The 288,358-nt window shown below is 37.5% G+C and overlaps 2 protein-coding genes and 2 long non-coding RNA genes across 23 annotated transcripts; 3 read left to right on the top strand and 1 right to left on the bottom strand.

The window, feature by feature from the left end:
* The first annotated feature begins 56,162 nt into the window (after positions 1 to 56,162).
* Positions 56,163 to 175,518, top strand: VPS54 (VPS54 subunit of GARP complex). 17 transcript variants are annotated; one of them, XM_085019067.1, is made up of 25 exons: positions 56,794 to 57,122; positions 66,315 to 66,546; positions 68,641 to 68,826; positions 86,128 to 86,283; positions 87,872 to 87,916; positions 101,942 to 102,020; positions 104,924 to 104,958; positions 111,925 to 112,056; positions 116,238 to 116,623; positions 122,645 to 122,771; positions 124,270 to 124,377; positions 126,645 to 126,700; positions 128,444 to 128,540; positions 137,031 to 137,371; positions 144,539 to 144,668; positions 145,294 to 145,475; positions 146,086 to 146,198; positions 153,486 to 153,549; positions 156,315 to 156,420; positions 157,331 to 157,418; positions 157,972 to 158,093; positions 158,192 to 158,272; positions 168,455 to 168,562; positions 170,871 to 170,965; positions 174,109 to 175,518. In XM_085019067.1, the coding sequence occupies exons 4-25, from the start codon at positions 86,260 to 86,262 to the stop codon at positions 174,212 to 174,214; spliced, it is 2,625 nt and encodes an 874-aa protein (XP_084875193.1). In that variant the 5' UTR covers positions 56,794 to 57,122; positions 66,315 to 66,546; positions 68,641 to 68,826; positions 86,128 to 86,259; the 3' UTR covers positions 174,215 to 175,518. The 17 variants fall into 17 exon arrangements, 12 of the variants coding, with proteins under 12 accessions (XP_084875185.1, XP_084875184.1, XP_084875187.1 ...); XR_014841814.1 differs by lacking the exons at positions 56,794 to 57,122; positions 66,315 to 66,546; positions 68,641 to 68,826 and adding exons at positions 56,163 to 56,461; positions 56,554 to 56,666 and having other exon boundaries at positions 87,675 to 87,916; positions 168,493 to 168,562; XR_014841816.1 differs by lacking the exons at positions 56,794 to 57,122; positions 66,315 to 66,546; positions 68,641 to 68,826 and adding exons at positions 56,163 to 56,461; positions 56,554 to 56,666 and having other exon boundaries at positions 87,711 to 87,916; positions 168,493 to 168,562.
* LOC146404768 (uncharacterized) lies at positions 160,392 to 165,784 on the top strand. The gene is made up of 2 exons (XR_014841822.1): positions 160,392 to 161,709; positions 162,395 to 165,784. It is a non-coding gene; the product is annotated as an uncharacterized LOC146404768 (long non-coding RNA).
* A 6-nt stretch (positions 175,519 to 175,524) lies between the features above and the next one.
* On the bottom strand, positions 175,525 to 231,807 carry UGP2 (UDP-glucose pyrophosphorylase 2). Of its 4 annotated transcripts, none has more exons than XM_021085835.2 (10): positions 231,536 to 231,807; positions 214,740 to 214,867; positions 213,791 to 213,898; positions 186,685 to 186,870; positions 185,270 to 185,403; positions 183,818 to 184,115; positions 182,523 to 182,720; positions 181,745 to 181,987; positions 177,702 to 177,806; positions 175,525 to 176,585 (listed from the first exon to the last, which is right to left on the bottom strand). In XM_021085835.2, the coding sequence occupies exons 2-10, from the start codon at positions 214,851 to 214,853 to the stop codon at positions 176,478 to 176,480; spliced, it is 1,494 nt and encodes a 497-aa protein (XP_020941494.1). In that variant the 5' UTR covers positions 214,854 to 214,867; positions 231,536 to 231,807; the 3' UTR covers positions 175,525 to 176,477.
* Positions 225,251 to 230,865, top strand: LOC146404769 (uncharacterized). The gene is made up of 2 exons (XR_014841821.1): positions 225,251 to 227,283; positions 228,795 to 230,865. It is a non-coding gene; the product is annotated as an uncharacterized LOC146404769 (long non-coding RNA).
* Positions 231,808 to 288,358: the final 56,551 nt, after the last annotated feature.

Genomic DNA, 288,358 nt, shown 5'->3' on the forward strand with positions numbered 1-288,358 from the left:
ACGATATGATGGGAATGCTGGTTTGTTTAGGCTGACATTAGATTATAAACCCAGCTATGTGTGTTAGAGTTAAACTATAGCCTAAAATTCCTCACAGCTAATATTTGAGTGTTTGCTGTGTGTCGAGCACTGTTTAAAAAGCATCACCTAACTATATCACTGATATTATTTAAAACTCAAAATAATCCTATGAGATAGGCTCTGTTGTCTCTATTTTACAATAGAAACCAGGCTCAGCAATGTCTAGTAATTTACCTAAGTTTCACATGGCTCATAACTGGAGGGCTCAAAATTTGAACCTTGGGTGTCTTGCTCCATACCTGTGTACACAGTCACCACATTTTGCTGTCTCCCCCCCACCACCACACACACACTTTTTAATGGAATTTGAAGTATCTTATAGTCAATTTTAAATAATTTTTCAAAAATGATTTAAGGTGGCTTATAAAAATTATAATTAAGAATATTAAACATCAATAGTAAAACTTTTTTTGAAAAGCAAAAGAGAAAAAAAAGATTTGGGCCTTGTAGTAAAATGAGAACCGTAAGTGACATGAGTACACAAATAGATTTAACGAAGGCCTGGAACTTTTTAAAAGTGAGTCACAAATAAATATAATGCAAAGGTGTTTAGTAGGTTATTCAGTAGGCGAACGTGATCAGTTACAAGATCCATGCAGCTGCCTGGGAAGTAGCAACAAATCCTCTGCTGCAGAAACTCAGTCACTTCTGGTTCTGCAACCAGAAAGATTCACATTCAGGAAGCAATGTCATTCTTTCATTTAAGTATTTGTCATGCGGTGTTTGTCTTTCTTTTGTTTGTTTTTTGTTTTGTTTTGTTTTGTTTTTTTATTTTCCCACTGTACAGCAAGGGGGTCAGGTTATCCTTACATGTATACATTACAATTACATTTTTTCCCCCACCCTTTGTTCTGTTGCAGCATGAGTATCTAGACATAGTTCTCAATGCTATTCAGCAGGATCTCCTTGTAAATCTATTCTAAGTTGTGTCTGATAAGCCCAAGCTCCCGATCCCTTCCACTCCCTCCCTCTCCCATCAGGCAGCCACAAGTCTCTTCTCCAAGTCCACGATTTTCTTTTCTGAGGAGATGTTCATTTGTGCTGGATATTAGATTCCAGTTATAAGTGATATCATATGGTATTTGTCTTTGTCTTTCTGGCTCGTTTCACTCAGTGTGAGATTCTCTAGTTCCATCCATGTTGCTGCAAATGGCATTATGTCATTCTTTTTTATGGCTGAGTAGTATTCCATTGTGTATATATACCACCTCTTCCGAATCCAATCCTCTGTCGATGGACATTTGGGTTGTTTCCATGTCTTGGCTATTGTGAATAGTGCTGCAATGAACATGTGGCTGCATGTGTCTCTTTTAAGTAGAGTTTTGTCCAGATAGATGCCCAAGAGTGGGATTGCAGGGTCATATGGAAGTTCAATGTATAGATTTCTAAGGTATCTCCAAACTGTTCTCCATAGTGGCTGTACCAGTTGACATTCCCACCAACAGTGCAGGAGGGTTCCCTTTTCTCCACACCCCCTCCAGCACTTGTTATTTGTGGATTTATTAGTGATGGCCATTCTGACTGGTGTGAGGTGGTATCTCATGGTAGTTTTGATTTGCATTTCTCTTATAATCAGCGATGTTGAGCATTTTTTCATGTGTTTGCTGGCCATCTGTGTATCTTCCTTGGAGAACCGTCTATTCAGGTCTTTTGCCCATTTTTCCATTGATTGATTGGTTTTTTTGCTGTTGGCTTGTATAAGTTGTTTATATATTCTAGAGATTAAGCCCTTGTCAGTTGCATCATTTGAAACTATTTTCTCCCATTCTGTAAGTTGTCTTTTTGTTTTCTTTTTGGTTTCCTTTGCTGTGCAAAAGCTTTTCAGTTTGATGAGGTCCCATGGGTTTATTTTTGCTCTAGTTTCTATTGCTTTGGGAGACTGACCTGAGAAAATATTCATGATGTTGATGTCAGAGAGTGTTTTGCCTATGTTTTCTTCTAGGAGTTTGATGGTGTCCTGTCGTATATTTAAGTCTTTCAGCCATTTGGAGTTTATTTTTGTGCATGGTGTGAGGGTGTGTTCTAGTTTCATTGCTTTGCATGTTGCTGTCCAGGTTTCCCAGCAATGCTTGCTGAGTAGACTTTCTTTTTCCCATTTTATGTTCTTGCCTCCCTTGTCAAAGATTAATTGACCATAGGTGTCAGAGTTTTTATTTCATTTAGCATAATGTCTTCAAAGTTCATCCACGTATTGCAGAATTTCCTTCTTTTTTAAGACTGAGTAGTATTCCAGTGTGTGTCTTGTGGATATATGTAATGTATATGTATGAGTATAAATAGACACATTTATCCATTTATCTGTCAAACATATAGGTTGTTCTACTTCTTGACTCCTGTGAGGTGCTATAATGAACAAGGGGGTGCTAATATCTCTTCAAGATACTGATTCCAGTTCTTTTGGATAATGCCCAGAAATGGACTTGCTGGATCACATGCTAGTCCTGCTTTCCTTAGTGGCTGCAACCATTTTAGATTTCCACCCACAGTGGGCAAGGATTCCAGTTTCTCTACCTCCTCACCAATACTTTGCTGTCTCTTGTTTTTTGTTAATAGCCCACCTGACAGCTGTGAAGTGATAGCTCTGTGGTTTTGATTTGCATTTCTCTGATGACTAGTGACATTGGGCATTTTTTCATGTACTTGTTGGCCATTTGTATATGGTCTTTAGAGAAATGCCTATTCAAGTCCTTAGCCCATTTTTAAATCAGATTATTAGTTTATTTTTACTATTGAGTTATGAGTTTCTTATGTATTTTGGAGGTTAATCCTTTATCATATATATGGTTTTGCAAATATTTTCTCCTGTTCCACATGTTGCTTTTTCATTCCATTGATTATTTCCTTTGCTGTGTAGAAGCTTCTTAGTGTGTCCCACTTGTTTATTTTTGGTTTTGTTTTGCCTGTGCTCTTGGTGTCATATCTGCTGCTTCCCCCACTTTAATGATGGAACATGTTGAAGGGATTCTTTCCCAAGATAATAAAGGCCTGTCATGGTGCCTGGCACATGTGGATGCTCAAAAACTATTTCTTACATAATTATAGAAAACTGTTAGAACTCTGAACTGTTAAGCTACTAAAACAGTCTGAGTAGGAGCATTAACAGAAACCACCCAAAGAATGGAGGTTACAGAAGCCATTTATTTAATCAGAAAATGTGTTTTCATTGGCTGGAAAGGCAAAAATGGGAGAAGTGGAAATACTCTAAAAAGTAACAACGATTAGAAGGTTGACATGAGAAAACCCATGGATGATGTCAGAAGAGAACAGAAGGATTATCCCAGAGAAAAGAGAAGAAATATCAATAATAGCCAGAAAGTATGTCATCCAGAAATTCAAGGTTTGGAGCGTATTATTGGTTAGGAAAGGCAATGAAGACAGCCAAGATTGAAAGGGAAATTAAGATCCACCCACTTTAGTATTTCCTGAAGTTGTGCTACATCGTGTTACTGTATAACTATTAATAAAAATATAGAAGGGATCTTGACAATTAAGTTACAGGTGAAAAACCAAGGCTTTGTTAGGTAGTAGCTTACTGATTGATAAATCTGGTACTAGAACCTTGGTTCCCTGTGTCCTCTAATATTCTAGATTTTCATGAACTTGAGTCACAAAGATTCAGTTAAATTCCCATGTTTTGTTTGTTGAAACAGAGATAAGTACATTGCACTTCATTATTTCTTTGTTTTTTTGGATTATGCATTCTAACTGAACCAATTCCTTTTTTATTGAAATACAATTGATTTACAATATTGCGTTAGTTTCAGGTGTACAGCAATGTAATTCAGTTTTACATACATATAATCTATTTTTTCAGATCCTTTTCCCTTGTAGGTTATTACATATTACGTATAGCTCCCTGTGCTATACAGTAGGTCCCTATTGGTTATTTTATGTATAGTGGTGTGTATATGTTCATACCAAACTCCTAATTTATCCCTCTCCCCTGCTTTTCCTCCTTTGTTAAGCATAAGTTTGTTTTCTCTGTCTGTGGGTCTGTTTTGCATATGAGTTTATCATTTTTTTTTTTTAGATTCCACATATAAGCAATATCATGATATTTATCTTTGTTTGGCTTACTTCACTTGCTATGGTAATCTCTAGGTCCTTCCATGTTGCTGCAGGTGGCATTTAATTCCTTTTATGGCTAATATTCCATTGTATAAATATAGCACATCTTTTATCAATTCATCTGTCAGTGGGTATTTAGGTTGCTTCATTTCTTGGCTGTTGTAAATCCTGATGCAGTGAACCCTGGGGTACATGTATATTTTTGAATTATTTTCTCCAGATATATACCCAGGAGTGGGAATACAGGATCATATGGTAGTTCTATTTTTGGTTTTTAAGGACCCTACATGCTGTTCTCCATAGTGGCTGCACCAGTTTATATTCCCACCAACAGGAGGGTTCCTTTTTTTCCACACCCTCTCCAGCATTTATTGTTTATAGTCTTATTAGTGATAGCCATTCTGACTGGTGTGAGGTGATAACTCATTGAGTTTTAAGTTTCATTTTTCTAATAATTAGCAATGTTGAGCATATTTTTATGCTTTTGGGCCGTTTGTATATCTTCTTTGGAGATATGTCTGTTTAGATCTTCTGCCCATTTTTTGATTGGGTTGTTTTTTTTTTGTGACATTGAGCTATATAAGTTGTTTGTATACTTTGGAGATTAGTCCCTTGTCAGTCACATCATTTGCAAATATTTTCTCCCATTCTGTGGATTGTCTTTTTGTTTTGTTTATGGTTTCCTTTGCTGTGCGAAGGCTTTTAAGTTTAATTAGGTCACATTTGCTTATTCCTGTTTTTATTTCCATTACTCTAGGAGATGAATCCAAAAAGATATTGCTGCAGTTTATGTCCAAGTCTTCTGCTTATATTTTCCTCTAGGAGTTTTATAATATCCAGTCTTATATTTAGGTCTTTAATCCATTTGAGTTTATTTTTGCTTGTGATGTTAGAGAATGTTCTAATTTTATTTTTTTTACATGTAGCTGTCCAGTTTTCCCAGAACCACTTATTGAAGAGTTGTTTTTTATTTTTAAATTTATTTATTTTTTATTTATTTATTTTGCTTTTTAGAGCCACACCCATGGCACATGGAGGTTCCCAGAGTAGGGGTCAAATCACAGCTACAGCCAGCCTATGTCAGAGCCACAGCAATGCAGGATCCGAGCCATGTCTGTGACCTACACCACAGCTCACAGCAACGCCAGATCCTTAACCCACTGAGCGAGATCAGGGGTCAAACCTACAACCTCATGGTTCCTAGTCAGATTCTTTTCTTCTGCGCCGTGACAGGAACTCCTGTTTTTAAGTTTAAAGTTTCAGCAGAGCTGAAACATCAACTCTCATTGTTATATAAACAATGGTTCCCAAATGCAGGGGACAGTCTGCTTCAAGATTCTTTTCATTAAAAGGCGACCTAGTGGAGTTCCTGTTGTGGCTCAGTAGGTTAAGAACCCGACTAGTATCCATGGGGATGCGTATTCGATCCCTGGCTTCACTCAGTGGATTAAGGATCTGACCTTGACTCAGTGGATTAAGGATCTGAGCTGCAGGGTAGGTCACAGATACGGCTCGGCTCGGATCTGGCGTAGCTGTGGCTGTGATAAAGGCCAGGGACTACAGCTGCAATTTGACCCCTAGCCTGGGAACCTCCATATACCGCTGGTGCAGACCTAAAAAGACTAAAGAAAAAAGCTACCTAGTTAGGAAATGATAGACACGAGTAGGAAAAGAGAATCAAGAGTTGACTAATAGTTTGACTTGCAGCCCTTTGGTCCCTACGGGAATCCTTCAACCAATAGGAGTGCTCACTCAGTGATGAGGCTCTTATTTTACTTTTCTATTTATTGTGAATTTATCACAATTGTTTTGCATACTGCACCTCTGCAACAATGCAAAACAGTCAGATACCTTTCACTTCCAGGCTTCTTTGTTATTTGACTTTTGGAAAATAAGTTATTTGAAATGGTGGTTATACTGTTAAAAATGTTAAAAATATTTAAATTACAGTTGTCAAGCAACTCCGAAATTTTCTTAATCCATAATGTAACAATAATAGCAAACTGAACCCAAAGTCCCAAGTGCCCATAAAGTTGTCTAAATTTTGAATTATGAGGGGCAGATCTCTAGCTGGAGAGCGAGTTAAATTGGACTTGATGCACAGGCATAAGAGAAGGACTATCACAGGATGGTTGTCAGACATCTTTAGCAGGTAAGAGCTCCCAAAACAGGGATGGGCTCCGCTGGCAGCTGAGGTGGATAATGGGAGGAATTCCCCACTGTGGGTCTTGGTTACACATAAGAATCCCTAACATAATTACTTCCAAAGTTGAATTTGCGCAGGAATTGGGGGTGGGAGTGGGAAGTTAGAGAACTTGTAGCCCCCACCAGAGAAACCATCGTAATTATCTGAATGTCTAGGTGTGGAAATTATAGAAAACAATCATAACATCCAGAGACGGGTTACTTGGATTCCTCCCTCACCATCACCACCTCTGTCTCAATCAGTTTCTCCCCCACCCCGACTGCCCCACCTCAAACACCTGCTCCCAATCTTGGAATATGTATAGCTGCTCAAGATGACTTTTTGAAAGAAAACAGCGTTCACTTGAGTGTGTAAATTCTGACAAGTTTGTTAGTATAATTGCTGTATTAGTCACACTACATGAATGCAAATGTTAATTATATTTTTGATTGATTTTATTCAAAGAACTCAACCATGACAAGAAGCCCTGAGTCAGGTGGACTATGCAAAGTTGATACCTAGTTGCAGAGGTAACAGCTACTATAACTGTGAAATGATACCTGCGATGTGATGAAGTGAAAGTCAAAGATACTACTCTTGGGATGTGGCCTTTCACAGAAAACGCACTAAAAGAATGTTTACTGCTTTGGTGTGTGCTATAGGATTTTTAAAGTTTGAGAGTTAAGAATCAAGAGTTTGTTTGAAGATGCTTTTATGGTTTCACTTTTGCTACTGACTTCAAATATGGCCATATTTATTTACCAAAGTGCTTTAATTCCTCTTTAAATACAAAAGAACCATTGAAAATGTTTCTGGGTGGAATTTCACAAACACAAGGAATTCTTTAGACAAGGCATGAGTCCAAGCCTTAATCCAGTCTGGCCTCAGGTACCACTCCTTAGATGTTCTTTTATCAGAGTTGATAACAATGGGCAGTTATTCATTATAAATAAACTAGTGACTGAGTAAGAACAATGTCAAGATAATACAGTCCCCTTTGGAGAGGATCTAGTTATATTAAAGGCAGCATTTCCTGTAATTTTGTAACATACTTTTCTATTTAACTCCTTGACTCTGTCTGTGGTCATAAAGCTCATTCACCTGTTATGCTATGGGAACAAGAACATTCAACCCTCTGGCATCAATTGATTAATATTCGTTTTACTTCATCTTAGTTCTTTAGGACTTTGGTTCTGGTCCTACATTTGGAACTAGACTTGTACCAGCGGATGGTCCCAAACTAATACATTTATGGCCTCTTCATTTGGAGAGTTCAGTAGCTTCATTGAAATACAACAAAGTCAAAGAATCTTAAATGAAGTATAAAGCTATCTTTAGTCTAAGAACCTGTTTAATCATTCAATGGCTCATGGAAAGGATATTCCAAATTATTCATAGCTCAAACACCTCTGGAAGGATATAGTTTGGAGAAAAGAGTTCAGAGCAGTGACCTAACATGTCAAATTCCCTAACAGCAAATTCCAAAGGAACTGTCTCTAAGAGCCTGTGTTGGAATTTAATTATATGTTGACCCATGACACTGGTTTGAACATCTTTTCGATCTTCAAATATGCTTGGTTGTAATGGGAATTCAAATAGAAAGTCAGTCTTAATCTTTTGATGCATTCCTTCCTTATGATGAATTATTCTTGCTTACCAATGAAATACACTAGGAAATGGGAGAGACATGAGTCTCTGTAAAGAATTGAATAACATGGAGTTCCTGCTGTGGGACAATGGGTTAAGGATCCAATATTGCCACAGCTGTGGCATAGGTCACCGTCACAGCTGCAGCTCAGATTCAGTCCCTGGCCCAGGAACTTCCATATGCTACAGGTATGTACCCCCTGCCCTCCCCCAAAAGAATTGATATAACATGTATTAGCTTAAATTTTCAGTCTGAGACTATAACATAAACTTTTATCATTTTCATTGCTCATTATGACTGACACTTTGAGCCACCAATTAACCATCTGGATCCGCAAATACCCTTGGTCTGATTTGTAAGTACACTTGTAACCACAGAACCCAGCATTTTCTAGAGAAGATTTATATACGACGAGACGCTCACATCTCTTTAAGAACATTTCCGGAAAAATCTATCTTGTGGCTTTATTTCTTTAAAGCTTCTCTTGTCTGTGGAAAGGTAATGGAAGTCTTTATTTGGGGAACTTGGTACAAGTAAACAAAATGGAATCTTATACGGTGACAACATCATCTTCCTGACGGGCAAGGACACACCGACTAAAGGCCCTCTTCCGTTTGCTTCCGTTTGCATGGTTCGCTTCCAGCCAACACAGCATTTCTGAAATACCAGTGTTTGCTTTGTGTTTTCTGGTGTTGTATCTAAGCAAACTAAACTTACGTGGGTGCCAGCAAGGTAATGCCATGCTTTTGTGAGATTCCAGCAGATCAGTTCTCTAAATGAAATTGGAGATAGTGGAGTTGGTTTGCTATTCGATTTAAAATTTGATCTCCTTTCTGGACTGCTTGTTTTCTCATGGAGAAAAACTGTTCTATGGCCAGCCAAGAGGTACCAGGGGCTAATATATACTGGAATGAATGGACGAGAAAGTATCAGTAGTGCAAAGCATTTCTCAATACGATGAGAAAAATAGCTCAGAGCAAAATTCTTTGGGGTATCTTAAATGAGTAGTGGGATTTGGACCCATATGGCTGGGACAAAAACAGTTTCTCTGATTTTATTCTGCTCTTTAAAGCCCTAGAGGGTCTTAGGCAATAGAGTAAAGGCTATCCTCTTTACTCTAGGGAAGGGCAGTCTGTGCAAGAGAATAAAATACTTTCAGGAGACAAAATTTTGATCCTTCATAAAACCTGAAGAGATTGTGAAAAAATAAGAGGATGTCTTGCATATAGGCAGCCTTCAGTTAAATATTCATTGAATATTTGAGCAGAACTGGACCCTTCATCCTTCCAGCAACCTTGAGATCACAAGAGAGGAGAGAGGAGCTCCGCTCTTGAGTGGAGTAGGTGAGTAATGAGCATCTCTGCTGACAGTTGGGGTATACCCTTCTCTCTCCTTGTTCTCTGGGAGTCCTGGGGAAATCTCAAAGAAGAACGCCTGTTGACAACTTAAATTGGAAAGCAAGAGCTGATTTTAATTTGATCTTTTTCTCTACAGGAGCATCACAATTTACAGTGCTCTATGAAACTCAGTGATTCTTTTAAAAAATCATTAAATTTAGACATCTGGAGAGAGGGATTCTTTCTTTTCATTCACCATGAGTGTGGCTGTTCCGCTAAATATCTTCTAATTGCCTAACTAGTCAGACATGTTTATCCACTAGTAAGGAAAGCATGTATTGAATACCAAGTGCCTACTTTGGGTTCATTTAGTCAATAAAAATATATTGAGCTTAGAGTAAGTGAGAAGCACTGAAGATAGTAAGATGAATAAAATAGGCATGGTCCCTACCGTGGTCATATTTGCAATGCTGAAAATCGAGTAGAAGGGAGAGCATAATTAAACAACTTCAGTATGTGTAACTGTTTAAGAGCACAGAGGAGGGCCATTGAATCAGACTTGGGAGGTCAGAGAAGCCTGAACTGAAGGAATAGGGAGGCAGCCAAGGATGGGAGAGGGTGTCAGGTAGAGGCAGTGGGCAGAGGATTCTCAACAGAGGGACCAGCTTGTCCAGAGGCTCAGCACCCATAGCGAGCAGTGCATATTTGAGGAACTGAAATCAAATGTGGCTGAGTGGAGAGTAAAAAGGGGCAAGGATAAGACATAGGCAGGAGACACATCAGACAGGGCTTTTGTAAGAAAAGTCAAGATGGAGTTCCCGTCATGACACGGCTGAAAAGAATCCAACTATGAACCATGAGATTGCAGGTTTGATCCCTGGCCTCGCTCAGTGGGTTAAGGATCCAGTGTTGCCATGAGCTGTGGTGTAGGTTGCAGATGCAGCTCGGATCTGGCGTTGCTGTGGCTGTGGTGTAGGCCTGTGGCTACAGCTCCGATTAGACCCCTAGCCTGGGAACCTCCATAAGCTGTGGGTGCAGCCCTAAACAGATAAAAAGATTAAAAAAAAAAAAGAAAGAAAAGGAAAGAAAGAAAGAAAGAAAGAAAGAAAGAAAGAAAGAAAGAAAGAAAGAAAGAAAGAAAAAAAAATCCAAGGTGGTGTTGAGCCTTATCCTGAGAGCCATAGAGAAACAGAATGAGGAGATCAGATCTGCACTTTTGAAAGATCACTCACTCTAACTGTACTGTGAAGAATGGGTGTGGGAGACTGGAGGCAGAGAGACAAAAAGTTGCAAAATAGCCCAGTTGAGGAATGGTGGGGAACTGCGTAAAGGAAGTAGCAGTGGGAGTGGAAACAGGTGGATGGATCTTAAACATATTTAATATATTTAAAAGTAAACTTGGGAATTCCCTGGTAACTCAGTGGGTTAAGGATCTGGCATTGTCACTGCTGTGGCTCTGGTTACTGCTGTGGCACAGGTTCACTCCCTGACCTGGAAATTTCTGCATGCCATGGATGGGGCCAAAAAAAGGTAAACTCGGAAGGACGTTATGATTGACCAAGTAAAATAGAGGCCATGACTGTGGTTTGGGCAACTAGATAGATGGTAGTTCCTTCCTTGTATGGAATAACAGAGGAGCAAGTTTATGACGAAGGGGAGGAGGATGAATTTAGTCTGAGATCACTATAAGCGATGCATGATGCTGTTCTGGTGGCAGTTGAATGTATGAGCCTGAAGCCACCAAATAAGACCCACCTTGGAAATACGGATTTGGAAATCATCAGACTGAGGTCCTATGAGTGAGTGACATCTCCCATTAAGCTATGACCCAGCCGGATGGAACATTAACATTAAGGGGTAGGGTGGAAGAAGAGAAACTCTTAACAAACACTGAGAAAGAGATATCAGAGAAAAAAAGAAAAGCAGAAGAGATCCATGATGTGGAAGCCAAGAGAAGAGACTGCATTAAGGAGGGGTGATCTACAGAGTCACATTGCTGAGGAACAAAGTAAGTCCAGGGCTGAGAAATAACCATTGGATTTAGCCTCAAGGAAGGAGTCTGTGACTTTGATCAGCTGCATTTTCATGGAATGAGAGGAGCAGAGCCATGCCCCAGAGGTTTGAGGCGATCCTGACGGATGAAGAAGTAGAAAGGAAAAGTCAAATCGTTTGGCTGTGGAGGGGAGGAGCTGGAAAGGAGAGAAGGGAAGGAAAGGAGTCAATAGGGAAGAGAGAAGGGGAGAAACCTGCACAGGGGTGCAGGTGGAGAGAAAGACTTTTGTGTGCTTTGCAGATTAGAGCTACTTAAGGATGTTCGAAAGCTGAAAGGAAGAAGCCAGTGGAGTAGAGGAGGAAGATAATGGATAGAGCAGAGAATAGAGGAGATTGGATCCATAGCACACAGGAAGAATTAGTCTGAGACAAGCTGCTTTCATTGTAACTGGAGGAAAGGGGGAAAAAATGCCGTGGATATAAGTAATCTTGGAGGTGGGCAATTGAGAGGGGGAGTTCTTATCTAATGGTTTCTTCCCTCTGAAATAGGCAGAGACGGAAATGTGGGAAGGAAGAATGAAAATTTGAGAAGCATGAGGGAGGTTTGAAGTGGCTCCTGGAGAAAATTAGAGCCACTGCTGGGCAGCACAGAGGACCCAGATGAGGATGGAGAACCGTAGTAGCTATTAGCACTGATCTGCTAAGTCATGGGATTTGACCATCAGCTTTTGAACACCTAATATTGGCATGGGAAGGCAGTTAGATTGATCTGATACTGTTACTTAGTTATGTTTGGTTGCAAGTGACAGAAGAACCCAAATAACAGTTGCTTAAACATAAAAGAAGTTGATTGCCCTCTTCTATAAAAATCCAGGTAGACAAATAAGGCTAGAACAGAGTACCTCTGTGTCAGAAATCAAAATTCTTTCTAGCTCCTTAATTTGCCATCTTCAGGATTTGGCTTCTATGTCATAGTCTAATACGGTTTCCCAGTTCCATCCATTTGGTTTGCATTCTCGTCAGCAGGAAGAAGGCAGGACTAGGAGAAGGGCATATGCCATTTCTACCTAAATCCACTAACCATAGCTCCGTCCCATGGATCTTCCAGCTGCAAAGAAACCGAAAATGTTTGTTTTTATTATGGATGGCTGTGTGACCAGTTACACTTAAAGTTAAAAATTTGAGCCCAGGAGTTCCCTCTGTGGCTCAGTGGAAATGAACCTGACTAGTATCCATGAGGATGCAGGTTTGATCCCTGGCCTTTCTCAGTGGGTTAAGGATCCAGCGTTGCCGTGAGCTGTGGTGCAAGTTGCAGACACAGCTCCGGTCCAGTGTTTCTGTGGCTGTGGTGTAGGCCAGCAGCTGTAGCTCTGATTTGACCCCTAGCCTGGGAACCTCCATGTGCCACAAGCGTGGCCCTAAAAAGACAAAAAAAAAAAAAATTGGGCCCAGACCTTGGGAGATACTAAGAGTCACTGCCACAGTGGGGGTTTATCTGGGTAGGTTCCACAGAATGGGACTGGGAAGTAAATGATATTGTCAAACAGAATTTAAACAGACAAAAGGGAGCCAGTAAAGATTAGGAAGGAGTTGCGTGAACCTGTCATTTTTGTTCAGGTATCTATTCACCCCAGTGTGGCTTATGTACTTCATAGGAAAATAACCCCCAGCTTCAGGGAGGTGTGAACCCTGTGTCTCAGACAATATTTCTTGGCAGGGGCACTGCTGGCATTTGGGGTAGGCTAATTCTTCATTGTACAGGACTGTCCTATACATTGCAAGACATTTGAAGCTCCTAGCCTACCCACTAAATGCCAGTGACACCTCTAGTCATAACAACATGTTTCAATAGTCTTAAGGAGGTGTTACTGCTCACAGATGAGAACCAGTGGTCCAAATTAATCCTGGTGATCTCATCTTCCTTGCCTCTGTGTTTGGCTCAACGTGGACAATGTAGACCTTAGTAAAGTGGCACATGGTATCCCCTATTCACCATGATTGGTACATACTATTCCAATTGATGGAAGATTAAGATTTTTGTTGATGGCTATAGCTTCACTCTCTTTGAGTCCCTCTGGACATAGTGAGGCATTATGTGGGTGCAGTTGCTGCTGACATCCTGCCTGTACCGCTAGAGGAGTCAGTCCCAGAATGAAGCTGATGCTGAGGGTAGGTAGCAGAGTGGAGAGACGAAAAGAGAGACCTTTGTAACTCCGAACTGCAACCAACCCAGGGCCCTTGCCACTGCTGAATTTTCAGTCCCCTGAGTCAATAGATGCTCTTAATACTTAAACAAGTTATACTTGAGCTGCCTATGACTTGCAAATGAAAATGTATTAATAAAAGAAGCAGAAGACTGGGTCAAGGGAGGAAAAGTACAGTGAAGGATGCAAATAGTGCAGGATATGATAGAAGAATGGAAGGGCCTATCTCTTGGGTAGAAACCAAGGAAGACAGGGAGAAGAGGTATGCTGAGTTTGGCTGGATGTAAAGATTTTGCCAAAATTAGTCTCTTCTCTTGGACTGGGAATTGAGTGTAATTAGCATTGTGCTAGGTTTAAATGAGGTTTAAATTAACTCTAATGTGTAGAAGAAGCTCAAGGCTCAGCCAAGAACCCAAAGCTAGTAGCTGGCAGAGGTAAGTCAAGTTTGACTCTAGTGCTCAAGTCTTTTCCGCTATTTCCCCCATTGCTACTTGATGTCAAAGGGGTGGAAATAACCAGATCTACCCCCTCATCAGTCCTTCCCAACCTCAGTCCAGGACAGCAGGGAAGACTGGCTGGGTGGGTAGGATTGTTTTCCCCTGGATAATGGACGGTCTACCTACAGGATGGCAGCACTGTGTTTGGGGTACAAAGCACGGATAAGCCACCGGCTAGCCGCAGGGGCAAGACAGCTTACAAAACCAACATCAGCACAAAGCAAAGGGATAAGCCCAAGACACACCAAGGAGGAGAAGTGGCTCGAAGATTCCTGGTAAGATGAAAAGTATTGAATGTTCATTGTCAAGCACTGCATATTAGATTCTGTGCGTCAGCATTTTTTTTTCATTTCAGAAGCTTTTATTTTTCTTATTTTTTAAATAGTTCATGCTTACACATGGTACAAACGCAGTAAGGTACAAAAGGTATACCGTGAAAAATAAATCTTTCACCTCTATCCCCCAGCTACCCTCCCTGGAGGCATTCAGTGTTGACAGAATTGATCCCTGCCCTCCCCTCCCCCCTCTGGAGGTGCAGAAACTGCGTTTTCTTCATGCAACGAAAATACAGACCTTTCTAATGCGGCAAATTTGAAATGGATACATTAAAAAATATATCAGATTTACAAACGTTTTATATATATATATATATATATATAGTAACTGTATTGTCTATAATGACTTCTTGCTCAAAAGTTCCCATTGATGTAGGTGGAAAACACTCGATCTTGCCAATTAAAAACACCTCGGTCCTTAAACCAGTCTCCCTTGGGAAATCACTGGCTTTCGGGGTTTCTCTCTCATCCCAGGGTTCTCCTCTCCCCTTCCCTTTCCCCGAATGTTGCCCAGGTGGCAGGCACACTACAGGGGAGGTGCAGGGAAGGCCTGCCAACTGCCAGGCTTTCCTGGCCTCAAGGCTTTGGTGAGTAAATTGTTCTCTCTGGCCTTTGGGTTACCGTGATTCCAGCTACTCACTGGGATCTGAAGGTCGCACACCTTATACCTTCTTGGCCCAAGGCCAGGCCTCTTCCAGCCCATTCACCCCGCCAACCTCCATCATTCCCCGACAGGGTCTCCTGACAACCACGCACAGACCCGGGAACTGGGAGCACGGTCTCCAGGCCTCTGGTTGCCCAAACCTAACATTTCCACCTCTCTGCAGTTGGCCTGGTTCCAAAGGGGAACACAGGGTCCACACCTCTCCTGAACTTAGGGCTCCGCCACCCCTCCTCTGGGGCACCCTGTGCTTATACCCTCTGACTCTCACAGCTTCCTGGCTGCTGCTTAAACTTTTATCTTCCCTGACAGTCATGGGAAAATGGCTCTCACGTCACATCCTGTGTTCTTCCTGGCACTGTCTGTGACCTGCTTGGGGTGGGGGCAGTCCTCCAAGCTCCGCCTCATCCGTGTATAGTTACATATATTTTTCATTTAGCCAAGTCTGGCTTTTACGAATCAAAAGCACTTAATTTCAAACTATTGTCTTCCTATGAATTTTTTTAAATCCTGTTTTGAAACTCAAAGCTAAATGATGACCTATGCACTCTTGGCTGGGTTTTTTTCCTCCCCGTGACTCAAAGCATGACATTGACTCAATGGGTGGGTGAGCCATGGGGACAGGGCTGATTGGGAAGGCAAACATGCTGATTGAGTATCTCATAAATGTTATCTCCATTATATCAGCATAAGGTTTCCAGTGCTCAGAGGAAGCCAATGTCAGTGTGGTAAATGTTACCAAGTTTTCAGTTGTGATGTTGGGTACACCCACTTCATGTGAAAACTTCATGGTCCGCAAACTGAGTATAAGCAAAACCTAATTGTGTGAATTCTGCCATTATCCACCCAGTTAGGCAGTACAAGCGTGAGTCATTCTGGATTCCTCTCTTTTCTTCGCACCCCATATATCCATCTGCTATTCAGAACCATCAAAGGGAAGGGGAGACTTTTTCTGATAGTCACCAAAGCGGCGTATGGGCCAGCAGTAGAAGCCCATGTCTGTCATTGGACTTTCTGCCATTGTCTCCTCCCTGGTCTCCTTGCTTCTATGTTTGACTTCCTACAATCTCTTCTCCACAAAGCAGCCAGACTTATCTTTTAAAATATAATTTAGGAGTTCCCGTCGTGGCGCAGTGGTTAACAAATCCGACTAGGAACCCTGAGGTTGCGGGTTCGGTCCCTGCCTTTGCTCAGTGGGTTAACAATCCGGCGTTGCCATAAGCTGTGGTGTAGGTCGCAGACGCGGCTCGGATCCCGTGTTGCTGTGGCTCTGGCATAGGCCGGCGGCTACAGCTCCGATTAGACCCCTAGCCTGGGAACCTCCATTTGCCACAGGAGCAGCCCAAGAAATAGCAAAAAGACAAAAAATAAAAAAAATTAAAAAATAAAATAAAATATAATTTAGATCTTATCACTTCCCAGCTTCCTTGCCTTAAACCCTCCAATAGCTTCCTATCACTCTTTGAACTGACTCCATCTCCCTCTTCAGCCTTACCTCCTCATCTCCTTCCAAACCTTCCCCCTTACTCTGCTCCAGCCACACTGCCCACCTTTCTGCCCTCAAATACACCAGCCTCATTTTGACCCCAAGGCCTTTGCACTTACTCTTTCTTTATTAGCAAAACTCTTCCCTAGATTGTCATACTGCTGCCTCCTTCTCAGCCTTCAGGCCTCAACTCAGATGTCGTCAAGCAGCCACATCCCACCCCAGGTACCACTGACCAAATTACTCTATTTATCTTCGTAGCCCTTAGTTCCTGAAATTGTATTATTTATTTACATGTTTATTACCTATCTCCTCCTCACTTGGAATGTAACCACCTTGGACAAGAGTTTGATTTGCCTTCCTCAGAATGATATTTTTGCGTTAAACAGTGCCTGGCGCATAATAAACAGTATGTATGTGTGGACCAAAACCAACTTATTTCATCCAAAGGAGAAAAGGAGAAAGACAACATTTTTTAACCTGACAAGCACTCATAGATACCTTTTTATTAGATTCCCATTTAGAAGAAATCATTCATTTCTACTAGTTTCTATGTAAGGGAACCATAAGATTAATGTGGCTTTCTAAAGAGAAACTTGGCTGCAAGACAGAACTAGCATCTATATTTATGTCACAGAAAAGCTGCTTTTTCAGACAATCAAGTCAGATCAAAGTATAAATTGTTAGCCTTATTTGCCAGGTACAAAATTTGAATGATTGCATGTGTGCTGCTGTGTGCTTTACCTGCTGCAGATCATCGGCTATTTTAAGGTTCCCTGATTGCTAAAAGTTGTTTACTCGATTTCTTTCATTTTAAGTGTGGCTGGAGAGGCAGGGCTGCTCAGAGGCAAGATATAAAAAGAGAGGCAACTTTACTGATTTTTCAGGCACTCTATAAAACAATTACCAATAATCTTTATATATTTCTTGTGCTTTCAAAACTAAAAACTAAGCTCTCTTTGATATGAGCTAAAAACTAGTAACTAGTACCCTGGAAAGTCTTGAATAACTGCACAGACACTGAAGCAAGGACTTTAAAACTCAGCTCTGAGTGACATGACTTAGAATAAAGATGCAGGAAAATTAGGCCTCATTTTGTTCAGAAGAGATGAGGTCAAATATACTTCTCCATTCCTATTGTCTCAGAACCTGAAATTTCTGTCATTAGAGCTTCATTTTTTATCCTGGAGTTCTCTTTTAAAATGTATATATTCCTAGAAATATATTAAGCTAACTCATGAAGATATTGAATGTATTCAGATCCATTTTCCTTTCGGTGGGAGATATTACCAGCAAGAGAGCCCTGAACAAGAGGAAAAGATTTGTACTGGGAGAGACTAGAAGCTCCAACTCTGGCTTTTCTGAACCTAGACTGGGCCCAGAACAGTAGTTGTTGAAGTACTCTGGATAATAATATTGTGCAGAAAATGATTTTAAAAGTAAGTTTTGTGATGTGAGTTACTTAATCTAAGAAAATGGATTTTTTAAACTTGAAGTGTTGCTATGCAATGTGAATTTTGATGAATTTTTTTTCCACTTAGGGTCCCAACAGGAAACAGATGGTGCACTTAAATTAGGATTAGTTGAGGAGAGTTTCTTTTCAAAGAGACTCAGGGGGTTGTTGGGATGTAATGGAAACCCAAGGGACAGTCTAGGAACTAGGGGTGGGAAAAGGCAGAATGGCTGACACCCTTAGGCCCTGGGGGACTGATTATCAGAATGAGGAAAGGGAGTGTTATTTCTCAAAGACCATGGCAAGAAGAGCGATGACCCAGCCAACCAGAGGCAGCCTTACTGGGAAAAAGCCAAGGGATGATTACCCTGACCTTGCACTTTTTTCTTCCTCTGGTCTTCTGTAAGGGCTCCCTGCTGGCCAAACCCAACTGGAAGCCAGAGAGAAAGAGAGATGCATTCATACAGGGTCAGCCTCCCTGGGCAGGGAGGGAGGTAGAAAACCATGGAGAGTGGATCTCAGGAACAAATGGAAAATATCCAGGGTAATATTTCCATTCCCTTGACAAGAAGTGCCGAGGAAGAGCCATCCAACATCCCTCCCTCTTCCCACCGTGAGCTTTCAGAGTGATGCTGTCTTGGGCCGGAGGAGAGGAAAAGATATGTTCTTAAAATCAGACCTGGAGGGGTTTTTTTTGGTTTGTTTTTTGTTTTGCTTTTTAGGGCCACACCCTCAGTATATGGAGGTTCCCAGGCGAGGGGGCGAGTTGGAGGTACAGCTACTGGCCTACACCACAGCCACAGAAACTCAGTATAGTCTGTGACCTACACCACAGCTCATGGCAATGCTGGATCCTTAACCTACTGAGCAGGGCCAGGGATCGTACCATGTCTTCATGGATACTAGTTGGGTCCTTAACCCACTGAGCTACAAGGGGAACTCCCAGATCTGGAGTTTTGATTAATATCAGAGACAACTAATTTCTGCATCAATTCTGTGTTTGTAATGGAAATTGATAGTCTGTGACACCAGAGTGGCCAGAGTATTGAAGGGCCTGCCAGAATATTCATCCTAGAGCGGAGAAAGATGACCTGTCCCCATCACCACCTGACTTCATATATATATGTAAAGGAACAGAGGGGGCAAAAATAAATATATATGGTTGCTTTTTGATTAGGTCAGAGAACTGTGCTTATTCAACATACCTCTTACATCAGCTTTCTCACATTATAATTAATGACACTGAATTCCAGAGAGCTTGATGCCCATGCCTATTCGGCAAACCATTCCTCATCCGAGCCTCAACTAGAAATATGACTTGAGACATCTACATCATATGCAGCTATAGGCTTACATAAGCAGTTAGTACTGGGGCAAATTTCAATCAAGGCCAAAGACATCGACTAGCTATCTTTGTCCCTTGCCCACACATATTGCCTTTAGATAGCTCAGGATATTCTGCATGGGGAAGTCTTACTAGCCAGGCCAGGATTCCTTTGTACCTCTGCAGATTTGTACCTCTGCTCTGAGGTTTAGACCTTAGGTTCGTGATTCAGAAACTCAATTTCGGAGTTCCCGTCGTGGTGCAGTGGTTAACGAATCCGACTAGGAACCATGAGGTCGCGGGTTCGGTCCCTGCCCTTGCTCAGTGGGTTAAGGATCCGGCGTTGCCGTGAGCTGTGGTGTAGGTTGCAGACGCGGCTCGGATTCCGCGTTGCTGTGGCTCTGGCGTAGGCCAGTGGCTACAGCTCCGATTCAACCCCTAGCCTGGGAACCTCCATATGTCGCGGAAGCGGCCCAAGAGATAGCAACAACAAAAGACAAAAAAAAAAAAAAAAAAAGAAACTCAATTTCATCTGTTCACCCAAGAATAATCAGGTCTTGATGAATTAATGTATTTGCCAACTTGACAACAAATTTACTGGAAAATCAAAATGTTCATTGTACTAACCTGAGAAATGTTACTATCGAAAAGACAAGATTGGTGTCAGCTGGTCAACAGTCTACAGCTGCATTGTTGAGAGGAAGAATATAGACAGATGAGAAGTTCACTTTCATTCTCAAGAAAATAACTCAAAGTATAAATCTCATTGACAGTGAGATAATATGTAAATGATAATGCATAACATTAATAAATTGCTTTGCTGATAATTCACCCTACATTTTGCAAATTCCTGGATGTATTTACCACAGTGTGGTGAAACCGTGGTGTCATAAAGCTTTGATTAGCCAGAACTTAATTAGAACCTTTAATTTAAAAGAATTTCTTCTGATACATTTTCCAGTTACCAATCTATTTCTTCTCAGCTCACATTCCCCCTTCACTGCCCTGCTTTGTGATGCTGGAGGCGAGTCCTATAAACAGTTCTCCTTTGCAGCTGGCATGATGATTGGTTGGTAAAGAGCACTGCAGGGCCATTGCTTCTCTTCTTTATTCTGATGTGGTTTTCCTTCCCCTGCAGTGCATGACAGCTAGTGAGTGCCAGAGTCCCAGCCACAGTGAACCACCTAGCAAGTCTCACAGGTACCCCAGAAGGTGATTTCTTGCCTCCCCACCTTGACTTGCAGCACCTCAGTGAATTTCTCTGCTATTCAGTGGGTGATAGGTATACCCTCTTCAGTGAGGTCAGAATCTCGCCCTGGGGGTTGTGATGGGGAAGGGCTCTTCCAAATTTTTTCCTTCCCTGGGTATTTGATATTAGTCCTAAAGCAAGCATTCTCGGGGGTGGGGAGGTAAAAATTGGTTCTTGATGGTATGTGTATGTGTGTGGAAAATAATCTTAAGAGTTCCCATTGCAGCTCAGTGGTTAACGAACCCGACTAGCATCTGTGAGGATGCAGGTTCGATCCCTGGCCTTGCTCAGTGGGTTAAGGATTCGGCGTTGCCATGAGCTGTGGTGTAGGTCACAGACGCGGCTCGGATCTGGCGTTGCTGTGGCTGTGGTGTAGGTGGGCGGCTACAGCTCCGATTCAAGCCCTAGCCTGGGAACCTCCATATGCCACGGGTGAGGCCCTAAAAAGACAGAAAGGCAAAAAAAGACAAAAAAGAAAAAGAAAAAGAATCTTAGCTATTACAGTGGTTTATGGCCCTCCAAAAGACCACAGCTCATAAATAGATATACAGTGTATGTGCGGTATTAAAATTTCATGGACGGGAGCAATAAGGGAGGAAAATGTCTAAAAAGTCTCCTTAGGGGAGCAGTAATGAAAAAGGAAGTTGAGTAACACTATCTTGAAATTAGTAGCTGCTCCCCATTTTGACTATTCCTATATTCTTTTTTTTTTTTTGAGTGAGGCCAAGGATCAAACCTGTGTCTCCATGTATACTAATCAGATTCATTTCGGCTGAGCCATGATGAGAACTCCTCCTATATTCTTCAAAGGTCTCTTTACTCCTTAGTAGTGAATCCCATTTTTAGCTAGTCTACTTTTTATTAAACTTTCCCTATTCGAATTACTCTGGGGTTTCTGTCTTCTGACTGAAACTTGACTAAGACCGTACACTTGACTTCTACGGGGAAAAAAGGCAGATAATAATTGAAAATACACTAAAATCAGAGGCTGCGTTTTTAAATTTTTTCAGAACATTTTCTAGAACCCATAGAAATTAATCTCCAGCCCCTTAAGTCCCATACTGTGAGGATATATGTTTGGGATGATGATCTTGGGACCGTGACAGATGCTGAATGACCAAGGACAGATTGTTAGTCTAAACTTAGCAAAGCAAAAGATAGATAAAAATGTGTTGGAACAATGTAAGCTTTCTGGATAGCCTTTAACTAGTACAACACATTCTGTAGCTACTAAACACATTTTTCATTTACAACTTTTTATTAAGTGCTAAACTGTGTAATAAGAACGATGACTATCATGATAATGAAAATAACTAACAAACAGGAAAGTTTAATAAAAAGTACCCAATGTGTCAACACTGTTCTAAACTCTATCACTCTGACAAGAGGGCTGAGAATGGACAGGAAAAAGTTGAGTATCAGCATGGTGGCTGCTTCAGAGGCTATGGCAGAAGTCCAGCCAGGACCTGATGGTGGCTTAGATTAGAGTGATGGCAGGGAGATGGCATGCTGTAGACCCAGATCAGAAAGGGCTCTCTAGGCTCTTCCACCATCAGGGAGTCTATCATCACTTCACTACCAGAGAACAGGACTAGAGATAAAAATAGAATTTTTAATTTGTTTGTTAAATTCTACTGTGTGACCAGTATTACGTTACCCAGTGTTAGCGATACCCAACGATAATAGCCACACACTTTTAGTGCCTTTTGACCCCTTATTATACTATAAAATGATAACGCTAATAGAAGAGCATGTGGAATATATTTGAGACTTTGGGATGGAGAAGAACTTTGAAAATCAGACCCCCGAATCACAAGCCATAATGGCAAAATTTGGCAGACTTGACTGCAGCAAAATTAAGGATTTCTGTTCATGATGGTCATAGACAAACTTATACAGAGGACAGACTGAAAGAAAATATTTAGAAGATATTTCAAACCAATAAAGAACTAAAAACTAACATATGTAAGGAGCACCTGCAAATCAAATGAAGTACCCCAAAGAAACTGTTAAAGAAAAAAATATCCAACAACATTGGTTAAAGATGGTAAGGCAGACTTTATTCAGGACCACCACTAAGGTAAGGGACCAGGGCAATGAGAGAGATTGGATTCAACTCCAAATAGAGCCTGAGTAGATGAGCAGGGTGAGGGGTTGAGCGGGGAAGGGGTCAGTGAATGGAAAATTACTGAGGAGAATCAGGGGCATAGGGCTTTCTGGCTAACTAACATGATATTTGCTAAAGACTGACCAGGGTGATCAGATATCCCCGGGAGGATGGTGGAGGAGGAGGAACCTGATCAGATATTGAGGGTGGGGGGCGAGGGGGGGTTTCCAGTTAAACTGACTTAGGAGAGTTTTTGCTAAAACTGAGTTTCACAAGGAAGTTCAGGAAAGAGGTGGGCTTAGGAGGTTCAGGAACCTGACTAAAGTTTGGTGAAGAAAAGATCTTTGTCACAACATTGACAAAGAGTAAGTGTTGCCAGTTCTCACGAATAGAAACCTAAATGGCTAAGAAGGGCTGAAATTCCATGCCCCAGTAAATGGAGATACAAATATCAAGACTTTTTGAGATACCACCCTACACACAGATTTGTAAAAATTAGAAAGTTGGACAATGATTTGGCAGTCTTGGCAAAGATGTGAGAAAACAAGGACTCTTTGTGTGCTGCCGGTGAGACTGTAGAAAGATGCAGGTTTTCTAGAGAGCACTTTTATTTGCGTGTGTGTGTGAGTTTGTGTGTGTGCATGCACACACGTGGGGGGGCGCACATGCTTGCACATGCACGAATGCATTTGCACGCATTCACATGCACAATGCAACTTATGACTCAGGAATCCCTCTCTACATAAGTTCATAAGGAGACATGTAAGGATGTTTATCACAGACTTGTTTGGGGTACAAGAGAGTTAGAGGCAGTCCAGGTGTCCCATCACTAGGAGAATGGCATTGTTAAAAATTCTGACACATGATATAGAACCTTACGCAGCAGTTCAAAGAAATTAGCTAGATGTGCATAAAGGAACACAGAAAGAACTTAAGAACAGCACTGTATAAAAAAATCAACAGGAGTTCCCATCATGGCTCAGTGAAAGTGAATCTGACTAGCATCCGTGAGGATGCAGGTTCGATCCCTGGCCTCACTCAGTGGGTTAAGGATCCAGTGTTGCCATGAGCTGTGGTGTAGGTTGCAGATGTGGCTTGGATCTGGCGTTGCTGTGGCTGTGGTGTGGGCCAGTGACTACAGCTCCAATTCGACCCCTAGCCTGGGAAACTCCATATGCCGTGGGTGTGGCCCTAAAAAGCTAAAAATAGTAATAAAATTAAAATTTTAAAAGTGAAAAAGCAATAAACAGAATAGGATCCGTTGAACAGTACAGAATTAAAACACATACATTTATGAAACAATATTACATAGAAAACTTGGGGGTTCATGCATATCCAAACACACATTAAATATATCAGAGTGACTGCTGATGCTGGAGACGAAGGAGCAAAATAATAAAATAAAACAAGAAAATCATAAAGTAAAATGAAACAAGAAAAGACCTGGCATGGGTGATCATGTACTATTATGAACTGAAGAAGGTGATTAACTCAAGTCTTTGCGCTTAAAGTCCAAAGAATTAAAAAAGGAAAGATCTAAAGGCTGTCTTTCTTGAAGTTTTTTCATTCCATAAATGAGATGTGATGGCTGCTCTCTGAGATAATCTGTGCGAAGTACAGCATGAGTAGTTCATCCATCTGACCACACTCCCGTGTGGTCTTTCATTCCAAGCACACAGCCATGGAATAAAAGAGTGAAGGCCACCCCTGTAAACTGAACTCTATAAACCAAAGCCTAAATGCAGCCTTATTTACAAAACCAGAAAAGTGCATGTGTGTGGTATCAGATTAGTGACCTCCTGGTTCTTACCATGAGCAGAAAGAAAAATGTTTTGAAATATCTAACTGAAACTCAGAATAGAGAAGACAGATAACTCCAAGACATCAGCAGAGACAATTTAGTTGGCAGAGGTGGATTATGTGGCATCATCAGGAAATATGAAATGTATAGGAAACATGTGTGTATACTTCATTTTTTAAAGTTAATTAATCTCAGGATTCTGTTTGTTTCAGAATGCCTTCAATCAAATAGGAAACACAAAAGAGCCTGGTCTGATTCCAGGACTCTTCCTTTTTAAGGCTGCCAGGTCTCTCTTGCAGGGAATGAGAGCAGACAAGGCTGAATATTTCTCTGTGTTTCTGAGAAGGGCTTGTCTCACCGAGTCCTTGCAGCTGCATACACCACCTGTGGAATGAATGGGTGGCCCTTTTTCAGTTCATTCTTTCGCATCTCCAACTGCCTGCCTAGACCATTGATTGCTGGAAATTCACGTCTTTTGTTTTTCCTTAGCTTTAAAACCGTTGCCACCTAGCTTAAATTACACTCTCAAGTTAGCAGGAACTCTTTTAAATGGAAGCCTAAGAGGTGGGGAAGTGAGGGAACAAGGAGTAAATTATTTGATGCACTGATGCCACATTATCACTTGATCGTTCCTCTGAGTCCATTATATTTTGTACTTAGAAATCTCTTTTACTTTGCCATGAAAGTGAATGATTCTATAATCTGTATTCACTCAGGACAGTTAGATATTTGAAAACATTTTTGGCTACCCTTTCCTTTGGCTATCAGTCCATGGTGGGCTCACTACAGGTTGAACTAAGACTCTATCAAGAGATCCTTTAGCAGCATCCCAAATTTAGTTAAAAAAAATTAACTTTAAAATGTACACACACTCTAAAGAGTATAACTTTTTAAAACTATGTAAAGACATCCTATTAGAGTAAAACTATACCAAAGTCTTAGGATTTTATAGGAGAAAAAAATCTTTAAAATTACTGGCCAGTTCTTGACTTCTTTTGTTCCCCCTCTATCTCCAGTGCAACAACACACTCAGTAATGACTCTCCTACATAACGCGTCTGACCTGAAGAGGACACACATCTATACCATAACTTGAAAGGTTCCTTTTTCTCTTTCTTTACACCAAGTTTGTTACTTTTCAAAGACCATATGGTGCTAATTGATGATAAGAAGCAATAGCATGATTCACAGACTGTTCTTGTTTTATGGACCAGACGCTGCTTCACCTTGAACTGAATGACATAAAACAGGCGTCTGCAGGGCCACTGACACGAAACTGCTGAGTCCCCATCTGCAGAGAAACAGTGAGTACCTGAGCAATGTTTAGTTCCCTTTTTAATTTTATAATTAAGTTGAACACTTCCTCTGCTATTGATTACAGTGATATTTAGCACACAATTAAATGTAATTGATTGGCTAGTATTGAAGTATTTCCTATATTATCAAAAACCTAAAATGTTGTTAATCAATTAAAAATCTTTATGATGTAGTATCTGGCTCTGCTTGTGTGTGTGTATGTGTGTGTGTGTGTGTGTGTGTGCGTGCATGTGCATGTGTGTGTTGGATTTTTTGCTTGTAAGTTTTTTGGAAATCTCGTGTCTTCTTAAAAAAATTTAAAAATATTATTGTGGAATAGTTGATTTACAATGCTGGTTTTGATTTTTTAAATGTTACTACACACATTCATGTAGAAAAGTTACAAAATAAAGCAAATGTGTTGAACAAAACAGAGATAAGAGCAAAAAGAAAATATTTTCCATAATTGTACCACTTGGAGAAAACAGCATTTTCTCGTATACACATCAATCTTATATAAACATATTTTACTTCTAAATTTTCACGCAAATGGACTTGATTTCTACAAGGGTGCGCTTCTGAGAAACCAACTTCCCTTGGGCAGATAGCCTATCTGCTTTGGGGGGAAGGAAGTGGCTCACATCCTGACAAGCAGGGAGGGCATCATTGTTCCTCTCTCAGAATTGGCATAAAGCCTTCTCCCAGAAAGACAATTATGTGACAGAGGATCCAAGAGCTGGCCCAGTCTTAGGGGAAAGTGGTGTGTAAAAGTGGCTTACTCCGTTTCTCTAATTATTACAACCCAGAAGAACATGGGTTTGCATCCCAGCTGTTCCTTACAAACCAGGTAACCACAGATAAGTTAGAAACCCCTTTCTGCCACAGGCTTCTCATCTGGGGAACAATACAGGAACAATAACAGTACAGACCTCACTGGGTTCTTGCAAAGACTAATGAGTTATTACAACATAGCCCTCAGTGCCCGGCCTGCAGTAGGGTTTCCACAAATGTCAGCAGCAGTGTTGTTATGGTCGTAGATGGCCTTGAGGATTATGTGAACTATTCTATTTGAAACTCCTGCCACGCCTAGGAGTTATCGTTACAATATATAGTATTGCATGGAGAATTTGTTCTTGATCACCCACCTTTTCACTTGGCAGCACTCCCCATTTTTTTCTCTAGTCCAGGGCTGTTTACTAGGACTTTCTGTGATCATAGAAATGGTCAATAATCTATGCTGTCCAACCTGGTAGCCATTAACCAAATATAGCTATTGTGCTGTTGAAATGTGTTTAGTGCAACTGAAGGATTGAACTTTTTGTTTTAATTTCATTTAACTTCAGTCAATTTAACTAGTCAAAGCTAGTGCCTTAATATCTGTCTGCTCCTACTCCCATCTCATCATAGTAATTGCCTTTAGGCACAAGGCAAATCCATCTGTAGCAACTTTAGCAAATTTCTCCTCATTCGCGCTGTTTTGAATAACATCTTTTGACAAAAACCTTTTTTTAATTGAAATATAGTTGACATAGTTCCTTCTTGATAAATGATAAAATACAAACATACCATTAAGAAAATAGAAACAAACTGAGTGTATATAGTGTCAAGCTTCTCAGCCAAGTGTGGCTTTCCATTGTGCATCATGCAAACCTGAATGAGAACAACTTAATAAGCTTTTCAAGAGATATTTGGCAGGTTAGTATAAAAGGTTTCTTTACAAATCTGGAATGAAAAGGGGACAATTCTGTGATCAAATGCTCTTCCTCACAATATATAGCAGACTGCTTCTTGATCTGTTCTGATTCTGTCTTTAGGTCGGTTCTTTTCCTCCCTGTGCCTCTTGCTCGGAGCCCCTTCTGAGCCTCAGGTCGCTGCCTTCATCCATACCTGTTGGTGTTGAGACCAAAGCTGTCAGGCTCCCTGAGGGCAGCCACTGAGTAACTCAGAGCCAGTAAATAGGGGCTGGGTCCCAGAAGTGAGCCCACATGCCCTTTTCATGAGCCCATGTCCCTGCTCCTCTTTCCTCTGTTATAAAGCCAATCTTAACTTCAAGCCCTAGATAAATCATCTTACACTTACGTCAAAGGAAAGCTAGAAAACCAAAAGCAAGTTTGCATTAGGTAACTCTTCCTTCTCTCCCAGGGAAAGGCTGCCACCTGCTGTAATACATTGGCATTGGGCTTTTCCAAGGTCACTGAACAGCCACTTCCTCCATACAAAACAATGTATGCACAACCCCAGCTGACTATGTCAAGAGTGTAAACAGGAGGGCAAACCAAGAGGCACACCTCTTAATTCCTTGACATAGGGCAAAGAAGCACACTCATCCATATCAACAGTGCCCAGACGGAATTGGCAGCATTCTAACTCTGAATAGAAGAGCATCCCTTCTTCCCCATTCAGCAGCACTGTTTTTTCAAATTAGCTCATGGTAACCTTCATAAAATCTCTGCTGTTAAGAGGCTTATTGCTTCCGTAGTCCTTCTAGTTCTGTGTATATTTATCTGTTCTTCACAGCCCCTGGCAAGTCTTTGATAGGAGAAAGGGTGAGAGAAAAATAAAAATTGGGAGTTTGCGGGACAGCACCCCTTAGCCTTGCACTCTCTCTGTAAAAAAACTCCCTTCTGCCCTTCTCACTCTCCACCCCAACCCTGATGACATTCAGCGTCCCCTTGCTATTGTCCTCTACCTCCACACACTTTTAGGAGGAGATTTCACTTGCTATTATCTTCCTAGCAAAACATGATCACCCCTTCTTCTTCCCTCCCTAAATTATGCCTTTATACCTGGGAATTTACCAAACCTAAAGGGTTACTTAGGGATCCCAACACTGAGTAAACCCAAATATAACCCAGATGACATTTATTAAACTAAAAGTCCAATATCCATACAATTAGCTGAAAGAAGGATACCTTGATGCTAGGTTCAGCTTTGTAGAACCCAGGCCACTGATAACACTGATGCGGTTGTAAAATGTCTGCATAACATTTGCCAACCTCTTCAGGAAACTATTTTCCTCACTGTAAATCAGGAGAGCTCTGGATTACTGCCCAACGTCTCCTGCTGCATTTACAGGCAGGAAGAAGCAGGCTGTGGAGGCAGGAAAGGGCAGAAATGTTTTTGTTGGTATAAGAGAAGGCTTTTTGAAAGTTGCATCAATAGTCAAAGAAGTGAACCTTTATCGTACCCGATGCCACTGCAAGGTTGTGTGTGTGTGTCTTTTTGAGTACGTTTTTACAGCAAAATTTTATCTACTATAATATTATAACAACACTAAATACTTAAAATTCCACCTCCCTGGCCTTTATTTCATTTTTCTGCATCTACTGTTTTTTTTAAAATCCTTAAAAAAATTCCTTTAATATACAATTTTGTAATCTACACAGCATTTATAATGTCTTGAACTATTACTTTGAGTTGTTATATCAAAATTTATGTAATTACTCCCTAGTTGTTAAAGATTTAGTTTTCAAGTTTTTCATCTGAGTTAATACTGAAATAAATATCTCTGTGGAAAGTACTTTTTACCTTCTAACTCGCCATCCATTGCAGTGAAGGGCATGTAGTAAACACTCAGCGAATATTTGATATGTAAGTAAATTATTTGTAATAAATTATCTGGAATAAGAATATGAGATCAAACATTAAAACAGTTCTGGTATAAACAAACTTAGTATCTCTTGGTATAGATTACTAAATAGATTTCCAAAAGAATTTTTACTTATTTGCAATGTCTTTAGATAAGTTGTTCAGCACATCATTTTCATCAATCTGTCTTTTAAAATCTTTTTAATTAAAATAGGTTAAGGTGTAACAATACTACTGCTGAAATCAAAGGGTATGGAGAGTGTAAGTCAATATGGAACATACAGGTCACATTTTTATTTTTTTTTAATTTTTTTATGGCGTCACCCACGGCCTATGGATGTTCTCAGGATAGGGATTGAATCGGAGCTACAGCTGCCAGTTTACAACACAGCCACAGCAACGCAGGATCCAAGCTGTGTCTGCAACATATACCACAGCTCACGGCAACGCCGAATCCTTAACCCACTGAGCAAGGCCAGGGATTAAACCCACATCCTCATGGATCCTAGTTGGGTCCGTTAACCACTGAACCACCACAGGGACTCCATTTATATCATTTTAAATTAGAGTCCACATATAGGTGACATCCTATGATAGCTGTTTTTGTCTGACTAAATTCACTTAGTATGATGATCTCTAGGTCCATCCATGTTGCTACAAATGGCATTATTTCATTCTTTTATGGGCAAGTCATATTCCATTGTATAAATATACCACATCTTCTTTATCCATTTATCTGTTGATGGACACTTGGGTTGCTTCCATGTCTTGGCTATTGTAAATAGCATCAATGAACACTGGGATGCATGTATCTTTTTGAATTACGGTTTTCTCCAGATATATGCCCAGAACTGGGATTGCAAGATCATACTGCAGTTTTTTCAGGAAACTCCATACTGTTTTCCATAGTGGTTACACCAGTTTACATTTCCATCAACAGAGTAGGAAGGCTCCCTTTTCTCCACATCCTTTCCAGCATTTATTGTTTGCAGACTTTTTAGTGATGGTCATTCTGACCAGTGTAAGGTGACACCTCATTGTAGTTTTGATTTGCATTTCTCTAATAATTGGTAATATTGAACATTTTTTTGTGTGCCTTTTGGCCATATGTATGTCTTTGAAAAAATGTCTGTTTAGACCTTCTGCCCATTTATGATTGAGTTGTTTGTTTTTCTGATATAGAGCTACATGAGCATATGTATATTTTGGAGATTAATCCCTTTGTCAGTTACTTCATTTGCAAATATTTTCTCCCATTCTGTGGGTGCTCTTTTCATTTTATTTGTGCTTTCCTTTGCTGTGCAAAAGCTTTTAGTTTAATTAGGTCCCATTGCTTTATTTTTGGTTTCACTTTCATTGCTCTAGGAGGTGGATCAAAAAAGATACTGCTGCAATTTATGTCAAAAAATATTCTGCCTATGTTTTCTTCTAAGTGTTTTATGGTATCTGGTCTTACATTTAGGTCTTCCATCCATTTCAATTTATATTTGTGAATGGTGTAATTGTCTTTAAAGTCTATGCTTGGAGTTCCTGTTGTGGCTCAGCGGTAACGAACTTGACTAGTATCCATGAGGATATGGGTTCAATCCCTGGCCTCGCTCAGTGGGTTAAGCTTCTGGTGTTGCAGATGTAACTCAGATCCAGCATTGCTGTGGTTGTGGCATAGGCCAGTAGCTGCAGCTCCAGTTTGACCCTCTTGCCTGGGAGCTTCCATATGCCTCAGGTGTGGCCATAAAAAAAAAATAAAATAATTAAAGTTTATGCTTTAAGTCCTCATTCTAACTCGCAGGGCAGAACATGTAATGGGATCAGTTAACCTCCCAGATTTTAACATCTTAGGCAGTTTGGGTTTAATGGCTTTAATTCGGAGGTTTAAAGTGGAACAGAATTTGCTATAAGGTGAAGTAGGGCTACAGGGGAAGGACAAGAGGCCATAGATCTTGGCTACTCCAACTGTGGTCCCCAGACCAGGTGTATCAGCATCACCTGGGATGTTAGAAATGCAGAAGATGTTAGCAATGCATCACTTGTTAGAAATGCAGAAGCCCAGACCTACTGAATCCGAATCTGCATTTTAACAAGAGCTCTAGGTGATCATTAAGAGAAGCAGTAGTCTTGACAGTGAAAATTGCTGCTGCCAGTTGACCATGGGCTTTAGGAGAAAGGAGAGCCCACAATGAATATTAAAAACATGAGTATAAAGACAGCAATGAGGAGTTCCCGTCGTGGCACAGTGGTTAACGAATCCGACTAGGAACCATGAGGTTGCGGGTTCAGTCCCTGCCCTTGCTCAGTGGGTTAACGATCCGGCGTTGCCCTGAGCTGTGGTGTAGATCACAGACATGGCTCGGATCCCGCATTGCTGTGGCTCTGGCGTAGGCCAGTGGCTCCAGCTCCGATTTGACCCCTAGCCTGGGAACCTCCATATGCCGCAGGAGCGGCCCAAAGAAGTAGCAAAAAGACAAAAAAAAAAAAAAAAAAAAAAGACAGCAATGAGCCACTGTGGTTTTAAATTGGGTGCTTCTTTTGAAAACATTCTAAACAGTATATAGCCTGGCTTTTAAAGAAGTTAAATGTATTATGGATAGCTATAAATACAAGTTTATTTAGTGTCTCAGTAACTCAGACACATTCCTTTTTCAAGTATAGATTAATTTAAGTCATAGTAACAGATAATGAATTATCTGATTTCTAAAATCCTCTGGAGATTATTTTTAAACACTCCTTGCTAAAATTGCTACTGCCACCAATTAAAATATCTTGCTTCTCTATGAGATTTAAGTTTCCTGAAAGCAAGAAGCTTGGTTTACTTGTGTCAGAGATTATCAGTGTTTTCTCTTTGATCTACTTGTATCCGCCTACTTCTTGAGTGACCAAAAATGCAAGATTTGTGGATAATCAATGAGATTCTACTCTATAGCGCAGGGATCTATTTCCAATCTCTTGAGATATAACATGATGGAAGATATGAGAAAAAGAATGTGTATGTACATACATGAATGACTGAATCAATTTGCTGTACACTAGAACTGGCACATCGCAAATCAACTATACTTTAATGTAAAAAAATGCAAGATTTGGGCCTTAATTCAGTCCTCTGAATCAGAATCTCTGGGTTTAGAGCCTAAGAATCTACATTTACAAGTTGATTTTAATGTACAACAAAGTTTGAGAACCACTGTCTTTCAAGTTTAGTAGAAAGCTGAACACCTGAGCAGTGATTCTTAATCTTGAATGAACAGTGGAACAACCTGGAAAATTTTAAATAAATGCTGCTATCTGGGTCCCATTCCCAAAGGTTTTTATGTAATTGGCCTGGGGTATATAGCCTGGACATGGAGAACCACGGACGAAGTGCTTTAATAAATACTCATATCATTGTACTTGTCATCCACTTCACGTGGAAAGAGAAGGAGGCTGGAGGTTAGAATATGCATAGAGTCACGAGCGGTAACAAAGGGCTGGTCAACTGGTCGGGGCCTGGAAGAAGGAAAATTGGAAGATCAGGGACGAATGGTCTGGGGTAGAAAGGCCATATAGGAGTGGGATAAAGTAGGTATGAGGATTGCATGGATGCACCCACCCAGAGCACCTAAACAGCCAGGAGACAAAATGACTCACTGGTTGATTCAGTCAGCCTCCATTGCTGATCTAATAGACATAGGAACCAAGCAACCATGGTGGCAGAGCAGAGGCTATCACAGTGGCTCCAAAGCATGGCTGTCTGTGGGATCAGATGAGTCTCTGGTTGAAACTGCATCAGAGCCTAACTCCTCCTCCTGTCCAATCCTGCCAAATCCCTTTCCCTTCTATAGGTGTCAATCCTAATAAAGTCCCTGCATGATAACTTCATTTTCAGAGTCTACTTCCCAAGGAACTCAACTTGTAACAACTGACAATGCCAAGTGTTGATGGAGATGTGGAACAACTATAATTCTCATAAACTGCTCATGGGACTATAACTTGGTACAAACATTTTAGAAAAGTGAAAGAATCTACTAAAACAATATAAGCGTACCCTATCATCCAGTGATGGTCCTCCTAGGTATACACACAAGAAAAACGTAGACATATGTGCAGAAAGACTTGTAAAAGAATCATCACGGCAGCACTTTTTGCAATAGCCAAAAGCTGGAAACTCTCCAAACATCCATCAATATAATGGTTAAAAACCTATGAAATTTTCATGCAATGAAATCCTATTTTAAACCAAAGGATTGAGAAGAGTAAGAAGACAAGAGAGGTCACTCTGATCTTTCCCTACTCACCCCTCTTCCCATCCTTCTCCTCTGAAACAGGTCGTAAAGCTCTCATGTGAGAGGTGCCCTCCCTCTACCTGGAGGAAAGTGCCATCCTTATTTCCAAAGACAAAAGGTCACCGAGAAGAATCCTAAGAGGCTTGTAAGTCCCACCCCCCCCCACACACAACAACCCTGGTTTACGACATCACCTCACACTCCTTAGCCTGTGCTCTCCCTCCCTGACTGCCCCTCCTCATGGATGCTAGCGGAGGGTACTCAGGTCTGTTTCTCCAGATCTTCACTTCCTTATGGGGGCTCCCATGTCATGTAAAATGTATGTTAAATACATCTGTGTGCTTTTCTCCTATAAATCTGTCTCTGCCAATTTAATTGTCACACCCAGCCAGGGACCTCCAGAGAGTCAAGGAAAACTTTTTCCTCCTGTACAGTAGTAATCTGGAAAAGACAAAAAAGGGGATTTGTGGAGTATTGGTAATATTCTATTCCTTACTTTCCTTTCCTTTCCTTCCCCCCCCCCCACCTTTTTTTTTGACTTTAAAGCCTGAAACTGTGGCATGTGGAAGTTCCCAGGCTAGGCGTCAAGTTGGAGCTAAAGCTGCCAGCCTGTACCACAGCCACAGCCACAGCCACGCCAGATCCAAGCCATATCTGAGACCTACACCGTGACTCATGGGCAACACCAGATCCTTAACCCACTGAGCAAGCCCAGGGATCAAACCAGCATTCTCACGGCCACTAGTTGGGTTCTCCGCTGAGCCACAATGGGAATTCCTGGTAATGTTCTATTTCTTGACATGAGATGTAGTTACATGAATGTTTTCAATTTGTGAAAATTAACTGAGCCATAAGTTTTAATGTATATATGTTATACATTAAATATCCTTACTTGTTAGAGAAACATATTAATGTTTTCATTGGTGAAATAATGAAGTAACTAAGATTTTATCTTAGAAGACTTCAGGAAAATAATGAGGCATGGGATAAATGAAATAAAAATATAAGATGTTAGTTTTTAAGCTGTGCAACAGACAGCAGAAAGTTCATTATTCTGTTCCACTTTTGAGTATTTCAATTGTTTTATAATAAAAAAGTTAAAATGAGTAAAATTTCAATCTTAGGATAGGGAAATTTGTAAAACCCAAAAGTTGTAAATGAAAAAAAAAATGATGCCTTCAACATCCATTCCAGCCCCCTTCTTCCCTGCCTCCTATTGTAAAGGCTGTAAAGTAAATGCTGGCTTTGTGAGCCCCCAGGCAATGAGCCTGTCTATGTGACCTAATGCTGGTTTACTGAGGCGTAGGCAGAAATCAAACATTTTTAGCTACATACACAAGCAATACAAATACAAATTAAAATGAGACATCATCTATTTTTCACCTATTAGATTGGTAAAGATCAAAAAGGTTGACACCAAGTGTCAACAGTTCAAGGACAAAGTTGTTCTTCTACTCTATTGGTTCATATAAAATCTTTTGGAAGGGAAATCTGGAAGTATCTATCAAGATCTTCCTGAAAGCAAAAGCAACAATTGAGTGGTAAGAGGGGATAGGAAGGACACGAGTAGAAGAATCTATGTAGAGTCAAATTGTTTAATTAGATGACTGACTAAATGTAGAAGAAAGGGTACAAAATTACTGGGACATTAATAGAAATAGGAAAGTTAGGAATAGGCACTTGTTTGGGCACTTAAATAATAAATAATCCTATTTGAAATATGTTAGCTTTTCTGTTACTTCACAATGAAGGCAATTTTTGCAGTTGCTCTAAATCTAAAGCCTAGAATGTTAAGACATATACTCATATAGAAGATGAATAATTTCATCAAGCAGCAATCCAGAAATTTAACAGGAAACAAACTGAGAGAATGCTATTTAGCCTCAGCCATAAGCAGGACTCCTTAAAGAAAATGTATTTCAAATAATGGTTAGAAACTCCCCTCTGCCCCATCCAACTGGCAAATATTTGATAAAAATAACCTAGATTAGTGGAGAGGTAAGGAAGTTGATAATTGTCATATATGCTGGTGGCAGTAAAAGTGATAGCAACCTCTGGGAGACAACTTGATAGCATATAGCAAAAACCTTAAAAAGTAAGCCTTTAGGCCATCAACTCCAATTCTATCTGAAAAGCTTATGCAAATATTTTAAATGTAGTTTTTGTGTTTTTTTTCATCAATGTAATATAGGCACATGGTTCTTAAAAAATAAATTATTCTAAAAGACTTATGTGGGGATGCAGTTGGACCTCTGCTCCATCTCTTACCCATACTGCTCTTAAAGACTGCCACTTTCAATCTCTAGCTGTTTTATCTGTTATTTACCTCTTTGTGTTGAAGTACTTTGCTCATTCAGCTCTTTCTTGATCTAGTTTAAGACATCCTGTTATGGTGGTTGAGGATTAAGCTCTGTTACTCAACTTCTGCCCTCACTTCCCTTCCACAACTCCTCCCACTAATTTTATCATAATCTTTGAATGTCACATGGCAAGGTTTTTGGCAAAAATGCCACAAGGCAAAAATGTTCTGATTAATTCAGTAGTTAGAATTTACACAATTATGATTAGAGATAAAGACTTTTTTTCAAGCTTCATATGGCTAGCAATATTTTTTTCCAAATCTCCAAACACAAAACCATCAATCTATCAGTTCCATTTTTTTCCTCAAAACAAAACAAAACCCCTGTCCTCTTCATCTAATCAGGCTAAATACCCAGACTTTGAGGCATAATTGTTCTTCTAGGACTTCTTTCACCATCCTCTGAGTCAGCTCCCTGTTTCCTGGACTCCTTGTCATCTTTCTTGGTTGACTCTCTTAAATTGCTGAAATAGTAATTTCCTTCTAATAGCAATTTCCTTCTGAAATAGTAATTTCCCAAAGCAAATTTTTGAGATCATGAATCTCTGAAAATGTCTTTATTCTACTCTCACACTGTATTAGTGGTTACATAAAAAAATCTTAGCTAAACATAATTTCACTACAGAATGTTGAAGATAATATTCAGTTGACTTCTAGAATTGAGTAATACTAAGATGCCTAAAGTTATTGTTTCTTCTTCCTTTTGCTGCAATCATTTTTCCCCTTTTTAGAAGCCCTTATAAATTTTATTCTCAGTGCTCTACTATTTCATCATGTCATTCTTACAGGCCTTTTTTCATTTGTTAGGCTGGATGGCTGGACTATGTCAACCTGGAGACTCACCTTCTTCACATCAGATAAAGCTTTTTGGATTTTGTTTATAATTTTTTCTTCTTCATATTTGTTCTGTCCTCTCTGGAATTCTAACTAGCTGAACAATGGAATTTCTGCTTGATTTTTTTTAAGTCTCTTACATTTTTATCCTACTTTTCATCTCCTTGTCTTCTTTGTCTTCAATATTCCCTCCTGATCTGCTTTGGGGCTTTATTTCTGTGATAATATTTTTAATTTTCAAATATCTTTTTTTTTTTTCCTGTATCCATATTATCTTTGTTTCCTCCAAGTTCCTTTTGTGTTTGTTTCTTTTTTTTTTTTTTTTTTCTGTCTTTTTTGACATTTCTTGGGCTGCTCCCGTGGCATATGGAGGTTCCCAGGCTAGGGGTCTAATCGGAGCTGAGCTGCCAGCCTACGCCAGGGCCACAGCAACGCGGGATCCGAGCCGCGTCTGCAACCTACACCACAGCTCACGGCAACGCCGGATCGTTAACCCACTGAGGAAGGGCAGGGATCGAACCCGCAACCTCATGGTTCCTAGTCGGATTCCTTAACCACTGCGCCATGACGGGAACTCCTGTTTGTTTCTTATCTCTGATGTTTTGGGCTTGTCTTAATTGCCTGGTGACCCTTGGGCCTGTGTTCTTTTTTTAAGTGAGAAAAATCAAGTAAAAAATAAACTGAAGGTCCTTGCTGGAGTGAAGGGAAAAAGTCAAACAATGGGCTTTCCTTAAGGTGATCATTTAGTACAGCTGCCTTTTTATTGACCAATTATCTAATACCACTATATGAAAATATTATTTTCTGAGGCTATTTGATTTCTCCATTGAAGAAGCCTCTATTCTCCTATTGTAAGCATTTTGTGAGCAAGGTATAGAAATGGACCTGGGGTAATATTCGACTTATTACTACTTGCTGAACTTGTTCATATATTAAATGTAAATCCACACTTAAATAATAGACTGAAAGTACATACACCACTATTTAAAAAATAGTTACCTCCTGTTGTGGATTCATGGATAATTTTAATTTTATTGTTTTTGTACAAAATTAATTATGTGATTTTAAAAAATATTTAAGTAAAGGGAAGCTATCTGAGACAAACCACCCAATTTTTTACGGAAAAAAGTTTTCAACAGATATTTCGTCAAAGAGGACAGATAGCATATAAGTACACTAAAAGATGTATAACATCTTTGGTTATTAGGGAAATACAAATTAAAACCAGAATGAGATGCCACTACACACTCACTAGAATGGCTTCTACAAACAAAACTTATAATACCAGGTGCTGGTTAGGATGCAAAGCAATTCTCATACATTGTTAATGGGCATGAAAATTCTGCAGAAACTTTGGAAGAGTTTGGCCGTTTTTATGATGTTACACACCTACTGTATGAGCAAATAATCCCACTCTTGGAATGTACCCAAGAGAAATGAAAGTATATGTTCATGGTAGCCAAAATGTAGAAACAAACCAAATATTCTTCAGCTATAACACCTCTGTACAATGGACTACAGCTCAGCAATTAAAAGAAGTATACTATTGGAGTTCCTGTTGTAGCTCAGCAGCTGAAGGACCGAACTAGTTTCCATGAAGATGCAGATTCAATCCCTGGCTTTTGCTCAGTGGGTTAAGGATCTGGCATTGACACAAGCAGCAGTGTAGGTCAACAAGTGAGGCTCAGATCTGGCATTGCTGTGGCTGTGGCATAGACCTGCAGCTGCAGCTCTGATTGACCACCTAGCCTGGGAACTTCCATGTGCTGCAGGTGCAGCCCTAAAAAGAAAAATAAATACATTATCGATATATCAACAATATGTATGAATCTCAAATGTATTATGCTAAATGAAAGATGCCAGACTTAAGAGGCTATGTATTATCTGATTCCATTTTTATGACAGTCTGGAAAAGGCCAAACTATAGGGACAGAGAATACATCTGACAGAGTGGTTGTCAGGGCTTTGTGGTGAGGGGTTGGGCTATCAAAAGGACAGCATCAGGTAATTTTTTTGAATGGTGGCATATTTCTGTGTCTTGATTATGTGATGCTATGCATTTGCAAAAATTATAATTCTGCATATCAGAGTATCTTTTATTGTATATAAATAAATATTAAAAATATAATTAAACCGTGTGTTTAATTACAAAAAAATACATTAGGAGGAGCTAAGTATTTCAAAAAGATCCTATACTTGGTTCCTCTAAATAGCGAGATTCCTCAGACATTAAAATAAAATTAAATTTATAAATTTGATTCATCTAAAGATTCTGAAATATAGCTATCATATGCTGTCTTAATGCTGACGATGCTTAGTGCACAATGCTGTAAGAACTGCATCTTTACTTAGCCTTTGAAAAGATGAGACATTGGTCAAAGAGAATTTGGGTAGGACAAAGTTACATCAATGCAACTTCAACTCTACTATCCATTCACCAAACACAAATTTATAATTATGTACAAGTATTTGTTGGTTGATTACCATCTCCAGGAAAGAAATGATAATGTAAAGAGATAAATCATGAATGTTATGCTTAAGGACTAGTGGGAGAAACAAGCCTGGTAATATAGACCTGTATTTCAGGGCAGAAAATGACTAGTGCCTCTTAAGAGGTGTGGAGGGAGGAAAAAGGGTAGAGGGTTGTTTTTTCTTAGTATTGAGCTCAGAAAAGACTTTCTGGAATAAACTGCATTTTAAAAACTTTTATTTATTTATTTATTTATTTTGCCCGAACCTGCAGCATATGGAAGTTCCCGAGCCAGGGGTTGAGCCACAGCCACCGCAGAAGCAATGCCGAGTAGTCATGTTGTGAGCCACACAGGAAGTTCCTGCATTTTAAAAGCTTTGAAGAAGAAGTTGAATTTGGATATGCAGAGTTGGAGGTGAGGTGGCTGGGAAGAGGCCTAGGGAAGGTAATTCAAGAAATGAAGAAAAAACAAAACAAAAAGAAACTCAGAGAATTTTTTTTTTCCAAATAATGAGGCAGTAGCTATGAACACACCAACTCTAGTTGTCATCATCATCGTTCCCCTGAAGGATCTGACATATTGGCCGCTTTGCTTACCATGCTAATTTCCAAACTTACAATAGCTATTGTTGTGTTCTTCCAGCAGTATCATCAGTGTTAGCCAATCAAATTGTTGAGTTCTAATCACCTGAAATTTGTTATTGTTGAGTTTGTCATTAAATGCTAATGTGTATGATTACTCAGTTAAAAATAGGTATTTTATTTCAGCCTTTTCCTCCATGCCCCCCTCTTTGCCATTATAAATAATACCCCTTTAAAAATGTCTCATGAAATTATCCTTACTTCTCTACTACGTCCGTTAATATTAAACTTGATTGTAAATTTTCTTCATGTATTATTCAACTAGTTTAAAAGGAAGAACAAATCAAGTTTCATGTGTCCTCTTTAATTGCAATTTTCAGTACCTCAATCATGTTCCTTTATATTCTTTTCTCTTTTACAGGCTAAATAATCATTTTGAGTCAGTTGCTGCAGTGAAACATGAAACATGATCATTGAAGAAGCCTGCAATTTAGCAGAAAATAAGGTACACCAGAATCTTCTGCTCCAGCTGTACATTGAGGATTCTAGTCTCTTTGAAAATGGCCTTACAGTTTAGTTGCTATAATTCTTCCCTTAAACAAGTTTGCAAAGTTTTTCTTTAAGGAATTATACTTGCCCAAAACTCCAGGGAGCTCACAATAGTCTTAAGATGAAACACTGCCTAACCACAATTTGTGGGAAATGACATGTGCTTGTTATATGAATTTTCTGGTAAACCCTTCAATCTTTGTATCTTGTTACATGATTTGGAATTTTAAGTTGCTTCATTTTTGGAAACTGCTGTTATTGAGAGACGGGTGTGTACTGCCAGTTGTTGTTTTGGGTGAACCCTGGATGATATTGTGTTGTTGTTGTTGTCATTTGTTTCTTTCTATGGAGGGCAAGTGCCCCCCCCACACACACCCACCACCACCTCTCTGTCTCTCTCTGTCTCTGTCTCTCTGTCTGTCTCTCTCTCTCTCGTGTGTCTGTGTGTGTATCTGTGTGTCTGTGTGTATAATTTAAGGTGCCAGTTAATGCTAGTTAATTGGGTTCTAGTTAAGTTCTGGTTTTACTGTTGCAGCCCAAATTACCTCAGCTCTAGAGACACTCAGGATAAACTCCCTTATTTTTTCTCTCATAGTAACTAAACCTTCTAAATTAAAAAATATTATTTACAAAGCTATGCCATCAAACTCTTTGTGAAACCATTTTGTTAACAGCTATCAAAAGCCCTTATAGGAGTTCCTGTGTGCTCAGTGGTTAACGAATCCAACTAGGAACCATGAGGTTGTGGGTTCGATCCCTGGCCTTTCTCAGTGGGTTAAGGATCCGGCGTTGCCATGAGCTGTGGTGTAGGTCACAGATGTGGCTTGGATCCCGCATTGCTGAGGCTCTGGTGTAGGCTGGTGGCTACAGCTCCGATTCAACCCCTGGCCTGGGAACCTCCATATGCCATGGGATCAGCCCAAGAAATGGCAAAAAGACAAAAAAAAAAGCCCTTCTATTCTTCACTTTGCCCATTTAATGCCTGGTGGTTCTGAATACCTACGATCCTTTGGAGTACCAAGAGAGAAAACAGACTATGGCATATGAAAAGGATACGGGATATGGTGGCAGATTTAGCAATGACTTGCACAGGCCTAAGCCTGAGACAGCGAGAGAGATGGGTGGCATATCACAAAGGCACCACTGCTACCATTAATCCATCCAGCATTTTTTTAAGTCTACCACGTGCAAGTACTGTCTCTTAGAGGGATAGGCTGTGGAGCAATAGTCTAATATGGAAACTAAGAGGCCTGCTAACAGCTTGAACAAGAGCTAGTGTACTGTGAATGCCATGTCCATGACCCAGGAAATAAATGATATGACAATTGAGAAGAGGAGGATGTCATTGCTGACTCAAGGATAAGAGAACATTTCATCCAAGAGATGACATCTGAACTGATCTTTGAAGATGGGATAGGATTTTGGTAAGCAGAGATGGCAGAGCCTTTGCAAAAACAAGGAGGCAGGAAAACCCAAGTCTGTTGAGGAGCTGAGAGGAAAGATACTTGAACGTGAATAATGACAGGCTTAGAAAGGCAGGTGGGATCCAATTATAGAAAGCTTTTGTAAGCTGGAGTTTGTACCTTATCCCAAATAAATGAACATTTTTTTTTTTTTGCTTTGCTTTTTAGGGCCACACTTGCAGCATGTGGAAGTTACCAGTCTAGATGGCAGTTCAGAGCTGCAGCTGCCAACCTATGCCACAGCTCACAGCAACACTAGATCCTTAACCCACTGAGTGAGGCCAGGGATCAAACACACATCCTCATGGATACTAGTCGGGTTTGTAACTGCTGAGCCACAACGGAAACTCCCAAATAAATCACCTTTTTTGACCAAGGCAGTGGCCAAGAGCCCAGACTTTGGCATCAGATAGATCCAGGTTATCTTGACTCCACCTAACTATGTATGATCTTGAACAAGTCACCTACCTGACCTCTCCAAGCCTCAGGTTAATAATCTCTGTCTCACGGGCTGTTACCAGAATTAAATGCAATTGGGATATGAAGCACTCATTCATTCAGAAAATATTTATTGACCCTCCACTGTGTATGTCCCAGTGAGCTTTGTACTGGTGATACAGAGATACAGGCCAAAGCCTGTCCTCAAGGAACACATGAGGCAATGGGTAAGACAGATAAGAAAATAGAAAATTACTGAATAGTGTAAGCAGAGTCAGAGGAGCTGAGGAACTCAGATCAGGAAAGGAGATGGTAAAGAAAGCTTACCAGAACAGGCAGCCCTCCCGAGGCACCGGAAAGGAGCCTCTAAGGTGGGTAGAAATAGAACTTACTGGAAGATGTGGTTCTTTTTATTAAATGTTTTGTTACATTGTTTCCAGCAGATACAGACATTTAAAACTATAAATGGATTTTTGTTGTAATTTTTTGAGTGATTGGTTTAGGCTTATCTCAAAGCTAGAGAAACAGGGAGTACACTACTTCTCAGCTAATGAAGGTGAAGAAAAGACTCTGTTTGCAATGGTGTTAGCAGAGGAAGAAGTAAGCAAGACAAATCCCTAAAACATGTGTGCTAAGTGGAAGAGACGAAAGGGAAATTGACCAATATGAAGCAGCAGATCTGGCTTTTCACTTGCAGGAGACCTGTGTGCACGTTCCCTGGGTTTGCAGCCTACATTTATTTCCTTTTCTGAAATGGGGCCCCAGTTTTTTGTTTTGTTTCATTTTCTTTTCCTGGAGAACCACATATTTCCTCATTCTTAATTTTTGTGTTCTGGTGAAGTTGACTCTATTTTATTCCGGTTTTAGGGTTGCTTGTGATTCAGGCGTAGCCCGTTAGAACCTCACACTGGCCTCAGTGATTGGGATGGGTACATCACCCAATCGGAGCCAGAGAGGCAATCTGGAACTTTCACTGAGCCTGTAAGACTCAGCAAAGGAGCCTATTTAGCCTCTGGTTTGAACATGGGCCGTTGTAGACTAGGTGCTGCTGGCAGACACCCTTTGGCCCGAGATTGAAGCCAGCCAACACAGAGGAGAGCAGGGATCCTCACAGTAGAATGTGAAGTCCATGAGGGCAGGAAGCTTGGCTTTATTTTTAAATCTTTTTATTGAAACATCACTCACATACAGAAAAAACACAAAAAACTGAGTAAAAAATTATTACAAAGTAAATACACACAGTTAACTACTACCCAGATGAAGAAATAGAACAATAGCCCTCTTTGTATGCCTCCCAGTTACTACCCCCCTCTCCTCTTGACTATTAATACCATAGTTCTGAGTTTTCCAATTTTGTGTAAATAGAAATATAGTACTCACCCTTGTGTGTCTGGCTTCTGTCACTCAAAATTATTGTATTTTTTTATGTTTTTATGAACATATACATGAATTTTTATTGGCTATATTTCTAAGAGTAGAATTGCAAGGTCATAGAGTACAATGGGTATACGTACATGGAACTTTAGAAGATGTTGCCAAATTATGTTCCAAAGTGATACCATAAAAATTTTTAAAAATTAAAATAAAAAACCAAAGCGATCATACCAATTTACCTTGTTATGTACCTGTTGCACCACATCCTAGGCAATGTTTGGTATTTTCAGTTTTTTTTAAGGGTGGATGTATAGTATATCATATTGCATTTTCCTAATTACTAATGAGATTAAATACCTTTTCATGTGGCCATTTGAATATCCTTTTCCACAAATCGTCTGGCCTATTTTTCTGTTGAGTTATTTGTCTTTTCTTTTTTGATTTATAGAAGGCTTAATTTTTTTATTTTTAGCTGATACACTAATACCATACTATATTGTATTGTAGTTTTATAGCAAAAGCTTGGTAACTGGTAGAGTATGCCCTTCTATCTTGTTCTTTTTAAGAGTATTTTGGCTATTCTAAGCCCTTGGCATTTCCATATACATTTTAGTGCTAGGTTTCTATTTCTCTCAATAACTTCTATAGCTTTCTATGTAGAGAAGTCTTGCATTCTTTAATTAGATTTATTCCTAGGTATGTGATACTTCTGTGTAATTATAAATAACAATTTTTAAAAACTTTCTCTTTGCTGCTGATATATATAGAAAAATAATTGAATTTTATATATTGACTTTCTATAGTGGTTTTACATTGTTGCATAACAAATTATCACAAACCTCACAAACCTAGCATCTTAAAAAACAAAATTATTATTTCACTGTTTTCATAAATCAGTTGTCTGGGTGTGAGTTAGGTGGCTCATGTGCTCCAAGTTTTGCCAGGCTGAAATCAAAGTGTCAGCCATGCCTATAATCTCACAGCAAGCAGTATGAGAATCCTCTTCCAAACTCACTGATTATTGGTGCAATTCAGTTCCTTGCAGTTGTAGGACTGAGGTTCCTCTTTCATTCTGGCTGTCATCCACTTGCCACCATCAGTTCCTAGAGACCACTGCAATTTCCTGTCATATAGTCCTCTCTGAAACATGGCATTTTATTTCTTTAAGACTTGCAGGAGACCATTTCTCTTGCTTCAATATCTCCAACTTGAGACATCTCTGACCTGTAAACTCTTTTAAAAGGGTTCACCTGATGAGGTAGGCCCACTAGGATAATCTCCCTTTTGATTACCTAAATTTCAACTGGCCTTGATTACATCTGAACAATTCCCTCACCTTTGCCACATATTATAACCTAATCATGTGAGTGAAATCTCACCAGAATGCAGGTACGCCCACACTTTAGGGGAGGGAATTTCATAGAGTTATGAATATCAGGAGACCAGAATCTCGAAGGACAACTTAGATTTCTACCTACCACCCCTGTATCCAACAGCCTTGTGGCTAATTAATTAATATATCTGTACATTTGTTGAGATTTCCAAAATCACATTTATAGTATCTAAATATAATTAATTTTATTTATTCCTAATTTTTATATTGTTAAAATGTCTTAACTTATTTTACTGGCTGGCACCTCCAGTGCAATGCTAAAAAGAAGTAGAGAAAGTGGGTTTGTTTTTTGTATCATTGTATCTCTAGTGCTTAAAATAGAGCATAAGACATAGATTTTCAATAAATATTTTCAAATGAATAAATGAATGACAGCAAAGCCGAGAGATGGGGGAAATTGGTTCCTGCTTGATCATTTGAGCATCTAAATATTAACATGTCCTATGTCATCCCTAACCATGGACTTTGTAATAACATGAGGTGATAAATTATCCCCTCCCCACACTACCCTCCCCATTTTTTAAAGCTTAATCCAGATTTTTTGGTCAGATTCAATCAAAAGTTGTAAATGATATTAGCTCTCTTGACCCATAGAATAACATGAGTGAACAAATATTTGGGAGGAAATTATTATGCTCAATGGAGTTACATTTTTTTTTTCCTTTTGAAGAGCACTTCTGGGAATTCAAAGATGTGCAAATATGTACCATATTAAGAAAACCCTCCCCCATGGAGTTCCTGTTGTGACTCAGCAGGTTAAGAACCCGACCAATATCCATGAGGATGGGGGTTCACTCCCTGGCCTTGCTTAATGGGTTAAAGAACCAGCATTGCCATGAACTGTTTGTAGGTCACAAACTCGACTCAGATCTGGTGTTGCTGTGGCTGTCGTATAAGCTGACAGCTGCAGCTCCGATTCAACCCCTAGGCTGGGAATTTCCAAATGCTGCAGATGTGGTCCTAATAAGAGAAAGAAAATAGAAAAGAAAATCCTTCCTCACATCCATTTACCACTCTCCTTCTCCCCCACCCTCTTTTTACAACTATGCTTCTAGAAATAGTTTACTCATTCTCTGTTCTTTCCATATAACAGTCCTCAACTCATAATCTGCTTACAATTCTACTGTCTACCAAACTTGCCTTGGTGGGATCAGCAGTGACCCTCACGCTGCTAAATCTAATGCGCAACACATCTTATTTGCCAGAGTTGACCACTCCTAGCTTCTTCCAAAAAATTACTTTGTCTTCTGTGAGTCCACAGTCTCTTGGCTTTTCTCTTATTTCTCTAGTTCCTCGTTCTAGTCTCTGCTAGTTGCTTTTTCTCCTCTCAGGACCTAATCCATTAACCAGAGGCCTATGGTGATCACCTGGAATCAAAGCAGCACTCATTGGTATGCTTCAGTGAGCCAGTTTAATCATAGAGAAAAAACCATTTATATAAATGTTTTGTTGGTTCGTCAATTTGATACATGCTGATGTATGCTTGTGGTATGGATCTGTGGCCAGTGTAACCTCCTCCCTTCTTTTCTCTTCCCTCCTCTTTATTCCCCTATTGTCTCTTTTCATCTCTATGCTCGCTTTCAGAAATCTCATACACCACCATCCTTTCAATTATTAACTACATATTGACAGCTTCTGAATTTATATCTTCATTCAGGTTTCTCTTAGTTTAGACCCATATATGTAACTGCCTTCTTAATATTTCCAGATAGCTGGTACATAGACATCCCAAATTAGACATGCCTATTACTAAATTACGGTGCCAGATCTTTTCCTCCTCCAATGTTTCCTACCTCATTAAAAAGTCCCACTATCCTGGACTTCCTGTGTAGCTCATAACAACAAAAAAAGTCTCACTATCCTCCCAGTTGCTCTTGTCAGGAACTCAGGAACACATCAACTTAGGAATGATCCTTCCCAGCCACCTATTTCTTAGTCCCTTTGTCCAACCATTCACCAAGTACTGTCAATTCTGTCTCCTAGGATACTTATCCATCTATCTACTGCTCTTTGTCTTTACTTATACCTCTTTAGCTCAGCATGTGGACCACTCAGACACTGTGTTACTCCGTTCTGATGCTGTACCAAAATACCATATATTGGGTGGTAAAACAGACCATGTTATATGTCTCTTAAACAACAGACATTTATCTCTAGCAGTTATGAGACCCGAGAAGTCCAAGATCAAGGTGTTGGCAGATTCAGTTCCTGCCTTACAGATAGCCACCTTTTCTCTGTGTCTTCACAGGGCGAAAAGACAGTGACAACTCTCCTCGAATAAGGACACTAATCCCATTGTGGGGGCTTGACCCTCATGATCTCATTCAAACTTAATTGCTCTTCAAAGTTCCTATCTCCAAATACTGTCACATTGGGGATAAAGGCTTCGACATATGAATTTGGGTATGGGAAGGCACAAATATCCGGTCCATAACAGAAACCCTTCTAAGCGCTAGTGGCACACTTGGTGATCTGAACTAATTCCCCACAGAGTGGGCAAACCGATTTTTTAAAAGCATTCTTGTGTCATCTCTTTGCCCAAAACCCTATAATAGCTTATAATGAAGTTCAAACTCCACCATGACCTATAGCTCCCTGAATAATTCTGGCCGAGACCTACTTCAGCCTTCTCTCTGTTCCCTCTGCTTACCTAGCTCATTCATATCTCAGAGCTCCTTTCTGTTGGCTGTTTCCACTACCTAGGACTCTTCATGACTACTATTCCCCTTCTCTAGCCAATTGGTATTCATTTTTCAGGTTAAATGCTGCTTCCACAGGCAAGTATTCCATGTTCATATACATTAAGTTATGCTTACCTTCACAAGTTCCCATAGCTTCTCTTACGTTTCCAACAGCATCCCAACTGTTGTTGAATAATTTCCATAGCTATTTGCTTAATGTCTCTTTTCTGTACTCCCTTCTCCAACCCACCCCAGATTGTGACTGCTTTGAGAGCATGATCTTGCTTATTACCATGAGCATCTAGGACCCAGAAACATCTTTAATAAATATGCAGTTCGAATGGATGTTTGGATGTCTATTGGAGAATGAAGATGACTGCAGGGGGTTAGGGAGTATTGGTGTAGGAACATTTTCCCTACCTCTTCATTACAAGATTTATAATCAAAATACTTCTTTCATCATTAAGAGGAATCATTATTTTGTCAAAAATTAATCTCATTCTGGGGATAAATGGTGAGTAACTGAGGTAGTCTCTGATAAGATGGGACAAAAGGCAGGCAGCTCAGGCAGCAGTAAAGAATCTGATAGAGAAGAGAGCCATTTCCCTCTGGATGCCATTAATCAGAGAGATAATGCTGACCACCTGGAATCAAAGCAGCACTCACTGGCACGCATCAGTGAGCCAGTTTAATCATAAAGACAAAGCCATTTATACAAGCTTTTTGTTTGCTCACTGATTTGATGTTTGTTTTAGGGATCTCTGGGAAAAAAAAAAAAACTGTCACTAGTCTTTCAATTTGTAAGAGACGCAAAAAATACTTGTGTTTTGTAAATGTGTCTTGTATGCTCACTTTACCACTTCTTTTTCGGTGCATACTGAGCTGCAAAGTAAAGTTAGGATAAACTTCGAGGAATGGAAATAGGCTTTTGCATATTTATAAAGGAGGAATACACAAAAATAAGGTATACATTTTCTAAAATACTGCATATTTGCAACCAAATATGGGAACTGTCTCTTGGGATTTGTGAACTGATAAAGAGTACTTAAAATAATAAATTAATCTAGTGATTATTTCCTAAGTTATTAAATAATTACCCAGCAAAGTCTTCCCTACAGGGTTTTTTTTCTTATAAGTAATAAGAACCTTCAAATTCCACACTTTAAAGAAAGCCTTGAATTTTTTTTGGAGGAGAAGGGGAATCTGATATTTTTTGGATTAAAATAATAGGTAATTCCACTTAATGTAATTCTTCATTTCTTTGGTAATTTGTTGCTGTAGCATTCTCCTAATATAATGTATGACAAAGAGCATGGGACTGGAAGTCTCTAAACCTGGCATCTGATTGGAAATCAGTTGCCACTACTAAAATGTTATCTGTCTCAGCCCTTTGGACCTCCATTTCCTCATCTGGAAGTGAACCACCTCTTCTGTTCTAAAAAGTCTTCAATTTCAATGATGTTTTCTTCCTTGAGATTGAAATCAGATTATGACTGAAAACTTTTTATTAATGCTCAGGAATTCACAGAAGTAAGGAGAACAAGGAAAGAAAACACAGATATTTTACTTCCTGGTAGAATGGGAACCAAAAAGACCATACCGTGGTATGAAAATTAAAGCCATGTGAATGGTGAGAATGTTTAGTCTAAATGTATTTTGAAGGTAGAACTAGGAGGATTTTTCTGGCATGGTAGATGTGGACTGTGAAAGAGTCAAGTGTGATTTCAAGGCCATCCATTAATTTCATGAATTACTACTATTCATTATACCAAATACCATTTACTAAGGGGGGGTGATTCATATTTATTTTTTTAATTCAATGAGTGTTTAATGAAAGTCTACTATGTGGTATATGGTTCCAGATTCTGTAGGATATTTTTAAAAATACAATAGTAGCAACAACAGAAAATCCTGTCCTGGAAATATTTATAACTTAGTTAGACAAAGCCTCCATAGATTAAAGAACAAAATGAAATGAACCAAATACTGTATAAAGCAACATAAGAAAAAAATAATGGGACTAATCAAATGGTATAACAACTTCTCTAGAGAAATGGTCCAATTTGTCAGGATATGCCCAACTTCTGATTGCTATACTCCCCTAATCTATTCAACAGTTTATTCACTTTCAATGTATTTTTTAACAGCACTCATGGGTTTCCTATTCCAAATGCAGCCAGCTATGCTCTATGGTTGACCTCTGCTCCAGGAGGAATTACATAAAAGCCTTCATTTCTGAAGTAGGAATTATCTGTTTTATGTGCCCTTCTCTTGCTGTTGTTGTACTCCTCACGGTTTGGCTGAGAATTTACAATCTTACCTTGTCCTCTAGTTCCTATTTGTCCAACTTCTGAATTGCAAATTTTCATACTTCTGACTACTTATCTCACTTGTGGCCCTTTGGTTTACGAGGACTTTTGAGATTTTGTGGCTTCTCATGCCTCACTTCACCCACCTCATTCATAGCCATGGCTTGCTGCTTCCTGTTCTGTGGTTTTCATTAACACAGCTTTCCTAATAATAATGAGATAGTAAAGATTGTAATAAGGGGAGTTCCCATCGTGGTGCAGCAGAAACAAATCCGACTAGGAACCATGAGGTTGCGGGTTTGATCCCTGGCCTTGCTCAGTGGGTCAAGGATCCGGTGTTGCCATGAGCTGTGGTGTAGGTTGCAGATGAGGCTTGGATCTGTCATTGCTGTGGCTCTGGCATAGGCCGGCAGCTCCAGCTTCAATTAGATTCCTAGCCTGGGAACCTCCATATGCCACGGGTATGGCCCTAAAAAGACAAAAAGTTCAAAAAAAAAAAAAAAAAAGATTGTAATGAGTATGAGAGATAACATTTTTAAGTACTGATTATGAGCTAGGTACTATGTGATGCTATTTAAGTATTCTTTAAATGTAATTCTTACAGCAGGTCTGTGAGGTGGGTACATCATTATTCCTTTAAGAAGCTGAACTTTCGAGAACTTAACATGCCCAGCTAGAAAGTGGTAGAGCTAGAATGCAAACACAGAACGCATGAATACTGCTATACCATAACATGTTCTTTTGTATCATATGCCTATTAAACATGATTCAGAGGGAGGGGGAGAAAAGCCAACTGGACAAAGTTCTCTAAACTCTCAAAGCCTCTATGTCTAATAATTATTTTTCTAGTGTTATGGATTTATCAGTTAAATTTACCTAGTTGAAGTTAGAAATAACATTTGCAATACAGTCCTATTTTTAAAGATACCGATGCTAGAGTTGGTTTTACATGGACCTGAACACAGGTACACACACATATGCTCTGCATACAGGGTAAAAAAGTAGCAATTGAAAGTAGAAATGACAGCAGGACTTCTAGTAAACCAAGATTCAAATAAAAAAAGGAGGGAAAAGTAAGAAAACTAGTATGTGTTTATGGAGACTTTCATGTTATCAGTTACTGTGTTAAAATGCTCTTTTAATCCTTACAACAATTCTATTATTATTCTCACTTTACATAGGAGAAAATTAAACTGTGAAGAGGATATTACTCCTATACTCCTATTTGGGAGATGAAGAAACAAAGGATTAGAAATTGTGATCAAAATCACATTGTTAAAAGTGTCAAAGCTGAGTTAAAAACCCAAAGTTAGCTAAATTCCAAAGCCTATGGACTTAATCACTGCAGATGGTAAAGAGACTCTGGGTAGCCCCCATGATTCCCACGTCCTGGTGTTCACAACTTTGTGTAATCCCCTCTTCTTGAGGGGGAACAAAATTTGTAACTTGCTTCTAAACCATAGAACAAAGGCAAAGATGATAGACTATCACTCTATTGTTAGGTGGCTCTCTTTGAGAGTTTAGAGATGCTCCTGGATGGCTTGATGAAGTTAAGTGGTCACGCTGAGAAAATCTATATAGCAAGGAACTGCAGGAGACACTTAGGAGCTGAGAGCAGCTTCCAGCCGGCAAGAGGCTGGGGTTCTCAGTCCTACAACTGCAAGGAATTCTGCCAACAACATGAATGACCTTGAAGGCAGATTCTTCCTTAGTTAAGCCTCCAAATGAGAACACAGCCTGACTACTGCTTTGATTGCAGCCTTGTGAAACCCTGAGTAGAAGACCAAGCTAAGTTGTGCCCATACTCCTTCCTCATAGAAACTGTAACATAAAAAATTTGCATTATTTTAAACTACTAAGTTTGTGGTAATTTGTACTCAGTCATACAAAGCTAATACACCATGCTACCTTGGTTTTCCCTATGCTTGGAGTACAGTACGTTCTTTTTTTTTTGTCTTTTGTCTTTTGTCTTTTTTTGTCTGTTGTTGTTGTTGTTGTTGTTGCTATTTCTTGGGCCGCTCCCGCGGCATATGGAGGTTCCCAGGCTAGGGGTCAAATCGGAGCTGTAGCCACCGGCCTACGCCAGAGCCACAGCAACTCGGGATCCGAGCCGCGTCTGCAACCTACACCACAGCTCATGGCAACGCCGGATCGTTAACCCACTGAGCAAGGGCAGGGATCGAACCCGCAACCTCATGGTTCCTAGTCGGATTCGTTAACCACTGCGCCACGACGGGAGCTCCCTGCGCCACGACGGGAACTCCCCAGTACGTTCTTAAGAAATGGTAGTTATTCTTATGGTAGTCAAATGAAAACTTGGAATATCAGAGTCAAAGAGAAATGTAACAGACAAAATTAACAGTTAATTGTTTCTAGGAGTTCCCACTGTGGCGCAACTGAATTGGCAGTGTCTCTGTAGCTTGATCCTGATCCTCGGCAGGGCACAGGGGGTTAAAGAATCTGGCATTGCAGTGGTGCAGGTTGCAACTGCAGCTCAGATCTGATCCCTAGTCCAGGAACTATACATGCCATTGGGTGGCAAAAAAAAAAAAAAAAAAAAAATTATTTCCAGAGTAAGCTGATTTAGAAGACACTAACAGGAGTTCCCGTCGTGGCGCGGTGGTTAACAAATTCGACTAGGAACCATGAGGTTGCGGGTTTGATCCCTGCCCTTGCTCAGTGGGTTAACAATCGGGCATTGCAGTGAGCTGTGGTGTAGGTTGCAGACATGGCTTGGATCCCGCGTTGCTGTGGCTCTGGCATAGGCTGGTGGCTACAGCTGTGATTAGACCCCTAGCCTGGGAACCTCCATATGCCATGAGGCACTCAAGAAAAAGGCAAAAAAAAAAGACACTAACTGAAAACTTGTATATTACTCCCCAAAATTATTGAGTGTACTATCATGTGAAATATTATATTTCTAGTGTTGCTTATCCATACATTTAGTTTTAACATCTTACACAATACGCACAGTAAATTGGCCAGTAGTCCTATACTAGATATGGAGAAATATTAAAACATAGTTTCAGGTTCCTATTACATTGTTATAAATTGTGGGTTTTGTTTTGCTTTGTTTTGTTTTCTTTTTACAGCCCCACTGGAGGCATATGGAAGTTCCCAGGCTAGGGCTGAATCAGAGCTACAGCTGCCACCTATGCCACAGCCACAGCAACTTGGGATCTGAGCTGTGTCTGCAACCTCTACCACAACTCACAGCAATGCTGGATCTCTGACCCACTGAGTGAGGCCAGGGATTGAACCAGCACCTTCATGGATACTAGTTGGATTCATTTCTGCTGTGCCACAATGGGAACTCCTAAATTGTGATTTTTTTTTTTTTGAGCACTGTAGCATTTTAGAATAGCTTAAATATGATGTATTAAGTAATGCAGGGCAAGGGATCAAAAAATGAAACCCTGATGAAACTACTACCAGCATAATACTCTCAGTGCATAAGTACATATGGATTTTGCTTACCAGTGGTAGTTTATACTAAACACACAATGTAATTCCACATATTTAGCTATCAAGTAGGTTAGAGAACCTGAATGGGTTTCCCTTTAATAGATTTAAGTTTTGCTATTGTGAAAAAAAGAGGGGCTAGTGCTCATATCTAACTAAACTGCAAAATGACTTCTCTGATTATTCCTTCTGCCAGAGCCCCCTTTCCTTTCTGTATTTATATTGGCATGTGAATGTACAGTTTCTGTTGAACAAGTCATTAATAATGGTGTTTATTGATTGACTGAACATGTTAACCTTCCTATTGCCACGTATACAAATATATGCTGAACATATGGCAAACACAGGCATAGGTCCTTTATAGGTGTTGCAGAAAATCTGCCTGTTCTTCATCTAATAAGAATATATGGGAGTTCCCGTCGTGGCGCAGTGGTTAACGAATCCGACTAGGAACCATGAGGTTGCGGGTTCGGTCCCTGCCCTTGCTCAGTGGGTTATCGATCCGGCGTTGCCGTGAGCTGTGGTGTAGGTTGCAGACATGGCTCGGATCCCGCGTTGCTGTGGCTCTGGTGTAGGCCAGTGGCTACAGCTCCGATTTGACCCATAGCCTGGGAACCTCCATGTGCCACGGGAGCGGCCCAAGAAATAACTAAAAAAAAAAAAAAAAAAAAGAATATATGAACCCTGATGACTAGCAGCATTCATAATTCTTTACAGGTTTAATAAATATTATGCAGATATAGCATTAGTAACAGTAGCTAGATATTTTCTTCATATTTCTTTTGAAGGTAATGAAGATTTCTATCAGTTTTTCTGGAAATTAACACTAATAATATATGTAGATATTTGTGATTTGGCTTTTTCTAATACTGAAATGATTCAAAGTATAAGGGAACATATTAATTAAAATTTATGTACTTCTAAATTAAATTATCCAGTTAACAGCTTTTTGTTTTGTTTTGTTTTCTGCAAATCTGACCATCAGCATTTACTTTTATGTTTAGGTCCATGATTATGAATTATTTGTGGAAAAGTAAAAGTAAAATCATGCTGGATCCCTGAAAGAACTAAGTGCAATAATACACAATGTGTATTTTCTTCCTATGATATGTTATCTACAAATGGATAATGAGGAAAGCAAACCAGTCTGACTTGTTCTAGTGTCAAGGAGATTCTTTATGGCTATTCCCTAACCCAAGTGCCAACTAGAGCAACTTGGAATCTTTTTTAGAACAAGATGGGTTATAAATGCAAATATTTTTAGAAGGCCAAACCACCAGGTTTAATACAGTTTTCAAACTATTGTTGACTTCCTGATGTGGTTTCAAAATATAGGAACCTGCTAAATCCATTACTTAGTATATATAACCTATGAACTGATTTTAGACTTAAAGTGAAATTATTTTCCTCTCTGCCCTTTGACAAAATTTGGTGAGTCTTTCTTTGATATATTCATAATATAAGGTCATTTGGCTTTATGAGATCAGAGATTGAGGAGGATTTATCATTTTACAGTTAAATATAGTTCACATTGGAGGTTGATAGTCTTACTCTCCTTATTATAAAACTGTAAAGAATTGAATTTAGAAAAACATAATATAAGAATTTCCTCTCACCTATTTTTTGCTGCTTGCTTCTCTTTTGTTCTTCCTTTCCCCTCAACTTTAGCTCTTTAGTGGGTAAAATACCGTTTCACAAAGTGTTATGTTTGCAGTTTCCAGAATGACTTCTTACTAGTGAAATTTGCATCAACTTTTTTTCTCCCCAACTGTTATTTTCACTTTTGATTTGTTTAAACAGTCTTATAAATGCCTGAAATATTGATATTTTTAAGCAAAGATATGGTTTCAAAATTGAAAGAAACCTTCCTAAATTAAGACATAAGCACTCAAACGGCCCTTTCCTCTCTTTTAAAAAATATTCTAACATACTCCCTTTCTTGTGGATTTCATTTCACTGGATTAAGATTACTAGCCCTCTGAAACCGGGCTGAATTGGATTACTGTCAAGAATTACAGGGAGGTGGTATTAAAAATACACACTTCAAGTATCTCAAATAGCAGGAATGACTGATTTCAGCGCCAGAGAAGTGTGATAGGTGCCTGGGAGGAGGCCCTGGAACTAGGGGAAACTTTGGAGAAAGACTGGGTGGGGGAAGGCTTCCATAGAGAGACTATGCACTGTTTCCGGAGTCCATGGATTGTTGGGGAAGGGGTGACCTTAAACCTTTCAAAGGACATGTAATTGGGAAACTCAAAGTGAACAGCCTTTCACTTTGAAAGTGTGAAAGGAAAGGTGGAATGTTATGGAAGTATCTACTTTAATATGTGCTGGGGACTTTGAGATGTTTGGAGTCGGTTGGTCTGGGGCGTGGGCGAGGGCCACGCAGAGGGGTCGCGAACCCGTCCGGGGGAGCGGCCGGCGGCACCCGGCTGCTCCAGAGAGCACCTCGGGGTGGGGGAAGGGAAGGGTCGTGGGGAAAAGTCGAGTTCATCGTGAGTTTCTGTCTTTGCGTGGAGGCCTCTTAGAGGAGGCGCCGAGCAGTCGCGCGGGGCATTCCCTGCTCCGGGGGAACGCCAGCGGCGCCCGCGCCCAGCCCGGCCCTCTCCCAAGGCTGCGAACACTCCCCCCCGGCCTGGGCCGCGGCCCGCCCGCCCCGGCGGAGCCGCGCGGTGGATTGTGGGCTGGGGGCTGCGGCGCCCTCGCGGCGGCCTCTGGAGCAGTCTCCCCGGACCTGGCCGGGCCGCGGCAGGCCGGCGGGGTGAGGGGAGGCAGTGGAGCAGGGAGCAGAAGCTCTAGTGGTAGTGGTCGCAGCGCGGCGGCGGAGGCGGCGGTAGCGGCTCCTCTGGAGGCCGGGGATGTGGGAGAGGCGGTGGCAGCAGCGGCGGAGGCGGCGCTGCGGACCCGGGGGAAACTGCTGGCTGACAGGACACCCGGGAGAGACGTGAGGGAGCCGCCGCTGCCGCCTCTTAACCCTTGAGCGGAGCTGGGCTCGAGAGGGCGACCCTTTGCTCCCCCGGCTGACGAGCCAGCCGGCGCGGGGCGGGGGCGGGAAGCCGGGCTCGGGCCCAGCGGGGCTCCGGGCGGCGGCGGCCGCGGAGCAGCAGCCTCGGCGCGACGTGGAGGGTTGGAGGCGGCGGCAATGCACTAGGCCTCGCTCTGGGGCGGCTGCCCGGGACCCGCAGGTAGGTGTCTGACCGGCCCCACCGCCCCCCAGCATTTCGCGCGTCCCCTCCCGCCTCCCCCCAACCTCCGGTGAGAGAGGACCGAGACCCCACCCCCTCTGTCTCCTCCCCGGCCCAAGCCGGCGGAGTTTCTCGGCCACAACTGACGGGCGCCGAAGCTTCCATTCCTGCTGGCCGCCTTCTCCTCCTTTTCCTTCTCGCTCTCGCTGTGGGATCGGCCGGCAGCTGTGTTCCTCACCTCCAGCCCGCGGCCGCGACGCCGCTCTTTTCCCTTCTCAACCCCTCTCGGGGATCCGGGCTGTGGAACTTCCACCACCCCCTTTAGATGCTCCCCCCAAACTTTCCCTTTCTTTTCCCAGCTGGGCCCTTAGCCCTCTTTTGATCCAAAGGGGTAATTTAAATTGAAGGAAAAAAATCATTTGTCTTCTTGGCCAAGGCCAGCCAGAGAATAACTCGGTATATTTCACTTTGGCACTGTAGCTCACAATCATTTGTTCAATAATTAATTTTTTTCAGTTATGCTTCTTTCCATCTCTGCGTTGATACAAAGGCAGGCCTCCCCTGCCGTCCTGCCATTGACAAGGGAACTTTTGCCTGCCCATATAATTAACCACTTGGTCTGTCCTTGTGCTGAATTCGGGATGCTCTTTATAAAATTTTGGCTGACCCGGGTTTTTTCGTTTTGTTTGTGGGTTTGTTTGTGTGGGTTTTTTGTTTGTTTGTTTGTTTGTTTTTTTGAATTCCCCTTTAACTGGTTTTATTTTGGTCTTTATTGAGGCTCTCCTTACTTTCATAGAATTAACTTGGCATGTTTTTGTGTTTTGTTTTTAATCGCTTCTATTTCTGATTTGTCAAACCCCAGGGTAGTCTTAATAGTAAATGCTTGCAAGGCAAGTGATGTCATGATAGTATATTGGGAAATGTGTTATTGTGGTAACTTAAACTGTAAATTTGAATGGACATCCAGGATGACTTTTATATCTGATGGATGGTTCTAGTTGGAAAAGTGTCTTGAGAGCCTTAATGACTTCTAAGCAGTTATGATAGAACAGATGGAATGATGGGATTTGTTTGTTTGACTGTGTTTGTATAGCAGTCAAAGTCTGATTTCCTAGAAGTGGGTATTAGTATTACCTGATGGTTCATAGTGGTCATCACTGCTTAGGATAGATTTTGGTAAAGTGATCAATATGTGCAGATTTTGGGCGATTGATAGTTATGGTTTGGGGGAATAGATGTTTGTGATTTTATTGTGATTTGGCTATTTTTGAATTATGCTCTCTGTTAATTTCAGAATTATTGCACCATCAGGACAGATATTACAAGAAGATCACTTTCAAAAGAAATAAAAATTGTTTTTATGGTTTTCTTTATGATGCATTATACATTACAACAAAACTGTAAAGACTGTTCATGTGTTGTTGATGATATATTTTGTTCTTGGAGAGGTATTGTTACTCTAACCTTTTGCTTTCTGAAGTGGTTTTCATTGCTTCCAAATTAAAGTTTACTGGGAAAGATGGAAAAACTTGCAAATGTTTGTTTCCTGGCAGTTAATTTCTGGATAGGTATTAAGTTTTTATGTTAGAATCAAAATCAAATCTAACATAACTCATGAAATGGCAAACTTTGCAGAATTTGTTCTTAGTCACATTCCTTTCCTATCAATAAAAGTTGATCAAAATTCCTTTTTCCCGTTTTTAGCCTTTTTTTTTTTTTTTTTTTTTTTGGGCTGCACCCATGGCATAGGGAGGTTCCCAGGCTGGGGGGTGAATCAGAGCTGTAGCTGCCAGCCTGTGCCACAGCCACACAGAGCAACACAGGATCCGAGCCCGAGCCTCGTCTGTGACCTAACCACAGCTGGATCCCCAATCCGCTGAGTGAGGCCAGGGATTGAACCCGCATCCTCATGGATAGTTGGATTTGTTTCCACGGCGCCACAACAGGAACTTGCTTTTAGCTTTTTAAAGACCTTTATTGAATAAAGTGCACTCATTTAAAGTGTTAAATTCATCAGTTTAAAAAAAATTAACATCACCATAATTTAATATTAGAACATTTTCAATCTGCCCATCTGCAATTACTCCCCATTCTCCTCACCCCAACCCCTAAATGTAGGTAACCACTAATCTACTTTCCATCACAATATTTGCCTATTGTGGTTCATTTGTATAAAGAGTATTAGCTCTTTGAAAAGTATTTCTTTTAAAATTAAATTCCATGTTTAGAATATTTGAGTCAAGAAAAGATCAACTGATCACTGATATTAATAAGTGGTGTTTTAAACAATTGACATGCTATTTGTTTGTATTTATCATAAATTACTATAAAAAGGGGAGGAAGAAAAAAGTTTGCATGAATGACTTCAGTGATCTCAAGAGGTAGTCTAGTCAGCTGGGAGTCAGTAAGGAAAAGTTGAAGGAGTGTTTTTGCCATTGGATGTTAGGGTTGGAAAAGACCTGAAAGGTCATCAGTTTATTTCCTGCTTGCTTTGCAAATAGATGGCAGGAACCAGATGAAGAAATCTGCAGAGTGGAAGCTTGAATCTCTAAGATGCACAGCTCAAGAATCACAATGTGACTATGGAAATGGTATTTTGCAATTAGAACTGTTTAGGTTCTATGTATGTATGTATGTATTTGACATTTCAGTAGCAGAACTGGACATTTCCCCAACTTTGGGATGGAGGGGAAGAGGGGACAACTATATCTGTATAGATGTGATCTGTGTTACAGAGTCCTCTAAGATGCTTTAGCCTAGAGGAGAATGGCATATGTATTATTTAGGTAACTTTTATACTATTACCATCTTATTTTTAAAAATCCAAATTTTAAAAACAAAGTCCTTTTTAAAAAGTTATACAGGGCTGGTTGGAGGGCTCCTTTTTCAAAGGCTCAGGGCCCTAACATCTAAACGAGTGGTACTCAAATGGGCCGTTTTGCCCTCCAAGGGACATTCGGCAGTGTCTGAAGACATCTTTCATTGTAACAGCTGAGGGTGGGGTGCTGTTGGCCCTAGGGGGGTGTTGCTAAATATCCCACGATGCACAGGACAAATCTTACCCAACCCTGAACCCAATCCCCCCAACAAAGAATTGTCTGACTCCAAATATCACTAATATTCTAAACCTGTGGTTTGCATAATTCTGGTAAGGGCCTGAACTAATATTCTTTGACTTCTATCACATGGGAAAATACTCTCAGTGGATTCTGTTTGGCGGGTTAGATTAACCCTTAGGTCCTCTAGCAATTCTCTCTACAGGGGGAGGCAGTTGAGGGAAAATTAAAAGGAAATCTGTGACATAATGCAGGTATTCTTTAGTCTGTTGTCTTCAAATTTGAATTAAAAATATTTTTTTTTTTTGCAAATGGAAGCCTTATTTTAGTGCAAATTTGAACTATTACATTTTGAATTGTTTGTTACTGGTGTGTAGGTTTTTGAAATTGGAATAAATCTAAATTGAAATTTTGATTTTTTTCCCTTGTAGCTTCATCTACTGAGAAGGTAGATAAGTAAGCTAAGTGTTTTAATTAATTAGTAATACATTTTGTAATCCAGAAAAATTCAAAACTTACACATGAATCACATCTTATTTTTCTTATAGACCCCACTTTTGACTAATTTCTTTTTAACAAGCTTAATTTGGTGATGAAAGAAGAAAAGATTGAAAAGTTGGGAACACTATTGCTATTTACCAGCCTTAAGACTTTAGATAAATTACTCAACCTTTCCGAGCTTTAGTTTTCTCATCTATAAAATAGGAATAGAAGTTCCTGCTGTGGCACAATGGGATTGGCTGTGCCTTGGGAACTCTGGGACACGGGTTCAATCCCCAATGTGGCACAGTGGGTTAAGGATCCCACCTTGCTGCAGCTGTGGCTCAAGTTGCAACTGCAGCTCAGATCTGATCCCTAGCCCATGAACTCCATATGCTGCAAGGCAGCCAAAAATGGAAAAAAAAAAAAAAAAAAAAAAAGTGATAATACCTGTATTATAGTTATTGTAAGAATTAAATGAGGTATGTTAAGATGCTGTGTCAACTATAAAATACTATATGAGTTAGCTAACTGTACCTGATACTAATATAATGTTATATGTCAATTATACCTCAATTGATGAAATAAGAGTTAGTTGCTTGTTTCAGGAGAATCAAATTAGAAAGGGATAAAGGAGTTCCCGTCGTGGCGCAGTGGTTAACGAATCCGACTAGGAACCATGAGGTTGAGGGTTCGGTCCCTGCCTTTGCTCAGTGGGTTAACGATCTGGCATTGCTGTGAGCTGTGGTGTAGGTTGCAGACGCGGCTCGGATCCTGCGTTGCTGTGGCTCTGGCGCAGGCTGGTGGCTACAGCTCTGATTGGACCCCTAGCCTGGGAACCTCCATATGCCGCGGGAGCGGCCCAAGAAATAGCAAAAAGACAAAAAAAAAAAAAAAAAGGGATAAAAATGCTACCAAAGGAAGAAATATAGAAAGCAAGGCAGAAAATAGTAACTTCTGACAACCTTTCTAAGGAGAAGAGAGAAATTCTAAAAATATATTGGTAACAAACTAGTAAAAGAACTAGTATTATCACCATAATCTGAAACTCTTTGACAAAGGGGCAAACTGCCTTCCTTCAGTAGCACCTGAGAGTATCACTATTACAACACAGTAGAAAACTGATGATTAAAATGGTGAAATTAAGTTACCAAGAAAAGGTTACCTTGTTTTCAAAATATGCTCTTTGAAAAGTCATAAAAATATATAATTTTAGAATTAAAATTTTCAGAAGTGCCTTATTTATGCTAAACATTTTAGCCTTATCAAGAGTAAACTATAGTCTGGATTAATTCTTTTGTTAGGAATAATTCCTTCTGTCTTCGTTTACCATTCATACCTTCCTTTATATTTGAAGGGCTTTTCTACCACTGGTAATTGCTCTCAAATGTGAGGATTTAACTGTAGAAGCAGGGATTTTATTTATTTTTTGTCTTTTTGTCTTTTTCTTGAGCCGCTCCTGCTTATGCCCAGGCTAGGGGTCTAATTGGAGCTGTAGCCACCGGCCTATGCCAGAGCCACAGTAACACGGGATCCGAGCCTGGTCTGCGACCCACACCACAGCTGCTAGGGCAACGTCAGACCCTGAACCCACCGAGCAAGTGTAGGGATCGAACCCGAAACCTCATGGTTCCTAGTCGGATTCGTTAACCACTGTGCCATAATGGGAATTCCTGAGAAGCAGGGATTTTAAACCTACTCACTATTTGTAAAATCTCGTCTCCTAGATCTGTTTCTTGTATTATTTTTTAACTTCCTTTTACACAAAAAGAGATGCTTTTGTTTTTCTACATGTCCAATAGTCCATAGTTGTACTATGGTATTCAGAGTTGAATTAGCTGAAATACATGAAATGAGTGGGGAAAACGTAACTTCTTACAATTTTGTTAACTGGTCATCTTTCCTTCACAATCACACAAAAGTAAAACTACAGATAAACAGAGCTCCCCCTCTCCAGTGAGATTTTTCTGGGCTAGCATGAGGTTAGAGTAGTTAGAGATAGTATTCAGTTTAAGTCATGTTGTGGTATTGGTAGGGTTTTTTTTTTTTTAATAGTGCACTCAAAAAAATTAGATTGTAGGAAATGGAGGCAAGTTTTCATGGCAAAAATGCTACTGATTAGGATAATTTTATGTTCAAATAGCTTTTTGACTAAAAGTAAGTTCAGAGATTGGGTGTTTGTGTATGAATATTGTGATAATGCATCATATTTTATTATGTTTTTCTCCTGTGGGGTGAGTAAAATTTTGAAGTCATAAAGTTATGTCAAAGTTTGTGCCCTGTTTTTTGTTTTGTTTTTTCGGTTTGGCTAGATAAGGCCCTAAACTATAGCAGTGGCAGTTGGAACAGAGAGCAAGGAGTGGATTTGTGATGAATTTTAAAGGTAGTATCCATAGGACAGTTCAAATTGGTACAGAAATTTGAGAATATAAAGGGTTTAGGGAGTTAAGTTGCCATAGCCTTTGTAGCTTGGGAAACTACATAGATGCTGTTGCTGTTACCTGAGTTAGAGAAGAAATAAATTTTTGGCAGGTAGAAGAAGGTGGGAAAGGATGGTAGATAATGAGTTTAAGTTTTGGATATATTGAATTTTAGGTATCTCTGTAGGTGAAGATGCCCAGCAAGCAGTTACAAATTTGGGTATGGAACAATGAAAAGAGGTTAGAATTGGAGAAAGATCTGAAATCCGTCCAGTTTTCTTCATCTCTTCTACTGTTATCTGAGTTCAGGCTACTATCATCTCTCACCTACATTATTACAAGTTTCCTATTTGGTCTCTTTTAATCTTCTCCAGTCCATTCTTAGCACTAGCTACAATCAGCAGTCTTTCTAAATGGCAAATTTGATTATATCATTCCTCACCTTAAGTTTTTTCTCTGACTTTCTTTTATCCTATGATGAAATTCTCATTCCTATTCCTTTAACAGATTTGTACATTCATTTAAGTTCTTCCCCCAACTTATTTCTCTAGCCTAGTGTCTCTCCTCAACTTCTTGCTTCCCGTAAATAGACTGAATTACTTGTGGTTTCTGGCAGTAGACTCTCTCCCTTCCAAGCCTTTGACTTACTGTTTCTTTTTCCTGGAGAGTTCTCCTCATCACACCCTTTCTCCCCTCCCTCTGTCTGACTTATTTCTACTTATCTTAGGTTCTTAGTCAGCCTTCATTGTTTCGTTATCATCATTATTGTTATCACTGAAAAAAATTTTAATCCACAGAAAAGAAAAAAGAATAGTAGAATGAACACACACACACACCCTTTTTCAAACCCTGAAAACAGGATGGAGATATCATTGATACCTAACTCCTAGTACTTAAGCATGCATCTCCCAATTACAGGGACGTTCTTTTACCCAACCGCAGTACCATTATGATATCTAAGAGTATCAACAATTATTCAGTATCATTACTCAACATACTTAAATTTTCCCATCTGTCTCCAAATTCTTTATAGCTTTTTTCCTCCCTCTTATGTGAAATGTTCAGTCAAGTTTCATGCATTGCATTTGACTGTATGTCTGTTTAGTCTGCTCCAGTCTGGAGTAGGCCCATTGTCTCTCTCTCTTCCTTGAAAAGCAGGGGCATTTGTGGAGTTCCCATTGTGGTTCGGTGGTTAACGAACCAGACTAGCATCCATGAGGATGTGGCTTCTATCCCCGGCCTCACTCAATGGGTTAAGGTTGGGTTCCATGTTGGTTGCAAATGCAGGTCAGCTACAGCTTTGCTGTGGCCCTGGCTTAGGCTGGTGGCTACAGCTCCAGTTGGACCCATAGCCTGGGAAATTCCATATGCCATGGGTGTGGCCCTAAAAGACAACAACAACAAAAAAACAGAGGCCTTTGTCCTCAAGTAAATTCTGTATTCTTTATGATTAGATTCTAGTCAAATATTACTGACAAAAACACCTCAGATTATATATATATATATACACACACACACACACACACCATATTAACATTAGGAGGCACATGATATTGGGCTGTCCCCCTGCTGGTGATTCTAGCTCGATCACTTGGTAGAGGTGAAAATTGACAGATCTCTTTACTTTTTAACAAATAATTGACAGGATGATACTTGATGGCCCTGTAAATATCCTGTTCCTAACATCCTTTTAAACCAGGGATTTTAACATCCATTAATGATCCTTGCTTGAATGAATCATTGCATTGGAGGATTACAAATGGTGGTTTTTCTAATTCTTTCATTCTGTCTATGTTTATTACCTTCATTGACTTTTGAGAGCAGGGAGGTCAGGTCAGGTGAAGACTGATGGTAAGCGATTGAATTTATTATTATTATTTTATTTTTTATTGGAGTAGAAGAAACTGAGCTTAGAAATCAGGTCATTCCTCTCCTTTTCCAGAGTCAAGTGAGTGGTGAAGATGGAAGATAGGAAAGAACTTTAATTTAGTACTTGAACATTTTTTTGGTGGATTGATGAGATAGAGGGTAGGAGAGTTGGAATCATTACAGAACAAGGTCTTAGATGAAGTAAAGAAAGGTGAGGTCAAGAACAACAGATTGAGGGATTAACTCTGGAAAAGAGTAGACACCTATACTGTACCACAGAAAGTTAGGAGTTGTGTATAGGTGAGAATTAGGTACGTTTGGATATAGATGGAAGAAGGACTTGTTTTTTAATTGATACGAAGTCGACAATTATTTTTTGAGCACGAGACTGATGGAGATAAGCTAGGGGACATGAGAGTGATGAAAATTTGTTATAAATACTGTGGGGATTGGGAAAGAGAAGTGTTGGAGAATAAGTGAAGGGACTGCTGAGCAGAGCCTCACTTGAGATTGGAATTCATAAATGTATAATATGCCTGTTTTACATAAGTTTTCTCTGACAGTATTCTGCAGCCAGAAATAAAGCAAAGACAGATTGTATTGAAGATGGAAGAGAGAATTGAACATGCAAAGGGGATTGCTGACCATGGGATCAAAACTAAGTAGGGAAGCTACTAAGGTAGAACTAACTGGGCTTAGAGACCCAAACAGTGGGGACAGGTATAGAGGTAATACCGAGCAGTAATTAATTAAAATGCTAATTTATTGTTGGTTTGGGGTTACAGTACTAATGAACTTGTCTTTATGCCTTCAATTGATATTTAATATTTTCATTATTGAGCCACTTAATGACTCTGCACATGAGTTTCTAGCTATTTTGCTTTATTTTCTCTAAAAATAAAATTTCTGGAAAGCATCATCTTTATTGTTACTTTAAAATCTGTAGAGTACAGATTATTTAGATTATTAAATATGTTTAGATTATTTGAAGAACCTTCCCTTTAAGGACCTTTATATCTTGAAATATATTTTATTAATAAAGATAGATTTAGCACTAAACTGTATTTATGCTAGAAAGAAGCAAGGCACGGATAACCCAAAACAGTGGATAAATCTTGGTGTCAATTTTGTCCCTCTTATGAATGTATTAATAGATAATTTTCTTCTAGCAACTATTTTCAAGATAGAGTAGATTATACAGATTTTATTTTAAATTCACTCTTTTCATAGTCATGTTAATAAGTGTCTACTGGTTTATATATTTAAGATATTTGTGTTCTCCAATGACTTGAATGAGTGATTTTAGGATTTATCTGCCAGTCTGTGGCCAAGACACCAAGAACAGAATACCAGTGTTCTACTCTGATTCACTTTGACAAAAGTTTCACTAGTAATACAGTTCTGTCAATGGCCCAAAGGAGTAAAATAAAGCATCCAAGTTATATTTTTTTCATTCAGTTTTTTTACATGCTAGAGACAGATTTTATCTCAGTACAGTTTTATCATTCACTTCCAGGTTTGTGACCCTTAATTAATTTCAGTGGCTGCTATATTATGTTATTTTCCTGTATTAAGTCTCTGATGAGTACTGGGGAAAAAACATTGCTTTTATTTTGAATGACATGTAGTCTTAAAAAAATACATTGTTTATTGAGAATACTTGTGATTTTTATTCCCAATAAGAATGTTACATGTGAAATACAACTTATTTTATAGCCATTTAAAAATTTTTAAATGTAATGTTACAAATATTTACACTTTTTATTCTTTAGTAAAGATTCTCTCTCTCTCTCTCTCTCTCTCTCTCTTTTTTTGCTTTTCAGGGCCACACCCAGGGCATATGGAGGTTCCCAGGCTAGGGGTCCAATCGGAGCTACACCTGCCGGCCTACACCACAGCCACAGCAATGCCAGATCTGACCCGTGTCTGCGACTAATACCACAGCTCATGGCAATGCTGGATCCTTAACCCACTGAGCGAGGCCAGGGATTGAACCTGCAACCTCATGGTTCCTAGTCAGATTCATTTCCACTGTGTCAAGATGGGAACTCCAAGGTTCTCTCTTATTGTTTCTTCTTGTTACGAAATCAAAAGTAAAAAAGGAACTTCAGGAAACACATGTATTCAGAGTTTCCTGCAAGGCACAGGGTCTTGTAAATGTCAAATGGGAATGTAAGGGAAAAGCTAATTAGATTAGCACAACTTTGTTCTTATTTTCTGTGTTCATTTAGCTTCAACTTGATTAACCCCAGTTTAGAAATACTGATATGTGCAAGAAAACAAAAAGGAACAACCATACTGTAGTGTCTAACCAAAGGTTGATTTGATAGAAATTAATAGAAATTTTTTTTTGGCTTTTGTCTTTTTAGGGCCACACCTGTGGCATATGGAGGTTCCCAGACTAGGGGTCGACTCAGGGCTGCCATTGCTGGCCTGCACCACAGCAATACCAGATCCGAGCCACATCTGTGTCCTACACCACAATTCATAGTAATGCTGGATCCTTAACCCACTGAGCAAGGGCAGGGATTGAATCACCTGTCCTCATGGATGCTAGTTGGGTTTGTTAACCACTGAGCCATGATGGGAATTCTGAGATAATTTTTTTAATCATACTAATTTAAGATATCTCAAGTATGTCATATTCTAAGAAACACTTCCTACAATGCTTTTGGAATTTTAAGAGCCAATTTCTGGTAAATGGTATAGTTATGCTTCTTCCATACAGCTAAGACAAAAATAACAATATACTGCTACACAATATTAAAGAATTATCACCCAACATAATCTAGTTTAATCATAGTTTTCTAAAATACTTAAAAGCTTTTAGTTTTAATTTTGTTATTATTATTTTTTCTTTTTATGGCCACACCTGTGACATATGGAAGTTCATGGGCTAGGGTTTGAATCAGAGCTATAGCTGCCATTGCCACAGCCACAGCAACACTGGATCCGAGCTTCCTCTGCAACCTACCTCATAGCTTGCAGCAAGGCTCAATCCTAAACCCTCTGAAAGAGGCCAGGGATCAAACCCGCATCCTCACAAACACAATGGGAACTCTAGAACTTTAAAAATCACATATACATTATTGCACACAACTGTCTCAGCAATGAAACTGAAATTTAAACATAAAGATCTGGGCTTTCAAGAAGTATTAACCCATTAAGGCTGTCATGTAAATAAGTAACTTGTCTTATCTTGATTGTCCATAGTAGCATATTTATCCTACACTGCAGCTCAGAAATTATACTTTTGCTAAGAAGAATAGTAAATTATACTGATGACAATATGATGTCTTTTTCTTTGAGGAATAATTCTCTAGCAGTCCTAGTCTTATAAACTTCTTTGAACCTAAAGCTTCCCTTAAAAAATTATCAGAATCAGATACTGTCGCTAACATTTATTTTTAATATAAGATGGATACAAATAATAATTATTCTTATAAATAATTATTGTTGGATTAGCAATTGATTTGATAAGGAGAAAAAGAAGACAGAAAAGTAGAGTACTAGATGCCTGAAATGGGTGGGAGGCAGTAGTGAAAAACCTCTCCCCTCTTGAAGACGCAGTGCAATTTTGTGACAGAGGCATGGAATTTAGGTGCAAATCTTCACAACTATTAAATGGTCTGAAATTAAGTTACTCTTTTTTTTTTCTTTGTCTATTTGTTATTTCTTGGGCCGCTTCCGCGGCATATGGAGGTTCCCAGGCTAGGGGTCTAATCGGAGCTGTTGCCAGCGGCCTACACCAGAGCCACAGCAACGCGGGATCCGAGCCGCGTCTGCAACCTACACCACAGCTCACGGCAACGCCGGATCGTTAACCCACTGAGCAAGGGCAGGGGCTGAACCCGCAACCTCATGGTTCCTAGTCGGATTCGTTAACCACTGTGCCACGACGGGAACTCCTGAAATTAAGTTACTATTGAACCTGTTTCTTTATCCAAGAGGGGTATTTGATTAATTCATTGATTCATTTCAAAAATATTTTGCTAGGTTGTTAGTCTAGAATGAAAGCAAGCACTTATGAACTGTATAGTTTAGTCAAATACTAGTAATGATGTAATAATTCTTATTGTCTGCTATTTCTTCCCTCTCCTCTGCCATCCTTTTGTGGATAACACATTTTTACTGCACTCTTGATCTTAGGACTTTGGAGAACTTTCAGAACTAGTGGTGGGAATGAGGCAATCCAGGATCACCAGAGTTCCAGCTGATCTCCCTGCCTGCTTCAGATAAGGGTATGAGGCAAAAACAGTAGGATGACAGGCAACTTTTCTGGATCACCTTGCTAATTTTCTTACTGTTGCCTGACAAAGTCCTTTTTTTCTCAAGGTGAGGCATAGCCTGAATTAAGGTGCTTCATAGTCTCTGGTGTGATTATTCTTTCTCTCTGCTTTCTCCTCTCCACCCCACCCCATCCCCATCCCCATGAGTAGCTAACTTTCTTTCTCCATCAATTCCTCATCTCCTTTCTCCATCAATTTTTCTTGTTTGTTTTAAATCTCACTCTTCAGTTGATTCCTTGCTGTTTGCCTACAAATATGCTCAGTTCTCCCATGACCTAAAAAATTCTTGCTCAATTCTTAATCTCTTTTCTTTCATCACCAAGATGTTAATATTGCTGCCTTTATTACTTCACCACTTGCTTAATCTCTTATGGTATGGCTTCTGCCCCAAACACTGTCCTGAAACTTTTCTAATCCAGTATCCTTTCTGAAGTTAATAACCTCTGTGACCTCTTTCCCTGTAGCATGTTGACACTTCTGTTTACACTTTCCTTCTGGACATTTATTCCTTGGCTTCTATAATGATGGTTTTTCTGATTGCTTTCTGCCTTTCTTCTTAAAAGTGTTTGCCTCACCTCTTGCTCTGAGCTCTCATTAGCCCTCTTTTTCTGCATATTACTTTCCATTGGCGAATAACTCTGTTATTCCGGTAATGTGATTGAACTAGGAACAGTGATACAAAATTCAGGGAGGCGGGATTCTGTTTACTACAAGAAAGAATTTTTTTTCCTAAAGCAATTTTAGTTGTTGTATAGTAATAATTTGCTTTTGAAATAGTCAGTTCTACATTACTGAAGGTTTTCAAGTGGAGGCAGAAAGACCCCTTATGGAAAGGATTCATATATTAGGTAGAAAGTTGAGCCAGATGATTTTTTTTTTTTTTGGCTGTGCCCGTGGCATACAGGTTTCCAGGCTAGGGATCAAACCTGTGCCACAGCAGTGATTCAGGCTGCTGCAGTGACAACACCAGATCCTTAACCTGCTGTGCCACAGGAGAACTCTGAGCCAGTTTTAAAGTTGCATCCAACTCAGAGATTGTTAAATTTTATCCTGTCTACTCCACACCCATGATTTGAACTTTGACCTTTATTCAAATGTCTTCCAAAGCATTATTTCGATCCTTTTTGTCTCTTCATCCCTCTTCTCTCCCACAAACACAGTTTTCATCAAAAGTTGTCTGTCTTTTGGGCCATCATGTTTTTCTAGTTTCATGTCATTTTCCAGTACTTTTTTCTTTCATTTTGTTGGCATGACTTTGAGGATTACTGTTCTATGCTTAGGTTACTTTTCTGTTAGTAAATATATATCTGCCCATTTTGGCTTGCTGCCTCCTCCTCTCCCCCTCCCAACTAGGGTCACGCAGACAAAGGACACCAGTAGAGGAAATTTGGGATCCTCAAGTTTAAACTTATTTTAAAGCTTTGTATGGCATAGTTCAAATGTTAAGGTTTAAGATGTATGTAATGATAAATAGTAGTAGTTGCAATTATTTATTAAATGTCGACTATGTGCCAAGTACATAGGTTATGCAAGTTATATTTCATTTAACTCTTACAACATTCCTATGAGGAAGACACTGTTGCTGTCGCATTTAACAAATGAGGAAACTGTCAGGAAGGTAGGAAAGTTGTCAACAGTCACACTAATAAATGGCAGAGGTCTCACTTTATGGCCAGTTTTCTTAACCAATATATTATACTGTGTTACAGGAAAGGTAGAAATCTAGAATCAAATTTTAGAAAGTCAAATAATGTTATACAAACAAGGTGTAATATATTTTTGACTTAGGCTTTTATTTTGTTTTGAATATATGTGAACTTGTATGAGACTCTGTTAGTGGCTTGCATGTGTTTACCTCTTTTTCCATGATAGTCATTCATTTGCTCATTCATCATTGAACATGCATCCAGTTTACTGAGTGCTTAGCCTCTGTGCTGGGCATGGTATAGAAAGATGAATGAAACAAATGAAAGTTTATGATATAGTGAGAGAGGCAGGTTATAAGCAGGTAAATAAATGATCAGTTATAATTTGAAAAAGTATTATAAAGATTGCAAACCATAATGCTAGTAGTAGAGAATAATAGGATCTGTATGTTGGTTGGGGGATAATGTTAGGAGAGAATGTATGTAGATACTATGGTCAGGGAAAGCTTGTTACATAACCACTGTTAAAATTTGGTTGTATACCTCTTCATACATTATATATAGGTATATAAAACTTTTACATCAGAATGAGATTTTTCTATGTATTGTTTTGTAATCTCATAACTAAGTCTCTTGAAACAGTAGCCATTGTGTATTAATATCCTCACCTTCTAGTGCATTCCAACCTCTGCAGTCTGCGTCCACCCCCACTGTTGGGCTTGATGTTGCTCTCTGATGTGGCACTTCCTAATTGCTAAATCCAAAGGAGATTTTTTGTTTGTTTATTTTATTTGCAAATTCTGAGCTGATTTTTCTTTCTTTGGATTTCTCCCACCTTCTTGGTTGTTCCTTCTTATCTTTATCACAACCTTGTCTTTATATCTTTCTTGCATTTCTTTCTTCAGAAATCTTGGAGTCTTTTTAGGTTCTGTGCTTGGCCCTCCTCACTAATACTGTCCTAGAGTGATGTATTCCCCACCATGTCTTAAGTCCATATTGACTCACCGCAGTCTTGTGGATTGAGTCCTAACTCCTTTGTAAGGTACCACCTAGTTTAAGGAATATATATTTTTTTTTATCTAAAGAGAAAAGAAATGTACCTTTATTAATATTTATTATGGAGATTGATACTAGCATCTTCAATCAGTCCACATGTTCCTTTATCAGTCACAATATAGGTAGGTGAGTAAGCTCAAGCATTTAACAGTGGTGCCCTTGGAGTTCCCGTCGTGGCGCAGTGGTTAACGAATCCGACTAGGAACCATGAGGTTGCGGGTTCGGTCCCTGCCCTTGCTCAGTGGGTTATCGATCCGGCGTTGCCGTGAGCTGTGGTGTAGGTTGCAGACATGGCTCGGATCCCGCGTTGCTGTGGCTCTGGCGTGGGCCCGTGGCTACAGCTCCGATTTGACCCCTAGCCTGGGAACCTCCATATGCCGCGGGAGCGGCCCAAGAAATAGCAACAACAACAACAACAAAAAAAAGACAAAAAAAAAAAAAAACAGTGGTGCCCTTCACTTAGTTCATCCTTGTGATGTAATATAGGTTACATGAGTAGTTAATTGTGCTTTCAGATTATGTTATCTAGTTTCAGTTAAACCAGCTCTCACATAATGTTTAATTAACCTAAGATGATTCCTATAGAGAGATTGCATCTTGGCTGAATACTAATACTGGAACCACAAGTAACAAAGCACAGAGTTGGGTTATCCTGTTCTTAGTTCAATATCTTCCATAGCCATGTATAAAAGTACTCAAAAGAGTTGTCAAACTTAAGAATATTTTATGTTTTTTTGTTATTTTTATGTGTGTTTTTCTTTTTAAACAAAAAAATTCCAAATTTACTGACCTTTGCAGAAGTGGCCTGTGACTGACAATAATATTAATCAATAGATAGTGAAACACAGACACACCCACACATTTAACCTGTTCCCACTGTTTTTTTTTTTTTTTTTGAATTTAAAAATTTTTTTAATTTTTTTATCTTTTTAGGGCCACATTACCACATATGAAAGTTCTCAGGCTACGGTCGAATTGGAGCTGTAGCTGCCGGCCTATGCCACAGCCACAGCAACGTGGGATCCAAGCCACGTCTGTGACCTATACCACAGCTCACAGCAGTGCTGGATCCTTAACCCACTAAGTGAGGCCAGGGATCAAACCTATGTCCTCATGGATACTAGTCGGGTTTGTTACTGCTGAGCCATGATGGGAACTCCCTTTTTTAAAAAATTTTAAAATAATGAGTGAGAAAATATAGTAGTTGATTTTCCAGAAACACTCAAGCTATGGTAAGTCTATTTTGAAAATGCATGTTTGCAAATATTCCATCTCTGTGTTATTTTGTTAAATGATGGACTCTTTAAAAACTGAAACTGTAGTTTTCTATCCTGTTTTTAAAACATCAAAATAGAAAGTTTAGAAAGTGTGATCAGAGATTTATTCTGTTTCGTTCTACATACACTTGTGAGTTATTTTTTTCTGTAACAGAAATAAAAAGCTAGGTATAAAAATAAATTGAACAAAGTGCCAAACCTTTGACTCGCCATTTATAAAGTTTAAATCAAAATTTTTAATAATAATGAAGCATAGTGAAATCACATTGCTATCAATTAAAATAGTGTAAAAAGGTATTTTTTGCCATTAATTAATAAACTAGATTATTTTAAAAAGTCCTTCCTCCTTTAAAAATTCCCATTTAGCATAATTGTATTTTACATGCACTAATACCTTGGTATCCTATATAATTTGTAAATGACGGTTGCTTAAATTTTTACTTAACTGATGGGATACAGGATTAAAAAAGTTAGTATATGCTCACAAAGACAGTTAGCATCCTGAGTTCAAAGGAAGGATAGTTTTCTGTGGGTTATGGTCATTAGAAAAGATTTATAGTGAAGGTAAGTATAAGGCTGAACCAAGCTTTTACAGGTTGATAAATAGAGTTGTTCCTGATTAATAAAGCATCATGGTTAATTTTATGTGTCAGCTTTACTGATATAAGGGATGCCCATATAGTTGGTAAAACATTATTTCTAGGCATGTCTTTGTGTTTCTGGAAAAAATTAACGTGATTTATTGACTGAGTAAAGAGATCTGCCCTTGCCAGCATGGGCAGGCATTATCATCATCATCTAATCTTTTGAAGGTCCAAATAAAACAAGCAAAGGAAGGGTGAATTTGTTTTCTCTTTTTGAGCTGGGACATCCATCTCTATCCCACATACATCAGAGGTCTTGGTTCTAGGCCTTTGGACCGAGGACTTAATACCAGTGGCCCTCTGGCTTTCAGGCCTTTGGCCTCAGACTGAATCATACCCCTGGCTTTCCTGGTTCTCCAGTTTGCAGAAGGCACATTGTGGGACTTCATGGCCTCCATAACTAGGTGGTGAGCCAATTTCTTGAATAACTCTCTTACAAATATCCTGTTGGATCGGTTTCTGTGGAGAACCCTGGTTAATACATTTAAAGTAATTCATTTTCATAGGAGAACATTGGGAAAATTCAAAAGAACGTAAACAAAAATAAAAATTTCTTGTAATTTTGTCATTTGGAGGTAACTGTTGTTAATATTGTCCATGCATTTTTTTTTTTTGCCAACATGTATGCTTATTTTAAATTAGAAAATTGGATCATACTGACATATTGTTTTGAAAACTCTTTGCATTTAACAAAATGTGTTACGTTTTTTGTCATTAAATATTCTGCAGTCCTATTTCAGAAAAATTTTTAATTGTAAAAAATATGTATAACACAACACTTCTTAACCATTTTTAAGTGTACAGTTCAGTAGTGTTAAGTGTATTCACATTGTTGTGCAGTCAGTCTCCAGAACTTTTTCATCTTGCAAAACTGAAACTCTATAGCCCACTAAACAACTTCCTATTTTCCCTCCCCCAGCCAGCGACAACCACATTCTACCTTCTTTTTCTCTGAATCTGACTGCTTATATACCTCGTGTAAGTGGGATCATACAGTATTTGTGTTTTCGTGATTGGCTTATTTCACTTAGCGTAATGTCTTCAGGGTTCGTCCAGGCTGTAGTAAATGTAGAATTTCCTTACTTTTTAAGGTGGAATAATAATAATATTCTATTGTGTATATACACCACATTTGTTTATCTATTTGTCTGTCAGTGGACACTTGGATTGCTTCTACCTCTTGGCTGTTATGAATAATGTCATTACATAGGTATATAAATACCTTTTCAAGACCCTTTTTTCAGTTCTTTTGGGTATATACTCACAAGTGGAATTGCTCCATCATGTGGAACTTCTGTTTCTACTTTTTTTGGGGGGAATTGCCATGCTATTTTCCATAATGGCTGTACCATTTTACTTCCCACCAGCAGTGCGTAAGTTTTCTAGTACTTCCCATCCTTGCCAACACTTGTTCTTTTGTTTGGTTGGGTTTTTTTGTTTGTTTTGTTTTTGTCAGAGTGACCATCATAATGGGTGTGAGTCTGCAATCCTATTTTAAATGACAGTGTAGGGAGTTCCAGTCATGCCTCAGCGGAAATGAATCCAACTAGTATGCATGAGGATGCAGGTTCAATCCCTGGCCTCACTTAGTGGGTTAAAGATGCACCATTGCCATGAGCTGTGGTGTAGGTCGAAGATGAAGTTTGGATCTAGCGTTGCTGTGGCTGTGGTGCGATTCAGTCTCTAGTCTGGGAATTTCCATATGCTGAAGGTGCAGCCCTAAAAAGCAGGGGAAAAAAAAAAAAAGACAGTGTAATCCATTGGTTGTGCTATAGCTTATTAAATAGCCAATTCCTTCTTATTTAGGTTGTTTCAAATTCTTCACTCTTAAAAATAATGCTGGGATTATTTTTATCTATATTTTAGTGTGTGTATACTTGTTTCTTAAGGTGTATAAGCTAGAAGTGAAATTTGAAATGACCTTTGAAAGGAGAAGAGGCTTTAGATGGGTAGAAAGGTGGTATGAATATCCCAGAAAGGACACAGCCTTAACAAATTTGAAGAGGCCTTGATAGCATGATGGATTAGAGGGACAATTAGACCACTCTGCCTGGAATAGAGGTCATCCATTGTTAATACAAAATAAGGCTGGAAAGGAAGGCAAACATCAGATTGTGGAAATCCTTGAGTACCAACCTGTAAAGGTTGGCGTTTGTTTGGAAGCTGATGAATAATGTTTAAGTTTTTTGAGCTTAAGTATGACAGAATGAAAACTTGCTAGAAGATTAATCCTAAAGCAATGTGCAGAATGATTTAGACTGGAAGTACAGAGTAGTTAGAGGACCATAGTATGATAGAAGGATGATAGAGTGTAGGCAAATTTAGATTTTATAAAGTAGGGTATATTATATATCAGGATATCACATGTGAAATATAGGAGAAGGGAAATAAAATGATTAGTTAGTATATCTGTGTGTTAACTACTCTGGCAAAATGTTTTGTATACGTTGAAATAGTGGGGGTGGGGAAGGCTTTTGCTATTGTTTTATCTGTAACAGGCAATTTCATAAATAGTTCAGAGTTTACTGTAAATGATTTTGTAATATTGCTCTCTGTAAGCAGATATTATTATAGTGTTAGGAGCAAGTGAAGAAATTTTTGCACTGGGGTAATGCCTGTGTAAGTGTTCAGCTCAGCTGCCTTCTCATTTAGCCTTTTAGGAATTGGTTTCTGTGTATGATATTATTCTTCTGCAACCTTAAAACTTGAAATTGATTGATGTTTTTTCCCTCCATATTTTAAGTTGTGCAATAAGGCCATCTTCAGGCAGGTTAACAGTCATAAATTGAATGTTTTTCCTTCCCTCTGATTTTTACACTTAGATTTTTTTTTTTAATTAAACATTTTTTTTTTTCTTTTTATGTCCGTACCTGTGACATACGCAGGTTCCCAGGCTAGAGGTTGAATTGGAGCTGCAGCTGCTGGCCCACGCCATAGCCACAGCAGTTCAGAATCTGAGAGGCATCTGCGACTCATGCCCCAACTTGCTGTAGGCTGGATCTTTAACCCACTGAGTGAGGCCAGGGATCCAACCCATATCCTTAATGGGCACTATGTCAGGTTCTCAACCTGCTGAGCCACAATAGGAACTCATAACATTATTTAATGTTTAACAGATTTTTTAATGTAAAGTTTCTTTCCTTAAACTTTTTATTGTGAAAACTGAAAAACATACAGAAAAGTGAAAGAATTAGAACATGTTATACTCATGTACTTCACTTAAATAACTTTTAACATTTTGCTGTATTTGTTTTATCTGTGTGTATTTTTTGCTGAATCATTTGGGAGTAAGTTGTAGGTGACATACTTTACTCCTAAAACTTTAGTGTTCATGTCCTGAGTATAAGGACATTTTCCCATGATCTCAATACCATTAATATACCTAAGAAAATTAATAATAATTCCAAAATATCATATAGCATGCAATCCCTATTCAGAATTTCCCAATTGTCCCAAGAATGTATTAAAGTTTTTTTTTTTTTTTTTTTTTTCCTTTTTAAACCAGGATCCAGTTAAGGCTCACATACTGCCTTTAGTTGTTGTCCCTTTATTTACTTTAATATAGAATAGTTCCCCACCTTTTTTTTTTTTTTTTTGTCTTTTTGTTGTTGTTGTTGTTGCTATTTCTTGGGCCGCTCCCGCGGCATATGGAGGTTCCCAGGCCAGGGGTTGAATCGGAGCTGTAGCCACGGGCCCACGCCAGAGCCACAGCAACGCGGGATCCGAGCCATGTCTGCAAGCTACACCACAGCTCACGGCAACGCCGGATCGTTAACCCACTGAGCAAGGACAGGGACCGAACCTGCAACCTCATGGTTCCTAGTCGGATTCGTTAACCACTGCTCCACGACGGGAACTCCCCCCACCTTTTTAAAATGCCATTGTTCTAAGTGTCTAAGCCAGTTTTCTTACTGAATGTCTCATATTCTCAGTTTGTTTCCCCATGTTGTGGTTTAAATCTCACTATGCTGTTCTCAGTTTTCTTAGATTAGAAGGTACTTAATGAGCAGAGATACTTAATACTCATTTCGCATACTCTGTAGGGTCTGTGGATAGAATTCAGGGAGTCCGTGAACTTTGGATGGGGAAAAAATTACATCTTTCATTCATTGGTTCTTGACTGGGGTGGTTTTGTCCTCCTCTCTTCTTCCACCTAGGGATATTTGGCTTTTGTCTCAGACATTTTTGGTTGCCATAACTGGGCGGGAGCCTGCTTTTTGCGTCAAATGGATAGAGGCTAGGGATGTATCTAAAGATCCTACAATGTACAGGGGGGAGCCCCCAACAACAAAGAATTATCTAGATCAAAATGCCAGTGTCAATGTGGCCATGGCTGAGAACACTGCTTTAACTAAATTTTAGAATTTCCTCTAACTGTGAATGTAAGAAATCCTCACAGGGATATTACCACTACCAGTAACTTTGTCACCAAGAGAAACTTCAGATATTTTCATACCACATTAAATTGTTGCAGATATCTTGAAATATTTATGCTCATTTATTGCTTAGAAATACAGATTTGATCAAGAAGCATAAATATTATTATAATTTTTATTTTATTTATTTTTTTGAAATTTTATTTTTTTTTGCAGAATAAAATACATATATTTAAACACAATTACATTTACACAGATTATTATATCATGGATCTTAAGAAACAGATTAAGTGACTCCCTCTGGAGAAGTGGAATGGAAGATATGCTGAGACAAAAAGGAAATTTATTCTATACTTTATCCCATTTTGTATGGCTTTCATTTTTACTATTTAGTATTATCTGTTACATTTTAATTTTTCTTTAAAAATTAGCATTATATTAAAATTGTCTATATTATGCAACTAAAATTTATAAAGAAGAAAGCCTTATATACCATTAAATATTCTATATAGCATAATAAAAAGAATAACTTAACTGGTAAGAATAACAAAAATAATACACCCTCTGAAAATAAGTAAAATATAAAATGCATAAATTGGTTAAAAAACAGTGTAATTATATAAATGTGTCCTCACAATTTGTTACATCTTATTGATTCTTCAGTGTAGGCATTATACCATTCTAGGTGATGTGATAAACAAGACATTATAGACCTTACATTGTACCATGGAGAGAAATGGTTATTAATACAATTGTAGAACTGTATTGTACAGCTGCATTATTTAATTATCATAAATTCTTTGATGGAGAGGAAATCAGAATCAGTTCTAAGAAGACTTCAGCATTCCAAGAATGATGTCAAATGACCCCTTTCATGGTGGATTATGCACTTATTTACTATGAGATATATTTCTTCTCCAGAGATTCCTTGTTTGTGTATCAATTGTAGATTTTTGGTTTGCAGTTATTCTGAAGTTTTGATATAAGAGTCTATATGTATGTGAGATTGTTTTAAGTTGTTGTTCTCTTACTTGCAAGTTCATCTCCAGTGTCCTGCATTTATACCCATCTCTTCTCATAACTTCTGATTTTGGTGGTATAATTGTGCATGGATGATTTTGTATCTTTACTGTATATATACCTTTACTGATGAGTCTTGTCATTTGTGGAATTTTTGTTTCCTGTTGCTGTCTTTTCTTTTCTGCCTAGAGAAGTTCCTTTAGTATTTGTTGTATGGCTGGTTTAGTGTTGCTGAATTCTCTTAACTTTTGCTTATCTGTGAAGCTTTTGATTTCTCCTTCAAATCTGAATGAGAGCCTTGCAGGGTAGAGTAATCTTTGTTGGAGGTTTTTTCCTTCCATCACGTTAAGAATATCATGCCACTCCCTTCTGGCCTGCAGAGTTTCTGCTGAAAAATCTGCCAATAACCTTATTGGAGTTCCCTTGTATGTTACTTGTTTCTTTTCCCTAGCTGCTTTCAAAATTTTCTCTGTCTTTAATTTTGGTCAGTTTCATTAATATGTGTCTCCGTGTATTCCTCCTTGGGTTTATTTTATACGGTACTTGTTGTGCTTCCTGGATTTGAGTGAGTGGTTCCTTTCCCATGTGAGGGAAGTTTTTGGCTATTATCTCTTGGAATTTTTTTTCTGTCCCCTTCTCTCTTCTCCTTCTGGCACCCCTATAATAAGGATATTGGTGCGTTTAACGTTGTCCCGGAGTTCTCTAAGACTCCTCTCTTCATTTGTTTTCAATCTTTTTTCTCTTTTCTGTTCCGCATCCATAATTTCCACTAATCTGTCCTCTACCTCTCGTATTCGTTCTTCTGCCTCCTGTATTCTGCTGTTAGCTGCTTCTAGTGATTTTTTTTATTTCAGTTATTGTATTTTGCATCTCTTCTTGTTTAAGTTTAATATCTTGTATCTCTTTGGTCAGTGTTTCCTGTAAGTTATCCATCTTTGCTTCCAGTTTATTTCCAATGTCTTGCATCATCTTTAGCATCAACAATCTAAAGTCTTTTTCCTGGATGCTGAGAATCTTCTCATTGCTTAGCTGATTTTCTGGGGTTTTTTCTTTCTCCCTCATCTGAGTTATAGTTCTGTCTTTTCATTTTTGTAGGTTTTTGATGTGGTGACCTTTTGATAGATAACAGAGTTGTAGCCTCTCTTACTTCTGGTGTCTGTCCCCCTTGTGGCTGAAGTCTGTATGGGGGCTTGTTGTGGGCTTCCTGATGGGAGGGGCTGATGCCTGCCCACTGGTAGGTGGAGCTGATTCTAATCCCTCTTGTGGGTGGGGCTTAGTCTCTGGATGGGATTGGAGGCAGCTCTGTGCCTGAGGGGTCTTTAGGTAGCCTGTTTACTGAGGGAGGGGGTTGTGATCCCACCTGGATTGTTGTTTGCCCTGGGGCTACTCAGTGCTAACTGACGGGTGGGGCCAGATTTTCCCAAAATGGCCACCTCCAGAGAAAGGCACACTGCTGAATATTCCCAGAGCTTTGCTTTCAGTGTCTGTCCCTCACAACAAGCCACATTCACCCCTGTTTTCCCAGGATGTCCTCCAAGAACTGAAGTCAGGTTTGACCCAGATTCCTATGGAGACCTCGCTCTGCCCTGGTATCCAGTGCACGTGAAAGTCCATGTGTGCCTTTTAAGAATGGGGTCTCTGTTTCCCCCAGTCCTGTGGAGCTTCTGCACACAAGCCCTGCTGGCCTTCAATGCCAGATGCTCCAGGGGCTCTTTCTCCCAGTGTCAGATCCCCGCAGGTGAGGGTTTGATGTGAGGCTCAGAACTCTCACTCCTGTAGGTGAGTCTCTGTGAACCAGTTAGTTTTCAGTCTGTGGAGCTTCCCACCCTGGAGGTATGGGGTTGTTTATATTGTGAAATCGCCCCTCCTATCTCTTGATGTGGCCGCCTCTTTTTCTTCTGTAGTAGGGTATCTTTTTTAAGGTTTCCGGTCCATTTGGGTGGAGATTGCTCAGCCTTTAGTTGTGAATTTTGTTGTTTTTAAGATAGAAGTTGAGCTCCAGTCCTTCTATTCTGCCATCTTAATCCTCTCTCCTGTATTGCAATTTTAAAAGATAGTTTGGGAGTTCCCAGTCTTGGCACAGTGGTTAACGAATCTGACTAGGAACCATGAGGTTGTGGGTTCGATCCCTGGCCTTGCTCAGTGGATTGGAGATCCGGCGTTGCTGTGAGCTGTGGTGTAGGTTGCAGACGCGGCTCGGATCCTGCGTTGCTGTGGCTGTGGCTCTGGCGTAGGCCGGTGGCTACAGCTCTGATTGGACCCCTAGCCTGGGAACTCCATATGCTGCGAGAGCAGCCTAATAAATGGCAAAAAAGACAAAAAAAGAAAATAGTTTGATAGCTATATTTCAGTATAATTGTCTATTGTAGACTTAGGTATTATATGTATTATAAACATTCTTCTGAGAAAGGGGTCTATAGACATCACCAGACTGCCAAAGGAATCCACAGGACAGAATTAACCCTTGGTCTAGAGTCTTGATTAGATTGGATTAAACATTTTTGGTGAGAATACATCATAGGTAATGATGTTTGTTTCATATTGTCATTTCATGAATCACATAATGTCAAGTTGTTTTACTATTATGAATGATGCCAAATTTGATGGCTTAGTTAATTAAGGTAATGACAGCTAGATCTTTCCATTTTAAAGATTCATCTTTGGAGTTCTCATTGTGGCTCCCAGTATAGTGTCTGTGAGATGTAGGTTTGATCCCTGGCCTCACTCAGTAGGTTAAATATCCACTGTTGCCACAAGCTGTGGTGTAGGTCACAGATTCAGCTCAGATCCAGCATTGGATCTGAGCTGAAGGCTGGGCAGCTGGGCAGCTGCAGCTCTGATTCGACCTCTAGCCCAGGAACTTCTGTATGCTGCAGGTATAGCCATAAAATGAAAATATATATTTTCCCCTTTGTGTTGTGAAGTAATCTGTTTGGTAATACTTTGGCACTTAGTGAATTTTCTGTTTTTGAAGAACCTTACATGTGACGGCTTTAGCATACATTAATGATTTTTGCTTAAATCATTTTTTGCATTGGGGTTTACAAAGTGTTGATTTTCTATGTCAGTCATTTCTTCTCATTTACTGGCATTCTTCTGTAAAGAAATTTCCTTTCCCTCCCCACCCTCCCCCCTTTCTCATCCTCCTCTAAGTATCATTCTAGATTCGTTATTTTTAATATATATATATTTATTAAAATATACTTGATTTATAATGTGCCAATTACCTTTGTTATTTTTTGTTTGTTCAATATGTTACACTCAATTAGGGCTTTTTGTTGTTTCTTCTTTTTAGTACTCAACTTGTCCTGAATATGGCCAGTGGGAGCCCCTTTAACTTGGTCCTTGGTCATTTTGACAAATCTGCTGGTCTTAGAGCATTTCCTTATTTTTGACACAAGAGTTCTCATGAGTGACTTGTGCTTTCTATCCTTCAGGTTTCTTTAAAGAACCATGATTTCCTTGTAGGGAATGGTATTTAGAAACCAGGGTCTGAGCACTTGCTGTGCTCATTGCTTTTGCAGTGATACTTCGTCTAGACCTTTTACATAGAAACTTTTAAGTAATGTTTGAACATAAAAAGATATTTGAGCTATGGCAAGGAAAATTAAATGTTTCTGACTTACTCATCCTTGCAGATTCTTTGTTTTGGAATTAATAAGTCTGTTTCTTCCTTTTTTCATGAACCCAGACCCACACTTTTATCTATTTACTCAAGAATAATTAGTAGCTGTCTTAATTAATATTCCTCTCTTCTTGTATGTTCTACATACCACCCATTTCATTCATCTATAAAATATCTACTGTATACTATCTGTGTGCCAAGAACTATGTTAGGCATGTAGAATACATCAGAAAATGGAAGGAGCAAGAAGTTGAGTGACCGTTGCCATGCAGTGGAATGAATCTGACTAGTGTCCATGAGGACGTGTGTTCAGTCCCTGGCCTTGCTCAGTGGGTTGGGGATCTGCTGTTGCTGTTGGCTGTTATGTGGGTCACAGACATGGCTCAGATTCTGTGTTGCTGTGGCTGTGCCATAGGCCGGCAGCTGTAACTCTCATTCACCTCCTAGACTGGAAACTTCCATATGCCACAGGTATGGGCCTGGAAAGGAAAAAAAAAAAAAAAATTGAAAGTCTAGTAGGGAAAGTTTATGTGAAAACCAAAATTTTAGTGTGATATGGGCAAAAACAGAAATACATAAACTGTGACTAAGTGTAAGAAACCCAAGGAGGTTTCAAGAGAAAATAATATTTGAGTATGGTATTGATGTAATTATGAGAAACTACCATGTGAAGAAGGGTAGATCTATTTATAGTTCCTTACTTTTGGTGACCATTGATTAAATGCCCAATTTATATACAGATGATAGTTGCAAGAGGAAGGATTAGAAATCAGGGGTTGCCTGCATTTGTGCCAAAAGCTTTTCTTTTCCTGTATTATGTGTTTTATGTTGGCTTTATTTTTGCTAAAATTTTTGGGGGGGTAGACAAACTAGACAAACCTCTCCTTGCTTAGACCAAAACTTCCTTACTAAGTTAGTTCATTATTTCTGTTCTTTAACCTTTCACTGAAAGATTATTTCTCTGCTGAAACTGGTTTAGAGGCCGTGTAGATTTGCTATATTTGTTTATATGTCCCTCCTTTGTGAATAAATTCATCATATTTTATTACCAATGATTGTACTTACCATCATGTTTTATTGCCAGTGATTGTAGCACACTTATTTTATGGTTATTAATACAAAGTTTGGTACTTACCATGGGGAGATCATCTTAATAAACACAGGATGGTGAGAGAGTCAGATGGTTAGAAATTAGGTTTCATCCTTGTAGGCAGTACCCTAATTATACATAATCCCTTTATAGCTAGAGATTATCCTTCTTTTGATAAGAATTAGGAGGAGTGTAGGAAAAAACAGAAAACTTTTATGTTTCCCAATTGAGAATCTTTTAAGGAATAAATATCTTTATTTCTCCACCCAGATACAGAGGTAATTTGTAGGAGTCTAGAAATGTTTTTCCATGAATCCCCACCTCCCCAAGTATTTCTAGCTTCTTAAGATGGCAATTAGGATTTCTTTTTGCTATGAAAAATAACACAGTAAATAGAGTACATCGAAATGGTAGTGTGCTATTGTTGGAATCAATATTTAATTTATCTGACATCAAACAATGAGTGTTCAACAAAAATATATTTTTCGTAGCCCACCTCTTTAAGTATCAAAATGTGTTTGTTTTAGCTATTTCATTTGATGAAATTAAAAAAAATTAAAAACACTTAGTGTTAGAGTTGTCTTTACCAAACACTTAATGTTCAGGATCTGTGTTACCAATGTTTCCTACCCTTTAGATATTTCTTCTCTCTCAAATATGCAAACACTTGTGCACAGAAACAACTGTACACTTAATGTCTTAATGTGTATGGTTTTAAGTTCAGCAAAGCCAGTGATGCCTTTCAAACAAGGCCCTGATTAATTTTCCCATATTTTTTCGTCATAGTACTCTTTTTGCCCCCAAACCTCTAAGGCTCCTCTAATGTCCTTGTGTGTGTGTAAATATGATTTATTTGTCAGTATTTTCGTTGGCATTTTGTCAGCAAACATTTCACTCTTGTGTGGGTCATTTTCCCCCAAGTCTTAGGATTATTCCAGGTCCCTTAACTTGGGTCATGCTGTTGTTTGCTTTCTGTTCAGCACTTTGAAGAAGTTATTTATCTTTGTTCATTTTCTTAACAACTTGTTTATTATGGTCCCAGTGAATGGTGTAATTGAGTGTTTCCTTTGCATTAGGAGGACTGAAACAAGTATGCAAGGAGGTCTGGGAAATAGAATTTTTAGCTTTCTACCAAACTAGAGAGGAGTTAGTGTGGATTACCTTTTTGTCACCAGTCCTAGCCTTTTATTTTATTTTATTTTATTTTTTTGCTATTTCTTTGGGCCGCTCCTGCGGCATATGGAGGTTCCCAGGCTAGGGGTCGAATCGGAGCTGTAGCCGCCGGCCTATGCCAGAGCCACAGCAACGTGCGATCCGAGCCGCGTCTGCAACCTACACCACAGCTCACGGCAACGCCGGATTGTTAACCCACTGAGCAAGGGCAGGGATCGAACCCGCAACCTCATGGTTCCTAGTCAGATTCGTTAACCACTGCGCCATGACGGGAACTCCAGTCCTAGCCTTTTAACTCTGCTTTTTGCTTCTTACTCTTATTTTTCTATTCACTAGATTTCCTAAATTGTTTTTTTTTTAACTTGTTAAACCACAAGTGTCTTTGTAAACCACCTGATCCTTCTGGGCCTTGCTATACTTATCTCTAGTATGGGGGCGGGGGTGTCTTAGACTAGGTCATCTCTCAGTTCCTTTTCAACTATAAGCTTCTGTTTATATTCATTTATTTATTCGTTCATTAAAAATATTAATTTAATGCCCGCTATTTGGTAGATATGATCAGCAATGTAGGATTTTCTACCCTCCAATAGTAAAAGAATACATGTTCTTCATTATCCAGGTTATGTACTGCTTCATTTGTAAACCTGATGTTGTAGCCCATATTATGTTTTCTTGCCCCGTAAATTCTTTAAAGACTTATTTAAAAATGTAGAAATAGATTTATATGTGTTTTGTTTAGGGTGTTGATTGTTTTGATTCCTTAAAGTAAGCACCAGTACTTTGAAGAATGATACCACTCATAATTATTTAATATAGTGACAGTCACATAGTAATTATAATTGTAATGAAAACTAATATTTATGAACACTAACTTTGAGGTGTGTGTTGTTTTAAATGCTTTGGACATATCCATTCCTTTAATTCTTACAAAGTGTTTATGAGATGGGATCTTTTTTTCGTCTCCATTTTCACAGATGAGGTAAAGTACACAAAGGTTAAGTAAATTTCCTCAAGGTTATATTGCTGGTAAGTGAAGCTGAATATGAGCCCAAACAGTAAGATTTCAAAAACCCAAGCACTTACCCATTTTGCCATAATGTGTAATTATTATTCACTTACTAAATGAGTGGAATATTGTTATTTTTAATATATATTGGTTTCATTTTGGTTAATATTTGCACTTAGGATAAAAGACTAAATAAGGATATTTCACTCTGAAGAGAATACTTTTTAAACAAGGGCAAATAACTTTCTTAGTAAGTTAGGTATAATGACTCTCAAAATTAATAGTGAGTACCCAAATTGTGTACTTGTACTTTGAGGAATTTTGAATAATTTATCTATCTGTTTATGAAAGAAAATTTGTGACATGCATAATACTTATAGATGAATTTTGATTTGTATTAAGTGTCTTAATTATTGTTTGTTGTTCATTTTCAGCTGAGTGGCGATTTTATGCAATGGCTTCAAGCCACAGTTCTTCACCAGTGCCTCAAGGAAGCAGCAGTGATGTTTTCTTTAAAAAAGAGGTAGATCCGACAAAACACATTCGACCTGTGCAGTCACTGCCAGATGTGTGTCCCAAGGAACCCACAGGTAATACCTTTTTTATTTGAGGAATTGTATTGAGGATTTGTTTTATCTTTAAATGAATAGTCAGATTTCATAATCTTTCTCAAAAGAGTAAACATTATGATCTAAAAACTAAAGACATACAATTTGGAAGTGAGTTGATTAGGAAATTGGTGTATAGTTCTTTTCATACATTTTCACAAAAGAAGTCACTTATATAAACTGAAAAAAGACTTTTGAAAATGAGGGTACACATTGAAGTCTCTTTAGTTAAATATAGTACAGTCTGTTCCTCATTATTTGCAGATTCTATATTTGCAAATTTTCCTATTCCCTAAAACTTATTTGTAACTCCCAAATCAATACTTGTGGCACTTTTGTGGTCATTTGCAGACATGCACAGAGGAGTGAAAACTTTGAATCATCTGATGCAAACTTTGCTACCTCAGGTTGAGCAAAGTGACACTCTGCCTTCTTGTTTCAGCATTCATGCTATAAACACATGTCCCTTTAGTGGTCTATTTATTACCACATTTTTTGTATTTTTATTGGTGATTTTGTTGTTCAAAATAGTTCCCAAATGTAGTGCTGAAGTGCTTTCTAGTTTCTTAAGCACAAGAAGCATGTATTATATTTTATGAAAAAATACATATGTTCTAAAAGCTTTATTCAGGTTTGAGTTGTAGTGGTGTTAGCCATAAGTTTGGTGGTACCAGGTGAATGATATATACTACATAAGCTGTCTTTAAATGGAAACACACACACAAAAAGATTATGTATTGATTGGTTGTTGAAAGTTCCAGAGATTGTCAGTAGCCTAACCATGTATTTCCCTAGGAGCAAAGGTTTAGTATTGGCTTATTAAGTGTCGTAATGACTTTATAGAACAAAACTTTTGAAAAGTAAGAACTGACCGTATATTTTTCTTTCCTTTCTGGTTAAAGTCACAGCAGTATTTTGGTTATCTAATTAGAAGCTGAAAAAAATGATATTGGAACTAGGAATGTCTGCCATAATGTAATAGAAAAAAGGTCCACCTGTGGTGGGAGGTGACGGGGGCGGGGGAGGCACTGAAGTTTTGAAGGATAGATTATATAAAATAGAAGGTAGTTAGAGTTTTTATGTTGAAAAAGGTAGAGAATTATACATTAAGGAAAGGAATTAATGACTTTCTTCTCCTAACCTGCATCTATGGCCCTCAAATTTTGCATATCCTTTGTCTTGTACATGTTTTTCCTTCCCTTGGCAATTGATGCTAAAAACTGAGATTATTTAATAAGATTGATTTTTATTAAAATATTTGCTATATAAGGAAGAGTTTAGTTGCTTTGTATAATCTAAACTTTTTATTTTTCTAGGATGTGTTTTCAAACATAGAGCTTACTTTACAGAGTTCTCTTGTTTACTTTTTACAGGTGATTCAAATAGTTTATGTGTTGCCCCATCTCTAGTTACAGATCAACATAGATGGACTGTATATCATTCCAAAGTAAATCTCCCAGCAGCATTAAATGATCCTAGATTAGCAAAAAGAGAGTCTGACTTCTTCACAAAAACATGGGGATTGGACTTTGTGGACATTGAAGTCATACCTTCATTCTACCTCCCACAGATCAGCAAGGAACATTTTACAGTATATCAACAGGAAATCTCTCAGGTAATACCTAGTCTTGAAATTAGTTATAGTCAGGTCAAAAGTAAAAGAAATACTTTGTTTTTTTTTTTTTTTGTAGATTTTTGACTGATAATCTTTGATAAGCCTATGGTATTCATTTCTGTTCAGACACATTCTACTGTCCTAGGTTGTATTTAATTCTTTGCTTAGATATATGCAAATATATTTCTTTTACAGTAGCGATTTTTCAGAATGACACATTTCTTATAGTGCTGAGATTCAACATGAAACTCACCCTACCTACCAAGGAGAAAATGGTTCTGTTAAGTCTATAAAGCCCAGATCATTTGTGAGGTTTAAGAAATAAGCATGGAATTCTTTCTGTGTCTCTAATACACCACAATTTAATAGAGCATCCGAGCTCTAGCAGATAGTCTTTATATCTCTAGACAGAATATGTTGCTCTAAACTTGGTTCTCAGAGCAGGAACTGTGTGCAGTGCTGACTTTGAGATGGCTTGTTATTCATTTTTATAAAGTGACTTATCAATGTAATTCTAGCTACCATTTCAATCTTTTTTAAAAAAATAACCATTAAATGTTACAGGGATTAAAAATATTTTTGAGAATTCATATGTATAACATGATATTATTCTCAGGTACAACATACCGATTCAGTATTTGTATATATCCTGAAATGATCATCACAATAAATCTAGTTAGTATCCGTCACCATATGTAGTTACAAAAAAGTTATTTTCTTGTGTTGAGGATTTTAAGATCTACTCTCTTAGCAACTTTCAGATGTTCAGTATAGGAGTTTCCACCGTGGTGCAGTGGATTAGTGATGTGACTTGTCTCTGTGGGGGCGCAGGTTTGATCTGTGGCCCTGCCTAGTGGGTTAAGGATTTGGCATTGTTACAACTGTGGCATAGGTTGCAGCTTTGGCTCAGATTTGATCCCTGGCCTGGGGACTTCCATATGCTGTGGGGGTGGCTGGAAAAGAAAAAAATGTTCAATACAATATTATTAACTATAGCTATCATGCTTTACATTATATCCCCATGACTTATTTTATAATTGGAAGTTTTTATATGGGAAATTTGTTTATATTTTTATTATTTCTTTTTATACTTCTTACATTAAGAAGCCTAATTGTATTTAGCTGGTTTTATTTCACTTAATTAGTTTGTTCTTTTTATTATTTGGAAATAGGCTGATTATGGCTATATTATTGTCATTAATACTATACAGTATCTGGTTTGTTTTTAGTACTACCTAGTATTTTTGAACAAAACCTGTAAATATTATTTCCTTTTGTATATGTATATTGCCATATACTGTCCAGAGTTTTTGTGTTCTAAGTGATCGTATCTAGCTAGATATTGTTAAGTATATGAGCTTTGATATGCCTTCTTTTTGATGGTTTCCAATCTCATACCTCATAACCTACGGTTTAGCTTTTCTGTTGTTTATTTGTTTATTTATTTATTTGCTTTTCAGGGCTGCACCTGTGGCATATGGAACTTCCCAGGCTAGTGGTTGAATTGGAGCTACTTTTTTGGCCTCTGTCATCAGCCACAGCCATGCAGCATCCAAGCCACGTCTACAAACTACACCACAGCTTGTGGCATTGCCGGATCCTTAACCTACCGAGTGAGGCCAAGGATTGAACCCACCTCCTCATGGATACTAATTGGGTTTGTTACTACCTGTAATGGGAATTCCTGTTTATCTGTTTATCGATCAAATACTTATTGAGTGGCATCTATGTGCCAGGCACTGTTCTAAACAGTATGGATACAGCAGAGACTAAAACAAACATCAAATCCCTCCATTATAAAGCTTACATTTCTAGCAGGAGTTATATGCAATAAACCCTAAAACAACCACTAATATAACAAAATAAAGAATTGACGCAGTGGATTAGGGATCTGGCTTGTCTCTGTCAGGAAGTCAATGGAAGAGAAATCATGGAATGAAAAAATTCTCAACCCAAACAAAGACAGAAAAATAGTAAAAAAAGGGAATTCCTGTCATGGCTCAGTGGAAACAAATCTGACTAGTATCCATAAGGATGTGGGTTTGATTCCTGTCTTAGCTCAGTGGGTTGGCGATCTTACGTTGCCATGAGCCATGGTGTAGGTCGCAGACTCAGCTTGGATACTGTGTTGCTGTGGCTTGTGGTGTAGGCCAGTGGCTGCCGCTCTGATTCGACCCCTAGCCTGAGAACTTCCGTATGCCATGAGTGCTGCCCTAAAAAGCAAAAAAAAAAAAAAAAAAAGTAAAAAGGGAGTAAAAAATAGATGAGGCAAAAAGAAAAACATCAGAGTATAGACTGAAACCTAACCCTCTTGGAGTTCCCCTCATGCCTCAGTGGAAATGAATCTGACTAGTATCCATGAGGACACAGGCTTGATCCCTGACCTCACTCAGTGGGTTGAGGATTTGGCATTGCCGTGAGCTGTGGTGTAGGTCGCAGATGCGACTCCAATCTGACATTGCTGTGGCTGTGGCGTAGGCCAGCAACTATAGCTCCAATTCGATCCCTAGCTTGGAAACTTCCATATGCCATGGATGTGGCACTAAAAAGACAACCCCGCAAAAAAAACCCTAACCCTCTCAATAATCTGCTAAGTGTAAATGTTTAAGCATCTCAATTAAAAGGCAGAGATTGTGAGACTGGATGAAAAAGCAAAATCCAACTGTATATTGCCTATAAGAAATGTACTTTAAATACGAAGACAAAAAACATTTGAAAGTAAAAGGATGGGAAAGGCTTAAAACCCGTTGAAAGAAAGCTGGAGTAGATTTCAGACTATTACCATTACTGTTACAAAGACTATTAGATAAAGGTTATTTTATGATGATTAAGGTGTCGGTTAATCAGGAGGATGTAATAATTCTAAACATTTATGCTCCTACTAACAGAGTTTCAAAATACATGAAGCAAAAACTTGGTACTTAATGGGGGAAGTAGACAAATTCACAATTATGGTTGGAGATTTTTCAGTACTTGTCTCTCAATAAATGATACAAGAAGTAAATAGAAAATCAGTAAGGATATAGTAAGCTTGAACAACATGATTAACCAGCTTAACTTGAAAGAACACATTTAAAGAACATTCCACGTGATACAGAAGCATACATTTTCTTTTCAGGTGTTCATGGAACATTGATCAAGACAAACCATGATCTGGGCTGTAAAACAAATGTTAATACATTTAGAAGGCTTCAGGTCATACAAATAATATCCTCTGACCACAGTATAATTAAATAAGAAATTAATAACAGAAAGGTATGTGGAAAATCCATAAATATTTGGAAGCTAAAACTTACACTGCTAAATAAAATGTGAGTCAAAGAGTTAAGGGAAATTAGAAAGTAGTTTGAACTGAATGGAAATGAAAACGCAACATATCAGGATTTGCGGGGTGCTGCTCAAGAATTTTATAGTGGTAAGTGCATATAAAAAAAGAGCGGTCTCAAATCAGTGATGTCCAATCAGCTTACCTTAACAAAAAAAAGGGGAGCAAATTTAAACCAGAATAAGAAGGAGAAAGAAATAAACATCTAAGTCAAAATCAGTGAAATAGAAAATACAGAAAATTAGTGAAACCCAAAAGTTACTCTTTAAGAAGATAATAAAATTGGAGTTCCCGTCGTGGCGCAGTGGTTAACGAATCCGACTAGGAACTATGAGCTTGCGTGTTCGATCCCTGGCCTTGCTTAGTGGGTTAAGGATCCAGCGTTGCCATGAGCTGTGGTGTAGGGTGCAGACGTGGCTCGGATCCCGCATTGCTATGGCTCTGGCTAGGCTGTTGGCTACAGCTCCGATTAGACCTCTAGCCTGGGAACCTCCATATGTCTCGGGTGCGGCCCTAGGGAAAAAAAAAAAAAAAAAAAAAAAAAAAAAAGAAGATAATAAAATTGACAAACCTTTAGGAGTACTGATTAGGAAAGAAAGGGAGAAGACCCAAATTATGAATAATGAGAATGAGAAGAAGCTTCCTTGTGGTGCAGCAGATTAAGGATTCACCGTTGCTGCATCTGTGGCGCAAGTTGCAGCTGTGACGCAGGTTTGATCTGTGACCTGAGAACTTCTGCATACTGCAAGTGCAGACAAAAAAAAAAAAAAAAAAAAAAGAAAGAAAAAAAAATTTGATCATAATGTATCTGGAAAATCAAGAGCATTCTTGAAACAAAAGGAAAAACAGGAAATCCCAGCAAAGAAACAGAAGTTTTAAAGAGAGAACCAAGTGGAAAATTTACAACTGACACATATAGTAATCAAAATTTAAAACTCTCAAAATGGACTAAATGGCAAAATGGAGATTACAGGAGGAAGACTAGGCAAACTTGAAAATAGATCAATAGAAATGACCTTAACCAAGATTAAAATGATTTTTTAAAGAAAAATGAACAGAACTTCAGGGAGCTGTGTGGGAAAAAAATAAAAGATCTGACATTCATGTCACTGGACTCCTGGAAGAAGAGGGAAAAGAGTATAGGGGTAAACAACAGATGAAGAAATAATGACTGAAAACTTTCAAGCTTGGTGAAAAATCTAGATTCAACTAGATAAATTCAGGAGTTCCCATTTTGGTGTAGTGGAAACGAATCCGACTAGGAACCATGAGGTTGCGGGTTCGATCCCTGGCCTCGCTCAGTAGGTTAAGGACCTGGCGTTGCCATGAGCTGTGGTGTAGGTTGCAGACGCGGCTCGGATCCCGCGTTGCTGTGGCTCTGGCGTAGGCTGGTGGCTATAGCTCTGATTCGACCCCTAGCCTGGGAACCTCCATATGCCGTGGGAGAGGGCCCAAGAAATAGCAAAAAGACAAAAAAAAAAAAAAAAAAATACAGATAACTTTTCAGAAACTGAACCTCTTTCATTTACTTTTGTAATACACTAATGGTGTGGGTCTGCTCAGTAAAAATCAGATATATAGGAGTTCCCGTTGTGGCGCAGTGGTTAAACGAATCCGACTAGGAACCATGAGGTTGCGGGTTCGGTCCCTGCCCTTGCTCAGTGGGTTAACGATCCGTGGTTGCCGTGAGCTGTGGTGTAGGTTGCAGACGCGGCTCGGATCCCGTGTTGCTGTGGCTCTGGCGTAGGCCGGTGGCTACAGCTCCGATTCAACCCCTAGCCTGGGAACCTCCATATGCCGCGGGAGCGGCCCAAGAAATAGCAAACAACAACAACAACAACAACAACAACAACAACAACAAAATCAGATACATAGATCATCCATTAGGATGTAATACCACAGAGGACATGAAGGAATTAATGAAAATGTTATATTAAGGCATTCTATTAATTAGAGTTCCCTCCATGGCACAATGGAATTGGCGGTGTCTCTGGAGCCTTGGGACACAGGTTTGATTCCCAGCCTGGCACAGCAGGTTAAGGATCCAGTGTTGCTGCAGCTGTGGTATAGGTTGCAGCTGTGGCTTGGATCTGATCCCTGGCCTGGAAACTCCGTATGCCAGGGGGAGCCATAAAAGAAAAAAAAAAAGAATGAAAAAAAAGGCACTTCGTTATACTACAATTTTGTATAGCACCTGAAAATATATATTGGTAATGAGATATAACACATTGAATATGTATGATGTCATCAAATATATATTTTATTATAATAAAATATCATTAAGTCAATTACCCTTTATATCAAAGACATAAGGCTATATAGTAATACAGATAGTGTGATATTGGTGAAGAAGTAGTCATATAGATTGAAGGGACAGAATAGAGATCTCAGAAATAGACCTACATGAATATAGCGAACTGATTTTTGACAAAGGTGCAAGGCAGTTCAATAGAAGAAGAAATAACCTTTGAATAAGTGGGGCTGGAACACCAAGACCTCTACATGCAAAAAAAAAAAAAAAAAACCAAAAAACTAGACGCAGACTACCCACATCTTTCACAGAAAGTAGTGCAAAATGGATCATAGACCTAAGTGTAAAGTGCAAAATTGTAAAACTCCTGGAGATTAACATAGGTGAAAAATCTATGATCTTGAGTTAGTTGATGGTTTTTAGATATGACATCAAAAGCATAATCCAAAAAAGAAAAAATTGACTAGTTGGACCTTGTTAAAATTAAAAACTTCCCATTTGTGAAAGACACTTTTAAAAGAATGAAGACAAGTCAGGGACTGGGAGAAAACATTTGTAAAACTCATAAATGATAAAAGACTAGTATCCAGAATAGGTAAGGGACTTTTAAAAATTTTTTAATTTATTTTTATTTATTTTTTAAGGGTGCACCTGCAGCACACGGAAGTTCTCAGGCTAAGGGTCAAATCAGAGCCACAGCTGCTGGCCTATGCCACAGTCACAGCATTGCAGGATCCAAGCTGCATCAGCAGCCTACACCATAGCTCACTGCAATGCCAGATCCCTGATCCACTGAGTGAGACCAGGGATGGAACCCATGGCCCCATGGACACTTAGTTGGATTTGTTCTTGCTGTGCCACAATGGGAACTCCCGTAAGGGACTCTTAAACTCAACAATAACAAGCAAACAACCAAGTTAAAAAGTGGGCGAAGGACTTGAATAGACGTATCTCTATACAAATGACCAATAAACAAAAAGATGGTCATCATTACTAATGATTTCATTTTTTATTTTTTAATTGAAAATTTTTTCGAGTGTATTTAATGTACAGTATTATATTAGTTTCAGGTTTACTTGTAATGATTTGACATTTGTATACATTATGAAATGATCACTATGATAAGTAGCTGTCTCTCCCCATACAAGATTATTATAATATTATTGACCATATTCCTTATGCTGTGTATTATATCTCCATGGCTTATTTGTAACTGAAGGCTTGTACATGTTAATTCCCTTCACCTATTTTACTGACCATCCTACCCCATTCCCCTCTCTGGCAACCACTTTTATTCTTTGTATCTATGATTCTGTTTTCCATTTGCTTTGTAGTTTTGTTTTTTAGATTCCACATATAAGTTAGATCATACAGTATTTGATATTTTAAATTAATCTTTATATTGGATTATTGTTGATTTACAGTGTTGTGTTTCAGGTGTATAACAAAATGATTCAATTATAGATACATATCTATTCTTTTTCAGATTATTTTCCCGTATAGGTTATTATAGTATATTGAGTGGCGTTCCCTTTGTATTTAGGTCCTCGTTGATTATTTTATACATAGTAGACTTATTTCACTTAGCATAATACCCTCTAGATCCATCCATTTTATTGCACATAGCAAGGTTTCATTTAAAATTTTTTTAAATTTTATTTTATATTTGAGTATAGTTGATTTACATGGTTGTGTTTATTTCAGCTGTACAGCAAAGTAACTCAGTTATATATATATGTGTATATACATATATATATTCTTCATATTCTTTTCTATTATGATTTATCACAGGATATTGAATATAGTGCCCTGTGCTGTACAGTAGGACCTTGTGTTTTATCCATCCTGTATATTACTAGTTTGTATCTTTTAATCTCAAACTCCCAATCCTTCCCTCCCTCCCTCCTCCTCCCTCTGGCAACCAAAGTCTGTTCTGTCTATGAGTCTGTTTCTCTTTTGTAGATATATTCATTTATGTTGTAGTTTAGGTTCCAAATATGTGATATCATATAGTATTTGTCTTTATCCTTTCTGACTTACTTTGCTTAGTATGATAACTTCTAGTCCATCCATGTTGCTGCAAATGGCATTATTTCATTCTTTTTTATGGCTGAGTAATATTACATTGTATATCTACACCACATCTTTTTCCTTAAGATTTTATTTTTTTATGGTTAATGTGTGTGTGTGTGTGTGTGTGTGTGTGTGTGTGTGTGTGTGTGTGTATATGCCACATCTTATTTATCCATTCATTTATCAGGGACACTTAGGTTGCTTCTATATCTTGGCTGTTGTAAATAATGCTGTAGTGAACACTGGTGTGCATATATCTTTTTTTTTTTGACTGCACCCATGGCATATGGAAGTTCCCAGACTAGGGGTCAAAGTGGAGCTGCAGCTGCTGGCCTATACCACAGCTACAGCAATGCCAGATCTGAGCCACATGTGTGGCTACATTATAGTTGGCAGCAACACTGGATCTTTAAACCACTGAGTGAGACTAGATAGAGATGGAACCCTTATCCTTATGGACACAGTGTCGGGTTCTTAACCCCCTGAGCCACAATGGCAAATTCATCACTTCTTTAGAATTTTCTGTGTATAATATCATGTCATTTGCAAATAGTGGCAGTTTTACTTTTTCTTTTCTAATTTGGATTCCTTTTATTTCTTTTTCTTTTCTGATTACTGTGGATAGGACTTCCAGTATTTTGTTGAATAAAAGTAGCAAGATGGCACCCTTGTCTTATTCTTGATCTTAAGAAAGTGCTTTCAGCTGTGCATTTTGAGTGAGATATTGGCTGTAGATTTGTCATATATGGCCTTTATTATGTTGAGGTATTTTCCTCTTATATCCACTTTGTTGAGAGTTTTGAATTTTGAATTTTATCAGAAGCTTTATCTGCATCCATTGAGGTGGTATGATTTTTTTAATGTGGTCTCTCACATTGATTGCTTTGTGGCTTTTGATCATTCTTGCATCCCTGGGTTAAATCCCATTTAATTATGGAGTATGGTCCTTTTAATGTATTATTGAATTTGGTTTGCTAATATTTTGTTGAGGATTCATCCATCTATATTTACCAGGACTATTGGCCTGTAATATTTTTTTGTGTGTGTGGTATGGTGTCTTTATCTGATTTTGCTATCAAGATAATGCTTACTCTGTAGAATGAGTTTGGATGCATCCTTTCCTTTTTGATTTTTTGGAATAGTTTGAGAAGGATAGGTGTTAACTATTCTTTAAATATTTGGTAGAATTCACCTATGAAGCTGTCTGGTCCTAGGCCTTTCTTGGTAGTTTTTTTCTTAATTATTACTGATTCTATTTCATTACTGTTAATTAGTCTGTTCATATTTTCTATTCCCTGTTTCACTTTTGGGAGGTTGTACTTTTCTAGAAAAGTATCCATTTCTTCTGGGTAGTCCGTTTTATATATATAAATGTATAATAGTTTGTAGTACTCTCTCATCCTTTGTATCTGTGGTGTCAATTGTAACGCTCCTCTTTCATTTCTGATTTTATTTATTTGCGTTCTTTTTTTTCTTGATGAGTCTAGCTACAAGTTTATCAATTTTATTTATCTTTTCAAATAAATAGCTCTTAGTTTCATTGATCATTTCAATTTTTTAAGTCTTTTATTTATGTCTACTCTGATCTTTATTTTATTATTATCATTTTTTTTTTTTTTTGTCTTTTTGCTATTTCTTGGGCCCTCTCCCACGGCATATGGAGGTTCCCAGGCTAGGGATCGAATCGGAGCCGTAGCCACTGGCCCACGCCAGAGCCAGAGCAACGAAGGATCCGAGCAGCGTCTGCAACCTAAACCACAGCTCACGGCAACGCCTGATCGTTAACCCACTGAGCAAGGGCAGGGATCGAACCCACAACCTCATGGTTCCTAGTCGGATTCGTTAACCACTGTGCCACGACGGGAACTCCAACTCTGATCTTTATTATTTCTTTCCTTCTGCTAAATTTGGATTTTGCTTTTTCTAGTTCTTTCAGGTGTAAGATTAGATTATTTACTTGAGATTTTTCTGTTTACTGAGGTAGGCTTGTACTGCTATAAACGTCCTTCCTAGAATTGCTTTTACTGTATCTCACAGATTTTGAATTTTTATGTTTATATTTTTATTTGCAGGTATTATTTAAATATTTCTTTGTTATTTCTTCAGTGACCTATTTGTTGTTTGGTAGCATGTTGTTTAGTTTCCACCTGTTTGTGTTTTTGCATTTTTTTCCCCTTTGGAGTTGGTTTTTAATCTCATGGCCTCATGGTTGGAAAAGATGCTGATTATGATTTCATTCTTCTTAAATATATTGAGACTTATTTTGTGGCTTAGCCTTTGATCTGTCCTGGAGTATATTCCATGAGCATTTAAAAAGAATGGGTATTTTGCTACTTTTGTATGAAATGTTCTGTACATATCTATTAATTCCATCTGGCCTAATGCGTGATTTAAGACCCATGTTTCCTTATTGGTTGTCTGAATGACCTGTCCAGTGATGTAAGTTGGGTGTTAAAGTTCCCTACTATTATGGTATTACTGTCAGTTTTTTTTTTAATTAGTATTTGCTTTACGTATTTTGGTCTTATATCTTGGGTGCATATATATTTATAATTGTGATATCTTCTTCTTGGATTGATTCCTTGACCGTTATGTAATGTCCTTCTTTGTCTCTTGTTAGTCTTTGTTTTAAAGTCTATTTTGTCTGATATAAACATTTCTACCCAGCTGTTTTTTGGTTTCCATTTGCATGGAATACCCTTTTTGGTCCCTCACTTTATGTCTTTATGTCTAAATTTGAAGTCAGTCTCTTATAGGCAGCATATATATGGGTTTTGTTTTTGTATCTATTGAGCCACTTTGCGTCTTTGGATTGGAACATTTAGTCCATTTACATTTAAAGTAATTAATGATAGTTATGTACTTATTGCCATTTTGTTAATTGTTTTCTGGTTGTTTTTGCACTTCTCCCCCTTTCTTTTGCTGTGTTCTCTTGATTTGATTACTATCTTTAATGTTACGTTTCAATTTCTTTCTCTTTTGTGTGTATCTGTTGTAGGTTTTTGGTTAGTGGTTACCATGAGTTTTACATACAACACGCATGTATACATATGGCTGTTTTAAGTTTATGCTCCCTTAAGTTTGAATGCATTCTAACCACCCTACATTTTTACTCCTAACCCCCATGTTTAAGGCTTTTAATGTCATATGTTATGTGTATTTTATGTGTTATTTCATCTCTTAACTATTATTGTCTTTCATCTTTCCTACTAGCTTTATAAGCAGTTGATCTGTCACTTTCACTGTATGTTTTCCTTTGCCAGTGAGGTTTTTTAAAAAATATTACTCATATTTCTAGTTGTGGCCTTTTCTTTTCATCTTAAAGAAGTCCCTTTAACATTTCTTGTAAAACCAGTTTAGTGGTGCTAAACTCTTTTAGCTTTTGCTTGTCTGCAAAACCTTTTATCTCTTCTTCAGGTTTGAGTGATAACTTTGCTGGGTTGAATATTCTTGGTTGTAGGTTATTTCCTTTCTTTATTCTGAGTATATCCTGCTAATCCCTTCTGGCATACAAAATTTCTACTGAAAAGTCAGCTGATAATCTTAAAGGAGTTCCCTCATACATAACTAGTTGCTTTTCTCTTGTTGATTTTAAGATTCTCTATCTCCCCCCCCCCCCATTTTCATTTTAATATGTCTTAGTATGGACCTCTTTGGGTTCATCTTGTTTGAGACTCTCTGTGCTTCGGAGTCTTGGACATATGCTTTTTTCCCCAGTTTAGGGTAGTTGCCAGCTGTTATTTTTTTCAACCAAGTTCTCTACCCTTTTTTTCCTCTCTTCTCTTTCTGGAACCCCTATAATGTAAATCTTAGTATGCTTGCTATTGTCTACAAGGTCTCAAATTGTTTTCATTTTTAAAAAATTCTTTTTTTCTCTTCAGCTTGTGTGATTTCTACTACTCTGTCTTCTAGATCACTAAAGATATTGGTATCATCTAATCTATTATTGATTCTTTCTGATGTATTTTATATTTCAGTTATTGTTTTTTGCAGCTCCGTTTGATTCTTTATATTTGCTAACTATTTATTGAAATTCTCACTGTTTTTATTTATTCTCCTGAGTTTGGTGAGCATCTTTATCATTACCTTGTTTATCAGGTTGATTACTTATCTCTATTTGGTTTAGTTATTTTTTTGAGGTTATGTCTTATTCTTTCATTTGGAACATATTCCTCTGTCTCTTCATTTTGCCCAATTTTCTGTGTTTATTTCTCTGTGTTAGGTAGGTCAATTACATTTACCAATTTTGGAGACATGATCTTATGTAGGATATGTCTAATGGGGCCCAGCAGCACACTCCCCTCTAGATACCAGAGCTATATGTCCAAGAGATGCTCTCTTTGTGGGGCTGTGTGTGCCCTTCTTTGTGGTGAGGCCAACTAGTATGGGTACACTTGTAAGCATGGCTGGCCTAGTTGGCTATGAGCCAGTACCATATGTGTGGATGTGTGTCTGCTGGAGGGTGGGGCTGGGTCCCCATAAGGCTGTCTGCTCAGACTGGCAGTGGGGGTGCTCAGGGATAGTATTGGCCCACAGATGAGCAGGGCTGTGTGCTCCATGCTAATGGAGAAGAGGGAGGATTCTAAAGTGGTGCTTGCCAGCACTGGTGTTATTGCAGTAAAACAAACTCAGAATGGCTTCTCCCCTCATCTCCATTCTCAGGAGGGGTCCCAGTTGCCTCCAGCCTCTTTCAGAGGCTATCCAGAATCAGCCAGTGGGTTTTACCCAAACTCCTTTCAAACAACTGCCTCTGTGCTAGGAGTCAGAGCATGTGAGATTTTGATGTTTCCTTTATAGCAGAGTATCTTTTCCCCATGGCTTTCTAGCTCTCCTGAACATAAGATCTGCTAGTTTTCAGTCGCACTTTCTGGAGGCTCATCGTCCCTTTGTGGGATCTGATACTGGGAAACCTGATATGGGGCTTGGACCCTTTGCTTCTTGGGGAGGACCTATATGATTGTGGCATTTCTCCCATTTGTGGATCCCTGACTTGGGGGGTGGGTCCTACTATACCATGTCTCTGCCCCTCTTCCCTGTCTTGTAGTTCCTTCTTTATGTCTTGAGTTGCGAAAAATCTTTTCTGCTTGTCTTCAGGTAGTTCTCATTGATAATTGTTCTGTAAATAATTGTAATTTTGGTGTGTCTGTTGGAGTAGTTGAGTTCAAGTTCTTTCTACTCCATCATCTTGGCTACTTCCATTAATGGTTTTAGATTGTGCATTTTATGTTATGTATATTTTACCACAAAAAAAAAAAAATGGGCAAAGGATCTTGAAAGTCCTATGTGGTGCAGTGGGTTAAAGATCTGGAGTTGCTGCAGCTGTTGCACAGGTTGCAACTGCAGTGTGAGTTCAGTCCCCCTGGGAACTTCCATATGCTACAGGTGTGGCCCAAAAAAAAAAAGCGGGGGGGATCTGAATAGGTATTTCACCAAAGAAGAAATACAGATGGCAGGTGAGCATGTGAAAAGATGCTTGACATCATATCTCATTAGGAAATTGCAAGTTAAAACAACAAGATGCCACTATATATCTTTCCTTTTTAAAAATGTGTTTATATATTCTTTTTCTCATGTTATCCTCCATCCTGTTCCATCACAAGTGATTAGATATAGTTCCCTGTGCTGTACAGTGGGATCTCATCGCTTATCTACCCCAAATGCTATAGTTTGCATCAATCACTATTTATCTTTTAGAATGGTTAAAATCCAAAACATTGTGAACACCAAATTCTGTCAAGGATGTGACTAATAGGAACTCATATTCATTGTGCATAGGAATGCAAAAATGGTACAGTCACTTTGGAAGACAATCCTCCAGTTTCTGATAGAACTGCTTTCAGAATTCTGAATACTGTTAGCCCAGGGTTTTTTCCTTACCATTGTCTGCTTTCCCATATATCCCATTTATGGTATCTGAAAAGATAACAGTGTTGTTGGTGGTCATCTAATTTGAAATCAGAGTGAGGTTTGTTTGTTTCTTTTTTTGACTCAGGTTGTATCAACTAATGTCTGTCTATCTTGGGTATATAGGTTTTGAATTTTTCTTCCTTTAAAAGAGTTATTTTCTTAATTGGTTCCTGTTATAAAAATAAGGATTTCTCTTTTGCTTTCCTACTTCATCTCAAATTTATGAAGATTTTACTAGAAGTACATAAAATGCAATGATTACAAGTATATAGGCATATATCAGTGGTTTTTGGCTTATTAAGCATATGGTTATTTGTATTTAAGTTCAAGAGGCTAGTGATTTCATATTTTAAAAAAAGTTAGAACTAATTTGGTATATTCTGATTTTCCATTGTGAAATATTTTAATGCTTTGAATACTCATATTGCCACATAGCATTGACCACATTATTTATTTCTCTTTTTATTAGAGAGAGAAGATTCATGAGAGATACAAGAGTATTTGCCCTCCTAAAGACACCTTTGACAGGACTCTCTTACATACTCATGGTATGAATATGTGCTGCTTGTAGCATAGCTTAATTTTAATGGACACAATCTTAATTTTAGGACTTTGTTGACTGTCATACCTAATTTTTATTCCTAGTGAAATTTTTATAGCTTACAATCATAATCTTGTCTAAAAGTTTTTAAGAGTAAAATCATGGGTCTGATGGTAGTGTTATCCTTCAATTCAACAAATACTTATTTAATATTCATGATCTTTGTACTTTGCTTGTTGCCTAAAAATAGAAGAATAAGAAACAGTCCCTGTCCTCAAGAAGCTGATGGTCTCCTGAGCAAGGTTAAACAAATAAACCAACAGTTGCAATATTATATATTAAGCAGTAAGTTCAATGTGGTAATACTGTATAGAGTTCCCACCTTAGCCTTATAAGGATTGCTAGAATTGATGAGGATTGCTTGTGTTTTAAACTAGCTATCAAGAAATATTTATGTGGGTAAAAGGCATTCCAGGAAAGGGAATATTTTATTTCAAGCCGTAGAGTCAAGAGAGAAATTGACATGTTCAGGGACCTCCAAGAGTTTAGTATGCTGGCTCTAGTGGAAGCAAGAAATGAGGCTGAAGAAGTAGGTAGGAGTCAGATCATGAAGAGCCTTATATGTCATGCTAAGGAATTTTTCTTTTCTAAAAGCAGTATAGAGCTACAAAATATTTTACACCAGACCTGATCAGAGTTATGATTATATAGTTCACTATGAAAACATTTGTGGGCTGTAAATTTATGGACAGTGATAAAGCTGAAGGCAAGAAGAATGTTGGAGGCTGTTGGAGTAATACAAGTGAGAAATCAAGTTTCCTCAGTAGCAGAGGAAATGAGGCTTTTGAGAGATGCCTCAGAAATTGAGGTACAGGTTTTGGTGGTTAATCTTTTGTTAGTAATGAAGCCAGATGATTCAAGAATGACTTGAAGATTTCTACCTGGGCAGTTGTCTGGGTGATAGGTACAATTCAGTAAGAAAGGCAGTACTGGAAGAAGAATTTTGGAGGAGATGGAGGCTGGTTTAATTTAAGTTTTGCAGAGAAGAGATGTCTGGTGTGCAACCTGGAGCTCAGAAAAGGGATCTAGGCTAGAGATACAGGTATGGTAGACTTTATCATAGACAATATGTAATATAAGAGCATGGTATTTGAAAACAGGATCACCCAGGAAGGATGTGAATAGTGAGAATAAAAGAATTGATGATAGGACTCTAGGAAGCTGTCACATTTAAAGGGCAGATTAAAAAAATGAGGTACCTGTTAAGGAGACTTTATTAGTCAACAAAGAGTTCCACCTTAGAAATGAAAGGTAGTTAGAATTTCAAAGACGAGAATCATTAGTTTACAGTGTCAGAATATTTCAGGGATAGATCAAGTTTGAACACTGAGAAACCTCTGGATTTGGCAACCGAGAAGATCTTAGGGACCATTTAGACTGGAGTGATGGTTACAGAAACTGAGTACAAGAGCAGGATGTGGGAGTTCCTATTATGGCTCAGCAGGTTACAAACCTGACTAGTATCCATGAGGATGCAGGTTCGATCTCTGGCCTTGCTCAGTGGGTTAAGGACCCAGTGTTGCTGTTGTTGGCTGTGGTGTAGGTCGCAGATGTGGATCGGATCCTGAGTTGCTGAGGCTGTGGCATAGGCTGGCAGCTGTGGCTCCAATTTGACCCCTAGCTTGGGAACTTACATATGCCACAGGTACGGCCCTAAAAAAGCAAAAACAAAAAACAAACAAAAAAACCCCAACCATAGCAAGAAGTGGAGACTGTCAATGTAAATGTGACTTGAAGATTTGAGATTAAGGTATTGACTGGAGGGAACAGAATCCCTCTAGGTTGTTTTTAATAGTAGTTCTAGTAGAAGAAGATTTTTGCAGGATGAGGATTAGATGAGGCAAGAGAGGCATTTGCATAATCCTGAGCGTGAATTCCTCCTTAAATTTTGTACCTGAGGTCCTCTCTTGCCTCAGCCTAGTCTGGGTTTTTTTTTTTTCTTTGTTTTTAATGGAAGAGAACATGTTTATATGCAGAGAAGAAAGAACTATTAAAAAAGAGGAAATTAAAGATACGGAGAGAGGCAGGGTAATTGATGCAGCAAACTCACAGAAGAGGCAGAAAGGATAGAGTCTAAGTGCAGAAAGCCTAGTTTTGGAAAAGGAAGACACTTTGTCTGAGATCTGATTGGTGAGATGAAAATAAAAGTAGGTTCATTTGCAAGAAATTTGTAAATGATAAAAAACTAAGGTGTCTGAGAAGAAAGTCAATATGGTATATAAAAAAACTTTGATTCTAATAAATTCTGGATTGGACGGTAGATATTTTGAACAATAAAAACATTATTTCTATAAGATAGCACCAATCTTTCTGTGTACATTTTAAAAAGACTTGAGGAGTTCCCATTGTGGCTCAGTGGGTTATTAACACTACTAGCATCCAAGAGGATGCAGGTTTGATCCCTGTCCTCACTAAGTAGGTTAAGGATCCAGCATTGCCGTGAGCTGTGGTGTAGGTTGCAGAAACAGTCAGATCTGACATTGCTGTGGCTGTGGTGTAGGCTGGCAGCTGCAGCTCTGATTCTGCCCTTAGCCTGGGAACTTCCATATGCCACAGGTAAGGAATTAAAAAAGCAATAAATAAATAAATAAATAAATAATAAAAATGAAAAAGACTTGAAATGTATTTAGTTGTTTTATTGCTATTATATAATTGATTTAAATTATTTGAAACATATTCAGTGCTTTACCTAGTATTAGGCATATAGAAGGTGTTTGATGTTTGTTGAAGGAAGAAACAAGTGATTATTTGTGACCCAGTATATTATTGAATCTGACAAGATATATTTTATGGAAATAAAATGAAAACACGTTTTAAAAGGTCATATTTTCCTTTTCCTTTTTTAAATAGATAAATCCAGGACAGATCTGGAGCAAGTACCTAAGGTAACAAAGCATAAAAAAATGAGAATACTGCTTTTTAATGTTTGATCTTTAATTTTGATTTGTAAGAAGCTTTCACTTGGCTGTTTTCTGACACTCTGACCACTTTGCCTCTTCTTGGATTTTGTTGTATCATGTTTATTCTTGCTTTTACATTATCAATCTCTTTATTACCAAACCTACAAATATGTTTAAATCTCTTCATTTTGAAAGAGAATTTTGTTGATTATTATCAATCCTCCGATTTTTTAGAGATTTATTTTTTTGTATGAAAAATTTCATAGAGATGTATAATAAAATGAGTGGGCTTTGTGTTTTGTTTTTGTTTTCTGGGAAAAGAGTCCATTGCATTCATCACATTCTTAAAGAGGTCTGTGATAATGTTCTTTAGGGTAAGATGAGACAGAAAGATGAAAGAAACAAAAAGAAAAGGGCAGTCATTTTTTAAAGTTCCTTGATTCTGACAAAGTAAAAATTCAGACTGTCATTAAGGGCTCTTAATTATTCATTCCATCATAGTCACACTCTTGCCTGCTAAGCTTTATATGTTGTTTACTTCAACCAAATCTTTTTGCTGACTCTGTGCTTTACTTGCACTCTAAAGGGCAACCACAAATCAAAACCAACCAATACATTCACAAAAACTAAAAAGAAGAGGGCATGAACATAAAATAAAAGGAAATCATCCAACCAAAAAAATAAACGAAGGAGAAACATAGAATGAACTGGAAAACAAGGTTTAAAATGGCAATAAATACGTGTTTATCAGTAGTTACCTTAAATATCAATGGACTGAATGTTCCAATCAAAAGACATACAGTGGCAGACTGTATATATATATATATATATATATATACATATATATATAAAAGCCTATTGTATATTGCCTATAGGAGACTTCCCTTAGGGCAGAAGACACATAAATTGAAAGTGAGGGGATGGAAAAAGATATTTCATGTGAATGGAAAAGATAGGAAAGCAGGAGTTGCAATACTCATATCATACAAAATAGACTTTAAAATGAAGGCCATAATTAAAAACAAAGAAGGTCACTATTTAATGATAAATGGACCAATTCAAGAAAAGGATATTACACTTGTCGCTATATATGCCCATTATATAAGAGCACCTGAATACATACAACAAATACTAACAGACATGAAAGGAGAAATTGATGGGAATACAGTAATAGTAGGAGACTTTAACACCTCACTCACATCAATGATCAGATCCTCTAGACAGAAAATCAATAAGGCAACAGAGATCCTGTATGACACAATAGAAAAGTTAGACTTAATTAATAGTTTCAGGACATTACATCCAAACAAATCAGAATATACATTCTTTACAAGTGCACATGGAATGTTCTCAAGGATTGACCACATACTTGGGCCCAAAACTACCCCCAGCAAATTTAAGAGTATAGAAATCATTTCAGGTATCTTCTCTGACCACAATGGCATGCAACTAGAAATCAACCTAAGGGGGAAAAAAAAAACAACAAAAACATGAGAAAAAACTGACTGCATGGAGACTAAACAACATGCTACTAAAAAACCAAACCAGATTTGTCTATGAGGAAATCAAAAGAGAGATTAAAAAATAACCTTGAGGCAAATGGTAATGAAAATGCAACCATTAGAAATCTATGGGATACCACAAAAGCAGTCCTTAGAGGGAAGTTCATAGTAACACAGGCCTTCCTCAAAAAGAAGAAAAAACTTAACAACTCATTCTGCCACCTAAAGAACTAAAAAAAAAAAAAAAAAAAAAAAGAACAAGCAAAACCTAAAGTCAGCAGAAGGAAGGAAATCATAAAGATGAGAGAGGAGATCAATAAAATAGAGATTCAAAAAACAATAGAAAAAAATTAATAAAACCAAGAGCTGGTTCTTTCAAAGGGTAAAAAATTTGACAAATCTCTGGCTAGGCTCACCAGGAAGAGGAGAGAAAGAACTCAAAATAAGAAATGAAAAAGCAGAAATCTCAACAGATACTGCAGAAATACAAAAAACCGTAGGAGAATACTATCGACAATTATATGCTAACAAATTTGACAACCTGGAAGAAATGGACAACTTTCTAGAGACATACAGCCTGCCAAAACTAAATCAAGAAGAAATAGATCAATTGAAGAGACCCATCACTAGAAATGAAATTGAATATGTGATAAAAACACTCCCTACACACAAAAGTCTAGGACCAGATGGCTTCACAGGCAAATTCTACCAAACATGCAAAGAAGAATTTACACCCATCCTTAAACTTTTCCAAAAGATTGAAGAAGGAAAAAGCCCAAAGACATTCTATGAAGCCACCATCAATCACCCTACTACCAAAACCAGACAAAGATACTACCAAAAAAAAAATTATAGACCAATATTCTTGATGAATATAGATGCAAAAATTCTCAGCAAAATTTTAGCCTACCAAATCCAACAATATATGAAAAAGATCATACACCATAACCAAGTGGGATTCATGCTAAGTTCACCAGAATGGTTCAACATATGCACATCAATAAAATAAACCAAATTAACAAAAGAAGAGTAAAAAAACCACATGATCATCTCAATAGAGGATGCAGAAAAAGCACTTGACAAAATCCAACATCCATTCACAATAAAAACTTACTAAAGTGGGTATAGAGGGAGCATAATATAATAAAAGCCATTTATCACAGACCCACAGTCAATATAATATTCACCGGAGAAACACTGAAATGAAAGCCTTCCCACTAAAATCTGGAACAAGACAAGGATGCCCACTCTCACCCCTTTTATTTAACATAGTATTGTAAGTCCTAGCCATAGCAATCAGACAAACAGAAGAAATACAAGGTATCCAAATTGGAAGAGAAGAGGTAAAATTGTCACTGTATGCAGATGGCATGATACTATATATAGAAAACTCTAAGGATTCCACACAGAAAATACTCAAACTGATCAATAAATTTAGCAGAATAGCGGTAAGTAAGATTAACATTCAGAGACTGGCTGCATTTCTGTATACTAACAATGAAATATTAGAAAAGGAATACAGAAATACAGTATCTTTTGAAATCACACCCCCAAAAATCAAATACCTGGGAATAAACCAGATCAAGAAGGTGAAAGACTTATTTGCTGAGAACTATAAAACATTAATCAAGGAAATCAAAGAGAATTCAAAGAAATGGAAAGATATTCCATGCTTCTGGATTGGAAGAATTAATATCATTAAAATGGCCATACTTCCCAAAGCAGTCTCCAGATTCAGTGCAGTCCCTATCAAATCACTCATGCATTTTTCACAGAACTAGAACAAATAATCCAAAAATTTATATTGAACCATAAAAGACCCAGAATTGCCAAAGCAATCCTGAGGAACAAAAACCAAGCAGGAGGCATCACTCTTCCAGATTTAAGACAAATATTCAAAGCTACAGTAATCAAGACAGTGTGGTACTGGTACCAAAACAGACATGCAGACCAGTGGAACAGAATAGAGAACCCAGAAATAAACCCAGGCACCTACGATCAATTAATCTTTGACAAAGGATGCAAGAATGTAGAATGGGAAAGACAGTCTCTTCCGTAAATGGTGCTGGGAAAAGAGACTTTCATGTAAATCAGTGAAACCAGAGCACACCCTCACACCGTGTCCAAAAATGAACTCAAAATTGCTTAAAGAATTAAACATAAGGCAAGACTCCATAAAACTCCTAAAGGAGAACATAAGCAGAACATTCTGTGACATCAACCATACCAATGTTTTCTTATGTTGGTCTCCCAAAGCAATAGAAGTAAAAACAAAAGTAAACCAGTGGGACCTAATCACACTTCAAGCATTTGCACACCGAATAAACCAAAAAACAAAACCAAAAAGACACCCTAAGGAATGGGGAAAAAAATTGTTTGAAATGCTGCAACCAACAAGGGCTTAATCTCCAAAACATACAAACCACTCATACAACTCAACAGCAAAAAAAACAAACAATCCAATTGAAAAATGGGCAGAAGACCTGAACAGACATTTCTACAAGGAAGACATACAGATGGGCAGCAGGCACATGAAAAAATGATCAATATCACTGATCATTAGAGAAATGCAAATGAAAAGTACAATGAGGTACCACTTTACAGTGGTCAGAATTGCCATCATTACTAAGTCTACAAATAACAAATTCTGGAGAGGGTGTGGAGAAAAGGGAGCCCTCCTTCATTGTTGGTGGGAATGTAAATTGCTTATGCTCACTATGGAAAACAGTATGAAGTTACCTGGAAAACTAATATATATATGATTTATCAGTCCCACTCTTGGGCATATATCCAGACAAAACTTGAATTTAAAAAGGTACATGCACTCCTGTGTTCATTGCAGCATTGTTTACAATAGCCAAGACATGGAAACAACCTAAATATCCATTGATAGATGAATGGATTAAGATGTGGTACATACACACACTGGAATATTACTTAGCCATAAAAAAACCAAATTAATGCCATTTGCAGCAACGTGGTTGGTACTAGAGACTCATACTAAGTGAAGTCAGAAAGAGAAAGACAAATACCTTATGATATTACTTATATCTGGGATCATATATGGCATAAATGAACCTGTCTATAGAAAAGACCAAACTCATGGCCATAGAAAACAGACTTGTGATTGCCAAGTGGTGGGGGGGAGGAGTGGGATTTTGGGCTTGGTAGATGCAAAGTATTGCATGTGGAGTGGATAACCAATGAGATCCTGCTGTAGAGCACAGAGAACTCTATCTGATCACTTGTGATGGAACATCATGGAGGATAATGTGAGGAAAAGAATGGTATATATATGTATAACTGGGTCACTTTGCTGCACAGCAGAAATTGACAGAACATTGTAAATCAATTACAATATATATATATATTTTTTTGTCTTTTTGCCTTTTCTAGGGTCGCTCCTATGGCATATGGAGGTTCCCAGGCTTGGGGACTAATTGGAACTGTAGCTGCCAGTCTACAGCAGAGCCACAGCAACTTGGGATCTGAGCTGCATCTGTGACCTACACCACAGCTCACGGCAGTGCCGGATCCTTAACCCACTGGAGCAAGGCCAGGGATCAAATCCGCAACCTCATGGTTCCTAGTTGGATTCGTTAACCACTGAGCCACAATGGGAACTCCAAAAAATTTTTTTTTTTTTTGGTCTTTTTTTTTGCTATTTCTTTGGGCCGCTCCCGTGGCATATGGAGGTTCCCAGGCTAGGGGTTGAATCAGAGCTGTAGCTGCCAGCCTACGCCAGAGCCACAGCAACACGGGATCCGAGCCGTGTCTGCAACCTACACCACAGCTCAGGGCAACGCCGGATCGTTAACCCACTGAGCAAGGGCAGGGATCGAACCCGCAACCTCATGGTTCCTAGTCGGATTCGTTAACCACTGCGCCACGACAGGAACTCCTCCAAAATTTTTTTAAAAATAAAAATAAAATTATTTGATTCCTACAAAATAAAATTCAGACTCTGTCATGAAAGGCTGTTAATTATTCATTCCATCATAGTCACACTCTTGCATACTGAGCTTTACACATTCTTACTTCAACCAGATCTTTTTGTTGACTCCGTGCTTTACTTGCACTCTTTCTTTAGCCGGGAAGATTTTTCTCCCCCTATCTCCCATATCTAATCCTTTACAATTTTTTGTTTCAGTGGCAATTTTACATGCATACACTTCTCCCTAAATGAAAATCTTTGGTGCCTTAGCCAAACCAATAGCATTTTATTTAGACCCTTGCCTTCCCTTTTAAGGCATCTTTCACTCTTCCCCTTAAAAAAAAAATATATATGTTTTATCACATCCCTTGGGCTAAAGATCTTTGAAATTAGGACTTCTGAAGTAAATTTGCACATTTAGTGCCTAGCATACGAGTAAATCATAGACACTCTGTAAACATTTATTCAATTAGTCAATACTTTTATTTATACTAAAGGGACTAGAAAATACACTGATGTCCTGAGTTAGGTTTCCCTGTCACATCCATATTAATTGTTGGATATAAGTCATATGAATCAGTGAATATAATATATAGAAATTCATTAAGAAGTTCATTAAGCCATGTTTCAGGCCTTATTCTATGTACTGGAATACAGAAATTTATAATCTATAAATCCAGTTTTATAGGAACATGGTCTCTAGGGGAGATATCTTTATTAAATAAATAATATTTGTGAAATATAGGATAAATAAAACTCTATGCTATTCTAGGGAGTTTGGTCTGTGGGTCATGGGAATCTATTGAGAGATTTAAACTGAGAAATTAATTCAGGTATACTTGTATTTTAAAGGTACATCTGACAACAATGTAGAAGATAGATTGGGGAAGGACATCAATAAGTAGCCATTTGCTATAATGCAGAGGTAATGAGGAGCTGCAGAAATGCTATGGAGATTGAGAGGAGATTTGAGTGACACTGAGGAAATGTTAAGCTTAGGACTTGGTGCCCAGATGGATGTGTTATGCAAGGGAAAGGAATAGTCCCTTTATAAAATGCAGTGTGGTTTTAAAATTTAGTGTAGGTCTAATCTAAAAAAGTAATTTTCAAAGAATTTTGAATAGGAGAAAATAGAAATATAGGTATAGAGACACTGATGTTTGATATTTTCATAAACAATCAGTGGGAAATAATATGGAAATTTTAGGATAAGGATGATATCTCTAATCTGCCCAGTTGGACTGCATTAGTGCATTTGATTGAGTAGTAATGGAATGATAATTTCCATTGGTAAAGGCAAAAAAAAAAAAAATGTTTTTTTTCTTTCATGAGCATTTTTACCTTGATAAAAAACATTTATACATTTTTCTTATAACTCAACCTGTTATTACTTGCTTTTTCCATATATGCCTGAGATCCAAGTTAATTATCGTTTAATGATCTTACGATGTTAGAAGGAATAATAGCTGTAATGAAGATGTTTATCTAACTGAAGGAAATGCATTTTCTTAATAGATTTTTATGAAACCAGATTTTGCCTTGGATGATTCCTTAACTTTTAATTCAGTTTTACCATGGTCTCATTTTAATACTGCTGGTGGAAAAGGAAATCGTGATGCAGCTTCCTCAAAGTTGCTACAAGAAAAGGTAATTTCTTTTTTACTTAGTCCATGTGCTATTTCTGTGGGTTCTGATTTATTTATTTAGTAGGCTTTACTTCTTTTAATTTCATCTTTATTGTTACTGATAATTAGAAGTCTTCAAATTTAGACTGAAAAAATAATAGCATTTTGCAATACAAGTGTGCTGTTGAAAAAGGAAAAGTTTATTGAGTGCTTCTTATCTGAAATAGCAGTTGATGGAATTTCAGTTGAAATGATACATTAGATAACATAATTAGTTGTTTTACATTTATTCCAAACAGCATGTTAAGAAAATCAGCTTCTCTTGAGGTACTGTTTTTCCTCATTTTCACATAGCAATGATGATTATTTTGAAGCAAAAATATCATAGTTAAAAAATATAGTATTCCTTTAGCTTTGCAGAGCCTAGTCATTTTCAAACCTTTAATGTTCTTTAGTTCAGAAGTTAACATCTTGAAAGTCGTTTAACATGTAAAACTAAACATCTCTTAACTCACATATCAGGAATCTTTTAAAAGTTGAATACGAAATAAAGACCTTTGATCTCTGTTCTTTCTCAGCCCTCAGTTTAGAGTTTTTCTAAAACTGACTGTGGTTCCTAAACTGAGATGAAAGCATTTTATTTTAGTCTATTGACAGTTCTTGGCAGTCTGACAGCTTGTCTCAGGTAAGCTTTTCAGTGAGTTATATCCAGTCCTCCTCAGCAACTGAAGAAAGGGCTAGCTTAGGGAGGAGCGGAAAAGAAATGTGGGAAAAGAATCATGAGTTGAAAATCAGTTGAAAATGAAAATGAACTCACTTTTTCTTTTGGCAGCATTTTTACCTATAAAGGTTTTCCTTGAGTAAGAATAAATTTATAAACCTGATGAAAATTATGGATTTATGGACACAGGCTCACTCTCAGACTGCTTTTTTATATTCCAAGTATATGCCCTGGTAGAATAATACCTTAAAAGAGAAAAACAACAAAACCCAATAAAAATCTCACCAATCTATACAAATACTTCTAGGAATACTTTAAAAAATTGTTCCCTTTATAGAATTTTAATAGGAAATGAATTGTGAAAATACTATGCCTTTGAAAAGAATAGATCAATGGAATATTGGTAAGTTGCAAAAATCTTTGAAATTCAAATGAAATAATTTTCTCACACTAAATGGTTAAAGTGGCTAGCGTAATGGAATTTTTCTTTTTTTCTTTTAAAGTTTGTCTCCTCATTCTGTTCTATTAGAAAAGAAATGGAAGACAGGATCCCAAGAGAATACTTTCAAACTCACTATGTGATTGACAATAGCTGTTTTATCTGGCTAACTCTAAGGAGGTGTTGCGCCAGCCAGGACTAGAGAAGTTTGTATTCTGTTGCAGTGCTTGCAGTGAGAAGCCAGTTTGCTCTAGAATGTACATCATTGCACTATTTCCTTCATAAGAAAGTCTTTCTATGAAAAAGTGATACAAGGATTTAGTGATGTAGTCAATTTACTTTCCAACAAAATTCCTCATTTTATCATGCATATGTTAAACAGTTTACAAATTTGCAGCAGCATATATACTATTTTCTGAGTAGCACTGTCCTAAAGGAGTTACCTGTTCTCCATTTTCTGGAAATTGAGTCCACTTTGGCTTGTGATATACGCAAATACCTTTGTCCCCATGTTGCTTTTAATGTAAAACAGTTGCTGAAGAATAAAAGTAAGGAGTTCCTGCTGTGGTGCAGAGAGTTAATGATCTGGCTTGTCTCTGTGGAGGTTTGATCCCTCGCCCAGGAACTTCTATATGCTGCAGGGGCAGCTGATAATAGGTTGTTGAAGGAGACTTATTGAAGAATTGCATGATTCTGCATGGTTTTTTGTTTTTGTTTTTGTCTTTTTGCCTTTTCTAGGGCTGCTCCTGCGGCATATAGAGGTTCCCAGGCTAGGGGTCTAATTGGAGCTGTGGCCACTGGCCTATGCCACAGCCACAGCAATATCAGATCCAAGCCGCGTCTGCGACCTACACCACAGCTCATGACAACGCTGGATCCTTAACCCACTGATCAAGGCCAGGGATCAAACTCGAAACCTCATGGTTTCTAGTAGGATTCCTTAACCACTGAGCTACGATGGGAACTCCAGATTCTGCATGGTTTTAAGGAAACAGGGTTGGTGACCAAATAATCTTCTAATCTTATGAGTCCTAAATGTTGAAAGCTCATTAACCCTTTACCAGTACTAATTCTCCTGAGATATTCAGAGATGAAGCTTAAAGTTTGAGCTCTAGGTTGAAGAATCTGTAAGTAAAAAAGTGAGAGAAAAATGGAAAGATAATGTAGCCAAAAAAGGCATACAGTTAGGAAGACAACTCAAGTTTTAGAAGTCCATATTTGAAATTAGAGAGCATTTAAAATTTTTTAAATTTACTTTTAATTTTTTAAAAATCAAAGTATAGTTGATTTACAGTATCATGCCAGTTTCTGCTGTACATCAAAGTGACCCAGTTTGTGTATGTGTGTGTGTGTGTGTGTATAGTTCCTTTCTTTATATTATCTTCCTTCATGGTCTATCCCAAGAGACTGGATATAGTTTCCTGTGATAAACAGTAGGACCTCATTGCATATCCATACTAAATATAATAGTTTGCATCTACTAACCCCAAATTCCCAGTCCATTCCCCTCCCCTTCTTCCCCCACAACCACAAATCTGTTCTCTATGTTGAGTCTGTTTCTCTTTTGTAGATAGGTTCATTTATGCCATACTTTATATTGCACATGTGAGTGGTATTATATGGTATTTGTCTTTCTGACTTACTTCACTTAGTATGACTATCTCGTTGCTTTTTTTTCCCCCTTTTTTGGTGCTCTGCAGCATATGGAATTCCTAGGTCAGGGATCAGAACTGAGCCACAGTTGTGACCTATGCCACAGTTGTGACGATGTCAGATCCTTAACCCATTGTGCCAGTCCGGGGATCAAATCTGCATCCCAGTGCTCCAGAGATACCACTGGTCCCACTGTGCCATAGCAGGAACTCTTACTTTGTTCTTTTTTATGGCTGAGTAGTATTCCATTGTATATATGTATCACATCTTCTTAGTCCATTCATCTGTGGATGGACATTTAGGTTGCTTCTATGTCTTGATTATTTTGAATAGTGCTTCCATGAACATACAGGTCGTGTAGCTTTTTAAATTGTAGTTTTGTCCAGATATATGCCTGGAATGGGATTTCTGGATCATATGGTAGTTCTATATTTAGTTTAGAGAACATTTTTAATATATGTTACTCTAGGCATTTTTTTGGTAATGTTACAGATTAAATATGAATAATTTTTTCAGGCTTTTGTCAGCCTTTTAAAAGGGAGACCCTTCAGAAATAAACTGAGTTTTATAATTTGATAAAAGAATAATTGTTGAAATGTAAAATTAGCAGCCTTTGGAAAAAAATGATCCAAATGAATTCTAGTGCTTTATCTATAACTTGTGGCTGGATCACCAGTCTTTCATGAATTCTTTAGCATTTTGAGGCAGCATGGTTAAGTAGAAAGAACTTCAGTTTTTTAGTTAGACAGACCTGAGTTCAAATTTTAGTTTTGCCACTTACTAACCATATGACTTTATTTAAGTTTTTTTTTTTTAATGTTTCTGAGCCTCAGTTTCCTCATCTGGAAAATGAAAATAATATGATACCTGTTTTCCAAGATTGTTAAAATTAGTGTGTGTGTGTGTGTATGTGTGTGTATATGTAATATCAGAACCTAATACATAGAGGAAGCCAATAAATGGAAGCTATAATCATCTTTCAGATAAGTGATATTGGTAATGGCGGTGATGTGTAGGGGCTAAGGACATCGATTATTCTCATATATTGGAGCTTCTAAAACTAGATTATAATCTGAGGTGACTTTGGGTTACTCTTACTTTCTAGAACGAAATTAGTGTTAGAGGGAGGTAATGGTAGGAGAGAGGAAGAAGGTGAATCACCTTTTATGCTTTTGTCTTACTTTTTTTGATCTTTGGCTCTTTTGTTTATCTCCCTTCCATTTTTTATGCCTTGGATCAAGGATCACATAATCAAACAGTTCACACAGTGGGACTTTAAGTATATATAGTACATGTAGAAATATTGTATCATTTTCAGAAAGTATTTGGATAGTTAAGGAAAATATACTTATAATGCTCTATGGTTTTTTTTTTTTTCTTCCCTCCCAAGCTGAGCCATTATCTGGATATTGTGGAAGTAAACATTGCTCACCAGATCTCTCTACGTTCAGAAGCATTTTTTCATGCAATGACCTCTCAACATGAATTGCAGGACTACCTCAAGAAAACTTCCCAGGCTGTAAAAATGCTTCGAGATAAAATTGCACAGATTGATAAAGTAATGTGTGAAGGATCACTACACATTTTAAGACTGGCACTTACCAGAAATAATTGTGTTAAAGTATACAATAAACTGAAGTTAATGGCCACTGTACACCAGACTCAGCCTACAGTACAGGTATTGTTATCTACTTCTGAATTTGTTGGAGCATTGGACTTAATAGCAACAACGCAAGAGGTTCTACAGCAAGAACTTCAGGGCATTCACAGCTTCCGGTATGTCCATTAAGTAAGCCATTAGAAATAATGTTAGAAATTTTTAAGGATAAATTATCATGTGTAATGTTAGCTGAAAAAATATAAATATATTTAAAATTAATATGGGTATTTTTTCTTCCAGATTGAGCTGTTTAACAACATTATCATCTTAATATTTTAGTCTTATATAAAACAAACAAAAACTATGAACATTAATATTTACAGAGACATTTGAATGAAGAAATAAAATTAAATTTTCTAGTAGATGAAATCAATGAATGGCCAGTTACAACTTCGAAATGTTGAAATAATTTTGTGTCAAGATAGTATAGATCAAGATGGAGTAAGGAACACCAGTATATCTAAAAATTAAGTTCATTTAAAAAGCCCTTGGATAAGTTTTAAGTTAGGTAACTATTAAAATTCATTTCTGATTTGCAGTCTGTTTATGACATTGCAAAAAATTCCACGGGTGATGGAAAAGACCCAGGTTCTTCTAAGTTTTTATTTTGAAAATGCTTTTAAGTTTAAGGTTTTAGCTGTTTTCTGTGAAATCATGCTAAATGTTTAATTTATAGATTAGACCAGTTGCAAGCCATCAGTTTCATTTAGTTAAGCCGGCTGGCAGTGTCTTTGTTGGAGTTCCTATTTGCTGAGAAACTTATCTAAACCTAAAACTACTGAGTGACTACAAAGAAGTTTTGTGGAAGATATGCTCTGTAACTTAATAGTTACTTATTATTCTGGAAAAGTTATCTTCAGTATAAGTTCATTTTAATTGAATTATAAATTCTTATTGACTAGGGATGTGTAATTGGAATACTTATTTAGAAGGAATTTTATAAAATTTCGCCCAAATTTAATTATGCAAACAAATAATTTATTCAAGAAATGGTTATTGATCACCTATTACATGACAGACACCAGGCAGAATACTGGGAATATAGCCATGAACACAGCAGAGATGCTTTCTGCTGTGATTGTTTCTACAATTTATTTGGCAAGAGGGAGATGAAAATTACTGGACAGTTATGACATCATGCAGTACAATATGATGATAAATATATAAATTGTTTTGGAGACTAACCTTAGGGAAAGAACCTAATCCAGATTTGGATGTTCCTAGAAAAAGCTTGAATTACAAATCTGCTTCATTGTCTTTTGAAAGCTGTAATTCGACCTCTTTTCCCATAAAAACATACATGGTTGGACCTTCTTTTCCATAAAAATATACATGTACATAAAATTTTACAATCAGTTTTGGGTGGTTTGTAGTCCTTTGAAGCCTACTTTGGATTTCCCAGCATGGACCTATGATGACTAAATGATTTTTAGTTTCCCTTTTACTTCTGAAGTTTTAAATATTTCTCTTTTTTTGAATGTATATAGAGTTTATTTTAAAAATAAATAATGTTAATTTTTTCAGTATTTTAGCAGAATGGACTTCTGTAATGACAAAAGCTGTGTTTTTCATTTATCACTACTATGTAATATGTTGATAAATATTGTGAACTGATTCTACAAAGTATAGTGCTTTATTCTACAGAGAAATAGAAACAAAGATTAAATGCTTGATTGCTAAATACAAGTGCTGTTCTAATTTACCCCAAAGGTCATGTAGTTTACCCCAAAAGTCATGTAGTTTATTTTATTTTACTTCATCTTCCTGACTCATAAGTTTATGTGCAATAGTATTGGAGAAAAGTCTAGTTATCCAAAGATAATCTGGAAAATATTTAAGACAGTATTGGGTATTATTCTCTGTAGATTATGATGCATTGGAAGGCAGAATGAAAATTTTATAATCTTGTAATCATCTTGAGTTCAAGGAATGGTTTACCTTTATTTTCAACTTTTTTTTGTTTGAAACTCAAAGGATAAAATATTCATTATTAAAAAAGTATATAACATATTTAAAAGACTTTGAGATAGTCTGTCTTCATTTTGCTCAAACGTCTTTTATACCAGTATTTTTTTAAGAACCCATACGTTTTTAAAGAGTGTTTATTTTTCATGTAAAATATGAATATATTTGAACCTTGGTATCTTGCAGGCTTGATATAAAAAAGATTGTTACTTTGAAATTTAGGGATATAGTGTTGTTACTTGCTCTTTCTCATGGTGAAGATTTATGTAGAAACTCAGTATTCACCACTGTGAATTGAATCATTTAACCATTCAGAGTTTAATAGCTACAGCTCATTATGATTTTGTTGATAAGATGCCACCTTGGGATTCCAATTAAGAGATTTATTATTGGAAGTATCAAAAGGTGTTTAACATTGTCTTTGATCCTGATATAATCTCTCATAACTTAATTTTCAAAATATTATAAGAAAACATCCACATTGCATGTTCTCAGATGAAGGCGAAACAATAGACTTTCTGCTATTTGATGAAATTAGTACTACTATGGAGTTTATCGATGTGCAAGTTTCTCTGATAAAAGCAACACAAAGGTCATTGTAGTGAAACTACAGCTTAGTAGAAGATCTGAATTTGTGTAAGAATTGAGGCATATTAAAATATTGGACGTGTTCCGATTTTTAGCTGGATATATGGACTTAGTTGCTTTTTCAGTAGATTTATTTTACTACTCTAAATTATTATATGTGATTATTAGGATGCAGACTTTTGGCGTTCCTGTCGTGGCTTAGTGCTTAACGAACCCAGCTAGTATCCAAGAAGACAAGGGTTTGATCCCTGGTCTTGCTCAGTTAAGGATCCGGCATTGCTGTGAGCTATGGTGTAGGTCGCAGACGCAGCTAGGATTCCTTGTTGCCTTGGCTGTGGTGTAGGCTGGCAGCTAAAGCTCTGATTTGACCCCTAGCCTGACAACTTCCATATGCTGCAGGTGTAGCCCTAAAAAGAAAAAAATAAAATGATACAAGCTTTTTAAATGAACTGTAAGCTAAGTTATCTATTAAATATTTTTGGTAAGGTTAATAATAATGTACAGGCCTGTATAATTACATCTATTTTTTTTTTTTTTTTTTTTTTGGCTTTTTTCTAGGGCCACACCTGAGCCATACGGAATTTCCCAGGCTCTAGGAGTCAAATTGGAGCTGCTGTGCCACAACCACAGCAACGTGGGATCTGAGCCTTGTCTGCAACCTACACCACAGTTCATGGCAATGGCGGATCCTTAACCCACTGAGTGAGGCCAGGGATCAAACCTGCATGGATGCTAGTTGGAATCGTTTCTGCTGAGCCACAATAGGAACTTCTGTATCTATTTTTAAAGTAGTTAAAATACTTAAAAAACAGCAAGAATGAATAGGAAATGAAATATATTTATGTATATTTCCTTATATATATTTGAAGTATTAGGTTTTTTGCTGTTTTTATTTTTTGATGTTCATGTTGTCTTTTGTAGGAACCTCCTCAAGTCCTTTAGATATGATTCTATGAGTGGTCATTGATAGTTTTCTTATTTTGTGTTATGATTGGATATTTATATTATACATTTTCTGCCCCAGACTTGTAATGCTGTTTCTCTAAGGAGTCCTGGTTTCTTTTAGTAGGAAGTGGTATTTAAAAATTACAGCCTAGGTACGAGAGGTGTTTCCTGCTACTGGATTCGTTATGATCCCTAGGCCTTTTCGGTGGACAGAGTTAGAAAATAATTTTCCCTTTTTAAAGAAAAAAAATATGAGCTTGTATTGATAGTTCCAATTTAAATTCAGGACTGTAGAGTTTTTACTTGAGTTTTTACTGCAGTTTTACATATGTAATACCTTTGAAACAGGCTGAAAACTGTGGTTCCTAATGACGCCAACATAATTACTCATTGGTTTTAGCCAAGAGTATGTATAGGACACTCTCAGAACTAGCAATGCTGCTACTGCAGATGTGTAGGATTTCTTTCTCTTCCTTTTCCCCGAGATGAACAGCTAAAGTACTATGTTTAAAAGTCACTTGAAATAATTCCTATTTGTGTAGATTTGCCAGCAGTTTGATACATACATAGTTAATTTGTTTCACTTGCTTTTGATATTTGAAGATTGACTTTAAAAATGTAGTGTTGTTTTACAACTATGTTAAGTAGGTTCATGGTTCCAAAGTCAAATCTATGAAACAAAAAGTATTCAGAGAAATTTAACTTCTATCTTGGTCCCTCTTTTCCCTGCTTACTTACTCCTGTAAGTCACCATTTTAAAAAGTTTTAGTTTATATTTATTTATCCATCTCTCTACCCCTTATCTTAGATAAGTATAATGTACATGCTTTTTTACCACTTTGCTGTTTTTACCTTGCAGCAAATCCTGTAGCTTATACTAAAGTATGCATTCTTAATGGGGATTATCACCCCCGAGGGGGAAAAATTAATTCTAAAGGTTGAAAAAAAATCTTGGATTTTGCAATGGTTTGTCGCCCTCCAAAGGACCACAGTACATAAATGGATACACAGTGTATGTGTGTGTGTGTGTATATATGTATACATATATATGTATAAACATACACTGTATGTTTTTACAGTGTATTTTAAAGACAGATTCTGAGAAGTGAGATTCCTAGGTCAAAGGCTAATTGCCTATGTAATTTTGCTAGACATGACCAAATTCCCCTTATGGCAGTATTTTAGTTTGTAATTGTGAATATGTTCTAAATTAGTTAGAACTAAATTGTGAGATGTTGGCAGCATTTATGAGAACTTTATTAATTTTCTAATTAGCTATAAGAAATATAATTTTCATACTTAAAAATACAAATTTATATGTTATTGCACTTATCATAGTTTTTCAAAATAAAAACTATGCTATTTAACATCTGTTGTTTATAAAAGAAGAATGATTAATCTGCCTAAAAGATCACGTGGTTTAAACTTTTTTTAATGTGCTATATCTGATCTTAGTAAGGACATTTGCTGAAATTAAGGGTTTGTTTTCAAGTAAATGTATAAAATTTTTAAATGTTTTTAATTTAATTATAAATGTTTTAAGATAAATTTCACTTAATTTTTGAAATCCTTTGGGCCTAGATTACTTAGGTTTCTCCAACTCATTGTTTTTATGAAGCTATTCGATTGCACAGCAAAAAATCCCTTTGTATATGAAGGCATTCATCCTTAGTTCCCTGCAGAGCAGGGACCAACTACATGGGACCATTGTTATCTTATGGACAGCATGCGCTTTTTGTAAGAAAAAGACTCCAGATCCCTTTAGCAATGCTTGCCTTTACCACTCCCAAACTCTGCCCAAATTAGAGTCCTTCTCACTTTAACCCTAGCTAGAATCTGCAGATATTAAAGAGGTAGATTTAAAAGGAACATTATAGGGAGTTCTCTTATGGCACAGTGGGTTAAGGATCCAGAGTTGTCACTGTAAGTGGTCAGGTTGCTGCTGTGGGTGCTGGTTTGATCCCTGGTTTGGCCATGCTGTGGGCGTGGCCAAAAAATAAGTAAATAAATACAAGAAACATTATATTTTATGAGAAAAAGTGCGGTGGATAGATTGTAGCTCAGCGTTTTTATATTTTTGGCCTTTTGTGTTCTCTAACGTTTGTGTTCCAATGACTTTTGGTTTAATGGCCTGAGGGATATTGGCCAATAACTCAGATTGATTATGACAGAGATTGAATTGAGTTAGTCTCCCCCTATAGTCCTTCAGATATTTATGTGTACCCAGAGCAAGGTCTAGCACATAGTAGATGCTTGTATTTATTGAGTAAATGAATGGCTGGTGAGCTACTGACATTTATATTCAATAAGTGATTAATGAGGAAAGGACTTAGACTCTCAATATTTTGTCTGTGAAAATTAGACTAAACACCAGTCATGACGTTTCTAGAGCCAGATTTCCTATAGCACATTCAGCTGTTTGGAGGTTAAGATAGAAAGAGAAAAATAGAATTGGAAAGATGACATGAAGCTATCATAGCTGTTTTTGTTAAGTTAAAGGACTCCATTTTACTAAAATATCACCTTGTTGCACAAGTACTGACAGCTGGAAAAAGTTTTACTGACTAGTTCCCTCGGTCATGATTAAATTTGGGTTTTTAATAAATGTCATAGGTAACATTTTCCTCTTCCTTTTGTAGGCATTTGGGATCACAGCTTTGTGAATTAGAAAAACTGATAGATAAAATGATGATTGCAGAATTTTCTACTTACTCTCACAGTGACTTAAATAGACCATTGGAAGATGACTGTCAAATTTTAGAAGAGGTATGTCTTTTGAACTATGGAATGAAATTGATATCACCTAGTGTTATTTCATAATAGCCTTAGTTTAGGAAACATTCTTCCCAGGTTACAGTGAGCAAAATTATCTTCAATTTTAAGCTCTGTGAGACCTATGAAATCCTTCACTAACAATGTGACTTTAGGAAGCACTGTAATTGCTCATTATCCTGTGAAATTAGAGAATAATTTTATAGCTTAATTAGAAATTGGAGTTGGGAGTTCCCATTGTGGTGCAGCAGAAACGAATCGACTAGGAACCATGAGGTTGCGGGTTCGATCCCAGGCCTCGCTTACTGGGTTAAGGATCCAGCGTTGCCCTGAGCTGTGGTGTAGGTTGCAGACGGAGCTCGGATCTGGCATTGCTGTGGCTGTGGCGTAGGGTAGTGGCCACAGCTCCAATTAGACTCCTACCCTGGGAACCGCCATATGCCACGAGGTGCAGATCTAAAAAGGACAAAAGACAAAAAAAAAAAAAAAAAAAGAAGAGAAATTGAAGTTAAAAAGAGGACTTTATATAGTTTACAACCCAAATTCCAAGTACAGATATAGGATATAGTGTAAATTAACATATACCCATGTATATGCATGTACTGGAATGTGTCTTTTATAAAAAGAAATCATTATTATATGTTAACTTATTCTTTATTCACATTCATTAAGCACCTATTATGAATATGTTTTATGAATATTCATACACAGATATATTGTATTTGGTAACTTATATGGTAACTTCTCAATATTCATTCCTGCCAAGAACTAAAATCCAAGAAGCTCTGATAGCAGCTTAAGTAGTTAAAGAGATTTTTAAAAGTATTAGCTGTTAATTCCCCACAAATAGTCTAGGTCATGTTCCAGTCTTTCGACCACTAAATTTTTTCGTTGTTGTTGTTGTTGTCGACCATTAATTTAAAAGCAGAGGGCTTGGAGTTCCCGTCGTGGCTCTGCAGTTAAAGAACCTGACTAGTATCCATGAAAACACTGGTTCGATCCCTGGCCTCACGCAGTGGGTTAAGGATCCTGCATTGCTGTGGCTCTGGTGCAGGCTGGAAACTGCAGCTCCAATTTGGACCCCTAGCCAGGGAACCTCCATATGTCATGGGTATGGCCCTAAAGAGATAATAAAAAAATTAAAATAAAAAGCACAGGGCTTGTGGAGTATCATTGGCCATCAGGGTTGGAGAAGAATACTTTCTAGTTACTTACTGAAACTAGGCCAAAATATACTCATATTGTTTTGCCCCCAACCCGGCATCATTTGATCCACTATGGTAGAATAGGATTTACCTGTTTTAGGATAATGACTCTAAAGTCTGATGACAAGATTGCTATGGAAGGGGATCTTTTCAGCTTCTAAAAAATACTACATGCAGAATAGAGATTTGAGGATCGTGCAGTAAAACCCTTGGTGTTGATTATTTCTACCTCTAAGTGAGATTATATTTAAAGTGTGACATTGTAGACTCTTCTTTTATTTTAATAGGAAAGACTGGTATCTCTTGTATTTGGACTTTTAAAACAAAGAAAACTTAATTTTTTAGAAATATATAGTGAAGAAATGATTATTACAGCAAAGAATATCATTAAACAGGTAATTATACTTTTTTATTTGATATATTTTGGTCTAGACTCTTTTGTGAAGTTTATTTTTTCATGATCCTAGTAATAATATATGCAGTATCATAGTACTGTTTTCTCATTTATTTAAAATATAGATAAAATATAGAAAAGTAGAAGAAACAAAAACATAGCCCTACCAGTCAAAGGGTTATCACTTATGAATATTTCTAAATGTAAGGTATTACTTCTGTTTTTCAGTGGTGTTATCATATGTTGTATACAGTTTTGAATTGTTCATATATTTCAGCTTGAATCATAATGTAAGCATTTTCTTATATAAGCATTCAGAAACATCACTTTTAATGATTGTATAAAGCTCCATCAACAGTATGTTAGTTAAACCTGTTAGTTTCCTATATAGTTAAATATTTAGGTTGTTTTTAGTTTGATACTGTAAAGATCACTGTGACAAGCATCTTTGGTATAAAGTTGCATTTGTGTGATTTTTCATTTTTAGGACTATTTTTCTTAAACTGATTCATAGAAGTGGAACAATGGTCAGAGAGTGAGAAGTATTTTTAAATTGTTTGATACATAGAGCTGAGTTGCTTTCGTCTTCTTTTTTTTTTTTTTTGCTTTTTAGGGCCACACCTGTGGCAAATGGAAGTTCCCAGGCTAGGAGTTGAATTGGAGCTGCACCGTAGCCACAGCAACACTGGATCCCAGCCACATGTGTGACCTACACCATAGCTCGTGGTACACTGGATCCTTAACTCACTGAATATGGTCAGGGATCAAACCTGCATCCTCCTGGATACTAGTCAGGTTTGTAAGCCGCTGAGCCACAATGGGAACTCCTAAATTGCTTTCTATAAAGATTTTACTGGAGTTCCTGCTGTTGCCCAGTGAGTTAAGGCTCTGAAGTTGTCTCTGTGGTGCCTCGGTTTGCTGCTGAGCCTCAGGCTCCATCCCCAGACAGCACAGTGGGTTAAGGATTCAGTGTTGCCATAGGTGTGACATAGGTTGCAGTTGTGGCTTTGATTCAATCCCTGTCTGGGGAATTTCCATATGCCGCCCCTTGCCAGGTGGCTGAAAAAGAAAAAAAAAAAAGATTTTTACCAATAGTGTGTGCTTTCACCAGCAGTAGGTAAATGGTCATTCTTCTTACTCTGGTCTCTAAGAAATTATAGTTGTAAACTAAAATCTATTTGATTCTTTTAGTCTAACCTGATTTTTGTTTTGACTTTTCCCACTCAGCTAAACCTCATTCTCTGAACTTTAGTTTTTCTGTATATGAAAATGAACAACATCAAATGTATTTATTAGGCTTAAGTGATCATTATCATTAGTTTGAATTACATTTCTTAGTTTTTAATGTTTAAATAAAATAAGCAAGGAAAAGATTACAATCATTCTTTTACCTTTCAAACTCTAACATACTGTGTTTTAAAATTATTATAACTGCTTTTAAAAATTACTGGTAACTAGCACTAAAAATACATATTTATTATGACTCAGCAATTCTACTTCTAGGTAATTTATCCAGTGGAAATTCATACCAAAGACAGTACAAGATTTTTTTTTCTTAATAAAAAACTGAAAAAAAAAAAAACAAATCTTACATCAGTAGGAAAAAAAATAGAATTGTAGTATATTTATGTCATTGAGAATGACAATGAGAATGAATATATTACATGGAACAACATGGATATTCACATACATCATGCAGATATAAAGGAGTATGCACTGTATGATTCCACTTACATACAATTCAAACACAGGCAAAATTAGTCTGTGGTATTAAAACTCAGGATAGTAATATCTTTTGGGAGGTAGTAGTAAACAGGAAGGGGAGCAGGACCGGGACTTTATTGGCAGTTCAATTTCATAATCGGAGTTCTGGTTAAATAGGTGTACTGTATTTGTAAAAAGTATTGAGCTATAAACATAATTTGTGTATTTTTTGTATGTATATTATACTTTTAAATATTTTTTTTAAATTTCCATGTTTTAATTCCTAGACTTCTCAATATGAGCATTTTTTTTTTTAAACTTTAAACTGTTGCATGTGTTGCAAGGAAGCGTTAACCACCAAAGAATTTCTCTTGGAATTTTAATATGAGGCTTATACATTGTTCCTTCGAATTATAGTTCTGGGGAGGAGGGTGGGGGTTGTGTGCCTGTGTGTGTGTAAAGTGATCATCACAGTCAGTGAGGCCCTTTTTAATGTACAAATGAACATGTAGTATTTATAATTCTAGAGGCATTAATCAAAATTTTTTTCTTTAAATTTTTCAGTGTGTGATTAATAAAGTTTCACAAATAGAAGAAATAGACACAGATGTTGTTGTGAAGTAAGTATAAATATTAAGTTGGGGTTATCAGTCAGGATAAAGATGACACATTAGAATAACCTTAGGAGTTCCCGTCGTGGGGCAGTGGTTAACGAATCCGACTAGGAACCATGAGGTTGCGGGTTCGGTCCCTGCCCTTGCTCAGTGGGTTAAGGATCCAGCGTTGCCGGGAGCTGTGGTGTAGGTTGCAGACATGGCTCGGATCCCGCGTTGCTGTGGCTCTGGCGTAGGCCGGTGGCTATAGCTCCGATTGGACCCCTAGCCTGGGAACCTCCATATGCTGCGGGAGCGGCCCAAGAAATAGCAACAATAACAACAACAACAACAAAGACAAAAGACAAAAAAAAAAAAAAAAAAAAAAAAGAATAACCTTAGGATTTGGTTAAGGAATTATTTAGTAAGATGTGGTCAGAGTGTAGGAAAATCATAAGTGCTAGTGTAGTAAGTTTAAGGGACAGGGAAAGAGAACATTTAATAGAATTCAGAAGGAGAAAAATACGTAGTAGTTGAAAAAAAGTCTTGTAGTAGTTGAAGTGATTTTCAGTGGAGGGAGGCAGTCATCCTGAGGCAACCCCTCAGGGAGGGGGATGGAACTATCAATCAGAATTTCTCTTCTTTTCAGTATCTTATAAGGGTTTCTCATTGGCCAAGCCCATCTGATCAGCCTCCCAGGGCAGAGAGAGGGTGGAGAGGATTCAGTGTAGATACGGAAAGTGGAAGTTGAAGAGGAATAGTGGTGTTAAATTTAAATTATTTAGCTATATAATTAAATCCCAGTTGGCTTTGAGAAGTTTGAGTACATTATTTTGAATTACCCATGCCTGTAATTTTTTGTTTTTCTCTTGAAATTGCTGTTGATTATTTTGAGAATAGTGATAAATATTTTATGACTATGAATTTCTTATTCTTATAGATATCTAAATTTTATTTACTGGCTTAAGATGTGAATAGTAACATGAACATCTATGAAACTTCTCAGGGCCAAACTCATAGAATGAGGATTATAAAGTTTTTGTTTCCATACTATTACTTAGTGAAAGCTCATTTCAGAATTAGTTGAAGCAATCCTAATAGTGCAGGGATCACTGGTAGTTGGAAAAATTAAGTTATTGGAAATCTGCTGAAAGCCCTAGATACATGGAGAGTCTGTTATTTTTAATTTTTTTCTTTCCTAGAGAATTTTCTCAACAAGTAGAGAACATCCGATATCTCAAGTATTTAGGAGTATCTTTTGAGAATAAATTCCTAGGTGTAGCAGCACTAATTCAATATTTAGAGTAATAAGTCATTGTAGTACTCTAAAATATCTTTTTTGGGATTCTACTTAGGCAGTTGTTGATTGATGTCAGCTATAAAAATATTGGCTATACTATTATGTATTATACTTAATTTTTATTATGTATATAATATATACTAGATATATGTTACCATCTCTACATTTAACCAAAATTAGTTTATTTCTCCATGATTTTTCATTGAATAGTCATGAGGTATGTTCACTTGGAATTACTACATGATAAGATTCATAAGTAAGTATACTTGACTAGTCTTAAGAGATGTTTAAACAAGAAGTTGTTTAGTGGTTGACTTCATCTCAATTTTACTCTTTTAATGAGGTATCTAAGTTAAATTGCATTGTATTTTTTGTTACTAGATAGTATTTAGTATAGTTTCCTCCAATTTGTAGATAATACCATTTTGGCCAAAGATAGTCATTATTTTTGTTTGAATTTTTTCCCTTAGGCTTGCAGATCAGATGAGGATGTTGAATTTTCCTCAGTGGTTTGATCTGCTAAAGGATATTTTCTCCAAGTTTACAATTTTCCTACAGAGAGTTAAGGTAAGCTTATGTGATTATCCATTTGTCCAGAATATCCCTAAAATTAATATATGTAGTAAAACATAGGATAAAATTTGACTAAAACAAAATTTCTTTGTTTTTGCAATTTTTCTAAAGGGGCTTGGCTTTAAATAAGATTTGAGGTCTTCAGAATAGTTTGGTACCTTTTTATAATTTTGGATGATTTGTTTTATTAGAAAGAAATATAAAATTTATTTGGCATTAAATATTCTATAATAATATTGCCTTTGTGATTTGTGATGCTTGAATCTCTAGATTCTCAAGAAGTACAATATTGTGAAACACTCAAATATCTGTTCCAAACCAGTTTATTTTTCTTGAAATTTAATACTGATATAATGGTTTTTATAACACATAGTTTATATTTAATTTGCTCTACTAGTGTTCTTTTTTTTTTTTTTTTTTTTTTGCTTTTGCTTTTTAGGGCCGCACCTGCAGCATATGGAGGTTCCCAGGCTAGGAGTCGAATTGGAGCTGCAGCCACTGGCCTACACAACAGCCACAGCAATGCGGGATCCAAGCCACATCTGTACCCTATGCCATAGTCTTGGCAATGCCAGATCCTTAACCCATTGAGTGAGGCCAGGTATCAAACCTGCATCCTCTTGGATCCTAGCTGGATTCATTAGCCACTGAACATGAAGGGAACTCCCTAATGTTCTTTATTGCAGGTTTTTATTCTATTTTTCAATCTAGGATCTAGTCATGTGTCATGCATTATGTGTAATTACTTTGTGTCTCTGGTCAAAACACTTAATTTTAAGCCAGTGATTATAAGGAAAAGAACACATGCCACACACCATTTTTCAGAAATAAAGATGTCACAGACTCTAATGCATGTTGGTTGGGGTTACCAATATATTATAACTGTGTTTTAATAAGACAATCATTAGGAATTACTGAGTGTAATAGACTGTGAAATTCGGTATTCTTAAATTATCAGGTATCAATATTGTATTGATGACCTAGTTAACATCCCTGGCATCTCCTGAGTTTCTTGTTAAAAATGATCTCATACTTATCTGTGATATGACTTCCTATTGACATTAGGGTGATGCTCTAAGTCACATGTATGATAAGCTTATCAGTCAGAATGAGGAAAGTTTTATAAAATGTGATTCACTGAACTTAGTTTATATACTCCTACCAAAATGTTGGTTCTGCAAACTTTATCTATAGATTGTACAGTAACTAGGCCATGCTTTCACTTTTTATTCTATTCCCATCATGACCTCATCACATACATATATCACATACATGTCTGGATATACACAACTCCTACCTTGCATAGTTAGAATTGGCCAACTTTTTGCCAGTGATTTTTTTAAGTAGCTGTTTTGCTTTTTAGTAAATTTGGTACTATTTTTACTTAGTTTTACAGTTAAACTAAGCCAAGTTATTATTTGATGTGTATACAGTATGGGAAGACTGATTTGTCATAATTATAGCTTCTCATTTTCACATTTAGCCCACTTCAACTAATACTATAGGAAAACACCTTTGAGGATGGTGTATAACCTTTGAATATTGTACTTTTTAAAAAACAAAATTGTGATTCTATGAGGGTATGATTTAACTGAAAACTAATGTTAATTACAAGCTGTTCATTTTTAATGAAGAATTTTTGAATAACTACAAATTGGAAAGAACTCAAATGTCTCACAGACGAGGAATGGTAAAATAGGTCATGCTCGGTATATTCATTATCATGGAACATCATGCAACTATTTTTAGTGATTGAAGAAAATGATGCATTATAATGTTAATTGAAAAAGCAAGACAGAGACCTACTTATATGGTATGATCTTAGCTATGGTAAAAAGATTTTTTACTTCTTCATCTCTGTCGACCAAAGTTCTCTTGTTTTTTGGGTTTTTTTTGTTTGTTTGTTTGTTTTTTAGCAGCTTCTCTTTTGGTGGTCATCTTTAGGTGATAGGATTATGTATAATTTAAATTTGTTATTCTTTCTTCTCTATTCTTCCTAAATCTTCTATAAAAAGAAGTATTATTTTTTGAAAAATTAAACTATATAGTTGATTTGCAATGTTGTGCTAGTTTCTGCTGTACAGCAAAAGTGATTCAGCTATATATATATATATTTTTTTTTCTTTTTCATATTCTTTTCCATTATGGTTTATTAGGAGATATTGAGTATAGTACCTTATGTTATACAGTAGGACCCTATTGTTTATTTCTTTTAGATATAGTAGTTTGTATCTGCTAATTCCAAATTTTTCCTCCTCCATCCCCTTTCCCCTTTGCTAACCATAAGTTTGTTCTATGTGTGTCATTCTGTTTCTTTTTTGTACATTAGTTCATTTGTATCTTATTTTAGATTCCACATATAAGTGATATCATATGATATGTGTCCTCACTTCACTTAGTATGATAATCTCTAGATTCATCTATATAGTTGCAAGTGACATTATTTCATTCCTTTTTTGTGGCTGAGTAATATTCCACAATATTCCATTGAAATGGATGGGCAATTCTTTATCCATCCAACTGTTGATGGACATTTTTTGAATATTGTTTACTATGTTATATGAATAAACAGTTTTTTTTTTTTTTTTGTCTTTTTGTCTTTTTGTCTTTTCTAGGGCCGCACCCGTGGCATATGGAGGTTCCCAGGCTAGGGGTCTAATTGGAGCTCTAGCTGCTGGCCTGCGCCAGAGTCATAGCAACACAGTCTGAGCCACGTCTGTGACCCACACTACAGCTCACAGCAACGCCGGATCCTTAACCCACTGGTTGAGGCTAGGGATCGAACCCACAACCTCATGGTTCCCAGTTGGATTCGTTAACCACTGAGCCACGACAGGAACTCCAGGAATAAACAGTTTGATGATTTTATTTAATTTACTGGATTTTTCATTTACTATTTTACATTTTTGAATTTTTTCCTCAAAGACAAAGTATATTCTTTATATCATTTTAGTTTGAAGTAAATCATATTTTTCAAAGAAATTAAAACTTAAAATTTCTGCGAGAGCATTTCAATAATAGTTTTAGTGTAAACAGAAAAAATTAAAGGTTAGGAGCTTGAAAATTTCATATTTGAATGAATATTAATAACTTCCATACACATTGATGTTAATTGGTTTTTTTTGAATATTTTTATTGTGGTAAAATACTCCTGACATAAAATTTATATCAACTATTTTTTTTTTTTTTTTTTTTGGTCTTTTTGTTGTTGTTGTTGTTGTTGTTGCTATTTCTTGGGCCGCTCCCGCGGCATATGGAGGTTCCCAGGCTAGGGGTTGAATCGGAGCTGTAGCCACCGGCCTACGCCAGAGTCACAGCAACGCGGGATCCGAGCCGCGTCTGCAACCTATACCACAGCTCACGGCAACACCGGATCGTCAACCCACTGAGCAAGGACAGGGACCGAACCCGCAACCTCATGGTTCCTAGTCGGATTCGTTAACCACTGCACCGCAACGGGAACTCCTATATCAACTATTTTTAATTGTACAGTTTAATGGCATCAAGTTCATTCATATTGTGATGCTCTCAACACCATTCATTTTCTTTATCTTATAAAACTGAAACTTTATGCTTCTTAAACAATAACTTCCCATTCCCTCTTTTCTCCAGCCCCTGGACACACTGTTCTTTCTGCCTTTGTGAATTACACTCCTATAAGTGTAATTATACTGTATTTGTCCTTTTGTGACTGGTTTATTTCATTTGCACACTTTCCTCAAAGTTCATTCATCTTATATAGCATATGTCAGAATTTTATTCTTTCATAAGGCTGAATAATATTCCATTACATGTATATTCTATATTTTGTTCATCCACTCATCTATCAGTGAAAACCTGGGTGGTTTCTACCTTCTGGCTACTGTGAATAATACTTCTATGAACATAGGTGTACAAATATCTCCTAACTATCCTCAGTTCTTTTTGGTATATATTCATAGAATTGCTGGATCATGTGGTAATTCTGTTTTTAATTTTTTGAGGAACCTTTGTATTATTTTCCTTAACAACTGTACTGTTTTACATTCCCACCAATAGTGTGCAAGGGTTCAAATTTCTTCACATTCTAACACTTGTTATTTTCTGTCTTTTTTATGATAGCAACCATCCTAACAGGTATAAGGCGGTGGTAGATCATTTTGGTTTTAATGTATACTTTTCTTTTTCTTTTTTCTTTCTTTTCTTTTCTGTGTGTGTGTGTGTGTGTGTGTGTGTGTGTGTGTGTGTGTGTGTGTGTGTCTTTTTAGGGCCACACCTGTAGCACGTGAAAGTTCCCAGGCTGAGGGTTGAATTGGAGCTGCAGCTGCCAGCCTACACCCCAGCCACAGCAACGTGTTATCTGAGCCACGTCTGACACTTACACCACAGCTCACAGCAACACAGGATCCTTAACCCACTGAGTGAGGCCAGGGATTGAACCTGTTTCCTCATGCATACTATTCTGGTTTGTTACCTCTGAGCCACAACGGGAACTCCAGGGTACATTTTTCTAGTGATTAGTGATGTTGAGCATCTTTTCATGGCTTATTGGCTATTTGTATATATTCTTTACAGAAATATCTTCTTTGCCCATTTTTTAACCAGATTTTTTGGGTTGATGTTGAGTTGTAGGATTTCTTTATATACTCTGGCATTTAACCCCTTATTGGATATATGATTCACAAATAATTTCTCCCATTGCCCTTTTACTCTGTTGATTGTGCTCTGTGATACATAATTTTTAATTTTGATGTGGTTTATTTAACTATATTTTCTTTTGCCTGTGCTTTTTGTGTCATAACCAAGAAGTCATTGCCAAATCCAATGTCATGAAGCTTTTCCCCTGTGTTTTCTTCTAAGAGTTTTATAGTTCTAGGTTTTGAGTTAATATTTGTGTGTGTTGTAAAATAAGGATCCATCTGCATTCTTTTGTGTGTGGATACCCAGTTTTCCCAGGACCATTTTTTGAAGAATGTTATTTCCCCATTGAATGGTCTTGTACCCTTGTCTAAAATTAGTTGAGCATACATGTGAGGATTTATTTCTGGCTCTCCATTCTATGTATATATCTGTGTTTATGCCCATACCATCTGTTTTGATTATTGTATTTTTCTAGTAAGTGTTGAAGTAAAAAAGTATGATGCTTTCAACTTTGTTTTTCCTTACTGTAAATTGTATTTTGAATTTTTATTAGAATTTTTGTTTATTATTTATACCCCATAGCTTAAAAAAGAAAATAGTCCTTAAAAGTAGCTTGTTTTCTTTTCAAGAAATTTTTAGCTCTTAAATATTCATTTTGTTGTGTGGACAGATAATTCTGGTTTTTCATTTTAGAGACTTATCAATATGGTTACCAGATTATTTCATTCACTGTTTTCAAGACTGGAGAAATATATTTGGTTTTTAGCTGTTCTGGTCTTTTTAAAACATGAATGTAACTATAAACTGCTGCGATAGGTAAACTCAGAAAGTAAATCATGTACCTACTGTTGAATCCATTATACATTGTAAAATCTTCTGGCATCCTTAAACAGGAATGGCTCTGGACTTAAAAAAAATTATCAGCAAAGTACTGTAGGTATGGGGAAAACAGTTTAGAAGAATCCCTAAGATAACACCTGGTACACTGTGTAAAGAAAATTTATTGTACTAGCTAGTATGTTGTCAGTTAAAAGGAGTGAAGTATTCAAATCGGATGAACTTAATCCATAAAAAGAAATGAATTGGCTCGGGGAACTTAACATAGTCCAAAATGAGGATAGACTTCACTTATGTGGTGTGGTCTTGGTTTTCTCACTTAGTTTTTCTGCTTTAATCCACTTCTACCTCCTTTTTGTTGGCTTCATCTTTCAAGTAATTAACCTAATTTTAGCAAAGTGGCTATTTATCACAGTTTCAGATCTTCCGCATATGTATACTATACACTGGTATCAAGATTTTTTTCTTCTTCAGTCATCAAATGAAAGTCCTTGGTTTTCCTCCGTTGGGCTAATTTAGGTCACATACTCAGTCACTGTGGTCAGGAAGATGCCATGCACTGCATGGTTTGGGTCTAGATTTTCTTCTCATCTCTTAACTAATCATGTGGTAAGGAGATTGGGAGTATACTTTGTGGCTATTCAGGACTGAAGCTGGAAGGTGGACTCAGTTTTGCATAGCTGTATTCCTATGGTGGAGGTGCAGAATAGTTGTGGGGGAAAGAAAGACAGTGTCCACCATGTCTGCCAGAGATCATAACCATTTTTCATATATATTAAAAAAAATTTTAAAGTATGTCATCAAGACAGAAGAGATAAGGAAGAAGAAAAGCAAAACAGGTGGGGAAGTAGCATATCAAAGATTTAGACAGTAGTGAAGATTAAAAGCATCATTAGTGGAATATAGCAGGGAGCAAGTTTGTGACAATAAAGAAGTTACTGATCAATGGAGAGAGAAAATGCATGGTATCCATAGATACTTGAAGGCACAGAATCTCTGCTGTATACTGTATGGTCTGTTGCATCACTTAGAGTGCTTTTAGTTCCAGATAATAGGAAGTACAGTCAGAGTGTTTTAAACAGTTAAGTGTTTTAAACAATTATTAGCTCATATAATTGAAAAATATCCGGATGTAGGTCAGCATTTAGGTGATTGATAGGTTAAATGGTGTTATCAACACTTGTTTTGTTTTCTCTTTCTCTCAGTCTGTTTGCTGTGTATCTTCTTTAGCTTTAAGCTCAGGGGTTCCATATGCTGATTGGACTAGCTTAGACCCTTACCCTATCTTTGGAGACTTATAGATGGAGTCAGCTTCCCTAGAACCATGTAGATCCAGAAAAAGAAATCAAGAGTTTTGAGAAAGGGGCAACAAGTTACGAAAGTGCAACCATGAAGTTAAAGTATGCAGTCCCTTCTTTCTTGGTAGTACAAAAGACATTGATTTACATAAATTTACTCTTAATTCATCTAGCTTTCAGTATTTATTAAGTGCCTCCTATGTGTCCAGTACTTACTATTGACAATAGGATATTGTATCTTTCAGAGCTAACATTGTAGTGGAAGAAGACCTAGATTTAAAAAGAAGAAATAGTGATAACTGTTTTTTTGTTTTTGTTTTTTTTTTTGTTTTTTGTTTTTTTTTTTTAACTGGGTAATGGGATAAAGTTGCTATGAGGAGTCAGAGAAGGCCTCTTCGAGGAAATGGCTTGCACAAGAACCTTAGTGATGAGAAGGGAACACATCAAGGTAAAGGGCATTCTAGGCAGAGGAAGCAACAAAGGCACCGAGATGGGAACAGTGGAATTTAGAATAGAAAGAGAACCAATCTGACTGGTGTGAGGGGCCAGGGTACCCTCTTACACTGTTGGTGGGAATGTAAACTGGTATAACCACATGGAAAACAGTATGGAGGTACCTCAGAAAACTAAATATAGAACTACCATATGACATAGAAATTCCACTCTTGGTCATATATCTGGACAAAACTTTCCTTGAAAAAGATACATGCACCCCCGTATGTGCATTGCAGCACTATTCACAATAGTCATGACATGGAAACAACCTGAATGGATTAAGAAGATGTGGGATGTATACACAATGGAATGCTACTCAGCCATAAAAAAGAACAAAATAATGCCATTTGCAGCAACATGGAACTGGAGACTCTCATATGAAGTAAAGTCAGTCAGAAAGAGAAAGAAAAATACCATATGATATCACCTACATCTGGAATCTAATAGATGTCACAAATGAACCTTTCCACAGAAAAGAAACTCATGAACTTGGAGAACAGATTTGTAGTTGCCAAGGGGGAGGGGGAGGGAGTGGGATGGACTGGGAGTTTGAGGGTTAATAGGTGCACACTAGCGTTTGTCGTGGATAAGCAGTGAGATCCTGCTGTGTAGCACAGGGAACTATATCTAGTCACTTGTGATGGAATATGATGAAGGGTAGTGTGAGAAAAAGAATGTGTGTTGTGACTGGGTCACTTTGCTATACAGTAGAAATTAATAGAACACTGTAAACCAACTAAAATGTAAAAATTAAAAAATGAATAATTATCACAAAATTTAAAAAAAAAAGAACTAAGGTGTCTGGAGAGCAGTGAATGGATGAGGAAAGGTGTGAGATGGGGAGAGAGATTATGGATAGAAGGATTGGCATGGTCAGGAACATGGATTTTTTTGTTCTTTTAAGTAAGCACATCAATGAATATTATCCTCTCAAAGACAAGTTATGTTTAGTGTAACCTATTTAAGAGGTTAAAGAAATATGAAATGTCTTTTAGGGAGATTTCCATTTAAAAATTAATTAAAATAAGAAACCTAAGCTTTAGGGAACCCATTTCTCTTAAGCAGTTCTTTTTCACAAGTACTTTTACTGTGTAATAAAAAAATAGGTAGAAATTCTGATATGCATGACCTTGACTCATTTGTAAGATGTTCAAAAGTGCACAGATTTCACTTTTGGGAACTTTAGGTACAAAATATTACAAATCATTTAAAAATGTATCCTGTTTTCTTATAGGCAACATTAAATATCATTCACAGTGTTGTTCTCTCAGTTCTTGACAAAAACCAAAGGACTAGAGAATTGGAGGAGATTTCACAACAGAAGAATGCTGCAAAAGACAATTCACTGGATACAGAGGTGGCTTATTTAATCCATGAGGGCATGTTTATAAGTGATGCATTCAGTGAGAGTGAATTAACACCTATAGCAATTGACACTACCTCTCAAAGAAATGCATCTCCAAATAGTGAGCCCTGCAGCAGTGATTCAGTATCTGAACCAGAATGTACTACTGATTCTTCATCCAGCAAAGAGCAGACATCATCATCTGCTACTCCAGGAGGTGTGGATATTATGTGAGTATGGTGATTGCTGCCAAATTAACAGGATTTTGAGTTATTTTATTAATGGTTTCAATTAGATTGATTATTCACTTTATTGAAAAACCATGTAAACTTTGTTCTTGGAATTTAATTTGACAAAAATAAATTAATTTCCTGAAACATGTATCTTTTTGAAAATGTATGGAAGGTAAGGAGGCAAGCATTGGAAGTATGAGAATTGTAGAATCTTAAGGCTGGAAATGAATTAAGTGCCCTAAATTTGGAGTATTTAAAGTCATTAGTGGCAAAACCTGTCTTGGAACTTTGGTCAGTATTACCTTGGTTATGTTTCTTTCTTGGACTTTGTCACCATTGTATTTAGTATATTGTGAGGATTTGTTTGATTTACAATTTTTAGTTTTTCAAAGACAGGAGTTTCCAAGTAGATCACACTATCTTTTAAAATATTACTTTTTTAAACTTTTGAAATAATTTCAAATTTATAGAGAAGTTGCCAGAATAGCGCAGAAAACTCTCATATATCCTTCACCTTGGTTCCCCAGTTAATAGTTTACCACATTGCCCTCTTTTTCCCTTCTTTTCTTTCTCTTTTTCTCTCTTCTTCTTGGTCTCTTATGTTAATTTTTTTTTTTTTTCTCAGACGCTTGTCAATAGATTGCAGACTTGATGGCCTAAATAGTTCAGTGTATATTTCCCAATTACAATAACACTCTCTTAAGTGACTGTAATGTACCAATTAAAATCAAGAAGACACTGATAGTTACTACCATCTAATCCCTAGACCCTCTTCAGAATTCACCAGATGTCCCAGTAATCTTCTGAATAGAAAGAACAAAAGCAAAACAAAACCAGTAAAATATTTCTGGCTGAAGAACATAGTTTATATTTAGTTATTATTAAGAATAATAAAAACTCAGTACTTTTGTTCATTTTTATATAAATCAGCTTATGGCCCAGGAGGTTATGAAGGCTGCAGTTATAACCACTTCCCCTCCTTACCAAAGAAAATAAATAAATAAAACAAACCCTCAACTATGTATTAGTAAAATATTTTTTTCTCTGTTCAGGCTTATATTTTCACACTTACTGGTTAGAGTACAGTCTAAAACAATTGCTAAAAGAGATTAAAAACAGGGAGTTCCCATTGTGGCTCAGCAGGTTAAGGACCCAGCATTGTCTCTGGAAGATGCAGGTTTGATCCCTGTCCTCATTCAGTGGATTAAACACCTGGCATTGTGGCAAGCTGCGATATAGTTCATAGGTGCAGCCTGGATCCAGTGTTGCTGTGGCTGTGCATAGGCCTGCAGCTGCAGCTCTGATTCAACCCCTAGCCTGGGAACTTCCATATGCTGCCAGGTGGGGTCATAAAAAGAAAAAAAAAAAAAAAGAGATAAAAAAAATCTCTAACTTAAACAATACAAAATTTTGTTTCTCTCCTGTGACAATTCAGAGGTAGAAGGTCCAGAGCTGAGAAGGTAGCTCTACCATCTCATTGTGTAGCTTCCATCTGTGTCTTAGGCAGCTGTTCCAGCTTTATCATCTCATTTCCATCTGTAGCAGCAGAAAGGAAAGGACAAAGCCTGATACTCTCTTTATTTATTTTTTTGAATTGTGCTGGTCACATGTGGATGTTTCTGGACCACTGACTGAACCCATGCCACAGTTGTAACCGGAGCCACAGCAGTGACAACACTGAATCCTTAACCTGCTGAGCCATGAAGGAATGTCTCTCCTTACTTTTTTGCTTTAACTTTTTAATTGGAATATAATGCGCATATAGGGAAGTGTACCAGTTATAACTATTTAGCTCAATTAATTATAACAAAATGAACATACTGATGTATCACCACTCAGATTAAGAAATAGAACATTACAGGAGTTCCCATTGTAGCTCAGTAGGTTAAGGCTCCTACGTTGTGCCTGTGAGGAGGTGGGTTGTTCTGTCCCTGGCCTGGCTCAGTGGGGATTTGCCACAAGCTGCACTGTAGGTCACAGCTGCAGCTCCTATTGGACCCCCGGCCTGGAAATCACCATATGCTGTGGGTGTGGCCCTAAAAAGAAAAAAAAGACATGGAACATTATCAGCTCTCTAGAAACCCCTCCCGTGCCACTATGCCTTCACTTTTTCCTAAAGGAAACCACTAAAACTATTGGCTTTTCTAGCTTTTAAACTTTATGTAAATGGAACCGTAAATGGAATCATGTTCTTTGTCTCTAATTTATTTTTCAACATTATGTTTGTGATATTTTTCTAAGTTGTTACATGTAGCAGTAGTTTATTTTTATTTGTGTGTAAATGTTCCTTTTTCTGCCTTCACTGCAGTGTATTTATTCATGCTGCTGTTGATGAAATCTGGATTTGTTTCACTTTGATTGTTGTGAACATTCTCGTAGATGAATGGTGTACATGTTATTAGCAGTTCTGTTGAATAAATACCTAGGAATGAATAAGTATGTGACTGGTCAATTTAACCAAAGCCAAACCATTTCCCAAAGAGATTGTACTCTCCTTTACCTCCTGTCAGCTGTGTAGATGGGTTCCTATCACCACATCTTCCTTCACTCTTGGTTTTGCCCATCATGTTAGCCATTTGGTGGGTATTATCACAGGTATAAAAGTTTGAATTTTTGTTTCCCTGATGATTGGTAAGGAGCACTTTTCATATATTCATTGGCTGTTTGGATATCCTCTTCTGTGATGTGCCTATCAAGCCCTTTGCCCACTTCTCATTTAGTTGTTTTGCTTTATGAGAGTTATTTATGTAGTCTCAGCACAGCCCTTTGTCAGTATCCATACTGCCAGTGTCTTCTCCCTCTCTCTGTGTTGATTTTCATTCTCTTATTGGTGTCTTTGGTGAACACAAGTTCTTAATTTTAATACAATGCTATGATTCATTCTTTCCTTTCACGGTTGTGCTTTGTTATGTGTCCTATTTAAGAAATCTTTCCCTACCCTAAGACCTTGATGATGTTCTCTTATGTTTTCTTCTAGAAGCTTTGTTGCTATCTCTTTCATTTATATTTTATTTCACAATCCATATGGAATTAACTTTTGTGTGAGGTTGTTTTCTTTTTTCCTGTGTGGATATCTTTTTGACTTTACAGCATTTATTGAAAAGACTGTCTTACCCAAAGCTAGTGTGCCACTGTTGCCTTAAATTATTCATGTTTGTGTGAGTCTATTTCTAGACTATGTTTTATTTACTTGTCTGTCTTTGCAGCAATGCCATTAAGTAAAATTGTATTAGTTATGATAGCTTTTTAGTCTTAATATCTGATAGAGTAATTTTTTTTGCCTTTTTTTCTTCTTCCAAGATGCTTTGTACATGTTACAAATACATATAAATTTGAAATTTGTTCTCTGTGGCTTTCACATAAATTTGTTTATATTTTATCCTTTCTTTTTAGGAGCACAATCCAGAATTTGCACTCCTACATCCTAGTAGCTAGAATGGTATCACATGACTATATCTAGCTGGAAGAGGGGCTTGAGAAATCGTCTATAGCTTATTGGCTATTTGATAGCAAAAACTATTACTGTGGCGGAAGAGAGAAAAGATATTAAAGCTAGAAATCTGCCATACCATTTGAGATTCCTTTAAATTAAATGAAGTCTCATAGTATTTTTTAAACTTTATTGGAATATAGTTGACTTAAAAAGCTGTGTTAATTTCAGGTGTACAGCAAAGTAAATTAGTTTTACATATACATATATCCAGTCCTTTTCAGATTCTTTTCCCATATAAGTTACTACACAGTAGTAAGTAAATTTCCCTGTACTATGTATATAGTAGGTCCCTGTTATGTGTCTATTTTATATATAGTAGTGGGTATATATAAATCCAAACTCTGTAATTTATATGTACCCCCTACACATTTCCCCTTTGGAAAACCTAAGTTTGGTTTCAAAATCTTTGAGCCCATTTCTGTTTAATAAGTTCTGTCATATCATTTCTATTAGAGTCCATATATTAGTGATCTCATATGATATTTGTCTTTCTCTCTCTGACTTACTTCACTTAATATGGTAATTTATAGGTCCACCCATATTTCTACAAATGGCCTTATTATTTCATGTTTTTTTTATGCCTGATTAATATTACATTGATTTTATATATTATTTATATATGCATATATATCACATCTTCTTTATCCAGTCCTCTGTTGGTGGACATTTTGGTTGCTCTCATCTCTTGGCTTTTGTAAATAGTGCTGGAGAGAACATTGGGGTGCATGCGTCTTTCTGAATTATGGTTTTATCTGGATATATGCCCAGGACTGGAATTGCTAGATCATACGATAGTTCTATATTTAGATTTTTAAGGAGCCTCCATACTGTTCTCCACATGGTTATACCAACTTACATTCCCTCCAGCAGTATAGGAGGGTTTCCGTTTATCCACATCTTCTCTAGCATTTGTTGTTTATAGACTTTTTGATAATGGCCATTCTGACTGGTGTGAGGGGATAGCTCATTATAGTTTTTATTTGCATTTCTCTAATAATTAGTGATGTTGAGCACTTTTCATGTGCTTTTTGGCTGTCTGATAGTCTCTTTTGGAGAAATGTCTATGTAGATCTTCTGCCCATTTTTTGATTGGGTTGCTTTTTTTTTTTTTGCTGTTTTTAGGGCTGCTCCCGCGGCATATGGAGGTTCCCAGGCTAGGGGTCTAATCGGAGCTGTAGCCACTGGCTTATGCCAGAGCCACAGCAACGTGGGATCCAAGCCACATCTGCAACCTACACCACAGCTCACGGCAACGCCAGATCCTTAACCCACTGAGCAAGGCCAGGGATCGAACCTGCAACCTCATGGTTCATAGTTGGATTCGTTAACCACTGAGCCACAATGGGAACTCCTGGGTTGCTTGTTTTTTGATATTGAACTGTATGAGTTGTTGGTATTTTTTGAAGATAAATTCCTTGTTGGTCATTTCATTTGCAAAGATTTTTTTCCCCCATTTTGTGGATTGTCTTTGTTTTCCTAATGGTTTCCTTTGCTATGCAAAAACTTTGAAGTTTAATTAGGTCTCATTTGTTTTTGTTTTTATTTTCATTACTCTAGGAGGTGGATCAGAAAAAGATATTGCTGTGATTTATGTCAAAGAGTGTTCTGTCTATGTTTTCCACTAGGAGTTTTATAGTATCTGGTCTAACATTTAGATCTTTAATACATTTTGAGTTTATTTTTGTATGTAGTGTTAGAGTAGTCTAATTTCATTCTTTTACATGTAGCTGTCCAGTTTTCCGAGCACCATTTAGTGAAGAGACTGTCTTTTCTCCATTCTATATTCTTGTCTCCTTTGTTATAAATTAATTGACCATACGTGCATTGGTTTATTTCTGGGCTGTCCGTGTGGTTCCAGTGATCTATATTTCTATTTTTGTGCCAGACCAAACTGTTTTGATTACTGTAGCTTTGTAGTGTTGTCTGAATTCAGGGAGCCTAATTCCTCTAGCTCCATTTATCTGTCTCACAATTGCTTTGGCTATTCGGGGTCTTTTGTCTTTCCATACAAATTAAAAAATTTTTTGTTTAGTTCTGTGAAAAATGCCATTGGTAATTTGATAGGGATTGCATTGAAACTACAGATTGCCTTAGATAGTAGAGTCATTTTGACAATGTTGATTCTTCTAATCCAAGAACATGGTATATCTTACCATCTCTTTGTGTGGGTGTGGCCCTAAAAGATAGATAGATACAGATAAATAGATAGATGATAGATAGATAAAATTTTATTTCAATTGTCAATTTGAAATTTAAGCAAACAGTTTTGTGGAGCTTGTACTGAAGTAGCACTTGGACTGTTTATATAGAAATATCAGAGTTAGAGGAAGCTTAGATTAGAAATAGAATTAAACTAATTCTGGGCTCTAGTCATTGGGCAGATCACTTAAACTTTCAAGATTCAGTATCCTCATCTGTAAAGCAGAAATTTATTTATCTGCTTCAGTGTGAGAGCTAAGCAAGATAATGTTTCTTAAAGTACTTTAAGAATATCAATTCCTCTATTATTTTAAAGCACTAGTAAATAAATTTAGTGACTTTAAAGAATAACAGGTAATAACTTCATTTAATACCAGCACCCAATTAGAGTAGTGGTTTGCCTCAAATTAATATACATCAGACCCTCTTTGTAAATACCATTCAAAGTTATTTTAATTCAACTGAAAAGGAGAAAAATTATGCTTAACTTGGTTCATGGTAACCCTTAACTGAATTGTCGGCACAGAATCAGTAGTGTATATACATGCCCTAGGGAAGTTGTGTTAAAAAAAAAAAGTCATATATTTATTCCTCAAAACTGGAAAAAATGTATTACATCTTATAAATACTTTTTGTAACTGCCTTGAGGGCAATGACCTGTTGTATTCCCTCCAGTGCCTAGCAGTTAAAACACAGTAAATGCTCAGGAAATCTTAGTTCAGTTGAACTATTAATAGTCATTCATAATTGTCAGTAAAAAGAGGGCCTTTTTGTTCTTTCTGTTCCTTTCCTCTTCCTTTTACTGTGTTGTCCTAGGCACCTGTATGAAACCTGCCACAGCTACCACCTTGTACTTAATGAGAATTTTTTTTTTTTTGGCGGTAGTTTTTGCAGAATTTCCAGTCAGAGTCTGAACTGAGTATTAAAAATACTACAGCACAGAGAGAAATTATTCTTATATAAGATTAGGGTAAAATATATTTGTATTATTTGGGAGTTCCCATCATGGCTCAGCGGAAATGAATCCAATTAATGTCCATGAGGATGCAAATTTAATCCCTGGCCATGCTCACTGGGTTAAGGATCTGGCATTGCTGCGAGCTGTGGTGTAGGTCACAGACGCGGGTTGGATCCCATGTTGCTGTGGTTGTGGCACAGGTCAACAGCTGTAGCTCTGATTTGACCACTAACCCAGGAACTTCCATATGCCACAAGTGTGGCCCTAAAAAGCAAATGTTTATGTGTGTGTATGTATGTGTATGTATGTATTTATGTATGTATATATGTATATATATTTGTATTATATGAGCTTGTGTATGTGATGCTCCACCACAAAAATAAAAGTATGTGATACATCACAGAATTTCCCCTCAATTGTGAATTTTATAGGTTTTTGTTTTTTATTGGTATGTCTCCTTTGGAAAACAATGTGTTCACAAGTTTACATGACAATTTCTTTTTATCATTTTCAGGGTCAATGAAGACATGAAATTAACTGACTTAGAGCTAGGAAAGCTGGCAAATAATATCCAGGAGTTATTATATAGTGCCTCAGATATATGCCATGATCGAGCTGTCAAATTTCTCATGTCAAGAGCAAAGGTTAGTTGTTTTGATAAACTTTAGATATTTTTTACATAGACTAATTTTTTTGGAGATCTGGACCCTATCCTTGCTTGTGTTCCTGTGTTCCACATAATGCTTATTATGTTTTTAACACTAAGATACTGGTATATTCTGTTAGGGAGATGTCGAAATGTAAATTAAACAAATAAATCCACATAAAAGAAGTAGGAAAACTTAAGCATGCTTTACAAATAAATGATTAAAATAGTTATATTGATACATATATCAATACCTTAATAATTTAAAAATAACATGCAGTTTTGTATACATTTGTGTGCATATAACTAGTCAAATAATTTATTAATAAGTTTAGTTATACTCCAGTATTTTGAAAATTATATAGTATGACCTGACTTTATTTGAGCTAGTGTATTATAAAAGGGTCAGAATGAAATTTAGACATCTTAATCTTTCAATGTTCAATCTTTTGGACTAAAATATTGGGAAATTACATTAAAAATTATTTTAAAATAATTTTTAGGAATTAATATAGCTATTATAAAAATAATATAATTAACAATAATATTTGTTTAAGTTGGTTTTATAGCTCATCCATATTTGGTGTTAAAATAACTCATGATTTTTTATCTTTAAAATTTAGGATGGTTTTCTTGAGAAGCTAAATTCTACAGAATTTATAACACTTTCCAGATTAATGGAAACATTCATTTTAGACACTGAACAGATCTGTGGAAGAAAAAGCATGTCATTACTTGGAACACTTCAGAGCCAAGCTCATAAATTTGTAAACAGGTTTCATGAAGAGAGAAAAACCAAGCTCAGGTATTATTACCTGTTCATTCTGTTCTTCAATATTTTTCCTTTTCTTTATAGAACACAATTATATTTGAAAGAGGAAACTTCATTGATTGGCCAGTGAAAACCCCTGACAAATTTTTTTTTTAATTAAAGACATAATGTAAAATTAAAATCACATTTCTTAGCTTTTGAAAGTGGAAATAGAATGTTTTATTTCCATTAAAGTACATAGGAAAATCCCAATAGATTGACTTTTCCTTTCCTACTCTAAATGAAATTAATTATGTCTTACCAGTCTTCCTGATTAGACTAAGAGGTATAAGAAGGGAAATATTTTCTGAAACTATTCATACTGTTTATGAATGATTTCAATTTATTAAGTGTTTAGCACTTTTACAAGTATATATACTAACAACAGCTAATGGCCATTGCTATTTAAAAACTCAATGCCTTTTATTGTATGGGCTCTACTTGAATTTAACTAAGATACATGTAATCTTAAATGTATGACAGAAGTCTTGTGTACTCATGGAGCTTTTCCTTTTTTTTTTTTTTTTTCAACCAAGGAGGTGGTATTGAAATATTAAAGTTTTATCAGCCTTTTTTTTTTTAATATATATATACTTTTGAATAGCCTCCTCTTAGACAATGAGCGTTGGAAGCAAGCTGATGTTCCTGCAGAATTTCAAGATCTTGTTGATTCTATAGCAGATGGAAAGATTGCTTTACCTGAAAAAAAATCTGGGGGTATGTGTACTCTTACAGAATTTTTCAATTTTATATTTTTTGTTCATTTTGTGGGAATACTCAATAATTCTTTAATTGACAATGCCTCTTAGAAAGCTTAGAACTAATATTCCCAGCTTGGTTATTAAGTAGTTAACTGGAAAAGTATTTGTGGTAATTTGTAATAATGATTTCAGATATTTATTGAGTGTTAACCACATGCCAGATGTTGGACCAAGTACTTTATAAACATTACTCCGTCACCTCACAATAATCCATAATAAAGATAGTGTTGTTACCCTGTTTAAAATGAGGAGGCATGAGGCTTCTAGGTTAAGGAATTTGGTACAAATAATGATCTGGAATTTTTTTTCCATTTTTTAAAGTTTTATTGAATAGTTGATTTATAATTTTGTGATAATTTCTGATGTACCACAAAGTGATTCAGTTACATGGATATACACATCCATTCTTTTTCAGATTCTTTTCCCATATAGATTACCACAGAATATTGGGTAGAGTTCCCTGTGGTATACCGTTGGTCAGTCATTCCATATTCCAGTGTGCATATGCCAATCTCAAACTCCCAATCCCGCCCTCCCCCCACACATTTGTTTGGTAACCATTAGTTTGTTTTGAAAGTCTATGAGTCTATTTCTGTTCTAGAAATAAATTCATCTGTATCCTTTTTTTAGATTCCACATATAAGTGATAAATATGTTTGCCTTTCACTAACTTCACTTAATATGATAATCTTTAGGTCCATCCATGTTGCTGCAAATGGCATTATTTTATTCTTTTTTTATGGATGAATAATATTCTTTTGTATATGTATACATCTTTTTTCATTTCTCATTTGATAGACATTTAGGTTCTTCCATGTCTGGCTTGGAAGACACTTGTAAATAGTGTTGCATTGAACATTTTTGAATTACAGATTTCTTCAGGTAGATGCCCAGGAGTGGGATTGTTGGCTCAAATGGTAGTTCTGTTTTTAGTGTTTTGAGGAACCTCCATGCTGTTTTCCAGAGTGGTTGTACCGATTTACATTCCCACCAACAGTGTAATGTGGTTCCCTTTTCTCATACCCTCTCCAGAATTTATTGTTTATAGACATTTTGATGATGGCCATTCCAGCTGGTGTAAGGTGGTACCTCATAGTAGTTTCGATTTACATTTCTCTAATAATTAGTGATGTTGAGCATATTTTCATGTGTCTTTTGGCCACCTGTATGTCTTCTTTAGCGAATTGTCTGTTTAGATCTTCTGCCCCTTTTTAAATTGAGTTTTTTTTTTTTTTTGATATTGAGCTCTAATGAATTGTTTGTATATTTTGCAGATTAATCCCTTGTCAGTTGCTTCCTTTGCAAAGGTTTTTTCCTCATTCTCTGGGTTGTCTTTTCATTTTGTTTATGGTTTCCTTTGCTGTGTAGAAACTTGTTTAATTAGGTCTCATTTGTTTATTTTTGTTTTTATTTTCATTATTCTAGGAGGTGGATATGAAGAGATACTGCTGTGGTTTATGTCAGAGAGTGTTCTGCCTCTGTTTTCCTCTAAGAGTTTTATAGAATACTTCTTACATTTTAGGTGTTTAATCCATTTAAAAAATTTTAATATGATTGATTTACAATGTTCTATCAATTTCTGTTTAATCCATTTTGAGTTTATTTTTGTATGTGGTGTTAGAGAGTGTTCCGATTTCATTCTTTTTTTTTTTTTTAATGTAGCTGTCCATTTTTCCCAGCACCACTTATTGAAGAGACTGTCTTTTCTTCATTGTATATTCTTGCCTCCTTTATTGTACATTAGTTGACCATAGGTGTGTGGGTTTATTTCTGGACATTCTGCACTGTTCCACTGATCTTTATTTCTGTTTTTATGCCAGTACTATACTGTTTTGATTACAGTAGATTTGTAGTATAGATTGAAGTCAGGGATCCTGATTCCTCCAGCTCCATTTTTCTTTCTTGGTATTGCTTTGGCTATTTGGGATCTTTTGTGTTTCTCTACAAATTAAAAATTTTTTTGTTCTAGTTCTGTGAAAAGTGCAATTGATAATTAGGGATTGCATAGAATCTGCAGGTTTCCTTGGGTATAGTCATTTTGACAGTACTGATTCTTCCAATCCAAGTGCATGGTATACATTTTCGTCTGTTTCTGTCATCTTTGATTTCTTTAATCAGCATCTTATAGTTTTTAGAGTACAGATCTTTTTTCTCTTTAGATAGGTTTATTTGTAGGTATTCTTTTTGATGCAATGGTAAATGGGGATATTTCTCTAAGTTCTCTTTCTCATCTTTCATTATTAGTATATAGGAATGAAAGAGATTTCTGTGTATAAATTTGTATCCTGCAACTTTACCGAATTCATTGATGACCTCAGTTTTCTGGAAGTGTTTTTAGGATTTTCTGTGTATAGTATCATGTCATCTGAAAATAGTGATAGTTTTACTTCTTACTGTCAAGTTTGGATTCCTTTAATTTCTTTTTCTTCTCTGATTGCTGTGGCTAGGACTTCCAAAACTGTTGAATAAAAGTAGCAAGAGTGGACATCCTTGTCTTGTTCCTGCTCTTAGGAGAAATTCTTTCAGCTTTTCACCATTGAGAATGATGTTTGGCTGTGGGTTTGTCATATATGGGCTTTATCATGTTGAGATAGTTTCCTCTATGCCCACTTTCTGGTGTGATTTTATCAGAAACGAGTGTTAGATTTTATCAAAAGCTCTTCTGCATCTTTTGCTATGATCATGTCGTTTTTATTCTTCAGTTCATTGATATGGTATATCACACTGGTTGATTTGTGGATATTGAAAAAGGCTTTCATCCCTGGGATAAATACCATTGATCATGGTGTATGCTCCTTTTAACGTTTTGTCCAAATTTGGTTTGCTAGTATTTTGTTGGGGGTTTTTACATCTATGATCATCAGTGATACTGGCCTGTAATTTTATTTTTTTATAGTACCTTTGTCTGGTTTTAGTATTAGGGTGATGATGGCTTCATAGAGTGAGTTTGGGAGTGTTCCTTCTTCTGCAGTTTTTTGGAATAGTTTCAAAAGGATTGGTATTAACTCTTCTCTGAAGAGTTTGATAGAATTTGCCATCCAGTCCTGGACTTTTGTTTGTTGGAAGTTTATTAATCACAGTTTCAATTTCTGTACTTGGGATTAGTGTGTTCATCTTTTCTGTTTCTTCCTGATTGAGTCTTGGAAGATTCTGCCTTTTTAAGAATTTGTTCATTTCTTCTAGGTTATCCATTTAATTGTCATATAGTTGCTTGTAGTAGTCTTTTATGATCCTTTGTATTTCTGTGATGTCCATTATAACTTCTCCTTTTTCATTTCTGATTTTATTGATTTGAGTCCTCTCTCTCTCTCTCTTTTTTTTTTTGATGAGTCCAGGTAAAGGTTTATCAATTTTTGTTGATTTTTTTCAAAGAACTGGCTTTTAGTTTCATTGATCTTTTCTATGGTTTTCTTCATTTCTGTTTCATTTATTTCTGTTCTGATTTTTATGATTTCTTTCCTTCTGCTAACTTTGGGTTTTGTCTGTTCTTCTTTCTCTAGTTGCTTTATGTGTAAAGTTAGGTTGTTTATTTGAGATTTTTCTTGTTTCCCGAGGTAGATTGTGTTGCTATAAACTTCCCCCTTAGATCTGCTTTTGCTGCATCTCATAGGTTTTAGAGTGTCATATCTTAGTTGTCATTTGCTTCTAGGTATTTTTTTAATTTCCTCTTTGATTTCTTCAGTTATCCATTGATTGTTTAGTAGCATACAGTTTAGTCTCCATGTGTTTGTGCTTTTTGCAGTTTTTCTTCTTGTTGATTTCGAGTATTATAGCATTGCGGTCAGAAAAGATACTTGGTATGATTTCAATTTTCTTTTTTCTTTTTTGTCTTTTTAGAGCCTCATCTGTGACATAAGGAGGTTCCCAGGCTAGGGGTCGAATTGGAGCTGTAGCCGCCGTCCTACACCACAGCCACAGCAACAGGGGATCCAAGCCACATTTGCAACCTACACCACAGAACACAGCAATGCTGGGTCCTGAACCCACTGAGCAAGGCCAGGGATTGAACGTGCATTCTCATGGTTACTAGATTCATTTCTGCTGAGCCATGATGGGAACTTCTCTTTTCATTCTTTTTTCTTTATTTTATTCTGCATCAGTGATTGCCACTTGTCTGTCTTCCACCTTGCATATGTGTTTTTCTTCCTCCTGTAGTCTGCTATTAGTTTCTTATCGAATTTTTCATTTTGCTTGTTTTGTTCATCTCTGCTTGTTTATTTTTTAAATCTCTTTCTTTTTAAAATGTTTCTTACGGAGTTCCCCTTATGGGTCAGTGGATTACAAACCCAACTAGTATCCTTGAGTATGTGGGTTTGATCCCTGGCCTTGACAGTGGGTTAAGTGTCTGATGTAGCCCTCAGCTGTGGTGTAGGTCACAGGTGCATCTTGGCTCTTCCATTGCTGTGGCTGTGGCATAGGCTGCCAGCTGCAGTTCCGATTCAGTCCCTAGCCTGAGAACTACCATGAGCCTAAAAAGCCAAACAAACAAACAAACAAAAAAAAACCTCGTAATGTATCAATCTTTGCCTCCATTTTTCCCCAGAGATCTGGGATTATACTTACTATCATTAAAGTCGTTTTCATGTAGGTTGCTTATATCCACTTCACTTTGCTGTTCTTTTGGTGTTTTGTCTTGTTCTTTGATCTGGCTCATGTTTCTCTGCCTTTTCATTTTGTCTAGCTCTCTGTGTGGTCTCCTTTTGCAGGCTGCAGGGTTTCATCCTCTCTTGATTCTATTGTCTATTGTCTGCCCCCTTGGGGGCCAAGTTCACACAGGGGCTTTTGGCAGGCTTCCTGATTAGAAGGACTGGTGCCTGACCACTGGTAGGTGAAGCTGAGTCTTCTCCCTCTAGTGAGTGCCGCTTTGTCTCCAGTATAAGTAGAGGTATCTGTGTTCCCTAGAAGACTCAAGGCATCCTGTTTGCCTTAATGAGCAGGGCTACATTCCCACCCTATTTTTTGTTAGGCCTGCATTTAATGAGAGTTCAATATTTTTGCACGGAAGTATTTTTAAATTTTATCATGTTTGCATAAAATACACCTGCACTGTAAGAGAAAAACTGAGTAAAATACAAATAGTGACCACTTATTTGACACATAGGAAGTCATTTGTAGTCTTAGTAAGTCACTAGAATGATATAGTCAGATTGTAGTTCAGTGCTAAGTAACTTGTATGTTAAGAAAGAGTTGACAAGTGTAAGCCTTTCTTTTCAACAAGTTTGGCTGTGAAGGGAAAGTGAGTAATGAAGGGGCAGCTAGAGACATAAGAGAAATTAGAGCATTACTTTTAAATTCACTCAGGGAACTGAAAGAAGAGTTTTAAGGTAGAAGAAGCCAAATTATTTGTTTGTGCTTAACAGAAGGAGGAAGAAGATCAATTTAGGATCAGAGTGACACAGACTGATTGTGGGCTAGGGCCACTGGAACTGAATCCTGAGTTAAAGAGAAGGAGCTACCTCTTCTACCACTATAACAAAAGAGAAAAGGTTAAGGACAGGTGCAATATAGAGTAATTCATTTGGGGCAGAGAGGAAAATTAAGGAAACAAGTAAATTTCTGTTCTTAGTGACCATTTGTAGTAAATAGCAATGTTGGGTGGTAGTCACAATTTTTTAATTGATTTTTATGATCTTAGCAAGGTGAAAGTGTTCAATTAGCAAAGACTAAAAGAAAAATAAAACACTCTGATAATCCTAAATCGCAAGTTTAAAATTTAAGACTTATTACTCATCTATTCTTTCTTATTACTCATCAACATTTGGTTGACTTTTCTGCTGTGTGAGGTGCTGTGCTAAGATGACTGAGACATGTTTTTTGTCCCTAAAGAGCTCATAGTCTTGAAGTCCACTATCATGTACACAATACAATTTTTATGAATTAAAATCATAACTATAAAGTGATTGAATTATTCATGTATTTTTTTCCTGCAGAGTGAACTATTTTAGCTTCTGCTTTGTAGGATGCAGATAGTAGGAAGTTTCTCTTGTATACTCTGCTTCTGTCCCAGTGTTTTGTTTTCCTTTGAGAAAGATTAAAGTATATGCTATTAGAAATCCATTAACATTTAACTAGTTCATACAGAGCTGAGGATCCTTGGTTATGATTCATTCACTCATAATCCATTTATTGTATTATTAGCTACTTAGCAAGGCATTAGAGAGGTAAAGGTTAATGGATAGCAGTCTGTACTAATTTAGTGCTTGCATGATGCTAGACAGTTTGTTTTAAGTATTTTACATTGTTATCTCATTTACAGGTCCATGAGCTGGACACTGTTAGTATTTTCATTTCACAAATATGGAAACTGAGGCACAGAGAGGTTAAGCAACTTCCATAAGGTTATACAGCTAGGAAGTGGTAGAGCTGGGATCCACATTCAGCTAGACTGACTTTAGGACTTTTTTCTCTTAACTACAGTGCTATGCTGCTTTTCTGCAATACTGAAAATTGGTTAAGACATAACCTCTGTCCTCAAAAAACTTAATCTGATATATGGAGTCAATTGTGATTACACCCTGAATTTCCTTACTTGAAAGAAGTGAGGAAGTAGACATTGAATGTCTTAGAACAAAGGAACTTGAAGGTTAGGGTAACATGATGGCTTACTTGCCTGTGGTAATTTGTTTAGTTTGGCTGATTAGGGACAGTAATCCAGCCCACTGTTCTTTTCACTTCAATTTTATTTATATAAGAAGTACCACATGCTAAAAATGTAGTAACTTTTGGATTAAAATCTTGAGAAATAAATACCTAATCATCCATTGAATTTAGGAATTAATTTATATTCTAAGTATTATAATAAAGAAAACCAGTTGAAATACTAGTTCTGCCTTTTCAAACTAATAACATTCTTTTTCCTTTACTTCTTTTAGTCATCTTCCATGTCCTAGACCTAGAGGATAGACAGTAATCATTATCTCTTATAGTAACAACAACACTAAAACATAGATATTGTCTTCTATGTTTAATGGATACAGATACTGAGACTCAAAAGACGTTTAAGTAATTGGCCATGCAGCCAGTAATTGGCAGTACGGGAACTCAAATTTAAATTTTTCTGATTCCAAATCCAGTATCTGTATTTACTTTGTGCCAAATTGTTTTCCAAAAGTAGATACTTACTTGCAGAAATGAGATCATTCTAGGCCCTGAATATGAATTTTCTCAGTTTTTTCCTAGTTTTTTTCCTCTAGTGTTTTTTTTTCGTCTTACACCATGTCTCTTTATTTGCTTTACTCTCTAGCTACAGAAGAAAGGAAACCAGCTGAAGTTCTCATTGTTGAGGGACAACAGTATGCTGTTGTTGGGTGAGTCAGTTATTTTAAATGTAGGTCTTTGAGTTACCCCTTGATGTGAACTGGAAATTTTGGATTAACAGTTTTATCCTACAAAGAATTTTAAGGAAATTTTATGGATTCCTTTTTATTTTCCTTCATTTCGTAGTATTCTGTATCCAGTAGGGTCTACAATGGCTTAACAATAAAGGGGTTTGTTGATTTTTTTCATATAACAAGAAACCTAGAGATACATAATCCAAGGCTGCTATAGTGACTGCATGAGTGTTTCAAGCTCTTTCTGTCTTTTATTCCTGCAGCTTTTTGTTTAGTGTGTGGTATACAGCATAGTAGTTGAAGTTGTGGGCTCTGGAGTCAGACTGCTTAGGTTTGAATCCCAGCAGCTCCATTTCTTTGTGACCTTGGACAATTTACTGTCTGTCCCTCAGTTCCTTTATCTGTAAAACAAAATGTAGAGAATGATACTTTACGTAGAATTGTTGAGAAATTAAACAGGTAAAGCACCTAGCACAGTTTTAGCACCTACTAAGAAGTTCATTGTTGTTGGTAGTTATTTCCATTATCATTTGTCATTAGGTCTTCTACTATCTTACCAATAACAGTATTTCAAATTCAAGTTAACCAAGAAAAATGTAAATTTTGGTGTTATTTGTCTAGTACTATGTTACCTTTTTAAAAAATGAGTAATTAAAACATTATCTTCAACAACACTTATAGTTTAAGTATTTTCATATATGTGATCTCATTTGATTTCTGTAACCACATTGTTAAATAGAAATTTCAGGGATTATTGTTCCCTTTCTACAGTTATGAGAATTGGAGCTTAGAAGTACTTAAACTACTTAAAGTTAACATAAAATTACCCAATTGGAGCCAGAATTAGAATCTAAATGAATTCCCAATATCTACACCAGAATTCTTTTTCACTTTTCTTCTTTGTTTCTTGTCACTATTTAAGTCTTTTTTTTTTTTGAAATAGCCATCATCTCCAAGAAAAATGAATGATCCTCTCCTTGTAACTCTGTGTGCCTCTTATCATGGCACTTTCTGCAGTATATTAGTATTATTTATTGTACATTTATCTTCCTGGTTAGTCTTTGAATTCCTCAATGATGGGGATCCTCTCTTCCATTTTTATTTTTCTTGGCATTTAATAAGCACTCAAAAAGCATGTATATAAAATTTATGTTTTTTCTCAATCTGTATTGTATCCAAGGCTCTGAAGTACACCCATTGTAAGCTAAAGCTTCCATTCCTTTCTTCTCTGGAGTTCTTTTCCATTTCTGATAGGTCAGACCTCTTTTCAACTTCCCTGTAATCTTAGCCCTTCAATCTAAGTATGGTTTCTTTCCTCAACTACCCATTGCAGTTAGTCCTCTCTGTCTTTGGATTTTGCATTCAACCAACCAGGATTCAGAACTTATAAATAGAGAGGGATTACTTTACTGCACCATTTTATTTAAAGGACATGAATGTGGAGTTCCTGTTGTGGCTCAGTGGTTAACAAATCCGACTAGGAACCACGAGGTTTTGGGTTCGATCCCTGGCCTCACTTAGTGGGTTAAGGATCCATCGTTGCCGTGAGCTGTGGTGTAGGTCGTAGACGCGGCTCGGATCCCATGTTGCTGTGGCTCTGGCGTAGGCCAGCGGCTACAGCTCTGATTAGACCCCTAGACTGGGAACCTCTATGTGCCATGGGTGTGGCCCTAGAAAAGGCAAAAAGACAATAAATAAATAAATAAAGGACATGAATGTGCATGGGTTTTGGTGTCCACAGGATGTCATGGAACCGATACTCTGTGGATACCAAGGGAGGACTGTATCTTGTTACTCTTCCCATTCTTGGTGGAAATAGTAGTCCCCTCTACCTATCTGACGTTCTTGCTGTTTAGGCAAAGAGAATACTGCAGAAAACTGAACTGCCTGACTATTATATCTTTAGAGAGAAGATTACAAAAGATAAGCAATGGACTCCTGCGCAGTAAAGCAAATTCTAGGACTGTGCACGGAGAGTAATGTATGGTCTGGCAATTAAACTGTTACAAAGACTACATAGTATCTTTCTTGAATCACCACTCTGTGATCTCCTTCAGACATTTATAAAACATTATTTTACATGGATCATTGATTTCTGAGAATCACATTAATTTTAAATGTCCTGTAATAAATGGCTCTTTCCCCCTTAATTTCAGCCTTATTTAACTTTCCAGTAGTGTCTCTCTTCAGCTTATGACATGTTCTGCCAGTGAGCTGATAACTTTCTCATCTTTGGAGAACCTTTTATGACTTAGCAATAAACCTCTTAGGAAAGCCACAGTTTCTTTCATCTCTCTAAGAAATTCCAGACTAGGTTCCCTTCATTAATTGAACAGGACCTACTACTTAGTCAGAAACACTGGGTAAGCTTTTTTTTTTTTTTTTTTTTCCGTGTTTCTCAGTTGACCAAGGAATGGAACACCTGACTTACTGAAGAGATTTACTTAGTAAGCATGTTACATAGAGATATGCTCTCAGCACAAAATTTAAGGAGGTACCCTTTCTCAGTGCCATGCAAGTGCTTACCCTGCAATTTGCACAACCCTGAAATTGAATTTCTCCTTAATTTTATACCCTAGGGGTTTTTCTTTTGCTTCACCTTAGTCCCTCCTCTGCTGCATTTATAGGTAAAACACATAATTTAACAGTTACCAAGATCAGTATTGAATTTTATATGCCAAATCAGTTTGATTTTTCATGTTTTTTTGAGTATCTAATGTGTCATCTTTCTTTTTTAATAGAACTGTATTGCTGTTGATAAGAATTATCCTTGAATATTGCCAGTGTGTGGATAATATCCCATCTGTTACTACTGATATGCTCACTCGTCTGTCAGATTTACTGAAGGTGTGTATGATTTCACTCTTATAGAAAGATAGTTGGAAAAAGTAATTCATTACGGTGTGACTAATCTCCTAACTCTAAGACATTTCAAAGTTAAGCTATCTTTAAAACATAAGTTGATGTCTTTTAGTGTGACACTTGATTGTTCTTGAATCACAACATATTATTTGAAGAAGGCCACCTGCTTCCTTTTCACTCCACATTTAGTGATCCCTCATCACACCCATAGAGTTGTTAATGACATTGCAGACAGGAGATGATTTGTTCGTTAGGTGCTGAACATGACTGAGGCCACTTAGGTCAAAAAACCTGGACTGGTTTCAAATGTGCATGGAAGAAATTCACTGAACTTTTACAAAATTCATCTCACTAAGGTTAGAGATTTTTCTTAAGTCATTCTTTCAGAACCATTAATGTAAAATAACAATGTGGTGATAAATTTATTCAGCCATTTCATATTAACAGATTTTTTAATTGGAAGCTTAGAGAAAAGGCTTTTTCTTTTTTTCAAATATCTAATTCTGTCCTGAAATTGTTGTCATATTTTAGTCCAGAAAAATTTGTTACCCTTTTGAAAATAGGGTTATCCAATTAGAATGACTGAAACAACTGGTTTTATGAATGCAAATTAAATATTAATTTCTGAACAATTGATTTTTAAAGTTTCTCAACTTTTTTCCTCTGATTCTGTAAATATCATTTAGGAACACTGTTGCATTTTTTGTTTTTTTTGTTTGTTTGTTTTTTTGTTTTTTGTCATTATATAATCAGATCCTAAGTGCTTCTATTAGAAGAATTCTTTTGGTTATTGAATGAGAGGAAAGAGGAATGTATTTTTAAAATTAATGCATTTCCAGTGTATAAAGAATAGTTTTTAATAAATTGTTGATTTTTTTTTTCCTTCCTTTGTTAGTACTTCAATTCAAGAAGTTGCCAGTTAGTTCTTGGAGCTGGTGCACTGCAAGTTGTTGGACTAAAAACAATAACTACAAAAAATTTGGGTATGGATTCTTGCATTTAATTCGCATGTTGAGGTGTTACAATGATGTCACTATATTCCTGTTTTTAATTATATCTAATGTTTTTATGGCTTTAGCCAGAGGCTGTAAAAGTAGCAATGCTACTTCACTTTTTTATGTATTGCCATAAATGAAAAATTAACTTCTGGAGAAATGTTGTGAGAAATGTTGTTAGTGGAAAGTTAAACTACTGTAGAAAATGTTAAAGTATAATATGTATGAAGTACATATATATGTATGGGGTGAAAGATATCTGAATGGCAGAAGAGAATAAGTTGTCACATTAGCTTCCTGGTGCAAGTACTAGTCACAACCTGAGTTCATTGGGAAAAGCAGCATAATTCATTATATCATTCTATACCAAATTATTTTCTTCAAATGAAATATGTTGCTTTCTTCCACTGTGCTCTTCATTTATGAAATAGACTGGGGTCTTTGTAAAATTAATTGCTATTTTTTACCTAGTTTGATATGTAAAGCCAGCTAATGCCTTTTTTTTTCCCCTCCATGTTTCATCCATCTTCTGGATTTTCAGCTCTTTCTTCACGCTGTTTGCAGTTAATTGTGCACTACATTCCTGTTATCCGGGCTCATTTTGAAGCAAGACTGCAGCCTAAGCAATATAGCATGCTTAGGCATTTTGATCATATCACTAAGGTACTTTCTGCTGGAGTCTCATAAATTTAACTCCTAAATTGTTAATATCTTATATGTGTTCCAGGGACTTTAAAATACAATGTTATTTCTCATTACAGGACTACCATGACCACATAGCTGAAATATCAGCTAAGCTTGTAGCGATAATGGATAGCTTATTTGACAAGCTGTTATCTAAGGTAATGATTTATGGAAATTATTAGGCTTTGTTTAAATGCATGGTGGTTCTTCACAGTCATCTAACAAATCAAAATTCTTCAGGGTTTAGGAGAAAACTCAGATGATCGCATTACCCAAATAGTTGATATCTATCTCCCAAGGGCCTTTAGAATAGGAGTAGGGGAAAATGATCTCAAGGGTGGTAGAAACGCTATGGATATATCACTTTATATTAGCTGCATGAGAAAGGTATGTATCTTCTTCAAGACATATTTTAGTCTGAAAGCCTTCCAGAAACAGAATTGAGAAAATAAAGATCAAAATAGAGAAAAAATTAGATTATTTGTGATAAAACATTTTATTTTCCAGGCCAAAAAGGTAGTTTCAGGTGGTCCTGTTATTTCTCTCATAGGTATTCAATTTCAGTATTTGTTTCTTATTAGCTTCCCATTCCAAATAGGTCATCAAAAGGAGCATTGTTTTCCAAAGTATTCTTTTTTATTTTTTGGGTCCCCCTCCCTGCCCCGCCACCCCAGGGCATATGGAGTTCTCTGGCTAGGAATCAGATCCAAGCTGCGGTTGCAACCTACACTGTAGCTGTGCCAATGCTAGATCCTTTAACCCACTGTGACAGGCCAGGGATTGAATATGTGTCCTGGTGCTGCAAAGATGCTACTCATCTCATTGTGCCACAGTGGGAACTCCAAGAATTCTTAATTGTATTAGAAGGGTATCATCAGAAAAATGTCACTTAATCAGCCCTAATTACTTTTGCCTTATTCCTCACTCTTTGCTTTCCCTAAATTATTCAATCTATGTTTTAGGGAGAAAGCAGAAATTTCCTAACTTGAAAGTATGAAGGTTTATTTAGTTTATATTTTGCCCCACAGCATTTTTAGAGTAATTTTATAAAGCAAGGCACTTTGATATACTTTTCCTTCTTCTTGGATCCTTCAGATTCTAAGATGGCAAGAGCAGCAGGCACATAAAAATTATAAAAGGCAAGATAGTGGTGCCTGTTTATATACAAATCTTTAAAGTTGACAGTGAGTAAAGAGTGATTGGAAAATAAGATTGCATTTGTTTGATGTTAAGCTCGCAAACATTTTAGCCCCGCCCTCCCCCCCCTTTTTAGCCCTTTACATTCTTAAAAATAGTTGAGGACCCCCAGAGAGCTTTTGTTTATACAAAATATACCTATCAGTAAGTACTGTACTAGAAATTAAAACTATAAGAATACATGAATACACATTTGCTTAGGCTTCAGAACGATGACATCAGAAGTCATCTAAAAATCCCCACTAATCTTGAGAGATTAAGAATGAAAAAGATAATAATATCTTAGTATTATTATGAAAATGCTTTTTACCTCATAGATTCCCTGAAAGAGCCTCTGACTCCCACACTCTGAGAACCTCTGGTGTAGTTAATAGATAACATAGATGTTTTGTGCTTCTCTTTTAAGAAAGAATTTATAGTTACATACAAATATACCTATATTATGTTATGCCTTCTAAGTTTTTAGTTTTGTATGGAGAAAAATTATTGTTTACAAGTTCTCTATTTTCTTCATAGTTGACAAATACTAAGTTTAAATGAAATTCTATTCTACCAGTTTCCTTTTGACATATGACATTTTTCTGTGTACCAAAAGTCAATAAATAATTCATTGTGACTACTCTCAAGTTTACCATCTAACAAGGCAGAGGACTGTAAGCACCTAACAGTGCAGAGTAAGGTAAATGTTAAATAGTGAAACTAGTAATAAGATGTGGAATATATGAGGCAAAACCAAAAAAGTGCCAGTGCTCTTAAAACCCTGACTTTATCCTATCATGTTGGTCAGCAGAGTTTTTAAACAAGAATTGGGACTATAGCTAGACTTTATCCTGTGACAACTCATTTTATCATTTTATTCTTTTTTTTTTTTTTGTCTTTTGTTTTAAAGCTGCACCCACGGCAAATGGAGGTTCCCAGGCGAGGGGTCTAATCAGAGCTACAGCTGCTGGCCTATACCACAGCCACAGCAACGCAGGATCTGAGCTACATCTGTAACCTACACTACAGCTCACGGCAACGCCGGATCCTTAACCCACTGAGCGAGGCCAGGGATCGAACCTACAACTTCAAGGTTCCTAGTCGGATTGTGCCACAATGGGAACCCCTCATTTTATTCTTTTTTCTTTCTTTCATTCCTTTTGTTAAAAAAACATAAAATTGTTTAATGAGCTATATTTAGTAGTCATTAACATTTTTCTTTCTTTGCTAAAATATTTTATAGTAAACTTGAGGCATTATGATACTTCATCCCTAGATACTTAAGTGAATATTTCTAAGAACTAGAGATACTCTTTTTATATAATCACACTATTGTATCACACGTACAAAATTAACAGTAATTCCTAAATATCATCTAATATTTATTCCTATTTGAAGCTTATCAGTTATCCTAAAATGTCTTTTTATAGTAGCTTGTTTGAACAAAGGCTTCTTCGTGATCTACCTATTGAATTTGGTTATTATGTCTCTTAAGTCTTTTATAAACTACAAATACCTCCTTCCCATTTTTTATGTTTTTTTTTTTTTTTTATAATATCAAGAATGTGACTAGAGAAGTTCCCTAGTGGCCTGGCACTAAGGACCTGGCATTGTCACTGCTAAGGCTTGAATTTGATCCCTGTGCATGCTACTATGAGCATGACCAAAAAAAAAAAAAGAATGTGTTCAGGTTTGCAACTTAGTGTTTTTCTCTACTACCTTTCCCACTGATGACTTTTCCTATTACCCTGACATGTTGCATTCTCCCTGTATTACCAAATCTCTCTTTAGTACTCCTTGCACCACTTGCTTTTGTGGGTTGTCCAGAGGTTTCAGTCAAAATTCCTGCCAGAATAGCAGACAGTGTTTGATTTGGGTTAGTCTCTCAATTTTTAGTTTTTCATTTTTTTATCTAGAATGTTAATTTGGGGAAAGAAGAATAATGCAGTATTATAAAATATAGGCTGATTCTAAGAAGCTAATAAGTAACGGTGCCATTTCTTGAGTAGAATGAAACATAACATCTAATCATAGTACTGGCTAGACTAATGGCCCAGCCACCATTCATTCATTCAATGAGTTAAGATATGTTAGATTAACGGAGACACATGAGAGTGAAGAGGCCTTTGTTTTTGTCCTCAAATAGTAAAACATCTAGTAGGATAATTATTATCTATAAGTAGATAATAAGTAGAATATGTAAAGTATTATAAGGGATCAATTCAGTGCTATTGGCGCTATTAATGTTTTGAAAGAGATGGTTGTCAGCTGGGCGGTGATATCTGGGAAAGCCTAATGGATGAGGCATGCATATAACTCTTGCTCTTAAATATAGGTATAGGAGTTCCTGTCGTTGCTCAGCAGAAATGTACCTGACTAGCATCCATGAGGATGCAGGTTTGATCCTTGGTCTTGCTCAGTGAGTTAAGGATCCAGCATTGCTGTGAGCTATGGCATAGGTCACAGACGTGGCTTGGATCTAGCGTTGTTGTGGCTGTGGTGTAGGCTGGCAGTTACAGCTCCAATTAGACCCCTAACTTGGGAACTACCATATGTTGCGGGTGTGGCCCTAAAAAGACAAAAAACAAATAAATAAATAAAGATGGGAATTATTGGAGCAAATGAAGTTGAGGTGAAGAGAGGCTCTGAGCATGAGCAGTCATGTTGGTAGGAGTCATAAGAAGGAAGTTTAGTGTCGAGTTTTGGAGTCAGGTGGACCTAAGTTCAGCCTGCATGTTTGTCACCGATTAGCCATTGAAGGACTGTGGGCAAATTATTAATCTCCTTAAGCCTCAGTTTACATCTCTAAATGGGAATGGTAATAAAACCTCTTAAAGTTATAGTGAAGATTTATGAGATAAGGTACGTGGAGCACTTTTCTTTTATCATGTGTTGTGACTAAAGCCAGTTCCAGTAAATGTTGCTGCTAATGCTTTTGGTATTGTTGTTAATAAAGATAATTCCACTTAACTAATGCATGATGGTGGGTAAATTGCAGGAGATGTGTTGGAAAGATAGTGGAGAAGTTCCCTTTTGTGGCTCAGTGAGTTAAGAGCCCAACTAGTATTCAGGAGGATGCAGGTTCATTCCCTGGCTTTGCTCAGTGGGTTAAGGATCTGGTGTTGCCACAGGAACAGTGTAGTTGGAGATGTGGCTCAGATCTGTAGTTGCTGTTGCTGTGGTATAGGCTGGCAGCTGCAGTTCTAATTCAACCCCTAGCCTGGGGACTTCCATATGCCATAGGTGTGGCCCTAAAAAGATGGAAAAAAAAAAAAAAAAAAAAAGATCTAAAGATAGTGGATAGCTTTGACTGCCAGTGGAAAGCTAAGCAATTTAAGGCAAGCTTATGGAGGTACAGTTTACACTCAGTAAAACTCATCCTTTCTAAGTATATATACTGTGATGAATTTTAACATGTATACAGTAGTGGAACTACCACAATTTAGATATAGGACCATTCCATCACTGTTAAACATTCTCTTGGGCATTTTTACAGTCATTCATTTCCTGATATCCCAACACCATGACAAACACTGATCTGATTTTTTTCCATACAGTTTTTCAGAATTTACCATAAAATGGAATCATACAGAGTGTAGCCTCTTGTCCCAAGTTCCTTTCATTTAGCATAATGCTTTTGAAATTCATGGATGTTATAGTATGTGTTAATGGTTTGTTCCTTTTTGTTATGGAGTAGTATTCATTGTATGGATGTACTACTATTTATCCATTCATCAGTTGATAGATGTTTGGGTTTCCTCAAGTTTCTGGCTCTTATGAATAATGCTACTATAAACATTCATGGTCACATCTTGGTGTGGGTGTTTTCATTTCTTTTGTGCAAGTACCTTGGAATGTATTGATGTTGGTATAGAAATGTAAAACTTTATAGTAACTTTATTAAAAACTGCCAAATTATTTTCCAAAGTGACTGTACAATTTTGTATTCTACTTGTGATATATAAGAATTCTAGGTCCTCTTTTTCTTCACCAGCGCTTTTATTGTCTCTTTGCTTTTTAATGTTGGTCTCCTAGTAGGTCTGTATTGAGTGATATCACGTAGTGGTTTTAATTTATATAATGACTATTATGTGGAGTATCTTTTCACGTGTTATTTTGCCATCCACAATTTCTCTTTGGTAAAGTGTTCAGATTTTTTGCTCCTTTAAAAAAATTGGATTATAATCTGAGTTTTAAGAGTTCTTTGTATATACTAGTTATAAGTCCTTTATTAAATATGTGAATTGTAAGTATATTCTCCCAGTCTGTGGCTTATCTTTTCATTTTATTAAGTGTCATAAAAAGAGCAGTTTTTACTTTTGGTGAATTCCACTTTATCATTTTTACTTTTGTTTTTCATACTTCTTGTGTCTTATCTCAGTAAATTTTTGTGACCCAAATTATAAAGATAATTTCCAGTGTTTTCTTCTAGAAGTTTTATTGTTTTAGGTTTTATATATAAGTCCATGGTCCATTTCTTTTTGATTTTTTGTTTGTTTGTTTGCTTTTTAGGGCCACACCTGCGGCATATGGAGGTTTCCAGGCTAAGGGTTGAATCAGAGCTGCAGCTCCCAGCCTACACCACAGCCATAGCAACTTGGGATCCAAGTCGAGTCTGCAACCTATACCACAGTTCACAGCAACGTCGGATCCTTAACCCACTGAGTAAGGCCAGGGATTGAACCCACAACCTTATGGTTACTAGGCGGATTCATTTCTGCTGCAGTACAATGGGAACTCCTTGATATTTTTATAGAGTACAAATTATGAATCAGTGTCTCTTTTTCATATGTAATTCCAATACCTTTTGTTGCAAAGACTATCCTTTCTCCATTGGTACCTTTGTTGAAAGTCAGCCAGCTTTTTTTGTGTGAGCCTATTTTTGGACTCTGTTCTGCTTTATTGATTTATGTCTGTCTTTACACCAATACCACCCTGGCTTAACTACTATAGCACTATTACAAGTCTTGAAATTAAGTAATGTGAGTCCTTGGGTGTGGAGCCTTCTCAGTGTTCTCATCCCCACCTCCAGTGGTAGCCAACCTCTGCTTTGATTGATGTAAGATCCTGGGCTTAAGGTGTTATTCTCCATTCCCTGAAGACCAGGCATATTTTGTTTCTACCCCTCACACAGTGACCTTGTGGATGAAAGAGTTTGGAGTCCTTCTCCCTTCTCAGTGACTTTAGGCTTTTGCTTTGTATGTGAGGAGGGTTTGGGGGAGTGGCTGGCATTTGTTCCTTTTCCTGAGTAGCAGCCAATTTACCTTCTGCTTGCCTATGTTACTGGGAGTGACCCTCTCCTCCCTGACCCCACTGTTGCTTGTGAGCACCTGCTGGAGGCCCATGGAGAGCTGTTGAGTGAGTGCAAACTCCCCTTGTGGCTGGGGTTCTCACTCATTCTGAACATGTGGTAGTCCACTTGGCCTTTGGGAATTCATTAAAATGTTAGTTGTTTTTTTATTTGCTTCTGGGGTGGTAACCTGCTCTTGCTATGTTTGCCAGAAGTGATTCCTGTGTCCTTTCTCTCCTCGGAGGGCCTTGTCACTCCTTGGAATTAGTTCCCTTTGTTCCTGTGACCTCTGTTCTCTGATAAGTTTAAGAAAACTTATGATTTTATAAATTATTCCTGTTTTTTTCTTGTGGTTAGGCTAGTAATGACATTCTCTTGAAGTTTTCTAAATTTTAAACAGAAACAAAACTAGAATTTTTAAGCTAATGAATCACATGATTATAGTTTAGAAAGGGTTAATCAGATAGTGTGCAGAATGGATTTGAGGTGATATGGCACGTCCTCTATTTGGAATTCTTTCACTTAATTTTTTTCCTTTAAAGACTCAGCAGCCTGAGTGTGCTGCTTAGGAAGCCATCTAAATGGCTGTCACCTAAATGTCCTTCACCCATCTTCTTGTAGCATGCATTGTTCACTTTCTGCAACAACAACTTTTAGACAGTCAGCTGTCCAAAGGGACTATCTCTGATTAATCTTTGTATACTCTGGCTGACACATTCATTCAAGCATGCACATACACATACATACATGTACAAACCTGTGTGCATGTGTACATACATATGCACACCCAAGAAAATACTTATTTAGAGCTTACCATGTACCAGGAATTTTATTAAATGTTTGTTGAACTAATATCTGGATTTAACTAATATTGTTAAAATGCTGTATTTTTTTCAGGTGAGAAGTAGTAAGGTCTCACCTAGAGCAGGGTTTCTCAAATGAGACAGTTTTGTCCCCAGAGGACATTCAGAAATCTTGGGAACATTTTTGGTTGTCACAGATGATACTGGTAACTAGTGAGTAGAGGCCAAAGATACCTCTGAACATCCTAAAATACACAATACACAGGAAGGCCTCTACAACAAAAATTATTTAGCCCAAAGTGTCAGTAGTGTAAAGGTTGAGGAATTCTGACCTAGAGTACTAATGTATAAAATAATTGGAAAGTATATTTGATGGGACTTAGCCACTAATTCAATACAAAGAAAAGAAGGAATAAAAACTGAGTTGGAAGTTTCAGGTCTATGTGACCCAGCAGGATTTGTAGTACCAGCAGTAGTAATTGAAATAAGTAAGAGGAGAAGGTTTGGGACAGCTCATGGTAAACTCAATAATGGACTGGAACATGTAATAAATGTGTGACTTAAACTCAGTCAGTAGTTCAGGACTAGAGATACATTAGATACATTAGAAGCCATGAGATTGAATGATATTAATAAGAGAAAAATGAGGAAGACAAGCAGGGATTAATGTTAAAATAACTTTGCACTTAGGTGGCAGGAGATAGAAAAAGGGGAAGATTAGGAGGGGCAGAATTGGGAAAGCATTTGGACTACACCAGGATAGTGTGAGATTATGTGTAGTACTGCAGAGCAATGAGGAAAGGGAACAAGAAAAACTACTGAATTTGCAATTTAGGACTTCTTTAGTGATTTTTTTTTTTTTTTTCCAGAGAAAAGTTTCGAAAGATTGTTAACAGTGGAGGGAAGGTAGCTTGTGTAGTGGCAAGAACCAGATTTTAAGGGTTGAGAATTAAGAAGTACAATATCAAGTTTAAGTGAATGAAGATATGTGGTGATGGTAAGATGGAGAAAGCAGTGGTGAAGGAAGGTTTTGGGGGAGTACTAGTTCTCAGGGCTGCCATAACAAATTACCATAAACTGAGTGGCTTAGAACACATATATTTATTCTCTTGTAGTTCTGGAGGACAGAAGTCCTAAATCAGAGTGTTCCTACACCACACTCCCTCTGAAGGCTCTAGAGAAGTATTCTTCCTGCCTCTTGCTAGCTTCTGGTGCTTATTGTCAATTGTTGGCATTCTTTGGCATGTAGATGCATTGCTTCAATTCTGCCTCTGTCGTCACATAGCCCTCTTCCCTCTGTGTGTCTCTGTGTCTATATTTCCCTCTCCTTTATTCTATGAAGACACCCACTGGATTTAGAGCCCACTCTAGTCCAGTATGATCTTATGAGGCTCCAGATGGACATGAATTTTAGGAGGATATTATGCAGCTTAGGACAGGGGAGTAGTTAAGATAACGGGATATTAGTGAGATACTACTTCATACCCACTTAGAAGGCTAAAATAAAAAAGGCAATAATAAGTGTTGGTGAGAATATGGAGAAACTGGAACCCTCATACTGCTGGGTGGGATTGTAAAATGGTAAAGCCATTTTGGAAAACATATTGGCCTTTCCTCAAAAGATTGAACGTGGAGTTTTTTGACCCAGTAATTCCACTTCTATGTATATACTCAGAATTGATACTTGTATACACAAAAACCTGTACATGAATGTTTGTGGCATTATTATTCATAATAGCCAAGAAGTAGAAATAACCCAAATGTCCATTGATTATTGGATAAACTATGGTATAACATGCAGTGGAATAGCATTCAGCCATAAAAAGGGTGAAGTACAGACAGGTGCTGCAACATGGATGAACCTTGAAAGCATGCTAAGTGAAAGAAGCCAGTCACAAAAAGCCACATGTTGTGTGATTCCATTTCTGGAGATTAGTGGTTGCAGGGGCTGAATGCATGCTAATGGGAATGGGGTTTTTTCTTGGGGTGATGAAAATGTTTAGAAGTTAGTGAATAATTGTGTAACTGAGTTTACTAAGAAACAGTCGTACACTTTAAAGGAATGATTTTTATGGTATGCAAATTATATCTTAAAACTGTTATTAATAAATAAGATAAAGGAATGTTGGATGTATTTCTAGGCTAGGGAGAGAAATCCTTGAGTGGTTTCAACTTTGCTTATCTTGGCGCAGTAACATAGCCTCTCCATGGTCCTGCTGCAGCAGTGTATTGGAACTCATCATTTTAATAAACCATATAAGATTTGTGCATCTAAAATATTATTTAGTCCAAATTTTCCTTATAAATGAAAATGATATATAAATTAAGCTGCGAATTGTAAAATGTGGGTCAAAAGGTGATTGTCCAAGTCATACTAGTATACTGTTCTGAATATAAGATGAGTAAAATATTAAGTACAGATCATTGAAAAAGTCTTCTCTTAACCTTAGGGTAAATTGATTACTATATTGTCCCACCTACAAAAGAAAAAGAACATTTTAATTCTATCAGTTATATTGATTTCAGATATGATCATGTTGAACACATTTTTAAAATCATGTTTAAAAAATAATCTGTTAATTTAGAGGGCCTACTGTAATGATTCATCATTGTATATTGAGCCAGAATAGGAACTAACATTTTTTGAGTACCTTCTTTGTATCAAGAACTGTTTTTGTGTTCTTATGATCCGTTTTTTAAAAAATGCTCATAGCAAGCTCTTTGAGATATAGAGAAATATACACAGTGTGGAGAAGTAACTCACCCAATGTCATATAGTTAAGAATTTTAAGAGTTGGAATTTAAATCCAAGCAATCCATCTTACGGAAAGAAGCAGCCTAAGTTTTTAGCCACTAAATTATGCTGGCTTTTTCAAGATCGATTAAGATTTTTAACAAGAGGTTCTTGAGACGTGCATGAGTATCCCTGTAAGTTTAACTCTGATATAGTGTGAACTTCAGCTATATCAGAGTTAAGAAGTGTAGGGACAGAAACTATGTCTTAGGGAATAGAGGGGACAAAATGCAATCCAAAGGACACGGACATAATTCTCATTATTTTTCCCTGCCAGTATGAGGTGAAAGCTCCTGTTCCTTCTGCCTGTTTCAGGAATATTTGTAAGCAAATGACAAAAATGCATGAAGCTATATTTGATCTCCTTCCAGAAGAACAAACACAAGTGAGTACTAATTCCTAAAACTACTTCATTATACATAACATAATATGCATGCAAAATTAGAGTGTTTTTTAATGTACTTTTGGCCTAGTTAGGTTTAGCTCATATTCTAATATGATTATTATTTTTTTCTGGTTGTTATATTGATTTGTGGAGCATGGATAATGTTTCTGATTTCAAAGTGCCCCTTACTCTGACAGTGCAGAGCAATAATAGCTTTGCTGTATGGTCTGTGATTTTTTTTTTTTTTTGGTCAGTAATTTTAAACAGCAGATTTTCCTTTGTCCATTGGGTCATCAGAGGTCCCAGCTTCTACTTACATCATTTATTACATTATTAGTTTGAAAATCAAAATTAGCATTTATTAATAAAATATTAGAGTATGTTACTATGATTATAATCCAAATTGGATAGGGGAGGAATTTGTGATGGGCTTAAAAATGAGGTGGCATATAAAGTAACTCAATTAATATGCCATAACATTAATATCTGTTGGATCGGCATAAATGATGTGTAGTAGGCACAGCCAGGAAATAGCAAAATGGGACCTCCTACCTATGAACTATCCACCCTCTGCCCCTATAGTCTTCCCTACTCTATTACTTTTTGGTGACATTCCTACCCCCAGTTTCCCTCTATTTCCTCACCTAGTACTTTAAAGCTTCCAGTATATCTTTTTTGCCAGTTTCCTTTACCTATCTTAGTTTGGTCCCGTTATGCCAGGTGAATGTTATGATTAATACAAACCTAGTTGTTATATGACTAATAATCTTAACTTCCACTGGGATTTTTGCTTTTCAGACAAGTTTGTTATTTCAGTTTGTCTCTTAATTGGTTGAGTACATGGAAGTGGTATTTGGGAGCAGAGAGTAGCTTTTTTTAGTGTCTTTTCCCTGCCCTCTTGCTCCTGCTGGTCTCCTTTCCCGTGCCACCTCACACTTCCATCCCGTACTAGCTATTACCATATTTTCATACTTCCCCAGGTTTTCATTAATCATACCCACCTTTTGATTAAATATCATCGTCAAACTCCTTCGGGGCTCATTGAGGACTGAGGAGACTTGACATGTGGAGCACCCACTAGGATTTCCTTTTTCTTTCTCAATCTTCCTAGCCAAGCCATCCTTTTCATTCCACATCTAAGATCCCCCACCTCTGAGATTCTGACCTTCTGGATTTGCCATCTGAGTTCTAATTCTAGAGCAGAGCTTAGCTCTAGTATTTAGTATTTAATGTGGTTTTTTGTTGTTGTCGTTGTTTGGTTTTGGTTTGTTTTTTTGTTTTTATGGCTGCACTGTGGCATATGGAAGTTCCCTGGCTAGGGGTAGAATCAGAGCTCCAGCTGAGGGCTACACCACAGCCACAGCAACGCTAGATCCAAGCCACATCTGCAACCAACCCTGCAGCTTGCACCAGTGCTGGATCCTTAATCCACTGAGCCAGGCCGGGTTTGAAACGGGATCCTCACAGAGACAATGTTGGTCCTTAACCCACTGAGCCACAGTGGGAACTCCTAATGTGTTTTTATCTGCATCATTATTTAAAGGGAACTCGTGTCAAACCTGGGTAAAAGTTACAGATTTTGTCAGCATCATCACTTGAGTACCAGTAATTCCATAAAACTTTTCCAGAGATGACTTTATGTATTTTTTCCCATGAGAAATATATTTCACAAAATAGTTTCCATAGATTATTCTATATAATTTCAGGTCAGGTATTTCCCAAAGAAGTATTAGGCCATTGCATTAAAAATCTGCATGTAGGGAGTTCCCTGGTAGTGTAGTAGTTAGGATTCGGTGCTTTCAGTATTGCTGCCTGGGTCCAATCCCTGGTCTGGGAACTGAGGTCCCACATCAAGCCGCTGCATTCTATAGCCATTATTTTTAAAAAATCTGTATATGGAGCAATAAATACTTTCAGGTAATTTAGAAGGCTAATAGTAGCCTTGCCTCTACCATTTTTTTTTTCTCTATCAAGTTCCTAGTTAATACATTGCGGAAATCTCCATCTCTTTTTATTCTTTTTACCTGTATGGTTGATTCCACTTACATATCCCAGAGGACTTCGAAGGCACAGAAACAGAGTGATAAGTCATATCATTAAAAGAAGTGTTGCTGAAAAGCAGAAAAAGAGCTTTTATTCAACTAAGGAGAAAAACTGTACTGACATAGCAATGAAATGCTTTCAGAGGAGCATTTTAAAAGTTTATGCCAAAACAAAGGTCTTTTAAAAATATTTTCTCCAAATAATACTCAGATTCTTACATCTTCTATGTCAATAGAGCTTTAAGAAAGTTAATTTTCTTTTCCAGATGTTATTTTTAAGAATTAATGCAAGTTACAAACTCCACTTGAAAAAGCAGTTGTCTCATTTAAATGTGATAAATGATGGAGGACCTCAAAATGGGTATGTTTTCAACATACTTTTTATCACATTCTTCCATATTGAATTGTTTGCTTTTCCACTGCAATCATGTGAGGACCTTTTGCCTTATTTTTTCCTCTGTGGAGATGATAGGTATCTATGTCTGTCTGTCTGTCTGTCAGAGTTAAAGTGTCATGGTCAAGTTACCCAATAGTCTTCACCCATCCAGACAGAACTCAAAAGTCCTACTTCATACCTATAAGGTCCTGGGAAAGTTACTTAACCTCTGTGTCTTATTTATAAAATGAGAAGGATAAAATCTGCTTTATTTCTTACACAGGTTATAAAAAATAAGTGTAACTGTGTACATATTTTATTGTAAGCCATTGAACTAACTATGTGTATTATTGGTGAGAGTGATATATATATATATATATATATATATATATATATGTATATGTGTATATATATATATATATATATATATGACTTAGAATCTTTTTTTTAAAAGAATTATTTATTTTCAAAAATTTCAAAGCCACAGAAAAGTTCAAAGACAGTGTCACAGCCACAGTGGGAATTCCACTAATACTATTTTTAAGGCCCATTTCACTCATATCCCTCTACTTTTATTCCCATAATTAAACCTGGTTGGTTGGTTTTCCTCAGACCAATAGTTCTGAAGCATCCAAGTTAATTCATCACTTTTTTTTTCTTGTTAACTTAGCCATTTAGGGGTTAGTACAACCTTAGAGAGATCTTCACTGTCACATACTTTTAAAGACACTAAGACTGTATAAATCAAATTACGTCTTTGAATCATCCCTTGAAAGATAGAATTCCCAAAAAATTAATCTCTAGACTCTAGCCAAAGACGTAACAAACTATCAGCTTAAAAGGAATTTTTGTTCCTGAAACGGCTCTAAAATGGTACCTTTTCTTTTTTTCCAAGTGAAATTCACGTACCATAAAATTAACCATTTACATACAGTTGACAATTCAGTGGCACTCAGTGCCTTCACAACCACCACCTCTGTCTAGTTCCAAACATTTCACTATCCCAAGAGGAAATCCCTTGAAGCAGTTGCTCCCTATTCCTTCTTCTCTCTAGCCCTGCACTTTTTTCTCTTTAATGGGATTTTTTTTTCTATTTTAAGATATTTGAAAAATATTCCTGTTACTTAGAATTGATCATTATTAACATTTGTCATTTTCACTTGAAAAAAATGTTTAACATTTTTTTAAAAAATGGCATTCCAAATGGAGCTCAAGTATCCCTTGAACCCATCTCTAGTCCCTTTCTCTTTCCTCCAACCCTTATGCAACATTTCTAGTAAATCTGGTCTATATCTTCTGAGTCCTTCTTATTTATTGTCTCTATCTAAAAAAAAAATGTGGAGCTGTTTTATAATTTTAATTTACTTACATGGTATATTGTACATATGCTGCTTGCTTTTTCCACTCAGCATTGTTTCTGATTTACCTGTGTTAACATATAGACATTGTCCATTTTGACTATTTTGTTGTATTCCCCCACATGAATCAATGATGTTTAATGAGTTCATTTCATTTAGTGATCAATATTAGGACATTGCTTTTTTCCGTTACATCATTACACAGTGAAGATATTTCTTTATACATGTCTAATGGTGTGATCATTTCTTTAGGGTGTATACCTACACGTGGACCAAATGTACATTTTCTCTTTACTAGGTCTTGCCAGAATGTTGTCCAAAGTAGCTGTACCAAGTTTATATTCCTACTTTTTTTCATTTTGCCAGCAATTTGTGGTAGACTTTTTAATTGTTGCCAGTCTAATGGGATACAATGGTATTTTATTTTGGTTTGCATTTCCTAATGTTATCTTTTCATATATTTGTCATTCAGGTGTTCTCATCTGTGACTTTTTCTGTTCATATTCTTTGCCCATTTTTTCTGAGTATGATCTTCTTGTTGATTTTCAATTTTTGCATATGCCTTCAAACTAATCCTTTGTTGGTTTTATATATATTACAGATATCTTAATGTGCTCATTTATCAAACAGAATTCTTCAACTTTGATGTAAAACATATTTTCCATGTACTTTCTTATATAGACTGTAAATAGTTGTTTATTAAACATGATATTTTAAAATGGAGGTTTATGTTAATTTCATTTAATTTTTAATGAGAAGCTTGCTTTAAAAAGATTTTGTAGTTTTTTGAGCCATCGATGTCTGTTTCAGTGTACTTAATATATTATCACAAGAAATGTGATAATTTAGAATCCGTGGATTTTAATGCAGCCCGAATTTGATGAGTTTTAAATGAGGAATATATAGTCCTTACTAAATTCTATGTGACAAAAGCTGAAACATTGAGTACCTAAGTCCAAAGGTATTAATAAATTAGTCTAGTACACATATTAAGGGTGCTTACAATACCTTTGTCCCTTGTGGTCCAACAATCCACAACTTATGTGTTCATTAAAATAGCAAAGCTGCTTTTCTTCTTTTACAAATACTAAATCAAGATGTCCTATTTGTTTCTCCCTGGTCCATATCTGTCAACACATACATTTAACCAGGCCAATCTCTATTCTCTGTGTGGTGGAACTTTGATATTTCTGTTTTTCTGAACATTCTTTCCAGGAGTGTTCTTTCAGACATTAGTGTGACATAGGCATTAAAGTGACAGCTCAGTACTCAAAAGTGTAATTCTTTTTTCATCAAGTATTGTTATATTATCAATATCAAGTTTTATATCCAGTAGTATTTACATATATGAGTCCCAGCCTTCATTTAACTTCTTAGGATGGCACTCAGGAAACCTCTTTCCCTTGATTTCACTAGTCATATACATGTATGCTCTAGTGGCACTGATCAAAAAAAAAAAAAAACCAGCATAAGCTGTTTTTTTTCTTTTGTATTTCATACTGTTATAGATCTATTTTATTGGGCAGAATTAATTACGAAACTGGTCCAGCCTGCACTGGTTTATTCATTTTCAGTGTTGTTGAAAGAGAGCACTTAAATGATCTGACTATATGATAGCAAAAATCCTAAATTGTTGACATTTGGTCCCTAAGAAATCTAAATTTTAAATAATAATCCTTATAAGCTAGGATAGGACTCTTACCCTGTGAGCATTGCTACTTTATTTGAAAAGAAAGTGAGATTAAAAATAATTTTCTCTCTGATGTCTAGGTTGGTCACAGCAGATGTAGCTTTTTACACTGGAAATCTTCAAGCCTTAAAAGGCCTTAAAGATTTGGACCTAAACATGGCCGAGATCTGGGAACAGAAAAGGTGATGACATACTGGAAAACTGGGTAGTTCATCTGACCACAGGATGTATGTTTATGATGAAATATGGATGCCTGTGACGCAAGAACTGAACCTGGAACCCAAAGCGAACTGGGGTTGGGGAAGGGGAAAAGGAAAGTATCAGTGTTGGGAAACTGGGATTCAGTGGGATCTACAAGGAATGCCATTTGTGTGCTTCCTTCAAAGAGGAGTAACTGATCAGGTATCTATAACATTTTTCATTCTCTATGGAAACAGACTCAGGTTTCTTTGGACCAAATCCAAAAGAACACATAGCTGTAACACAGCTGTAGTTGACTAGAATGCTCTGTATACTTTATATTAAAAAATGCTTTGCATTTCTTCCAGTGCAATGAAATTCATATGGTGTCCCACCTTATTTAATGATGGTACAATTTAAAATATTAAAATCTTAGTCAACTTCTGTAGAAAGTTTTCTCTATGAAAGTAAAGCTGTTTGAAAATTATTTTTTTACAGATCTTTCTATAAAAAATAAACATCTTTTGATTGCTTGGATTTAGGAATTCATCAATTTTTGTTTCAGTAACCAATGTCAAGTTTTAGGCTTTGTGTGACCCATATTTAATCTTTCTACCACCGCTGTATGTCAACTGCGTAAAGCCTTCCAGAATAGTCTAAATACTTGAAAGGCTGATCACAGTAGTAATTAAAGAGTAAGATTTTTGGTGTTTATTTATACTAATTTAAATATGTTTCAGATATGGTATATGAGAGCCTGCAGTTTTAACAGCTGTATTTTTATAAAAGTATCTATAAAGGGTTGGGTGTTTGGGTTTTTTTTTTTTTTTTTTCCTTTTTATTTCTAACAGAGGTAAGAATACATTTTCATATATTCTGCCTACTTATGAGTTCTTATTTTAACACTGAGATAACACTGAAGTATGGCCCCCTTGGGTTCTTGTTGGTAAGTTACTTTCAATGTGTGTATGAACAAAGACCAGGAAGGAACAGAACTTTTACAATATAGGCTGCTGTGTTGGGGCCAGAAATATAAGGTGATGAGTAAGTTATTTAAAGACTTTTATAATACCTACCTTCAAAATTAGAATCAGCAGCACTCTACAAATGAAAGTGCCTGTGCATCACTTCACACCAGGAATCTTGCCTAACCTGTCAGAGTGCCTAACCTTGTGGTGATTATGTACAATGAAACAGTCTTAGTTTGTGCTTTTTGGTTTCCTGAAAGGAAAGCCTGTTTTCTTTCCTTCATCATTACAGAGGTATGTCATTGGTTCTTAAACTGTCTAAAATAAAGCTGTAAAAAATTATCAGACTTTAAAAGACAACTTTTTTTTAATAGAATATAGTAAACTTTAAACAAGCAGCTTACTCAAAAACAAGTATGGAAGCATTGGAAAATGTAACCCATTCTTAGAGAAAAGTCACAATTCAAGTCATTGGTTGAAGGTTATTCATGAACATTTCTCAGTGACAACAAGCAAGCTTCAAGAAATGAAGCTTCAAGGAAAGGTAACTTTTTATAAAGCTGTACCCCCCACCCCCCACTATACTAGAGAACAAAGATGTGAAAGAAATGCCCTACCTCCACCCACCCCATCTCCCCCTTCCGCTGGGAAAAGAAACACCTTTATTTCGATAAATGGAAATAAAGTCTTGTGGAAAGCATGTCAGGCATCCCCGCTTTAGAACTAGATGAAAGGTATTGAATGCCTTCAAGTTTAATTCTTGGAAATAATGATGTAGTTAATTTAAGGTAAATGCAAAAACTGGATTTGTTAGGTATCTGGCCAGTGAGCACTTAAGTATTCCAAGAGCAAATCTTCCGACCGTTAAGCGTAACTGTTTAGCAAGAGTATATAAACCATTTTTCTTCACCATTTCATAAAGTTAACATTGAAAAGTATAAGTGTACACATGTATTGCTTCACAGCTTTATTTCTGAAATCACAAGCAGTTCAAAGTGATCATTATTGAGGCCTCCGTTAAAAGATTTTCCAGCAGAGCTGCCCCAGTTTTAAGATTAAACAATATTGCACTTTAAGATGAATTAACTTTCAGGATCCTCTTTGAAAAAGAAAAGTATTGCTTCCACCTATGCTTTTCTTAGACTAAAAGCATACTGCAGAAAACTCTACTTTAGAAATTAACACTGCAGGGTATGGTAACAGAGTAAAGCACCTGCCTATTTTAGAATCCTAGAGAACATGTAATTGTAAGAAACCATTCAGCCCATAATTAGTATAAAGTGTACATGGTATTTTCCATTTCAGTGGTCCAAGATACGAAGGTTCCCGGATACAATCTTGTTTTCTAATACTGCTCCAGGTGGGATGTCAATTCGGTCACCATGATTTGCAATGATGATAACTGTTCCCTAAGGGACAGGAAAACAAAAAGCAAAAGTGTACTCGCAACTGTAGCTGAAATGCAATTGATTTTCTTACAATTATCACATTCACGTAGAAACTCCAGTTAAAATATTTATAAACAATATTAAACATGAAAAGCAACACATTAAGGAAAATTGTAATGTGTCCTTCTGTCACCATGCTGGTAGTAGTTCTGGTACTGTCTCTGATAAGGAGGCAAGGAATCTAGGAGAGGGAAGTGGACCCAGTGCCACAGCATGACTGGCTCTTTCAGAGAACTACTTGCGAGGCCACCAGAATTCTCTACCTTCATAAACTAAAAGGTGCTTGGTTTATATTTACATATGGGTTTGGGTTTTTTTTTAAAGAACAGTTTAATGATATATTTTTCATGTCTTCAGTGAAACTGTTTAGATCAGTATCAGCAATAAAGTTGTGTGTGTATATATATGTGTGTATATATATATATATCTTTTTGGGGTTTTTAAAAAATCTTCAATTAAATAGCTTTAATAGGAAGAGCACATGAAATCTAGATATGGAATTTTAAGATATACTTGATTAGGAAAAAACTACTGTATCTTTGGTTCTGAGCTTTAATACTCATAACCCATAGTTTTCCTATTTCCTATACTAGGCTGGAAAGATACTCACAGTACCCAAGCACTACAGACTGTGAATGAACATCTTCATACTCATGGCAACAAAGTACTTTAACAGGATTAGAATATAATCAGTATAAGTTGTCATTTTTTTCTACTTTCATTCATAGTCATCTTTAGTGAACTAATGGCTAATTTAACAGTGATTCTTTTAAAGATTGTCATATTTCAATAAAATAATACCAGTTCAATTTTTAGTGTTTGCTTTCCATTTGATTGCTATATTCCACAAAAAAACCCCTATATACAACAATTATGACTGTATTTTAACTATTGCTTATCTATGGAAGACAGTATCAATACTAAATATTGTGATAAGCTATTTAAGTTTTAAATGTATTTCTTATAAACACCTGGCACAGACTAAGAAGTATTCCTTAAAGTAAAGGTAAATTTAGGACTAGAAAATGAAACCTGTCTTGTAAAGCTATAAGAACTGTAATTTTCATCATAACACACCTTTAATGAAACATTCTTGCCAAATGTCACATCTCCTGAAACTGTGAGGTGATCCAATTCAAGCATATCTGGTATACTTTCAAATCTCCTTAGGTAATCCTGAACCTGAAGAAAAATAGAAACATAAAAATTGTTTCAAAAATGGATTAACAGAAAAGCAGGGATTAAGTTAACAAGATAGTTTACTTGAACTATGGTCAAGCTCAGGGCTTCTATGGGAACAACTCTATTTAGTAAGCACTCACTGTATGTACAGTGAGAGCTGTTTGTAACAGCCTATGCATAGAGACCAATCAAGTAATTTACACTACAGCTGAGTAGATCAGGCATTTTAAAAAACAGTAATAAATAAAAAGCTAACCAGCCAACATGCTAAGAGCTAGAAAAGTAGTTCACAATATCTGGAGTTGGTTGGAAAAAAAGGGAGAGATCATCACGGTTTAAAGTTAGACTGGTGCTGGGCTTTATGGGATGGGCAGGACTGAGAAGAAATGGAATATAGCTTAGGAAGAGCAATAGCACAAATTATCATTATAAATGATCACTGTCAAGAAACAGCAACAACAACAACAACAACAAAAGACACAAAAAGACGAAAAAAAAAAAAAAGGGGAGTTCCCGTCGTGGCGCAGTGGTTAACGAATCCGTCTAGGAACCATGAGGTTGCGGGTTCGGTCCCTGCCCTCGCTCAGTGGGTTAACGATCCGGCGTTGCCGTGAGCTGTGGTGTAGGTTGCAGACACTGCTCGGATCCTGCGTTGCTGTGGCTCTGGCCTAGGCCGGTGGCTACAGCTCCGATTCAACCCCTGGCCTGGGAACCTCCATATGCCGCGGGAGCGGCCCAAGAAATAGCAACAACAACAACAAAAGACAAAAATAAATAAATAAATAAATAAATAATCACTGTCTTTGCTTCTTGTTATTTTCTAAGATTTACTGGTGCTAGAAACTGCCCTATATGGCCTTGTTTCATATTTTCCTGAGAAAAATAGAAGCAACAGGAAAACTTCCACTGGCTTCTGCCACCACCACCCACTCTGCCCCCTAGCTCATTAGCCTCTTCCTCTTAGTACTGAGGTTGGACCCCTTCTATTCCAACTAACCCTTCGTATGCCTACTGTCCAGCAATCCTCCTTTCTTCCTCTTCAGTGTTCCTTCCCTCTGGATTGCATCGATTCCCATCAGTGTATAAAGCATGCTATAATTCTCCCAATTTTAAAAAACAAATCCTCAAATCTTATATCCCTTTCTATGGCTCCATTTTTGTTTTTCTTTAAGGCGAAACTTTTGAATAAGTTTTTCTACATTCACATCTCCAATTTCTCATCTAATTTTCTCTTTTTTTTTCCCCCTTGGTTGTTCCCACAGCATACCAAAGTTCTTAGACCAGGGATATAACCCATGCCACAGCAGTGACTACACCAGATCCTTAACCTCCTAGGCCACCAGGGAATTCCTATTCTCTTTTAAATCTGCTCCGGTCAGACTTCCAGAACCACTACACTGTTATATCTAATGGAGAATTCACATTCATCTTTCATGAATCAGCAGGAGCACTTAACACCAATGGTCACTCCCTCTTTCCTGAAACATTTTCTTCATCTGGCATTCAGGCCACACATATTCATAGTTTTTCTACTGAGTTCTTCACCTATAGCTCCTCAATCACTTCAGCTGCTTCCTCCACCTCATCTCCATCCTCTAAGCCTTAGAATTCCTCAGGGTTCAATTCTTGGACTCCTCTCCCTTCCCCTCCATTTACTCTCTAGGTGATCCTTATCTCATGGCTTTAAATACCAGCTATAAACTGACAACTCTCAAATTTACCTATCTCTTCTAGATCTCTCCTCTGAGCTCCAGACTCTTACATTCAGCTTCTCCATTTGAATTTCCAAGTATAGTACCTCCAAAATGTAACTCTCCATTCTGCTCCCCCAAACCTACTCTACCTAAGCCTTCTTGAGTTTTGGTAAATGGCAATTCCATGTTTCCAGCTCCACAGGCCCCAAAATCTTGAAGCCTTCCTTACTCAACTGTTTCTTAACCTCCCCTCCTACCTAGTCCAGCAGCAGATCCTGTAGATACAACTTTCAAAATATCTCAGAATGTCAACATTCCACTAGTTCCACTGCAACCTCCCTGGTCAAAGCCAGGATTCCAGCAACAGCCTATTCCCTGTCCTCCTGATTGTACCCTTGCTCACTTCACCCCTGAGGTCACAACTCTCCAGTGGCTTCTCATCCACCAGAAAGAAAAAGAGCCACATGCCCAATATTCAGTTACCAGGTTTCATACAACCTGGCCTGTTATCTCCCTTACAAACTCTCCCCACCTGCTCACTGTGCTCTAGCCATATTGTGCTTGCTAGTGTCCCTAGAACATCTTCAGAGCAACTAGCCATTCCCACTCAGCCCCTATTCTCGTCTTCTTTTTTTTTTTGTTGTTGTTGTTGTTGCTATTTCTTGGGCCGCTCCCTCGGCATATGGAGGTTCCCAGGCTAGGGGTCGAACTGGAGCTGTAGCCACCAGCCTACGCCAGAGCCACAGCAACGCGGGATCCGAGCCGCGTCTGCAGCCTACACCACAGCTCACGGCAACGCCAGATCGTTAACCCACTGAGCAAGGGCAGGGACCAAACCCGCAACCTCATGGTTCCTAGTCGGATTCGTTAACCACTGCGCCACGACGGGAACTCCAGCCGCTATTCTCGAATTGAGGCAGCTAAAGTTCTTACCTCCTGCAGGGTATGAAGAGGCTAGAAAGAGTGGGAGGGAAGATGAGGCTTGGTGGAAAATGGTTAGCAACTCTGTGTCAGGATGTGGAAAGACGGTAGGTCCTTGCAGCACCAGGACTGATGAGGGAGGCACTGAAGACCAGGCAGCCACAGGACCCAGAATCATAGCCCACGAATATATGAGGCAGTACCAGGTGGTACTAAACCACAACCAGGATGAGATTGAACTGGGATCCCCTCTCGCTGCATTAACATCACAGCCTTTTATGTGATTAAGTTTTTTGGATTCCACTTACCGTGTTAGGGTCGGGTTTTACTACACTTCATATTCCCCCTGCCTAGAATGCTTTTTGCCTCAGATACCTGCATGGCACTCAACTTCTCAGTGAAGCCATCTGGCCACCCAGTGTAAAATGACATCACCACCACCCTACCCACACACTCCCTACTCCTGCTTTATTTAGCATGTTCCATCACTTGGCAAAGTATACATTTGATTTACTTATTATAATCCTTATCCCAGCTGAATATCCATGAAGGCAAAATTTTTATCTATTTATTTACTGCTAAATACCCGGCACCTGAGACACTGCCTTGTACATGGTAGGGGCTCAATAAATTCTGTTAAACTGGAATTAACACTGTCTCACTAATGAAAGCAGTAAGACATAAAATAAAATGTCCTTAAACATTCTTTTCTACTCTACAGCAGTCTGCTCAAAAATGAGTTACATCTTCATCTTCTGTGGTTGTTTCTCTTTAAAAGATGTCACAGAAGAATATAACAGATCAGCCATGAAGACTGTAATTAGACTCCAATTCATATGTGTATCATATCTTTATAATTACACATTATTACACAATAATACAAATTCATGGAATCCCTGGTGGCTCAGTGGGTTAAGGATATGTTATTGTCACTGTTGTGGCATGGGTTTGATCCCTGGCCTGGGAACTTTTACGTGCTGTGAATGCAGTCAAAAATGAAAAAAACAGGAGTTTCTGTCATGGGTCAGTAGTTAACAAATCCGACTAGTATCCATGAGGTTGCAGGTTCAATCCGTGGCCTTGCTCAGTGGGTTAAGGATCCAGTGTTGCCGTGAGCTGTGGTGTAGGTCAAAGACGTGGCTCGGATCCCACATTGCTGTGGCTGTGGTGTAGGCTGGGAGCTGTAGCTCCGATTCAACCCCTGGCCTGGGAACCTCCATATGCCGCAGGTGCAGCCCTAAAAAGACAAACAAAAAACCCCAAAAAGAACCCAAATCCATATATATATATATATATATATATCATATCTTTATAATTACATACCTTTGTAAAAGAACTGCCTAATTTAACCAAGGGCACGGTAGGAAATTCTCGCTTCTCACTCATTGTCAAAGATCCTGCATTAAGGCTATAGAGGTTTGACATCACAAGCAAAAGATCTGATGTGGTTTTTACAGGCAGAAAACGGCTCCTCGGAACATTAATACCTAGAGAGTTCTCGAAACTTTTAATGGCAGCCCCTACTGCAGTTTCTAGCTGAATGACATTTAGGCCTCCATCCAAAGTCTGTAAGAAAGGGAGCAGGAGAGAGAAAATAGGTTTTAGCAACTTAGTTCCATATAGGCTAGTTAATATTTGGGGAGTGGTTTCAAAGATCCATTAAAGGAAACAAAAGATTTGAGAACTGACATTTCTCAAGCACCTGCCATATGCCAGATGCTTATATGTATGTGATCTTTTTTTCAGTATCATAATTCTTCTGTTCAGTAACATTTCCATTTTACAATAAAGAACCGAAGGCTCAGAAAACCCATGCAGATGCCTGTGGCCAAACAGCCTATAAGTGTCACAGCAACAAGACTATGGTAGGTCCTCTACTTTTGAGCCTAGTGCTCTTGCCATTACCACAGTCCAGTGTCAAGTAAGGGCACCATGGCTTGCTCGGCACACTAAAGGGATGTGACTCTGAAAGATGGGGCCGGTAACTGGAGAAACTGACCAGGCAGAAAGGAGTGACCAATGGAACAGATGGGCCAGAGGGAGTGGGCAGTGGGTCTGTGTGTAGAACTAGGGAACCTGATGGGATGCAACTCTGGCTTACCTTTGGATTCACAATGATTTCCATGTCAATAGCATTCTGCTCCTGCAGTCTTTTAACTGCTGCAAGAGAGATCCATAGGTTGTTTGTGTTAAATATTTTGAATTTTGATACAGACTTGAACTCATCAACGTGTGGTTTTGGCACTTGGGCAATTTCCACCAGTCTCAATTTGCCTTCGTACTGAGTAAGTGTCCCACCCTGCAAAGGTAGAAAAGAGTACCTCCACATCTCTCCCAATCACAGCATTCCACACTGTTTACAGTCTACGAATGATACAGCAAAGACACTGATGATAAAATCCCCCTGAAATAAAACGCATTGGCAGTGATTCAATCTGTGATACAAAGCATCACACGTATGAAGGTGGAACCAAAGACAGTAATTCAGGTTGTCTGTCATTTTGTGCTGTATACATGTCCTCTTGTCCATAATAAAAAGCCCTAGGAATACACCAGAGGCTTTCTCACTTTCCAAAGATCTGCTAGAGGAACAGCCATTCCTCTTATTCCCAAACCACTGTATCCCTGAACCTCCCAATCCTACCACCTCCGAGCCTGCTCTGACTACCTCTAGGATAAGAAGTGTAAAGGCAAAACAGAGGCACATGTGGATGAGAAGTGACCTGAGTGACCTCAGCCCAGGGGCCATGGCAGTGTGGGAAGAGGGGAACATTAAGAGGCACAGAACCCAGCCCATGGACCAACCATACCAGTAGTCACACACTGCCCACTTTTCTCACTCCCTGAGGATAGCAAGAAAACCTTATGTACCATTTTATCAGAGGGCAAGTGTCATCATCACTAAACAAAGTGGAAAAAAAAAAAAAACAAATCTTTGCTTTGCATCAAACTGCATTTTTTGAAACGATGCAGATATTAGTGATAAAAACATAAAAAAATACACTGTAGAAATAGTAAATTTTCATTAAAGGAACAATGAAATAAAAACACTTAAGTACCAAACTATAAGAATATTAGAGGTCTGAATAATCTTACTGAAAGTGATCTCACATATGTTTCAGATTATCCTATAGGCATATGAGGAATTTTTTTCAGTTAAAATTGCCCATATAGATTATTCAAGATATAAAGATGATTTTTTTACCACTATTAAATCTAGATTTATATATACATTGTTATATCAGATGGAACATAGGGTACTCTAGAATTCTGTCCCACGCTAGGTCATCAAGTGGATAAATGCAGGTTTTGCTTAATGTAGAACTTTCCAGTAAGAAGTCTGAACTATGATATGTGAAGATGTGAATCCCCAAACTGCTTCCTCTCAGTATTTACCTTTACATCTGCACGTGTCTTATTTGTGACTTCCATGACAAATTCACAGGGTTTTCCATTGGGTGGGTTCATTAAATGATTAAGAATATAAAGATCCACTGTGGCGCCCAGATTATCTATGTTGGACACAAAAATATACTCTTTGCCTTCACCTATAAAGGTATCAAGCAAACCAGAGTTGTAGAAACTTGCGTAAATATCTCCATGACCCGGAGGGTACCAAGCTTCTGTATTTTCCCCTGAGTATGATACATCCTTTGCCACAGGCAGTAAAGACTCCTTATTAATCCTCGGGTACCTTAAAAAAAAGAAAAAGGTTGTTCCAGTATCAAGTCTGTAGAGCACTGCAGATCTTTACGTAAACAATCCATTTAAAGTTAAATAAAACCTCCCTCCTTTTCAGTCTATCAGTAGTAATTGATCATAAGTGAATCCACTTTAGAAAATCTCTCATTATCTGTGTTGCCCCCAAACTCAGCTTCCTAGATAGTAATACTTGCTAAAAAAGCATTCCATAGGTTTCCATTGTGGCTTAGCAGTAACGAACCCAGCTAGTACTCATGAGGTTGTGGGTTTGATACCTGGCCTTAATCAGTGGGTTAAGGATCTGGCCTTGCCGCAAGGTGCAGCATAGGTGACAGATGTGGCTCGAGATAGCGCTGCTGCATCTCTAGTAGGCTGGCAGCTGCACCTCTGATTTGACTCCTAGCCTAGGAACTTCAATATGCTGCAAGTGGGGCCCTAAAAAGCAAAAAAAAAAAAAAAAAAAAAAAAAGTATTCTATAGCTATTCAGATGGGAGGACACCCCATATTTTTAAGATAGTAATATATTTTATGGCTCTCCAAGAGGAAAGATATATTAAGTAAATTTTCTCAAATATATTTGCTGATGGGAAATGCTGTCCATTCTCACTAACAGACATGTTCAGGGGTGGTTCTCTTTCTTCCCTAGAAAATCAACAGCACAGATTGTCTGCCTCTTACCTCTTGTGAGAACCAGGATCTCAAGCAGATTCTCTTTTAAGAAATAGAAGTTACATAATCACAGGAGTTCCCATTGTGGCTCAGCAGTTAACAAACCTGACTAGGATCCATGAGGATGTGGGTTCTATCCCTGGCCTTGCTCAGGGGGTTAAGGATCCAGCGTTGCTGTGGCTATGGTAATAAGCTGGCAGCTACAGCTCTGATTCGACCCCTAGCCTGGGAACTTCCAAATGCCGTGATGTGGCCCTAAAAAAGCAAAAAAAAAAAAAAAAAAAAGGAAGTTACATAATCAAGGAGTGATTATAACTATCACATACCCATTAACAAATATTCAGCCTTTAAGGCATTAAATACTTGCAAACAGTCTTTGGCACACATACATCTTGAGGCTGCTCTGTTTAAACAAAACAAAAAAGTCCTTTCCCAGGAGTAACATCCCCCAGAGTTGATTTTATTACTCCTTTTACCTGCTTTGATTAAAAGTGTAGATTTTCACACGACAGTGATTATACTTCTGTAGTATTTTTTTTGTATCTTCATCTGTGTTAAAAGAGTTCATCAGAACAAGAGGGACATCAGTATTGTAGGTTTTGTTCAAATGCTAGGGAGGAAAACAACCATCGGATTACCCAGACTTACTTTTCCTTTGCTTCAAAGTGTAAAATTAACTCTCAATAGTTACTTACAAAATGTCCAAAACATCATCTATAAGTTGCAAAATATATAGGTTTGAAATCAAATATAATTACTTGCCATAAGCCATTCTGCCAAGCAATTAACCATATACTTTCTCACAACCCAATGAGACAGAAACTGCTGTCTTCATTTTACAGCCCGGAGGGGTGTCAAGTCAGCAGCAGAGCCAGGACACCCCCAACTCCCAGCCCCTTGGTCCGACTCGAGCTGGGTGCCCAGCCACAGTGCCCTACGGCCTTTGTGGATGGGAAAGTGCCGACTAAGCATTTTTTACTCTGTGTCCAAAGCGCTACGGGGATGAAAGTACAATGTCACCAAGACATGTGTCCCTCTTCTCTGGATTCAGCCTAAGAAGTGTAAATCACACCCCAATTGAAATCTTTTCCATCTCTAAGAAGAGCTAGGAGGCAATGTAGAGCTGAGAAGAAGACAGGATCTTAGAAGTCAGACTGTCCCACATTCAGAGTTTGATTCTGCACTTGCTAACTAGCTAGGGAACCCTGGGCAAGTAAATAAACCTTTCTATACCTTGGTTTCCTCATCTGTAAAATGATAATAGTGCTTATTTTACAGAGTTGATGACAGGAACAAATGAGTCAATTCATGTAAAAAACGCAGAATAATACCTGGTGTTCAATAAGTGCTGGATAAATGTCAGCCACTACAATTGCTCTTATTACCACAGTTGCCAGTACTGTGTGAGACACTAGGGATAAAGAGATGAAACAGCTAGGGCCATCACCCCCGAAGAGCTTATGCTTATAATTAATGACCTTATCGTAAGAGAGATGCCAACAATAGTTCTTAGCTTCCGTGGCACCTAACCAGATATGTGAAATTCTCCCCAGCCTCCCAAAAGGGGTTAATAAAGCCAGATGATCCCAGCTGTGATGACAGCTACCATGAGAAAGAAGGGGAAAGAGGGTGGGGTGATCAAAGGAGAAGAATACAAATAGATCCAGAGATTTCAGCAACTACAAATCCTATTTAAACATCGAAACCTTTTGCATCATCCTAAGGATCTGTCCTTAGGAACACCAAAGCTGTTTTAATATACTAATAAATAGAGTACAGATAGCAAGCCCCTTGACTAGCTCAAATCCACATCTGTTATAACATTTATAATAACCTAACAACTACGAACAATTGTGGTAACTCATGAGAAAGGCTAAACATTACTACTCACTTCGATTTGCTGAACAGTCAGATCCAAAAAGGTATTCTCATTTCTCACACCAATCAGACTCTTCGGGCCTTTGCAGCCCATGCTGGTTCCCAAACCACCATTGAGTTTCACCACCACCAGCTTGTTCAGCACAGAAGATATGTTATCAGGTAAGCCTCGGGCCTTTATCTTTTCATAGGGTTGAATCTGGAATTTAAAAAGTAATATAAAAAGAATAATTCAAACAGCTCTATGAGAAGTTACACCAAATCAATACCAGGGTTATTGCCATGCTCGCTTAAAGAGTCTGGCTTTCTCTGCGGAAAGTTTCAACTACATTTCCTTTAACGTCCAGGGCCCTTCTGGTTCAACATTAGGTTCTTGTTGGCAACTTCCCTTGCGCACGCACAGTGGTTCGCTTATAGTACAATGGAGTACAAGAGGGGGAAAAATTAGTCTATAAACATTTGTTTGGCTGGTGAGAACATCCAAATCTCTTGGACTACCTTCAAAAAATCAGAATTCCTGATTTGCTTCAACATAGCAAATAGGATACACAAAATTCATCAAATCTGTAAATATTTCTGGTGCACTATGAATGCAGTGTAGTTCTGGAGAAGTATATATATGATCTCACAGTTCTTGGTAACATATTTGTGCTATTCCTGGACACAGTGCCAAATACTCAAAACAAGCTAACAGTACCTGCTCTGTTATGGTTCACAAGGGTGTGATTATTGCAATCTGAAAGATTTTTTTTTTTTTCCCAGCAAAAGCAAGTTTGCCTGTAAGAAAATGAGTTGTGTAAACAGTAAAACAAGTTTGAAATGAGCACAGAGCCTTAATCTCCAATTCCTCCCTCATAGGAAAGAAACAATGACATAGTGGAAGCTCAAACGCTTTTGTTTAAAAAGAGGTACAAGCAAGACTAAACATCTTATAACAAGAATGAAAGCTTTTAAAAAGATCACATTGGAGTTCCCGTCGTGGCACAGTGGTTAACGAATCCGACTAGGAACCATGAGGTTGCGGGTTCGGTCCCTGCCCTTGCTCAGTGGGTTAAGGATCCGGCATTGCCGTGAGCTGTGGTGTAGGTTGCAGACACGGCTCGGATCCCGCGTTGCTGTGGCTCTGGCATAGGCTGGCGGCTACAGCTCTGATTAGACCCCTAGCCTGGGAACCTCCATATGCCGCAGGAGCGGCCCAAGAAATAGCAAAAAGACAAAAAATAAATTAAAAAAAAAAAGATCACATTGTATTTTTTACCCATTTACAGAATATTTATTGTTATTTTTGTTTAATAGTCTAGGTCATCAAGTCTACTCTTTAGTAACATCATGGTGGAGGACAGATAACACCTGAAGGGATGAAAAAATAAAACCATATAGTAAATGTTCAGCCAACACTTTGCTGTTTATGTTCTACTACCTATGGGTGTGTGTGTGTGAGAGAGAGAGACAGACAGACAGACAAGACTGGGAAAGGAGGTGTGTGTGATACAGTCTGTGACTAGGAAAGAGTGTGTGTGTGTGTGTGTGTGTGTGTGTACGCAGATGATGGATGAAGTCTTTTACAAGGAAAGGAGTTGATAAGTTCACACTCCACTGATTCGTCTGTGGAGGCAAAATCCCTATATACTTGGTCAAACATACATTTATGTCATGTGTGGATTCCTCACCACATGATTCCTGCTGTTAACAGCTCTTTCCACAAAAATTAATCTGACTCTCATTTCCTTTACCCTGCAAGATACGATATTAACTGCCAAGTGAAGATGAATACATTTTCCTATGTGGTATAAATAATGAGGAACATGAAGCACTCCCCTCTAAGACTCTCCAATGGTTATCACTCTAGTAGGACTCATTCTGAATTATTTCTTAATGTGGTAGGATTACCAACCTACCTGGTTACCTGCCTCTAAGAAGTCTTCAGCAGTCATTTATATTCAAAAGAAGGGCAAGTGACAGAAAAAGACCAGAAGTGGGAACAGCCCTCCTGTGGGCACTATGGCCCTCCAGTCCGTCCTACCCAAACAATGCGACACTAACCACTAAGGAAAAGGAGAGGGAGACAGGAAAGGACAGACTGCAGTGGTTGCTTCCCTGGTAGGGCTTGGTCCAGGTGAGGGCAACATATGGGTGATAACAACGCAGATGCCCAACACACACAATGCCTGTGGCCCAGCTGACTGAAACTCTTTGAAGGATATTTTAAATTCACTGTCGTGAACATCGTTTGTTTAAGGATTTCAAAGAATACAGCATGGGAGAAAGTCAATTTAAGTGCCACACTACTAGAAATGTAAGAGTAGATGACAGAGCCACAACCTCTTGTCATCCTGATGTACTATGGTAGCTTGGAATCCCTTCTAGCACAGCTGCCGAAATCAACCAGTCAGTACAAGGAATGTCACTATGATACAATGGCTTCAAGCATCCATTACCAGACAGGAGAATTTCTTGGGAGCATTACATTTACTCAAAAGTTACTAGCAAATGCGACCAAGCCAATAATTTTCTGAATTATCTTTTAAGCGCCAACTATTTCCATTTAGAAGTTACCTCTGACTTCCTAGAAAAGAGCCTGACATTTACATAAGTCTCACAAGGGTGTGAAAAATCAATTTAACTGAACCCCTAGTTCTATATTCATTTCAGGAAAAATTGTTAGTTCAGAGTTCTTTTTAATCTATCTAATGTTTGAGTATATTTTTAAAAAATAGAATACAAAGAAGCAATTTTTTTTTCTACATAAGGTGAGACAGGCCTATGTTTTCTGACTTCACCTAATAAACTTTCATTGTGAAACACGGTATATACAGAAGTTTATAAAATACACATATACGGTTGAAAGGAAAACCTAAATTTAAAAAGAATACTGCCATAGAGCAGCTGCTTCCATGCACCTGTCCCTGATCATGTTCGTTCAGATTCTCCGTAGTTTTGCCACCTACGTATGTATTCATAGTAACAATATTTTACTTAATTTTGTCTCTAAACTTTTAAATAAAGTGAGTCATCCTATAAAGTATCCTCCTGTGACTTCTTTAATTCAGTATTATTTTAAGAATTATTCACATTAATGTATGTAGCTATAATACATTCACTTTTTACTGCCATCTAGTATTCAATTTGCATATCCATTAAGAGATAAAACTGTCATTATTCACAGATGATATGATTTTTATTTATTTTTTATGGTCACACCCATGGCATAGGGAAGTTCTCAGGTCAGGGACTGAATCCGAGCCATGGCTGTGGCAACACCAGATCCTTTAAGCCACTGTGCCCAGCTAGGGATGGAACCTGTACCTCCACAGTGACCTGAGCTGCTGCAGTCAGATTCTTCACCCATTCCATCATGGTGATAACTTTAATGGTATGATTTTATATGTAGAAAAATCTAAAGACCTCATGAATAAACTGTTAGGATAATGTGAGCATAGCAACATTGAAGATACATGGTTAATATTTAAAGAAAAACCACAAAATTGCTTTTGGAGCCCCTGTGCACTGTTGGTGGGAATGTAAAAATGGTGTGCCCATTAAGGAAAAAAATATGGTGGTTCCTAAAAAAAATTAAAAATAGAAGAATTGTATGATCCAACAGTTCCACTTCTAGGTATATCCCCAAATAATTGAAAGCAGGGTCTCAAAGAGATATTTGTACACTCACCTTCACAGCAGCATTATTCACAACAGCCAAAAACAGAAGCAACTCAAATGCCCATCAACACATGAATGGATGAAACAAAATATGGTATATACACATGTGGAATGTTTTTCAGCCTTAAAAAGGAAGGAAGTTCAGACACTTGCTATAATATGAATGAACCTTGATGACATTACCTTAAGAAAAAATACTAATAGAAATTTTTTGCCTACTGTGCAGATCAATTAAAAACCAAACATAACCTTGTTGCCTTAAATTTCACCAGGAGGGAAAAAACCTTCCAACATCATGTATATTCATGAAAAAAAAAATCTTTAGTCCACATACCATAAAGAAAATAACTACTTAGAGAAAAGTAAAGAAAAATCAGTTTTCTTCATATTAATCAAACTTCAAAACATGCCTTTTACTAGAATGCTTTAAGAAGACAATTCCTTATAACTGAATCTATGGAGGTTAAACAAATTTTTCCCTGTATGTGGAAATTTTATTCTATAATGGTGATAAAAGGTCTCAGCCTCAGAATTATTTTTAACACTACACAATTTGGCCTTCAGCCAAAGGTATATTAAATATACTTTTAGTTTTAATTAAAATCTTCGCAAGATTGGCATCTTAAGAACTTGAGTTTAAATTTAAAATGTACTTCTGAATTACTTTTCAAATATTTGGAGTCAAATAAAATAAGCTGATCCAAGCATAACATTAAATTTTAAACGGAGCTAATAAAGATTTGGGGGCACAGGCCCAGGAAACTCACAAGTAGAGAGACTTGTTGATCATTGAGGTGAGGGCCCAGAATTCCCTGTGAAATGCCGTATTTAGAAACTTGCAACCCCAAGTTAAGTGGGCAGGGAGTCATCCTACCCCTACAAATGTCAAGGAACCATGTTTCTTTAGGTAGTGTTTTCAGTATAACACCTACTTGTCTTGATATATCTAATTCTTAAAGCAGCTAATTAAATACTCTGGAGAGGAATTGACTATGGAGAGAATGGAAAGAAGAGTCACAAGGTATGAAGTAACAGGGTGTGACCAGGGAAGAGATGTCCAGAGTCATCAAGTTAGTGTTGCTGTTAGAGACCTCAACGGAAGAAAAAAAAAAAAAAAAAGCAGCAGCAGCCTCAACTGGATGTCCTTCACTTATGTTCCAAATAACACCGACCCCAACCCCAACACAGACAGACACGCACACATAGAAAGGCACCGATCACATGAGTCCTGGAAGCCAAGACACTTTTGGTCTACAACTAATTACAGGTTAAATTAGGCGGTAAGCTCAGCTTTCCATCACATAAATCACCCTATATGCCAGCACAAGTTCCCTCTGTTGGTGTTGCTGTTTACACCCTCTACCAGGGACCTCACCAAGCAATCCCACAGAGTTCAGTTTATTCCCACAAACCAAAGGGTCCTGTGTTAGCAGGTTGCTTGGCAACGGCTGAAGTTACACTGGACACACCTAGTCACAGAGACATTTTTAGACCTGCCCTCCACTTTCCCCCCTTCAGCTCCCCCAGGAGAATGCACAAAGACATCCATTCAGGCTAAGATGGAGGTGTTGGGAGACCACAGGGAGTACCATGCACTGCTGGACACGGCCTCCATGATACTCTGATTGAGTCACTTTAGTCAATCACTAGTGCTATCTTTGTGCTTTCAACTTCATCACCCTGTTTGTCTTTCTCCCAGACATGAATAGAATTCAGTCTTCCAAGACCTCTGCTACAAGTATATATACAGTAGGGCAACCCATACAAGTGAGGTAGGGCAAATGGCATGAGGCTCCCTGCAAAATGCACAGGGGAGATGAGGCCACTCTTTTCCTCTCCTCACTGGGAAAAAGAATAGGTCAAACACCTAGCTTCCTCTAGTGAATCAACAAAAGAAAGTAGTTGGCAATCTACAAAAGAACATAATTTAAGCAACATTAAGCCCTTTGAGGTATCAATCTAGTTTTTCTGCAGAAAGATTCTTTAAAATATCTTTTAAAAATTGTTTACCATGATCTGCATCTTGCCAAGTCTGTTCATAACTTAGTTTCCAGTTAGAAGAAAAGCTGAATTCATCACATAGTCATGGAGACACACTGTTCCCATTAGCAAGAGTATAACCCAGTTCTTGGTAGCATATTCGTGCTATACCTGGACACAGTGCCAAATACCGAAAACAAACTAACAGTACCTGCCCTGTTATGGTTCACAAGGATGTGATTATTGCAATCCAAAAGTTTCTTTTTTCCCCAACAAAAGCAAGTTGGCTTGAAAGAAAATGAGCTGTACAAACAGTAAATAAGTTTGAAATGACGCTCCATATGTACAGGAAGTATTCCAAGAACATCAGCTTAGTCACCAAACCCTTATGCACAGAGTCTGCAAACCAAGGCCTGAACTAGGTACTTTCATATATTGTCTTTTCATTTCATATTTCTAACAGTAACGACCAAATTCTGAGTCATTTGCAAGCTCCTACCAATTAATTTAATGACAGAAAAATCATACTTAGACCAGAGATTTTCTCATTCAGGAAAAGTTGGCAAATCATCTACATTATCACACGCACCACCAACATGCTCACCAACACCCCCTCAGCCACCAAGATGAGCTCAGAGGGCAAATAAAACCATCCTATATGGGAATGCCCTCGAACTTCTGCCCCCAGATCAGACCCTCAGGACCTTCCTGCATCTCTACCTTTGTTGCTTCCTCTTCCTTCTGGCCACAGGAACAGCTGTCCCCCACCCTAAAGCAATCTCTCTGCCCATCTCAAGGTCCCCATTTCATCAATCACCCAATCTCAGTGGCAGCCTCTCTCTCTCTATACCTTTCCATCAAATACTTGACATCTAAAAAACAAAGAAAACATCAATGTATATACTTACTCATCCTTTTCCATACTCACAACCTTTTCTCTCCATCTTCTTAAAGGCAAAGCTTCTTGAAAAAGCTGCTCCACTCATCTCTACTTCCTCACCTCCCTTTCACTCACTCACCCAATGCAATTTGGCCTTCTTATAGATCAGTGTACTGCTCTTACCAAGCTCATCAACATCCTCCTAACTGCTAAACCTTGTCAATAACATCAATACTTCTGGAGTTCTCTTATGGTGCAGTGGGTTAAGGATCTTAAGTTGTCACTTTAGCGGCTCAGGTTGCTGCTGTAGGGTAAGTTCAATCCCTGGCCCAGGAACTTCCACATTGTGCAGGCACAGCAAAAAACAAAAACATTAATACTTTTCTTACTTGCGTCCTCAGCTGCATCTGACATAACTGACCGCTCCATAAATCTTGAAATGCTCTATTCTCCTTGCCTTCTGCAACACTACGTTCTATGTTCCTCCTCAGAGTTTCCTGGTGGCCTGGTGGTTAAGGATTTGGCATTGTCACTCTGTGGCTCGGGTTTGATCCTTGGCCTGGGACCTTTAACATGCCTGAAAAAAAAAATCCAAACAAACAAACAAAAGAAGAAGTTTATTTTCCTCCTTTTGCTGCCTGTTCCTTTTCAAGCAGATTTTAAGAAGATCTCGTCTTTCCAGACAATCTGCTCCAGTCTCATGTCTATGGCACCAAGACACAACCAACTGCCAAGCCAAGAGTCTGCTCACATCTGTCCAGTGACTAAGTCCTGTCAGCCTCATGAAACTGTCTCTGCTGCCACCACTGGCAGCCCACTCACTCTCATCTGTGTTACCAGAGTGGTCTCTATGGTCTCCTTTCCTCCCTCCAACTCACCTTCTACCTTGCAAGTGGTGATCTTTTAGAAGAGAATTTGAAATCCTTTCTCTCCTGATTACATCACTCACTAAATAAAGCACTAACAGCACAGCAGAGATTATTAGCTGCCTATATCAACATCTTCCCCATCCATTTCTGAACCCTGATTTTCAGCCAGACACACCACCATCCAAAATAAGAGACCACAATTCCAGCCTCCATTGCAGCTCTTTGTGCCAAAGTTCTGGTCTTTGTGATTAGCTGGAAATGAGTTGAAAGCTTTCCAGGAAGTTGCTGTGAAAGGGCAGGAGATGTGCCCTTCTTCCTTCTTCCTGCTCTTTGGAACAGAGTTGTGATGACTAGAGTGCATTCAGGCAGTCAACAGGGACCAGAGTGAGACAGGCTGAGGATAGCAGAGTGGCAAGACTGAGAGGCCCAGGTTCCTTCTTCCACTAAGACTTCTTTACCAGCACAAGTTTTGCATGGCTTAGAAACTTGATCATTTAAAAGACATTTTCAAAAGAGGCTCATAAATAATAATCCTTTGGGGGCACCAGCAAGCATATAATGGATGAAAACCAGTGGTTTGGCTGTCCTGAGAAATGTATGAAATTGCAAGGACATGCTAAAGGGATTGATGTAGCTGCTGTTTCACAACCTGATTAAAATCACTGTAATAAACTACATCAATTTCAGCATGAATCATGTCTTTTGATAACAGACTGCTTCAGAACTGAATGAGGCAGGATGGGACAGTAGCTGAGAACAGGCTTTAAGCCAGGCTGCTTGGGTTTGAAACTTAAAAGACGCCAGTACTTCTTAGGGCAAATTATTTTTCTGTTCAAAGTTTCTTTTCATCTACTTCATGATTTGTTATAAAGTAAATGAGACGATGTATGTTACGTGCTAAGAAAAGTGCACAGCCCAAAGAAAGAACACAAGTGCTGGCTGTGCTATCACATCACTGACTCTGACACATTCTCCTTCCCCAACCCACATTTTCACATTTCTGAAACCAAGATGCATCATACAACCAATGAGATCTTACAACTAATTGGCTGCACTTGTTTTCTTTCTCAGTGGTACCTAAAAGGTACAATTTATAATCAATGGCACAAATTTGAGAAAATCTGGTTGAATTTCTCTTGTGCCTCCAAGTCACAAACAGCTCAGTGATCCCAGGTATGGGTTCCATCCTATCTTCATCCAGTTACATAGAGCTTGGGGATAGTTTAAGACAGGGGTCAGCAAACCACAGCCACTGGGACAGTTAGGCTGCCGCCTGTTTTCACAGAGTGCCACAAAACATAGCCACTATCATTAGTTTATATATGGTCTATGGCTGCTTTCATGCTACTGTGGCTGAGGTGAGCAACCATGACAGAGACTACACAGTCTACCAAGTTTCAAACAAAAGCGGTGTCATGACTAGTTAGAAATCTGATTTCAAGCAGCCATTGTTTTAATTAAAAAAAAAAGGTACGGAATTAGCATACATTATATTCTATTTTGATAAAGAAAACCTAAATCCAAGACTTTGCTCTGCACAAAAAAATACTTTTTACAACCATAATATTAGTGAGATAAAATAAACAGAAAGATCACATACTAAACATAAACTGAGCCTAGAAAAGTATATTTCCTAAGAAAGGTCTTTTATCTTCTTCTACTTGTAAATTATAAGAACACAAGACAAACTATCAAGTATATATTAAAAATTTTTCCAGCTATTAACTCCCTTTTTCATTTTTTTAAATTAATTTTAATTATTCTAAAATATATGTCAACTAGACATACAGACAGGGAAACATGAGGGTAATTTTTCCAGTGGTGGAGGAAATCAGCTGTCATATTCATACACCGAGTCCCACATGTCCAAAAGCAAACATTTGTAAGAAGGAGTAACAGGTCCTTTCAAAGAATAAGTCAGAAATCTTGGCACCAACACTATTCTGTAAACAATTACACTTACCAGCACCAACCCAATAACTGATGCACAATATCCTTCAAAACAAACTGCTACCTTACTAACACTGACCTTAGCAAAAATCTTCACAAGAACTGATACTAGGAGCCAGAATCATAAAAATTATTTCTTCTTCTTCTTTTTTTTTTTTTTTAGGGCTGCACCCATGGCATATGGAGTTCCCAGGCTAGGGGTCAAGTCGGAGCTATAGCTGCCGGCCTACACCACAGCCAAAGCAACATCAGACCTGAGCTGCATCTGCGACCTACATCACAGCTCACAGCAATGCCAGATCCTTAACCCACTGAGCAAGGCCAGGGATCGAACCTGCATCCTCATGGATGCTAGTCAGATTCATTAACTGCTGAGACATGACGGGAACCTCAATAAAAATGACTTATTTTCACCTTAAGTCTCACATTGCCCTCTGAGGAGAGCCAAACTTGAACACTGTGCCTTTTTGTTATATTAAAGGTAAGGATCATTGCAATTCAAAGTCCAATAACCAATTACTACAAATAAAAGTATGGTTCTATATTAACTAAAACAAGCAATAAAATTAATACAAATAAGCCAAGGGTAAAAATCCAACCTATTGTTAACCAAAAAGTTGAAAATATTTTTCATCTCAACTGGCAAGTATTTTTTAAACGATGGTATCCAATGCTTTAATAAATATAGTGAGACTGACAATAGACTGTGGGTCTCTACTCAATGTTAATTCAAAGAAGCCTCTCCTTTCTCTGCCTACCTGATCTAAAATATTACCCCTACCCTGTACCCTTACTTTATTTTTCTTCATGTCACTTATTACTACTTGAAATTACATTACATGTCATTTACTGTCCACACCTCCACCGGATGGTAAACTAAAAACTAGATGAAAGTAGGGCTTTATCAGTATGGTTCTCTACTAATACATTGTTTGCACTCAAAATATAGTTAGTGGGAGTTCCCGTCGTGGCGCAGTGGTTAACGAATCCGACTAGGAACCATGAGGTTGCGGGTTCGGTCCCTGCCCTTGCTCAGTGGGTTAACGATCCGGCGTTGCCGTGAGCTGTGGTGTAGGCTGCAGACGCGGCTCGGATCCCGCGTTGCTGTGGCTCTGGCTCTGGCATAGGCTGGCGGCTGCAGCTCTGATTAAACCCCTAGCCTGGGAACCTCCATATGCCGCGGGAGCAGCCCAAGAAATAGCAACAACAACAACAAAAAAAAAGACAAAAGACGAAAAAAAATATATATATATATATATATAGTTACTGGAGTTTCCACTGTGGCATGGTGGCTTAAGAATCTGACTGTAGCGGCTCAGGTTGCTGCAGAGGCGTGAGTTTGATCCCTGTCCCAGGATCCAGCATTGCCACAGCTGTGACTTGGATTTAATCCCTGGCCCAGAAACTTCCATATGCTTTGGGTGCAGCCATTAAAAAAAAAAAATAATAAATATATACACACACACGCAAAAATATGCACACACACACACATACTGTATATATTGTATATTGTATATATGTGTGTGTGTATATATATTTACTGAACCAATAAGTTAATGTGAACGGGAGTGCAAACTAGTATACTCTTTCTGAAAGTAATTTGAAATATGTAACGAGTAACTTTAAAAAGTTTATATCCTCTAAATGCAACACCATTTCTTAATATTTATTCTTAGAAATAATTCAGAGATGCAATGATTTATATATAAGTATATTCATCACAGAGTTTTTATAAAAGTGAAAATATCAGAGTCAACCTACATGTCCAACTGTAAGAGACTCCCCAGAAGCAACACACACTGATACACTTGTACTAACTCCCTACACGCCACACACTTCTGTCAACTGTTTCTAGTAATGTATTTCCTTCAAGTGGTGAGTTACATTCATTACCTTATTTCCGACCATCAAAAAATTAGGAAAAAAACATTTGATTTTCAAACTTCTGCCATGCTCAATGAAAGATGATCAAAGAACTAATCCCATAATGGTCATCGGCTGTCCTTCCTACAATTTCACCTGATCTTGTACAACTCAATGACAAGAACACTGCAAAGCCTCCCCTGCTCACTAAAGCTTACACCCCACAATGAACATACCTACCCACATCCACACAATATGAAAATGGGCACCCAATTCTTTTAATAGCTACAATTTCTTCCAAGACAAAGGCAACCCTTCACGTCTACCCTGAGTTTAGAAGAGAACAATCTATAAACATGGATGGAGTTGCTCTTTAAAGACAATTCTACATATACCTTAAGGCTTTCACTATGTGGATCTTCAATAAAACTCATAAAACAGAATAGTACAGCTAATCATTTTTACAGTGGGGAGCATTACATAGTTTATCCTCACTGGCCTGACAGAGTATAGACCTTCTGTATTCCAGCAAGTTAAAGAATTTTCCAACAGGGAAAAATTGTTAGAGATAGATGAGCTTCTTCAATTGCAATAAAAACTACAACTATCAATACATCTGACACAAAAGAATTATAGGGACATAAATTATAGTTCACCTACTTGATGGAATATTTCACAAAAAATAAAAAAATAAAGAATTCAAGTATTCATGTTCATAAATGAAATACATATCAAGTCAAATACTCTTATAACAAACATATAAAAATATATTCATAATCAATGACAAAAATATTTAAATATGAAAGTTACAGAATTTAAAAAAAGAAAAGGAGAACCATAGGTAATCTTAATACAATTCTGTTGTTCTTACTGTGCCCTGGATTGTACCTGACATCTAAGAGGAACTTAGCAAATATGTGTTGAATGTAAAACAATAGTCATCATTTATTGAGTCTTTAGCAGAGTGCCTAGCACATAGTAAAAATTCATTCTCAATAATACTCATCAAAATCCTACTTTTATTATGTCTACATTTTATGAGGGAGGAGACTGAGACTTAAAGCAGTTATATAAGTTACTCAAAGTTACATGACTAAGAAGCAATGAAGCTGAGATTTAAAACTCTAGAGTCTGAAGTTCCCACTGTGGCACAGTGGGTTAAGAATCTGACTGCAGTGGCTCAGGTCACTGCAAAGGCACAGGTGTGATCCCCAGCCCAGCACAGTGGGTTAAAGAATCCAGCATTGCTGCAACTTTTTTTTTTTTTTTTTGTCTTTTTGCCTTTTCTAGGGCCGCTAGAAGGTATATGGAGGCTCCCAGGCTAGGGGTCTAATCAGAGCTGTAGCTGCCAGCCTACACCACAGACATGGTAACTCGGGATCTGAGCCGCATCTGCAACCTACACCACAGCTCACAGCAATGCTGGATCCTTAACCCACTGAGCGATGCCAGTGATTGAACCCACAACCTCATGGTTCCTAGTTGGATTCGTTAACCACTGTGCCATGATGGGAACTCCCATTGCTGCAACTTTGGCATAGGTTGCAGCTTCAGCTCAGATTCAATTCCTGGTCTGGGAATTTCCCTATCCCATGGGTGGGGCCGTTAAAAAAAAAATACTGGAGTCTGTGTTCTTGACCTCACTGCCAGTAGAGTTCAACTGGAAAAAAAAAAGGTGTTAAATACACTGAAGGCAGAATGAATTCAGTATGCAAATGCAAGTGGTTTTGTAATGGTGGAATATTTTAATGACTAAATCTGAGCATGAGGTAATTTTTCAGATAACTGTTGACTAAGCATATGATTAAGAAAACTGTAGCTCAATATTATGAGATTAGAGATTTTAAACTATAAACAAATTGCTCAATACACATTAATGAATGTAGAGAAACTAAATTACAAGGAAGTCACTAGCTCTGATAAAAGGTGCTGAAAAAAAGAAAACAATACAGGAAAAATTAAAATTAGCCATTTCCTCAGCAGTGACCAAGGACTCTAAGAAATCTCAATTTCCTATGAAGTTTGGAGTGAGTGAGCCACTCCTCACTTACCACCAAAAAAAAAAAAAAAAAAAAAAAAAAAAAAAAAAATTCCTGATGCCCTGTTAAAAGGTTGGACCTCCCAACTCCTGTATTTTCCAGCATCTTCTTAGTTAAGCCAAATAGATCCCTCCTAATTAACAATGAGTTGCAGACATGATCCCTACTTATACTGTCTACCTGTGTCTGCCATCCATCTCCATTCTTATTCTCCAGAGTACCATAAAAAATCTGTATTTCTTAGAGCATCCGCCACCTCTTGTGCCTCTAGGTCTTTGCACACCATGTTTTCTTAAAACTGGCTGTCCACCCGATTTGGGGGCAAACTCTTATTCATACTACTTCAAGTCTCAGTTCTAATGAGACTCTTCATTCCTAACTTGCTTAGGTCTTCGAAACTCCCCAACTGCTCTTTTCCTGCTACACTTGCTAGGTGTACTAGAAACCCACTAATCTAAAACATTCTAGACTGACAGGTAATTTTTAAAAAAAAAAAGTTCAAACAGCACAATGAACAAGTTTTAGATACATAAACTATTTCTACCTTTTACAAACAAAAGTACAATCATTCACAAAGACCATTTCCTTAGGTATGATGTGGATCTGCCAACCAGAACTCTGTCATCTTAGGTAAATCACACTAATGTATCATCTGTGAGTTCCAATTTCATTCTTTCAAAGTGGGCCAAGAACTTAGTCAACTTTGAAACGATCTGCATGCAAAAGAATCATTTTAGATTCATGCAATTTTCTCCATCTTTCATACACATCTTGCCAATTTAACAATAGCTTTTTTTTTTTTTTTTTGCTTTATCCAATTTCCCCAAAGCATTCAACTCAATTTTAATGGAAATAACTTTTTAAAAACCCATTTCATTGGTTTACATAAAATTACATTAGAAGTTCCTGTTGTGGCACAGTGGAAACAAATGTGACTAGCAACCATGAGGATGTGGGTTTGATCCCTGGCCTTGCTCACTGGATGAGGGATCTGGCATTACTGTAAGCTGTGGTGTAAGGTCGCAGACACAGCTTGGATCCTGCATTGCTGTGGCATAGACCGGCAGCTGTAGCTGTAGTTACAAAAATATAACTAGTACGAACAGGTTTGGGAAAAATTCAGTTTTGGTAAACAACTACTCCACTTTTAGACCTAAGCATAAAGAAAATGGAGACCACCAGTTAATCTCTAGGACAGAAGCCAGTTAGTGAACTATCTCTGAAACTAACCCCAGAGCTACTATCCCATGGTACTATAAACACATCTTTGTGCAAACCTCTTCCTATTAAACTAAATATTCAAAACTGGTTTGCTATTGTATGCCTGTGTTGTTCATTCCTTTAGTCCTCCAGACAGCTGCAAAGTCTGAGACAGCAAAAGCCCTCCTCCCAGCTACGGTCTCTTGTGCAATTCCTATTGTGGTTCAGTGGCTTGAGAACCTGACAGAGTGTCCATGAGGATGCATGTTCAATCCTGGCTGCACTCAGTTCAATCCTTGGCTTTGCCGGATTAAGGATCTGGCACTGCAGCTTGGATCTGGTTGAAGACCTGGCTTGGATCTGGCACTGCTGTGGCTGTGACACAGGCCAGCAGCCGCAGCTCTGATCTGACTCCTAACCCAGGAACTTCCATATGCCATAGGTGTAGCCCTAAAAAGAAAGTAAATAAATAAATAAAATCAACAGTCTCTTATATTTACCCCATTTATTTTCTGTATATGTCCATAGGTAAAGCATTGCACAAAGTTGTAGACTTTTTAAAAGGAGTGATTGTCTTTAATTTTGCATTTCTATTAAAATAATACATATTTCATAAATGTATAGAATAAAAGTAATGAGTTACGGAGACCCTTCATAGCCTCACACAGTGACTACAGGTAAACCAAGGACTTTGGCCAGGGAGACAGATGTGACTGCTGAGAATAAGCCTGAGCAAGAGGAGCAATGGGAAATGAGTTTTTAAAATTATTTATTGACACATTTATATTTTCTTTCTCTCAATAGAATAAAGGTTCACTCAGTGTTAAGCCCTCATCTATCTTGTTCACTTGCATCCTGGTGCCTAAATGATTACTACACAGTAGCTGTTAAGTAAATATTTGTTAAATGTGTTGCTGTTAGAACTTCAAAGAGAAGTGAGGGTATTTTAAGCTCTAACAGAATGAAAGGAGCATATTCAACAGTTCCACTCAATGAAAGGTGGAGAAATGATAAAAAAAAAGCCATGCTTTAAAGACATTCAAGTTGCTTTCAAACATGGATGGCAAGTGGTGATCACTCTGCAACACACCAGAGTGGTTAACAATCTGGGCCTAAATTCTGCTTCTGCCACTTACTTACTAGGTAAGTAAATTTGTATGGACAACTCTCAGTCTCAGAGTCTTTCATTGTGAAACAGAGGTAAACAGTGAGCTCCCAGAGCTGTTTGAGGATCATGTAAGGTAATATAGGTGAAAGCTGAAAACAGTGCTTGGCACATTAGAGCTGAATAAATGCTTACTCTCATTGCTATTATTACTGTTGTTGATAAGCACATAAAGGAGGCCACATCTGTGCACTAGAGATGAAGATAGGGCTGATCTCCTTAGAGCGCTCCATTACTGTTATTAAAGGATGCCAAAGAACAAGGTCTTTGGATTCTGAGTACCTGGTTCATATCAGGGCTCTTCCTTTTAGGCAAGTTACTATCTCCAAACTTCAATTCAGTTTCCTCTTTTTAAAATGAACATAAAAAATAGTGCCTATCTTCCAGGTCTGTTGTGAATATTAAATAAGATTACGAACATAAAAGGATTCAGTATATCTGATATAAGTACTCCAACATTAACAAGTATTAACTAGAATATAGACCTGTGCAAACACAGGTTTCTTTTTTTTTTTTTTTTCCTAAATTTAATGGTTTGCATCTACTAACCCCCAACTCTCAGTCCATCCCACTCCCTCCCCCAAGCAACCACAGGTCTGTTCCCTATTTCTGTGAGCATGCATGGATTTTTTACAAAAAAAAAAATTTAATGAAAAATATTTAAATCTTTGCTTCATTAAAACACGAAAATTTTTGGAATGGTGTTTCATGCTCTTTTGAAATCATAGAAAACTCTCCAATTTCCTGAGGGCTTTAAGACTATATATAATGAAGATACTTGTCTTAAACAAGCCTATTTATAAATAGAGATCTTTGTTTAATGGTTTGCTTATACCTTTTCCATACTTAGACTCGTCATCAGTATCCCTCTGGCATTTCCATGTTTCTTCCCAGCTATCTTTTGTTTCCCATTGTGAGCTTGAAAGAAACATTCTGTCAGCATTTTCAGCAATAATTTTGTGCTTCTTCTGACTCAGCAGGAAGTTTACAAATGGGAAATAGGTAACAAAAATCAGATTTATAATGTTTCTAGTTTAAAACACAGTGAAGCTTTGTAAATTTTCTATAAATCGAACTATTCTGAAGTTAAAAGTTTATTTAAAAACACATACTATAAACTGTTCACTTATTCAATTATTATGTGTTTACCTACCTATAGCATTTTGTTTCTTCCTCTTAATACTTTTGACTCTCCAAGACCCATAGTTAACTGTCCTCCCATTAAAAATTGTAGCAACTTTCAAATTGCTGAAGAGATTTAAAATCATAAAACTTTTGGAGTTCCTGTCATGGCACAGCAGAAAAGAATCCAACTAGGAACGATGAAGTTGCAGGTTTGACCCCTGGCCTTGCTCAGTGGGTTAAGGATCCCGTGTTGCCGTGAGCTGTGGTGTAGGTTGCAGACGCGGCTCGGATCTGGCATTGCTGTGGCTCTAGCATAGGCTGGCATAGGGGTCCGATTCGACCCCTAGCCTGGGAACCTCCATATGCTGCGGGTGCAGCCCTAAAATAAAAAAAAAAAAAGATAAAATCATAAAACTCTTATTACAACTATGTACTTTAAACCTGGTGAACAAGAGATGACAATAAAAGAACTGGAGGAAAATCTAAACCACAAAACCAAGAAACAAACAGAGTGATTACAGATGGCAAATGATCCAACAAAAGAGGAGGAAGAGGTAACCGTGAAGAGAAGGGTGCCAACTAAACCTTACTGTAATCAAGAATTCTTTAGAGACACCCTAGGAAGTTCAAAGACTTTTAGATATTTCTTAACTGCTAAAGGCAGAAAAGTAATATATGCAGATGGTGGGGAAAAAAAATTCAAACACTACAAACAGGTTCATGTCCATCACCCTTTTATAGATGTCAAATTAAATCATAAAATTAGTCACCTTGTGAGGCATTTGGCTCACATCCTTAAGAGCTAAGGCGGTAGTTTTCAAAGAACATTCTGCTTCACTATGGATTAGAAAGGGCAAAAACAGATGACCCAGGGAGATGAAAAGGAATTCTAACAGAAGAGATAAGAGGTCCAAAGGCCAATATGCTTCTGTGTCTAAGACTAGCTCTTTCCTAAAATGACATCATATTCTCCTGTCAACCCTCTTGTTAGTCTAACTATGGACAAAAGATGCTTCAAAATAACTGTAATAATCCTAAATTCCCTAAAAAATAGAACTGAAGCCTCTAACATCAAATCCTGTGAATGCTATATACTAGCTTTAAACTCCAAGGTACCAAATAGCCAGTGATTAAAGCAGTGTATGCTGTTAATTACATAATTCCCACTGTTAGAACAGCCCTGGAGAAATGAAGGTAAGGAACAGGGAAAAGGCCAGAAGCTATAAAAAGAAAGTTTTATGGAAGACTGAAGGTCAGATGTAGGGGGAGGACAAAGGCTAAAAGAAAGGCCCTGATGATATAAACCTGAGGGTGGAGACTAGGCTGACCTCTTCCGTAGAGAAATCTGAATGAAGGAAAAGGCGATACTTTAGAAAGATATATACTTGCTTAGCTTATGTGTTTAAGGGAAGAAGTGGGAACCAAACCTTAGAAGGGTTTTAGAAGAAGCATATTTTAAAGCTGCGTAAGAAAGCTACTGGGGATAATGGAAAAGTTCTTCATCTTGATTGTAATGGGAGTTACAGGACTGAATGCATTTGCAAACTCAGAAAAATTACACTAAAAAGAGTAAAAATTTTACTATTTGTAAATTACATATCAATCATCCTGAAACTAAAAAAAAAACTATTAAAAGCTAAAATGTTCATTAACCTTATAAATTTTATCACAACTTAAAAAAACAATAAGAATAGTATCTTTTTTTCCTTGAACTTCTGATTTTAATTGAAGTATAGTTGATTTACAATGTTGTGTTAGTTTTAGGTGTACAGCAAAGGGATTCAGTCACATAACTATAATGGAAAAGAATCTGAGTATTATAGTTTATTACAAGATATTGAATATAGTTCCCTGTACTATACAATAGGATCTTACTGTTTACCTATTTTATTAATAGGTAATAATTCCAAACTCCTAATTTATCCCTCCCCTCAACCTTTCCCCTTTGGTAACCATAAGTTTTTTTTCCTATGTCTATGAGTCTATTTATGTTTCATAAATAAGTTCATTGGTGTCATTTTTTAGATCCCACATGTAATTGATGTATGATATTTTTCTTTGTCTGACTTACTTTAGTTAATAATCTCCAGGTCCTTCCATGTTGCTGCAAATGGCATTATTTCATTCTTTTTTATGCCTGAGAAATAGTCCATTTTATATATACATATATACACATACACACACACACACACACATATATATACATACACATTTCATATCTTTATCCACTCCTCTATCAATGGACACTTAGGTTGCTTCCATGTCTTGGCTATTGCAAAAAGTGTTGCAATAAACATTGGGGTTCATGTATTTTTTTGAAGGTTTTATCTAGGTACATGCCCAGGAATGGGATTGCTGGATCATATGCTAGTTCTATATTTTGTGTTTTGAGAAACCTCCACACTGTTCTCCATGGTGGCTGTCTCAATTTACATTGCCACCAACAGTGTAGGAAGGTTCCCTTCCTTCATATCCACTCCAGCATTTATTATTGTTCTACTTTTTGATGATAGCCATTCTGACCAGTGTGAGGCGATACCTCAATTTAGTTTTGATTTGCATTTCTCTAACAATTGGCAATGCTGAGCATCATTTCACGTGCCTGATAGTCATCTGTATGTCTTCCTTGGATAAATGTCTACTTAGGTCTTCTTCCTATATTTTGATTAGGTTGTTTTTTTAATTATTATTTTGAGCTATATGAGCTGTTTGCACATTTTGGAAATTAATCCCTTGTTGGCCCCATTGTTTGCAAGTATTTTCTCCCATTCTTTAGGCTGTCTCTTTGTTTTATGATTTCCCTCGCTATGCAAAAGCTTTAAGTTTAATTAGGTCCCATTTATTAATTTTTGCTTTTAAGAATAAGCATCTTTAACTATTTGGATTAATGTTTTACAATGTTGAAAAATATAAACAAACTGTTTGAGATACACAATGAAGCATGATTCTATTCCCATCTTCAATCATTAGTGAATCTCCTAAATGGAAACTGTAGTTTCTGACATCTCTCTAGTGTAAACCCAGTGGCTGAGGTTCTTGGCCAGTGAACAGGTGCTGCAGAGAGACTCAGGATCTGGCTCTTCTCAGGGCCTTTCTTCTGGAGAAGCAGAAACATCCACCATACGCTCCACAACAAGACACGCTATCTGCCATAAGCCTATTTCTAGAATCCTTTTCTCTTTGATTTCCCTTCCATCCTCAGAGAAGCCTTGACTCACAAGGTTACCCCAGGAGTCTACCTTAATGCCAGGAAGATGTTCCTGAGCCCCCAGGCCAGTTAGAGGCTTCCAAAGCATCCCATGAACTGCTTCTCACACTGCTCCATAGATGGCCGTTTCTGAACCCATTTCTTCTACACACTCAAGGCCAAAGTGTTGAAGAAGGACCAAGACTTTTATTTTTGTAGCCCCAGCATCCAGTTCATACCCCAACCTAACAAATGTTTCCTGGATGAAATTCTAAAACAGTACTTAACCTCTACAGGTCACAAACCCTTTTGAGATTCTGATATAAGCCAGGGAATTTATCCTGAGAAAATGCATACACAGTATACCCTGAGAAAATGTATACAGTTTTACCTGTAAATTTAAGAAATCTCTCTAGGGCCTACAATCCCTGCAGAGACTTCCTGGATTGAGATGCCTGGTGTAAACTTATTCCAGCCTGACCTTGTCTATATAATGGGAAAAACACAGAGTCAGCTGTCCACATCTGATCTGGAATAAAGAAAAGGAATTGGTAAAAAATCTTCAAGGAATTATAGGGCAGAAATGATTAGAGGTAGGCCTGGGCTGCTCTTTTTTTTTTTTAAATAAAAATTTCTCCCATTATGAATCTGGCAGGTTCAGGGCTTTCCTATATTACATAAAGATTATCTTTGGTTCATCTGTACCAAAGACGAAGATGTGGGATAGGAGAACCTCATAGATGGATTTTTCTCATCCGATTATAAGACAAAACGTCTATGTAAAAGATACACTCGGAGAGTAGAATACTAAAATGATCTGTTTTAGGTCTTACAACACATGAGCCAAGCTCCAAAAAGACTCTCTGTATGGTGGGGATGGAGGAGAGGGGAATGGTAACATTCAAAAGAGTGGTACTACTGTCTATACCCATACTATGATTTCCCCAAGGAGCCTGATTCTGTAGGACTGGACTGTCCCCAACTCTAGATACAGGGGCAGTGGTTAGTCCAACACTATTACCTGGAGTCTGTCAAAGTCAATAATGGAATTGACATTAAAGTGGTCAAATATTTACCATTACTATGTCTAAACCTGAAATAATAAATAAGTAACCAGAACAGAAATAAGACTCACAGGCCCATGGTCAGCCTCCTTAGTCACATCCCCTTTCTGAAGTGTTTCCTATATATAAAAGCATGTGAAGGAAGGTAATCCTGGGAGAAATTAAAGACTGTTCAATTCATTATGGAATTTAAAATAAGAAAATTAAGAGTTTTGGCAATATTTGCTAAATTAGTATTAGTATATTTGCTTAGATTAGTAATTCTATATATTACCATTTTTAAATTTTATGTCAAAGAAAAGATGAGATTCCTTAGTATCCACCCATGTCCCCAGGACCATTTCCTTAAATACTACTGCCTATTTCCTTTTTGTGGAATACTTTTACATTCAGAATCTCACATTATCTTTACACACACACACACACACACACACACACACAAACAAGTTCTCTAATGGCTTTTCCATTAGCTGCTGACTACAGTTGGGAAATCTTCTCCTTGCTCAAAGCAAACCATCCTGTGTCATGTCAATGCAGCTCCTTGGCCAAACTGCCTCCAGTAAGTCTTTCAAAAAGAGATGTGCAAACTTTAATTGCACAGTATATTATAATTCACCTTCCAAAACAAAAAAAAAACCCAAATTTAAAAACCTATGTATTTTTACTCTGCATACATACACTATAACTTTCTCAGAATGTCTTATCATTTAAACAGATACATTTTAATGTTTTTGTACTGATAAGACTAAGAAAAGCTCTCAGTTATTTTGTGGAGCAAAACAAACAAAAAAAATCTGTTGAAGCTAAATACCACATGGATATGATATTCTTCACGCCAGTTCTCTGCCTCAATCAAACAAAGGTTGACTTTATAGAACTCCTCCCCATTCACAAATATACCCTCACCCTTTTTAGGACTTTAAAACAAGAACAGTAACAACTATAAATCAACAAGGGACTTTGTGTTCCTATCTAAATGAAAAAGCCTTCATTAGAGAATATTTTTCACATAAATGATAATGTACTTTATTATCACCAGAGGTCAAGGCCAGCCAAGTGATAATAGGTTTTAAGTTAGGATTCAAAAGAATCACACAGTCCCAGTAACTTGAGTAGGCTGTCAATCTTTTCATGTCTTTTATCTATTTCCCAACTCTTTCACATAAGCTTAAGCAAAAGCTTGACCAAGAACAAGACACTCCTAAAAAGCAATGAAATGGTCAAATGAAGCTGTACATGTTGACTGGTCCCTCCTTGCTAGTCTAAAACAATACTACATTTAAAAAAAATTTTTCTCTTATTGGAGTTCCCATTGTGGCTCAGAGGGTTAAGAACCTGACTAGTATCCATGAGATGCAGGTTTAATCCCTGGCCTCACCCAGTGGGTTAAGGGTCCAATGTTGCCACAAGCTGCAGCACAGATCACAGATGCAGGTTGGATCTGGCGTTGCTGTGGCTGTGGTGTAGGCCCCAGATGCAGCTCTGACTCGACCCCTAGCCTGGGAACTTCCAAATGCCGCAAGTGCAGCCCTAAAAAGAAAAAAAAAATTTTTTTTTTGTTTAAGCAGCTAAATATCAAGATAATCTTGGGAGTTCTCTTGTGGCACAGCAGCTTAAGGATCCAACACTGTCACTGCAGTGGCTTGGGTTGCTGCCATAGCAGGTTCGAGCTCTGGCCTGGTAATTACCACATGCCCTGGGCATGGCCAAAAAAAAAATCTTTAAAAAAGGAGTTCCTGTCATGGCGCAGTGGTTAACGAATCCGACTAGGAACCATGAGCTTGCAGGTTCGATCCCTGCCCTTGCTCAGTGGGTTAATGATCCGGCGTTGCCGTGAGCTGCGGTGTAGGTTGCAGAAACGGCTCGGATCCCGCGTTGCTGTGGTTGCTGTGGCTCTGGCATAGGTCGGTGGCTACAGCTCTGATCTGACCCCTAGGGAGCAGCCCAAGAAATAGCAAAAAGACAAAAAAAAAAAATCTTTAAAAAAAAAAAAAAAAGATAAACGCTCCCATTGTGGCTCAGCAGTAATGAACCTGACTAGTATCCGTGAGGAAGCGGGTTCAATCCCTGGCCTTCCTCAGTGGGTTAAAGGATCCAGCCTTGCTGAGAGCTGAGGTGTAGATTGAAGACGTGGCTCAGATTTAGTGTTGCTGTGGCTGGGATGTAGGCCAGTGGCTGCAGTTCTGATTCAACCCCTAGCCTGGGAACTTCCATATGCCATAGGTGTGCCCCTAAAACAAACAAACTAACTAACAAACAAAATATAATCTTGATTTATAGCATTCACTTAGTTAACACTCACAACTGGGGGCAGAGCATTATCCATATCATAACTCCATAAATTTTATTCTTCTTCTTGGCCATAATTCAATAAATTATGGACTCAACAGACTTTTCAAAAAACATTGTCAGAGAACAGATTTTGGTGCCTGCCAAAGGGAAGGAGGGAGCAAAATCAGTGATGGGAATCAAGAAATACAAACTTCCAGTTATAAAATAAGTAAGTCATTGGGCTATAAAGTAAAACATGGGGAATATAACTAGTTAATAACATTGTATTAACTCTGTATGGTGACAAATGGTAACTAGACTTATAATGGTGATCGTTTAGCAATGCATACAAATGTTAAATCACTATATTGTACATCTGAAACTAATATATTGTATGTCATTATACCTCAATTAAAAATATTTATATGTGCTCACTGACAAAGCTAAAATGAAGTATTCAACATAGTAGGCAAGAATAAATACAATTTAACATAAAATTTCAATCTCCATCTATAAGTATATCCTCCAATCTAGAATTTATTTAAAAAAATTGTTTTACCTAAAATGTAATCATCTGAATTGAAAAAGGCATCTGAGGTCAGTTTTCTGGGGAACAAAGAAGTAAAGAAATCTACTGAAGATCTTCTGAAAATAAATACACTAAAATGAGGTCAACAAAACTTCTTTCAAAAGTTTGTTGGAAAAAAAAAGGAAATAGTGTGGCTTTTCTAGACCGTGTGGTCTTGCTCACAACTATTCAACTCTGCCATTTCAGCATTATGGCAGTGCAACAGCTACAGACAATATGTAAATGAGTAAGTGTGATTGTGTTCTGATAAAACTTTATTTATAAAACGAGGTAGCCAACTCCTACACAAAAATATAGACTCTCTGTTATGACAATTTTATGTACACTCTGATCCAAGGCTGACATGAGAAATGTCACTCTAAATGGCTATTCTCCCACAATAATTTCTTTTTTGGTTAAGAAGACAAAGTATCACTTTCCTTTAAAAAATAAAAACTTACTTTCACTAAAGAAAGTTATGTTTTGAAAGAAAAATTGATCTCTATATAATCTTTATGACCTGTAGGGAAGGCGGGGGAAGGAGAAGAGGGAGGGAGCCAGGGGAGTGTAAGAAAGGTGAATGAATATTAACCTGTAATTTGTATTCTCAGCACCATGTGCAAAAGCTAATAGTTAACATACAGAGTATATAAGATACATTTTTTTGTTCTCAAGAAGCTTATGACATAGTTAAGAGAGAAAACTTATTTTTCTTTGACTCTGCATTTCATAACCCTTAACATTAAGGGCACATGGGCTTATAATAAGCATATTTTTTAGAAAATGCTCAACACCTAGGTTTTAAAATAAAGAGATACATTTTAATGGAAACATATTTTTATAAAAAGAAGAGAAGACTTCATAAAATCATACTACATCCAGAATTCTATCTTCTATTTCTATTCTCTTTTTTTTTTCTATATCAATTCAGCATTCCTATCAGTGACTACAGCTCACTACAGGGGCACGGTCTTCCAAAAAGATTTGTCAGGACCTTGTTGGAATGGCAGTGTTGAACAAGAAAAATTCCTAGGTAGTTCTGATCCCTCTGCTCACTTTCTTCCCTACCCGCCAACCCCCACTCCAAGACATTCTATTTTATATATCATAATCTTCTCTCAAAATACATAAAGGCGGATTCCTCCATTGACAAAGCAGAATATTGAATCTAAAAATATACTGAAAGCAACAAATCTTTGTGTCTTCCTTCAAGGGAGGCTCTATCATCAAAAGGACATTTTTGTAGGAGAAAAAAAATTCCCAGATCAACAAGAATTAAGAAGACAGCTACACCTTTATACCCAGGTCTGTCATAAATTAGAAAAGTGAGGCTATTTCAACCAGGAATAAATTCCTAGCAAAAATATTAAGTATTTAAGGTAGGAAAATACATAATGCCTAAATTTTTTATTGTAATTTTAGGACTGCCCCCAAACATTCTTTTTTTCAATATAACTGAATTTATAACTAGTTCTCTTTTTAAACTATATACCTATCCAGAAGATTGTTCTTACTAATTTTTCAGGAGAGAATATTATTTATTCTACAACCTAAAAGCAGAAAAATAAATCAAAATACATCATGAGGGTCAAAGAAATCAAAGACTAAAACAGAAGACCCCAAAGAAAAATTAATGCACATTGTACTGTAACTGGCAAGCACTACAGACAAGAAGAATTTTAACTTCAACATAAAAAATGAGAGACTCCTTCTGAGTGCCTACGTGGGATTTTTTTTTTTAATTTTGCTTGTTATTTTCTTTACCATGAGCTACTGTAATTTATAATTTTTAAAAGTTTAATAACTGAAAGACATTTTTCACATATGGGGAAAAAAACACTCCTCACCAGGAACTATATTTAAGACTTTCTCATTAGGAAGAAATATGAGAGACTCAATCAGCTTAAGCCACCAGAGATGATACACAAATGAATCATATTGTTTGTGTCCCGATAAAACTTCACAAACACAAGCAGTGTTACAGCCTTCAGGCAGTACTTCCTGCTCAAAACACCCCCATTTTAAAATCATTAGATTATCTAAGATTACAGATACATAAGAGATAAATTATCTATGTACAATTATTCCATTCTATCAAGTCTTTTCTACCTGCAGTGAAAAGTGCCTGTAAGCAGCAGAGGTCAAAACTGCTAACAGAAAAGAAAGGTCACTGTGTTAACAAAACCTGTCCCTGAACCTGTCACTTCATTTAGATCAATCACTCAACCTGGGACACAGGGTCTCCTGGCCTCAATGACAACATATGTATGAAGCCAGCACATGCATACAAACAAGTACTGCTAGGCCAGAGAAGTACCACATAACATGATAGAAATAACCACAAACATCTTTTTCCTTTTTTCAGGGCCACATCCACGGCATATGGAAGTTCCCAGGCTAAGGGTCAAATCAGAGCTGCAGCTGCCGTCCTACCCCACAGCCACAGCCACGCCAGATTCGAGTCACATCTGTGACCTACACCACAGCTCACAGCAATGCCAGATCCCAGACCCACTGAGCGAGTACAGGAATCTAATCCACATCCTAATGGATGCTAGTCGGATTGGTTTCTGCTGTGCCACAGCGGGAACTCGGTTTCCCTGTGTTTCTTAATAGTCTAACAACTCTGTCAAGTACAAAAAGCACTTGGTATTATTCTCATTTTACACAAAGCTCAAAAGTTGCAGAGCTAGGATTTGAACTTCTGCTACTACTGCACAACACCTCTTTAGTGCCACTTTCTGCTAGAGGCTGATGACAGAAGTAGAGACATTTGGCCTGAGCCTCAAAGAATGAGCAGGATTCTGATAGGAGAAGCCACCAAAGCATTCCAAGGGAACAACATATACAGAAGTCTAGAAGCAGGGAAATACTTTCTGTGTGATGGGAACGCTGGGTTGTTCAAGTGAGACAGGCAAGAGAGGTACAGCTAGAAAGATGGGTTGAATGCGTGGCGTGAGCTTTAAGTCTGTATATGACCTTACAGGCAATGAGAAATCAGATGGTCTGGAGATAGAAGGAAGAAAAGAACATAATGAAGCTCTTACCATGTGTTTGAGCAAAATAAGTGCCTCATATTCAAGATGTTAAGTTATAAGATGAGATGTTCATTAAGTCCTCTGCAGGACTGGATAGATGAGTCTAACAGAAGGGAAAGCAGTAGAAGACTATCTCTGTGCATTCACTCTGTAAAGTGATGGCTCCTATGGGTATCTTACATAGGTTACGATAGTAACCCCAAAGTTAAACCAGTGCCCAAAATTACCTTAAATTTTCCTACATTTTATCCAAAACTTACCGAATCTTCTGGAGGTCTCTGGATTTTTCCCCAGTCCACAGAAGGTCCCTTTTCTTGCAAGAATCTATGAAATAGCTTCCGAAATCCATCAAGGTCTTTTTTAGTGTGCTATGAGAATAGACATCATTGTTAGGACTAGCAGAATGCTTACTATTTAATAAAAACAGACAAATTGCACATTTAAAATAAGTTTCAGTGAAACTCTTATACTTTTAGAACATAAAGTAGAGCAGACTTTTTTTTTACAACCCAAATTAAAACTAAAGAGGAAAAAAAGCTAATAGTAACCACACTTAAAGGAATGTAAGCAATCTCCTCATCTCCTACCAGTAACATGAAATCTCATAATTTGTTTCATGGGAATTCCAACTGGTTCTCCACATTTACTCGCCAATAAACTCTCTACTTCTTGTAAGTGAAAATTAATTTTCACAAAAAGAAAAAGAAAAAAGCAAAAAAAACCCCCAGCTAACCTCAAAACATTATGTACAAATTGAAATTTGAAAATTAAAAGGATAATCCACTGATTTGTAAGTGGGAAAGTAAACATCTGCCTATTCAGGGAAACCTCTATCAAAGCTGTCAGAGTAGCACAGTTCTGTTGGAATTGGCTCTATGGAAAAGGCATGCAGTTGATAAATTAACTTCTCACAATTTTAACTGAACATTGGTATCCATTTCTCCACCTAATATCAAAACACAGAATAAATTGTAATTTTATTCTGATTCTTTTAGACTTTAGAAACTTCCTAGAATTTAAAAAATAAAGACAATGGTTTTAAAATGGGCAAATGTTGAAAATAATTATTAAGCAATCATAATTTCTAAAATATATCATTACATGTTATGCTTATTTAGAACTGGATGAGTAGTAGCACCATTAGCAACTCAATATGTAGACAGATCAAAGCTAAAAAGAAAAAAGGAAAAAACAGTGTGGGGTTCTTACCTCAAACTCATGTGATGGTGCCGTGGTAAGTATCTTTTCTAGTTCCTTCTTCACAGATAATTCTAGCTCCTGCCGAATGACTTCTTGGAACTGAGAAGCGCCATCTTGAGACATTGCTTTGCTGAGATCTTAAAATAAAAATATAAAACCACAAACTGAAAACTTGGACAGCCATTCACAGCTGATAAACCACAAGTGATTTACTTGCAGTGTGCCAACAAATGAAAAGGTCTTAATCCTCTGGTCCCATCAACCTCCAAGAGAATTTCAGCATTGTTGTCAACTAGTTAGGATTAGAAAATCCTAAGGGCTCAAATTTGACTGTTACATCTATATGCTTTACTAGTGTATCTAAAATACTAAACAATTTTGGAGAGTTGAGGCAGGTGGAAGCAAAAGGATTAATTTAATCTTCATTTGAGCACAGAGTTTCATCTCTACTGTTTCCCTCCTAGCCATCAAATCTGGAGAAAAATGAGAACAACTGAAATAATGTTCCTAAGGGCATATTTTATGGAACACATCCTTAAGGAATTGCTGCCTCATAAGAGAACTAAAGGAGTTTGGCAACCAAAGCAAATGATGACTCCTTTCTCCAGGCCAGATGAAAATTTAAGCAATCCTCTCCATTTTATTAAAAAAAATTTTTTTAAATTTTTCTTTTTTATAGCTGCACCTATGGCATATGGAAGTTCCCAGGCTAGATAGAGGTCGAATCAGTAATATAGCTGCTGGCCTACACCACAGCCATAGCAACACCAGATCCAAGCTGCAGCCTGTGACAATGCCGGATCCTTAACCCACTGAGTGAGGCTTTGCATCCTCATGATCACTATGGCAGGTTCTTAACCCACTAAGCCACAGTGGTAACTCCTCCTTCCACTTTCGAAGGAAAGCCACTCCAGTTCATATTCCTCACTAAAAAAGAACCCATTGAGAGATAACTGGCAAATCCAAAGTACCCCTACTTCCCTGGCATCGAAATTTTTATTCTAAAAGGAGAAGGGCACAGGGCTACCTCCCTGCTTCTTCAATTTCAGCCAAAATTTTTCAATGCTTATCTGTGTTGGAAAGACTATCAAGACTTTGGGCATAGCTGGGCACCTCTGTCATAGATGGATCTCACTAAAGGTGACAGAAATGTCTGTTGGATGAAAATAAACAAAAACAAAGTACAGAAAAAGAAAACATCCCAGGCCCAAGTACCTTAGAAGAAAAACGTCAACACAAATAGTTTTATATACTTTATTATCTAGACAGAAATTATCCCATCTACTTTTTTGGGGTTTTTTTGTTTGTTTGTTTTTGCTTTTTAGGGCCACACCTGTGGCATATGGAGGTTCTCAGGCTAAGGGTCCAATCAGAGCTACAGCTGCCAGCCACAGCCACACAGGATCTGAGCCGCATCTGCAACCTACACCACAGCTCACGGCAATGCCGGATCCTTAACCCACTGAGTGAGGCCAGGGATGAAACCCGCAACCTCATGATTACTAGTCGGATTTGTTTTCACTGTGCCACAACGGGAACTCCCCATCTACATCTCATAAAATAATGACCAGTCAAATTTTGTACACCCCCCCTTTATCCTCAATACCTAATTCAATCTTATTTTATAAATGTTTGAACATAAGCTTCAAAAATACATTTAACTTGATAGCTAATTAGTTCTACAAATGTTGGCTAATTTAGCAAAATCATATTTCAGCATAGCTAAAAATACTATAAATTCGTTCATGTGTTATCTGGTAAGATGGAAACATATAGACAGAATTTAAAGTAACATAACCAATATTTTTTAAGATATTTTTGAGCAGAAATTAGTAAATTACTATTAAAAATTAATAAATACATAACTCCCAAGGCAATTTATTTAATGTAGACGGCCTCTCCAAAATATCTAAAAATGTTAACAAATGAGCTATTTCACATAACTCTTCAAAAAAAAGTTTATGCACAGTTTCTATCATACTAAAATCCAAGAGAAAAAAAAAAAAACAAGGGAATTTGGTGAAAGCAACAATCTAATCCTAAAATAGTGTTTTCTGTGTTCATTTTAAAGGCTAAGTTTATAGACTCCAGTAAAACTACTAAAATGACCCAAACTATGGTTCATAAATAACTTTTCTGTAGACTAGGAAACACTGAACGAAACACAAATGTGTATGTTTCATAAACAACCTAAAGATATGTTGCAACCAATAAGTAGAAATTTGATTATAATCTGCAAAGAAGGAAGATACTGGATGAGTATGTTGGCATAACTGTAATAGGTAATTAAAAAAACTCCTGAAGAACATTTTAAACTAGAGTTAATGTGACATCAACCATACATGCCATCCCTCAACTGACTTAGTTGCAATTTAAAATTTGTCACAGGTTAAGTCCCATCCTGCTGCCCCATGTATACCTAGAATCTCTCTACCCCAAAGCTTGACACCAACTCCCATATTAATGTTTAGGGAATAATTTGGAAGAAAAATCTACTACATATAAAACCTCTAAAGAACACATGAATCATGTGATTCCCCGTCATAGACTGATTAAAATAGATCAATAAGCAACTATACAATGATCTTTAAAATAAGTATTTTGTTAAGACTCGAAAACATCTACAAGACATGCTGCTTTGTTGTTGAAGTGAGATCCTGAAGGCCAGCATGCACAATAACATTCCTACACAATAGTGATGGAAACATTTAACTTACTTATACTCTGGGGAAATGCCAAAAGAAAGATAAAACTAAATGTAACTACAGGAGTTCCCATTGTGGCACAGCAGAAACAAATCCAACTAGTATCTATGAGGTTGTGGGTTCGATCCCTAACCTGGCTCAGTGGGTCAGGGATCCTGTGGTGTAGGTAGCAGAAGTGGCTTGGATCCCGAGTTGTTCTGGATGTAGTGTAGGCCGGCAGCTGCAGCTCTGATTTGACCCTTAGCTTGGGAACTTCCATATGCTGCAGGTGCAGCACTGAAAAACAAACAAACAAACAAAAAACAACCCAAAAACCCAAAACAACAAAACAAAACCCCTTAAATGTTAACTACAAAGTTTAAAAATAACCATAGTAGGAATTATTTTGTGGTGCAGCAGGTTAAGGATCCAACTTTGTCATTGCAGCAGCCCAGGCTGCTTCTGTGGCATGGGTTCAATCCCTGGCCTGGGAACTTCTACGTTGCCACAGGCATGGCCAAAAAAAAAAAAAAAAGCCAAACAAAAAAACTATAGTGGCTGTTTAAGACATTCAAACAGTTCAAAAAAAACCTTACCAAACTTTATAGATTGCAGAAGAACAGCCTATTAATGTACACGGTTTAAGGTCAAAAAGCAAAGAACCCATGTTACTAACCTCCCTTTCTTTTCTTTCATTCCAAGCAAAGAAAAGATGACTAAAAGACTCACAATTAATACTACAAGTGCTCTTTGTCAGCTACAGCAAGTCCAATCTTCAGACACAGATTCAAACTTAAGTTGGGACAAATATCCCCAATCTTTATTCCTCCCTTTCTTTGACACAGCCCAGAATGCAAATGAAGAACAATTTGTATTCCTTCTACCCCTGTACAAATTTGAACAACTTTCCAACAAAATAAAGTTAAAACAAGTCTATTTATTATCTCTTCCACCCCATTCCACTATTGTTTCCTTCCCCCACTCCTGGGCAAAAAATGGTACTATGAAGCTGTGATTTAATGTGATTAATGAATAAGAAATAAAGACTTTTCAAGAATAAGGAAGTGTGATTAATCAAGAAGAGTGTCTATCTTAAGCACCTGGAACAAACTAGGAAGCACAGAGCTAGAAACCATTTCCCTTTGCAGTGACCTCCTTTACCCATTCAGAATTTTGAAGGAAAGGCCTGGAGTTTTTGGTAGGAAAAGAAATACAGAACTTAGAAGCCTTCTTGGACTTAGTATTCTCAGGTTACACTTCTGCACTGGAAGCTGTGTGAAGTGGAAGGTCAATTAAAGAATCCACTGAATAATATAAGATTTCTAACCTCCTAAGATGTTTCGTCCCCTTTATTTCCTAGCAATAGAGAATTGAACCCCTCCACTTTAGACAGAGGCTGTTTTAGGAAACAAACATTTCATCACCTCAGTCATAAATCGAATCATTTTTAGAGATGAGAGGGATAATTTAATCTACCCTCAACATTTTACAGATGAGGAAACTGAGGCTGAAAAGTTAAATGACTTACCCAAGGTCAAAGAACAGGCTAATGCTGGAAGCTACATCAGTTTATTTTGAGCCTGATTCCACCACAGTGAGGGAGAAGTATGTTGCTCATTTTTCCCCCCTAGTCTGGCTCTCTTTAATCTTTGACACAAAATCCCTAAAAAAAAAACTGTCCTCCAAAATCATTTCTATCAGAATGCTTTCTTATGTCCAAAGGAACAGAAAGGAAATTCCCTACCACATAAAATTGGACTTACAAAACTGTCTTGGTTGAGTTAATTAGAATGCAGTCAACTGGGGATTGAACAGGCCGTAACTTTTTAGAAGCTTTTCCCACCTCAATTTCCTAATTCTTTCCTGTTGACAAGAACTAAAATGTCAACACTATAGACTTTCCCCTATCCACTGGAGCCAAAAAAAGGAGGGGGGTAAGGAAGGGAGGAAGAAAGCAATAGAATTAAGAAGCAGAAGACATTCAACTAACAAGTGATTGTTTTCAATTCTCAATTTAGGTATTTCATTTTATCCATTTCAGCTACTACACATAATACGTTTCCCTGACATCCTGATACTGGCACTAAAAAAAAACCAACTTCACATTTCAAAGTCAAAATCTAGCTTCACAGTAAGCAAACCAGAGAGAACACCAAGAACAACAAAGAAGGTGAAGAGCCCTCCCCTCCAGGCCACCTCCCACCACACATTAGACCTGATTAGTCCCAATCTTCCTGGGAAACCCAAATTGAGCAGTATCAAAAAGTCATAGAATTATGACTTTAAATCATTTATTCTCAAATCAGGAAACGACTTGAGATCCAAATAAGTTCAGCACTCTAAGAACATGGGAGCATCTGAAATAACCATGTAAAGCTGAGGTCATATGCTAACTAGATTTATGACCAATTAAAGCTAACCAACCTCTCCTGGGTTCTCACTGAAGTCTTTAAACTCAGTTTAAAGTGAATAACGCTCCTAGAAAAGTTCTTCTTTAGATTCAGATATCCAATATTATCCTACCTCTTCTACCTCTCCAATCATGCCTCAGTTTCCATAACTGGCTCTTCCTTTATTCTCCTACTCCTTGGGTTTCCTAAAATTCTGTCCCCAGACCATTTTCCTCCTCAATTATTCTCCTTACTGATAACTCACAAATATGTGCCTCTCATCCGGACCTTTTTTTCCCCTGAGCTCCAGGCTCACATTCCCTACAGCCTCCTAGACTTTTGCACCTAGATACCCAGCTGGGTACCTCAAACTCAGCATGTCCAAAACAAAACTCTTCCTCTAAACTAAATATATCTCCCTGCCCCACCCTGCTCCCCATGTCATTAACATTCTAGTCACTCCTAGGTGACCTAGAAATCTCAGTCACAGTTGGCTCTTCCCTCTTTTCCCCTCACATTACATCCAATCCACTACTAAACTTCTGAATTGAATCGCCACAATTCCACTCACTGCTTTCAGTTCCCATTGCTGCTACCTTAATTTCTCTCTCATTTTCACTCTCCTGGTCATCATGACAGCTTTCTAACTAGACTGCCCATCTGTCACTCTTATCTGGTGGTACCAAGCAAAGAGATTCATTCCCCTAAGCTATAACTGTATAACCACAGCACTTCTCTTCCATCATTTGATGGGACTCTCACTTGATGGAGAATAAATACAAATTCCTTAGGCAGGCAAATCTTAAAAGCCAAGGTGAAGTACTTTTTTGAGTCACCAAAACTAACGAAAGTGATAAAGCAGAATGCCTAAAGGCTGCAAGTTCCTACTTCATTTGTGACATCTTCACAGTACTACTAAAACTTTAATATGCACACAAATCACCTAGAGTGCTTGTTAAAATACAAATTTCTGGGAGTTCCTGTCGTGGCGCAGTGGTTAACGAATCCTACTAGGAATCACGAGGTCGAGGGTTCGGTCCCTGCGCTTGCTCAGAGGGTTAACGATCCGGCGTTGCCATGAGCTGTGGTGTAGGTTGCAGACGCGGCTCGGATCCCGTGTTGCTGTAGCTCTGGCGTAGGCCGGCAGCTACAGCTCCGATTTGACCCCTAGCCTGGGAACCTCCATATGCCGTGGGAGCGGCCCAAGAAATAGCAAAAAGACAAAAAAAAAAAAAATACAAATTTCTGGGCAAGCTCCCAAAGATTCTGACTCAGTGGGCCTGGAGTGAGGAGAATATGCCATTTCTAATAAGTGAATGCTGCCAGTATTGCCTTGAGTAGCTCTGATATAGATTATTATACTCCATTTATCTGAGTATGTGCATCGATCTTCTTCCTACCCCAATGCTATTCTCTGCCCCAAGGCCATGTGCTTCAGAGATGGCGCCAGGCCCAGAATGGTCTAAAGCTTTCCCAGGGATTGGGAAACATAATATGATTCTGGCTAGTGAGCAACAGGGATATAGTCTGCCCTTTAAAAGACTTGGATAAAAGTATTCCTCACTGAAAAAGTAGACACCTAAGAAGAAATAGTACCTTTTCCACCCCTGCACATAATGCCTATGTGTCCACCCCTCACCTTCAGTTTCTTCTGCCATTTAGTGACCTTGAAGGAAGCGGACCCACGAATGAAGCAAACATGCTTAAGAAAGCAAAAGGAAGAAAAGACTGATGCAGCCTTTGTACTCAATTAACCAACCCTGGGGAACTTCCTCCTTCAAGATTTCATGTGATACAAGTCTTACATTTTTTAAGCCAATTGAGTTGGTATTTTTCTGTTCTATGAAATTAAAAGCACGATGACTATTATAAGATTGTTCCAAAACACATATAAAAGTGTCATCTGACATTTTTAGAGAAGGGTAGGCAGAAATGAGAAAATAGAAATTAAAGGCCCAGTTGTGAATTCCAAAATCATGAGAATCACTCCACACCAGGGAAACCTCCCCGATCCCTCAGTCCCCAAAAGCTCAAACTCTGTGACTTCAACAGCGGCTGCTACTGTGGGATGGCATTCCCAATGCTCTAGGTGGTAGCTCCTGAACATTCTAGGAAGCCTTCCTTTCTACCACAATTCCACTCTGTGGAGGTTTTAATCTGCACTATTTCAAACACATATCAAACACCCCGAAACTTTAATTCTTTGCTGAGATGTTTGTCTGCAACACTTTAAGGGCACAAGCCATACAATGTTACTCAACTTTTTTTCCAAACACCTACCTCAACACCTGGCACAGTACAGGCATCTGATAATATGTAAATAAACTGAAGATCAAGACCTCACTTCTCATATTAGTGGTTTGACCAGACGCTAATATATCATCTGTCACTGTTCAGTTAAAATGTAATCTCCTCCTAGAAATCTTTTGAAACTAAGCAAGATTGCCCATTAACACACTCATGTGGTAGATCCTTGAACCTCTTCTTATATTTTCTAAAATTTATTCAATGTGTATCTTGCCCAGTGATACTCAAGAATATATCATATCTATTTGTTCACTGCTACTATTCTCACTGTATTTGTAAAACAGAGCTTGAAACATAGTAGGTCCTCAACTAAATTTATTAAATTAATGAGTAAGAGCTTATTATGATACAGTTCTGTGCTGGATATAGATAAAGAAGGTAGAGTCCAGTCTAGTGGAGTCTACCTGGGAAGGCCAAAGACTTTGTTCAATCGCCATGATTACGGTCACAGAGTAGCAAGGTTAAGAAAAGTATGGACAGTGTCTTGAGTACTTGAAATCTCTAGCAGAGGCTGATTTATTACCAAATATCAGGGATGTGGTCAAAGGAATTCCAAACTGGTAGGCAGTCTAGACAAAATGACCTCTAAATTTCCTTTCACTTTTTATTATCATGTATAAATGTCACCATGTTTTCACTAACTTTAGAGATTAAACAAAATTGGGCAACTTAAATACATAAATTTAGCTTAATTGAGAAAAAATGTGGAAAATGACAGGCATACACATGTTCCCAGACCAGGGATCAAACCAGAGACACACCAGAGGCATCGCTTAATTTGGGCCACGAGGGAACTCCTAGATAAAGTTTTAACCTTGGAAAGGGTTTTAAGGTCGTGAGGCTAATTCCTTTATCTTGGAGATGAAACAGGGGCCTAGAAATGCTGCCTTGCCTAAGGACATGGTGGCAGTGCCAAGCAGGAATCCAAAACCTGCAGCCTGGTGCCTAGCCTCTCTTTCCTGGAGGAAGTTCTCCCCTTCCTCTGCTAAAGTGCATTTACATGGTTTACTACCTTCAGGTTATATGGCACCAAATCTGAATGAAAACCAGCAAAACCCAAATATGTCTATTAAGTGAGGTTATTGTATGAGGTGAAAACTACATATAAGAAAGCATTCTTTAATGCTCTTCAACTTTTCCTTCTGTATTGTTTATTTTCTGGGCAATGAAAAAAATCGAATAAAGCTTTTATGCACCCTATAAATATTTTATTACCAGGGCTAAGCATTTTACCATTGGCATAAATGAACCCACAACAGTGCACAGAACTGTGTTTTCCTACACTCTTTGGCAATTTTAAAATTCTCAGCAGGGTTATAACATAAATGAAAAATCACATCAGCCTTTGCCAGGGCAGCAACCAGAGGAAAACATAAACTTTAATTACCTTTGTGGCTAAAGACCCAGTGGATGTATTGTTAAAGGGAGTGTCCCCTAGAATAGTTCTTTTTACAATCTGGTGACTAACAACTAAAAAGTAGACTAGGAGTTCCCTGTTGGCTCAAGGTGTTAGGGATCCAGTGTTGTCACTGCTGTGGCTCTGGTTACTGCTGTAGTGCAGGTCCAACTCCTAGCTGGGACACTTCCACATGCCATGGGTGAGACCAAAAAAAAATTAAATAAAAACAAAAAGTAGACTAAGCATAACATGACTATTTTATATACATAAATACAATGAATAGTGGGGGGGGTTAAGATACAAATAAAAATCACAGAGAAATGGACTTTCTTGACTTATATAGGAAAAACTAACAAATATCTAGCAATGGTTTGAAAAACAAAACATTTTCTTGTTTACATAAGGTTAACTAAGACAACATAACCAATTTCTCCATGGCTCTCAAAAACAATCCTTAATTGTCAAAATGGTTTGGGGGCACAATTGATTTCATTTGGCAATGACTGAGAAAAATAAACAATGTTACTGTTGGCAGAAGCAGAATTTGACACCTAGACAATTCCTTCACAACAAACTAAAGGAGCTGCCTGCATCACCAGTCAAGAGAACTGAGAAGCAGTTTTCAATTGGAATATTATCCTTTTTTTTACACATAAGCCCAGTCCAAAAACACCTAAAGTTCAATTTTATTTTGATAGCTTAGCAAGGCAACTTGTAAATAACTGAGTAAGTTATGAATAGAAAGATGCAGGCCTGGTAGTAGGATTTTAGAGATCTATGACATCCAATTAATAGTTACTGTGCTTGAGACAATCCATCAAATCACCCAAGACCAAGATACCTGTAATTCAAACACTATTACATCAAGTCAAAATATGATAATTTAGAAAAGAAACTGTAGACTGTGTCAAGAGGACACCAGTCTTTAGAAAACTGCAGCTTCTAAAGAGATCCCAAGCAATCAAAAGGATGGTAAGTAAATCTTATTTCATTTATAAAGCCCAACCCTTCAGAGAATCTCCCCCACAATTTTACTCTAATATTGCTGGGATTTTCTCAACTGGCATTAAACTCTAGATATCAAGATGAACGCTATTACATAAAGTTAATACAATCAAGTCCTATTTATTCATGTTTATAGATAATCCAGAGTTTATTTAACTTTCAAATATTTGTTTATATTAACTTATATGTATCTGACTTTTTGGGAACTCCTAATACCTGATCTTCCACAAAAAGTACCAAATTCAACTTGGTAGAAACTGGTAAACTCCAGTATATTATTCTTTGACCTAGAACATTTTCATTATTAGGCCAACTAATGTTCTTCACACAAATTAAGTATCCCATTCTTTTAATTAAAGTCACTACAATTCATAAAGGTACTACAATTCTCCAAGAAGAAAAATAAAACCACAAGCAAATGGGCTCTGTGAAGTGGTATTATAACAAAAATACCTACTGTCCAAAATTAATATCTTAGAGTAATTTCCTTTTAGAGTTATTTTTCAATTTATCTTCATAACATAAAAATGGCACTTCCAAAAAGTATACCAGTTAATATTTATTTCTCTAATGTTCCCTGTCAATTTATTCTTTTCCTTAGTAGGCTTTCACAAATGAAAATGGCTCATTTTACTAGAAGAAAGACCCAGCTATCAAGAACAAAGACAAATTTAACCACAGAAATTACAAGATCCATGTTAGAAAACAAAGTTTTCATCAGCTCAACTTTTTGAATTTCTTTTACTTTTCTTTTTATAAATGTGACTTTGAATTTTAACTAAATCCCTCTCTCTCTGGCAACATAATGAATCCTAAGCTACATCTTTAAAAAATAAGGAGTGCGCCTTCGAATTTCTTTTAATTTTCCATTTATAAATGTGACTGAATTTTAACTAAATCCCTCTCTCTCTGGTAACATAATGAATCCTAAGGTACATCTTTAAAAAATAAGAAGTGTACCTTAGGCATTGCTTTGTCAACTCTAGTTCTGCCTCAAATCCATGCCACAATCCTCCTGGGCTGAAAACATCCTAGTCATCTAAATAATCAACAACAGGCTAAATTTGGTCTTAGGATTTAAGAACCAGGCTTAGGCCTGACCTCCACAACCAGACCCCAGAATGCTTCTCATCCCTGTATTTATCTGAGACCCTCTGGTTATAATTTGTTCAGCTAATCCTCCCTGGCTAGCTGCCATCTACCAAACAGGAATCACCAAAAAAGTCACAAAAAGAGGATCCCAACAAATGGGAAAGCTGACAGGCCTCAAAGAAAAAAGTTAAATGACACAGTGGTACTCAAATGGCTTCCTCTGAAATATAAGAAAGTACCTCAATTTAAGAACACTAAGGGATATTTTTATGTAATTTAGATAAATGGTTCCCCCCCCCAAAAAAAGTTTCTCTAATATCATAGCATAAGCACATAAAAATGGCCTTAGCTGGCTAGATGACAATAGCTCTGGTGCCATTATAAGTTTCAAATCATGTAGGAAAATTACCTTGTGGCTCTCAGAACTTTTAAAAATGGCACCCACTGACAAAGCCGGCAAAAGGCGCTGCTGATGCTCCCAAGCACCTCCAATCGTGACACAGGGCCCTTTCTCATTCAGCTAGTAGTCACAATTATTTGGAGTAAGTTGGGGCCCAGAAACAACTCCTAGGGCAGGGAAAACTAGCAAATAGAGACGTAACTTATGGCAAGCGGAAGGTGAGGGCAGAAGACAACAGGGAATTAAGCCAAAGACCTAGTAAAGAAGAGTCCTCCTATGGGAAGGAATCTTAAGTGCCTGAGGAACACAGATTTGGGAGATGCCCAAAGAAAGCTGAAGCATCTTTTGGCCAAGGAATATACATTGAGAACTCTCCTGCTTACTGACATTTATTATTTTTATTAATTAAAAATTTCTACCTAATAACCTAACAGTCAAAGTGTTTGAGAATGGAGATGCCTAGCTTTCTTATTTATAAAGCACATTATCTAGATTTGGGGGAAGAGAGTCAAGCAAAGTGTAGCAATTCCAGGTTCTAGGATATTCAAAAACATGCCCACAATACACAGGTATATACTCGGATCTCCTGAAGGTCAAGCACCCATCATAAGGGATACACAAAATCCGAGTACAATGCAATGCATATTATAAGAGCTCAAAATCTGTCTTGCTGACTGGACTGAAACAAAAACTGTTACCAACTATGTATTCACATCACTATTTAAAATTTCCCCACCCCTACGTTTTTTTAAAAAGGAAAAAAAAAAATCAACACCCAAGTTGTTAGAGGGCTGAACATCAAATCTAGCACAGGAAAATAAAGAACTTTTATAGGTGCCTTGTTTCTGTTGATGATATGTGGTTATACTCTTGATGAAAATGCTATCTGAAAAGCCATCATCATTTTAAGAAAGAAAGTAAAATTTACTGGCTATCTAATGTGACTAGTGCATTCACATACTTCATCTCATTTCAGCTTCTCAATAACCGAGTCATAAGTATTAACACCCAATATTTTTATAAGTAGAAACTGAGGTTTGGAAAAATATGTGTCTAAGATTACCTGTTAGTAGCAGGATTCAAATCTAGGTCCATCCCTTTTCTCTTTTGCAAGATTTATGTTAGAGGTACTATTAATAAACTACAACCAAAAATGTGGGCTAAACTATTTAAAAAAAAAAAAAAAACATGGAAAGTGCTGAGTTTTTTTTTTTAATTAAATTTAATTTTTTTTTGTCTTTTTGTCTTTTTAGGGCTGTACCCGCAGCAAATGGAGGTTCCCAGGCTAGGGGTCCAATCAGAGCTGTTGCCACCGGCCTACACCAGAGGCACAGCAACGCCAGGTCCGAGCTGAGTCTGTGACCTACACCACAGCTCGTGGCAACTCCGATCCTTAACCCACTGAGCAAGGCCAGGGATAGAACCCGAAACCTCATGGTTCCTAGTTGGATTCGTTTCTGATATGCCACGACAGAAACTCCAAAAGTGCTGAGTTTTTCATTTGTCATCCAAGACAAATTCTTTAAGAGCATCCACCACGTGAAAACAATGTATTTCCCCCAGGGATATATTATCTTTGCCCACAGGGTACTGGCAGTCTAGCTGGAGAAACAAGCCATTGTTCCTGGTAAGTTTTTAATGTAAGAGGCAAAATAAGGTATCGGAAAATGACAAAGGCTTAGACACGTTTATGTACCAATTTCAGCGCTACTAGCTGTGAACTTTAGCTAAAATACCTCAATTTCCTCACCTCTAAGGTCTTGATAAAAGTCTACTACCTCTCAGGGCTCTTGTGAAGCTTAAATGAAACAGCATAAGAAAACAGTTCAGGAGCCTAATATTTGTTCAATCTTTTCCTTATTGTGAGAATTAACATACATCTTTTCTATCAAAGGAAGCCTTGGTTACTCCATTTTGTTCCTGCTTTATGTGAGACACCCTCCTTCACCCACCCACCCCTTTTCCCTCTTCTCCCAGTAAGTTTGTTTCAAATTACCCAACCCTGAGCTGACCAATGCCAAGGGGACAGACGTACCACCTGCAATAGGGATAAACAGTGGGTTCTTCCTTATCTGCGGGCACTTGCTCACTGGCCTGCTCATCACCGACCGGGAGCACTTACGCTAAAGAGCCTTGTAACAGTAAAGAGCCTCTTCCAGATCTCCTTGTGTTCGTGTCTTACTTTCCAACCCTGACGATCCGAGCTGGGGTCACTTTTCCCCAATATCATGAAGTGGCACAAGCTAAGTGTCAGTGAGTGGAAATATCAGTAAGTGCTACAGCAAAGAACAATTTGATCTGCTACCCAAAAATTAAAAAACAAAAATCCCAACCCTTAAACTTAAAAAGTGATCTGTGGAGATAGTATAGTCATTAGCCAATAAGGTTTATCACTTCTAATATAGCAGACATGTTAATGAAACAAACACATGGAGACTTTATACCTGAAGTACAAATTTAAACAACAATACACGGGAGCACAATTGTGTTGAATTTTTCCTCTGAGGGGAGAGGTGTCATCTTTTAGTGCAAAACTGCCAATTTAAAAGGAAAACTACCAGAGTTCCCCTTGTAGCACAGTGGTTAATGAATCCAACTAGGAACCATGAGGTTGTGGGTTCGATCCCTGGCCTTGCTCAGTGGGTTAAGGATCCAGCGTTGCCGTGAGCTGTGGTGCAGGTCACAGACCCGCGGCTCAGATCCCACATTGCTGTGGCCCTGGCGTAGGCCGGTGGCTACAGTTCTGATTAGACCCCTAGCCTGGGAACCTCCATAAGCCGTGGGAAGCGGTCCTAGAAAAGGTAAAAAAATGAAAATAAATAAATAATTAAAAATAAAAGGAAAACTACCATTAGAGCAAAATTGGATGGCAGCCAAATGCAATGCTAGATTGAATCAAGGAAAAGCAGTCTGAGTAAGTCAGTAGTTTAGTTAATAGTAAAGTACTTATGATAATTTCTTAGTTTTGACATACGTGCAACTTTTCTATAAATCTAAAATTATTCCAACGTAAAAATTTTATTTTTTTAAAAAGTGGCTGACAAGGGAAAGGAGTAACAATACACACAGGTATTCCCACTTGATTTAGAAATCTCCTGAAAACAGTTAGTCATTAACAGCAAAGGATGTGACAATTAGTCAATTCTCTGTAAGTTCTGTAAAGTGTAAACAAGGAACACCTGGAGTTCAACTAATACTATTAACTTTTAAAGAGAAGTGACATGTCCACTTTTCTCTAGTATATTCCTACAATATTGGCTTTCTGGTAATTAAATATTGTTGCTGTTGCTACAAAACCAGCAAACTTCTGACAATTACCTCCGCTTTCTATTCTTGCCTAAGATGTTTATTCAATATGAACATAAAAAGCATCTCTCACCACTTACAAGGCATAATATGAATTTAAAAGTCTAATGACAACTGACATTTCTGAGCTTAGTGCTAAAAGCAGACATGAGTGTCTCAAATGCTTTCATAATAATGCAGGCAAGTCAAATTCTCTTTATTATATACAAAACTGAAAAAAGAGTTAATAAAGTACTTTAAAACCTACTAGGGTATTTTCATGCCCAGGGTCAAATGATAACCATTACTGGCACAATTTTTTAAGGTACATCTACATTTACTGACAGTCTCAAAAAGTGGTTGTGAACTTTACTAGCTGTGTGTTCAGCAAGATGGCTGAAGCTTTCACACTCTGGGGTCGGAAAGAGAAGGGTTTACTTGCATACCACAAGGCAAGTCCTATGCTACAAATTAGTGACAGAGGTTTAAGGTAGCACCAACTTCAATGTGTTCACATTCACAGACGTATACACAATGTTAAAGCTCAACTCAGTTGAGTGGCATTCCCTAACCCTTTTTTAAAAACACACAGAATTTAGAGGGCAATTTTCAAATTTCAAAGAAACCTTAATAATCCTCCAGATTTCAAAGAAGGAAAAAATAAATAAACACAGCAATGCAGCAAAGTCATTTCTCCTACTGAAATGACCTCCAGCTTCTAGGAGCTACTCCCGGTTTCGCAATAAATGAATCTGAGACTCAAACCACGTACACACCAATGGAGAAGCTGAGAACACTAAAGCTTCCCCAACAGTCCTGGCAAAAACCCACTTGCCTCTCCCCAGCCCTCCAGTTCTTCTTCCCATCTGCACCCACAGAGTTACCTTGACTTCGACCAAGAAAAGAGAACAGGGATTAATCAGCAGCCAAAATCCTGTTTTCTCATTTTCAGCCACTATCCTGGGGAGCCAGAGTGCTACTAACCTGATTCCAGGGAGGCAGAACTAAACGCAGCAGAGTACCAGGGTATAAATTATACGTATCTGAAACACCAACCCAGCCAGCACTCAAGACAGCTCAAATGTCAGTTTAACGAAAAGGGTTTTGCAAACAGTATCTCAAATGAACATTTCCACTTTGAAACCACCCACCAACCTCTCGACTGTCAGTACCCAAATTCAGTACTACTAAAGTAACCCGGGAGATAAGAAGCGTGTCTTACCTTGTACAAATCTCGACATTTTAGGGATTTATTAAAATACTCTGGCTTTTGTATATATATTTAAATTTCTAGAGGAGTCACGCTATAGAGCGGGTCTCTCTTCCACCTCTGCTTTAACAACCGACCGACGAGTTCTTTCTCCTCTTCCAATGCTTAGCCACTTATGGGAGTATTTCTTAAAAGCGACTAAAACTACCTCAAAAAAAAAAAAAAAAAAAAAAACCACCCAGGAGAACCTTCCCCACTTCCAAAAGACAGAAACTTGGTGCGACTGAGTCTGCTTGGAACTCCAGCCCACACTGCACCCCAACACAAATGAGGGCCAGATGGAGACTCCCGGAAAAGGTAAAATCACAAGAACTTAAATTTCATCAATGAAAGAGGCGGATCTAGAGCAGCTACTTCACCGCCCCCGGGTCCCCACGCCCTCCGGGGCCGGACAGCAGCAGGCAAAGGCGGGCCGCGCCCCCGGTTCCCCCTCCCCTCGCTGCCGTACAGGCTCCGGCCCATTCCCCGGAAAACTCCGGCCAACTGCAGTCCCCGCCCAAACAGGGGTCGGGAGGAGGGAGAGGGGGCAAAGAGGCGCAAAGAGGGTCCATGGAACCATTTCTACCAGCCCATAAATATCCCGGGACTAGGAGGTGCTAAAAATTCCGTGCGCGGGCGTGCAAGGGCCTCCCGGCGCCCCCCTCCCGGCTGCGAGTGGCGGCAACACTGCGGCGGCTTTTTCCCGGGAGGGGCCGAAGGCTCCAGGGCCCCTCCCCCTCAGAGGACACTAGGGGGCCACCCGGGAGGGGAGAACCCGTGCGCCGCCCCGAGTCCGAGGTACAGGAGCCCGGGAGGGCCCGCCCGGACTACTGCACATTCTAGTCCCTCCTGGCCGAACCCAAATTCGGCCTCTGGGGCCAAACTGTGGGTCAGGCAGAGGGGCTCTAAACGCCTTAGAGAGGAGGAACGCACCCGCCCAAGGGGTGGTGGGAAGTCCGCCCCGGCCCCTCCCCAAACCGCCTCGGAGACCCACCTTCCACCTCCTCCTTTAGCAGCTGAGAACTTGGGGGCGTTTATGGCGCCCCCGGAAGAAGGTTCGCAGACTGAGAGACTATCACCTCTGCGGCACCCTTCTCTCTCCCCTTCTCCTTTCACACATGCACACCTCCAGCCTCTCGCCAGTGGTCGCAGCCCAGCTACTGAACCCCCTCTGTCCACCTGGCTGCGGTCTCGCAACACCCAAAGCCCCCCCTTTCTCCTAAACACTTCCCCTCCCCCTCCATTCGGAGCAGCCCCCCTCAATGCGGAAATGTCCCCGCCGCGCAGACAGATAGGAGCAGCCACCAGTCAGGAGCCGAGGCGGATTCAGGCCCTGGCCAATGAAATGTACGGAGGTGGCAGGGGGCGGGACGTCTGCGGCCTGAGGGAACCCAGCTGAAGTGGGCGATGATCCCGGCGACGGATCCCGTGTGTGAGAGCCCCACCTCCCACGACTGGGAAAGGGGTGTTCCACCACTAAAACTCCAGCTTTCCATGGATACTTCAGCAAGGGAGAGAACCTGAAGCACCAGTGGTTATTTTTACAGTGCTTAAAAATGTTTCGGCTTACCAGAGATTGAAGATGCCTATCCTGTGGCTGAAGCCAGAGCACCCCACTGCAACTACTCAACAACTTGAGAGAGCCCAGGCCCTTTTCTGTAGACACAAACTATTCACACACCTGGTCTTGGGAGGGTGAAGATGCGTTAAGAAGAAAGCAGTGGGATGTGTGGGATCCACAAACAGGAAGAGGCTTGTAGCGCATTAAAGAAAATGCCAAGTGAAGGCTCTCACCCCAGAACCACCACCCGAGTTCCTATTCCTGTAGAGATTTCCACTGTAACAGGCGTTAACTTTTCTAATCAAAGTAGAAATGGTTTAACTCTCAAGAGATGCTCACCTTTTAATAGATTCTTGAAGTCCTCAAGGAAAGAGAACAGCAAAAGAATGTTTGCAGTGACTTGGGGACGGCAAGAGGGCCAGCCCAGCGCCCGCTAAATCACAGCTTGTATTGCCAACTCCCTACCTGTAAGACTCATTGCGCCTGTCACTGGGTGTATCTCAGACTTTACAATTTATGACTCAACCCGCCTGCAACAGGATAAATGAATTGTCAGTGCTCTCTTTAGTTGCCTCCCGTAAACCAAGTCCATCTTGAAGAGTTTGAGGCATTGGACAACATTAATCAACCAAGGTAAAGTGAGAATTTTTGAATGACCCATTCTCTAAACACTTGATTTTTCTGGTGTTGCATATTTGTATGGAAGTGTTACTAAACTAATACAGGCAAGCCCAGTGATTCATTTGGGTGGTACTGGAGAATAACCCTTGGCACTATATTATGTGAAATCCCAAAACATCACACACCATCTCTCAGCTATAAAACTAATTTCCCCAAATAAAACCAAAAAAGTGTCTAAAATCCTCGTGTATACATTTTAATAACAGCATTTGGAGACTGAAGATCTTAATCAGTCTCTACACCCTTTGTATACAATATAGAAATTGTTCCAGCACTAAATAAGCAGTATTTATTCATCAGTGTTAACACCAAAGTAAAATACAGCCAACAGATTTGAGCCCCATAGGGTTGCTTGGTTTGCAAATGATAAAGTTGAAGAGTATTGAAGAGTCTTTAGTTATCCAAGGTTTGTTATAAGGATGATCAGTTATTTTCTACCTGCAGAGATTAAGGGAGAGCAAGTGAGTTTTAACTGCAGCAAGAGTGGTAAAACTTAATAATATGTTGATTTATGAGTGATTAAGTATTGAGTAATAGTACCAAAGGATGTTGTATATTTGCTGCTTCAAAAAATCTCCAAAAAGTAACTACCTGTCTTCAGTGGTTAAGTCAATGTACATCCAGAAGCTGGCTCTTAGAGGAGCAGCACTCTAGAAGCTATATTTGCAAATATTATTTCAAATACTGCCCTGTAAAATGGAATTTCTTTATACAGCAATTTAAATTTGAATTCTGAACCCCCAAACATTTTGTAAAAAAGCCTCTTACTCCCTCAGAACCACTGAAAACAGTCTCACATGGCAGATCACTTGGGGTTAGCGGGTTAAGATCATGTCCATGGAGAAGTTCCAAATCTGCTTAGAAGGCTATTGTCTATTCCTGAAATACATTTATACATTTTATTATCTGAAAAAATCACTTTCTGTGTGTGTGTTTAATCCTTTTTTTTTTTCCCCAAAATACACTACTGTGGAATTTTCCTTCGGGCTGCATGATGTTGATATTTGTATTATTAGAAATCTGTAATAATAGCATGGATGGATAGATTTACAGGTGAAACCTTTGCAGAAACTTGGTGGGGGGGAGTCTAAAAGAGGATGAAGATGGGGTGGGGGGAGCAGCTGGAAAGGAGTGTATGTTCAGGGATGAGTTGAAATAAGATGGATTATAAACTAAAAAGAAGACTGGAAGCCAGTTTTTCATTGATACCATGTGCTACCATCCAAGGATGACATAAATTCTGCCCATAATTTTCTCATTCCTTCTACTTCTGGATAGAAACATGAGAAAATTCAGTTTAATTTACCTAGTTCTATGTCCTGCGATGTAGATAGGAACATTCTGTCAACACAAGAAAATAATGTCTGCTGCCCTATTTCTAAGCATAGTTTTTAGGTGCCTTTTTAGATTTAGTGCTTGGCATAGTGCCTTGTACCTAGGAAGCACTCAATAAGTGTATTCCGAATGACCAGTTTAGTGCCACTAAATCTTTTTAACTTGCAGTGTTGTGTCCTATAGTGTCTGTACTTTCTGAGAGCTGTAAATAAGATTGAATTTTTTAAAAAATTTTATTTATTTATTTATTTTTTGTCTTTTTTAGGGCCAACGGGTAGCATATGGAAGTTCCCAGGCTAGGGGTCAAATCAAATCTGTAGCTGCTGGCCTATGCCATGGCCACAGCGACGTGGGATCTGAGCCATGTCTTTGACCTACGCCACAGCTCATGGCTATGCCAGATCTCTCGAGGTCAGGAATCGAACCCACATCCTCATGAATACAAGTTGGGTTCGTTAATGCTGAGCCAGGACGGGAACTCCAAGATTGAATTTTTAATTTATATTTAGAGGTAAGTAAATTTTTAATTTCAGTTATTTCCAACTAGAATGTGAACTTTGGCCAAAGTATAAGAGTAAATAGCAGCAAACACACCATCTTGATGACTTTTCAATAAGCTTTACTAACTACCCACCGTGAACTTAATCCAATAAAGGGTGGTTTGGAAATTGCTAAAGTATGAAATAAGTGTATAGATCAGCAATGTGTGTGGTCTTTTACTTTTCTTGTCTGTCCTACTCCCTCCCTCCCCCTCTACGCACAGACACACACGCATAAACACACAAGAAAATAAAACAGTGCAGTTTGGGAGAACATGTTAAAGACATAAAAATTTCTATGTCATGCCCGAAGTGTTTAAACTAGAGACCAGGCAACAATGATTCACTAAACTGTTGCCCACGCTCAATATTGGCTCCCATCTGTATACATCTAAATCTTAGGCCACCCACTGAAAGAAGAAAAGGAGAGATACTATTACTTCCTTGGAAGTTGCCAGTTATTGACAAGACCTAACAACATTTTACTTAACATTTTACTTAAGTCAAAAGATAACCAAACAGGGTTAACTGGAAAATGATATCAAATGATATCTGTGAGACTACTAGTGAATGAGTAGTCTAAAAAATGAATGGTGTTTCCAAATACTTAAGAAAGAGACTTATTCTTTCCTGTTGCCAACACCCTGTTGTTAATGAGTCAGGAAGTTTTCTGAAACAAGTTGTGAATTTCAATTACGACATATCCTTCATTTGTTCATAGTATGATTTTTAAATTTCATTTGAAGGTTGTATAACTTTTATATCACAACAGTAGCAACTCCATGTTCAAATAAGATATTTTCAAAAACAGAGTTGTCTCACATTACAGATAATTCTCCAGAGTTGATAAACCAATCTTCTAAGTAGTTTTAAAAGTCATTAGGCTCACAAGAATGCAGTTTAACCACAACATGCATTATCTTGTTCATGATTATCAATAATTTCCCTCTGGGTTCTCCTTTGAAAGTTGCGTAGAAGGCAGTTCTTTACTACATTGTTTCCTGTTTCCCTTATTCCCTATGTCCCCCAGAGAAGAATGCTGGTGAGAATGATGATGCCCATAAAATTGTTGTATCTCACTCGTGTGCCAAACTGCATCTGCAGACCCCGCCTTGATTATAGAGGCAGAGGAATCATTTCCTTTAATGAGTTGGCCCAGGAATAACTATAAAGGAACTGTCTATATTCTCTCAGAGTTTCATCATTATGTAATCATAATTTGGAAATACAAAAAATCTCAGTAAGAAATAATACATCTCTTACTAAACTCATAAGACAGAATAAATATTATACTGCTTTTCTAAGATGATGTATGCATAGATGAATAAATTACTTATTCTTATTGACTTTGAAATCTTCATAGAGAAAAGCTGTTAAATAGAAAAGTATTCAGTTTAATCCTATTTTTTCTTCCTCTTTCAACCATATTAAAGATTCCCTGTTGTGCATTCCATCAAACGTCTTTTGATGGGCTCCAAACATTTCTGCCGCTGGTCTAGCTTATTAAATTTCCTGCCGGTGCCACCACTGGGAAGGAAAGGATAAAGAACTTCTGTTCCCTAACTTAGTCTCAGGGAATTTATTTTAAGCATTTCATACCCACCAACCTAACTCAGTATTAAAGAGAAGACTCTCAGGACCATTCTTTGGATGAAGCCTAAATAATTGGGCTTTTAAATGGGTAGTATAATTAAAAATTAAAAATAACAGGTTTTTTTCCTCTTTAAAATGAGAAGAAGGAGGAATGTCATACTTAGAGAAAAGACCACAGAAAATAATGTGGTATGTTGATGTTAAGTTTTGGTACCATTTTCAATTGAACTTTTTAAAAAATGTCAATATGGATGCACATCTTAAAACAACAACAACAACAAAACCCTAACAAATACCAAAATGGCCACAATGCATTGTAATCGTCTCTTGTCCAGTCCCTCCTGTTTCCAGCTCTGTACTCCAGAGGCAACCATTTTTCTTCTTAGTTATACCTGATAGTTCTAAATGCTTATTTTGCTATTTCTTTGGTTTCTAGATTTTAGGCATTTTGTGTTTTGACTTCCTGTTATAATATAGACTTTCCTCACTTAACACTACCAGCATTCTTTCCTCCATTGTATTAATTTCCTAAACTTCATAGAGCTGTATTTCCCAATCTTTTATTCACCATGGCACCATGGCACCATGGGGTAACATGGAGGGAATTTGAGGACGTCTATATTGGACTTGGTGAAAACATGAGTGAAAACATGAGTTTGTTTCTTTTTTTGTTTTGTTTTGTTTTGTCTTTTTGCCTTTTCTAGGGCTGCTCCCTTGGCATATGGAAGTTCCCAGGCTAGGGGTCTAGTCAGGGCTATAGCTGCCAGCCTACACCACAGCCACAGCAACGTGGGATCCAAGCCCCGTCTGCAACCTACACCACAGCTCATGGCAACACCGGATCCTTAACCCACTGAGCAAGGCCAGGGATCGAGCCCGCAACCCCATGGTTCCTAGTCGGATTTGGCAACCACTGAGCCATGACGGGAACTCCCGAGTTTGTTTCTTTTCTGTAGATTTGCGCCATATATTTGTGCCATATACTAGATTCCAGATATAAGTGATATCATATAGTATTTGTCTTTCCCTTTATGACTTACTTCACTTAATATGAGAGTCTCTAGTTCCATCCATGTTGCTGCAAATGGCATTATTTTGTTCTTTGTTGTGGCTGAGTAGTATTCCATTGTGTATATATACCACATCTTCCTGATCCAATCATCTGGCAATGGACATTTGGGTTGTTTCCATGTTTTGGCTATTGTGAATAGTGCTGCGATGAATGTATGGGTGCATGCATCTTTTTCAATGAAAGTTTTTTCCTCATATATGCTCAGGAGTGGGATTGCTGGGTCATATGGTAGTTCTATGTTTAGTTCTCTGAGGAACCTCCATACTGTTTTCCATAGTAGTTGTACCAATTTACATTCCCACCAATAGTGAAGGAGGGTACACTTTTCTCCACACTCTCTCCAGCATTTATTATCTGTTGACTTGTTAATGATGGCCATTCGGACAGGTGTGAGGTATTACCTCATTGTAGTTTTGATGTGCATTTCTGTAACAATTAGTGACACTGAGTACTTTTTCATGTGCCTGTTCACCATCTGTATATTTTCTTTGTTTCTTATCAAGGCTTTCAACTAGTAATCTCTTGAGGTTCTTGATAGCCTCTGTGGTAGGCTGAATAATGGCCCCAAAAGACAGCTTGCTATTAATCCCTGGGACCAATGAATGTTATTCTGCATGGTAATAGGGACTTTGAAAATGTTGTAGTTCCCATTGTGGCTCAGCAGTAACGAATCCAGCAAGTATCCATGAGGATGTGGGTTTGATTCCTGGCCTCCCTCAGTGGGTTAAGGATCCACTATTGCCTTGAGCTGTGGTGTAGGTCACAGACTCAGCTCGGATCCTGCATGACTATGGCTGTAGCACAGGCTGGCAGCTACAGCTCTGATTTGACCCCTAGCCTGGAAACCTCCATATGCCTCAGGTACAGCTCTAAAAAATAAAAAAAAATTTTAAAAATGAACATGTGACTACTTTAAGGATTTTCAAGGGAGAGATTATCCTGGTTTATTTAGGAAAGGCCTAAAAGTAATCACAACTGTCCTTATTAAATGACACAGAGAGATCTGAAGACAGAGAAGAAAAAAGTGACATGACAATGGAAGCAGAGGGAGAAAAACTAATGTGATTCAAGGTCATGGGCTGAGGAATGAAGACAGCCTCCAGAAGCTGGAAAAGCCAAGGAAGTGATTGTCTCCTATGGGCCTCCAAAGGTGTGTGGCTCTGCTAACACCTTGATTTTGGCCCAGAGAAACAGATTTTGGACTTTGGGCTTCCAGAACTATAAGAGAATATATGTTATTATAAACCACTCAATTTGTGGTAATTTGTTTCTGCAATTGTAGGAAGCTAATACAATCACCATTCATGAGAAGCACTGCACAAAGAGGTGAAAAAAATTTTTAACCCATTTCTTCTACAACCACTCAAAAATGTATAATGGTTGATATTCTATTCAAATAATCTAATAGCTCTTTTTATTGACAAACACAATGATGAAGCGTGATGTAATAAGGCAAATGGATTTTGAATACACCTGATCTTTTTTTCTAGCAAGTATTTTTAAATAATGATGAAGCTTTAATTTGTAAAACACACATGCATTGTTGGATAAGTCAGACCAAAACTACTTTGGATGCCATTAAAACGGCACATCAGCTGCAAGCAATCAGAATTATCTAATTTCTGTAAAGTCAGAGTTTCAGAGCCATCAGAGTTGCACCATCCAGGAGCTCCATGCTGACGGAAATGTGCTGAGCACAGCCAAGGACATACTCTACCATCTGGACATCTACTTCAGCAGCCAACTGCTAAGCATACTGCTCATCACCTTGGGTAAGAGGCCTGTGGAACTTCTGGACGTTTTTCATCATTTGCTGCACCTGTAACTACTGATTCCTCTTGGGCCATCCTCTGATAAAGCCTACAAGCAGCTGGAGGCAACTAGCCCAGGGGGTCCCAAGTGCCTGCCCAAGGCCTGAAAGTCTTAATACCATGTTTCACAGCTATAAGCCATTTGAAGCATGGAATTAGAAAATTCTGGTCTGTGTTACCCCTCCCACCACTGCTGTGTAGCACATCATGAAAATGAGAATCTGTAGCAGAGAACAGAGCTGGGAAGAAAGAGAGAGGCTATTCTCAATTATCAATGACTAAAGAATCTTACAAAATGTTAGAGGTTGGCAAACCTACCGAAGTTCTGACTGCATGGATCTGTACAGTAATAAACTAAAAGCTAAAATTATCCAAATAATAGAAATAAATTTATTGAAGACTACTGTCTAAATCTGGAGCATCACAGACAGATTCAGAGACTTTAAATTGTTTGATATGAAAGCCTTTCTAACACAGACCAGCATGGGATGGAGACCAGCTAAAGTTGCAAATGGAGTAATAGGATAATGAAAAAAAATAAAGGATCTGGAAAGACCAAAACTTTCTTTAAGCCTTGTTAGCTTGAGGGTTTTACCAGTTTCTTAGACGGCATGAAACAATACTAATTATTTGAAATTTTGTGTGTGTGTGTGTGTATATATGTATGTTGGTATACATTACATATGTTCCTTTATTTATCATTTATATCCTTTCTTGTTCCAAAAAGAATTTGAGGCCAAGATATATATATATATAATATATATGTATAATATAATATATATAATATGTATAATATAATATATAATATATATGTATAATATAATATATATATTCCTTTTTAAAAAATATATTTTACTGGCATATAATTGACTTAGAAATTTGTGTTGGTTTCAGGTGTACAAGAAAGTAAATCAGTTATACATATATCCATTCTTTTTCAGATTCTTTTCCCATATAGGTTATTACACAGTATTGAGTAGATTATCCTGTGCTATACAGTAGGTCCTTGTTACCTATCTATTTTATATATAGTCGTGTGTATACGTCAGTCCCAACCCCCTAATTTATCCCTCCTGCCCCTCATTTCCCCTTTGGTAACCCTGAATTTGGTTTCAAAATGTTTGAGTCTGTTTCTTTTGTAAGTTCCTCTGTATCATTTTTTTTTGTTAAATTCCACATGTTAGTGATCTCATATGATATTTGACTTTCTCTGTCTGACTTACCTCACTTATTATGATAATTTCTAGGTCTGTCCATGTTGCTGCAAATGGCAGTATTTCATCCTTTATATGGCAGAATAATAATTGTACATATGTACCACATCTTTATCCAGTCCTCTGGTGATGGACATTTAGGTTGCTTCCATGTCTTAGCTGTTGTAAACAGTGCTGCAGTGAACACTGGGGTGCATGTATCTTTTTGAGTTACAGTTTTCTCTGGATTTATGCCCAGGAGTGGGATTGCTGGATAATATGGTAGTGCTGTATTTAGTTTCTTAAGGAACCTCCATACTGTTCTCCGTAGTGGTTGCACCAGCTTACATTCCCACAGTGTAGGAAGGTTTCCTTTTCTCTGCATCTTCTCCAGCATTTGTTGTTTGCAGATTTTTTGATGATGGCCATTCTGACTGGTGTGAGGTGATCCTTATTGTAGTTTTGATTTGTGTTTCTCTAATAATTAGTGATGTTGAGCATCTTTTCATGTTTTTTGGCCATCTGATGTCTTTTTTTGGAGAAATGTCTATTTAGATCTTCTGCCCATTTTGTGATTGGGTTGTTTGCTTTTTGATACTGAGCTGCATAAATTGTTGGTATATTTTGGAGATTAATTCCTTATCAATCCTTGTCAGTTTGCAAATATTTTCTCCCATTCTGTGGGTCGTCTTTTGTTTTGTTTGTGGTTTCCTTTGCTGTGCAAGATGTGTGTGTGTGTGTGTGTGTGTGTGTGTGTGTGTGTGTATTCTTGATTAAGTTCATTGCTTAGTAAACTACATATAGTACAATTCATTCTTTAGTGGAAATTCAATTTTGTCATTCTCATCTAATCCTTTTTGTTGTCAGTAGATAGTCATATTAAAGACGCCCTTGAGGCATTTTTCTTTTCTTTTTAGGGCCGCACCTGCACATAAGACATTATTTTTTAAATGACTTTTTCTCAATATAGTGAACCCAAATGATAACACTTTAGAGTTAGGGTTCAAAGAGATTTAGGAAATAAGCAGAATTCCTTGTTGTATAGGTAGGTATACTAGATTAACACTACAGTTGACCCTTGAACAACATGGTGGTAACACAGGAAGGGGCGCTGACCCTGTCTGTACAGTGGAAGATCTGATCAATACTATTTCTGCTTGAAAAACAAAGGAATTGATAAATGATTCACCCAAGGGCTCAAACAGTTTAGATAGAATCAGGACTGAAGCTTTAGTTCTTAGGATTCCACCTATTGTGAACTCTAATCTCTAATCAAACACAAGCTTTCCCCTACACTTAATTAATTTAAAGATCTATAAAATAAAATAAAGACAGTATATTTGTTGAAGAAAGTGCGTATAAGTGGATCCCTGCAGTTCAAACCCGTGCTCAAGGATCCACTGTACATGATCAGTCTCTAAAGCTGTAAACACTGAAGTCCCTTCAGAAGAATCCCTGCAAGATATGTACCATTATCTAGGGTTTTGTTTTTTGTCTGTTTTAATTTATTGGTGTTTTTTTCTGTTTCAGTTTCTCATAACAATAGTGATTTCTAAGGAGGGAGAATAGTATATCGGAAAAAGCAGACTTTGTAAAATAGCCTGTTTTTGTTTTGTTTTGTTTTTGCCTTTGTAGGGCGGCACCTGCGGCATATGGAGGTTCCCAGGCTAGGGGTCTTATCGGAGCTGTAGCTGCTGGCCTATACCACAGCCACAGCAATGCCAGATCCACGCCAAGTCTGTGACCTACACCACAGCTTATGGCAATGCCAGATCCTTAATCCACTGGGCAAGACCAGGGATGGAACCCACAACCTCATGGTTCCTAGTCGTATTTATTTCCGCTGTGCCACAGCAGAAACTCCCCCTGTTTTTTATTTTGAGTTCTGTCACTTAGAACCTGAGAACCCTAGATAAATTACTTGGTTAACTTTATGAGCCTTTATTTTCTCACTTAAAGGTGAGAACAACTAATATCTTGTCTTGCCTCCTACAGAGTTATCATAAAGATCATTTTACTTAGTGTTGGCAGAGTATGGATCATGATGATTTCAATTGAGGCCTTCCTTTATTGCCTTCCATAACATTAATCTTGTTATTACTTGATTGTTACTACTTATACCTATTTTTCTCTCCACAGACTGCAAGCTCTTTGAGAGCAAGGCCCGTATCTACCTTGTATCCTTAGAGCATATCACAGTGTTTGGCACATTAGAAGCACACAAAAGAAATCTGTTGAATGAATTATCAAATGAAATATTTATGAATGAACTTTAAAAGCTGTCCAGTGCTATATAGGTCTATACTAGAGTATTCCCATTATTTCTTCAGGAAATATGTTTCAGATGGCAAATAGTCAACTTATAAATTTACTTTTAGAACACTAAAGGAGGCATTTCAAAACATGTTTATTGTGATAGAGTGTTTGCAAGGTTGGCCACAATTCTTCCCACCCTTGTGCTCTTCTCTTTTACAATGTCCCTTTGTCACTTCTCTCATTAAGAGGTGGAGTATTTTCCCCTCCACCTTGAGTCTGGGTTGGTCTGGTGACTTTCTTTGATCAATAAAATGAGGTGGAAGTGATGTTGTGTGATGTCCAAGCCTTAACCTTAAGAAGCTTTTCAGCTTTTTTTGTCTCCCCTATTGGTAAACTGCCCTGGGACCACCATATAAAGAAGCCCATTCTAATGTACTTGAAAATTACAGCCCACTTAAAGTAAAATTTTTCCAGTTGAGGCCCCCTAGACCCCTCAGCATTAAGTACCGGATATGTGTTGGGGCCTATCTTGGGCTCTCTAGCTCTGGTCAGACTGCCTAATGAGTCATACTGGCCATATGAATGACCCAGATAAGACCAGTAGAAGGATTGCCCAGCTGAGCTATATCCAACACTTGTTACACAGTACAAGAAAAATGATAGACCCATGAATGTGGTGTCAAGAAGAAGAAATCAAGTCACACTCATTTACTCTTTTAGTCCCAGAACGCCTTTAATCTCTGCATACTGGGACTTTGTTTTTCAACCCACTCATTTCTCACCTCTAAACTCTATTCTCCAAATCCTCAGAAGAGATTTCCTTTGATCACTTTTCTTGTTAAATCAATGTCTCTACTCTTAGAGATCTGCTTTTCAGCTAGAGCTTTTGAGATTCTTTAAATGGAAAAAATTAGATTTGGAATTTTTGATTTATTTTTTTATTTTAAAGAGGAAAGATAGTTTTCTTTTTTATTGAAGTGTAGTTGATTTATAATATTAATTTCTACTATACAGCAAAATGATTGTTGTACATATGTATGTATTCTTTTTTATATTATTTTCCATTATGGTTTATCACAGTATATTCTGTATGATATACACAGTAGAATTTTGTTATTTATTCTATATATACTAGTTTGCATCTGCTAATCCCAAACTTCCACTCCATCCCTATCTCACCTCTTTGCCCCTTGGCAACCACAAGTCTATTCTCTATTTCTGTGAGTCTGTTTCTGTTTCATAGATAAGTTCATTTATGTTATATTTTATATTCCACATATGTGTGGTATTGTATGGTATTTATCTTTCTCTTTCTGACTTACTTCACTTAGAATAATAATCTCTGAGTCCATTCATGTTGTTGCAGATGGCAATACTTCATTCTTTTTTATGGCTGAGTAGTATTCCATTGTTTATATGTACCACATCTTCTTTATCTGCTCATCTGTCAGTGGAAATTTAGTTGCTTCTATGTCTTGGCTACTGTAAATAGTGCTTCTAGGAACATAGGAGTGCATGTACCTGTTTGAATTGTTGCTTTTTCTGAATATATGCTCAGGAGTGTGATTGCTGGATCATATGGCAACTCTGTTTTTAGTTTTCTGAGGAACCACCATAGTGTTTTCCACAGTGGCAGCACTAGCTTACATTTCCAGCAGTGATGTAGAAGGTTCCTTTTTCTCCACACCCTCTCCAGCATAAAATGTACTTTTAAAAATAATTTTAAAATATATTGCTTTGAAGATGCAAGGTGTATCAAGAATATATCTTGCAGTATTTTACTAGCAAAAATGATGATATAGCTCAAATGGACCAATAGAGGAGTAGTTACATTTTTATAGCTATGTTTAAAATGAATACAAAATGGTGCTATCAGTTATTAAAAGATGTGATATATTTTATATATATATATATATATATATATTCTGACATGGAAAAATATTGCTTTTATCTTAGTTGGGGAAAAAAAGTACAATTTCATATTCCATTAAATCTCATTTCCTCATTCCCATGCCCTCTCCTTTTTTTTGCTTAGGCTTTACCTGTGGCTCCAGGAATCTGCAGTAGAGAGAAGTATTGTCTTCATTTTCATTCCTCTTCCCTCTCCGTCTGGTGGTAGTTGGTCAGGAGTTGGGATACTAGAGGAAAAAACGTGGGCGGGTGATAAATATCTGTTTAATTCACTGGGTTTGCAATTAACAGTTCTTTGTTGGTTGTTACTACTTTACTTCTATATGGCTGAAATGCAAACACTAGCTTTCTAGTGTAGCATTTATATGATTTGTAGGGCCAGGAGGAGGGTGCCTGCAAGGCTTTCTAGCCAAGAAGTTCCCTGACCTACAAGATCTGGTGCAAACTTGACTTCTTTCACCCTACCTCAGCTCTTACAACTGTTAATACACCCCACAGACCCTTGCAACAAGGATCCTCTTACCCAAAGATTGCTTTCTTAGGTGGAACATTAGCAAAACAATTTAAACACTGTTATCTTCCAAGGAGTCAATTGGCTAATAAGAAAACCCTACTTCCTTGCCACATCAAATGATCTGATAACATGCTTCTTCTCTACGTCCTACTTTCTACCCTGCCATCTCTTTCTTTTCTCTTTTCTTCACTTAAAGTAGTACTAGGAAGATCAACAAGAAGGCTACCTAAAAAATATGCAACATTTGAGGTTGATATATCTTCCCTCATTCCCTTCTTGTGAAAAGTGATTTTCAGTCTTCATACCTCAGCTGGTTTGGGAGGTAGGAAACTCACTTCCCTGCTCCCCATGGAAAAGATGCTATACCCTGGCCTACAACAATGCTGACAGTTTCTTTCTCAGTCTTCTAGTCATAGGCACTGAGGATAGGTGGGAAAACAGGTTAGGCTTGGAAGGAGCAGCGCTCTAATTGTTGAGGCTTCCTCTTTAAAATGAGATCTTTAACATCTCTTTATGCTTAGCTTGACATATCACCAACTCTAGGGCAATGGGATAAATCCCACTAAATACTATGATATGTCAAAAAGAGGTTTCGGGATATAGAGAACAGAAAAATTCAAGGAGTGAAATAATTAAATAGTAAAAGAAAATGTGAAGGAAAAAAATCTTCAGATGAAATATGTTCATGGAAAACAGAACTGGATGACTTGGGAGTTTCCATTGTGGCTCAGTGGTAATGAACCCAATTAATATCCATGAGGATGTGTGTTCAATCCCTGGCCCCATTCAGTGGGTTAAGGATCTGGCTGTGAGCTGCAGTGTAAGGTTTCAGATGCAGCTCAGATTTGGTGTAGCTGTGGCTGTGGCGTAAGCCAGCAGCTGTAGCTCCAATTCAACCCCTAGCCTGGGAATTTCCATATGCTGTTGGTGTGGCCCTAGGAGAAAAAAGAAAAGAAAAACGAACTGGATTACTTAAACCATTTTCTTTTTCACAGTCTTATGAAACTTCAGAGCACAGTTTCCTTCATTTATTCATTCAACAAATATTCAATGAACCACCTACATGAACCAGGCACTAGTAGGCTATAGGTTTATGATAGTGAACTTGATAAAGGTCCTGGCCTAAGTGGGGGTAATAGACTATAAACAAATAAGTAAAAAAAAAAAATTAGTTAAAAGTTACAGATTGCCTGGAGAACTATAAAGGAAACAGAGTGCTGTGATCCAGAATAACAATATTAATGTGGTAAGGTGGTTAAGAAAAACATCTCTGAGAGGTGGTATTTAGACTGCTGCCTGTGGGGGTTCAAACTCAACCGACTCGGTGCTCTCCAGAAGGGTGCCTTTTCCTACTTCACATAAATCCATGTGTGGGTTAACATGGAGGCTCTAAGCATTTAAGCCAAAACCTGAAGGGTAGAAAGGAATCAGCCATGTAAAGACTTGAGAAGAAAGTAGGCCAGATAGATAGCCAGCAATACAGAGGCTCTGAGAGAGAAAGGACACTTCATTCCAGGAGATGACAGGAGGCTGCAATGAGAAAATGAGTGAGTGGACAGTGGCAAGAGGCAAGAAATTGATCTAGAAAAGGAGGAAAGAATCACACATGCAGAACTGGCTGTATAGGTTTTGGATTTTATTCTGTTCATTTAAAGCAGGGAACTGACATGATCTGATTTACATTTTTTTAAAGAGTATAGAGCTATACGTTGAAGGTCAAAATAACAGAAAATGGTGGTAAATGGGATGGAGGAAAAATCAGATGAGGAGGAAGGAGTCCTGAGGAGTGAATAAAAAGGAAGAGTTGAGGGTGACATTTCGTCATAACACCAGCTATTGAGATGGTCAAGACTGAGGGAGATCCAGATTTAGAGACAGAAATTCATTTTTGTCATGTTCAATTTGAAATGCCTAGGAGACATACAAGAGAAATGTCAAGAAGATATTTAAAAACGTAAATCTAGAGCTCAGAAAGGAAGTCTAGCCTACAATATAAATTTAGGAATTGTTAGCAGATAGTTTTTAAAGCAGAAGGACTGATAAGATCATATAGGGAGAAGGCATAAAGAATAGAAAAGAAGGTAACAGGTACTCCGGCATCTGTGGGTCACATAGAAAAAGGAAAAACGGGAATTCCCACTGTGGTACAACTGGACCGACAGGGTCTTTGGAGCACTAGGGCACAGGTCCGATCCCCAGCCCAGCATAGTAGGGTTAAGGATCCAGCATTGCAGCAGCTGCAGCATTGCCACAGCTGTAGTGGAGGTCACAACTTTGGCTTAGATCTGATCCCTGGCCCTGCAACTCCATATACTACAGGACAGAAAGAAAAAAAAAAAAAAAAAAAAAAGAAAAAGAAAAAACATATGAAGGAAAATGAGCTAGAGTAGCCAGTTATTTAAGAAAACCAGTGTAGTGTGCAGTATAGAGCCCAGAGAAGATACTGTCAGAAAAGCCAATTACAGAGTTCCAGTGGTGGCTCAGCAGTAACAAATCTGACTAATATCCATGAGGACATGGGTTCGATCCCTGGCCTCACTCTGTAGGTTAAGGATCTGGCATTGCCTACAAGCTGTGGTGTAGGTTGCAGATGAGGCTTAGATCCCGCATTGCTGTGGCTGTGGCACAGGCTGGCAGCTATAGCTCCAATTTGACTCCTGTTCTGGGACTGTCCATATGCTGCAGGCGCAGCCCTAAAAAAAGACAGAAAAGAAAGAAAGAAAAGGCCAATTAGGAGGATTTAATTAAACTGAGCACAAACGAAAGAGTCAGCCAAATAGAGGTTGTCAGTTACCTTTACGAGAGTGATTGAGAGATTGAAAAAGGTTGAATTTGCCATTTATCTTAGCAACATTATTTGAAGACAGTAGAATTTCAAAGTCTTAGTGAAAATTAATTCTGAACCTAGAATTCTATAGATAGACTATGCATTCAAGGATAAGGACAAATTAGGACATTTTTCACTTTTTTTGGACCCCTTATGTACCTTTTCAGAAAAAAAAAAAATGCTTAAGGAAATGATCTAGCAAAATGAAAAGAGAACTCAAGAAATATGAAAAGCCAGTAATAGGATCTACTCTAGGAATGCAATAAAAAGATATTTCAGCACACATATTTAGACCTTCAAGGTGGTCAGTAATATTAAGAACAGGAAGTTAAAAGGATCTCATAAGAGTATCTTTTTTAAAAAAAGTATATTAATTTTATGAAATAGCATTATTTAATACCTTAATGATATGATGACATATGCTTCTTCTGTCATCAACGGAGAAGAGACAATTAGAATCTTTAGTAAAGACAGAGTTGTATAACCCATTGTCCAGAGATGAAACAAACTAACATGTGACATTTTTATAAGTAATCAATGGTCATATAAGAAACTCTGTTTGACATTGATATCTGGAATGTTCTCCTTCAATAAGCATAGATTTAGTAACAAGGTTTACATTTCCCTTTTTACAAGTCTGTTTATACTACTATTGATTCAGCAATGAGTAAGATTTACAAAAATTGTAATACTGAAAAAAAACCACTTTTTAAAATAAATTCAGAGACAAAATGCAGAAGACAATTATTCTAACAAAGTAAATATTATAATTATTGACTGTGTAAAAGTAGTGGTACAGTTAATGGAAATTGGGAAATGGAGGAAAGTGAAGGCATGCAAATATATTAATCTTACATAATGGAGGAATCAAGAGACATTTCCTAAAGTATGGCTGGACACTTTCTAAAGGTAGATCAAAAAATAGAGGTTTAAGGAGTTTCTGTTGTGGCTCAGTGGGTTAGCACTCAGCATAGTGTCTGTGAGGATTCAGGTTCAATTCCTGGCCTTGCTAAGTGTGTTAAGGATCTGGCATTGGCACAAGTTGTGTCACAGATGTGGCTCAGATCCAGTGTTGCCTGTAGCTGTGGCATGGGCCTCGGCTACAGTTCCATTTGATCCCAAGCCTGGGAACTTCCATATGCTGCAGGTGCAGCCATAAAAAGAAAAAAAAAAACAAGAGGTTTAAGTATATTTAAAGCAATAAAGTAACAAATAGAACTTAATGTACTATGATTAAAAATTGCTAAAAGGAGACTAGGAAAAGAAAAGTAAAGGATAATGTAATTAAGCTAAATTCTTTTTTCTTTTCAATTAAATTTTTTTTTTTTTTTAATTTTTAGGGCCTCACCTGTGGCATATGGAAATTCCCAGGCTAGGGATTGAATTGGCTGCAGCTGCTGGCCTACACCACCACCACAGCAACTCTAGATCCGAGCCACATCTGTGAACTACACAGCAGCTTGCAGCAATGCTGGATCCTTAACTCACTGTATGACGTCAAGAATCAGACCTGCATCCTCATGGATACTAGTTGAATTCTTAACCTGCTGAACCACAATGGGATCTCCCAATTAAGCTAAATTCTTATTGTTCTTTTTCAACTTTAAAAATGTCAGGAATTTTTTTTTTTAAGAACAGGAATTGAACCAAAATGTGGCAATATATGTATATTATGTTCAGTATGGAGGTAACTACCAAAAGTACTAAAAACAGTTTGATGTAGCAATCTTTAGGGCAGAGTGTTTCAAACTGTGGGAGTGAAGTCAAGTTAGTGGGTTACAATCTGTATTAAAAGAGGAAGAAAAATAAGAAAAAGAAAGTAAAATTGATGAAATTTTTTATCAACTATGTATATGTGTGTATGTGTCTAAAATGTACTTCCTACTTTGAGTTCTGGTCAAAAAAGTGCTCTAGGAAGTAGAACTAGGTTGTCAACAGTAGTTGGGCTGCATTTTTCATATTTCATTTTTCTACTCATGTTTGAATTTTTTGTATTACTCATGCATGTATAACTTTTTCATCATAATAATTTAAAATCTGTTTTTATACATAAAATACAAATTCATAAGTTTTCATAATGTGGTATATTTCCTAACAAAAGCAAATATTAGGCAATTTTATTAAGAAACAAAATTATAGGCAATCATACCATCACTTAGCAAGAAAGGAAAAGTTAATAAGTTTTAAAGATTACTTAAGGCTCAAGAGAGGAAAGGCTGGGGCAGGGCCAAGAATTTAAGACTTTAGGAGCTCAGGCAATGGATTAAGTAGGAAAGAGATAAAGCAAGGCAAATCAAAAGTTTAAATATCATTGTCACAATGTAAACCAATGATAAGGATGATCTTGAATCAACAAAAAAATTGACTTTATTGACTCTATGTAATGTTTCACCTATCAGTGAACACGGTAATTGCTTGTATTTCTGTGGAAGCTTTTAGTTTTCCTCAATTTGCCCTTACAGCAAATTTGAGACAATTTTTGAGTACCTATTTGCCCAGATCCTCCCTTTTCTAAAAGCTTCCACTCTGTTGGGGTGAGACCTCTATGGCCATGTGCACTTTGTAACCTACCACCTAGCCATACCTAATTTGACCAAGGAGAGACTACTGACCCAATCTGTACTGGTCAGAATTTCTCTCCTAGGAATTTGGAATTAGAACTGAGAAATGCCAATCATTTTGTTTTAGTCATTTAGCCCGTAGATACACAGAAAAGAATTCACCTGCCTAAAAAGGAAAGAATAAAGCATAGGGGGGAGGCCATTAACTGATTAAGTTAACAAATATTTGTTAAGTACCTACTGTTCCAGGTACTATTCTAAGTACTAGTGATACAGCAGTGAAAAAAACCAAGTCTGGGCCCTTGTGAGTATATATTCTTGGGGCAGGGTGGAAGATGATGAACAAACAAACATTTAAGAAAATCTCAGATGTAAGTAATTGGTTCTGTGATGAAAAATTAAAGGTAAGAAAAGAAAGCTTAACATTGGGATCAGGGACGGCCCCTCTGAGGAAGTAATGGAGCAGAGACTTGAACTAGTTAGAGAAGCAAGCCAGGAATACACCTGGAAGAATTGCTTTCAAAGCTGTAATTCTAGGACATGCAAAAACTTTGAGTTGGGAGCATTCTTGGGAAGTTCAAAAGACATAGTGGCAGGAAGAAAGAAAAAAAAAATAAACCTACACCTATAAATATATAAAGAAAAGTTCTTAAAAACATCCAGAGAGAAAACATAACTCAGTTATTAAATAAATGGATTAAAGATAGCCTCTGTATATTGGTCTCTATGTTATTTACTTATTCACAGCAAGTTAGGATCAAAACCTGTCAGTACCAAACTCAAATTTTTACACATCTGGTTGCTTTAAGTGCAGTGCAAATAAGCAGATTTCTAACCACCTAGATACTACCTCCTTGACAAAAAAACCCTGTAGCCATAAAAGACCCCAAACTACTGCTGCCCTTCAGATATCTCTGACCCAGAGATTCCCTGCCTTACCACTGAGTGACATCCTATACACATAGCCCCCTCTCTAATTACCCTGTCCTTAAGAGTTCAATTACCCTTTTTCCCTTCTGAGTGGTGGCCTCATGCTGCTCTCTGGAGGATTTCTTGCTATGAATGACTTACTTCATGAAGGCCTAAGTGCCACCTAATTAACCTCATTGTGCATTATTGCCATCTCATGGTTCTTTTTCTTGATCTGTTCTGAAATCCTCATAATCACCACACCAATAGAACAAAATTAGATTAAAACTGACTTCGCAGCTGCAACAATATAAGTCAGAAGACAACGGGATAATATATTCCAAGAAATGAGAGCAAATAATTGTCAGCTTAATATTTTATACCTAGCCAAACTATAGCTTGAAAGCCAAACATTGACTAAAGGATATGCTTCATAATTAAATAAATTATACCACAAGGAAGGAATGATATACCCCTTCTCAAATGAAAAAATAGTGATGGGCAATGACAGCAGATAAATACATGGGGAAAATCTAAATAGGTATTAATTATATATAACAATGATAAATAATGACTTATGAAGCAGTACAAAAATAAGATGAAGCTAAAATGCTAATGGTAATAACATGTGCAATGGGGTAAATACAGGAAAACTATTCTAGGACCTTATTTGTAATCAAAGTAGATATATCAATTTTAAACTCTAAATGTTTATATTAAGGATATAACTAAAAGATATATAGAATGTATTACTCCAAAATATAATAGAGGGTAAGGTAAATAAAGATAATTTATGTAATGCAATAGATAGCAGCAAGAGAAAAGAACAGATTTTTAAAAGTAAAAATAAGAAATACTTTTAATTTTTAAAGGGAAAATAAGCATGAAATAAAATGATAGGAAAAAATCCAAATATATCAATAAATACAATAATAAATGTCAACAGATACAACTCACCAGTTAAAAAATAGATATCAGATTTTAAGAAAAAACATATAAACTTGTACTGAATTGAATTTTCAGGATCTTTGTCTAGTATGAAGACATAGAAATACTTAAGTAAATGAAAGAAGTTCTACAGTAAGTCAAGAGAAAAAAGTTAAAGGATTAGAATAAAATGAATAAAAACATCGTTATGTACAGATTGTGTACATAGAAAAATCCAAAAGTGTCTGCTCACAAATCTTTAGACTTAATCAGAGAATTTGTCAGTGTCTGCTATGATTTATATACAAAATTTAAATGTATTTTATATGCAATTAAGAAAATATTTTAAGATATAACTTTTATAATAGCAAGAAAAAAATTATAGCGTCTTTTGGATACTAGGCATTACGTTATAGAGGAAATTGTAAAACTTTAATGAAAACAAATATATTGAGAAATAAAAGCACATCAGTGGCTAGAAGGCAATATTGTAAAGAAAACAAGTATTTCAAAACTGATCTAGAGGATTAATCTCAGTTGAAATCTTAGATGAATTTCTTTAACTTGACAAGCTTGACAGAATTTATATGGAAAAATAAAAAGCTCAAAAATAGTCAAGATATTCATCAAGAAGTAGAGAAGATTTGCTCTATTACATATGAAGACTTTTTATTAATTTATATATTAAGTAAAACATATTGACAATGGCCCAGTGATAAAGAAAAATTGACTGGTAGAACTAGAATAGAGTCAATAAACTGATCCATATATATATAGTAACTTGATTTATGCCTGATGGATATTATGGATGACTGGAAACAGATGAACTTCAGTAAATGGTACTAGCCTTTTAACTGCTTACCTGCAATATTCTTGTTAAATGAGACTATAAATGTCCATATTGTTTAAACTACTGTTGGAGCTTTCTGTTACTTGCAACCAAGGAGTTCCTGATACAGGTCCTAGCATCCCTTGGCCAAGGACATGTGATTAAAGTTGTCCAATCAAAGTGGATTCTGGGACTTGTTAAGGAACAACAGGGAAGAAACTACACTTCTCCTATTAAACTTGAATCTGAAGGAATAAGTGCCTGAAGTTTCTGGGGACTACCACATGAAACCTTAGAGTGAAGCCAACACAGGGAAAGCCAGAGTGAAGGACGAAGAGAAACTGGTGAATTGCTTTGAACTGTTTTACTGAGGCCCATCTTCTCCTGTCTACCCATGAACTCTTCAGTTATGTAAGCCAATAAATTCCTTATTTATTTATTTGTTTATTTATTTTACCTTTTATTTTTTTTTCTACTTTACAGCATGGTGACCCAGTTACACAAACATGTATACATTCTTTTTTCTCACATTATCATGCTCCATCATAAGTGCTTAGACATAGTTCCCAGAGCTACACATCAGGATCTCATTGCTAATCCATTCCAAGGGCAATAGTCCGCATCTATTAACCCCAAGCTCCCAATCCGCCCCACTCCCTCCCCCTCCCCCTTGGCAGCCACAAGTCTATTCTCCAAGTCCATGATTTTCTTTTCTGTGGAAAGGTTCATTTGTGCCGAATATTAGATTCCAGATATAAGTGATATCATATGGTATTTGTCTTTCTCTTTCTGACTTACTTCACTCAGGATGAGAGTCTCTAGTTCCATCCATGTTGCTGCAAATGGCATTATTTTGTTCTTTGTTATGGCTGAGTAGTATTCCACTGTGTATAAGCCATTTTTAGTTGAATTGCCCATCTTATGCAACTGAAATGATCTGACTAGAAATGGTAAACTCAGCTCACTTTCTCAAAGAGCTTATCATAGAAACCATGATCATACACTGAATTTTTTCAGTGTGGCTGGCTATAAAGTAGATGTGACTGATAAAGCCATTGTGCAACCAATGTATAGATGAGACCACAAAAGCAGTAACTAGTTTGATTGAAACATTTGGGTCATAGTAATATTTACATCTTTTGAAAATTCTGAGAAAAAACAAAAATATTCTATTCAATAAAACCAAAACCGAAGTGTTGAGGAACAATGACATAAGGTCAGAAGGAGGGCTCAATTTTGTTAGCCAAGTAATTAGAGTGCATAGGATTGTAGAAAATAAACTCATGCCTCATTCTCTAGGTTTATGGAAGCAATTTTTACAAATGTGGAGAATAAACTGCTTTTAAATTTCCAGTATTTTGTTAATTAGGGAGTCTTGCTAGGATGGCTTATGAAGGAGAGACTGAAGAAGATCATGAGACATGAAAGACTACATTTACATTTTTAGAAGATTTTTCAAAATAAGAGAGACCTAAAAGTCAGATAAATACCAGATGGATTTATGACAAAGAAAATGGTATACACAAGTAGTTACCAAAGTTAATTTTAGCAAGAGAACTTTTTTCCAAATGAAATCTTACAGAGAATTTCACTATGTCAATTAGATAGATGTTTGTTAGTATATATTTATTTTAAAAATTTAATTGTATTATATTTGCTTATTAAAGAGTAGGGGAAGGATGCTAGTTTGTTGAACACACTAAAATTTTTAAATCAAGAGTTATAGATGGCAGTTCCCCTCTTTTATCATCATTAGCATTTAATTTATTTCTCTATTTGCTTTAGTTATGTGGAAGTAAGATAAATAGTAATTTCAGGATGCTTTTGAATTAAACTGACTCAGAAGCCTGAGAAAGGAGTAGTAGATTTTCAAAATTTTTATCTTAAGGTTAAACCACTAAGCATGTCTATTAGTAGAACTAATTATCATAAATATAAAGGTTAAGGAAGAAGGAACAAAAGTTACAAAGATTGCTTAAAATACTTATGATGAGACACAATATTGTGACAGCACATTTACTTGCTTATTAGTCTATTGTTTTTGTTGCATAATTGACTGTTTTGCCTCAAAGGAGAATTTGCCACACTGATGCCTGAATATTTAACTGCCTTTTAACTGAGCATCCTGCATGTATGTTGTGGATTTGTGCTCCTTTGTACAATTTTATGTCAGTAAATGTACTGACATGTCTTAAATTTTAAAAATTTTTTAAAAAGAAAAATGTAGGACCATAATTTTCAATTTAATTTTCACTCATGAGAAGATTGTGAGCATACAAACATGTTGATGAGGAAATCACAAGGACTGTTCACAGATATTTCAGTTCTCTTCCTGGCCCACTTTGGAGTTGGTTGTGGCCACGAGCTTTGCTTTGGCCAGTGAAATGAGAACGGCAGTAATATATTATCACTTCTAGGGGGGTGCACAGTTTTCCATGTTTCCTTCCCTCTGCCACAGTGATCAAAGCAGCACACTACCGAGGAGTCTCCAGTGCCCCGGATTCCTTAGTGATGATGAACAGAACCCCCCACTAACCCACAATGAGCATGTGTATAATCACAAGCTGTGGATAAGCAAGAAGCTAGTCAGCAGAAAGAGGAGAGTGGGACAGACTTGCCGAGAGAATCTGAGATGCCATGAGAGAAAGATGAGAGCAGCTGATCCCTAGAATTTCTTTGGTTCCAGGTGCTTTCCAGGTCCCCTGGATTCTAACCCTAAACCCAACATTATCCTATGGAGCTTGAATAGGACTCCTGATGTTTGAACAACAACAACAAAAAGCTACATTAAACATAAATTAAACAAAAAGCTAAATTAATATTTTTTCACTTAACAAAGTGTCCCCAAAATGCTGAATCAAAAGTTACGAGCATTTTAATATGTATTGCCAAATGTCATACACTAACAAGGCAGGGAGTGCCCCTTTCATGGTACAGTAGTCTAGACGATAATGGTTATGCATATTAAAAGACAAAACAAGGTGGAAGAGAAAAACTCTGCAAATAGCAAAAAAAAAAAAGTTAAATCTATTAATCACTGTTTATTAGTGAGCTGAATTTTTTCAAATGTTTCTAAGTCATTTATTCCTTCTTTTGTAAATAAAAAATTAATTTCTCCCCTAAAAAGAAAAAAAAGTATTAAAAAAGGGAGTTCCCCTTGTGACTCAGCACTGACTAGTATCCATGAGGATGCGGGTTGGATCCCTGGCCTTGCTCAATTTGTTAAGGATCTGGTGTTGCCCTGAACTGTGGTGTAGGTAGCAGATGTGGCTCGGATTTAGTTTTGCTGAGGCTTGTGGCACAGGCTGGCAGCTGTAGCTCCAATTTGACTCCTAGCCTGGGAATTTCCATATGTCACATGTGCAGCCCTAAAAAGCAAAATGTATATATATGTGTGTGTATATATATATCTATATATACACACACATATATAATTAATTTCTCTTGACTATTTATTAAGATCTTAAAATTTTTTTAATGAGTGTATGTGAGCTTTTTGTATTGTAGTAATTGTCACAAATATTTGTACAGTTTGGTTTGCCTTTCAGATTTTTGTTATGTTGGTGTTTTATGTCAGTTTTTTACTGTTGTGTAATAAAACATATTTTTCTTCATTAAGTGGCATATTATCCAGTGCTTTGTTAGCATCTCCCATGACTTTATTGTGTAAAAATTATCATTCTAAACATTTTCATGTGCTATGTAAATCAACACCTTTTATATGTAACTATTAATATTGCTTCCCATATTTTTCCTTTTAAAGATCAAATTATTGATTCACAGACCCCAACTCTTTTTTCAACTTCTTTTAATGAAATGTCTAATTGTCCCACTGTATATCTCAGCAATCATATTCCCTCTGTCCTCACACAAAGATGATTCAAATTTTTAACTTATGTTAATTATTAAGCTGCTGAGAAGGATTTTACTGGACACCAAAGAAATACACCTGTCTTTACTCTTGAACTCATATCTGGGCTGTGTGTGTGTGTGTGTGTATTTTTTTCTGAAATCCTTTGGTGTCCTTGATTTTGCACTTTTATTTTGAACATTAAGCCCAATGGATAGGGCCTTTAGTTTTAGTTCATTTTTGACAATTGTTCTATTTTGTATAACATAACAGTTAAAAACAGTTTAGGGCTATTGTCAAATCAAACATTTAGAAACAACAATAGATAGAGTTCTGCCTCCTGAGGGCTGGTGTGACCTAATCCTAACATGACTTTTTGTCTAGATAATTTATGGTTCACTGTCTGTCCTGTTGACCCTGCAGCTATTGCCAGAACACAAACCTGATTTAACTCTGCTGCTTACAAAGTTTTCATGGTTCCCAGTTAACTACAGATAAAATCAAAACCTTTTAGAACAGAAAAACAGCCTTTAACCATCTGCCCTGGCTCTTTTTATCTTCATTTGCACCCCTCTTAAAATGTGTACAGGAGCTGCAGCCACAGAGAGGTGCTTGTCAGTCTCAAAAAGTTATTTCTCATGTCAGTGCTTTTGCACTTATCCCTTAATCCCATTTAGAAATTCCTGCCCTGCTCTCCCTGCTTCTCCATCCCAATTCTTAGTATCCTTCAAATACCAACTCAAAGTTCACTTCATTAGTGACAGACTTCCGAGTTCAGACTGCCTGGCAGTCAGTCCCCTTCTCCTCCAGTCCCCTTCTCCTCCAGTCCCCTTCTCCCCTTCTCCACAATCATAGACAAGTGGAGGAGAGAGACATGGAAAGAAACACATGGTCAAAAAGACCATGAACTCCTTAAGGACAAAGATCTCATCATTTATTCACTTCTATGTCCCTGCACCTAACTGTCAAATAAATAAATGTTGAATTGAATTTGACTGAATCATAAGGAATGAGTTTAATAATTGCATTTTACTTTTAAGAATATCAACTATGTAGATTTTCTTAAGTTATAGGTTCATAATTTGACCTTAAAAAAAAATACAAGAATGGTTGCTAAAATTTTATAAATGTTATGTAATTTTTAAAAAATTTCAGTTATTTATATATTATTTTTAAAAAGTACATAGTGTTTTTTACTTTAAGGAGGTCTGTATAATTCATAGGATTATATGAATGTCTCAGGGTAATTTGGAAGTATACAAAGCTTGGAAATAATATTGGAATGGATAGCTGAAATGCAAATATTAAAGTATAGGAATGTGCCAAAAAAGAAACTCTCGCCTGAAAAGAACACATGTTTTTTGCAGAAAGCAAAACCCTGACATATTTAATGAAGCGTTGTGAAATCTGCTCACTCAAGGCCCACGGAAAGCAAAGTCAAGGTTCAGACCAAACTTTGTTTAGAAACTTTGAAACCACGTGTTTAAAGAATGAGAAAGGTTTGTCAAGACTTTCTGCCAAAGCATATCACAAGCTTATCATGTGCTTCCTGTCTGCTCTTAAAAACCTAGTCTCTATAAGCTAGCCAGATGCTGGCATTTGGAATAGCCTCTAGTTAGGTCTCAAACCTGGTCGCATCTTCATTTCCCAAAAGAAGCACCAGTAACTTTGCAGTCTCCTCTGTCTCATATAACTTGTTAACTCTGTTTCATAAAATTCCTCAATTTTAACTTTAGAGCCATGATATCAACATTTATAATCCTGAAAATACAAAAATTAAATTGAAGCTAATGAAGGTAATCACCTTCCTAATAAACCTGCTCATTCTGTATGCTCTATTATATTGCAGCCATCTTTCCAACCATCCACCTGAAAAAAGTTGAAGTCATAACAATAGCAGGTAACATTTATTGAGGGCGCTTAATGTCCCAAGTGCTGTGCTTTTTTATCTCCTTTAATTCTCACAGGAGTTTCTAGGAAGAAAATGACTAGAATACATGTTCCTGACCTCCCCCTTTGGTCTCTTCCCCCCCCCCCGCCCCAATTCCATAGTGGAGCAATTTAGTAACTGACAGCAGCAGGCCTTTGATGGTAATGTGTGTTTTTTAAGGACATCCATAGGAGAGGGTAGATACCAGATATATGAGGTCTGTAACTTTGGGAAAAAAGAGGGCTGCACAAGTAGATGGAATCATTCTGCTTCCAAGTGTCTGAGAAAAGTGTTTCTCTCCCAAGTACTTGGAGGGCCTGGAAGAAAAGTATATAATATTAGAATAGTGGTTCTCACCTGGACTGTGGCAATTACATCATCTGGGAACTTCTTAGCACTTGTTCTAAATGCACATTTTCCAACCTCACTACGAGCCTGCAAATCAGAAACCCTGGGAGTGAGGCCCAAGAAGCTGTGTTTTTGTTTTTGTGTTTTTTTTTTTTTTTTTAATGGCCACACTTGCTGCCGATGGTCATTCCCCCAGCCCAAGGATTGAATATGAGCTGCAGCTGCAACCTACACTGCAGCTGTGGCAAGGCAGGATTCTTTAACCCACTGCTCTGGGCCAGGATTGAACCCATGCCTCTGTAGTGACCTGAGCTGCTGCAGTTAGATTCTTAACCCACTGTGCCACAGCAGGAACTCCAAGAAGCTGTGTTTTAATAAGACCTCCAAAAGATCATGATACATATCCAAGTTTGAGAACCCTGGGGCTATAGGAGCAGATGGTTTAATATCTTCCAAGCCGGAATCCCCAGCCAGCTGACCTATAAAGGTGCTGAGGAACTTCTATCTGATAGTAGGACACAGGAAATTATAATGCATTTAATAAACTCAGTAATTTGAGGGGGATTTACCTAGCTGATCAACCAGAAGGAGTGACTCCTCTAAGAAGAAATAATCAGATAGAAGATAACTTTAATATTAATAGCAGTCCTATTAGCTCCCTTAATGGGAATCAAAACTTAAAGAGGTTAAATGGCTGTTTGAAGTTACACCACTAGTAAGTAACAGAAACAAGATTTGAACCCAGGTCCCCTTTTTACCTCCATATATACATTCTAAGTACATCTACTTCAACTGTTTCTGTAGGACTTTTATTTTTTAACTTTGTTTTAAATTGTGATATATATATATATACGCAATACATACAGAAAAGTGCACCAGCAACTCCTGTATGGCTCTGTTCTTCCTGAAGGTAACCACTATCATGACTTTTGCGATAATTTTTTCTTTATTAAAACACTCTATAAGCATTTATCAATCAACATAGTTTTTTTCCTGTTTTGAACTTCATATGAAAAGAATCATACTGTTTCTATCCTTATAAAGCTTCTTTTGCATCATCTTTGTGACATTCATCCATGTTGTCTTAGGTGGCCATGGTTTATTTTCATTGCTATATACTGTTTCATTGAGTGAATAAATATCTTATTTATCCTGGAATACATCATTTTTTGATTCCCACTGTCAGTCTCCTATGTCAGGTTTTTGTTACATGATTCTTTATTACTTAAGTTATCCCAGTGGCCCCTAACTATTCTCATTTCCAGGCTCTGTCCCTGCTGCTGCCAGAGGGTTCTTCCGAAAGTCAATGTTGATCATGTACCTCCTGTTAAAGGAAGTAGTTGGAAGAAGAAAGGCTGGGAGGTGGGCAGTGACACATTATCTGGGGCCTTGGAGACCATTTTAAGGATTTTGGTTTTTATTCTAAGGGTAATAAAAAGCCCTATCTGCCTATAGTTTGACTCTCTAAGCTCAGAGACTCTCACCACAGAGTCCCTAGATCCTAAGATTGGACCTCTTTGATAATTATGCCTGCAGGAGTCCAACCAAGTTGGCTAGGCTCTCCTTAAGCACCTAGAATCACTTCATCTGCTGGCTAAGTCCACTCAGCCTTGGTCCCATCTGTTGCCAGTTCTTTCATTTCTCTGTAACCTACTGTAAGTTCTGTAGGGAGGGCAAACTTTTACCTTTACCCTTCTTAAAATTGACATAAAACAGATTAGCAGGAGAAAAGCATACCGATTTATTTAATACAAATTTTACATGACGTGGGAGCATTCATAAAGAATGAAGGCCCAAAGGAATGGCAAAACCTACTTGCTTTTAGATGAGGTTGACAAAGAGAAATTATTTTAACAACTATTTGTATGGAAGTCTCTTAGTCTTTTAGGTCTTGATTAGAATGTTACATTCCTAGTGTACAGTGGCTCAGTGGTTAACAAATGAGATTAGTATCCATGAGGACACAGGCTAGATCCCAGCCTCTCTCAGTGGGTTAAGGCTCTGGCTTGCTGTGAGCTGTGGTGTAGGTCACCAGTGTGGCTTGGATCCCGAATTGCTGTGGCTGTGGCATAGGCCAGCAGCTGTAGCTCGGATTAGACCCCTAGCCTGGGAACCTCCATATGCAGTGGATGTGGTCCTAAAAACACAAAAATGCAAAAAGCCAAAAAAAAAAAAAAAAGAGAGAGAGAGAATATTACATTTCTTCTGGTACAGGGAGGATAACTTTCATATAGGAGTTTCATCTCCTGCTTTTAAAAAAGTCTGAGTATTTTTCTTCTGATGTTTTTCAAGTACCTTTAATTCAAAATACTTAATATGTCAGAGCAGCATATTTTGGGGGGTGGCATGCTCTGAACTCCTTCACTTCCCAGCATAACTCACATGTGAGACCATGTAAGTTAATACATATATGGACAAAATGCAATTTTATCCATGTATCCACTGACTGGACAGTGCAGTAGTGAACTATTAATTGCACTAAAAAATGGCAAATGAAAGAAAATGGAGGAATGCACCAGGAATCATAAGATTTAGCTCAAAATCTCACCTAAGTGGATAAAGACATTTCAAGTGTCATAACAAACATTACTAATTCATACCATTGAGTATAATTAGAATTACAGGATGTTGGTACCTCCATAGCTATAGACATAGTTATAGACTATAATTTTAGTGCAAGGGTTGGCAAACTTTTTCTGTAAAGGACTCGACAGTAAATATGTTCAGCTATGCAGGCCATGCAGTTTCTGTCACAACTACTCAACTCTGCCTTTGTAGGGTGAAAGCAGCCAAAGGCAATATGTAAATGATTGGGCCTGGCCATGTTCCAATAAAATTATATTGGCAGCAGATCAGATTTGGCCCAGAGGTTATAATTTGCCAACCTCAGCCTTGGTGTATAATTTCAGTCCTCATCATTGTTTGTTGTTTTGGTTTTTCCTCGGTATCTAATTTATGTTGAATAAAATGTACCACCTCGTAAGTGTACTTTTTGATGAGTTTTTAACAGATATATTCACCTGTGTACTAACCAGCCTAATCAAGATGTAAAACATTTCCATTCCCCCAGAAATAGAATACTGCCTTTGTGCCCCTTTCCAGTCAATCCCCATCACCACCCCAGAGTTTATCCACTCTTCTATTCTCATAGATTAATTTTGTCTAGTCTTGAACTTCATATAAAGAAAATTATACAGTGTCTGTGTATCTGACTCTATGGCTTCTTTCATGCAACTAGATTGTGAGATTAATTCATTGTGTTGTTGAGAGTATCAATAGTTCATTCTTTTTTGTTGCTGAGTAGCATTAAATTATATGAATATACCACAGTTAGTATGAATATACCTGTTATTAGTTTTCTCGGGCTATCTTAAGAAATTATCATAAACTTTGTGGCTTAAAACAATGGAAATGTATTCTGTCACAGCTCTGGAGGCTACACGCCCAAAATAAAGATATTGGCAGGGCCTCGTGCCCTCTTTCTGAACATTCTAGGGGATAATCCTGCTTTGCTTTTTCCAGCTTCTGGTAGCTCAGGTGTTCTTTGGCTTGTGGCAGCCTAACTCCAGTCTCTGCCCCTGACTTCACCTGGCCTTTTCCTCTGTGTCTCTGTGTGTTTCTTCTCTTACATGGACAGTGTCTTTGGATTTGGCATCCACCCTAACTGAGGATGATCTCATCTCAATATCCTTAATTATATCTATAGAGATTCTTTTTTCCAAATAAGGTCACATTCACAGGTTCCAGGTGGACATATCTTTTAGGAGCCACTATTCAGCCCACCACAGTGTGACAGTTTGTTTACCCAGACATCTAATAATAGACACTTGAATTCTTTCTTTTTTCTTCCTTTTTTTCTTTTTTGGCTATTATGAATAAAGCTGCTATGAATATTCTTGTACAGTGCTTTCTGTGGATGTTTTCAGTTTCATGGTTTTTGAATTCCAGTTCTAATTATCTTTCTTAATATAAGATATGATTAAATTTCTTTTTTTTATTAAAGTGTAGTTTATCTACAATGTTTTTTTAATTTCTGTTGTATAGCAAAGTGACCCAGTCACACACAGTTCCCTGTGCTGTGCAGTGATTAATTTTCTTTTTAGCGATAATTACCCATAATAACATTTTTAATTCTGGCAGGAATTTCTGCAAGAACTGATCAACCTTCTTACACCTAATCTAAATATGTTGTGTAACTGAAAAAATAATACTGCCAAGAGACAAGATATAGAATTCTAATAAATATATTCATTTTTGTTTCTCAAAATACTGTCGAAAAACAAGTTTCAAATCAGGAAACATTGACTTTAACTCCTTAAAATAGCAGCAATACCTGATTAAAGTAAAAAACAAAAAACTCCATTCTGTCAGTTGTTTTATTTTGTTATGATGCTTTGTATTAATGCTTGCAGCCATCACCTAGGCTAAATTTGATACATTTGTCTCACTATGAGCATGACTAACATGAACCATTCTGATGGAATGGATTTAAATGTAGCTCCTTAACAAAGCCATCCATCTGGGCTGTTCTACCCTTAGATTCTAGTAGGTCCAACCTTAGCAGAACTACTGGGGTGTGGCTGGCTGCTGCTCTACATGAAATCTTGGAGGAAAGAAACTGGGACTCATTCATCTGTGTATCCTCAATTCCAGCCCAGCTCAGTGCTTTCTTTCCTTTTTTTTTTTTTAATTTAATTTTATTTATTTATTTTTAATTTGTTTAATGTTTTTTATTTTTTTTTCCATTATAGTTGGTTTATAGTGTTCTATCAGTTTTCTACTATACAGCATGGTGACCCAGTTACACAATGCTTTCTTAACCTTATAAGCATTTCCCTACTAAATAGTGCCTGTGAGTAAAAAATAAAGAAGATTCTGATAACTACTCTTCATAGTAGAGTAATTCCAATAACGCAGAGCAGTTTCTATTAAAGACGTTTCTTAGAGTTTTAACAAATGATTCCTTTTTTCAATCTATTGGAAAGTCTCCGGATTATTATTTATCACTCTGGTAGTTTTTTTCTGGAATATTTGTTTCATTTATTAAGAAATTATAGGAACTAGTGATTGGCTACACTATTAATTTATAAAAGCAATTTAAAACACTACTCAGGCCCTGATGACACTTGCCAGGTGTAACAGAGAAAAGCATAGAGTTCTCATTATACTTATTAGACAGCTTAAAAATGGTCCTATAAAATGGTCTGGAGTTTTAAAAATAGGAACAAAATCATGTAACGTGCTCTGTCATTATCACCCCAGTCTTTTGTAATGTCTATAAATCAAAAAGCTTACTTAACTTTTTTGAAAAGTATAGATACAGCTTCACTGTTTTGGAATGTAATTACTTTGGAACTTTTGAGTTGGATAAATTTGAAATTTTCACTAATCCTAACTTTTTATTTTTACTTTATTCTGTCCCTTTAATTTTCATTATGACTTTATTAGGCCTATCTCTTGAATCAGATTTGAAAAACATACTCTGTTGAAATCATTATTTCTTTATTTTTGACACAATTATCTACAGGATGAGGTTTAACAGAAGAGACAGTAAAGACTATGACAACAGAATCAAATGGGAGATAGTGTAACTTGTAATACGCGTTTTTAAAGGATACACTGGTGGGACTTTACCACAATTTCAAAATCAAATTAGGCATTTTGAAGGCATTTCAGAGGTGGCATTATTTACCAGATTGTATTATCATCCAGACTTTTAAACCTCCTCCACTTGTTTTGGCATATTTTTAGCTACAAATAACAGACTAATTGATCTTAAGCAAGAGGGGCTTATTTGTCTAATATAACAAGAAATCCAGAATAGGTGCTGGCTGGCATGGATTTAGCAGCTTAATGTAATGTAGGTTGATAGCTCTGTGATTCATTTGCCTTCTCTTCATAGTCACAAGTTGGATGCAAAAGCTCCAAGCATCACAACCATTCTCAAAGGCAGGAAGTAGGGCACACTACTAGAGCTTTCTACTTGCCTCTTTCTTTTCTTTTTTTTTCCTAGAAAAGATATATCTTTCTCAAATCATCTATGCAATAATTTTCCCCTTGTGTTTCATTGACCATAATGGTGTCATATGACTTATCCCTAGCTGTTACAGAGGGTTGGGGAAATGAGCGTCTACTTTCACCTCTGTAATTAGAGGGAGACCATGGAGAAGGGGTTGGGAATGACTTTTATGTAACCAATCATATTTGCATATACTATGTGTTTGGTAATGAATTAGCAAGTGATCCATAATGTTAAACAGAAATAAATTTCAGATATACACTCACCCTTTCATTATCTTTCTTATTAAGTTTATACTTTATTTTCCTCATTTGTTTATAAACAAATTAGGAAATGTGCTACATATTAGGAAACATTTGTTAAGCATGTGGAATACACTAATACTTGCTTTTTGACTGGGGAGAGAATTGGGAATTGCTAATTCCAAGACATTCATCCATTTACTCAAGAAGTATTTATTGAATGCCTACTATGTACTAAACATTATTCTGGAATAATAAAATATGTCTGAATAAAACAAAAAGTTCTGCCCTTGAGGAAGCCTACATTCTAATAAAGCATATTGATATATTAATTGGATTTTAAGAGCTAAATTGGACTTTCATATATGTACACACCTGGGAAATGCATTTCATTCAAAGATGTGGAAATGTGAATGTGTGTGTTTTATTTGAAGAGCATCAGGTGGCTCCATGAAGTGTAGAATACATGGTGAGGGATGAAAAGGCAGGTTACTATCAGATTGTGAAGGGTTATGTCCAGGGCAATGTGAATTTTGCTGGATCAAAACTAGCATTTCTCACAGTTTGTACCAAAGCTTATTATTTTCACTTGGAGTTTCTATAGACACCTTGAACTTACCATTATATTTCTCCTGAAATCTTGCTCATGTTCCTATATTTTCTGAATTGGTTCAGGCCCTCACCATTTTTCATCTGGGTTATTGCCATTAACTCCTACCTTAGTTATTATTCCCACTCCTTGAACCCATCTTTTCAGCTACTTTAGAAATTATTTTTCAAAAATTTATATAACCCAGAGTTCATATTAAAGCCACATATTAGGAAATATCTGTAAATTTAGTGAAGGGAAAGACTAAGGAGGGAGGTTGTTGATATTCATATTAGCTTTCTATTGTTGTTTAACAAATTACCACAATTTTTAGAGGCTTAAGACAACACTAATTTTTTGTTTCACTGTCAAGAGTCTAGCACAGTTTAGCCACATCTTTGTCTTAGAGTCTTACAAGACTATGAAGTGTTGGCAGGGCTGTGTTCTCATCTGAAGTTTGACTGGGGAATTATCTGCTTCCAAGCTTGCTCAAGTTATGAACACAAATCATTTGGTTTGTGGTTATACAACTCATTCTGGCTATTGGCTAAAGCCTGCCCTCTGCTCCTAGAGGGCACCCATAGTTCCTTGCCATGTGGACTTTCTCAGAATGACAGTTTACTTCATCAAACCAGGAGGGAGAGTCTCTAGAGTGAGACAAAGCTAACAAGACAGAGCGATGTGATCATGAGAGTGACAGCCAATCATCTTTGCTATATTTGTTTATTATAAACAAGTACAGGTCCTGCCTACACTTACCAGGGCGTGAATACCAGCAATGTGAACACCAAAAAGTAAAGATCATGGGGAGCCACCTTGACATCTGTTTGTCACAACATTGTCATAGTCTTCTCTATTCTTCTCTATCTTCTTAGTGGGTATTATCTCTGGGAATGATCTTAAAGCTTAGTTTCTACCAAAATAAACAAAAAACCAACCACTGAAAGTGTTTGTGAGTTAGTCTTTTATGGAAAATATAGGGACACTGCTTTGGCTATTCCACTGGCTCTCTCTCCTCTCTCATTTCCCTACAGCTGTCCTAGGGAATTTCTTTTCCATCTTGGAAGCACAGCAGTTCATCTTTGGCTTTCCACTTACAATGTATACAGTCAAATATCTTCAGGAGTTCCTCAGAACAAATTTAATTCATGCTATACATAAAATAGCAGGGATTAAAATAGAAATCCTTTTTTTGTTTGTTTTCCTGTTATACCCAAATTTTATCCTATTTCTCCTTTGCTTAAAAACCCTTTGAGTGTTCTCCATTGCTGCACAATAGGCATAAGAAATTTGGAATACATTTATTTTTTATTTTATTTTTTTATATTTTTGCCTTTTCTAGGGCTGATCCTGCAGCATATGGAGGTTCCCAGGCTAGGGGTCTAATCGGAGCTGTAACTGCCGGCCTACGCCAGAGCCACAGCAATGCAGGATCCGAGACACGTCTGCAGCCTACACCAAAGCTCACAGCAATGCCAGATCCTTAACCCACTGAGCAAGGCTAGGGATCGGACCCACAACCTCATGGTTCCTAGTCGGATTCGTTAACCACTTAGCCACGATGGGAACTCCCATGGAATACATTTAAATTTCCAAGTATGACAGGTCAGACCCTACTTTATCTGGCCCTTTCATGGTTTCTGGCCATTCCCTACTTACACTCCAGTGCTCGTGTTTTAGGGATCTATTTTTATAGGCTGTTTCATGATTCAGGAACTTGACTCACATTGTTCTTTCTCCCTACTTCCTCTTCTTTTTATTAAAGATCATAATATGCAAGTTCACTGTCTTGTGACCTGAGGTATTTTCTTGAAATGATGAGTCCTGAATGAATTAGAAGTCCTAATCTGCAAAACTAAAAGACTAATTTCTTCAGATTTTATATAGTCACTTTTGTAATAATTCACCCTAGATATTGAACACCCATCATATGGATCTGTTACTGCCTTTGTTGATTTGGTTGCTTTCTAGTTGATGTCTTCCATATGCTATTAGTGAACTTCAGTCCAGAGCAATATCATTTTCTTATATTTAATTTTCTCATTTTGAAAGTCCTATCATTTAGAATTAAATTGCAAGCCAAACTCATCTTCTTTGTTTTGAAGTTCTTTAATATAGAATGGTTCTATTTCCAGTATTATGTCCTTCAAAATAAGTTTGTTAAATTATTCACAATTTGACATGTAAAGTAAATTGTTGTGATAAAATTTTTAAAGAGGAAAAATACTTATTGTGGTTTAAAATTTTTTATTTTTCTTGCTAATATGTTTGAACAAGGTTAGTAAAAGTCTTTTACATACTATTAAGGGTAGGCTAGGAGTTCCAACTATTGTGCAGTGAGTTAAGAATCTGACTGAAGCAGCCTGGGTGGCTGTGGAGGCATGGGTTTGATCCCCAGTTCAGTGCATTGGGTTAAAATAATCCAGCATTACCACTGCAGCATAGGTCTCAGCTGTGGCTCAGATTTAATCCCTGGCCATATGCCGTGGGTGCAGTCATAAAATTAAAGAAAAAGAAAAGAGTAAACTAGACTTCTATATTAATAATTTACAGTATTAATAGACTGTTCTCAAATTATTTTGAAGTGAAATGGAAGATTTTATTTAACAAACTTCTTATGGTTCTGCGCCTCTGAGATCTGCAGTCTCAGGTTCTGTTTAGAGTTTGCTTTGGGAGCAGGAATGAGGGTGGGGTGGGACAGAATATGTTGGGGAATGTTACTGAGCTCATTTGGCCCTACTCCTTTCCCCTCAAACAGCCTTATCAGTAATAAAAGTGACATTTTGACCTCTAATTGCCTAACGCCAACTGTAGTCACTCAGATCCCTTCCAGTTCTAAAATTCAGTGATCCCAAATGGAGTAGTTGGATGTACTCACTGAACATACAGGTTCCCAACAGAAAACAGTATTGTCAAGGATATATCTACTTCTTGATCTGAATTGTTGACCTTGACACTTTCCTCTCTGTAAGGGAGAATAAAACTGCATAAATTTTCTTTGACTTGAGTAGCTTTCCTTTTGCTCCTGTTTCCAGCCAGAGACACCCTGGTATGGATTTTACATGTGCTCTTGTCACATATGACAAAGAGATCGGCCTGAAGAAGAAGGGCTTAGAAGAAGAGAATGGTTCCACCATGACCTTCAAGAATTATGCTAAGTCATTCTAGCTGCTTACCAACATTATTTTACAAAGATGGGGGTCTGGCTACCTCACAGTTACAAGGATAAGGACATGTCCCTAAGTTGTGATATAGCATCTGGCTTCTTCTCCAGGACATTTCTATATCTCCAAAACCATGGAATAGAAACCAAGACAGATGCTTCTACTTAGTGTGCTTGGAAAGACATGGTACCAGCCCTGCTCTGGGTATGAAAGGGAAGGTAAAACTTTATAGTTGGAGTTCCTGTTGTGGCTCAGTGGAAACGAATCTGACTAGCATCCCTGAGGACGCAGGTTCAATCCCTGGCCTCGCTCAGTGGGTTAAGGATCCGGCATTGCTGTGAGCTGTGGTGTAGGTAACAGACTTGGCTTGGATCTGGCATTGCTGTGGCTGTGGTATAGGCTGGTAGCTAAAGCTCCGATTCGACCCCTAGCCTGGGAACCTCCATATGCTGTGGGTGCGGCCCTAAAAAAAAAAAAAAAGACTTTATGGTTAGTCACAATTACATTACTATGTGCAGTATCATCTATAATAAACTTCTTTTTGAAAGAAAATATCCCCCAAAGGCAACTATTTCAGTTCAATGCCTGTCACCTGTAGTTTTTTGGTGTTAGAAGAGATGTAAAAATAGAATGAAAGAATAATGTGCAATTAAGATAAAAGCAAGGCATTTAATTGTCAGTAATGTTAAGTACATATCTGTAAGTAAATACTGAAATAATGTGTATTTCCCAAAGCCTATCTGAAAGTGCCTTACCTGTAGTTGAACACTGAATTTAGTATGTTGTAAGTGAAATTGAGGGAGAGTTCAAGCCTGAGCTGTAACCTCCTCAGTCATATTAAATTACATTACATTAAAATAGGAGAGTTCAAGCCTGAGCTGTAACCTCCTCAGTCATATTAAATTACATTACATTAAAATATGTAATTCACTACTCATAGTACATAGTTACTTAAGCAAAGAGCCAAAGTTTTCAACTTTTAATTTATGCTAGTTTTATGTTACTCTATAATACAGAATGATAAAAGATGATACTTTTCTGGTTTACACTATACCAATTCTACCAGAAAGAAATACCATGCTATTTTTAGGATTTATTCCATATGTTTATTGCTTAAAATAAATTGAAAATTTATTGCAGGCCATAAATCTGATGACAGAATTTAATATTTTTTAGAATATTAAATCAGAAACACTTTTTCCTTGTATGTTTGTAATTCATAGATCACACACACCATTGTCTGTTTTCAGTGTTGATGTCTCTGCCAAGGAATGAATGTCAGAGTGAAAGTATTAGAATTTCATGAGACATAATTCCATATAGAAGCTTAGTGATCAGCTTCTAATGACAATAATAAACAATAATTTAAAAATTTTATTTTATTGAAGCATAGTTGATTTATAATTTGTATTCATTTCTGTTGCATAACACAGTGATTCAGTTATACATTCTGAATGTGTTTCTTTTCATATTCTTTTCCATCATGGTTTATCTCAGAATATTGACTGTAGTTCCCTGTGCTATACAGTGGGACCTTATTTGTCCATCCCATGTATAATAGTTCACATCTACTGATCACAAATTTCCAGTCCATCCCTTCTCCACCCCTTCCCCCTTGGCAACCACAAATCTGTTCTCTATGAATCTGTTTCTGTTTTATAGATAAGTTCATTTGTGTCATATTTTATATCCACATATGAGCAATATCATATGGTATTTGTCTTTCTCTTTCTGACTTACTTTGCTTAGTATGATAATTTCTAGGTCCACCCATGCTGCTGAAAATGGCATTTCATTTTTTATGGCTGAGTAATATTCCATTGTATATATGTACCATATCTTCCTTATTCATTCACCAGCCAATGGACATTTCGGTTGTTTCCGTGTGTTGGCTATTGCAAATAGTGCTACTAGGAACATAGAGGTGCGTGTATCTTTTTGAATTCTAGCTTTGTCTGGATATATGCCCAGCGGTGGGATTGCTAAATCATATGGCAACTCTATTTTTAGTTTTTTGAGGAAGCTCCATACTGTTTTCCACAGTAGCTGCATCAATTTACATTCCCACCAACAATAAACATCAATAACTTTAAAGGAAATGCTGGTGGGCAGGCAATATCTTTTCTGACCACTCTCCTAAAGAATCTGTGTTGCTGCCTGTATAGACAGTTTTAAAGTTTGGGCCTTTGAAATGTCAGGGTCTCTAGAAACACTGTAAAGGATATAACTACAAAGATAAAACCTTGAGATTTTTGTATTATGACTATGTGAGAGGTTTCACTTTCCTGAAGAGATATGAGTATGAAATCTGGTTTAATTTGGTTAGAGTTTGAATAAAATGCTCTATGCTCAGAATAATGTCCTAAGCTGCTTCCAATAATTGGTTAAGAATATTCTAAAGAAATCTAAGAATTAGAATTTTTCAAAACTCTTGTTTCTTCTCTTATAGATGGAAGAAACAGTGTGTTTCCTTTTTTTGGGGGGGGCTGTATAGGCTAACAATAATATAGAGAATTTTCTGATATGTATTTCTTGGACTTGGTATGATGCAGCAAAATTCTTAGGTGAGAAGTTGTGTATACAGTACTGTTTTTAAAGATCATTCTCTGTAGGAAATATTTCTCTAAGAAACTCATTCCAATATTTCCCACATTTTTTTACCTTCAATCAGAGCTAGATAAAGTCCAGCAAGGCAGTTCTTTGGAACATTGCTGTAACTTAGTATATCTATAAACCTCATTGTGAGACTAAAATATCACTGACAATATAGTTATATGGAGAAAATTATGTAAATGATGTTTGCTGTTTATGGGTTAAAAGAAATATTTGAGTAAACTACTTGAGTCTGATGGGTGGAGTCTCCTTCCCATAGGGCATGCTAAGAATACTAAACCATCTTTAACGATGACAACAGGGTATGCAAGTTAGAGATTAGCTAAATTGTTCAGAATAAAGAACAGTCTATGTACTTGTTCCTTGTTATTTTGGGTGGTTTGAAGCTATATCCACAAACTCTATGCTACTTCTCCCTTGAAGAGATGATACTTACCATCTTCCCTCTTTCCTCTGCTTGAGTGACTTGCTTGTGACTTGCTTCTTATGGATAGGCTATGGCATAAGTGACAATGTGTGACTTCTAAGACTAGGTCATTGAAGACATTGTGGCTTCCTCCTTGTTTTTTCTCTTGGACCACTTGCTCTGGAGGAAGCTAGCTGCTGTGTCAAGAGAACACTCAGTAACATTATGGAGAGGCCCACATAGTGAGGAACTGAGTCCTGTTTAGAGTGAGCCATCTTGGAAGTAGGTCCTCCAACCCAATCAAACCTTCATATGAGTGTCTTAAATTGACAGCTTAGCTCCAAAGTCATGAGAGATCCTGAGCTAGAACCGCCTAGTTAAGCCTCTCTTCAATTCTTGACTCACACAAATTTTCAGATAATAAATGTTGTTGTTTTAACCTGCTGAGTAATGTGTTGTGTAGCAGTCAATAACTAATACACTCTTCCTCCATTAAGCACTTAGCCTTACTTATAGATAAGTGCTGAACATACATTTTTTAGATATCACTTTGAAAAGATGTCAAATTATTAGTCTGGAGTACCTACATATTTCAGCCTGAATTATCCCCCAAATTTCTCTAAATTTGTATCTAAGAGCAGTAATCCTGCCAATGTCCTTCTGAATTTATGATCATTTTATTTTGCTTATTTTTAAATAAAAAAATGTAGTTCTCATTGCTGTGCTTGATGCTGTGGAAAGAGAAAAACATGGGCAAAATATGGTCCGTCTTTAAAGAATTCAGTCTCTCCTCACTATAGCAGGAGAAATCGGTCTTGAGAAAGGTTATTTCCATTATATAAGAACCAGAAATGCAACTGTACTGACCTCATAACTCATTGGACAAAGTAACATTCTATCATACAAATAAAGGGATCATAGAAGCTTGTCAAATGTTTGTGAAATAATTGCCAGACTTCAATTGGGGTTTCTTAGGATTCAGTGTAATTGCCATTTGGATACACTGTAAGAGCCTAAAATGCCTCATTTGGGAGCAGGGAATATCCACAAAGACTCCTTTAGACTTTGGGCTTCAGGTACCAATAATGTATATAACTTTTAATTATAGGGACATAGGTAACTATTTTTTTTCTTTTTAACTGAGAACATAAAAAAGCAAAGCAGATAAAAACTATCTGCATCATTGTTATTCCATAAAAGAGAACATTTTAATGCCTTCTTTCCCCAGATGGAGGAAGGACATGAAGGGCAGTTCTTTAAATTGAATGAATTTAGCTCACTTCATTACCTTATTTTTTAAAATTTTGCTCTGCTTCAATGAAAAGTGTACTGACTGACCCTCTCTGACCTATAATAAGGATTGGCCCAGGGACCAAATTTGGCCTTCACTCTTTAACTTGGGCTCAAACTAAAAATTTTTTTTTTTTTTACTTTTGTAAAAGGTTACAACAAAAAGGAGAAGAATGAGGCAAAGACTGGTTGCAGTCCATATGGCCTGAAATATTTACTACCTGACCTTTTCAGAAAAAGATTGCAAACCTCTTATCTGTATCAGCCTGGAATTGTATCTCTATAGAAAGACTGATGCTGCTACAAACCACTGAGATTACCATGGAGTGGTCATCATCATTGGGCTAGTGTCAAGGTTAGACTTGAGGCTAAATCTTGGTGTATTCCTTAAATTTCCATTATCTCTGAGACCTTGAGCAAGTCATTGAACCTTGGTGATCTTGTTACCTCACTTATCACTTGATAATGGTTGAGGTCACTTCCAAATCTAAAAGTCTGTTTTTAAAATATCACCAGTTGTCTGTGGTTTACCTTCCTTTAAATTCTGTCTCTGTCCTTTTTCTTTTCTTTCTTTCTGTCCTTTTTTTTTTTTTTTTTTTTTTGACCATGCCTATGGCATGTGAAGTTCCCAGGCTAGGGATCAAATTTGCACCACAGCAGCAACCTGGGCCACTGCAGTGACAACACTAGATCCTTAACTCGCTGCACCACAAAGGAACTCCTCCTCTTTTTTTTTTCCTTTTACCTATTTTTACAGGTTCTTCCTTACAATTTTATTGAGATGTAATTAACATCTATCACTGTATAAGTTTAAAGTGTATAGCATGATGATTTGACTTATATACAGCTTGGAATGATTACCCCAGTAAGTTTAGTGAACACCCATCATCTCAAATAGATATACAATTAAATGGAAAATAGTTTTCCTTGTGATGAGAACTCTTAGGATTTACTCTCAATAACTTTCATGTATAAAATATAGCAGTGTAATGTACAATATGAGAAATACTTATTTTACTTATTTTTCTTATAACTGGAAGTTTGAATTTTTTTGTCTTTTTAGGGCTGCACCCCCAGCATATGGAGGTTCCCAGGCTAGGGGTCTAATCAGAGCTGTAGCCAAGGGCCTACACCACAGCCACAGCAACACGGGATCCGAGCTGCATCGGTGACCTACACCACAGCTCATGGCAATGCCAGATCTTTAACCCACTGAGCAAGGCCAGGGATCGAACCCGTAACCTCATGGTTCCTAGTCGGATTCGTTTCCGCTGCGCCACGATAGGAACTCTGGAAGTTTGAAATTTTTACTGCCTCTATCAAATTCCCCCTCTCCCTCCCCCCTGCCTCTCATAACCTCAAAACTGATCTCTTTTTCTGAATTGGTTGGTTGGTTGGTTTTTGAAATACAATTGACCTACAACATTATGTTCATTCCTGTTACACGATATACTGATTCACTATTTCTGCCAATCACAAAATGATCACAATGAGAAGTCTAGATACCATATGTCACCATACAACGTTATTACACTAATAACGTTGTGACTCTAATTCCCACATGGTACATTTCATATGCATGATATTTGCAACTAGAAGTTTGTACCTCTTAATCTCCCCCACCTATTTATCTCCTCCTCCCACTCCCCTCCCTGCTGACAACAACCTGTTTGCTGAATCTATGACCCGGTTTTTATTTTTTTATGTTTATTCATTTGTTTTGTGTTTAAGATTCCACATATAACTGAGATCATATAGTATTTGTCTTTTTCTGCCTGACGAATTTCACTTAGCATAATAACTTTTAGGTGCATCCATATTGTTGTAGATGGCAAGATTCCATTTTTTATGTCTGAGTAATATTCCATTGTGTGTGTATGTGTGTATACCATATCTTCTTTATCCATTGTCTTCTTTATTTGTGGGTATTTAGGTTGCTTCCAAATATTGGCCATTGTAAATAATGCTATAGTGAACATAGAGGTACATATATCTTTTCAAATTTGTGTTTTTGTTTTCTTGGGATTAAATTGCTGGATCAGGAGTTATCTTTGTGGAACAGCAGAAATGAATCTTACTAGTATCCATGAAGATGTGGTTTGATCCCTGGTCTCGCTCAGAGGGTCGAGGATCCAGTGTGGCTGTGATCCATGGTGTAGGTTGCAGATACAGCTTGGATCCCACGTTGCTGTGGCTGTGGTGTAGGCTGGCAGCTATAGCTCCAATTGGACCCCTCGCCTGGGAACTTCCATATGCCACTGGTGATGCCCTAAAAAAAAAATGCTGGATCATATGATGGTTCTATTTTTAATTTTTTTTTTATATATTTCTATACTGTTTTCCATGTTAGCTGCACCAGTTTACATTCTGACCAACAGTCCATGAGGGTTCTCTTTTCTTCCACATCCTCACCAGTGCTTGTTATTTGTTGTTTTTGATAATAGCCATTAAGACAGGTATGAAGTGATATCTCATTGTGGTTTTGATTTGCATTTTCCTGGTTATTATTTATGTTAAATATTTTTTAATGTGCCTATTGGCCATCTCTGTGTCTTTTTTAGAAAAGTATCTATCTACATCCTCTGCCCCATTTTCAATTTTTTTTTTCATGCTGAGTTCTTTGTGTATTTTGGATATTTAGCCATTCATTGGATATATCATTTGCAAATATCTTCCCTCTTTTAGTAAGTATCCTTTTTGTTTTATTGATAGCTTCCTTCATGAGCTGAAGCTTTTTAGTTTGATGTAGTCCAGTTTGTTTATTTTTGCTTTTGTTTCACTTCTCTGAGGAGACATATCTAAAAAAAATTACTAAGATTGATAAGAAAGAGATTATTGCCTGTGTTTTCTACCAGAACTTTTATGGTGTCAGGTCCTACATTTAAGTCTTTAACCCATTTTGAATTTATTTTTGTGCATGGTGTAAGAGAGTAGTCCAATTTGATTCTTTTGCATGTAGCTTTCCAGTTTTCCCAACATCATTTATTGAATAAATTGTATCTTTTTCCATTATATATTTTTGCCTCCTTTGTCATATTAATGGACCATACAAGGGTAGATTCCTTTCTGAGCTTTCTATTCTGTTCTGTTGAGATATATCTGTTTTTGTGCCAGTATCATACTGCTTTGTTTACTGTAGCTTTGTACTATAATTTGAAATCAGGGAGCATAATGCCTCCAGCTTTTTTCTTTTTTATCAGCATTGCTTTGACTATTCAAGGTCTTTAGTGTTTTGGTACCAATTTTAGAGTTATTTGTTCTGATTCTGTGAAAAAAATCCCATATTATTTTGATAAGGATTTCACTCAGTTTCTAGGTTGCTATGGACGGCATGGTCATTTTAACAATATTAATTCTTCCAATCCATGAGCATGGTATATATTTCCATCTGTTTGTGTCATCTTTGATATCTTTCATCAATATCTTACAGTTTCTGAGTACAGGTCTTTTACATCCTTAGTTATATCTATTACTGGGTATTTTATTCATTTTTATGCAATTATAAATGGGATTGTTTTCTTCATTTCTCTTTCTGATAGTTCATTGTTAGTGTATAGAAAGGAGAAATTGATGGGAATACAATCATAGTAGAAGACTTTAACACCCCACTCACAACAATGGACAAATCCTCTAGACAGAAAATCATTAAGACAACAGAGATCCTAAAGGACAGAATAGAAAAGTTAGACTTAATTGACATTTTCAGGACATTACATCCAAAAAAATCAGAATATATATTCTTCTTAAGTGCACATGGAACATTCTCAAGAATTGATCACATACTGGGGCACAAAGCTAACCTCAACAAATTTAAGAATATAGAAATTATTTCAAGGAACTTCTCTGACCACAATGGCATGAAACTAGAAATCAACCACAGGAAAAGAAATGAGAAAAAACTTACTACATGGAGAGTAAACAACATGCTACTAAAAAAACCAATGGGTCAATGAAAGAATCAAGAAGAAAATTAAAAAATACCTCAAGAAAAATGATAATGAAGACACATCCACTCAAAATCTATGGGATGCCACAAAAGCAGTGCTCAGAAGGAAATTCACAGCAATACAGGCCTTTCTCAGGAAAGAAGAATAATCTCAAATTGACAACTTAACCCACCACCTAAATGACTTAGAAAAAGAAGAACAAACAAAACCTAACGTCAGCAGAAGGAAGGAAATCATAAAGATCAAAGAGGAAATCAATAAAATAGAAATGCAACAAATTTCTGTATCTTAATTTTGCATCTGTCGACTTTACCAAATTTATTGGTAAGTTCTAGTAGTTTTTTCGTGGTATCTTTAGAATTTTCTATATATAGTGTCATGTCATCTGCAAATAGTGACAATTTTACTTCTTTTCCATTTTGGATTGCTTTTATTTCTTTTGCTTGTCTGATTGGTGTAGTTAAGATTTCCTATATCAAGTTGGATAAAAATAGGGAGAGCGGGCATCCTTGTTTTGTTTCTCATCTTAGAATAAGTACTTTTCAGCATTTCACCAATAAATATGATGTTAGCTGCAGGCTTGCCATTTCTGGGCTTTGTTATGTTGATGTATATTCCTGCTACACCCATTCTGTTGAGCATTTTTATCCTAAATGGATGTTGAATTTTGTCAAAAGCTATTTCTGCAGCTATTGAGTTGATCACATGATTTTTAGTCTTCAGTTTGTTAAGGTGGAATATCACAGTGATTGATTTGCAGATATTGAACCATCTTTGTATCCCAGAGGTAAATCCCACTTGATCATGGCGTATGATCCTTTTACTGTACTGTTAAATTCAATTTACTGTTTTGTTTAGGGTTTTTGCATCTGTTTTCTTCAGTGAGATTGGCTTATAACTTCCTTTTTCTGTGTCATCTTTGTCTGGTTTTGGTATCAGGATGATGCTGACCTTGTAAAATGAATTTGGAAGCCTTCCTTCCTCTGAAATTTTTTGGAATATTTTGAAAGAGATGGGTGTTAACTCTTCTCTATGTTTTTGGTAGAATTCACCTATGAAGCCATCTGGCCCTAGACTTTTCTTTCTTGGGAGGGTTTTATAAAATCACTGATTAAACTGCATTACTGATACTTAATCTGGTCATATTTCATATTTCTTCCTGATTCTGTCTTGGGAGATTGTGCATTTCTAGGAATCTGTCCATTTCTTCTAGGTTATCCACTATATTGGTATATAATTGTAGTAATCCCTATAATCCTGTGTTACTCTGTGGTGTTGGTTGTAACTTCTCCTTCTTTATTTCCTATTTAATTGATTTGACCCCACTCTCTTTTTTTCTTGATGAGTCTTGGAAATGATTTGGTGACTTTATTTATCTTTTCAAAAAAAAAAAACACAAAAAAACAGATCTTAGTTTCATTCATCTTTTCAGTTGGTTTTTAACCTCTATTTCATTTATTTTTGCTCTGATTTTTATGATTTCTTTCCTTCTACTACTTTTGGGTTTTGTTTATTTTTCTTTTTCTACTTCCTCTAGGTGAAAGGTTAGGTTGTTTATGTGAGATTTTTTTTCCTGTTTACTGAGGTAGGTTTGTAGCACTATAAACTTTCCTTTTAGAACTTATTTTGCTGTGTCCCACAGACTTTGGGTCATTAGTGTTTTGGTTTTGAGGTATTTAAAAAATTTTCTTCTTCGATTTCTTTAGTGGTCCATTGATTGTTTAGTAGTGTGTTGTTTAGCCTCCATGTGTTTGTGTTTTTTGCTTTCTTTCTTGTAGTTGATTTCTAGTCTCAGAACCTTGTGGTTGGAAAAGATGCTTGATATGATTTCAGTTTTCTTAAATTTATTGAGACTTTTTCTGTAGCCTGCAAGGTGATCTCTCCTGACAAATGTTCTGTTTGCACTTGGAAGAATGTGTATTCTGCTGCTTTTGGATGGAATATTCTATGTAGATGCACTAAGTCCATCTGATCTAATGTGTCATTTAAGGTCAGTGTTTCTTTATTGATATTGGATATTTATTGGATGATCTGTCTATTGATGTAAGTGGAGTGTTAAAGTCGTCTACTATTATTGTGTTACTGTTTATTTCTCCCTTTGTGTCTCTAAATGTTTCTTTGTGTATTTAGGTGCTTCTATGTTGGATGTACATATATTTATAATTGTTATATCCTCTTCTTAGATTTATCCCTTGATTATTATGTAATGTCCTTTGCCTCTTGCTACAGTCTTTGTTTTCAAGTTTATTTTGTTTGATATAATTATTGCTATTCCAGCTTTCTTTTATTCCCTTTTGTGTGAAATACTTGTTTCCATCACCCTACTTTTAGTCTGTCGGTGTCTGTAGATCCAAAGTGAAACTTTTGTAGGCAATATACATATGGGGTTTCTTTTTGGTCACTTTATGTCTTTCGATTGGAGCATCTAGTTAATTTACATTTAAAGTAGTTATTGATACATATATATATGTATTGCTACTTTGTTAATTGTTTGGAAATTATTTTATAATTCTTTTCTGTTCCTTTACTCTCTTCCCTTGTGATTTAATGACCAACTTTACTGTTATATTTGGATTCCTTTCTCTTTTGTGTGTGTGTGTGTATCTATTACAGATTTTTTTAATTACCATGATGTAATATATATATATATATGATTCCATATACATATATAAATAGTATATATCAACCTTGCATTTTTATTCCAATCCCTGATGTTTACTTCTTTTGATGTCATATTTTGCATTTTTGTTTTGTATGTCCCTTAACTACTTATTGTGGATAAATGATTTTACTACTTTTATCTTTTGACCTTCCTGATGGCTTAATACGTGGTTAATTTACTGTCTTTACTGTGTAATTACCTTTACCAATGATTTTTTCTTTTCCTAATTTTCATAATTCTAGTGGCCTTTTCTTTTTCACTTAAAGAAGTCCCTTTAACATTTCTTATAAAGTTGCTTTGGTTGTTGAACTCTATTAGCTTTTACCTATCTATAATACTTTTGATCTCTCCTTCAAGTCTCAATGAAAGCCTTGCCAGGTAGTGTATTCTTGGTTGTAGCTTTCCCCTTTTGTCTCTTTAAGAATATTGTGCACACTGCCTTTTGGCTTCCCACAAGGTTTCTTCTGAAAAGTCAGCTGATAGCCTTATGGGAGTTTCCCTGTATGTAGATTGTTGCATTTCCCTTGCTGCTTTTAAGACTCTCCTTATCTTTAATTTTTGCCATTTTAATTATAATGTGTCTTGATACAGTCCTCTTTGGGTTGATACTACTTGGGACTCTGTGATTCTTGGACCTGTAATTCTGTTTCCTTTCTCTGGTTTGGGAAGTTGTTAGCTATTATGTCTTCAAATATGATCTCTGCTCCTTTCTCTCTTCTCTTTCTGGGTCATCTGTAATGTGAATGTTAGTACACTTGATGTTGTTGCATAAGTCTCTTAACTATGCTCATTAAATTTTTTTTTCTATTTTATGTTCAGCTTGAGTGATTTCCACTATTCCATCTCCCAACTTGCTGATTTGTTCCTTTATATCATCTAATGTTAATTCCTTCTATTGTAATTTTATTTAAGTTATTGTATTCTTTGACTTTAGTACTTTGTTGAGTACTTCCTTATATTTTCTAATTCTTGTTAAATTCTCGCTGTGTTTATCCATCCTTCTATTGAGAGCATCTTTATGATCATTCACTTGAGCTCTTCATCAGAGTTCCACTTCACTTAGTTCTATATCCACTTCACTTAGCTCTTCTGGGGCTTTATCTTATTCCTTTGTTTGGAACACATTTCTCTGTAGCCTCATTTTGCCTAACTCACTATTTTTATTTCTATATTTCTGGTAGGTTGGTTCTGTTTCCCGATCTTGAAGAAGTGGTCTTTCATAGGAGACATCCTCTATGTCTAAGCAGCATATTGCCCTCTGGTCACCAGAGCTATATGCTGTAGGGGTGCCCCCAATATGTGTTGAGTGAGCCCTTCTGTTGTGGACTACTGACTACCTTGGTCAGTCTGGTAGGCCTGGCTGGTCCCAAGGTTAGTTGGTTGGTTACCAGGCCCTGCCTTGTGTGGAGGTTGCCAACTGGTGGTGGGCAGGGCAGAGTCACAGAGCTGCCGGGCACAGGCTTCTGGGGATCCCAGGGCTAGTGCTAGCCCTCTGGCGACAGAACTAGGTTCTGAGGTGGCCGACTATGGGCTTCTGGGTCCTTTATCTAGTGTCAGTGTGCTGCTGGGCAGAGCTAGTTCCTGACATGGCTGACTGTGGGGTCTAGGGTGTCCCAAGCTGGTGCTGGCCTTCTGGTGAGTGGGACTGGAGGCCAGGGCAGCTGGCTGAGGGGCCTATGCTGTTTAGAAGCTAGTGTCAGCATACTGGTGGGCAGAGCTGGGGCCCAGGATAATCCCAGGGCTAGTACTGGCTCACGTGTAGGTGGAGAAAGTCTCAGGGTCTCTGACTACAGGGCTGTGGGGGCTCAGGTTTTGGTGTCAGTCTGCTGGTGAGAGGACCCAGAACCCAGTGTTCTAAGAACTAAGGGGTCTGAGGTGTCCCAGAGCTGGTACTGGCCCACTGGTGGCTGGGGCTGGGGACCATGGGTTCCAGGGATAGTGCTAGCCTGCTGGTGGATGTGCTGGGTTCGTACACAGTACAGTGCAGTTCTGCATTAGTCCCGGAGCTGTTTTTGACCTGCTAATGGGCGGGGCTGGGGCCCAGGGTATCCCAGGGCTCATGACCTCTCACTGGTGGGCAGGGTCAGATCTTGGGGCTGGTTTTGGCCCACTGTTGGGCAGAGCCGGCTTTTGACATCTCTAGCTGCATGGCCCTTGGGTTCCTGGAGCTGCTGTCAGCACATTGGTAGGTAGAACCAGGACCTGAAATCTTTGGCTAGGGAGCCCAGGGTTTCCTGTGATGATGGGTGTAGCTGGTCCCCAGGCTAGGATTGTCTTACTGGTGGGCAGGGTTCGGTTCTGGGCTGCTTGGTGGGTAGGTTCCCAGGACAGCTAGGGGCTCAGTGGGTCCAAAGGAGGTGGGCCTGCTGGTGGGAGGGTTGGGGCTGAGTCCAGAGTCTAATAAACTAGAGAGAGATATTCCACAATGGTACTTGCCAGTACTAGTATCCATGTGAGGAACCAGCTCCCCCAAAATAGCTGCTACCAGTGTCTGTGTCCCCAGGTGACCTCCAGTTGCCTCCTGCTTCTCTAGGAGCCTCTCCAAGATCAGCAGGTGGATCTGACCCAGGATCCTTTTAAATTAGTGCTTCTGCCCTAGGTCTTGGAACATGGAGATTTTGTGTACACCTTTTAAGAGTGGAATTTCTGTTTTCTAGCCCTCTGACTCTCCCGAAATAAGTCCTTACAGCCAAATGTTCTGGAGATTTATCTTCACAGTGCAGGACCCCTGGCTGGGGAGCCCAATGTGAGACTCAGACCCCTCCTTCCTTGGGGAAAACTTCTATAATTGTAATTTTTGCATGGCCCACCGTGGGGCTCTGGGTCTAGACTATACTGTATCTCTGCCTTTCCTATCCATAACAATATTGTTTCCTCTTTGTATCTTTAATTGTAAAGATCTTTTCTGCTAGTCTTTGGGTCTTTCTCATTAATAGTTGCTCTTTGGGAGTTCCTACTGTGGCACAGTAGGTTAAAGATCTGGCATTGCTGCAGCTGTGGCATAGGTCACAGCTCCTGCTTGGATTCAGTCCCTGGCCCGAAAATGTCCATATACCATGGGGGTGGTTGATAAAGGAAAAAAAGAAAAAAAATAGTTGCTCTTCAATTTTTGTAGTTTTGGTATGCCTTTGAGATGAGGTCACCTCAGTCTTCCTACCGTGCCATCTTGGACACTGGATCCTTAGTCACAAAAAATCTATCAGAAGCAATCAGATTACAGACTTTCTTGGCACATCCAAAAGAACAGTGCTTCAGTTTCTTCTCTTGAAATCAACAGCTAAGAGTTCCTCTTGTGGCTTAGAGGGTTAAGAACCTGACATAGTATCTGTGATGATACAGGTCTAATCCCTGGCTTCATTCAGTGGGTTAAGGGTCTGCTGTTGCCACAAGCTGTGGCATAGGTCGTAGAGATATAGCATGAATCTAGCATTGCTCTGACTGTGGCTTAGGGTGGCAGCTTCAGCTGCAATTCAATCCCTAACCCAAAAACTTCCATATGCCACAGGTGTGGCCTTAAAAAGGAAAAAGAAAAAAACAGATAATAAGATACTGATGAGCTTTCTTAGTTAATTTCCTTATGGGATAGATTTGTTGGACAACTCTGTTTTGACCAAAATCGGCCTTCAGAAATGCAGTTGATTTATGTAATAGGAAAAATTCCAGAAACATAAAATTGTTATTTGCATTGGCAGACTCTAAAGTGTGAAAGATTCTTGGTAGGTATTATAATTAAGCAAAGGTACGAAGTACACCTTTCTTCACTTCTACAACATTTCAGATCATGGGTAGAACTTATATTTAGGAACACTGATGACTTACCAAAATTCAGAATAAGTGATTCTAGGTTTGGTATCATTTCAATTGTAAAATGTATAGAAATGTTACATGCAATATGATAGATGCAATATAATTACAAACTAAAATAAAGATATTTATTCTTGCTTAATTATCCTAAGCAGATATTTCTTCTGGAGTGAAAAAAAAGGACATTAAAATGGTATTTTTAATATCTATCTTTTTTTTTTAAACAAAGAACCTTAATTTTACGTGAAAGGATCAAAAACAGCATACACATCTAAGGTCAATTTGATTTCTTTAAAAAATTCAATTGTTAAAGAATTATTATGTGGCTTTCTGCAAATAGGTATTAGATTATAATGTGAAGACAAATTTGGAAGAGTTCAAGATAGATAGATTTTAAATGAAATTTAATATATTACTGCCCTGTGGCAATTCTTTGCTAACATTTGTATTTTTTTTTTTTTTGAAAAAGCGTATGGAATCAAGTATGGACTCAACTAATTTTATAGCTCACCACATTTTGCCCCAAAGCAAGTTGGCAGGGAGTAGGTACTGGCTGTTAAGTCTAAGCAGCAAGAGAAGCCTGGTGTTTCCTTGGCAAAGTAAATGTGAATCTAATTTCTGGCTCTGAGTAGGGAAGAGAAATAGAACAATGACCAATGATAGCTATATGAAATTTGCTCCTCTCATTTAAAACCCTGCATAAAAGTTATTGCTTTCAACATAGAAAGCCTTTCAAGATGGTCCCTTCCTAGTACTAGCTTCTTTTGTTCACTTAGATTTTCTTTTCTCTACACTTACTTTGCAGATGTAATTATATCTTTTCTCATTGACTTGATATTCTATTAGATTGTAAAAGTAAGGACAAGGCCACATTTAAAAAATTTTTATAACCCCCTTTCCTTTAAAATCTCCACATCCTAGGAACTTTATTGATGGTTTTGAGCAACTTTTTAAAAATTGAAGTATAGTTGCTTTACAGTGTTATGTTAGTTTCAGATATATAGCAATGTGATTCTGTTATACATGTCTTCATTTTTTTTCAAATTATTTCCCCATACAGGTTATTACAGAATATTGAGTAGAGTTCCCTGTGCTATGCAGTAGATCTTTGTTGACGATCTGTCTTATATATAGTAGTTATGTATATGTTAATCCCAAACTCCTAATTTATCACTCCCTGCAGCAGTGGTGCATTGAACACTGGGGTACAGGTATCTTTTCAAATTATGATGTTCTCTGGATATATGCCCAGAAGTGGGATTGCTGGATTCTATGGTAGTTCTATTTTTAGTTTTTTAAGGAATCTCCATATTGTTCTCCATAGTGGCTGTACCAATTTACATTCCCACCCACAGAGTTAGGAGGGTTCCTTATTCTCCACAGCCTCTCTAGCATTTATTGTTTGTAGGCTTTTTGATGATGGCCATTCTGACCAGTGTGATGCGATACCTCATTGTAGTTTTGATTTTCATTTCTCTAATAATTAGTGATGTTGAATGATTAGAGATTCTTTTGAGCCATCTGTAAGCCTTTGGAGAAATGGTCTGTCTATATCTTCTGTCCATTTTATTTTCTTTTTATGGCTGCACCTTCCTTTGTCTTTTTTAGGGCACATGGAAGTTCTCAGGTTAGGGGTTGAGTCGGAGCTGTGCTGCAGGCATATGCCACAGCCACAGTAATGCTGGATCTGAGCTGCACCTGCAGCCTACACCACAGCTTGTGGCAGTGCTGGCTCCTTAACCCACTGAGCAAAGTCAGGGGTTGAATCTGCATCCTCGTGGACACAATGTCAGGTTCTTAACCTAATGAGCTGCAACAGGAACTCCATATCACCCAGAGAACTGAATTTTTCCCCCCTCTTTTGGCCCTCACAGCATATGATGTTCAGGGACCAGGGATCAAATCTGAGCAGCAGTTGCAACTCACACCACAGCTGTGGCAAGTCAGATCATTAACCCACTGTGCTGGGCGAAGGATCAAACCTGCATCCCAGCACTCCAAAGATGTCACCAATCCTGTTGCATCATAGTAGGAACTCCCTTTTACCCATTTTTTGGGGTTCTTTGTTTTATTGATGTGGAGCTGCATAAGCTGTTGTATATTTTGAAGATGAATTCCTTGTCAGTCACATAGTTTGCAAATATTTTCTCCCATTCTGGGGGTTGTCTTTTCATTTTGTTTATGGTTTCTTTTGCAAAACCTTTATATCTAATTAGGTCCCATTTTTGTTGTTGCTGTTGTTGTTCTTATGCATCCAAAAAGATATTGTTGTGATTTATGTCAAAGACTGTTCTGTGTGTTTTAATCCAAGAGTTTTATAGTATCTGCCATTATGTTTAGGTCTTTAATCCATTTTGGGTTTATTTTGTGTATGGTATTACAGAAGGTTCTAGTTTCATTCTTTTACATGTAACTGTCCAGTTTTCTCAGTACCACTTATTAAAGAGACTCTCTTTTCTCCACTGTATATTCTTGCTTCCTTTGTCATAAATTAGTTGACCATAAGTGTGTGGGTTTATTTCTGGGCCTTCTATACTATTATTTTTTTTTTTGGTGCCAGTACCATACTGTTTTGATGACTATAACTTTGTAATATAGCCTGAATTCAGGGAGCCTGATTTCTCCAGGTCTGTTTTTCTTTCTTACAATTGCTTTATCTTTTCAAGGTCTTTCATGTCTCCATGCAAATTTTTTTAAAAAATTTTGTCCTAGTTCTGTGAAAAATGCCATTGGCAATTTGATAGGGATTGAGTTGAATCTGTAGATTTCCTTGGGTAGTATAGTCATTTGATAATATTGATTCTTCCAATCCAAGAACATGGTATATCTTTCCATTTGTTTGTGTCATCTTAGATTTCTTTTTTTTTTTTTTGTCTTTTTTTGTCTTTTTGTTGTTGTTGTTGTTGTTGTTGTTGTTGTTGCTATTTCTTGGGCCGCTTCCGTGGCATATGGAGGTTCCCAGGCTAGGGGTTGAATCGGAGCTGTAGCCACCGGCCTACGCCAGAGCCACAGCAACACGGGATCTGAGCCGCGTCTGCAACCTACACCACAGCTCACGGCAACGCTGGATCATTAACCCACTGAGCAAGGGCAGGGACCGAACCCGCAACCTCATGATTCCTAGTCGGATTCGTTAACCACTGCGCCACGACGGGAACTCCTCTTTTGTTAATATAGTTTTCAGAATACAGGCATTTTGCCTCCTTAGGTAAAAGGATTTGTAAATATTTAGGTTTATTCCTAAATATTTTATTCTTTTTGATGCAGTGAAAAATAGGGTTGTCTCCCTAATTTCTATTTCTTATCTTTTGTTTTTGGTATATAGGAATGCAAAAGATTTCTGTGTATTAATTTTGTATCCTGCAACTTTACCAAATTCATTGATGAGCTCTAGTATTTTTCTTTAGCAACTTCTAAAAAATTATTCATTGCAAATTTTTTGGGTAAAGCCTCACCAATTAAGACTGATTATATAATTCAATCAGAATTAAATATTAAATATTTTAAGATTAATACAACTTTATTCCTCTCACAAATATAACATTTATTTATCATGAACATTAATGAGAGAAATCTGCTTTCATGGACACATAAGCATGCTTTGCAATTGGCATATGCCTTGTTGGATTATAAATTGTTTCCTCTAAAATGTTTCAGAATAACTCTTCTCTTAGTTAGTTTAAATGTGAACACATGGTTAGTACTTTACTGAGCTCTTTTAGAACAGGAAGTGAGTATTTATCTCTGTGAACCTAGCACTTAACAAGTCCCGGAACATAGTTGTTGCTCAATAAATGCTTGTCAAATTAAATTGAATAAGTAAATGGGTGACTAGCATTGTAAAGTTGGATATTCTCTTTATATGCTAAATCTGTTAAGAAAGAAAAGCTTCTTCCTAGTTCTTAGGATAAATGGCACAGAGACTGTATTAGTTTGCTAGGGCTGCTGTAACAAAGTGCCACAAACTGAGTGGCTTAAACAACAAAAATGTATTGTGTCACAGTTCTGGAGACCAGAAGTCTGAGATGAAAGTATTGACAAAGCTGATTCATTCTAAAATCTATGAGGAAAGGATATACTCCTCTCCATGATTTGTAAATGACTATCTTCTCTATATCTCTTCACATTATTTTCTCTCTCTGTGTTTCAGTGTCCAAATTTCCTCTTCTTGTCTGTGCCCTGGTCATATTGGATTAGGGCCCACCCTAATGACTTCACTTTAACTTGATAGCTCTGTAAAGACCCTATCTCCAAATATGACATTCTGAGGGACTGGAGGTATAAATTCAACATAAAAAATTTTGGGGGGGGTCACAATTCAATTCATAAAGAACACTGAAAGACTAGTGTCTGATTAGTATTTTTGTGGCATAATTGAATAAATGTGTTCATGCTCCAAAAAGTACTCTGGAATATAGTATCTAGGTTAGTCTC

Source organism: Sus scrofa, chromosome 3 (assembly GCF_054392235.1).
Source record: "Sus scrofa isolate SSC_HxYL_T2T_F1_AM1 chromosome 3, Sscrofa_HxYL_maternal_Yorkshire_Landrace_v2.0, whole genome shotgun sequence".
Taxonomy (NCBI): domain Eukaryota; kingdom Metazoa; phylum Chordata; class Mammalia; order Artiodactyla; family Suidae; genus Sus; species Sus scrofa.

What these genes read in the sequence shown, in the direction of transcription:
- VPS54 (XM_085019059.1), top strand. Translation starts at nt 86,148, where the DNA reads ATGGCTTCAAGCCACAGTTCTTCACCAGTGCCTCAAGGAAGCAGCAGT. An exon ending in CAAAGAATATCATTAAACAG is followed by an intron (nt 124,378 to 126,644) that starts GTAATTATACTT and finishes TAAATTTTTCAG; the next exon opens with TGTGTGATTAATAAAGTTTC. An exon ending in CCAGGAGGTGTGGATATTAT is followed by an intron (nt 137,372 to 144,538) that starts GTGAGTATGGTG and finishes TATCATTTTCAG; the next exon opens with GGTCAATGAAGACATGAAAT.
- UGP2 (XM_021085835.2), bottom strand. Translation starts at nt 214,853, where the DNA reads ATGTCTCAAGATGGCGCTTCTCAGTTCCAAGAAGTCATTCGGCAGGAG. An exon ending in TGACTGTTCAGCAAATCGAA is followed by an intron (nt 185,404 to 186,684) that starts GTGAGTAGTAAT and finishes TTTCCTCCCTAG; the next exon opens with CATTTGAACAAAACCTACAA. An exon ending in TAGGCAGTTCTTTTACAAAG is followed by an intron (nt 177,807 to 181,744) that starts GTATGTAATTAT and finishes ATTTTTCTTCAG; the next exon opens with GTTCAGGATTACCTAAGGAG.